Source organism: Lathamus discolor, chromosome Z (genome assembly GCF_037157495.1).
Source record: "Lathamus discolor isolate bLatDis1 chromosome Z, bLatDis1.hap1, whole genome shotgun sequence".
NCBI classification, from domain to species: Eukaryota; Metazoa; Chordata; class Aves; order Psittaciformes; family Psittacidae; genus Lathamus; species Lathamus discolor.
This window is the reverse complement of record NC_088909.1, coordinates 74,763,451-75,051,808: the sequence shown is the minus strand read 5'-3', so window position 1 is coordinate 75,051,808 and position 288,358 is coordinate 74,763,451. Positions and strand designations below refer to the sequence as shown.

The window sequence follows — 288,358 nt, the reverse complement described above, 5'->3', positions numbered from 1 at the left end:
CAAAACACTTGTTTTCTTTGCCAAGATCATCTGTATAAAAAGTCCCTGCATTAGAAACACTTTATAGAATTGAGATGCACTTCCCTTTTGGCTAAATTTTGGCTATACATCCAGTTTAAGTTTACTGAAAGAGCTCATCTGACAGAATTATAGCAACTTCTGCAGTGGGTAAGTGCCCACTTCTCATTAGTCAAACACATAAACACACAGCCTGGGAGATGCGCTTCAACCAGCTTCTAGAGCAAGTCCCCACCTTTACATCACATGCACAGCATTTACTGCTTAAGTGTGTGTAGGCATGTCTATGCATATAGCTATATTAAGACAAGGCTACCAGAACAGCAAAAGGTGGGAAATAACCACATTTGCAGCAAGCTGCTAATTCTGCAGCAGGATTGCATGCTAATCAGAAGCATAGCAAGAGCTCTCCAGTCCAGCCATGCTATGTGCACTGTTTTGTTTTTTTTTACTCATTTCCTCTTTTCTGCGCTATAAGGCTACACCTAGCTTATAGCTGCAAAGAGCACATCCTCATTGGTGCAGGACACTTCCAGAGCCCATGCTAAAGCCAGGCATCCAAGACCACCCACAGCTTTTACTTGTCTTCTCCCACAAGGAATCACTTCAGTGACAAAACCCAGGCACATTACTAACTCTTCCCCTTAGCCCCTTCCACAAGTCAACAGTTCAGTGGGATTAGACAAACTGGTGGAGTAAGGCACCATTGCTGCTGTTAACAAAGCAAGGTGAGACAACATCTGGGCTCTAAACAAATCAGTTTAAACAGACATGTAATCAGACTCTGAATTCACCAGTATGTGAAGCATGAAGTTCTGATTACAGTTTTGCTGTTCCCTCAAAAATACAGTTTGACTAAATTTAAGCAGAACAGAGGTCTAGCTAATCTCACAGCTGGTCTTTGATATAGTCAACAGTGACAGTAACAGGCAATGTAAAAGTAAGAAGTAGGGAGTTAGACATGCTTCTTCACAAGCATTAGAGGGCTTTAAAAAACCATCAGTGGATTTGAGTACCTGGTACTGGATAAGCGTTAGAAACATGGCCAAGAGAAAACACTAACACTTTAATGCCAGGGTACAAATGATGTAGGAATAACCAAATAGGCTGTATTAAGAAATGTGTCAAGGGAGGCAATAGTCCTACTCTGTGCTGCCCTGTTGGAGCACCACCTTAAGTACTCTGTGCAGTTTTAGGCACCTCAATATAAGGACACCAAATAATTAGAGCGTGGCCAGAGGAGGGTGACCAAGGTGGCGAAAGGAATTGAGGGCCAGACTTAAAAGGAGCAGCTGAGGTTGTTTGATTTCTTCAGCTTGGACAGGAGAAGGCTGGGGGGGACATCATGGCAGTCTACAACTGCCCCAAAAGGTGCAGTGGAGAGTGAGGTGCTGATCTCCTCTCTTTGGTGACCAGTGGAAGGACGTTAGGAAATGGAATGAACCTGCATCAAAGGAAGTTCATACTGGACATTAGGAAAAGGTTCTTCACTGAGGCTGGTCACTGGAACAGGCTCCCCAGGTAAGTGGTTGTGGCACCAAGCCTGTCAAGAGTTCAAGGAGTGTCTGGATGATGCTCTTAGTCATATGGTTTATTTTTAGGTAGTCCTGCAAGGAACAGGGAGTTGGATTTGATAATCCTTATGGGACCCTTACAACTAGAGACATTCTATCATTCTATGTACTCACGCTGGGTTTTTTTTTAATTAGGAAAAAAAAAATCCCAAAAAAACCACTTTTACCTGTTGGTGGGAACTTCGTAATTTTCAAGAACAGAAATTCTTTGCACCTATAGGAAGCAGCTAATATACTATTACAAGACTGACAAGGAAAAAATGCTTCTAAAACCAGACAGGCCATAAAAGGAAGTGTGGGCCCACTGCCCAAGGGGCAAGAGACCTCATGACAAAGAACACGGCTTATGCACTCAAATGTTCTTTTAGCCTCTGTTTACACTGATAACATCTTGTTTCCTCAGGCCTCTGAGGTACCTGAGCATCCTCACAGAGCCTTCAGTGGTGAGTCAGTGCCCACAGGAGAGGCGGACTGAGTTCAGCTGAACTTCATCCACAGAGACACTCAGGTTCATGAGACCAGACTGTATGTAGGGGTACTGAAGGAGATGGTTAGTTTCATTAACAAGGTAGCTTCTCCATCATCTTCAAAATTTTGTGGTGATTAGGAAAGGCTTCTGATGGCTAGGGAAAGGTAAACATCACATTCATCTTCAAGAAAGAAGATGCAGGGAACAGGAGACCCATCAGTCTCACTTCAGTCCCTCGGAAGTACAGAGAAAATCTTCCTGGAAGCTACTTCCAGCCACTGGAGGGACAAGAATGCCACTGAGAGCAGTCAGCACAGGTTTACCAAGAACAATCCTGCCCAATTTACAGCCAGATCCATGAGATATGTACCAGACACATTATGAGATGGGTGGAGAACTGTCTGGACTACTGGACTCCAATTATTACTTTCAGCTGTGTGAGGTCCAGCTAGAGGACAGTGACTACCACCGTTCCTCCAGGACAGATCACCACTTAGTCTAAAACTGTTTAATGTCTTGATTAACAATTCAGTGGGATTGAGTGAACTCTCAGCAAATTCACAGATGACACACAGGTAACTTCTTTTCAGAGATACCCTGTGCTGTCCAGCACAATCTCCACCATACAAACATGACTGTTGAGTTAGAGGATGTTCCAGGAAAAGAAAAAAGGTTAGATCAGCTGTTCCATAAGGAATACTCAGTCAGCAGGTGAGGTGAATTCCCAACCAAGAAGGCTAGCCTGCAGTCTAGTAAAAATGGAGACGAACTTCAGTGTGGGCAGCTACTTAATACAAAACACTCAAGTTGAACAAGAGAAAGTTACCTTTCTTCTACTTTCTTCTGGTTTATACTGTAACTGGGAGGTTTCCTACACCACCACTTAAAAGCTACTCCATAAAAGTTTTAACTCAACATAGGTAAGAGATTATAACATCCAAGTTAAGTTTTAACAAGATCCCACTCTAATAATGCATATAATTTTATAAAAACAATGCAAGACTAAATCATATTGGAGCACACAAATACTGTATGAATACCATGCTGTTTATTATCTACTATGGTAAACAACTCCTACCACAGAGCAAAAGCACGAACGTACCTAAGCTATTTTTACTTTCATTGCTATTATGGACAGCTGTATAACACATCTCCTTTCCTCCTTCCCCACACCCCCCCCCCACCCCAGTACTTTTCTTGACAGAGGACGATTTTTCTTTTTTTGTCACACGTGCTAATAAGGCATCATGCATACAAAAAGTCAAAATGATCTGCTGGTGGTGGTATCTTGCCTCTAGTTCACCAAACATCCACTTTATTAGCTAGCAGCTACTGAGCTTGTATTTAAAACCTTTACCTACCAGACGCATTAAATAAGAGACAGCTTCCTAAGCAAGGGCAAAGGAAAACTTATTTCCCCCTCCCATACACTGGGTGGAGGAAATCCATTCGTCTTCACATTACTGGGTAGGAGTCAAACTGTTTGATCGACCTGAACAACCAGCCTCCATAGTACCTGAATTGCAGACACTTGCTAAGGTCATTCCATCTCCTAATCAAGACTATGAGTAGGGACTGGGATTAGTGTGCTATGGAATGAAAAAGTTCCATGTATGTAATTTATGTAGTTCCATACACTGCTGAGCAAAGGAAGGGATAAGTGAACAACTGTGAATTACCAATTATCTTAATGTAATTGGGAACCCTTTTCTACTATCTCTTTTCAAGTAATTTGGGAATTATGAAATTACAATAAATGTACATAAACCTACTAACAACTGATTCAGAAGTCTTCTTACAAAAAACTGTCCTGTCAAAGATAACATTTATCTACCCACACATGTTTGGCAGCTTAGAGCACCCAGGTACCCAACAAGAACCACAGACTTTCAAAACACAAAGCTTTGCTCCTAAGACCCCAGTAGAGAAAGAATGAGGAACAGCCTCAGCAAGTTCCATGGCGTTCTCTTACTGCAAATTTCTAAATTGACATCATGCTGTCCCTGATGCATGGGAGTTACAGATCTGCCACCCCACATATATACTTTCATAGTCAGACACTGCACAAACTGTGACAGTGCTCCAGATTAACATGATCTTGTTATTAAGGCACAAAGATTCTGAGGGTAATGAATCACTACCAAAAAGCTATAGTCTGTCTCCTACTTTATCAATTTCCTGAATGAAAGCAGGCCATCAACAAAGCTGGAACAATCCTGCTTCAAATAGAACCATACCAAGTTAACTGTTGTAGTTTTTGTTTACTGAGCTAGGAATCCAAGAACAACTTCACACAACAGAACAGGCTGGTACGGTTCCCCACAATATGCTGCAGAAAAATTTCAAATAGCACTTTCAGTAAAACATATGAAATATCTGTTAGAATTCTGGGAAAAGCAAACAATTTCGACAATGTTTCTGCAGCACTGCAGATGAAATATATTCCTCATGCAGGGACTTCCCTGTGTGGTCCTGGGCTGCCACACCCCACACAGAATCACTGAATGATTAGGGTTGGAAAGGACCTTAAGATAACCTAGCTTCCAACCCCACTGCCATGGGCAGGGACACCTCACACTAAACCATCCAACACAAGGCTCAGTCCAGCCTGGCCTTGAACACTGCTGGGACGGAGCATTCACAACTTCCTTGGACAACCCATTCCAGTGCCTCACCACCCTAACAGGAAAGAATTTCCTCCTTATATCCAATCTAAACTTCCCCTGTTTAAGTTTTAACCCATTACCTCTTGTCCTGTCACTACAGTCCCTAATGAAGAGTCCCTCCCCAGCATCCCTGTAGGCCCCCTTCAGGTACTGGAAGGCTGCTATGAGGTCACCACGCAGCCTTCTCTTCTCCAGGCTGAACAGCCCCAACTTCCTCAGCCTATCTTCATAGGGGAGGTGCTCCAGTCCCCTGATCGTCCTCGTGGCCCTTCTCTGGACTTATTCCAACAGTTCCATGTCCTTTTTATGCTGAGGACACCAGAACTGTACGCAATATTCCAAGTGAGGTCTCATGAGAGCAGAGTAGAAGGGCAGGATCACCTCCTTCGACCTGCTGGTCACGCTCCTTTTGATACACCCCAGGATACGGTTGGCTTTCTGGGCTGCAAGCGCATACTGAAGCTGGCTCACGTGCATTTTCTCATCAACCAACACACCCAAGTCCTTCTCCATAGGGCTGCTCTGAACCTCTTCTCTGCCCAGTCTGTAGCTGTGCCTGGGATTGCTCCGACACAGGTGTAGGACCTTGAACTTGTCATGGTTGAACTTCATAAGGTTGGCATCAGCCCACCTCACAAAGCGTGTCAAGGTCCCTCTGGATGGCATCCCTTCCCTCCAGCGTATCAACCGAAACACATAACTTGGTGTCATGGACAAACTTGCTGAAGGCGCACTCAATCCCACTGTCCATGTCGCCAACAAAGATGTTATACAAGACCGGTACCCACACCGATCCCTGAGGGACACCACTCGTTACCGGTCTCCAGCCGGATATTGAGCCATTGACCACAACTCTTTGCATGCAGCCATCCAGCCAGTTCTTTATCCACTGAGTGGTCCATCCATCAAACTGATGTCTCTGCAATTCAGAGACAAGGATGTTGTGTGGGACAGAGTCGAACGCTTTGCACAAGTCCAGGTAGATGACATCAACTGCTCTACCCCTGTCCATCAGCTCTGTAGCCCCATCATAGAAGGCCACCAAATTGGTCAGGCAGGATTTCCCCTTAGTGAAGCCATGCTGGCTGTCACCAAGCACCTTGTTGTTTTTCATGTGCCTTAGCATGCCTTCCAGGAGAATGTGCTCCAAGATTTTGCCAGGCACAGAGGTGAGACTGACTGGTCTGTAATTCCCCGGATCTTCCGTTTTTCATTTCTTGAAAATGGGGGTTTTGTTTCCCTTTTTCCAGTAGGGAACTTCACCTGACTGCCATGATTTTTCAAATATGATGGCCAGTGGCTTAGCAACTTCATTCGCCAGCTCCTTCAGGACCTGCGGATGGATTTCATCAGGTCCCATGGACTTGCATACGTTCAGGTTCTTAAAATGGTCTCGAAGCAGATCATCTCCTACAGTGGGCCCAAGGTCTGCATTCTCACAGTCTCTGCGTCTGCCTTCGAAGACTTGGGTGGTGCAGTCAGAGCCTTTGCCAGTGAAGGCTGAGGCAAAGAAGTCATTCAGAACCTCAGCCTTCTCCAAATCCAGGGTAGCCAGTTCTCCCGACAGCCTCCAGAGAGGGCCCACGTTGTCCCTAGTCTGTTTTTCATTCGCAATGTAACTATAGAATCCCTTCCTGTTATCTTTGACATCCCTGGCCAAGTTTAATTCTAACTGGGCCTTAGCCTTCCTAACCTGGTCCCTAGCTTCCCGGACAACATCCCTGTATTCTTCCCAGGCCGCCTGTCCCTGCTTCCACTTTTTATAAGCCTCTTTTTTCATTTGAATTTTCCTCAGCAGCTCCATATCCATCCAAGGAGGTCTCCTGGCCCTTCTGCTGCACTTCCTTCTAGTTGGGATGCAGCACTCCTGAGCTTGTAGCAGGTGATCCTTAAATACCAACCAACAGCCTTGGGCCCCCCTGTCCTCTAGGGCTATATCCCATGGCACCTTACTAGGCAGGTTCCTGAAGACGCCAAAGTCTGCTCTTTTGAAGTCCAGGGCAGAGAGCATGCTGCACGCTCTGTCCCACATCATTTTACAGTGAAGAATGAGCTCATTCATCACTGAAAGCACTAAGAGTAACAAAAAATCCACTTGTCCTGAACAACCATTATTTGCACTTATACAAAAAAAAAAAAAAAAAAACCAAAAAAAAAAAAAAAAACCAAAACAAACCATCCCTCCCCCCAAAAAAAAACAACAAAAAAAAAATAAATCCCCAAAACAAAACAAAAAACATATAAGGAAATAGTAATCATTTTGGAATTCTTTTAAGTTATTTTCTTGAAAGTAAAGTAACATACAGTTTAAGAAAATTCAATTACTTCATTGTGAAAAGCACAAGATTAAAGATAATCCCTTCCCTAGAGCGGCATTATATCCAAGGCGGGTTCTGGGTAGAAGCCAACTATTCCAATTGACACAGAGGAATTGTAAGGAAAGAGGTAGGATAGAGAAATAAAGAAGGAAAATCCCTATGATTTCATCTTTGTTACATGATCAGAGACATAAGTTTTAGAACAGGCATTATGCAGGCATTTCAAGTAACTGAAAAGACATTTCTCAACTGTTAAACAGCAAAAACAAATAAATATTAAAAAAAACCCACAACCTACACAACAAAACAAACAACAACAAACCACCACCCAACCCTCAAACAACAGAATGCAATGGATTTTGGCAAAGCCTGTATTTTTACCTTGGTATATTTTTATAATAATTGCACCCCTCTCAGAATGATTCTCTGTCTGACTCATTAGCAGATCAACTGTCTTCAAGGAGCTGCTATACTACACAAGCTGCTTGTATTTCCCAGCTAATTCCACAGAAAGCAGAAAAGAGACACCTCTTGATAAAAAGAATCATTACTACTTTAAAAGTGAACTTATTCCTTGCATTCTTTAAATCTGAAAACTCCAGCTTATCACAAATAGCCATGTGCACTTGTAATGATGTTATGAATGTTATTATTTTTGTCCACTGACATACCTGCTCTCTTAAGGGGCACCTATAAGTCTTTTCGTCTTTTAAAGAAAATTCACTTGTTAAATGCTGCCTGTGTACTCCTGGATTAAACAAAGAATTCTGTGTCTCCTTCCAAAAAGGTGGGACTGCTACACAGTACAAGCATTTTTCTTTATATATTTGCAGCTACGGCCTGAAATTATTTTCACTATTCTTTTTTTTTTCTGCAAGAATAAAGTTATTCATAATATCGTATTTAAACAAGTAGTGCCTGAGCAAGTCTGTGTTTTAAGAAGCAAAATTCAATTTAACTGTTAGGTTGCTGTTATCAGCATCTTCAAAATTAATTTGCTTCTACTTTCCCAATAAGCTGATTAGGTGTAATTTTCAGGGGTTTTAATTCTAATTTTTTTCTTGAAATTGAAATACATGCAAGCCAAAAAAGCAATAAAGCCAGCACCAATGATTTACATATGGTTTTACTGGGATTCAACATTCAAAATCTATTTCAAAGTCGAAGATTATTTTTAATGACTAGAATTTCCCAGTGTCATCTCTCTTCCCTTATCTATACACAGGAAACATAGTGCCGCCTCTTTTTACTCAGGCTCTTTCACTTTTAGAGGCTAAAAGTAACCAGGGTAGGTAACTGACAAATCTAGGAAGGAATGACCACGTAAGAATCCATGATTACTGGTGTTTACTTGATCAAAACTTCAATCCTACCCATGCACAATTTCATGCTGTGCCTGGAGGATGAGCTCTGCAGGAGACTACATCTACATATCCCTGTCACTACAAGTTAGCTTGACAATGTGCCTGGTAAAAAATGGAATAATCAAAAGTCATCGTTTGTATACAGACTATCGTTGGAGATTTCAAGCCATAGATTGGATTATGGTATACACTGCTAATTCACATGAGTCATATCTTATTATTCAAGAGTCATATGTTAGCTTCACATCATTAGTACTATGCTGCGTAAACAGTGCAAAAATTCCCAGTAGCATGATTTCCACAACAAACTTTTCTAAAAGAAATTTCATTTAGAATATATATGCAAAGAGACTGAACATAAACAATCACACTGAACAGTTTGATGGAATTTGCCCAGCATATTCTTGAAAATATTTTATTTCCTCTGTAAACATTTACTTTTACATTTATGAGAACAAGGTCAACTGAAAGTAGGTAAATGGTAGAGGTGGGACTTGAGAGTAACTAAAGCCCTTCAAGGAGTAAAGGGAACTTCAGTGTAGAAAATTTCTTTCTGAAAGTGGAGAATGCTGACAACGAACTTTGCAAATTGGGTAGGGCCTTTGTAAGTTAGAACTGAAGGTTCCTATTTACTTTCATGACCACAGAAATACAGTCTCTGAAGCCAAACCAAATTATTCTTCTTGTATGGGCTTAAAAAGTAATTCTCAGATTGGAAGACAAATGAGCAAGCTGGTGAGCTTCTATTAATGATAGTGACTGCACATTTATGCTTCAATTCTGGTGATACCAAATAAAATGCTAAGACAAAAATAGTCCACAGAGTTAATCAGATCGGCACCACCCTAAGTATCCTGTTTGCCTTAATTAAAGTGATCACAACAGCACTGCAAATCTGTGCCACAGCTGTGTTCTCACTTGCTTAATTACTCAGAATGCCCAGATGTTACTCTTATTCTCTCCCAGTGAACTGCAGGATAACCAGCCTGACCTTTGGCCACATGAAGGATGGGAAAGGTAACTATGAGAAAGCACTGGCAGACTACTAGTACTTAATTTTAAAACAACAAAAAAAAGGTTCTTAGCCTGAAAGACAAAAGAACATTGCCTGTACCAAGTATCCCTGACTAGTCTGCCTTTGGGATGCCACATGTGTGAGGGAAAAGAGGAGTTGTGAGCACCCAAGTGATAATTTAAGGAATCTACAGCAAGAGACAAACACATAGACAAGTCTATAGTGAATATGGCAGCATGCAGGTGTCAGGTGAGCCCGCACTCTTCCCTTCAGAAGGACATACAACTTGTTATACACAAGTTTATGCAAATGAGAAATAAAGAATCATGTTTAGTAATTTACATTAGTGGAACAACACATCCCAGGATTTCTGCTCGCAGAGAAACTAATCAGACATCTGGGTTTCGAGGTGTACAGAATCAAGTGATTTACACCATTACTTAAAAGCATGTAAGCAAAAGTCCACCTTAGAGTGCTTTTTCTCAAAGGTGCCGCTCAGCTTTTTATATTAATAAGCTAACTCACTCATTTTGAAGGACATGAACTTCATTTTGCCTGCCATGTTGCCTGTCAAGGAAATTCAGTTGTTACTTTCACTTTTTCTCGAGTATTGTTTTGACTTCTAAGTAAATGCAAAACCCATCACATACTGTAAATGCCTTTCTCAGCCTGAAGCATTAAAGTTCCAAGTGAGTTAATGTTCGTGAATTCATTCAGTTGTCTATTCTACTTACACTTGAAAACGAGAGCCAGCTTTCGATGGCTTCTACAACAGTCAAAGAAAAGCCTGTGTACACCGTTTCATGAAAGTGTAACAGGCCTTCAATCCTGGGAGACATAAGCCCTTCACACAGGCTTTTAGTAACAAGACAGACAGAATGCTATTACATCATCTCTGCCAAGCTGATCAGACAAATTCCTATGTCAAAAAGCCTATACAGGGAAGAACAAAACACCGATAGTTTCAAAAAAAGGAACCTATTTCTTGAAAGGGAATTGGAAAACTTGAGAAATAAAAAGAAGGAAAAAAAAAAACCCCAAACAAGCAGTTTATAGTCTCCAGAAGACAAAAGCCACTGACACAAAGCATTTTAAAAATGACCACACTTGTATATTCAGGGAAAGAATTCGATCAACCCCCGCCCCCCAATTTCATTGTTTTTAATTAGGCAACATTTCTGCTTTTGTGAGCTCAAGAAACCTATAATTAGAAGGCACAGAAAACAAACAATTAAAAAGCAATACGAAGGATGCTTTATCTTTTTACCTTTTTAACCACACACACCCCCCGCCCAAAGTCCCTGCTGGGATCACTTAGATTTATTACAGCTGTGGGTAAAGCTTGTCATTGACAACTGACCTGATACAACTAGCATTAAGGCAGTGGCTCGTGAAGTTTTCCTGAGTACAATCTTGATGATTTATTCGCAAACACACTAAAAACCTAATACATTGTCCAGACATCAATACCTTCCTGTACCTAATAAATACAAACAGAAAACACAGCTTCTATTTCAGTACAGCTATAGTTGTCTTCTCCAGGAGGGTAACAAGGTATGTCAGACTACACCTGCTACTTACTTTTGCTTTACTTTCAAAGATCCTCTTCAGCAGACTGAATATTTTCACATTAACTCTCTCTTACCTCCAGCCCAGAACCTACTGTTGTCTAATTGTGCCAAATAGGGATGCCAGTCAGGCTCTTCAGAGTGGTATGCTGCAGGACGGCAAGACACAGCAGCACAAACTGACATGAGAGGCTGAGGCCAAAGAGAAGCCTCTGCCCCACAAAGACAGGACAGCAGTGGAGGCAGAGCCCAGGCCAGGGAAGGCTTCTCATAGCTTGGCAAGGAGGGGTCAAGTTCTGAGCAGACCTCATGGCTGAGCCCCTCGTAGTCCCTACCAGCACGAATTATACTGTCATTGTGTGAAACACAGTAGAATAGGTTCCACTAACAAAGTGTAAACCTAAGTGTTTTGCTGTCTCCTCCCTCCAAATGGTCAAACTTCCTTTGGGCTTTTTCACATCAATTAATTTTACAAACATGTAAAGAAGTCTTGGTAAATTTTCTGGTTCAGACTGTGTAACATGTAAGTTTAAATAACTTTATTTAAACTTACAGTTTCTACCTTGATCTACATTCTAACTACTGTGTGTATTATGCTTAATATAAAACCGTTCCTTTTTGAATCAGAGGTGTTTTATTTTCTTATTGCTTCCTCCCATCAGAGTAGCTCTGTTGTATTTATCTCTGTAAAGTCAAGCAAGCAATGTTTTATGTATAAGGTCTAAGTTCTGCTTTTGCAGAAGGAAACACAAATAGCTTGGTTGTGAAGACATAGCTATCTAATCATGTATTTAAGGTAGAAACACGCTCATCTGCTCACCCATTTCACTTTAAAGACAACAAGCATTGAGCTCTTATACAAAGTTAATCACAGAAGCACTTCACTTTGTTTCACTGTCAGGACAATCTTTTTTATACTAATCATGCACCAGCAGTAAGCAGTAACATCTTTATTGTGATGGCTTTTGACATGGGTGCAGGACTCACCCCTCCTGCCTTTAGCAGCTTTCTTCTGAATTCCTCTGTCGGGTTGTTGAATGTGAGCTTTTCACAGCGGAGGTGATTTACAGGTGGGTGGCCTTCAAGGTGCAGGAATAAGTCATAGTCAAATCGAACTTTCTTAGGTTCTTCCTGAGGGTTGAAAATAACCAGATAGAAACATCTATCACCAAACCTAACTTAAGTTGCAAACAAGGGCTACGTAAAGACTGTCAATTAAAATGAAAATTACGTCATTTTTAACCATTCTCTGTGTTCTCAGACACATGATGGAATTTACCAAGTGTCAGCTGAGCTACAGTAATTCACAGAAACTCGTATCGGCCCATGGTAACACACGGTAAAATGAATGAACTTCAGTGAACTTCAAGTTGTCCTGACACGGCTTAATTGAAAGTGTTGTCATGTTTGGTACAGGCTACAGACATACACATAGGCAAGTATCATGATTCAGCTGACACAAGGTAACTGTCACATTTCTGATCCCCAGATAGTACTGAAGACACTGCAGTAGGTTTTGAATGCAAATTCGTCCACCAAAGCCAAACACTGTTGTTTTCTTCACGAGCTGTAGGAAAGGATAAGAATGAAACTGTTGCTGCACTATATTAGATCTCCTACAGGGGTCTCATTAATTAATTAAACTTCATTGCCTTGACTGAGTGTGGCCAGCTGGATTTCAAGTGTTCCACTATAGCTTCCAAGTGATTAAAATTCTCTGCCACTGCAGTGAAAAAAATGAAACTGAATGTTCCCTGTACCAATATGGAGAGAGAAAGAACAGGAAAGGCAAATTTATCTTTGAAAACATCATTAATGCTCTACTGCCCTGAGAATGTCCTAGCTGAAAAAGGACACTAGTGGCATTGAACAGACTTCAGTTTATAATACCGGAGAAAAAGATACTAAGTACATTTCATGTTATGCATTTACACAGTTCCTTCTAGAAGCTGAATATAAATTAAGTGTTCTTTTAAGACAATATTAAGTAGCCCTTCCTCCAAAAGTCCTGATGTGCAGCAGAAGCCACTAAACCAATGTTGGTCTTAAGGCAGAACATAGTAAAAGGTCAAATTTAGAAAAAGATTTAGTAAAAAGGAAACTATAAGGGAAGAGGAGGAAAAGATAGGGCAAACTCTTTAACACAAACACCGCATGTAATCAAAATGGGTGCTCTGTTCAGTGACAGATGCTTTAAAAATTCACATTAAAAAATGTTTAGCTTCGATTCAGGATGCCAAGGATGTGAAGAAGTGAACGTGTAGAAATCTCAGTTATTCTAAAAGTAAAATCAGAGGTTTCAAACACAGACAAGGGACATCCGTCTCATCCCATCTCTAGACTTACAGCAGAAACAACAGAAGACAACCTGAAATAAAAAGCCTGCAGTATTCTTCTGTTCCTGAAGACAGAAGAGAGTAGTTCCCTTAGATGAACTTTTTCTTTAAGGACCATTTTCAAAAGCAACCATGGATGAAGATATTTCTTACTGTTTGAAAGATTAACACAGGATTTCTTGGAGAAAAAAAATTGGAAGATTTACACCCCAATCTGCTCACAAAACGTGTGATGTTGCTACAGGCAAACGGTTGGTACCAGCAGCTTTGCCATAAAAGCAAAGTTGTAAGAGTTTACAAATGTGAGTCTTCAAAGAATTCTGTGGAAAGTCAGATGAACATAACCAGTGATTTTAAAGAAGACTTTCACTACACAAACAACTCCCAGTACCACCACCATTATTTCAAAATGGTGTGACAACAAAGGCGGAATATACTACAGTTTATGCACCTTATCCTAAATGGACTATATTTTCCAGAGCCTTTTGACTAAAAGCATTTCTCAAGGACTTTGTCTCAATGGCTAACAACTATAGTCTGCTGCTGATGAATTTGGGAGGGGGTGTGTGTTTATCATTTCTCTAATTCTTTAAAGCTTGGATATTTTATGCCAGGATGAAATGCCAATTAGATTTTCTACCAATTTCTGCCTAGTCCTGGGAACAGCTATCCTGTAATTCTCCATGGTCCAGGTGGCTTCCTGTACCCTTGCCTTCTCTATTCACTAGGGTACTTTCTGAATCAGAAATTGAAAAGTTATCTACCTTGAATAAGTGATGATGGTCTGTCTCCTCTTCCTCCTTCTGTCTATCTCCTCTTTTTCTGTACTGGAAAACCTGTGAAGTGGCTTAAGGGAGGAAGAGTAGCTGAGCCAGCAGAAAGCAGCAGTTTGCCTCAGGAATTCCAGCTCAATTTTTGTGCCACTTTTCCCTTGTATTGTACCAAACCCAGGGAAGTGCATGCTGCTGCAGCTGTGTGAAGAGCTAGCTGACTCACAGTCCAACTGCTGCTTGTCGTATTCCATGACACCAAAATAGGGGTGAGGGATGTTTGCAAACTTTCTAATTCCACATGCTGCTTGAGGGTGAGGTGAGTTGTAATCACTGCTGCCCTCTTGATCTCAGTCTAAGCCACAACTCCTGCTGGTCGCCACAGTCAGCAAAGGCAGCCATAAGTCTGAGTGAAAAACAAAAGAAGAAACATCGGGCAGGAAGCCTTCTGTAGAGATGCTTCAACGACTGACTTACTATCTTCTGACTTTGTCTGCCGAGTTTTGGGATGAACTCTTAACAGAGGACTTAAAGAGAACGTGCTGCTTTTCATTAGGTTTCCTGAATGAAGCAAAACTGCTTCCCTAATGGAGACAGACCTAAAAAGCACACCAAAAAAGCCAGTCAACTCACTGAAGCAGTTCTGTTTCCTTTTCCAACTGCCAACGGGGTAGACTAAGCCCTGCTCTTCACAGATTGATACAGGGAACATTTCAGGATTACCTGTTTGAAACCTACAACTTAGAAAGTGCCTGAGCAGAAGTATTCACACCGTGCACCTTGACAGAGTTTTCTGTGAAAGACAAAGAAGACTGGAATATCTACTTGAAGGTACACACAGCTAACGAAGTTATGAATTTAATATGAATTTTAAGTGACCAGGGTTCTAGCAAATGTGTATTTCTATTTTCCTTCAGTTTTAGGTTTTCACCAAGCATTCAACACATTAAAGATGCAACAATGACTATTAAAATAACTGGATTAAACTACACCTTGGCAATATAAAATAAACACACAGGTTCTCTTAGAAGCACATGGGAAGTCTAACAGCAGCTCCACCAAGGCACATGACAAACCTAAAATACTGCAGTTAACATACTGTACATTAAACCTTGCAAGCTTTCTGCTATTTAATTCCACCCAAATTAGATTCTTTTCATCTGAAAAAGTTAGTAGTAATACAGACCCTGTTACGTACATTAAAGGAAATCTCTGTATGTGCTCTCAAAGAGACCCACAGTAAGTGCAGCATTCACTTAAGACTCAATTTGAGTTACGACAATAACATAAGAATAATAATGTAGAATGGCACTGGGGGTTTGTTAAACCGTGCCCCTGGTAATGTTGAGTAGAGTCAATGTTCCCATGAAGTCTAAAATAACGGACTTTCAGACTGAAGATGCAGGATTAAAAAAAAAAAAAAAAAAAAAAGGAAAAAAAGACTGTTTTGAAAGATAAAATCCTGAACAAACTAAAAAGACCAGCCATACTAAAACAGAACACTGAGTTCATTATAAAATTGACATAATCAAGACCAGTATCCTTTCTTAAGGTTTAAGTGGTGGTTCACGAACTTCCTTCAGAATTATTTAAAGTCTGTCCACTTCTGAGTAGGGCTAGTAACTCTGAATAATTACATTCAACATCTCTATTTTATCAGGTAATCCTAATTTCATAGCTATCTGCTAAATACAGCTACATATTTCTAAAAGTTACAGTGACTTTGAATTGAGGAACAGCACTGATGAAGATAACTAAACCTAATTTTTAACTGAGTTTATGAATTAAACTGTAAATCTTTAAAAACCCCTAACTTCCACATTATTTTTCTTTTAAATGCAAAGTATATATTTTATATATATAAAGTATATAACAATTTTATACCTTGTTTTTGAAGTAAACCTCAATTGGTAAAATGAAACCAGCATACCCAGATTCTTCAACTTTGTAGGGTGGATCTTTGCACACTGAAACAAAGAGAAAAAACTGTATTTAACACACACACACACACAAATGTTTTAAATGCACAAACAAAACATATGAGTAAATAATCTGCAACAATAGTTCAGCACCATTACAAAACTGCACACACACACAGTACGACATATGTGTGCACAACGCAACATGAATTTTACAAGCAAATTGTTCCTGCCTATATACAACCTATAGTTTAGCCATAGTAATTTCCCCCACCACTCCTCACTTTCTCAATCCTTTCAGACTGCTAAAGCAGAACACCAGGGACTTCAACACAAGGTGGACCCACTGAGTACCCACAACAGCTACATACACACTGCAGCCAAGGCTTGTTTTAGGAATGGGAAGTACATAGGATTCCACCCTGTGAAAGTTGAACACGTGGAGGGCAGAACTACCATTCATGTATTCATGACCTAATACTAATAAAATCCTAATACTATGTAATGTAATTTTAAATAAATTAATTGAATTAGAACTAATGCAAATAAAATTGAAATCTCTACTACTGCGGAAAGGGTGATGATACAACATTCCAGTATATAGCGCAGAATCTCAGGAAGATTATGTACTGTATTATGTTAAAACAGTAACCAGGTTTACTCTATAGGATTCAACCTTCTTTAACATTATAGTACGCATTACTAGCTGCAATATATAATCTTTTCCTTCAAGTTTTCAGTTTAATGCAAGGGCTTTTATTTACATGAAGTCCCCATAGCACTGAGCATAAGCTCTGTGAATAAAGTCGCACAACTTCAGACAGTGACAATAAGCAGGTCATTACAGAACTTAGAACAGAAGCCACCCTTCCCTTCTCCCATTTGGCTGCATGACAACCCCATTACAGAATTCATGCCCATGTAACACATAAGCACAAAGGTAGCCTGAGCTTGAGAAACCATCCTTTCAAATGCTGCACTGATATGTGTGACAACTCATGTCATATGGACTATCATCTCAATATCATACTAAAAGGTTCTCTGTTGTAGACTGGTAAAATGATGCAATTTGTACACAAAGGGTTGATTTCTTCAGAAAATTCTGCTCGAGCTATCTCAATTTTTGCTGAATAAAAAAAATACACTTCAGACTCACAGATGGATCATCATTTCTTAAGATGTAGACTCTCTTTAGAATTTCCTGGTAGCTGCACTGTATCGGGTGCAACTGAAACTATACTTTACAGAAGGCATATTTTGCAATCAGCTGTGCAAGGGTCTGAATACCAAACTTATGCTTTTCAGCACAGAACACAGGTAGGCACTTACCACGGTCTACCATGCCAAAAACATCACAAGGCCCATCAGACACATCCAGGAATACAACTGCTGCCACATTCTCAATAGTATGATCAATGATTGGGACCAGGTTAGGAAAGCTAAGGCCCACTTAGAATCAAATTTGGCTAGGGATGTAAAGGATAACACGAAGGGATTCTATAGTTACATTGCAAATAAAAGACAGACAAGGGACAACGTGGGCCCTCTCTGGAGGCTATAGGGAGAACTGGCTACCCTGGATTTGGAGAAGGCTGAGGTTCTGAATGACTTCTTTGCCTCAGTCTTCACTGGCAAATGCTCTGACCACACCACCCAAGTCTTTGAAGGCAGAAGCAGGGACTGTGAGAATGAAGACCCTAGGCCCACTGTAGGAGAGGATCTGCTTCGAGACCATCTTAAAAACCTGAACGTATGCAAGTCCATGGGACGTGATGAAATCCATCCGCAGGTCCTGAAGGAGCTGGCGAATGAAGTTGTTAAGCCACTGGCCATCATATTTGAAAAATCATGGCAGTCAGGTGAAGTTCCCAACGACTGGAAAAAGGGAAATATAACCCCCATTTTCAAGAAGGGGAAAATGGAAGACTCGGGGACTTATAGACCAGTCAGTCTCACCTCTGTGCCTGGCAAAATCTTGAAGCACATTCTCCTGGAAGGCATGCTAAGGCACATGAAAAACAACAAGGTGCTTGGTGACAGCCAGCATGGCTTCACTAAGGGGAAATCCTGCCTGACCAATTTGGTGGCCTTCTATGATGGGGCTACAGAGCTGATGGACAGGGGTAGAGCAGTTGATGTCATCTACCTGGACTTGTGCAAAATGTTCAACACTGTCCCACATGACATCCTTGTCTCTAAATTGCAGACACATCAATTTGACAGGTGAACCACTCGGTGGACAGAGAATGGCTGGGTGACCGCACACAGAGTTGTGGTCAATGGCTCAATGTCCAGCTGGATACCAGTAATGAGTGCTCTCCCTCAGGGACCGGTGGTAGGACCAGTCTTGTTCAACATCTTTGTTTATTACATGGACAGTGGGATTGAATGCACCCTCAGCAAGTCTGCCAATGACACCAAGTTGTGTTTCGGTTGATATGCTGGAGAGAAGGAATGCCATCCAGGGGGACCTTGGCACACTTGTGAGGTGGGCTGATGCCAACCTTATGAAGTTTAACCATGACAAGTGCAAGGTCCTACACCTGTGTCGGAGCAATCCCAGGCACAGTTACAGACTGGGCAGAGAAGAGATTCAGAGCAGCCCTGCAGAGAAGATTTGGGTGTGTTGGTCAATGACAAAATGAACATGAGCCAGCTTCAGTGTGTGCTCACAACCCAGAAAGCCAACCATATCCTAGGGTGCATCAAAAGGAGCGTGACCAGCAGGTCAAAGGAGGTGATCCTGCCCCTCTACTCTGCTCTCGTGAGACCTCACTTGGAGTATTGTGCGCAGTTCTGGTGTCCTCAACATAAAAAGGACATGGAACTGTTGGAATAAGTCCAGAGAAGGGCCACGAGGATGATCAGGGGACTGGAGCACCTCCCGTATGAAGATAGGCTGAGAAAGTTGGAGCTGTTCAGCCTGGAGAAGAGAAGGCTGTGTGGAGACCTCATAGCAGCCTTCCAGTATCTGAAGGGGGCCTATAATGATGCTGGGGAGGGACTCTTCATCAGGGACTGTAGTGATAGGACAAGGGGTAATGGGTTAAAATTTAAACAGGGGAAGTTTAGATTGGATATAAGGAGGAAATTCTTTCCTGTGAGGGTGGTGAGGCACTGGAATGGGTTGTCCAAGGAAGTTGTGAATGCTCCGTCCTATGCTCAAGGCCAGGCTGGATGAAGCCTTGGGTGGGATGGTTTAGTGTGAGGTGTCCCTGCCCAAGGCAGGAGGGTTAGAACTAGATGATCTTAAGGTCCTTTCCAACCCTAACTATTCTGTGACCTATAATAGTAGAGGTGGTTTAAGACATATAAAACTTTGAACTTGAACAGTGACCATTTTGTATTAAACCTCCCAGAAGTAATATTTCACCTTACACTGACATGTCTTCCCTTAATAGGGCACTCGTCAGCTTTCTGAGAACATAGAAACTTGGTTAATCCGTAAGTAAATGCACAAAGCAGAATTTTCTCCTACTACCTTGCCGTTGTCCTCCTCTGTTAGCACCAAATCCACACAGGGACTTCAAGAATGAGGAAAATGGCAAGTCCCTGCTCACCTATTGCAGTTGAGTATCACTACACAGTTCACTTTATGCAACCAACAGAAAAGGAAAAAAATGACAAAGTAGACAAAGAATAATCACTTTTCCAAACTCTTCTGCAGTCTTACAGCTATAGACTTTAGTCTGGTTTTCCTGACAAGAAAAAAAGAATTTACAGTTTATAAAATGGAATTTCAAAGGTTTTGAATAAAAACTATCATGATTGTTCAAATCTAAGAGGTGCTTTCAGACATACAAAGCTCTGAACTTGGACAGTGACCGTTTTGTGTTAAACCTCCCAGAAGTAGTATTTCACCTTATTCTGACATGTCTTCCCTTAATAGGGCACTTGAAAACTGTAAGTATAATAGTTCTAGTAAGCACATAATACATACTGACAACTCTTTCAAAGACGGAGAAGCCCTCCTGCTCCTCCTCTGCCTCAGAAGAAAACTTGAGGAGACAGCCTTCCCAGTATTAATTGAATGTCCATGCAGGGTTCAGAAGACTGAAATCCACTTATATAAAACCAGGGCATGATTATATAGCAAGTATTTATCCATATGGAAACACTGAAATTTTAGAAACCGTAATAATACATTAACTGTTACAGAGATTTCAGGCTCCATTACTTGACAAGTCACAAATCACTTTTTTCCTTTTTTTTTTTTAAATAAATATCAGGCCAACTTCTTCCTGAGCACTTAATTGGTGCAGAAAACACTGTCAGCATAAATATTTTTCATTCTCTCCTTCAAACATCCCTTCTTTCAGATTTACACAGCTGTTAGCTATACTGAATAGTACCTTGTCAAAGTTTCTCATTACAGTTCTGAAAACAAAGTCTTTTATAGTTGCAGACTCTGTTGGAACTTGGGTGATGGGATACAAAACACTTAATCACAATGAAACTACTTTGGGTGCCTTCCCAAGCTGAAAGATAGCTTTTACTAGAAGAAAAAGACTATAATCTTGTGAATGAAACTGTCCTGAAAAGAAGTGACTGAGGTAAGCTCCATGCTCTTGCATACATGTAGACTGCAACAAAAGTGAAAGCCTCACCTCTCTTATGGAATCCACTACCACACATACTGGCAGAAACAGCACCTCCGTGCACTCTGAACCAACATGCACTAGTATAAGCTCTCTGTTCTGTTAACTGTCGCAAGTAGTAACCAGAGCTGCAATGACATATGTGGTTTAGCCAAGCCAGCAGGCAATCATCCTATCAAGGTTTGTCAACTGGAGAAGTTGCAAGAGTCAGGTAAACCACAGGACAGGTAGGAAGAAAAACCTAGATATAGTGGAAAAAGGAAAGAAAGACAAAAGCAAATTGCAAATACAGACCAACAGATCAAAACCAGCAACAGAAACCCAAAGCAGTTAACAGCAGCGTTCACCCCAAAATACAATGAAACATTCCTTTCTGTTGGACACTGACCATTTTGTGTTAAACCTCCTAGAAGCAGTATTTCACCTTATTCTGACATGTCTTCCCTTAACAGGGCACTTGTAAACTTTAATAATTCTAGTAAGCACACAATACTGACAACTTTTTCAAAGACAGAAAAGCCTTCCTGCTCCTCCTGAGCCTTCTTGCCCTAGCTTCTAAACCTTCCCTTCTTCCCTCCATCATTTAACAGTTTGTGTAGTCTTTTAGTTTCATATAATTTCAAGCTTCTATTCAGTATTTGAACACCTCTGGCCGCAGAAGCAAAGTTTGATCTGACAGGGCTCTAACTACAGCAAAGGTGTAGAAGCTAGGGCAAGAAGGCTCAGGTCCCAGGACAAGAAGTAGTTCTCCTAAGTGGAATACCATTTTTCTATAATGCTGGGGAAGCACATACACACAGGAGCAACTGCACAAATACTGACTTCCAGTACTGTGCACATTCTCAGGTACTCAACCACAATATACTGTCACTTAATTGCTCTTGACAGAGGACTATTTAGGCACTCAGCTGCAATCCTTGCTTCACTACAAATAGTTCACAAAGAACAGGAATAGTTAGAGGCACATTGGCTATGCTGATCCATTCATTTTGACCAGCCATCCCATACACCAAAGCACAGTAATTCGCAGCTAATTATTTAAATGTGCCTTCAAAGAGGCACAAATTTAAATGTGCCTTCCAGAGACCAAATGCAAGATATCAGTGTGCATCTTCAAATGAAGCTTAGTAACAACATTATCATTACTAATACATAATTTTATTCACAGGGATTTTTTTTCTTCTCCACAAGATCTCAGTATCTGTGTCAGCAAAATTGCTTATTAGACTCATTCTACATATAAGAAAGAGATGTGAGTGCTCCATTCTCATTCAATGCACTCTACAGCTGAATTCTTTTGATAATGCCAGCATAATGAGTTACCCAAGATCACTGCAAGCTAGGACAGGAATTTATGAAGAGTAGATTATTTGTCCACTATTCTTCAGGGGAATATGCTTTCTCTACAGCTCATGTTAAGTGGCTTAAATCATTTATCTCAAATGTTTTGCTTCTTTAACCCACAAGTGAAGCACTGCTTTTTCTTTTGTGTTGACACATGCATTCCCATGTGCTGCATCAGATATTAACTGGCACCTAAGGAACAGATGCAAATCAAGCCATGAGAATGCATTTAACTAACAGTGACCACACTGAGGCCTTCGGAGATAACAATAACAAAATTCTAGTAAGAGCTATGCTTTTTAACAGCTTTGAGATTCATTTGCTGCTCCAACACCATTACATACTTCATTGTGAATAGATTTTTCATTTTTAAAAATTGCAGTATGAATGAGTAAGGAAAGGCAGATTTTTTTACGCAGATGTTGACACAACATAAGAACGACGCAGAATAATGACTGTAACAATTCACATATATTTTGTGTACCCTACAGGAAACACTGGTGGCTGCTGTGAGGAAGAAAAGCCTTTTGACAGAGAACTGGTTTAACTGTAACTCTCTGCACTGGTATTTTATAGATTCTTTCCTATAATTTGCTCAGATTGGTCACCCTTCAATCAACTTTTCTCTCTATCCATCACCATCTTCATTAAAAGGAGTCTCAGAATAAAGGGGTGGCATTCACTTTCAGAGGAAGGCAGACTGTCATCCCAAATCCCTCTTGCAGCAAGAAGTCAGTTTTAAGTATTCAGCTCTGATTTCTATAAAAGCTCTTTGACCCTGTTACTCAGTAGCTCCCCTTGACAGCTGCTGAGCTGCTGTACTTGGACTCTATACAACAACAGCCCGGAAGAGCACGGGTCCATAATGCGCTACCTTCAAGGTACACCTCAGCCATTAATTCCAACAAATTGCCGGGCAGGTTCAAACAAAAGCTAGCAAAAATTACTAAATTAAATGTGGGTTATAAAGTACCTCCTACATTAGGAGTAAGGAATTCTCGTTTGCTTAACTCCTTACACTGACAAGTATGTGATGAGAAAAATACAACCCTGAAGTGAAAGCACAGGAGGCACCAAGACAGAACTAAGGCTGAGCTTTTAGCATTGCATTTGCAATCTTATTAAGTCCCCTGCCCCACATCCCAAAAGCTCATAATTTCTGCCAGATGGACAGGACAGCAAGATACAGCTTACAACCCCTTAAACAAAGTGAATACTACCCAACTTTCAGTGTAATGTTTTCTGAATATAGTGTCTATTCCCTGACCACTGGACATCATCTTCATCAATTCAGATCAAACTGATACACAAGACAGAAGGGCAGGGAAGGGGAAAAAACTTTTGCCATGCCCAACAAGGTTTTCCAAATCCAGGTCTTTCAGAAGTCATTAGCACTGGCCTTTAAACATTGCTAAAAGACCAGAGAGAACAGTGAACACCCACTCACAAATTTCTTACCAGTCAGAACAAAAATATAAAAATAGACTAATAAAGGTAAGGTTTGGGTTTTCTGTTGGTGGTTGGGTTTGGGGATTTTGTTTGTTCGCTTGGGGGCTTTTTGGTGCATGTTTTGTTCTGTTTATTTTGAGGTTTTGTTTGCTTGGGGTTTTGGTTTGGGGTTCTTTTTTCATTCAGTTTTGGGGTTTTTTTGGGGTTTTTTTGGTGGTTTTTTCTTGGGGGGGGGGGTGGGATGGTGGTTGCTTTTTGTTTGGTTGAGCATTTTATACAGTTAAAAGGCCACATATACCCTCGTAACTCTTCCTCTTAGCACATGAAGACAGCAGTAAGCCTTCAACACACAACTCTGAGTTTCTCAAATACAGCAGTGAGCTTCCTACATCTACGGATTCAAGTGGCATAACCTGCAGTTTCACATTTACAATGCTGTCAATTTAAGTAAATTTAAAGATTTTCTGTGATTTACTGGTTTCTCTTACTAATTCTCAGTGGACATATACTATGTGGCTGCAGGTCCTAGAAGCAATTGAGAACATGAAACTCTAAATTGAAGAGACGCAAGACTTCCTACTATTGATTTTTTTTTTTTCTCTGTAGCACATACAAAATATTTCCTTGCTTTTTAAAGTACAGCCACTAAGTGTTTTGACATAAGCAGGGATTAGAAGGGGAACCTAAGCTATCCTGATTTCATAATGCTATGCAGGGCCATTTGATGTACACATGCTGCAGATGGGAAAGAATGCACCTTCACTCATTAACAATAAAGAAGAAAGCAGTCTGTACTGCCAGACAACAGGCAACAACTACCTAACTTGGAAATTCACTATTGTGTAAAGTTACACAGTTCAAATCCACACAACTTACTTGCCTAGTATCTTCCCGCTTTGCTAAAATGCAACTGCAACAGGAAAGGATTTTAAAGCTCCACCTCACTTACTAGAATCTGGCTGGTAGCAAAACATCCACTGGACCTTGAAATGCCGTTTTAAACCGTGTTTTTCCACCCACATCCACTGGACCCTGAAATGCCGTTTTAAACCGGGTTTTTCCACCCTTTCCAGAACTTCCAGCAGGAGGAGCAGTTCTCTTGAGCGCCCTACGACAGACACCAAAAGATCCTCAGGCACCTGCAAGCTTCCAGACTTCACTACATGTGGCAGATGGTGCAGAAGTCCTCTCCTTGACTTACAGACACAGAAAGCTGTTCAGTTATATTCTGCACTGCACACACAAACAACAATCCTTAATGAGACACATGGAAGTTACTGGAGATGTCTCCGACTATTTATAATTCATGCCTCCTATCCCATCTGTCTGCTCCCTCAGGTTTCCTCCAGATAAGACAGGAATGAGAGAAAAGTGGTGGGGGTGGGGTGTCTCTATTTTAAGTTCAATATGCTATGCAAAATTAAACTGGGAACAAATATTTTCAGAACTACTCTCTATTCCAGTGATACCATATTTGTGTTAAACCATTTCTGCTGAACTGCAAGCCAAGGCTAAGAATTTTTCCATCAAACTTCTGCTCTTAATGATCATTTTACTTCATTAATGGTAAAGTAAATACAGTTTATTTTACTTGTAAAGGTTTTCATTTTATGGAGCACATACAGTAACTTAAAATACCAACAGAACATTTTTCCGGTAAAGAACAGTGTCACATGCAATCTGTGTTTGCATCAGCCCTGCAAAGGTACATCTTCCCTATCTGGGAATGCTTAAAAACCGAGAAGTGTCTGCTGCCTAAAGCTCTAAGTTGGTAGTAATTTTTCCACTGCATTGAGACAAGAGATGAGAACCTGTGTCTGTAACGCATCTGGCAGAACTTCTCTGAAAACACAGTAGTAAAGAACAAAATCTGCTACTGCACACACCATTCATTCATCATTATGTCTTATCTTCATAAATGTAGTTGATTTTTTACACGACATTTAAGAAGAAACTCGTAAGTGGTTCCAGTAGTAAAAGTGAGTGGATTTCTTAATGGCTAAGACAGCTTCTGGACTACATCAGCACCCTCCCGCAAAAGGCAAGTGATGACAGAGAACTTCTCTTCACAGAACATGAAGTATTTAAAACTATGAAACTGAGATGGGAGACATGGGAACATCCCCATGAAATTACCATAACTCAGTTACTGTTTACATTGAATACAGAGTTTGTATTTGAAATAATATTAACTAGTATCTAAAAGCAACACAGTAATTCTATGGTGCTAGCACACCCCCATTATATCTCTACTGCAATGGCATTTTTCACTTAGAGGAACAATACACATTAGGTACCTTTACTGCCCTTGTAAGCCTTCAGCCTGCAGTGTATTTTAAATTAGGATGTCAGGAAACTGTTTCTTGCAGAAGTATTTCAATATTAATGGCACTGTTTCTTCATATTTAATAAATTGGGAAAGGTAACTGATTTTGCTTCCATTGCCTATCTGATGCCATTCAGAGCAGCTACACGTAAGATCACGAGCACTAGACTGCATATCGGGGTTACTTTAGCAATTGGAGAGTGATACTAAGAGAAGGAAAAGAAAAATATCTCCTCAAGCACATTTTATTAATACCACTTATTAGAAATTGGGAAAACATAATAAAGCATGCTATCCTAATTTAAGCAAAACATTGATATTAACATGGCATGAGCTTAAAACTCTAGAAGAGTACCACTAAGGCTGAAACAATTATTTACATGGTATGTTTACGTTGATCTGCCTGCTTTTTCTGGCTTTTACTTAGCATTAGCTGTGTGCCAGATCAATACAATGCTCTACAACAAAAAAATACCCTCAAGTACAGAGATTTGAAGTCTGTGTGCAAACACATTTACAACGAATATGATACAAATGTATGCTCCAGGCATAAACACAGCCGAAGTAGCTCAGTTTGCATGCAGGTAATGCAGATGTTATATCTGTTGGCAGGCAGGTAATTGACCGTAGCAATTACACTATTCAGCTGTTTGACATTCTGAGGTAAGAGAACAGGAGAACAGGTAGCCACATGAGACTAATGATGAGTGATTTATAACAAAGGAGCACAGAAATTAAGATTTTCTTCAAAGTGAAATAATAAAAATTGCAATGCTGTTTCTGAGCATTACAGCATACCTACAGCTTTATTTTTCTGCCTAAGAAGATGGAATAAACTATTTCAAGTTGGAAGAGACCTACAAGTATCCTCCAGTCCAACCACCTGAAAAAAAGTTAAAATATAATTATTAAGGGCATTGCCCAAGTGCCTCTTAAACAGGCTTGGGGCACTGATCACCTCTCCAGGAAGCCTGTCCCAGTGTCTGGCTACCCTCTTGGTGAAGAAATGCTTTCATATGTTCAGCCAAAACCTCCTCAGGGCAGCTCTGAGCCATTCCCACACTTCCTGTTGCTGAATCGCAGGGAGAAGAGATGAGCACCCCCTCTCCACTTCCCCTCCTCAGGAAGCTGGAGGGAGCAATGAGCTCATCCCTCAGCCTCCTTTCCTCCACACCAGACAAGGCCGGAGCCCTCGGCCGCCCCTCACAGGACGCGCCTTCCTGCCCTTCCACCAGCTTTGTTGCCTTCCTCTGCCTGCATTCAAGGACCTTCACATCCTCCTTAAACTGTGGGCCCTGAGCTGCACACAGGGCTCAAGGCAAGGCCGCACAATGCTAAATACAGCAGGATAATCATCTCCTTTGACCAGCCTGTTCTGCTGTGTTTTGATGAACCCTGGGCTGAAAAAACACACTAAATGCCTCTGATTTTTCTACATCCCTATTAGGCAGAAGGCTACTTTCAAGTATCAATCCAGTGATTTCTTCAGACCTCTTTTTGCTATCGACATACTTTAAAAAAGCCATTCTTACCAGCTGATTCAGCTCTAAGCTTTGTCCTTTGGTGCCTTCTCCCTGCATACATGAACTCTTCCTGTGAAGCCTGAGCTCACTTCCAGATATCACACAATTTCTTCTTCCTCTGAAGCTCCACTGTTGAGCCCAGCTGGTCTTCTCCCCACTTGCTTGACTTTCAGCACAATGCGATTACCTTTTCCTGTGCTTCTAAAAGGTGGTTCCTAAAAACTGACTAGCTCTCATAGATCCCCCAAGCCCTCAAAAGCAGATTCCCAAGTGGCATGGCTAACAAGCTCCCTGAACAGCTCAGTTTGCTCTCTTTAAATTTAGGGAAATTACCCTGCTGCCCTTCCTTCTTACTACACTGAAAATATTAAAACTTAACCATTTCATGATCACTGTGGCCAAGACAGCCACCTACCATCACATCTCACACAAGTTCTTCTCTATTCACAAACAAGTGTAGGAGGAAACCTTTTCTAGTTGGCTTACTGCATACCTGTGACAAGAAATTATCTTCAACATACTTCTGGAATTTCCCAGACTTGCTTGTCACACTGGTCTGGTATTCCCAGATGATGTCTGGGAATTTGAAATCTCCCATAAGGACAAGGTCCACCAATCCAGAGATTTCTCTTAAGTTTCTATAGAATAAACCATCAGTGCTATCATCATGGCTGAGTGAACAGTAAACACACAAATCTCCTTTGTTTTCCATCCCCCTCATCCTCACCAGAAGCTCCCAACCACATTACCCATAACTGTAAGGGCTGTACAGTCAAAGCTCTCCCTTACAGACAGTGCAACTCCTCCACCTCACCTGCCCTGCTCATCCCTCCTGAACAGCTGCAGCCCTGATCCCAGCACTCCAGTCATGGGACTCATCCCACCAAGTCTCACCAGTGACATCGCAGCTCTGGGAACAGACCAACACCTCCAGTTCATGCTGTTTCTCATACTCCATGCGTTGGTGTACAAGCATTTCAGATATACGGAAAGACATATATACTCTGAAAGGTACAAGATATTAATTCCAGCCAACCACAGATACGTTTCTTCACAAACTCTGCAGCTCTGCATATTATTTATAAACTTGCCTTTGTACACCGAGCAGAAAGGGAGGGGAAGACACGTAGATCAGGCCTAAAAGCAGAAAACCCTCAGAGTGGTACATGGTCTAATGCTGAATAAATGGTTTTGTTCTAGGCCAATTAGATCACGAAGTGAACAATAAATTTTAAAAATCCCTTATTTAAAAAAAATGCTACATTTGTAAGATCGTATCAGCACTACTAATACAGTGGTAATATGGAAAGAGTAAAAATAAAGTGACCATGATGTCCAAACACACATTTGATAGATCATGAGTAGGATTCAAAGGTATCTGTTTGCAATCTTTCAACCTTTTAAAAATCAAGGAAAAAGAGGACAAAATGGCATTTGCAAGTTGTTATTTTTTGGTATGTTGTTTGGTTCTTTTTAATAAAAAAAAATAAATCAGAAAACTATTGACTGAAACATTAGCAATGTTTTACTTGTTTATATGTTATTGAATAAAAACATTTCATCTGCAATCCCTAGCCTCTAATTGTTTCTGAAAGAACAGATATACAGCATTGTTTCCAGTCTTCCTGTCAGTGGTATCTTTATCATTCCACTGTTGAGCTGCAAGCATCAGGTAACAAATAAATAATTTTGTTGATAATTCTGCAGAACATTTCAGGGCCTCTTAACTGTTTTAGTTGTGCAGATCTGAAAAAAGAGTGAGGTGCTTCCTAACAGACCTTAACACATGCAAACTGCTAACAATAATTTTTGCACAAAATACTTTAAACTTTGCTTCAGTGTTTAGACAGCATTTTCATATGAAAAATATTTCAGAATCATTAGCAAACACAAGTTTGGTTTTGGGAAAAACTATAACATACTCCTAACCTGTAACGTGTTCTGCTTCTACAAAACTATTTTAGAAGAACTTCAAAGAATATGTCAATGAAACAGAGAAGTGTTTCGAATTGACTAAAATGTCATTACAAAGTTATCCTGTGGAAAAATGTGTTTGCAAAGCTGAAAACTGAAGTGTACATAAGCTGCATAACAGATGGACTTTGTATGGCTTCATGGTATGCTATGCATAAAGACATACACAGACAAATGAGCTGTACCAATAAAAACATTTCAGTTCATTCTAAAAAACTTAAGAGATAGCACTCAATGTACTTTTTAAAAATCTGTAATATCTCTAACTGGTTTTTGTACCTCATTCCCCAAAACTGTTTTTCATCTCTTTTCCTGTCAGCATTCATTAACAAGGTATTGAACGTTTGTTACTGTTTAATTTTTTCAGCTGAATGATCTTACTTTACCTTGTCAATCTTGCCAACACAATTTAAATTTTGGTTGTCATTCCAGATTTAAGTTGATGAAACAGGAATTCAGTCACACTGTATGAGCCTCAAAGAACTGCTGAGTAGCTCTGAAGTCTGGTGGTATTTTTGAAGAGCAAACTCCATGCCTTTGGACTTTTTCTAGGACAGTATCTATGCAGCAGGTACTTAAAACGTTTCCAGGAGAAAACTCATGCCTCCCTGCATACCTCCAACAACTTTATAATTCTTCATTAAATGATGCACCAATTGGAAATAAGAGAACGGCCAAATGTGAGGTGGTTGCTTGGACATAATATGCTAAAATGTCAGTTAAAATTACCCTTGACAGATTTTCTAGATCAGATTTTGTTCCCTCAAAACAAGTCAAGCCTTGTTTACTTTATTAGGGTTGCACTAAGTGTAGCTAAATTGTGACCCTTAAGTTTAAATAACCCAGCATTGAGCAAAACATGGTATTTTTTTCTCTTTCAATCACACATACTCATTGCAGATTTACAGTGAAACTAACATAAGAAAACACTGAATTCATGAGATACTGGTCTGAACCAAACTGTGCTCTTACTCAGTCCAACTGGAGTAGAAGCCTACTCAGCAATGTAACTACATGTTCAAACAGAACCTAACCAAAGAACATATGAACACAGTGAACAGCTCAGGAAAAGGACTCTGAAACACCTCTTGCAATTCATCATTTGACCTGAATCTGAGCTATCAATCACTTCAACTGCAATCTTTTCCTTTACTCATCGCAATGTGTTTCTCTTTTCTTGGTATTCCTCTGTTTTCTTTATGGATTTTGATTATTAACAGCTTCAAAAACAGAGAAATAAATTCAGTGACAACATCTTGAATAAAAATTAAAGCGCATGACATCAGCCAGACATGCAGGAAACAAGTAATCTTATACCGCTATTGTTTCATTAGTGGTCATGATTCAAGAAAACTTCAGAGGAACAGAAAACTTGACACTTTTTTTTCAGTTTTGAAGAAAGGAATGCAGTAATTTACTTTGGGTGAAGATATCCAAACCTTCAAAATCATGCATGCCTAACAATAATTTGCTTCAATCTAACAAAATATCCCCCAGTTAACAATCATTTATAATTCTTTCTGGAATCAGAGTACACATTCCCTAGAAAACATGAAATTAGTCAAAATGGAAAAAGGCACTTCATATTAGCATATCAGGTGCTTTCAAAGGAGTCATGCTCATAAATTTTCTGTATCAAAGCAGACTTCCTTGCTTCAACATAACATCCAAAACTTTGTTCGCCATAGTAGACTTGACTGATAATACATAACTGCACAAAAAGGGCTTTCAATATCTGGAATGTTTAACTCAGGAAGTTCCTCACCTTTCTCATTTTTTGTTGGGTTTTTTGGGGGCCTGGATGGGGATTTTTTTGTTTGTCTGTGGTCGTTTTGTTGTTTTTGTTTCTATGGTTTTGTTTTTGGTTTTGTTTGGGTATTTTTGTTGTTGTTTTGGTTGTAGGGTTTGGGGGTTTTTTGTTTGGTTTGGTTTCTTTAAACTAGCAAGTGCCCAAGGAAAATGACTAGACAGATCTTAGATTTTAATCCATGTCTGATCTTCCCAGGTTTGAAAAAAGAACACCTCCAAGGACAGTGTGCATGCAATACACTGTCGAATTGAAAAACAAAAAGAGAAAGGGAAGCACCTGTAGAAACATAGCCAAATCAGAGCAAAACTTAATTAAGCAAGCTTCCCCACTCATTCTTTCCAGATGTTTTCAGAAGGTCTTTCCACCAATCAGGTGTTTTAGAAAGACCATGATATATCAAAGACAGGTGATGTTTGTTTGACAAACAAAGACAGGTGATGCATGTTTTTAAACATCACTAATGTCCTACTAATTTCAAACAAGTAAGCATGAAACAGGGCCTAAAGCAGGCACAAGTTTGACTGCCTCATTTTTACAGCATCTGCTTGTCTTTGCTCTTCTTTAAAACTGCCTTTCAACCTAAGCTAGAAATCCCAAGCTAGACAATGTACTGGGAACACTGCTTCCTAAAACACCTCCCTTCTCCGCACAACCCCTCCCCCCCCCCCTTTCTTTTTTTTTTGCTCTTCTTCTAAGATGGTGTTCAGCTGTCACTTACCACAGCTCCACTGCGGGTAAGTTACACAGGAGACTTCTGGGTTCTTTTGGAGACTTATGACGGATGGGAGCCACCCAGTAAGCACTCAGACCCAAGGATGGCAACCCGTAAGTACAGCTGTCAAGACTTCTGCCTCTTCATGTGAATGGTAAGGAAGCTACAACTTGTGGCCAAGAAGTATGTGTCTTTATTTGGGGCAAACAGAAGAGGAAGATGGAACAGACTATAACAGAAAAAACTCATCTGACCCAAAAGCTGGCCAAGCAGCTGCACAAGTTGCTCAAAGGAGGTTCCCCCAGGCTGGGCACGGACTCAAGACTGCCTTCTTGCTCCACACCACCCAGAAGCACTCATGAGCTCCCCATCACTTCGCTGCTGTCAGCTATATTAAGGGCTACTTCCAGTTACAGTCATCTGAGAGAAATGAACAATAACAAAAAAAAGCCTTTTTCTTCAGTAACAAGGTCACAATGTCAGAAACATGCCTACCCGTGGCCTCATGCTGAGCAAGAACTGAAGAACCCTCCCCACATGCATAATCCAATATACTACAAAGAAAATGCTAGCAATAATAAAATTGGAGCTGCGAAGGCTCACAGCGTTCGCAAGTACAAAAACCTGAAGCAAAGCCAGTAATGCATGGCAGTATGAGCCCTGCAGCTGAAAGGTTCAGAAAACCACAAAGCAGAGAGGGGTGAGCAGAAGGCTTTCTTTCCAGCCCCCACCTTCCACCTCTGCCTTCAGGAACTTATTTGCTGTCTGTAGTGAAACTTCAGCCACATGCTTCAGAAACTGAAAACGTTTCCATGGCTGCTTGCCAGGATACCACATGCCAATATGTAGTGCCATTCAGACAGACTGAGATTACAGGAAATGCTGAAGGAGACAGAACAAATCAGTCACACAGTTGTCACCTGTAGGAACGCATAAAAGGGCTTTCTGCAGATTCTGAGATATGACACACACAGTCAAACCTCTGCAAATCTCTACTATTTAATAATGATTCTCTCTAAGACTCCTCCAAGCAAAACCTTGGACATAATTAAAAGGAGGACTAAGGGAAGCAATGAAAAGACAAATATTGAAAACATATATAGCAAAACCCCTATTTTTAGAACTCCTTTAGACATTCAGAACTACTACCTTCCAAAATGTCCTGAAGTTACTTTATAAAGAATATTTACTTATGCATGCAAAAAAACTTAATGATAAAAACCAGTTAAGCTATATTAAAGGTCCACACAAGAGTAGAAACTGTACATTCCTTATTCTCCCCAACTGTTTACATTCCTCTTAGGACAGCACAAAAGATCAAACTGTTTCCTGCTCCAGGGCAGACTTTGGAAAAGGAGAAGTTAACAGTATCTTTTCCTTGCAGGAAACATTTTGCTTTAGTTAAGAGCAAAAGTAAAGATAGACTGAAAATAACACTCTGAATAAAGAGTGCCCTATGCAATTCAATTTCTCTCAAGGATAATCACAAGCACCACACACTCTGAAGCCTTCCCACAGACATAGTAAGCTCAAATATTTATGACACCAGAGACAAGCGTGAAAGATAGTAGGGATGCCCGCTTTACAGGCAGAGATATGAGGTACACACAGAAAGAGAACTGTCACGTAATACAGAAAATACATAGCAAAGGCAGTCTAAAAAACAAGTCTAAACCTTGAATGCGGAGTCACGATAGACAACCTATTCTAACTTGAATAGTTCAGAACCATGAAAAGTATCAGGATGGGTTGGGGAAGTAGCACAAACAGCTATAATGTACTGCAAGAAAAAAAACCAACATGAATCTGAATAAATATAGAACACTTACATCAGAAAGAAACTCCGTTTTTCTCTTTTTTATTAAACAGGCAGGTTGTTAAAACTTTCATGATTCTTAATGAGATATTTTTTCAATATAGGACTGCTATTCACAACATTTATTAATGACTGAACGCAAGACAGGTAGACTTACTGGGAAGAAAACATCTTGATGAAAGAAAATCAGGTTAACCTCCAACTGAGCATAATGAAGAAAATGAGGTGACTTAACATAACTTGCTACACTTAACAAGGCAATAACAAATGGAAACCAATGTAGAGAGAAACATATAACACACATTTTAAAAGGACACCATTTAAACTGCAAGTCTGTTTTAAGTACTTATCACTTAGTATCCCTATAACCTACTTATGAACATAAGAAGTCAATGCAATCTCAGTATGAAGCCAGTAAACTGGATGATAGACTATTTCAGCTAAATTGCTCTTCTGTAGTGTAACGATCACTCTGGGTAACTGAATTTCTGTACTGCTCATGAGGTTTTGATCTTCTCCTTCCCACTCCTTGAAACACAGAATAGAAAATCAGGAAGAGATGAAAAACCTAAAGGGAGTATTAAAACCCAAGAACTGCAACACCACCAAGAAGAGTTAAAACTGTGACACGCTTCATTCTGGTAACATAAACAGGGTGCCTGATCATGTGTTCCTAAAATGCCCTTGACACAACTTTAACATAATTGCAAAACCTAGCCATTTAAGACAACCCCAACCACCCATGCCCTTCCACAAAGCCCTAGCTGAAGCCTTACTGCAACAGAGGAAAGTGATTTCTCTCAGTTTACAGTCTGAGCTCTTTCTTACCAAAGCGTTTTCACAACACTGCCCAATATTAAGTACCAATTACTGTGACTTCAGAACACAGCAGTTACCTTAACAAAACACTGAGCAGTACAGACTGGTAAACACTGCCTTGCAGCTGTCAATCCTTTAAGCCACCTAAAATATTTAAGCTCTAAGGCCAGTACCAACCTCTGTGCTGTCTGTCCTTCACTTGTGATGCTAATTTGAGTACGTGCTCCCCTCCACAAGGTACCAATTATTATAAAATAACTTATCATCCTCAAGACTCTCCCTTGTTTGTCAAGTTTGCCTGCAACTGGCTGACTTTCATGGGGATATGCAAAAATGAGATTAAAAGCCTTCATCCTCAAAGAACAGTAAAGCTTACACGTTTCTTCTAGCCAGCCATAATGGTTAAGATTCACTTACCCACTGTTTGAAATATAACCTAAATTTTAATTCATCTGTTCCCACTGAATTTGATCCCCTGCTTGTCTGCTCTTTGTTACAGTAAAAATATCCTTTAACAAAGCATTTGTATTCTGATCATCTTGTGAATTATACTGTTTTCTCCTTCACATTCTATAAAATACAGTTTTCCCACATGAGGTCCTAATATGTACCATGTGTATCAGGATGAAATTCCCAGAGGCTAGTAGCTTTTCAACTTGTGAGAGTTTCCTTGGCACCTACACATTTTTCCTCGGTTGAATCAGCTGTTGCAGTAAAGTATTAAGAATACATTTAACCCCTTGGACCTTGAAGTTAGGTGACAGCTAGAAACACGCCCCTCAAGAAAGGCCTGTAGGCACTGATTATTTTTGTTACTGAAATATCCCCCGGTCACTGGCTGAGGTCTTGTGCTGCTACTCTGCATAACCAGACGGATAAACAGAAGTGGTATTAAGACATTACATGAAAGAAGTTACATACCTTATTCAATGTCTTTTCCTAGACCACAGTCATTCCGATCTTTCTAAAAGTTGACTCATTCATCCCCTTATTAACATGACTAATGGCAGAAAGAAGGCTTCTTTCCAACTCAAGCTAATAGAAGCTTGAGTTAGGAAGCTATTCTCTAGAAGAGATTAACAAACTCCTTTTGGGAAACTATGAAACTATTTTCTCCCCTGGTGAAAATATGAAGTATGCTGCTTTATTAATAGAAATATGCTGAATTACTGTGTTTTGCTTTCTCTAACACAGCATCTTAAGTCTACAGTACCTAAGAACAGAGAAGAATACAGTACCTCCAATACTTATTTTTGCGGGTTTGGATCATGAGCAAACTACAGGCTCTGTGCAGCTTGGAGACTTTCCATGGCAATAGTTGCTGCTCTCTTTATTACCCTTCTTCTATATAATACACACATGCCCATCAGTTTTCCTTATCTGCAGATATCCCACTGAGTTCAGAATCATTACTGTACAATTTTATAGGATCCTGAGTACAGCGTAGCCTATGTCCATGAGTTTATAAGGATAGAGAGTTTGGGTAAGCCACAAATACAAGTTATTTGCACTAAGGAACCTTACTGTGAAATACTGTAGCTGGAGATGTCCGCTGTAGAAATCTATGAAATAAAATGAAGAGACGGGAGTAACTAAGTTTGGTTTGCTGAACAGTTTTCTGAAGGAGCATAATTCCCTGAGCCTACTTACTAGAGGCAAGACACCAAACGTAATGGCAGAGTTAAACAGCACAACTCTGCCTTTACATGTTTACATAGCATCGCTTATTAAGAACAGCTCTACAGGACAACCTACAGCTGGTGCTTATACTGAGCATCTTAATATTGTGGAGAAAAGTATGAAAAGAGAGTGAAGAATCAACCTAATAATAAGAAAAAAACTCATTGAAAATGCTGCTGAACTTGGGGTCTAAAACACATGAGAAAATGCTTAAAAAAAAAGAGAATGCATAAAAAAAAAGTCATATGAAATCCCATCCTTACAACTGAACTAAAACTGAGGAAAACCCAAGAACTGCAAAGAAACACATTAGATTTCACTTAATTTTCGTCCGATCAGCGCAAAGGTAGAGATCACTGTCATCTTTTAATGCCTTAAGGCAACCACAGTCCAGCCTTGCCATTTTCTTTCACATGAACTATCAAATGTTAATTAATTACTGTTTGATAATTAGTCCAGTGACTGGTTTGTAAAATCCTATTTTATTTATTGCATGATGGGCACATTTTAGTACGCACAGTACTTCAACCCACCTAAAAAAAAAAAATTCCAGAAGTGGTTTTCAGGTCACTGGGACATTGTTTTAGAAAGAGAAAAGTTACTTCAATTAAAAAAAAAAAAAGAAACACCAATTTTAAAAAGAACAGAGGAGCACCAATTTGGGGGAAAAAAAACCCTAAACATACAGGGGCAGCATTTCACCATAAGGATAACATTAATGTGGAATCTGATCACATTTGTACTCAGCTGAACAGGAAATGAGAGCCCATTTTAAACCACTTCAAGACTAATACAGTAATAATTTAAGTTTACCTCAAAGTGTTTGACCAAGGAAGCTAGTATTATTGGCACCAACTTAAAGAGGATTCATGGGGGGTGAAACACCTTGTAATAAGTCATCAAACACATCAGTGGCAGAGCCAAGAACAGATGCAAGGGCTGCTGACTACCGTTAACACATGGCTCTATTCGTATAAAACTTCCATTTTGCTAGACTTTATGACGTTGAACCTCAGCCTGGCCTCACATTCAAGATTCCCAAAAGGCACAAAGTAAATCAACAAAAGCAAATATTTTAGGCACATCTGCCCCTAAGCTGCTTTGAACATAACATGCCTTCTGAGCAGCATTTTTCTGACATTTCCTACCACAACTTTCAAAGCAAGCTTAAAATTCTGAGCTAACACTTGAGCATATATTATACAACCACATGCATACATTTTGCTAGTTTTAGCATTAAGTGACAAACTGTAATAGTTCTAGACACAGCAGATTCATATGAGACATCTTCCTTGACTAAAAGCTAACAAACCTATTCTGCCAGTAAGATATGGATTATGTTTTTAAATCTAAAAAGGCAAGTACTTTAAAAATAATAACTAAACATTTAGAGTACGAGTTCTCTGAACAGCACAGGATATGTCTTAACAAATGAATGACAATGAAGCATTCAGAGGCAGATCACAACAAATCCAACATGTGCTTAAATCACAGCACAAGACCTATAATTATCACCAGACAAATCAGCAACAGTGGAATGAAGTCATACTCAATGGAAGTATTAGGTCTGTATACACACACACTGCACAGGGTTAGGTTAAACAGTAGGGAGCACTTAGCTTTCTCCAAAATGTGACAGCACTGGAAATAACTAACAGATTTCCTACCTAGCTTGTTTGAGCAATGTGTCAAATAGTGACAATTTTGTTTCTAAGTAAAACTTACTTGCAAGTCTTATTCTAGTAAACTGTTTTCCTAAAAAAAAAAAACCTCTTGGCTCAAATATTCTTATATGGTAAAGTATGTCTTCCTAAAAGTAAAGAAATTTTCAAGATTCTGATACAAGTGTTAAAGGCGAATACAGAATCCTAATCAATGACAGTAGATGTTTATGCTCTTTCCTATTAAACACTTCATTAGAAAAAAAAAAAAAGGATTCAGCTCAGTGCAGAAGAAAAAGCTTGCTTTCTTCAAATCCACTGAAATTCAAGAAGCTATGGTACTGCTGGGCTGATGTTGATGGGAGCTTGAGGTTTTCAAGGGAGAAACAGGATTTTGCGTAGTTCTCTCTGCTGAGGTGAACTGCATTTGCGATGATAAAGTCATCCTGACTCAACTTCACTCTACACTGGTTCTCACTAACAGATGGTTAAGAAGATGGGGAAGGAGAAAGTATTGGGAAGCAGTCTGTAATCAGGATCTGCAAGCACAAAGCTGATAAATTAAAGTTGAAGCTAGTGATTTTCTATTATCCTTGCTTGTTTTATAAAGAGAGGAGTCATTCACACTCGAGAAGCCATTTTCTTTCTATTCTATGCACAAATTGCAGAAATATTTTGTGTTTTATACTTTGAGGTGCTTAATATGTGTCAAGAAAGTAATCATTTGTCACAAGGGCAGATGAGACAAGTGAGAAGTTTTGCATTTTTCCATCAATATACACATATTGCACCCAATATGAAAGTAAGTGTGTCAGTGTAACTGTTTTTAATAGCCTGTACAACACGGAAAATACTACAGAGAATATTACAGAAAATACTACAACTGAGCAGTGTTCTTGAAAGAAAGCAGTCACAAACTGAAAAGCACCTCCTACAGGAAAGGACCACACACTTGGTCTTATCTAAAGCTAGGATTACAGCTGAATTCATAGTTTAGGTGATTATAACATACTTGCAAAAATTATCTGGTTTTTGATTAAGAAACCAGCACTGCTAGAGGGATCAAACAAGCTGCAGCAAAGCGCAGTAAGGTCAAGATATGGTGTTTTCTTCTCCCAGTTACAGCCTGCAGTAGAAGGTGGTAAAAAACCAGAAGTAGTTTCCTCCCCAGTTTCCATCCTACAGCTTTGCATATGTAATTCTGATTCTTTAGGTTTACTGTTGGAAGCTGGAAGTCTTTATGAGCCATAAATATTGAGGCAAATTCACCACTGGCTCACTTGTAAAAATATGATTCTGCTAAAGCATCCCTGGCCCTTCCTTTACTCACTCACTTCCATAATTACCCCAAACTTTCACTCTCCCTCATCTCAAGCTTCTATGCAAAACCCGTGTGCAAATGTTGGTTTGTTTGGGAATTCCCTCCGCCCTCCCACAAATTTTTGCAATCATACCTACATGCGCTACTGTCCGCACAAAGAAGGAAGGTGTCTGCATCTTCATGGCTGGGGAATGAAAGGTTCTCTCATAAAACTTAGAAGTCCTGGCATGTGAATAGCATACTTATGATGGAGTTGAAAGTGGATAAAAAGTTAAATTTTATTTCACGATTGTGCTAGTCTAACTTTAAGAACTAAAAGCAAGAAGAGAAAGAAAATCACTGACAGCTTGGGGTTATCTCAATCCAAGATTTGGTTTTGCCTACCCAAAAGCTTTCAAGTATGGCTTTCCAATTTTTCTTCCACCTTGTAAAGGTCATGCTTGCTATGCAATGTAATTCTTGTCTCCTACATAGAGGTGCTAATGACAGCAATTTTTATATGCATTCAAAGCATACCATTTTCCATTTCCAGGGAAGACTGCAGAAGGCAGACTCCCAGGGTCATCATTTACACCTTGCACATTATTTCACAGGATATTTAACAGAAAAATGCCAAACATTACTCAGTCATGTTCTTCAGCACTAATGCTGATACAGAATATTCCTCTTTCTCACCTCCTTTCCCCACCACCTCACAGTCTACCCCCGAAGATGACATGACAATTATTGGTGAGAATGATTTAATTGGTCCCCCACTTGTTTTGGCAACCTGAATTCATTCCAAGCTCTCTATTGTTTCTACATCTCTCTGACATGATGCTTCATTTCCACATTCTCCTGTCAAGGTTTAAGCTGAAAAATCAAAACCACAGCACTGCACCAGCTACTAAGAAGGAGACAGGTGATGACTACTACTGAACCCAGGACATCTCCTTACTGACAAACTTTTTTAAATTACTTCTCAATACCTTCTAGTTCACAGCATCCTATGAGATTAAGCAGAAATAATAAATTAATGAAAGTACAGGATAAAACTCATTTTATAGAATTGGCTGGGTTTATGTGCTTTTACAATTGTAACTACCTACCTTACTTTCATGTGCAATAAACAAAATATTCTAATGATACGGATTTTCTAGCAAAGGGTATCACAGCATCTCCCAGTTCAGGTTCAGAAGGTAAACCAGGAACACTGGACCATCTAGAATCCACCTTTGTCTTTGAGAAAAATCAAATAGAAACTGTTTTATATTCTAACATAAACATTGCTCAACCTACAGCATCTAGCAGAAGGTGATTAAACATTTAAAGAATAGAAGGCAGGTTTTCTAATAGTCTTCTCCAAGTCATTATGTGATTACGTCACAAGACACTGCAAAACTTGCATGTGAGAACATAAGATAAGGTAAACTTACATTAGCTATTAAAAAAAATTATTTACTGTGAGGGTGGTGAGGCACTGGCACTAGCTTTCCACAGAAGCTGTGGCTGCCCCATCCCTGTAAGTGTTCAAGGCCAAGTTCGGTTGGGCTTTAAGCAACCTGGTCTAGTGGAAGGTATCCCTGCCTATAACAGGGGTTGAAAAATACAAGCTTTAACGTCCCATCCGCCCAAGCTATTCTATGATGCTATAATAGACAGTCTAAGCCTATTGAGTGGAGGTTGCTGGGAAACATGTAAGACAACCAAACCTTCTCACAAATTTATTGTTTCAACTCAAATAAGCTGTTTCTTTCCCCTTCATTGCCCATACCAGAACACAGATCCTCACTCACTCCTTTCATGACTAGGTATTTTCTACTAACTGTAAACAGCTGCTTCTAGCAATGAGGTGAATGAGCTATAAACAGTTCTTGGATGGTGAGCAAGCAGAGGAGCTCTTAGCACCCTTAACACATCAGCTGTCTTTGCCTGAGAAGTTGGAGACATAACCTGAGAGTTCAAACACCAATGGACAGAAAAGGAAAAGAGATTCACGACCAAGACTGAGAGCTCAGCCTGTAGGAAAGCTCCACTCTAAAAGGAGGAGAGGAAACAAGTAGAAACGAAGTAGAACACTTGGTCTACTTGCACCTTTCTTAAAATTACGCCACAGCTTAAGAGATATATATGTGTAGAAGCCAGAAACAATATGAAAATAAAGCAACTTATTCAAAGTCATGTGACAAATAATCAACAGAGACAAAATCTGAAGAACCCCATTCCCTGTTCAGCTGAGCATGTACACTGCACACTGGCTGCTGAAATGCCTAAGCATATGTTTCTGCAATGCTGGTTTCTTCCAGGTTTTAAAAATACTGAGGTCTACATAAACTGATATACAAATCCAATGAAAAATACCATTCCTCAATACTCCCTACATAGACAATCTTATTCTCCTGCCTCTCCTACTTCCTTTATGGGGTATTCAGTTTATTATGAAAAGCTTACGAGCAGTCATATAAATTATTTTAGCTTAAAACAAGCTAACAAAAGAGGAAAACCCCTGCAAGGATACCAATACAGAGATAGGGCACACTGTATGCCCAGCTGTTCTCTCACTACCACAGATATTTTCAGATGCTTAAAAGTACATTTGTCACTGAATAGGAGAATAACTTTGGCAAAATAAATGACAATCACTATTTCTGTAGTTAAAAAAAAGTGCAGAGAACGTTAAAATAACAGCTAAAGTTCTGTTTTTCATTCCAGCCATCAAATGTAACTGTATACTTACTACACATGTTTTTTATTTCTCTGATCTGCAAAACCATTCCTGTCTAATCTCTAAAGCAAGTGTTCAGTCCCAAGCCCACTACAAACACACACTTCTCCCTTCTCCCCTCTCTGTAAATCAGTTTTGGTACATTTTTGGAGATTTTCAGTCTTTTTTAAAGCAACAACAAGATTTCTCACCATGTTGAATTGTTAATTTTAAATCCCTTACCAGCCTTTACTACAGGCTCGCAAGCCTTTGTTACTGCAATTACTGCTGTCTTCCAAAACTGCAATTTGAAAAATATTGTTCACAACCACTTAGAAAAACTAAGCAGAGAACTACTAACGTATTTGAAAGGCACAAAGCACCAGTACATGCTTCTAACCAGACCTGTGTAAGAGATGGGCTGTCAAAGCGTAACTAGCTTCTCATGTCTTTGTTGCTACTTTTAACCGAAAGGAGGAAAACCATAACATACAGCCAAATCACTATAGAAACTTGTGCCCTGACTACCCCTTTCCATACACCAGATCTCATATGGTGAGACATTTGGCCTTTCACATAGCTACTTACAAGACTCTCGCACCATCTCTCCTTCCAGTCCAACACCAGACAAGTCATAATGCTTTACAATGGTAGTTACTTTCCTTGATTTCAGATTACCTCTACTTCTCAATGAACTGCATTTCTACTCCTGTTCTTATTCCTCCCCTCTCCTATTTAATAATGACTTTGCTCTCCACTTACTCAATGTGAGTAAGGCCCCATTTTTCTTTCAATACCACTTCCCTAGCACCTGTAACAAAGATGATGTGTCCTCCATTGCCCACATATAAAGGAACAGAAAGGAAACAAAAGCTGCATTTAAAATGTGAATTTAAAAAACCCCAAGAATTCTCTGGCAAAAGAGAAAGCCTCTGTTCTGTTGCTGTTAACACAAATTACCAGGCAGACTTCTTATATAAACATGTACCTAGGAAAGATGGTGGGAATGTCTACTTGCTGCGTAAAGTCCCTGACCTCCAAATGAAATTGTAAATCATCTTTTTTTGCTAAAGTAGTAGTAACACTGAATTTTGAACTCAGTACACCCTTCCCCCCTTGACTACTTTCCCGGAGTGATATAATACGGAAACATGATTTATTGTTTCAGAATCCACTTTGGCTGATGTTCATCTTGATTTCTAAGGATTTTAATTTTGTTTCAATTTACCTGGGTTTAACCAATCTGATTTATGCTTGCCCTGCTCTACACTTCCTATCCATTTTGGTGTTGCTGGGAGATGAAACTTATTACTCATGACATATTTGAATCAATAGAGATAATACTGTCTAGCAAGTGTTCCTAGAGCTCAGCAGACTGGCCAATCAGCAATTTTCTTACAGCTATTGTTTTCTGCAGCAATGACTTCCCTGCAGCTTTTTGTTTTAAGCTCTCCACCTAGTAATTGAATTTATTATACATCTGATATGGTTAACAATAAACTGATCTGTCAATCAAGCAAAAGACAGCTGGAAAGGAGAACTTTCCAAACCCTGCATATACGTGTTACCCACAGGCAAAAAAAGGCTTAATGTTTTGCAACTCCTGTCCTGGGTTCAGCACTAGCAGTCATTTTTCTCTTTCTCAGTAGCTGGTGCAGTGCTGCGGTTTTGACTCTCAGCCTGCGAACAGTGCTGATAACACCAATCTTTTTAGTTGTTGCTCAGTAATGTTTACTCTGACCAAGGACTTTCTGAGTCTCATGCTCTACCAAGGAGGAGGGGAAGCCAGGAGGAAGCAGAGACAGCACACTTTACCCAAACTAGCCAAAGAAGTACTTCATACCACAGCAGGTCAAGCCCAGTACATAAACTGGGAGCAGTTAGCCAGAAGGACTAGATCGCTGCTCAGGTCAGGCTGGGTATCAGTCAGTGGGTGGCAAGCGGTTGTATTCTCTTCCCTTGTTATTTCCCTCATCATTATTATTCTTGGTAGTAGCAGCAGTGGTTTGGGTTATACCTTAGGTACCGGACTGTTCTTATCTCAACACATGGGAGTTAAATTCTTCCAATTCTCCTCCCCATCCTTCCGGGAGAGGGGAGAGGAGGAAGCAGGGGGAGTGAGCAAGTGGCTGCGTGGCTCTGAGTGACCGGCTGGGCTTAAACCACGACAGTTCTTTGTGGGGCCCAAAGTGGGGCCCAAAGTGTTGAGATAACAACAGATCTGACCAGAGTGTGTCTAATCAGATTGCATCTGTCTAATCAGATTAGCATTTATTGTTCCAGATTAATAGTCACTTGTCACAATGCTGATTTACTGGCTCTCAAAGTTGTTGCTCTTATCTCGGAGTTTCAGCATGTCGTACCTTACTTACAGCAGGTATTTGCTGTGTTAGTGTTTATCGGCTGTGGGCCTTGGGCTAAGGTTTGTGTTTCATTTTAGTTTATGATAATGATTTGTAATACAATAGACTCATTGATCATGAAACTGATCTGCTTGCCTTCCCAGTGCAGTCACCACCTCTATACCTTGGGAGACATATAATAGAAGTGTTTAGCAATTACATACCTTTTTTCCCCTCCTCGGGTGGTCAGCCTATGAGGGAGACATTCCCACACACCTTAAGGACAACTACAGTACCTACTCGAAGTCTGACTACAACAGAAAATGCACCTACTTCAAGCACAGCACCTACACCAACCCCAGCAACAAGTACAGCAGCTACTCAAACTCCGACCACAGCAGACAGCACAGCTACTCCAGCTCCAAGCACAGCAGCTACACCAGCCCCAGTGACAAGTACAGCAGCATCATTTGAGAGTTCTGAAGGTTTTGAACAGACTTTGCGTACCCTTGAGACCTGCCCGCTGATTGTGATGGGGATCAGCATGTTGGCACACATACAGAGTGTGTTTTACCCACGACCATTTCATCTGATCTCAAAAGTTAAGAAGAGTCAGGTTTGGGTCTGGTCTAGGGTTAGACGACGACATAGGAGGACCAAGAGATTTCCCCCAAGGCTGGACACTCATGAGTGGCAGGGTGTGTGGGACAGTATGGGCAAGTGTCTAGGCCAGTGGGCCCCTTCAGTGCTATGGAACTTCACCACTGAACAAGTGCAAAATCAGGAAAAACTAGTAAAACACAAGAGGTGTGTTGTCAGTCTGGTCATACCAGAGAAGGACAAATCCTGGCAACGTGCTGGGGCTTGGCCTGTGCTTACAGAGCCCTATTCAACACTATCCAGCACCTTCAAAGGGAAGAAGATGTCTCTGGATCTGATGGCAAAGCAACAGACAACGCAGCTACTCCAACTCCAAATGCACCAGCTACTCAACCCCAGTGACAAGTACAGCAGCTACTCACAGTCTGACAGCAACAGATAGCACAGCTGCTGGTGTTATTCAACCCCCAAGCACAGCGGCTGCATCAACCCTGACAACGGATTCTGCAGCCACTCCAACCACAGTGATAATCACTGCAGCTAAACCAAAGGACCAATTCATGCCAATATTGGTTGTTCCTGTATTCAAGGGGAAAAGCAAACAAGAGCAACTCGCACAGTGAAAAAAGATGAAGAACCAATGCACTTACTACGCAGGACGGCATCTGAACAAGAGCTATTATGTAGCTCAGAGGAAGAGGAAGAAGAGGAGGTGACTTCTCAACCCTGGACCTCAACCAAACTACGGAATAGCCAAAAAGATTTTAATGTCATCCAGGGGAGCACATCATCACCTGGTTGCTCCGATGCTGGGACAATGGGGCTGACAGTTGCGAACTAGAAACTAGGGAAGCCGAGCAGCTGGGATCACTGGCAAGGGAAGGGGGAATTGACAAAGCAACTGCAAAAGAGAAACTGTCCCTCAGCCTTTGGAGGCAGGTCTTGGCAGCTGTGAAAGAAAAGTTTCCATACAAGGATGACGCTATGAGTTGTTCAGGCAACTGGACCACGACAGAGAAAGGCATCCAGTCTCTGAGGGAATCAGCCATTGTAGAGATGACCTAATCACAGACCGGATGCTGGGAATGCACCCACAGAGCCAGATGAAGTCCAATGTACACGACCCATGTGGTGGAAAATTATGCAGAGTGCACCATCATCATATGCATACTCACTGGCAGCAATAACCTGGAATGCCATATTTCATCCACTGCTGGTGGTACTGATTCGTCAGCTCCAAGAGTTTGAAGATAATCTCACCCCTTCCATCATTTCAGCTGTGGAAAAAATGTCTCAGGAGTTCAAAGAACTGAGAGACTATCTATCCGATCTATCCAGCTCCCCACATGTACCAACCCACGTATAGGCTATTAACAAAAGGTGTCCTACTGCTCGAGAGAAAAGATATAGGGGGTACATGCCACAGACCACCCTATGGTTTTACTTGTGGGGTCATGGAGAAGAGCTGAGAAAGTGGGATGGAAAACCTACCTCAGCTCAGGAGGAACAAGTACATGAATTGAAGAGGAGAACAAAGGTCAAGGATGATCATCCCATGAAAGCTGCGGCTTCAGTCTCTGGTGAGCAGGTTCCAGACAGAGGGGAAGAGCCGATTTTACTCCAGCTCCTGTGATAAAGAAGACTAATCCCTTTCTACAAGGCACAAGAGACCAATGTTGTGATCACTATTAGAGGGGCCCTGCCTCCAGCCAGGTGGAGCTAGGGGACAATCGGATTTACTGGACTGTGTGGATCAGACGGCCTGGCACATCAGTCACACAGAAATATAAGGCTCTAGTAGATACTGATGCACAGTGTACCCTGATGCCATCAAGCTGCCAAGGGTGGAACCCATTTATATTTCTGGAGTGACAGGAGGATCCCAAGAGTTGACTGTACTGGAGGCTGAAATCAGCCTCAGTGGGAGGAAGTGGCAAAAGCAGCCCACTGCAACTGGTCCAGAGGTTCCATGCATCCTTAGTATAGACTAACTCAGGAGAGGGTACTTCAAAGACCCAAAAGGGTACCAATGGGCTTTTGGTATTGCTGCTTTGGAGACTGAGGAAATTGAGCACCTGCCCACCTTGCCTGGTCTCTCAGAGGATCCTTCTGCTGGGGAGCTGCAGAAGGTCGAAAAACAAAAAGTGCCTATCGCCATCACAACAGTGCATTGGCAGCAATAGCGCACTAACTGAGACTCCCTGATTCCCATCCATCTGATCTGTAGACTGGAGAGTCAGGGAGTGATCAGCAGGACCCACTCACCCTTTAATAGCCCCACATGGCCAATGTGAAAGTCTAATGGAGAGTGGAGACTAACAGTATCGTGGCCTGAACGAATCAAAGAATCATAGAATCATAAAATAGTTAGGGTTGGAAAGGACCTCAAGATCATCTAGTTCCAACCCCCCTGTCATGGGCAGGGACACCTCACACTAAACCATCCCACACAAGGCTTCATCCAGCCTGGCCTTGAACACTGCCAGGGATGGAGCACTCACAACCTCCCTGGGCAACCGATTCCAGTGCCTCACCACCCTAACAGGAAAGAATTTCCTCCTTGTATCCAATCTAAACTTCCCCTGTTTAAGTTTCAACCCGTTACCCCTTGTCCTGTCACTACAGCCCCTGATGAAGAGTCCCTCCCCAGCATCCCTAATGATGGTTCCATGAGATATAGCCCTGGAGGGCAGGGGGGCCCAAGACTCTTGGTTGATATTCAAGGATCACCTGCTACAAGCTCAGGAGTGCTGCATCTCAACTAGAAGGAAGTGCAGCAGGAGGGCCAGGAGACCTCCTTGGGTGGATAAGGAGCTGCTGAGGAAAATTCAAAGGAAAAAAGGCTTATAAAAAGTGGAAGCAAGGACAGGCGGCTTGGGAAGAATACAGGGATGTTGTCTGGGAAGCTAGGGACCAGGTTAGGAATCTATGATTCTATGATTAAATGAAATGCGAGATAGTTCATGCAGTAGCCCTTGGACCAGTCCAGACGGGGCCAGATGTAAAAAATGTACTGTACAGTGCAGCTGGGGAGAATGGTCCTACCTGGAGCCTCTGGCAGAAAGCTCCAGGGGAGACTCCAGGTCAACCCCTCGGCTTTTGGAATCAGGGATACAGAGGATCTGAGGCCTGCCATACCCCAACTGAAAAAGAGATACTGGCAGCCTATGAAGGGGTTCGAGCTGCTTCAAAAGTGATTGGCACTGAAGCACAGCTCCTCCTGGCACCCCGGTTGCCTGTGCTGGGCTGGATGTTCAACGGCAGGGTCTCCTTATCATGCAACCGATGCTGCTACATGGAGTAAGTGGGCTGCACTAATTACACAACAAGCTCGAATAGAAAATCCTAGTCGTCCAGGCATTCTAGAAGTCATCATGGACTGGCCAGAGGGCAAAGATCTTGGAATGTCACCAGAGGAGGCCCCACCATATAACAAAATGTCAGAAAGTGAACAGCAGTATGCCTCATTTACTGACGGGTCCTGTCGTATTGTGGGAAAGCATCAGAGACGGAAGGCAGCTGTATGGAGTCCTCAACGACAAGTTGCAGAAACTGCTGAAGGAGAGGGCGAATCGAGTCAATTTGCCGAGGTGAAAGCCATCCAGCTGGCCCTGGACATTGCTGAACAAGGAAAGCGCCCAGTACTTTATATTGACTCATGGATGGTGGCAAATGCCCTGTGTGGGTGGTTTCAGCAATGGCAACGTAGAGGTACACCCATCTGGGCTGCTGCACTGTGGCAAGATATTGCTGCCCAGGTGCAGAACCTGGTGGTGAAGGTACGCCATGTAGATGCTCATGTACCCAAGAGTCAGGCCACTGAGGAACACCAGAACAACCAACAGACAGATAAAGCTGCTAAGATTTAAGTGGCTCAGATGATCTTAGATTGGCAACATAAGGGTGAATTATTTTTGGCCCCATGTGCCCACAACACTTCAAGCTATCAGGGCAGAGATGCAACATACAAATGGGATTGTGATAGTCTATGCCAAGGATGCATGGAGACTCTGGACCAGTCACAATGGGCTGCTTTTGCCACTTCCTCCCAGTCACGCTGATTTCAGCCTCCAGTACAGTCAATTCTTGGGATCCTCCTGTCACTCCAGAAATATAAATGGGTTCCACCCCTTGACAGCTTGATGGCATCAGGGTACACTGTGCATCAGTATCTGCTAGAACCTTATGCTTCTGTGTGACTGATGTGCCAGGCCACGTTAGTCTTCTTTATCACAGGAGCTGGAATAAAATCAGCTCTTCCACTCTGTCTGGAACCTGCTCACCAGAGTCTGAAGCCACAGCTTTCATGGGATGATCATCCTTGACCTTTGTTCTCCTCTTCATGTACCCGTTCCTCCTGAGCTTGAGGTAGGTTTTCCATCCCACTTTCTCAGCTCTTCTTCATGACCCCACAGGTAAAACCATAGGGTGGCCTGTGGCATGTACCTCCCACATCTTATATCTTTTCTCTCGAGCAGTAGGACACCTTTTGTTAATAGCCTATACATGGGTTGGTACATGTGGGTAGCTGGATAGGTCAGACAGATCATACTAATGAAGACCTGTTGTGGTACCATCACTGTTCTTCTTTTCATACTTTATGCTACACTACCGTTTTGCATCTCTAATAAACCTTTTCATGTTACAACCAATAAATGATATAAAACTAAGGATCAGAGAAGCTTAGAACTAGAATACATTTTCCTAACTAACACTGAAGCCGGTAGGAATTGTAACAGTAAAATCTGAAGGTTTGGATTAACTCTAATGAAAACCACTGTATTTTGTAACTCAAGATAATTCATACTGCCAGGTCTCAGAGTCCTTACTTCTATTTTTGCACCAGTTGTTTTATTCTATGAGAAACCCCCATATGATAATGTAAATATTGAGACTTATTCGGCCAGACCTTTTCTACAAGAACAGATGATTTTACAACAGCATTTATTAGAATACCTTTCTTTCCAATTTTATTTTACAGACATAAAATTCAGGTTAATTGGATCAAATGGCAGAAATATAATGTATTCAAACACCACTCCCCTCTTGCCTCATTATGCTCTTGTGGGCATGCCTGTCCTGCTCTATCTTACAAAAGGAGGACTGAGCAATTCTTTCACTCCACTCTAAGAAAGACCACCTATGTATCTGCCAAGGTCTACGTGTGTAGTGGAAGCAGCTGCCGTCTGCTCCATGAACTTCATGCACATCTTAAGTATAGCATGCAGCTGATAGGGCTAGGAACAGCATAGAATCACAGAATCACAGAATCCCAAGGGTTGGAAGGGACCTCAAAAGATCATCTAGTCGAACCCCCCTGCAAGAGCAGGGTAACCTACAGTACATCACACAGGAACTTGTCCAGGCGGGCCTTGAGTATCTCCAGTGTAGGAGACTCCACAACCCCCCTGGGCAACCTGTTCCAGTGCTCTGTCACTCTTACAGTAAAGAAGTTCTTCCTGACGTTAACGTGGAACTTCCTATGCTCCAGTTTACACCCATTGCCCCTTGTCCTATCACTGGATATCACTGAAAAAAGCCTTGCTCCATCATCCTGACACCTACCCTTTACATATTTGTAAACATCACCCACATGAACTTTGACAGGAAAAAAGTAGAATCTAGAGGAAGAGTTAATGTCTGCCAGGATGTTCTGTGATCCTTAGAAGTGTGCATTTGGAAGTTATTCTGTTAGTACTTGGCTTGCTTTTTGCAGATCCAAACATAGCTTCTGAAGGAGAAGCAGCAGCAAAGAGCCTTCCAAGTGGAGCTTATACAAACAAAGAACTAGTATACCAAGTGAGCTTGTTATATATTTGATGCCATGTCTGTTTAATATAGTTTATGTACTGTCTGGTACAAAGTACTGCCTAGCACTTTCTCCAAGATAAACACATGAAACATCTACCTCTGAAAAAGGTATGGCATATCCACAGCTTCAGAAGTTCAAACTTTACTTCAGGACTATGATCTCACAGCTGTGAAATAAGCTTGGTGTTTCCTAAGCAATATTTGAAAATGTTTTCTAAGCATACAACTAACCAAGAAAGGGAGCACCACACAAAGACTAGTTTAACTGTCAGAGGTACAAGAAAAATTGGTCAGTCAATGCTTAACACAACCTATGCCCAATCTCTCACTTTAAAGGGAAGAATGAGAGGCACTAACATCTCTTGTTCAGATTCCACAAGTACAACATACACTTAACTTAATTCACATCTTTGGCTCCATTTTCTCTGGCCTCTTTACAAGCCTTCCACATCTCACTACATTATTAAATCACAATCTTCAAAGAATTGTTTCAAGAAAAAAAGCTAAAGGAAGATGAAAACCAGAAAGTGACAGACGTTCAGGTCACCATGATGTTCCAGCCAACCTCTTAAGAGACGCATTCATTGAAAAGGAGCAATGTCCATTTTCAAGGCACAAAGAAACAGGGTTCTATGTGAAGCTCCATTTAAACAGATGTGTAGTGAGCTGTAGCAATGATGGTCAAAGCACCTAAAAAGTTGTGTGGCAAGACTCAGCTGACAGACCCGGAAAACAGGCAAGTTGAAGACATTGCCTATCCTTATGAATCACATTAAAATAAGAGGATGTACCTGAAGCTCATCTTTCCCCCCCAACTATAATAGCAGATGCCAAGCAACCCATTTTCACTGAGAGCAAAGGAGGAAACACAGAACTGCAAAACAAGGAATGTCTCAGTCTTAAACCATGATAAACATTAACTTTGGTTATGGGTATGGGCTGAGTTTCATGCACAAAAGAAACATATTATTCTCTCTAGGAAATTAGTAAGATTTGCAACTCCTGTGATTACAAATTTCCATGCTTGCTGTTTTAACAGTTCAACCCTTCTCTTAAAAAATTTCAAAGCAACACTGTGGAATTACCCTGCAGCAGCATGTAACTGAAATGGGGAATGGGGTAAAGGTCTTCCACCCATCTGGTCTAGTAGGGGGAACCATGGACTCAGTGCACAGCAGAGCAGGACTGTTCCTGGTTCTGCCACTGGTCTTCCAGGACAACTTTCCACTGTGTCTTAGGATCTCCATATCTGTAACTTGATACACATCATCTCCTCCAAAATGCTTTGACTTAGAGTTAAAATTCATGAACCAAATATTATCATGGCTAAACCCCAGAGAATCATAGCTGAAAAGTGAGATAACTACCAACACTTCAACTGTCCTGTAATGTGCTCAGATAAACAAATTAATAAAAAAATATTCTTGCTCCTGAACTTCCAAAGCAAGCTTCAGTGTAACCTCCTCTCCAGAACACCAATCAGAAACATTCAGAACCATGAAGACCAGGAATGAGAGAGGTATATGCCAAGACACTACTACTCCCCTTCTTTCCTCCCAAGAGCCAGCAACAGCTAGCACTAATCATCTGCCAGCCCTGTAGCTGTATCCACCATGCTAAATGTACTGAATACTAGCTAAGAACTGCCTGGCAAAGCTGGAAAAGTCTTTTCTAAACCATGTACTGGCTTAGAAAAGAGGACAGCTGTGCAAGTAATCCCACATAAATCTGGCAAGCAGTATTCTGGTGTTTTAGTAACCCCCCAGCAGAAGCATTTGAGTCTTCTTTGCTATGAGAACAAGAAGGGCTGTAAAGGCAACATAAATTTGAACACAAAGTAACCCATGTGTAACTGACTTCAGACACATGAATGGGGAAATGAAACACAATGAACAGAAACAGAATGCTGTTAGGCAGTGTGAAGATTATATGAATGGTCTCATGAATGATTATGTGGAAATGGGTGCTATATTGAAATACCCCATATTAAATTTGTCTGACAGCTAGCAAACTTGTATATTTGTAAGGACATAAAATTGTTGTGTGTGGCAGAGCTTATATGTGCATTAGCTTCAGTGCTACAGACTACAGATCTCTACATGTGTGCACTGGGTAAAGCAGTCACAGAATTACTGAATTTTCAGTCCTTGGAGAAGTCAGGAAGAAGGCCAGCAAAACCTGTACCTTAGACTTCCAGAGGGCTGACTTAGGCCTGTTTAGGATGCTGGGTAGCAGAACTCCTTGGGGAACATTACTGAAGTACAAAGGGGTCCAGGAAAGCTGAACACTCTTCAAGAATGAAATCCTCAGGCTGCAGGAGCAGGCGGTCCCAATGTGCCAAAAAAGTCAAACAACCAGGGAAGAGCAGCCTGGCTGAGCAGGAACATACTGCTTGAACCCAGGGATAAAAAGATAATTAATCACCTGTGGAAGAAGGGACAATCAGCCCACGAAAAATACAAGGATGTTGTTAGGATATCCAGAGAGAAAGTTAGAAAGGCAAAGGCACAGAAGGAACTAAATCTGGCCATTGCCATAAATGAAAATTACTTTTACAAATACATTAGCAATACAAGGAGGGCCATACTAGGGGAAACCTAGTGACTGAGGATGAGGAAACGGCTGAGGTATTTAATTGCTGCCTCTGACTCAGTCTTTAATAGTCACAGCACCCATCCTCTGGGTACTCAGTTCTCTGAGCTGGCTGTCAGAGACAGGGAGTTGGGAGTCCCCATAATTCAGGATGAAATTGTTAGTGACCTCTCGCTCCACTGAAGACATACACAGGTCAATGGTGCTGGGCAGATTCAACCCAGGAGTGCTGAAGGAGCTGGCAGAAGAACTTAACTTGCTAAGTCACTCTCCATCATCTATCAGCAATCCTGGTCTAGTGGACAGGTCCCAAAGGTCTGGAGGTTGGCCAATGTAACACATCTCTACAAAAAGGGCAGGAAGGAGGATTCCAACAACTACAGGCCTGTCAGCCTGACCCCAGTGCCAGGGAAGGTCATGGAGCAGATGATCCTATGTGAGATCATAAAAGCACATGTGGGACAATGAAGGGCAGGTCCTGCTTGACCAAACTGGTCTTCTATGATAAGGTGACCCGCCTGGCTGGCAATGGAAAGGCTGTGGACATTGTGTATTTGGACTTAAGTAAAACCTTTGATGCTGTCTCCCACAGTGCTCTCCTGGAGAGATTGGCTGTTCATGGCCTGGATAGGTGTGCTCTTCACTGGGTTGGAAACTGGCTGTGTGGCCGAGCCCAATGAGTGGTGGTAAATGGGGCACATCTAGCTGGTGACTAGTCACCAGTGGTGTCCCTTAGGGCTGTCGGGACCAGTGTTGTTTGATATCTTCACTGATTATCAGGATGAGAAGATTGAGTGCACACTCAGTAAATCTGTGGATGACACCAAGCTGGCTGGGAGTGTTGATCTGGCAGAGGGTAAGAAGGCTCTGAAGAGGGATCTGGACAGGCTGGATCAATGGGCTGTGGCCAATGGTACAAGGTTCAACAAGGCAAAGTGCCAGGTCCTGCACCTGGGCCACAATAACCCCATGCAATGCTACAGGCATGGGAAGAGTGGCTGGAAAGCTGCCCAGTGGAAAGAGACCTGGGGATGCTGACTGACGGCACTGAACATGAGCCAGCTTGCGGCCAGGCAGCCAAGAAGGCCAATGGCATCCTGGCCTGTATCAGAAATAGTGTGGCCAGCAGGGTCAGGGCAGTGATCATCCCTCTGTAATGCGCACTGGTGAGGCTGCACCTCGAATCCTGTGTTCAGCTCTGGGCCCCTCACTGCAACAGAGGCATTGAGGTGCTGGAGTGGGTCCAGAGAAGGACAACAAAGCTGGTGAAGGGTTTGGAGCACAACTGTTAGAGAAGCGGCTGAGGAAACTGGGGGTGTTTAGCCTGGAGAAGTCTCAGGGAGAACCTTATCACTCCCTACAACTACCTGAAAGGAGGTTACAAGTGAAGTTGGTGTTGGTCTCTTCTCCCAGGTAAGAAGTGATAGGACAAGAGGTAACGGCCTCAAGCTGTACCAGGGGAGGTTTTGATTGGATATCAGGAAAAACCTCTTCACAGAGAAGCTGGTCAGGCATTGGAAAAGGCTGCCCAGGTAAGTGGTGGAATCACCGCCCCTGAAAGTGTCCACAAACTGTGTAGATGAGTCCCCCACTGACAAGGTTTAGTGGTGGTCTTGGCAGTCCCACTGCCTATGCTGAGACCAAGACTGACAACTTATTGCCAGAAACATTAAATGCCCTCTGGAGTTTGATTTTTAAACTTAACTGGGTAAAGATTATTAGTAGCAAGAGCAGTAGTCTACCTGGCTTTTATATTCTATCAAGAGAGAGTAGCACAGACTTAAAAACTCTCTCCTTTTATCCTCTAAGATAATGCATCAACTCTTTTTCATCAAAAATTTCAAATTAAGTGTTTCAGATGAACAAAGAAAAATTTTATGAACCTGAGTTTTTAGGTAGAAAAATATAAAAAAAATCATAGAACAGTTCGGGTTGGAAGGGACCCTTTAAGGTCACCCAGTCCAATCTCCCTGCAATGAATAGAGACTTCAACTAAATCAGGGTGCTCAAAGCCCCATCCAGCCTGGTCCTGAATGGAGGCACCCACCACCTCTCTGGGCAACCTGTTCCTCATTGTAAAAACAACCAAAAAATCTTCCCTACATCTAGTCTGAATCTCCCTTCTTTGTTTAAAACCACTATCCTTTGTCCTGTCACTAAAGACTCTGTTGAAAATCTCTGTCCTCATCTTTCCTATAAGCCCTTTTTAAGTGCTGAAAGGCCTCAATGATGTCTTCCCAAAGCTTTCTTTTCTCCAGCTGAAAAAATCCAACTCTCAGCCTTCCCTCACAGGAGATGTGCTCCAGCCCTTGGAACACCTTCATGGCCCTCATCTGAACTCACTCAAGCAGGTCCATGTCCCCCTTGTGCGGGGGGCCGAAGAGCTGGATGCTGCACTGCAGGTGGGGTCCCACAAGAGCTGAGTAGAGGGGGAGAATCACCTCCCTCGACCTGCTTAGTCACTGCAGTCCACGGTATCCATTTCAGCACAAAAGCCACAATGCAGGACTGCCAGTCCTGCAACGGAGGTAGAACAATTTTCTCCATGCACTAAAGTTAAAACAGGAATTGCCAAGAAGAGCCTGGTTTCTTCACATCTTCATGTCAGTAACAGAGCAACCTGGCCTACATCTCCGCTTCTGTTTCAGCAAGTTACATGCTTTATCATTTACTTAATGCAGTCTAGGAGAGCAACACTGCAATATTCCTACATTTTCAACACATCTGGAAGCTCAAAGGAGGTTACATACAGACCACAAAGCATGCCTGCATGCAGCAGTCCTGTTAATAAACTCATCTGAACTCAGATTTCCTCTGGATTGATTCCCTAAGTCTGTAGCTCTGTCTTGGATACTTTCCGCTGTCTCCAAGCTTCTGCCAGGACAAAAAGCCCAGTGGTTTTACCTCCCCTCCAGCTAGGGCCCTGCTTACATCTCCAGTCTGCTGAGGCGAAGAACTGACACCAGCAAGGATTAACAGGTTTTGTGCTTGACCTGTCATTATGTAATGACAGTGACATCTGTAACACCAGTACCAAGTAGTAAGTATTGCAGAACACTCTTCACAGAGAAAATGTTGTACTCTACTCCATTGTAGACAATCTATCCCTAACTTCCGTTAGTTTATTCTTCTAGCTTTCCAGACAAAACTTTGAACACTCCAAATTCCTCCCATTTTGCTTAACCTCAGCAACTGTACCTAAAAGTTACCACAAAAATATTATACTGGCTAACAAAACCCAAAGGCCCCAAATATATTTTCCCTACCAAATGTAAGACGACTAGATTTCCTCTACAATTAAATAAATTCCAGTATATAGACCAAACCAGAAAAGGGAAGTTTCTGAACTCTTGAGCTACACTTATGCTAGTCAATGTACTACTAATCACTAAGTACAAAATGGACCACTGCCATTTTCTTATATATATAATGCTGAAGCACACATCTGTACATATACACACACATATATTACATTAACTCAACTTTTCCAATACTATATCCATCCAAGTTATACACTATTTGCTTTTTTGTTTTCTCAGTCTGTCTTGCACAAAATCTAATCTCATCCTCAGAATTTAAAAAAAGGATTTCTTATACCAAGTGAATAAAGTGTGATTTAACCTTCTGACAACTTAAACAGATATAAAGATTCTGTTTACATATACAGCATTGAGGTACTCCCTGAAATTCAGTTGTACTCTGCTCCCAGCTTTCCTCCCTCCAAATTCAGCCAAAAGCTCATTTCAACAAGAAACTGACTGAACCAGGTGAAAAGCAAAAAGTGGCAAAAAGAAAAAAAAAAAGCCCTTTCAAACAGACAACTCTTGATTTACTGAAAGAAACACAAAACATGTAGAAACACAAAGAATTTGGGCACATTTATCTTCACCCACAAATGCACATAATCGTGCCTTACAAGCACAAATTTTTATTCCTGTACAACTCCATGTTAATCCCCCTCAATTCTGTGATCTTCCTTTAATGTAAAGGGACACTCAACATTTAGTATCATTTGCCTTCTTCAGGGATCAATCCATCAAATATCTGCAAATCTCAACAGCAGCTTTTCAAACACAGTTAACCACCATTTTTGGCAGACAGGAATCAAAAACAGAATTAAGAATGTAAGAAAAGAGGATAAGAAGGATTTGGATTTGAGGAGGGTTTTTTTAAGTAGTTGGAGAACTCCTTTTTTAGACAGGAAATGCTTTCATTCTCTAGAAAGTGAATTTCAGCATCAAATACAGGACAGATACAATTCAAGGCTGAAATCAACTAAGTTATAAGGAAGGAAAAAAAGGAAGAAAGAAAAACAGAAATTTATCTTTAATATCATTAAGACACTGTCACAGCTGCATCTATTCTCTAAGAATTTTCTGGGGCAGCAGTGCCTCTTAATTCACATCTTACAGATGTCGTATCTCGGCACATTCCAGTTTCTCGGTCTTCTTATTTAACTTCTTCCTATCTTTTTTTCTTTTCCTAGAAAACCTTCCAAAAAAACTTAAGTCTTCTAGCAACAGATTTATCTTCTGTTCCTTTTACAGACCCCAGATTTCTCTGTGCCAAGTGTGAGAGTCTCTTTTATAAGTTGTAATGGGAAATTCCCAGTACTTAAGATTCAGAGCCACAACCCGTAAGTGCTGTGAGGCTTGCTAACTCAAAATAGCCTAAACAAATCTGGAAAATAAGTAAGAAGGAAAAGCGAGGCTTCCCTTGTGATCTCTGCTGATGTAGCAGAACACACAATATGAAAACCCAATAGCTGGTGAAGCCAAACGGCCACAGGACACATTATCCCTTCTGTGGCCATAGCCAAAAATGAATGTCAGAAGAAAACCAGAACAACAAAGCATAAAGCTTCACACATTTTATCAATCTGAAATCAAGCAGCCCTGAAAATTACAAGAGAATTTAAACAGGCAAATTTTGAACATTTAATAATTTATCATAAACAGTAACTGCTACACTAATAACCCCTTGGTCACCTTTCCTGATGTCAATTTCTTTCATCCCTTTCTGAAAATGTGCAAGCCTGTGACATTCATAGCATACTGTAGCTGTCAATTTCATACTACAGTTTCTGACAGGGTGCAAAACTGGGAAAATGGCTTTGGATTGCATGCATCATTTTCACACGAATGTCAGGCCTCCATCTACATCTGCTACTTCATAGAATCACAGAGCAGTTGAGGCTGGAGGGCACCTCTAGATCTCTTCCTTTGTCCTGAATTCTGGTAAGCCTCATTATCTCTTCCCATAACCATGCCCAACAAAAGCAGGTTCCTCCAGGAGTCTGGCAGTTGAGCTTTGAATATCTCAAAGGATGAAGACTCCGCAACCTCTCTGAGCAACCTAGTCCACCATTTGTCCATCTGCACAGTTTAAAGAGATGAAAAACAAGAAGCACTGTCTGAACAGAACTACCTATATTTTGACGGGTGCCCATTGCCTCTTGTCCTAGGGCACTAGTGAGCACCTATTTTGTTGTTTCTTAAGGTAACAAAACTAGAAAATTCATCAATATCAACATTGATCTTACCATTAAAATTTGAAACCATTCAGAAGTATTTTTCTCTGTTAATGATGTGTTACATCCCCTTACCTTGATTACATTTTCTGTGATCAAATTTAAAATACAAGTGCTGGATGTTGTTAAGTTACAATATATGCATCTGTATGTCAACAACTGTTTTAAATACAGTAAGGCTAATGCCAACACCTTCAGCCATCAAGACCACAAAATTAAACTTAATATACAGATACTTTTAGCTTTCTGGGCAGAGTTGCCTTCCATGAACTCCAGTTATTTGTTAGATATATAAGAACATACCCATGACATAATACACATGGATTTTTCCTTCCTGTTAAAGTACAATAATGGCAAAGCCTAAATCAACATCTTAAGTATCTCACAGCAAATAAATGGCCTGAATAGATGAACATGACCTGAACTATATCAACAATGTAAACTCAAAATATTTCAGCAATAAAAATTATCTTTATATCATAATCATTCCCAAACAACTTCCAGGAAATCAGGCAATTCAAAGATGCCTGGTAAGTATGAAATTAAATGTGATGCACAGTTCTCCCTCTGTGAAAATTCAGTAATAATGCATTATTTCTCTCCTGTTAACATCAGACTACTGTTGAGGGGAAGATAGGTGAGAAACAGAATAACCTCAAAAATAACATTTCAGAAAGAGGTTAAAGAGGGGTTTTTCATGCTGGAAGAGGGCCAAGAAAAAAAAAACAACTTAAGTGCCATTATTGGTAGAATCTCTTTTCTAAGGCAAGGCCAGAGGAACGCATGCCAATTTATCAAAAAAAAAATAAAATTAAAAGCTTTAGGCCTGCAAATACTTAATCAAGTACGCAGTTTCATGCAAGCACCTTGGAGGGGTTTACTGCTATGTTCAAGAATATGTAATTTCATGACCTAAGGTGTTGGGATTTTTGTTGGCTTTGAGTTAAAAGAAACCTGATGTTTCAAAGCAGACAATGTGAATAAAGACACAAGTTTTCAATAAGTTAATAATATTAAGAAAAAAAAAACAAACCAAACGCCACAACATTTTTGACAAATTTCTCAAAACAAGTAAAAAGTACGAACTCACTGTGTGAGCCTCTTAGGAGTGCTGGGGGGTGGGGGAAGGCAGAAGGGAGGAGGGGCTGCTGATTTCTCCAACTGCATCCTAGTGTCAAAGTACAATTATCACTGAACTCAAGATGCTGCTCACAACTGCCCATAACCTCAGAAAAGACAATTCAGACTCCCATTTTACAGAAGCTTAACTATCAGAAAACAGGATTAGTCACATACATAGCATGAACAACCTGCCTGACAATGCTATGTAGGAGACAGTGTTGCCACTGATATCACACACAAATGTTAACAGTTTTGATCTTTTCCAATGCAGATAAAAAAGCCAAAATAACTTAAGGGTTTTTTTGGGGGGGTTTGTTCTTGGGTTTTTTTTTGGGGGGGTGAGGGGAGCAAACAAAAACACCACTAAGAAACCCCCTCTCCTCACTAAAAATCTGAAATCACAACACCTATTTAGTAGAACAAAGCAAGTGGAAGAAGAATCTGCTTGAAGTACCCACAACATATAAAATGACAAACAAAATTTTGTTCAACTATTTTTTTGCAAGAGGATTTCCTCATGACACTCATATCTGCTTAAGACGTGTGAATTTGCACCATTCAATATTGCTGTGGAACTGCTTTCCTCCCTCCATCCTAGGACCAGGTTATCTCATCATTATGCCAGGTATTTTCACTTCTAGAAGGTAAAGGTTTGGGGCAAGGAATAACCAGTTGGATCTAATCAAGGAAATCTTCATTCTACCTTTTCATCACTCTGTCTTCTACACTTTCTTAGTCTTCAATGTTTCAAATTTCTAAAATTTTGCAGAAATTTCTCTTTCCCCATCAAACTGGAATATTCATCACAGAAGAAGCAAGTTCACAACCACAGCAACACTTGCAGACAGCCACAGCAGTTTCTGCTTCTTACAGAAGAGTTAATCCAGAGCTGCATCTGCAGCCATGTAAGTCAAAGGATACCTACCACTCCTTAAACAACTGAGTAAGACTGCTTCACCTAACACTGAAGAAAAAGTGCCAACCCTGAAGCTCCAGGTCTCCCTGCTCTACTGATCCGTCTGAACTCACCACTTACCCACACACACTTCACCTGCCATTCAGCTCTTGACAAATGCCCACAGTACCCCTCCCTCCAGAGAATAAAGGAGGAAATACAGAAGGTCCAAGCATTTACTATACACACTTCCATAAAAATGCCAATCACTTCCCTTATCTAAGCCAATTCTAAAAGACAGCAAATGGGGGGGGGGGGGGGGGGGTTGTTGTTTTTTTTTTTTCCCCAGACATTTAAAATCTGAAAAGTGGAAGATCAACACTAGCTAACCACTGCAGACCACCCATGCTTTGAACAACCAAGACCTCCTCCTAAGCCTCTTTTTGTATGCACTCTTGCCTATTCCAAGGCCATGCCTTCTCAAGTTAACCCATTCAAGAGCCTGGTAAGGGGGTTTGATTGTATTGACACTCCACATGTTTCATTTCTGAACAGTCTATCAATTTGTTTCCAACTATCTGCTATGCTGAAAAGGAATAAATGCAGTTCCATGCCTTACGGACAGGTGGATTCTAACAGCTTTTATGATGGAAGCTTAAAACTTCAAATTATTTTGCTGTAAACTGAGAAGGATTACATGAGTTCAACTGTTCTCTGAATAAAAACACTTTAAACAGATCTTTTGAAAAACTTGCAAAATTTTTGCATCTGGCCTTATTCATATCACTACAGATGCAAAATAAGCAAATTTTCCATTCTGACAAAAATTTTTAGGCATGAGACTTAAAATGCTTTCTTCTCCTCCACCTTCCTTTAAATGAAGCACCTCTGCATCCATATTTGCACATTAACCCTATCCTGATGTCACCAGAAATCTCCATTGCTCAGCTCTGACACAGTACAGTCTTTTGAACATAAGCTGGGAGCAAGCAAAAGGATAAGGAAGCAGGCTATTCTACCTATTCAAACACTTATTGAAGATAAAAGCTGCCCACACAAAATAGAAACCAGTCCCAGCACTTGAGCCTACCCTCAGCAACAGAAGTCAAGACTTTTCTTCTGTTGATAGTGAGGAAACAAAAATCCTAAAAGACCACAGCAACTAAACTAAGAGAAGGCTACATATTTTCTCAAAGAATTATTTTACTGGAGCATCAAATCACAAATTCTGATACAGACATAAACATGGCAGAGTCCTCTGGACTGGTAAACACAGGAACAAGTCTAGTAAACCATTGCTGCTCTGCAATTTGGCAAGAGCATTTAGTTTTTGCCAACCAACTGGCACAAGTTCTCAGGTTTACATGAAGGAACAGTGTCTGTAGTACTCTAGTCCATCCAAGTCCTACCATTGCCAGCAACCTGAAAAACACTCCAGGATTCCTGACAATGCCACTCCTTGGCTGGAATACTGTGGAAGAGTCATTACATGTCTCTGACATAGTGCCACAAGTGCCAGGAGCAGCACTGGAAGCACTGCACCTTCATGTTTCCAGATTAAAGACCAAAAATTTGTTTTACTTACTTGGATCTGGAAGATACTCTTCTGCAGAAGAAGCAAGCAAGCAATTCCTTATTGTTGAAGACCTGACAGCAATTAAGAACCTCTCAACTTTAGATTTCCACCAAACTCAGGCCTATTCGATGAGTCAAAGTGATAAGTTGTCAATAAAAATACTCACTATTAGATATAAAGAAGTTTGTACTGCTTTTATGAACTCAGAACTGTTTCCAAGTTATAAATTTCTGTAGGAAAATGAAAAGTTAGTTCTGTATGGATCGGTTCCTCTGTAGAAGGTCTACAGTTTTGGTACACAACTATCAAGACCATAAGAAGTAGCCTGAGTCAGTGCTGACCTCTTCTGTTTACTCTTAGAGACCAACATCTACAGAAAAAATTTACAGTTTGCACCCAGTTAAATAAAATCGTAGACATACCAAATCAGTAGAGCTGTCACATTTTAATTACATGTCCATCTTCAACCAAAATACAGTAAAAGCCTGGTATTTTATGTAAAAGCCTACAGGCCTGCAGCAAAGAGAATTCTTGGAGCTGGACAGGAAGAACACTTTCTATGACTACTAAGCCATTCAGCTGGTGAACACTGTTATGACTGCCACTGTCCCAAGCAGAAGGTCTTAGAACAGCATATCAAAGTAAGCAGCATATCTTCAAATCTCACAGCAGTAATCCGCCTCTGACACCAGAGTTTTGCCTCTGGAGACAAAAGATAAAAAGACTTGTTGATTTTGGTTAAACACTGTAGGAGAAAAGATTGTCAGGTCCTTTCCCCTCTTCCCTGCAAATACCAAACCCAAACAGTGGTCCAATTTATTTGGGTTTTCAAGATCACCAGTCAAGAAACCAATTAGACAGTTCAAATGCTATCATAAGAAAAAAAAAAACAAAAAAACCCCCACAAACAAAATTCAAGGATGTACTTAGAACATAACAAGCCAGAACAGAGTTGCACAAATAACACACACATACATATGAAGGAGCAAGCTTAGCTTATTTAGACAGTTTCTCTTTAAACCCCTCTCTTAGTTGGACAGTTTTCTGGAGTACCACTGCATGCCTTGCATACGGGTAACCTTCCAAGCATTCAAAAAACCAAACAAAACCCCAAGATGGAATTCACTGGCCTTCAGAACTGCACGAACTGTAGAGATAAAATACTAACAAGATGTATTACTGGAGGAAAAAAAGTTTTTTAAAATACTATTTTTTTCCTTTTAGAGTGAAAAGCAAAGCATTCTATTATATCCTTTTCTTATTACACATTTGCATGCTTCCCAGTTGGTTCCTTCTATCAGACAGAATGCAAACTTCTCCTCAAGCTCTGCAATTTCCATTGGATCTTAATAATACTGCAGTGCCCTTTACCTCCCAAACATGCTGCAAAGTCCACAGCACTTACAAATAAGTGAAATTTACCAAGAGTACAATTCAACAGTGAGTTGTCCAAAGGCACAAGTGTCAAAGCCAAGACCATAATATATTAACCGCAGAGTCAAAGCAATACTTATGTATTCAACAACTCTTAAGGATTTTTTTGTCTTAACACAGTATCTTATGTGACTGCAAGCTGCCACTGAAAGTCTCACTCTTCCTTCCACTCTTTGCCATGCACTGCCAACTCTCCTACTTGAACTGGATGACATTGTAGCTCTAGAGCAAGTCAGTTCAGCCCAGGGATACAACAGAAAATGAACTTTTCAGAGTTGAGAGTCAGAATAGGTAAGAGAGGTTTGGAAGTTGTCTTCTGCTGAATTAGGGTGCTGGCCCAGCTCACACCAATGCCACATGGAAAACTGGGCTGCACCCAGATCTATGAAGACATACCATGTAACTGCACTCTAGTTAAGTTGTTTTCTATATGAATCCAAATGTACTTACCACAGCTCCAAGAGTAAAAATAGCAACTGGGGCAGGGGTCTTTCAGAAAAAGGAAGGGGAGAACAAACTACAGAAGTGAGGTGGTGAGCAACTCTGAAAAGGTTTACCTTCAGTCATAATTAAGGCACAGCGAGATTAGCCATAGAGGGCGAGTTCAGCTTGGTAGACAAACTCACAAGCTACAAATCCACTTTCTACAGCTAGACATCCTTGTTTTACAGATGTTTTAAAGGGATCATGTTCCTTTTTCTATAAACTTTACACAGGAAATAATGACACAGCAGCAGCATGGTAAAAGGAGTGGTACAAATAATACCTCTTGTAAGGACCTTACCATTTAAAGCTTCTCAGGCACTATTAGAGCTCCAGTAAGAACAGATGCACTTCGGATTCTTCCCTAATAACTATACTGCTTGTGCACAACCGGATAACACATACTAGCAAATGGAAAGTGAACTCCTCATGCTTCAACAAGTGCACATATACCAAGATAAAAAGAAAGGCCACATTATTGCTGGTTTAGAAGCTGAGAATAGGGAGACTATGGAACAGAAAACTCACAAAGGCACTTCACCTACCACATGCTGGGTAGAGTTCCTTGGCCACTTTCCACACAAAGCGGAAAGAGAAAGAAACCACATGAGATCATGTAAGTGCATACAGCAGAAAATACTCAACAGATGCACCTCCTCTTCTCCAATGGACTTGCTGTAAGTCAGAGATGCCCACAAATCGCATTGAACTCCATCATCTTTTAAATAAATTTTATTTCATGACCCAAATAAGATATCAAACATATTTATTGCCAGAAACTTGTTCAAAGTCAAATGGCTATAGCTGTGCTGTTAGAGCAGACAGCTGCAGTCCCTGTTCATATGCCAGTTGACTTCAGTGTGCCCCAAGTCTCTTGTCCCAAGTCTCCACTTTGTCACTGTTCCACAACTGAAAGACTTCTTAGCAATTTAGAATGTAAATGAGATGAGAAACAAAAACATCTTAAGGTATACAATGCTCAACCAACCACATTCCAAGTTGTACCCAAGTCACTTGAAGGGCTAACACTCTGAAGACACAGCTTGAATGGCAATCACATTACAAATCAAACTGCAGTAAGTTTTGCAATTGCTCGCATCTCATTGCATTGAACACACCAGCTATTTGGTGTTCATCTTAGATCAGCTGTATCATTTTAATTTCTGGCAAAACTTTTCAAAAAGGAAATGGGATAAACATTCAGTGCCATACAGAGTTCACAGAATCCAAACTCTCACCAGCTACTGTTGAGTAATCCCATCCCATCAAGGACATAGGTAGCTCAGTCACAAACCCAAGAACTGAAACTCGAGCACGGCTTGTTAAACAATATTAGCATACTGATGGACATTAGCACTTTCAACAACCAGAAAGAGATCAGGGACAAAGAAATCGGATTTGGACTGATCTATGAAAATAGCTTGGGTGTCAGCAGGCTCACCTAGATCAACAAGAGGAAGACTGCTACAACAGAACTGCTAACCTCTGCAGTTCTAAGCTCTGCTGAACCCAGGACATATGCGCAGCATGGCGTACTGAATCACTCATTTTCCTGGGCTTCCGGTTTACATTTTTAAGTTGGAGTACTTTTTGCTTTCAGCACCTTCAATATGCTCTGCTTAGCGTACAGAGTAGAGGCTATTGCCAGCTAAATGCTAACCACCCTCAAGAGACCTCACTTTGAGCAATAGTAATGCCATGACACTCCTGTACTTGTATTAGAATTCTCATCAGTTATCAACTGGTTTTGTCACTTTCCCAAATGCCCTGCAGCTCCACATCTCTTCAGACACATAAGAAAACATGGTGATGGGTTCTCCTACTTGATAATTGTGACAATGCCAAGTTCGTATCTCTTCAAATGCTGCTTTTTTCTAAGAAAAGATGGCCTAACAGCATTTCCTATTACCACAAGCCACTGAACCTACCTCTGAGAACACACCTTCCCTACAGTACTACCCTACACAGGACATTGGGATAGACCCACAAACATACACACCTGTTCAAAGTACTCTGTACAGCCAAGTGAAAAGCAAAGCAAATGCAGTAAATTACTATCATCATATGCTTATCAACATATTGGAAAGCAGCAGAACACCCAAAAAATCCCTATCGGGATCCAGTGCTCCCTAACCCCTAGTTTTCAAATAGAGATTGCCAACACACTTCCAAGATGGCTTCTCCAAGAGTTTCAGGTCTGCACACGGAACTGTTCAGTCACAAATGGTACCTGGACAAGTAATGGGAAGCAAGATTTTCAGAAGACAGCAAGGGCATCATGCTTGTGCTCACGACAGAAAAATGAACTATTTTCAATTTTCCAGAATTGAGGTTACTTGGACTACTTACTCACGCTGCTGCAGAAGTTCACACGAATTTTCCTTCTTGTTTATTAATATTTAGGTCTTTTCTAATCTGTACTATTTGGACAGTGTGATCTTGTACAACATTAAATATCCTTAAAGTGGACAGGGTCCCTGTTAAGTTCAATACAAAGCTTCCTAAACCCTGTTTCCTTTTTGTTCCTTTGAGATAACAGAGAAGCAATTTGCATTTACAGCTCAGTTCCTGCTTCCAAAATACCTCTTTAACTTTTTTATTATTTTTATGGTGGATATAAATGGCACCAAATATAGACCTATACGAATAGGTCTGATTTCTGGCAAGCTATAAAACAATTATGGCTGAATTCCTGTAGCCCTTTGATATCCCAGCTCGCCCATAGTGCTTCAAAGCCATCTTAGGGCAATGCTAAAAATCCAGAAGACAGAGGGAAAATGAAACATTTCAATTCCCCCATGTTCAAATATGAACATACAAAAATCTTAGCACTAGGATGGTTATGTTTGAAAGGAGAGTGACTCAGAGAGAACACAATTAGGTAAGATGCAGCAACAGTTTAAATCAACACAGCTTGACAGAAGGTAGAAATAGAATTTGAAAAAGCAGTACAGGGAGCATACTACACCTGCCTCCAATTCCACAGCACTTACTGCAAGTTGGGAAGCACATTTTCCTGCTTAAGCATTCACCTCTCACCCATTTTTGCACGGATGGCATAGACAGGAATCAGAAATCATACATAGTAAAGGCAAATGGCTAAACTGCCTGAGCTTGAAGAGGAAGCAAAGATACTATCTTTGCCTTTCAGGTACCGATATTGCCAGGAACAAATTACAAATACATTGAAAGTCAACTATCACAAGTACCTGAGGATCTATATAACTGTATTTTATCTTTGTGACGTTATTTATACTAGGAAAGGGTCCTCCCCTCACATAAGCAGAGGGAGCTAGTTCCTGCTGATACCATGAAACACCTCTGAAGGGCATGGGGACAATACTGTAAGTCCTTTAAATAGCACCAGCAATGCTTTTACCTCTCAAATCACCCAGAATTTAAGAGACATGAAACTGAATAAATTGAAGACTCATGACTGCCTTTCTTCACAGAAGAGAAACTTCCATGCTGGCCAACAAAAACATTATCAGAGTAGTACGATACAAATTATTTGAAAGATGCACAAAAGAATCCAAAACGCCTTTAAACTCTTTGCATATTTTCAGTGCTGCTGGTTTGTGGCGGAAAGCCTTACAGGCTCTAAAGGTACTGCATTTAAGTGAGCATCAGCTGAAAAAAAAAAAAAAAAAAAAAAGGAGCGGGGAGCAGAAAAAAAAAAGAAAAATCACAAATTTTGTTTTAACTCCTCATTTTTTAAAATAGCCAACAGCCTGGCAATCTCTAGCAAGGAAATAGTCCATAAAGTATAAACAATAAAGGAAAAGTGACCTTTAATTCACACCTTTTCCCGATTACTCCTACTCTTTTGTGGCACTTTCGAAGAAACACGCTTCTCATGATCATTTAGAATTTTGCGTCATTTTCTGAAATCCACTATTCTTCCCTTGTGGCAAAACCCCTTTTAATGCCGCACCTGGCCATGGCTGGAAGGAATTTGTATCCCTAATTTGCAGTTAAACCATTAGGCCCCACAACGACTTTGGGAATACTACCACAGAAATGGTTTAGAGACCAGTTTTATAATACTAATATACAGTATAAGAGGCTGCATAAAACGGATGAAAAAAACCAACCCTCATGGGAGAGCAACAGGAAGAGGAGGAAAAAGCTTTTATCTTCAGTGCTTGACTGCATGCCAGTCTTAGCCATGCTTACTTTGTTTCTGCATTTTTCATACAAAGAGATACCAGTTCTCTTACTGAATAGTTTTTTTCCAAATAAAGAATATTGTAGATATTTTCTGAGGTTTTTTAGACTGTGACTGAAGCCTTAAGGCAAACACACTGATCTTACCACTTCATCAGATTCCAAAGCTAACAAAAAATGTTTGTTATGCCTATAAAACTACAATATATATCGACACATTTACAGGTTATATCCTAGCTGTACAGCTTAATATTTACATATCAAATGCATCATTAAAAATGCACTCAAAAAAGAGGTTAGTTTAGATTTCGATCAAGAAATTACTATTATCTAGACTTCAGAACAGACCACAAATGAAGAAACTAAAACCAAAATAAAAAATTTTTTATTGCCTAGGCACACAAATTGGCAAGTTCCCAGATTCAAGCTACTCAAAAACACACACACAAAAAAGAAACCAAAACTATTTAAACAGATAATGCTGACTGCACACTCAACATGTCAATCTGCAAGTGGTCTATTGGTATTTCAGCTCCTGTACAACTGCAGGTCAGGCATCAAGATGGACACATAAGGAAATACCCCTGCAGACTAAGATTAACAGACTAAACCAACTAAATTTTCATTACAAAACCTGCAACATCTACAGTGGCTGCTTAACTCTGCCTTCATTACATCCAAAATTCAATGAAGCAATCTAATGTAAACCTGCTTCACAGAAACCAGCTTGTTTCTAGTTTCCAGGCAATAAAGGATAACAAAATTAAAAGTCATCCACTGTTTGACCTTATTTTTGTCAAATATTAGATTTTCCTGTATATAACGGAGACATTTAGTTAGTTTGGAAAGAATTTTGTAAGTGAAAAATAAAATTCTGTGTGAGATGACTCAACATTTGACAACAAAGCCTGAACCAAATACTAAAATAATTGATGTCTACCATTTTAGGCATAGCCTTTGATTAAGTGCAACATCCAACAAATAGTTTGTTTTCTAAAGCACTGGCACTCAAACACAGGTACAACACATTTCAAAGTGCTGGACAACTACAGAATCCACACAGATACACCATTCTATGTCCATGTAGCACTCAGTACTTGCAAGTAGTGTGTGTGCATAAATGCACATACATGGTTTTGTCTGCAGTGGGCTCCTGAAGTTTAGCCTCCCATTAAAATAATTTGGTCTTTGCTCCTATTAGATTTGAGCTACAGAGGTGCTGTAACCGGATTCACACAGAACAACCTGCCTACCTGGGCCCAGCCTGCAGACCACAGGTCACTGCTGCTTCCCTGGAATTACTTGCGACTCACCCCAGCAATGAAAGAGGTCCTACCTCAGGGCACTGCTGTGCTGGAGAGCCTTTTCCATCATCATCTCTACTGTGGTACAGACCATAGGGGGAAATCACATCTCAGTGCTTCCAGCCACTGGGAAGAGCAGTGCTAGGACAGCACACCATTGCCTGCAGAACCAAAGTGAAGTGTTTTACTGTTGCTGGGCTACCTTATTTGGTTTAGGTTCAAGGGGCGGTCTTGGTGTATTTGCACAAGATTGCCACAGGCACTCAAAGAACTTGTATGGAGTTGCTTCACAGTAATTTACACCCAGATACCTTACAACAGTTGTAACAGTCGGCAACAACTAGTTTCTTTATTAAAAAAAAAAAATAATAAAAATACGTATCTAGGGAAGCATTATAGACAGGATAGCACTAAAGCATAATTAAAGCCAACATCCTTATAAGATAGGATGGTAAATTAAAAGAGACTGGTTAAAGGCTACTACCTCCCCATACTTACACAAAAGAGACAGAAGAGTCTAAAACCACAAAACGCGAATAGATTTACGTGTTCCAGTTGCCTCTGTGTTAAGCAAGGGAGTGCGTTGGTTCTCATACCAAGACCAATTAAAAAAAAAAAAATGCTTACACTCTGAGAAGCTAAGCTTCATGAAGTATCCTTATTCTTTAGATAATAAGGATGTGCAACTGCTCCTATTAACCTAACTGTAATGAATTGAAAGGGGTAAAAAAAAAAAGTCTCAAATTTAAATAGTTGAACATTTTTTGGAGTATTTGCTAAATACAAATGGAAGCATTTACAATACTCACAGACTCACATAAGCCATGCACTTAAAAGACACTTTAGACACATTAGTGACAGCCAGGTAAAGAAATAACAACTTGGCTGTCAAAAAGCTTTAAAGTCTTGATAGTACAGGATTATATCACACATGAGATCAGACCTCTGCAGCTGTATGTGGCATAACCTGAACAGTAGCAGCATCAAAACAGAAAGGGACCCTCACATATTACTAAGGAATTTACAAGAATAATATTTTCTAACTCCCATGTAACATACAAATTTAAGATTGTATTTTAAATTTAAGGTTAAGCAAAACAGTATGTTTTCAAAACACCTTTTTTCCCCCTCTCAAAATATATGTACATGCTTTTTAGACACTCCTCTCATCATTAGAGTCTATCTCACAACTTGCCATGGCTCATTATTTATTACATGACTGAAGTTTGTGGGTTTTTCCTGTTTTATACAAGGTCAATTAACTGGTCTATTACAACTGTACTTCCATCCCCTGGTCAGCCACTAAATTTAATGAACAATCTGCATAAATACTTCTGGCATTCAGTCCTCAGACACACCAAAACCCTTCCACAGCCTTCCTCCCCATTTCCTAAGTACTCCAACACAGATCTCATACACAGTCATCCACTGGCAGTAGATACAGACCTGCCTCCCCGCCGTCCCTGTCACTGGAGAACAGGCTGCCTGATGCTCCCGCACTGGTTGAGGTGCACGTGATAGGGCTACAGCCTGCTCAGCCAATGGTCAGCGAAACAACACCCCAGGGGAAAATGCAGACCACGTCAGGCAAGCGCACATCCCATGCAGCCCCTGCTCCTGAGCAGTAGCTCCAGGTTCTAGGTGGTCCCTAATGAAAGACATCAACTGAATATTGGCTGGAAAAGGATGGGCATTGCATCTGACTAAAAGTAAAAAATCTGTGCTGCTTCCCCAAGTATAAATTGACCTTCTCACAGAGGCAAAACATCACACCACCAGCTCAAAAAATATTGCAAGGGCATGCTGTTCTTTTAAAAGTGAAAGCTCTTCAGCTTTATACTTTCGATTATATTTAAATAAATACTTTGGAATAATTCTAATAGTCATTTTCATTAAGATTTACTTATTATTTCTTTTTTACAAACAGACTTGAGATTGTTTCTGTCCCACTAATATGAGCATTCACTCTTCAATATACTTTACTCTTTCATGCAGTTTTGTCTTTTCTTGTAGTAATATTAAATTGTTTCAAGTCACCATGCATGTCCAGAAATATGGTGTGCCCCCAGGTTGGGAATGAAGGAAAAAAAACAACAAAACAAAACCCACAACTAAATGAAAACACACCACAAAACCAAAGAAATAAAAAACTCCACATAAAAATCATCAGGCAGTATCCTGTTTTTAAAAACTGCCCTTGAATATTATGCCAGATCTGTGTACCTCGTTGTTTAGACAGCACACATTTTCAAGCCCAATCCTCTCTCTCCTGCCATCCAGTAAAGGAAGATGTTAGTGCTGTGATGACTTAAATAAACATACTATTTGTTAACAGTTTTACGAAAAGCTTCAATAGAATACTGATTCGGAATTTAAATTATGTAAGGTGAAATGTGCTAATATTTTTTCTGTTAATTATAGGTCCTGGCACTGGATCACAAAAGGAATTCAAGTGCTATTTACCCATTTATCAATCAAAACTCCTCAAGAAAACTTCTGTCTTCCAGTAGCATGTTACAGCTGTTGAGACTTCTGTTGCCAGTATGCCACATATTTTCAAAAATCAAACTCATCCAGCATCACTGGGCTTGTCCAGGTGACTCAAAGAAACAAACTTGAGCTCCTCAAGAGAGCCAGTGCAGGAGTTTGGTCTAGGATTAACAGCATGACAAAGCCTATAGCTGGCAAGCACTGGACAGAGTTAAACACTGATGTGCTACTTGGGAGCACCATCACAAGGATACTGATGAGAAACTCCTGATAACTGTATCTGCATGGCAGTAGCAGAGTCTCATCCACTAATATCGTTTAAATAAATGATAATCCAGAAAGAAGTTAACAATTTTTTAGGAGGTACTGGACAAGTTTCACCTGGACCCAGCAGTGTACAGGTTTTTTACATTATTTTCTACATTACAAAAATCAGTACCTTGGCCATATTTTAATAGTAGGCAACATAATACATCTAATTTTAAAATGGATTCCCACAGAGATTTAAATAAGCATACGAATAATTTAAATACCCATCTGTTCTTCCTTCCCTCTATGCACTAGAAAGCACGGCAAAAAGCCAAAAGTCACACAAGATCAACATTTTCAATTAGAAGCCAAGTGTTTCGTGACAAGATGAAGAACCTTAATTTTCAAGCAAACATACAGAAGTGCTAGATTTTTTACTCTTCCCTTTCTTCTCATTTATGCCCATCAATCACTACCAGGAAGGGAAGAAACAGAATGATTGCACATGAGCAAAATTTCTGGATCCAACAATTATAAACTAATCTGTACTTTCCCCACTATCACAGTCATTATCAACAACATGCTTTACATGTTGCAACTACCAAGTTGTCAATCTTTCCCACAGATTCTACCAGAACAAGGACAGAACAGCACTCTCCAACAATTCTCCTCAAAATCTGAATTTTAAAAAACACAAAACAAAAACCCATCTTAACCATACAGCACAGCACTGTTAAAATAACAGCCATCACACCTTGAACAGCACCACAAAAAATAACAAACCAAATTTCCAAGATTTTACAGCTTACTAACACAGCACTGAAAAATCTTAACAGACATAATTATACCTGCAGTTCAGATTGTCTAACCTGTAATAATATGTGGTTTAAAGATTTCTTGCTCATCTGTTTTTCTAAGGATAAAAACTGCACAGCGGTGAGTAACAACAATAAGCAGCAAACTATCTGTCTTCATTTTCTCAAATGCTAACAAGTTCACTTGTCTACTGATTTAAAGATTCTGAGCTATCTTCCCCCTCATCTTACTAATTAGATAGAGGTGATCTTACACACAACAGTCTGGTTTTCTGTACTTCAAGTGAGCATTATTCTACAGCTGTTCAAAAATCTTACATATTATAGCCTTGAAATCGTATTTTATTTCCTACCATCTAAAAGTGATTTACAATCACAGACTATTAATATTGTAGCTTTAGAAAGATGTAACCACAGCTTCTTAAAACTAAAAATACTGTATTAGCAATTCAGTGCTACTCAAAGTAAACTTCATGATAAATTCATCCTTTAAGAGTTAAGAACTTAGAGTCAGAACTCACTGGCAGTTCTGACAAAAATCAACCTCTGCCCTCCCAGAAACACATTGGGAGGAGAAGAAATCTAGACAAAACTAGACATACCATGCAGGAGAATGAAACAAAACACATGCTGAACACAAACCACAAATACAGATAAAGAGTGCAATTAAGCTTTTAAAACTGTAAGCTTGTGAGGCTGGAGAACAGAGCAGCCTTGTTATCACATCTTGTCACAATGAGGTACTTATGGGCTTTATACAGTCACTACCTATCTTGGGAAAACTTAAGAGCCCATTGTCACACTTAGGTTTGCGTTTTACTCCTTCTTGGCCACGAACTCTTTGCAGACAGCACATCACTTCTGATGGAAAGTGATCATCAGATTTGTATACTCATGAAACAGATGCATATTGCCCTAGCTGAGAATCATCTCCTTACTACACTGGTATCTTCTAAACGAAGCATAAGGACTGACACTTAACGTGATAATTATTAAAGATGTATCAGGGAGGAGAAATATTTATTAGAAACAGCTTTTTCTGTACAGGTAGCACCTTACCATCAAAGCCATGCATTATTTACTGGTGGCATCGTGTAAAGATGAAATTTGATAGCTTCCCTATATTCAAACTTTTCTCACTCTCTTTGAAAAATAAAACTGTGAAATTCCTTTAGCATGTCCATTATGCTAAATTGAAGTGCACTTGAAAACATGCACATATTCTAAACTTACTGAGCCTTCTATTAAAGTAGAAGCAACATTAGGTTTGCTTTTGTTTGAAAAGTTTTTTGCTAAACAAAATCCTTCACTAGACATCAAAAGTTTCATTTGGACACAGCTGAAATCCAGTGATGAGTAAATCCATGCCAAATAACAACCATTTTGTAACTAAAATAGAAACACCTGTTCTAAAAGGTGCAGATCAAACCTGTACCAGTAAAACTGATCAGAAAAAAAAAATCTCACATGCCTAACATACCTAGAGAGGTAGGCTTAGGCAAAATTTAAAAGAAAAAAAGAAAAAAAAAAGGAAAAAAAAAACACAACAAATGAAACAGACCTACAATCAACCTAAGTTCTTACAAGTGTAGTTAAATATCCAGCAGCAAACTGACTACCTGCTTTGTGATCTTGACCTGCCCAATTCAAGTCATGTTCTAAGAATCTGCTTGCAGGTCCATATCCTCACACCATTCCACTTACTAAAGCTAACAGAGATGTAAGTCACTCATTGACTTTAAATGGAGAGAAAAAAAAAAAAAAAGGGGGGGGGCAATAACAGTAAGCAAGATATTGTTTGGCCATTTTCTCTAAAATTTGACAAGGCAACATGAAAGCTACTAAAAAAAGAGCATTTGCTTTGTGGACAACATACTAGTAAAATGAAAAGCAAATTTTACATAAAGAAAAAAAAAGAGACCTGCATCATTTTTCCTAATTAAAGTTCATTATAAGGCATCTCATTGATTTTCTTGGCTAGCATAATATCAGTACTTTTAGGGAGGCTCATGAAGCATTTGTATAACCAAAGCATAAATTACTAGAGACTGTTTTAAAATCTAGCATGAGATAACGCTTTCACAAGAGGATTAAGCTGTCACTGTAAAAAAAAAAATTGCCCAAATTTAAATATTCCTTAAAAGTAGTGGAGCAAAACATATCCATGGCAGAGCCTATCTACATCTTTAAACTGCATTGATCTGTCCTTCACAAATTGAGCAACTGGTGCAGTCAACTTAGTTTGGTTTTTGTACAATGAATCCAAATGCAAGAAGTAGCATTTGACTGGCATTTTTTCATTTCAAGATCATGTATACAGCACAAGAAAGCCATTAAGTTTGTGGGGTTTTTTTAATCAAGAAAAAGTTTCCCCACCATAAATAAAATTGTGTACTATATTAGGATTTATCTACACAAGTATGCTTTCCCAAGAAGAGCTTACAAGCAAACTGAAGGATGCTCTTAATGTAACTTCCACTCTGCAACTGCATGGCTGTGCACCAAGGGTGGAAGAAACAGAACATACACAGGATGTGTCCACCCACCATGACCCACAGGTATACTCCACATCATCGAGCTTCATGCCATGCTTACCATGCCAAAAGATTCTTATTTTGCTGTGGGCCAAAGTAGTGTGCCCTCTGAGATAGGTATCTTAACAAAACAAACAATACAAAAAAAGGCAATGATAATAGGGATTCCATCTTTGAAAATTTCTTGCTCCTTACTGTCTTCTACAATACAACAGATTCAGAAGAGGTGATTTTTTTTTAACTTTTCAACAAAGACTGTTTAGAAAAATGACCTAGCTTAATTGTGGAAACAGAACTGGAAAAGCTTTCATATGGAAAGAATGCATTTACTAAGAAGGAATCATTAACACCTTTTACAGCAGCTAAGTCTATTTCAAAATATTATGGTCCACTAAAGTTTCATTCTGCACTATGGGACAGCCTTAATGAAAACAAACAATATGGGAAATGTGGACTTTCTAGAAGACTGTTACACATCAGTCCATACTATAGCAGAACAAGCAGCTCCACTTCCATCTCTTTGCCATACCATTGTAAAACTACTTCAACTACGAGCTGTAGTAAGCACTGTTTCCTTCAGCTCTGCAAAGTAACACCTGCTACTTTTTACAGCATTCAGGGGTACAAGCCACCACTTTCGTACTAAGGTTTTACCACAGAAATATTAGCCCACCCCTTTTTTTTCTTTTTTTACGAGAAAACCCTTGTTGACAAAATGCACCGATTAACACAAACTTCAAGCCACAGTATTTCCAAAGTAGTTTTTGACATGTATTTATAATGAGTCATTAAAACACAAAAGGTGTGTTCTTTATCCACATGAAATACTGTTAAGAGAAATGGTAAGATAGACTGCTGTTGCAGAGCACAAGCATTCATTAAATAAGAAGAGGAAAAAGTATTTCTACATGGCTTAGCATTCAAAGAAAAAAGAGACTATCAGCCAAGACCAACAGCCCTCCTTAGAGGCAGTATCATAGTGGATCAAAACTAACCCTACCCGTGACAAATCCTGCTACACAGACATGTTTTAAAATACTGCACTTCCACACACAGCACTATTTTCTTCACACAGTGAATGGCAAGCAACTTTGAAATAAAGCTAGAATCTTAGAAAGTCTCCATCTCTTCCCTTAATCAATTTACACCAGCATCACAAAATAGATATGAAAACAGCAGTATTTGCAATTGCATGATGATTTCAGAGAGTATTTGTCTTGAATACTGAAAACTTAGTCTGGCCATGAGGTTTTTTTTTTTTTTCAAAAACTCATGAAAAGCAGACCTGTAGCCACCCACCATGAAACCACTCATTAAGACAGATGGCAGGAGCACGCCATTAAATGGGAGGAAGGATGGGGAACCAGTCACTATGACTGCCTGTATACTCTACCATGCAAGGATAAACTGAAACAGTCAATTACCATAAGGCAACTAGCAAATAATAAAACCACTGCCAAGCTTAAGCTTTTAAGGTGAGACATTTGTTCCTGTTAATCATTATTACCTTCCCATCCTACCCACACACACAAACCAACCTGCCCTGCAGTCCAACAACTGAATGCTATTCCTAGCTACGCTTCCACCTTAAAATTGATGCAGATTTGGGGTACAGGACCTTGCTTGCTCTGCAGCAACTGTAAGAAGAACAAGTATTTGGAAACACCTTTGCATACTCAACATCAACCTCTAGTATTTCCAAAATCCCTACTGTAGCCAGAGCAGATAAAGCCAGAATGGTAGCCAGTTCTTCCAGCTATTCTCATAAACATGCAAAGCAAATGCACTGAATATACTTCATCCCCCTTGCCCCCTTGATGTTTCAAATGACTATGCCCCCAATAAAAAGTGATCTAGCAACAGAAGCACATTATGAGCTAGCTAACACCTATGATAGGCTATTATTTTCAAACTGAACTGCGAGCTCTACAGACTTAATGAATTAGAACTCCTCCTAGCAAGCACATATGTTAAAGCAGCCATTCACTGCATGAATCTAAAGATAAAAAGATCATTTAGCAGAAAATTGAGATTATGGCTAATGAGCATACTAGTACTTGCTTTAGATTAATACTGTACACCTACTACAGCTTGCTAAACCCATGGCTTCAGGAGTAGTTTAAGAGCTTACTAAGTATCACCAAGTGGTAAGTTATGTTATACTAAAATAATGAGATATAAAACTTCAGAGGAAGTGATGGAAAACAGGTAGTTCGACTATGCTATGAGCATACTATATTATTAATTATGTGACACTTAAGATACCACCTCCCTGAAGACCATCTAAGGTCAAATCAAGCTAACAGCACTGATTTACAGACCCAAGATAACCTAGAGTACTTTTGTCAAATATTTTAACTGTACTTGTAGATGAGAAAGACAAACAAAACACTCTCACTTGCAAGGCACACATCACCACCTCTTTTAAAGACTTGTGAACAGCAGAAAACATGCTAGGGAATTCATACACGGGACTGCTCTCAGCAGCAGTGCTCAGCTTTCTCACTGTGATTTCATGGGCCTCAAACTTCTTCAGCCTCTATTTTTCACTCATTGCTGTAGCTTGAGGAGGCTATGCAGAACCCAGAAGCGAATGTAGTGCTCACCATCTGGGCTTACACTGTGCTGGATGGGAGCGGCTGCGGTGTTCTACAATCCAAGTCATGTGCAACCACCACAGTATGACAAGTCCCCTCCCAGGCTATATAAGCTGGCATCTTTCCCAGCAGTTGCCACATCATAAAAACGATGCATACAAATACCCACCCCACCCCCACCCCCCACCCCAAAAAAAGTAAAAAACAAAAAAAAAAACAACCCAACACTTTAAAACAATGGCTTAAGTGACTGCATAACTAAACTCAGCAGCTGGAGACACAAAGCACTCCCATGGCAAACCATGCATCTTTCACTCACAAAACTCCTAAAATACATTCTCATTAGCAAGCTCCACATCACACCTAGCAACCAACCCCAAGTCTGGGTTGCAGAGTCATGTTCCCTGAGGGCAGACAGCAACTAAATAAATGAATAAATAAAAGCATGGATAATAAAAGCAAAGCACATCACAAACTGTCCCTATGCTAACAGAGCTTCAAAAAAATAAGTATTTTTCTGCCACTGACTTAAATGCATCATCTAATTCAGTGGATACAGATAATGCTGTCTCACCTATTTAGATTACTCAGAGCTGTTCTCAGGAGTTTCTCTATGAAACTACTCAGATTTGACTTAAAAGTCATGTTTTTCCGCACAAGAAATTTAAATAAACAGGTGGAAAATTCAACAGCGTAATCTGGGAAATTTCTCAGAGATACTTCAGCACTACCTACAATGCACTACAAACTGTGCACTACTGTGTTTGTTTACACTAGATTTAAAAATTTGACTCTATAATAATAGAAGGGAATTAACAGCTTGTACTTATGAAGATAACCTCAGCAGTTAAAAAACTGCATTTCTTAAGGGAAGTAAAATATTCAAGAACAAACACAATAATTGATGTAAAAAGTCACAGCTTGGTATCTTCAATTGTTCCTAAGAAACAATTAATTAAAGTACAAGTTTTTACCTCACCAGAAAAAAAGAGCAAGCTTTATCATCTCAACACTGAAAAACACCATCTTTTGCTCTATGAACATTAAATCTTTCCACACCTGGCTCTAAGTAGATGAGATTTATGATGATGCTGTTCTAAGGAACTGCAGGAGTTCTAGATACCAAACAAGACTACATATCAAATAAAACCCAACTACTAACCACTGTGTCTGCACAGATAAATAAACCCGCTCACTTCTTTTATTTGTACCGTTACCTCTACTAATCCAACTACGGTAATCAGGGCAGTAAGGGAATAAAGTATGAAAACAACAGGTTTCTTGTACCTCTTGCAGCCAAACTTAGGTCGGTACACATGCACCACACCTTTCGAGACGTTTTCCTGTACTTAGGAAAGGGTGAATCCCTGACAATGAACTAGAGAACTAAGCAGAAAGAGAACGGTTGTGTGACTCCAAACTCAAAATCGGAGCAGGAACACACTTCCAGGCATCTATCCGGTCAGACACTGGGAGAGAGCAACACGTGGGCAAAAACCTCCGGCGCAGACCTACCCCGAGACAGAAGCCTGCCCCGTGCCACCCACAAGCGAAAAGACCGGGAGGAGCAGGACCCAGACTCACAGCCGGCCCTGGAGCCGGGACAGCTTGCATCCACGACTGGAGATCCCCGCGGCACCAAGTGCTGGAGAAGGGCAGAAAGGGGCTCCCTACGAGCCCAGGCAGCCCCAGGGCTGGCAGTAGAAGGGCCACCGGCAACCCACCACCGCACAGACAGCCGCTTTTGTTCTCCAAAAGAGACCGGTAAAGACCCGCCAGCTGCGTCCGCCCCGAGCCGTGTAGGCAGCGCTGGGGTAGCAGAAACTCCGCTGCCTGCGGCAGGCGCAGGAAGCGGGTCCCGGCAGGGAGACCCGCGGCGGGCCCTACCTACCTCTTTTCGGTCTGGGGAAACTCTCGTGCAGGTGGAAGATGACTTTCTCCACGAAGTGCTGAATGTTGCTGTGTTCGGGTCCTCTGACAAACACCATCCAGTCGTGGGTGAAGCCTTCCACGGTGGGTTTCTTCCTGACCTGGGCTCGGTGTCCCAGCTCCAGCTTTACCTGAACGGCGCACTGTGGGGGATAAGGAGGGGAGCTGCCGGTGAGCGCTCGAGGAAGCGGGGCTGAGCGGGTGCGCGACGGAGAACCAGCCCCACCGCAAGCGGAGAGCGGGACACACGGACAAAACGGTACCATACACCCGGCACCAGGCACAAAACTAGAAAGGGACGACGGCAGCCCCGCAACCGAAAACCGGCCCCACAGAAGAAAACACGAAGAGCTCTCCCTGCCACCGGGAGGACCCGCGGAGGCGCGGCCGCGGTGCCGTCCTGCGGGCGCGGGCAGCCGGGGACCACTGCCAGGGACGCGCCGAACCCCCTCCCGGCGCCCCCGAGCTCCGTCCCCGCGGTGAGGCGGCAGGAACATCGCTAAGGGGACACCGCCGCCTCTCCCCGGATGCGCGCTTGCTTCGCACCGCTGCCGGGAGCGGCGGACAGGCAGTGCGAGGCAAGGAAATCCGTACACAAGGAGAAATTCCCCCTCACGCCAGCCCCTTCCCGGCGGCGCCGGGCAGCGCGGAGAGGGGGCCAATGCGGCGGTTCCGCGGCACTCACCGAGCCCGCCATGCCTGGGGCGCCGGTTCCGCTGGGGCGCTCGCTCCTGTCCCCAGCCCCTGCCCCGCAGCACTAATTCATGAAGACGTGGAGGTGACGGCGGGCACGCAGAGGAGCGGCGGGCGGACGGCGGACATCCTCCGCCTCGCTGCTCCCGCTGTCTGCCGCCGTCCCGCCTCCTCTCCTCCCCTCTCCTCCCCTCCCCTCCCTCGCACCACACGGAGCCCTCGGCAACCCCGGCCGCGGCCCCGCCGGCTGGACGAGCGGCCGCCACGCATGCGCGATGCGAGGCGGGCCGATACCGAGACACAGACATTAACAGTGTGCGGGCCGCCGCTGCCAGCCAATAGGGCTTGGTGGCGCGGCCGCGAGCCCCTCCGACCGGCCCCGCCCCGCCCGCCGGTCCTTAAAGTAGGTGTCTGTGGGGGGCGCGCCGCGGAGCGCGGGAAGGAGCGTGCCCCGGCAGCGCCGCGGCGGCTGGTCGCGCCGTACTGAAGCGGGAAGGGAAACTGAGCACGAACAGTTACGAACAAAGAGAAACGGGGCAGCGGTCTTAAACTCGGCCGGTGGAGAGAGCGGAGAGCCAAAGGTACATGCAAGGACCTTCCCCCAAACCTCAGCCTCTGCCTCGTGTACAGTCATAGAGGTACGTTTCCGAAGAGTCCCCAGTACATCGGTTTGCCAACACGAAGGGCGGACAACACGCTCTTTAGTTGCGCAGGAATGTCAAGTGGCGATGGGCAGAAGTCAGGAACCCGCGCTCGGGGTTATCTAACGAGTATTTGTAGCACCGACTGCCACCTCTACCCTTACCGGGCTGATGCTGTTCTAAAACAACAGTACTACGTCAACAGTTTGCACATCCCTCCCGTACTACACGAGGTAACATGCTGATTCACGCTACAGGAGGATGTCAGTGAGAAGCTGACAGTGATTTACTGCGAATTCCTAGATCACGGTACTGACTCTGCGAGATGAGTAGTTTCCGACAGCAATAAAATTGCCCAAACTTACAACTTTTACCACACTGAAAACTGTTTTTGTGTGTTCGATAATTATATTTCCTATACTTTTTCTGGTAAGAAGAAAAATAATAACACAAGTCATTCGACAACGAACAGCGATCCTTACCGACAGAAGAAGTGCACGTACACGCAAAACGCGGAACACCCTCCCTGGGCGCCCCAGGTTTAACCAAGAGATGGCGCAGTCCTTGCGCTAATGTCCTCATTTGACCTCTCCAGAAGTCTCTGACCACCGTGGAAGACCCGACCGCGATTCCTACCTTTACTTCCGAATGACAAAAACGCACATTAAAGAAATTCTTAGCGTTCCTGCAGCTTTTGTAAGCCTTAATGAATAAAATCAGTACTCACAACTCAGAAGGATGATGACAATCTGCACAAATTCAACAAGTTACAATGTGACTTGAAATTTATTAACATTAAGCCCTCATGTATATGAATATCCATCATTTAAAACTGCTACTACATGCAGATCTAATAGTTCACACTTTACTAATCTTGCAGTGATCTGGTCAGCATGTCAGCATGCGTACGAACAACTGGTGAGCCCATCAGCAAAGCTGATTCTGGTAACTTTAAAAATTTGTATCTGCAAGATGAATAATAAAAAGATACTGACGCTATTTGTTAGAGTCAGGAATACGCGCACAAGCAAGGACAGCAAGGCTGGACTAGTACTACACTAAATACAGTGGGCTTCCAGGTGTCAGGGCCCATCTGAACAAAGCACCTGCAGGCTGAGGATCCCTGGCATCTCTCCTAGAATGGTCCATTTTTGCTATGGCTGAGTTGCCTTTCTTGAGTGTTCAGCCACTTAATGGTCTTGTAAGGACTTAGAATGGATTATCAAGAGCATGTAGCTGTTCAGATCCCTTTGGTTTCATTGGAAATCTTAAGCATTTTTGAGCCAATGAAGGGTTTTGCTGTTTCGAAGACACTAATTTTTTGGTTCCTAATTACAATGTATTGTTCCACGTTAGTGTAGAGTTGAGCATGGAACATGTTCCAAATAATAACAATAACACATACACTAAAACTATTTTGCCTTTCATTGCTGCCACATATTTAATATCAAACCGTATGTGACCTTTCATTATCAAGTAATGCAACTGCTGGAAGTACTGTTTGATTCTTACTCCAACAAATAAATTTGAAGCACTGACAGTTTTACAATAGTAACTGGGCTTTATTATTATTTAAATCATTGCCAAACCACCCCTCTTCCACCCCATCATCTACATTCCAACATGTTACACTGCTAATCTGAGCATAAAATTCACAGTGAAAAAACTGAAGATGTGCTTCTCTGCTATCAAAACAGTGCCACCACTTCATTCTTGGCATGGCAGATACATGTTTTACGACAATTACAATGCAAGGATGCTGAGAAGGAACTGTAATGACAGGACAAGGTGCAAGAGGTTAAAACTTAAACAGGAGGAACAGATCATTACTGTAAGGGTGGTGAGGAACTGGAATGGATTGCTCAGGGAAGTTGTGAATGCTCTGTCCCTGACAATGTTCAAGGATAGGCTGGACTGAGCCTTGGGTGAGATGGTTTAGTGAGAGGTGTCCCTGCCCATGGCGGGGGGTTGAAACTGGATGATCTTAAAGTCCTTTCCAACCCTAACTATTCTATGATTCTGTGATTCTTATGATTGCCTTTTAAAAATTAAACAAACATACTTAAATTAGTAAAAGGCAAACCTGAAGTTAGTCCATAAAGATTATATAATTTTTAAACATAGGGAGCTAGAATTATGTATCTCTGGGTATTTGAGCTCATACATGTATAGTTTCATGGATATTTTGAATATGTTGAATACCTTAATGAAAGCAATTATGCCGAAAGCGTAAACATGCTCTGTGATACTGATTCATTACTGAAATGGGTCTATGGAGTTATTTCCATACTCAGTGACTACAGTATCAGCCATAAAAGTCTTTTTTAACTCTCTGTACCCACAATTTTAAGACTGGAGTACTACAGAATGCTGTCCTGAAATATTCAGGTACAGGCATTATTTTATTAAGGCAATATATATTAGAATCACTGCAGTTCAAAATGGTATTATATATTAACTCAATACATCTTGCTAGCTAGAAAGTAAATTATTTTATATTATCTCTCTACATTTCTGGACAACTCTTCAAAAATCTTGGCTGCCTGTTTGTGTTTTCCTTCCTTATTTTCATAATAGTTTGACATTGTGAAGAATATATTTGCTTCCTATTCTGGGGCAGGAGTTAGGGACACCATCTTTCTGTATAAAACATACATTACATATTTTGTTACGGTGGTACAGCACCTTTTTTTCCAACTCAATTTGAATGGAAAAAATAGCATGGACAATTTCTATGTATGAGTCACCCCACAGGCCTGTTTGTCTCAGTAGAAACAAGGCAGACAATCAAAGCAGTCAAACATAAAAATAAAAGCATCACTCTAAATTGGAATATTTCTAATTCTTGTCCACTTCCTTCCAAGTTTTCATCTTCTGCAAAGATTTGAATTAGTATTCCCTAGTTTGTTGTGGAAAGCATTATTACTTAATACAATCACAACTGTATAGCCTTTCTGCCAGTTTAAATTTATTTCTCCTTTTGTATAACACCACAAATGATCCATAGCTATAGCTACAGAGAAGTCACAGCGGGACAGATCCTGAATGTACATTCACTTGGCAGGGTCCATGATAGGGATGGAAGCATGTGCTCCATCTTAAAGGTCTGCAAAGATGATTACTGTCTTGCAAATTAAGAGCCATGACAACACATTTTTATACAAGAGATAATTCTAAACAGATTTTTTTATTGGCCCTGCTTTTTTCAGAAGGCTGTGAAGATAGGATTTGGTTTCTTTCTTTCCTACTGATATACTGATTTCTGAGAAAGGAAGGGTTCTTTTAGGCCTGGCAGCATCAAATGTACATACTGCAAAAGCAAACAACTCAGATGAGTGAAAGAAGAACTGTCTTTTGTCTCCATAAAGTCTATGTCTTTGTGTTTCTGCTTGCTTTCATGCTGAACTTAAGAAACCAAAGTCCCTTCTGAATCTCTGGGGATTTTTTTACCAAAAGCCACAAAACTATAATCACTTTAATGGCTGTCTTGTTACTTTATGGTATCTTTTGCATTTTTTGTTTTACCAGAATTGGAGTGTAGAAGAGCAGAACAGCTTTTATATTCAGGCCACTTCTACATAGTTTTGGTAACAGCATAGGCAAACAGAGTAGCTATTTGGCTTTTAACAGTAGCTCTAATAGAGCTGGTCATATCTGAACCTATTTATCAAGCGAGAAGGTGTCCAAGAAGTAAACGGTCTCTGACATGCTGTATAATGAGGATTGCTGGATTTTTAATTTTATCTGGTTTTAATTTTATCCATAGGAGAAACAAGAAAGAAAAGGTTTCTTCTGTGGAACAGAGATGTTTTTAATTCAATAGCTCTAGCTTGTGTCATGCTTGAGAATAAAATGAAATAGAGTTATCAGTAACTGGAAAATTCATTTCTTCTTAACAGATACCAGTGAGACAATTCTGTTTTCCAGAATCCCTTAAGGGTGAGTTTTCTGGCACAGGCTCACACTCCATATTTATCTCCCTAACTCAAGATTCTACAGGATGGAATGGAGCTGGATAGTCCTCTGGCGTCCTTCTATATTGATTTTATTTCTTATGTATTCGGACAAACATATTTTCTTTTCAACTTAAAACTGGACTGAATCAATACAAACCATTTTCCTATAATAACAGTGTAAGAGTGGAAACGCTTCTATTACCCATCTTATTCTGTCTAATAGAACTGATACCACTCAATTGAGTAATGATTACTTTGAAACATCTGCAGTTTCTGGCTCAAATTCAGAAAAGAAAAGGGAGTTATTTAATATATGTCAGTTGTGAAGCAATGTTGATTTTTAAACAAAACCAAAATAAAAATAGCATTCGTATTCAAGCTGAAGAGGTTGTGATGCAATTACAGCTGTTTAAAAATCTATCCATTTCATAAGCTCCAAATGTCTTCAGCTGACAGGAGCAGAATCAAAGAATGTTCTTGAGCTGGTTAAGTGACAAACTGGTGCAACCATTTTCTTCATTTTAGATTAACAGTTAAAATAAACATTCTTTGATGTCATTACAGCAGATGGATGCAATTACGTGCATATGAAATACAAAGACCCCGGCTCAAAGAACTACAGAGTTGTAAAGGTAAAGGCAATTTTCTGGTAGTACTATCCATTCCTGCTAAAAGAGGGTTTACCACAGAATAATTATACAGCTGCTGGAAAATGAGAGACATTCAGGTCCTGTTCTTGAAAGTTTTACCTAGGTAAAGTTAGCTCCTGCTAACTTTAAAATCAGCTCCTGCAATGCTAAAAGCATCTGCACATTTTACGTCTGCTGAAATAACTGATGTAGCTGTAGGGTTCCCAGTAGGCACCAGTCCCAATGTTCAGACACCTTCAGACATACCTACATCATGCTGTGAAGTGTGATGCATGAACCCCAGATCCCTGACTTAGATGGAACATGAGTCAACATTTCTGCCCAACATACAGCTAAGTCTGTAAGTAGCATAGCTGTGTTAGCGCAACACTGCACCTGACCTAACAAGAGCTGTATTTCATAGCTATACTGTTGGTATTTCCGCACATGGCTGGAAGGAATTGCTGCCTTTCTGTATTATTTTCTTATACATGGCAGGTATGTCTCATGTTACAAAAAAGGAGACTGTTTCCCAGCTCACTTGGACACACAGAATTGTCTTCAGTGCTTCAAACACAGCTGTTTTAAATTTCCATTTGAAGTTCAAATTTTGTGACCCAAATATATTGACTGACTTTTACATGGGCCTTGTTTTCAAATGTTTAAAAAAATCAACTAGCTGAAACAGCTAATATTACTGGCTATAAAGGAAACCACAGTGCCTTTTAAATACATCATCAGTCTGATCCAAGCCAGATACTTTGATTACAATGTTAAGATGCTGGTCTGAACCACAGCCAAAACTTAAAATGAGCCTACAGCTGATCTTAACACATACAGTAAAGAATATGTATACACTGCTTTGTAATGACACTCTGGCTGCCAGGAACTAATGGCAAAATACTCTCCTTGGATTGGCTTTTTTTCCTGAGTTAGCTGCATAGACTGAACAAATTCCAAGCAGCCTCAGCCTGTGCCTCAGCATGCCTGTTGCGACATTTTATTGGCTTGTTCATTTCTAATCACAAATCAAATAGAAAATAAGTGCTTGAGCTGGTAACATTTTAAACCCCTAGTCAATGGAAAATATCTTTCAGAACAAGTGCTGCATGCCTTAGAAAACAATATAAAATAGTTTATAACTCGCAACCAACAACCTCAGAGGGATGTAGTAATGACAAAAGAAAAATGCTAAAAGGGAGTCTTCGCTATGCACAATATTACATAGAAGGTAAAAAAATACATATATATAGAGAAAAAAATTGTTTAAAGGCCTCTAGGGATGCATAAGGAAATCTGTTCAGAGAGGAAAGACTTTTTGAGAGACCTACAAGGAAGAATTTAGGTTTTTATTTCCTCAAAATAGTGTAGGCCCTAGGGGAAATACTCCTGTTAGACAAAGAAACAGAGTCAAGTTCTGTACTCAGTTTAAGCCTGTGTAATGACCTAGTTCAGAGAACCTGTTCTGGATTTCTGCAACCATAGCCAGGGCAAAGTCTGATCACATGTGCAAGGGAACTTCTAAGGAGCTTCACCAAAATCAGTGGTCTTGGTTCTTGGCCTGACAGGAGATCTCCCCTCTGGAAATCAACCAAATAGTGTAAAGGAATCATGTGATTACCCTCACTTTGCACTAGGTTCTTGAGCTGACAGCTGTAATAGTTATGTAAATTGACCATTATCCAAGACAGGAGTTAATACATAAGATGCCCAGTGTGTCTTCATAGACTACTACTTACCTTATGCTATAGCTTGGTTACATGAGTATCAGAAAGGCTGAGTACGCTACCTTCACACTTTCTGTAGGAAGAGCCATCAACTAGCCAAACCTTTGTTACTCCCAGTAGCACCAGAAAGTAAGTGAGAAGCTGGAATAGCTTAGCATTAACTTGGCAAGAAACTCTTGGGGGAAAGCAGAATTCTTTAGCAATGACAAGTACTCATACAACCATAGGGTCTTAGTTGTCCTCATTTTCAATACACTCTTGATTATGCCCTGTGACTCAACAAGCAGTTTTAGCCCAGCTTTATGGATGGGGAACTGGAAAAAAAAGCCTAGAGATTGACTTGACCAAGCACAACAAAATAAGGCATGAAGTGGGGCAAGCACTTAAGCCCAGTGGGGACAAAGTTTGGCCCTGAAAAGAACGGGAAAATGAAGAAATGGGGGGGGGGGGGGGGGAAAGTGTATACAAAGGTAATATGGGAGAACAGAGAGACTGAAATTCACAGCTGGGTCAACAATTAATAAGAAATGCTATGACAAAAATGGAATTTGAAAGAACATTGCAAAACCTGAGGAATATATCACATATATATTTGCATAAGTCTGGGTTTAGGGGCTAGACAGGCATATTTCAGAAATCTAAACAGAAACCATACGAATGAGAAATAGCTACTTTTACACATGAGAAAGCTGTAAAGCAAGACCGCTCAACATATGGATGTTTAGGAGACAGCTAGTAATCACAGCATTGCAAAGAGGCTGAAGGCAATTTTTATGAAGTCACGGAGGGGAGCAAAACAGCATTAAAGTGGTGGAAATGCTTTGCCAGCTGCTAGAGGGGGAGCAGTGGAGTTGTAGCCTGCATATTCTGACTTGTCACACAGATTTCAGAAGCCTTTCCATGTAAGCTCTGTGCAGTCCACTGCACTCAATAGATTTTATTACCCAGGGTCCATAGTAGTCATCGGAGGAAAGTGTCCTCATGGAGGTGTCCTCCTGGAGTCATCCTCATGGCAATGGCTTCCTGGCGATGTGCCTCTTGCTGGTTACCTTTTCCCCCTTTTATAATGAGTTGTGGGGGAGTACCTTTGTTCTTCATGTCACGTATTACATGTTCCTGGTGGACCAGTTTCCCTGGTCTTGCAGCTAGCTGTTCAACTGCACGTGTCTGCAGCTATTCTTGGGATAATGGGTTAACAATTCCTCACACCAATCCTCCAGGTAATGGACTTAAGAGTCTTAGCTCTTTCCCACTCATCCATCAGGCAATGGACAGTGAAGTCCCAGTCCTCATACCCTTCTCACAGGCAATGGGTATTGGAGTCTTATCTCAATTCCTCTCACCCATCTCTGAGATAAAAGATAGGTGGAATTCCTTCTCAACTTCTCAGACCAATCTTTGAGACAATGGACAGTGGAGTCTGATTTCAGATCAGCCTCTCACAGGAGGTCTACAAGTCTTTTGGGGAAGTACTTGGATCATAAATAATTTTCTTTCAGAGTCCAGGTCTTGAGAAAGAGTGGTCAAAATCCACTTGTCTTTAAAGCCTCCCTTCAGCAAGAGTAAATTTCACAGACACTTTGTAAGGACAACTGTTGAGAGATATTAGTTGTTCAACTTAAATAAGTTTTAAATAGAGTAAGTTACTTAAGAGTTATAATATTGTTTGGTTTAGTATGTTGTTTGCTTAGCTTGCTTAGCGTAGAGTAGCTGGATTTGCTGAAGCCTTAGGCTGCCACCTGTGGACTTTGACCTAGATAGGCTTTTGGCTGGAATAGAGTTAATTTTCTTAGTAATTTTCTTAGTACCTATCTGGTACAGTACTGGGTTTGTGTTTACTGTAAGAATGAGAAGGCATTGATGTTTTGGTTGTTGCTGGGTAACATTTATTCCAACATTAAGACTTTTTTAGTTTCCTATGGTCTGCTGGCAAGCAGGTGCACAGGAAGTGCAAACCAGAAGGTAAGGAGGCTACAACCCTCTGCAGAAGCTGCAACTCAACAAGATAAAAACAGTTAACAGCCTGCCTATACAGAGATGGAGAAAGAATCCCATAAATGTTAGAAGACCCCAAACCAAATACCACCACTGGACTAAAAAGGGATGTCAAGAGCACGTGAGGGGGCAGTGCATAAATTATAAAGGTATGATTGCCCAGGGATTTCTTTCTTTGGGGTCCATTCCCAGAGGCACTGAACTTAAGCTGTCCCGATTGCTGTACCATTCAATTATAAATTATTTTTTTCTTGGAAATGAACATTTGAGACTCTGCTGCAGGAAACCCAGGCTCCAGCAGGAAGGAGGAGGAAGCCCAGCCAGGAGTTAAGTGTGTGTGAACAAGGAGTCAAAAGGAGCACCCATTAGCTCACTGAAGGCACCTGCTGCCAAGGGACTCCAATCCTAGCAGTTAAAAGTTTCAGTGGGTGCGTGAATGCTCAGGCAGCAGCTTTTCCCCTAACACCATCAAAAGATGGAAAGTTTGGGTTGAAGCAGTGTTTAAATTGCTATAATTGATCTTACTGCAAACACTGGAAATTGTTTCAGTAAAAGTGACTATTGAGATTAAAATCTTGAGGGTTCTAGAATGCTGTCTCAGAACCAGAGGAAATTTTCCAGTGAGCTCAGAAAACAAAAGCCGTTGGAAGCACAGCTCTAAAAGATCTATGAAGAGTGTAAACTGCAGTTAAAAAAAAAAAAAAAAAAAAAAAAAAAAAAAAGGAAAATAGAACAGAAAGAAAAAATAATTAAAGAAAAAATAATTACCAGGCAAAAGACAGAAATGCAAAAGCACCTTGAGCAGTAAGAAAAAATACTTTGTTTCACTGAACATTTTTCTCAGTAGTCAGATCACTCATGTCATTAGTCTTCCCTCATACTGCTGATCCCTTTCATATTACAAGCATTGCCTATGTGAAAGGCACAAAACTTGTCAAGAAAGGCTCATGCTAATGTTCATTTAAATAAATGTATAGTTTAATAGGCTTCAGTTTGTACAAAAAAAAAAAATAAAAAAAATGTCCTAAACTGAAAGCTGATCTTCCACCAAGGTTGAATTAAATGGAAGGATTAAGGAGAACTTAATCCTTGCCATTTATCAATGCTTCCTTGTGCCCTACAAGCATCATCCACATTTTTGTCTTCCATATGATTTCCTAACTCTGACTGCACAGAAGAAAAGTGGTGGCACAGCACTCAGGAAGTCTGCATTTGAAGATCTTTGTTGCTTCTGTCTTTGGTATAAAACCTGACCCAGGAACTAGTCCTCATTACAGGAATTCTTAACATTGTCCTTTACCCCAGGTTGGAAGCTACCCATAAAACTAATCCAGCTAACAGGACTTTTCAAGCACACAGGAACAAAGACAATTCTTTACATATTTTGTCTTTCCACTTATACTCAAATACCGCTTCACCTCTGGACACAGGAACTGATTAGATTCTGCTGCTCTTGGAAGAGCACCACAGAGCATGATTCTGATAACTGAAATGCCTATGCTGGCAGACATAACAGTTCTCCCCTGTGACATACATATACAGTTGCAATTGGCAGAATCGTACAGGCATATTGCTCTGATGAGCTATCCAAGAACTAAAGGTTACAAGGTGACCACCAGGCATCAGGCAGAATCTAGAAAATCGTTATTGATTAAGGTGTTGCCATTACATGAAATATAAAATAACATGTTTAGGGCATTTCATACACTGACAGGAATGTAAAAGTAGTCAGTGAGGCAGTCTCAAAGATTTGCAGAAATATATTCAAAACACTTGACAGCTTAAAGCTGTAAAATGTTTTTCAAAATCACTTATCAAGTTTGAATTTCCCATTTGGATTTTGATGTTCAGATAAAGACTTTCCATGATTATTAATCACCATCAAGAACAAATGAGATTCTAATCAGTCTTGAAGAATTTAGTCAGTACTGTGATAACCCCTGGTGTGCACCACTAGTGACTGGTCTCCAACTAGGTGTGGTGCTGTGGATCAAAACTTTGAGGCTAGCAGTGCAAAACAATGCAATGGATATCAGCTTCTGACACATTAATATATGCACAGGGTGTTCATACCTATCAATTAAAACCATGCTAATGGAATACATTCTAGATAATAGTAAGCAGAGGTGGAAATCATTTATATATTCTGGAGAAATACAAAAGAATACCCATTCAACTTTAAAAATTCTTGTTGACAGTAGGAATCACCCAGTCAGTGCTCTCCTCTTCTGAAAATGTACTAGGAACTCTCAGCATAGTTCCAACTTTGCCTACTCCATTTTAGCCACACAGTAAGTGCAAAATTACTCATTCAGCAAGGACAATTTTGTTTCTAAATGTGAACTTCAGAGACAAATATAGAATCATAGAATCATAGAATAGTTAGGGTTGGAAAGGACCTCAAGATCATCTAGTTCTAACCCCCCTGCCATGGACAGGGACACCTCACACTAAACCATCCCACACAAGGCTTCATCCAACCTGGCCTTGAACACCGCCAGGGATGGAGCACTCACAACCTCCCTGGGCAACCGATTCCAGTGTCTCACCACCCTAACAGGAAAGAATTTCCTCCTTATATCCAATCTAAACTTACCCTGTTTAAGTTTTAACCCATTACCCCTTGTCCTGTCACTACAGTCCCTGACAAAGAGACTCTCCCCAGCATCCCTATAGGCCCCCTTCAGATACTGGAAGGCTGCTATTAGGTCCCCAAGCAGCCTTCTCTTCTCCAGGCTGAACAGCCCCAACTTCCTCAGCCTGTCTTCATACAGGAGGTGCTCCAGTCCCCTGATCGTCCTCGTGGCCTCCCCTGGACTTGTTCCAGCAGTTCCATGTCTTTTTTATGTTGAGGACACCAGAACTGCACACAATACTCCAGGTGAGGTCTCAGGAGAGCAGAGTAGAGGGGCAGGATCACCTCCTCTGACCTGCTGGTCATGCTCCTTTTGATGCAGTCCAGGATACGGTTGGCTTTCTGGGCTGCGAGCGCACACTGAAGCTGGCTCATGTTCATTTTCTCATCGACCAACCCCCCCAAGTCCTTCTCCGCAGGGCTGCTCTGAATCTCTTCTCTGCCCAGTCTGTAGCTGTGCCTGGGATTGCTCCCACCCAGGTGTAGGACCTTGCACTTGTCGTGGTTGAACTTCATAAGGTTGCCATCAGCCCACCTTACAAGTGTGTCAAGGTCCCTCTGGATGGCATCCCTTCCCTCCAGCATATCAACCGGACCACACAGCTTGGTGTCATCGGCAAACTTGCTGAGGGCGCACTCAATCCCACTGTCCATATCAGCGACGAAGATGTTAAACAAGACCAGTCCCAACACCGATCCCTGAGGGACACCACTCGTTACCAGTCTCCAGCCGGACATCAAGCCATTGACCACAACTCTTTGTGTGCGGCCATCCAGCCAGTTCTTTATCCACTGAGTGGTCCATCCATCAAATTGATATCTCTCCAATTTAGAGAGAAGGATGTCGTGTGGGACAGTGTCAAACGTTTTGCAGAAGCCCAGGTAGATGACATCGAGTGCTTTACCCTTGTCCATCAGTTCTGTAGCCCCATCATAGAAGGCCACCAAATTGGTCAGGCAGGATTTCCCCTTAGTGAAGCCATGCTGGCTGTCACCAAGCACCTTGTTGTTTTTCATGTGCCTTAGCATGCCTTCCAGGAGAATGTGCTCCAAGATTTTGCCAGGCACAGAGGTGAAACTGACTGGTCTGTAACTCCCCGCGTCTTCCATTTTCCCCTTCTTGAAAATGGGGGTTATATTTCCCTTTTTCCAGTTGTCGGGAACTTCACCTGACTGCCATGATTTTTCAAATATGATGGCCAGTGGCTTAGCAACTTCATTGGCCAGCTCCTTCAGGACCCGCGGATGGATTTCATCAGGTCCCACGGACTTGTGCAAGTTCAGATTTTTAAGATGGGCTCGAACCAGAACCTCTCCCAGAGTGGGCCCAAGGTCTTCATTCTCACAGTCCCTGCGTCTACCTTCTAAGACCTGGGTGGTGCAGTCAGAGCCTTTGCCAGTGAAGACCAAGGCAAAAGAAGTCTTTCAGAACCTCAGCCTTCTCCAAATCCAGGGTAGCCAGTTCTCCCAAAAGCTTCCGGAGGGGGGCCTATGTTGTCCCTAGTCTGTTTTTTGTTTGCTACGTACCTGTAGAATCCCTTCCTGTTATCCTTAACACCCCTGGCTAGGTTTAATTCTAACTGGGCCTTAGCCTTCCTAACCTGGTCCCTAGCTTCCTGGGCAACATCCCTGTACTCTACCCAGGCCGCCTGTCCTTGCTTCCATTTTTCACAAGCCTCTTTTTTCCTTTGAATTTTCCTCAGCAGCTCCTTATCCATCCAAGGAGGTCTCCTGGCCCTCCTGCTGCAGTTCCTTCTAGTTGGGATGCAGCACTCCTGAGCCTGTAGCAGGTGATCCTTGAATATCAACCAAGAGTCTTGGGCCCCCCTGCCCTCCAGGGCTATATCCCATGGCACCTTACTAAGCAGGCTCCTGAAGAGGCCAAAGTCTGCTCTTTTGAAGTCCAGGGCAGTGAGCTTGCTACACGCTCTTCTCACTGTCCTGGGGATCTCAAATTCGACCATCTCATGATCGCTGCATCCAAGGCTGCCCTGGAGTACCACATTCTCAACAAGCCCTTCCCTGTTGGTGAGCACAAGGTCAAGCATGGCACCTCTCCTTGTCGGCTCCTCTATTACTTGCAGAAGGAAGTTGTCTTCCACACAATCGAGGAACCTCCTGGATTGCTTGTGTCGTGCAGTGCCATCGTTCCAACAGATGTCAGGGTGGTTGAAATCCCCCATGAGAACAAGGGCCTGTAAGCGTGAGGCTTTTCCTATCTGTCTGTAGAGTGCTTCATCCACAGGTTCTCCTTGATCAGGCGGCCTGTAAAAGATCCCCCCACAGTAATGTCTCCCATGGCTGTTTTCCCTTTAACCCTTACCCACAAATTCTGTGTAAACTGCTCACCTGCCCCCAGACAGAGTTCCATACTCTCCAGCCTATCCCTAACATAAAGGGCAACTCCCCATCCCCGCCTGCTGGGCCTGTCTTTTCTAAAGAGCCTGTAACCTTCCATTCCAACACTCCAGTCATAGGAGCCATCCCACCATGTTTCTGTGATGCCTATTGTATCATACCCCCGTAGATGTGCACACATCTTTAATTCCTCTTGTTTGTTCCCCATGCTACGGGCATTTGTATAGAGGCATCTGAGCTGAGCTCCAACTGAAGCCGGCTTGTTGGCTGGAGCAGCCGGAATATATGTACATTGTTCCAAGCAGTTATTATAGGTTCTGGCAACTGACTGGGTGTGTTGGGATGGAATGATGCCCCCTTCCCCCAGCACATCTAGTTTAAAGCCTCCTTGACCAGTCTGGCAAACCTCCTACCAAAACTGCTCTTCCCCTTCTTTACCAGAGCAGCTCCACCAGCCCCCAGTAGACCTGGCCTACTAACTTCAGTCCTATGTTCAAGACACCCAAACCCTGACTGTGACACCACCCTTTTAACCATCTATTGACCTGGCCAATCCTCCTAGCTTTTTCTTGGTCCTCCCCTGTGTCCTGGAGAATTGATGAAAAGACTATCTGAGCACTGGAGCCCCTAACCACCTCTCCCAGGGCTCTGTAGTCTTTCTCTGTGGTCCCCAGCCTACTACTACCTATATCCGAGCACTCACATGGATCACCAGGAGCGGGTAATTGTCTGTGGAACTTACTAGAGCAGGCAGCCTCTCTGTAACATCCCTGATCCGTGCCCCTGGTAGGCAGCACACCTCCTTGAGATGGGGTCAGGCCGACAGACGAGTGCTTCTGTCCCTTTCAAACTAGAGTCCCCTATTACTACGACCCGCTGCTTTTTCTTTGTAGCGCCAGTAGAGATCTTTACCCGTGCATAATCCGGCTGTTTGTGGTGCAAGTGTGTTTCCTCGTTAGTCTCCTACAGGACAGCAAAGCGGTTCTGCGTGGGGACAACAGATTTAGGAGGACGCCCTTTGCCTTTAATTGTCCTTTTCCTCCTTCTTTTGTTATTTTTCTTTGTCACTAATTCCCAACTTCCCGGGTTAGCGGCCTCCTTCTTTCCTTCATGAGCTGGAGGGGAAGCTTGAGGCCCCTGCACAGTTGCAGGAGGACCTCCACGAGTGCAGCCCTGCCCATCGTGCACCTTTCCCTCACAAGCCCAGTGCAGGCACCCTCTACACCCCGAGCTCTGCACTGCAGCCTCCCCTCTCATCTGCTCTGTCTGGGTGCCTACGCTGCCACCGCCGGGGCAGCCGGAGCAGAGCTCCCAGAGCGGGCCCTCGCCATACGACGGGCGCTCGCCATCCCGCTCGCCTGCCCGGGCGAACTGCCTCGTCCCGCTCTGTTTGCGAACTGACGCGCGAACTGCCTCGCCCGCGCTCGCTGGGGCAGGTTTTTACCCCCTCAGGGCTGGTGCCGCTGCTCCTGGCTCCGCCCCCTGTGGGTCCCTGCTCGCGTCAGCGGAGCTGCCGGCTCCTGGGCAGGGCCTGTCCAGGACTTGAGGCTCCCTCGGTGGCTCTGGCTGCTCTGAGTTGAGGCCGATCTCTCCCCCGCTCCGGTGTTAAAGGCGTCCTCTCTCGAGCTACTCACCTCAGCAATTACTACTCACCTCAGCAAATATGTTTATGTTCAGTACACACATTATGTCCTGGTGAAAAATACACACATTTCTGCACCCTCCCAACACCCAAATATCCCAAATGGAAAATGCTGCTAATCATAGAGCCTCAAAAGATCTTTCAGTATAACTCTCAGCATACAGTCAGGATCAAACATATATGGAACTAACACAAATCTCTGACCTTCACTTTGTCTTGCAGTAGTTTCACTGTGAAGTTATGGCAAATCTTTTTCTCTCTTTTCTTCAAGTTTCCTACCTGTGAAATGGGATAAAAATACTACAATTAGTATCTGAACAATACTCTGAAATTTACCATTAAATATTACTTCCTCATCTTAGTTATGAACCATAACTGTGCTTTGGATCCCACATATTGGAGGGCCCTGATATAAACAGAGAGTCACAGCTTTTTTTCTGGGAAGAGTCCCAGCTTTTGTCTGTCAGGTCATAGGTAATAGTTCTTGTGACATGATATGCAAAGGCATTTCTAAGATTACAGAGAAAGACACAGATTTTCCACAGACTTCAGGAATACTTTTTTTTTTTTTTTTTGCAGCAGCAGCAGCTGAAGATAGCTGGGTTTGACAGCTTTATTTAATTATTAATAAGCAAGTTTAAGCAACTACTTAAAAAAATTGAAATTAATAGCAGAATGATCTGTGCAAGTTCAGTTGAAGAAGCAAATCTGTATTAGGATATTTAAAACTCTTCAGAGATGCCACCGTGGGCTTCCACAGCCAAACAGAGCTTTACAAACAGGAAAGCTAGAATCAAATAGGAATTTTTCAAGAATAATGGACTTCAAAATGCAGAAATATTTACAGTGAACTTGCACAATATTAAAAGCTTTCTGAAAACCCTTTAACTACTTATGCCTCAACAATCCAAATCTGCTTGCAATTTTAATTTTTATGTGCTCAAAACCAAAATGAGAGTAACAAATCAGCAAATGTAAAAACACCAGGGGATTGCTCAGACAGATAAATGATTTAACAATGCCCAGGCACCCTTAAATCTAAAGGCAAATCACAGGAATAAAGGAGCAGATATCCATGTAGAATGAGCCGGGTCCTTCCTGCTCCTCAGGCGTTACAAGCTCAAGCTCTGCTACAGGGTCTGACTGGGAACTGCTGTGTGACACCCTCAGTGGGGGTCTCACTGCTTTGCTTAGGAGCTGCACTTAAGTACAGCCCTCACCCAGGGCTCTCCTGAGCCAAGTCTGTTCCTGGCCTCGTACTGGGCTGGTGCAGACTGACCCAAAGGCTCAACTTCCTGGCTGGGGCCCAGACACTGACACTGCTCTTCTGGAGGGGCTGCTGCCCCAGGACTGCTGGGTGGTGGCTGACCCTGGCCACCTCACTGGCCTTTCCAGCTGATCCTGTCCAGATGCTGTGGGACACTGCTCCAGCTGCTCTGTGGTATGACGTAAAGCCTTCTTTCAACTGACTGAGCTGTTCCGCTGAACTGCCAAATATCCTTAGCTCCATCCAGATAACAGTGCTCAGGACCTCACGGGGGGGGGGGGGTAATCTTTTTTAATGTGACTGTAAACATAATCACAGTTACACTGCTGGACTTCCAGCAAACAGAAACTATATAATACTGCATATCTGAATATTCTTTTCAATTCACGTATGTCATTCCAAAAGAGTTTGGGCTTTACCTGTCGGGTTTTAGTTTTGTTTTGGTTTTGTTTTGTGTTGTTTTTTTAATTTAAGTAGTCTCTACAAACTAGAAGCTTCTTTCTCCTGTTGCTAATTAAAGGAGCTGCAAGGGTAGGAGACCCAAACTGCAACAAGAAAGGTGAAGGTCTGGACACAACATGTGACACAGAACTGTGTTGTGCAGAACATCTCAGTATCTAATAAATGGAGATATTGTGGCAGGACAGGCTGGGTGAGTGTATGACATCCTCACACCCCCCCACCCCCCCACCCCCCCAGACACTACGACTGGAGCAGGCTAGACAACTAAAGGTAAACAAACTGCTGCCTCCCACCACAAACCATCTTGTGTCCATGAGCCAAGGTGTCAATACAACTACACTTCCAAATCCAAAGCTGTTTTACCCCAAATGCAAGGTATCTGCATCTGAAGGCCAGTTTTCCTGTCTTGTCATTAAATCTGGATATTCAACCTAGGATCCTCAGAAACTATTTCCTGGGTGTAAAATAATCAGTCATTTATTATATTATTGATTTATATATGTTATCGTATTGCTGGTTTACATACCACACAGCTGTTTGGATACTTTTACAGAAATCTATAGAGAAATGTACTCAGTCTGAATTTTGCCCCATTAACAATATGCTTCAATAATTGTCTGAAGTCCATCAGGAAGAACTCTACTGGTTCTAGTTCTACTTGATCAGTCAAGCCTTTCATCAATGCACCAGCACCTTACAGCCACCTTTAACAAAACCAGGAGGAAAACAATACCTCACTGTCATGGTTTAAGCCCAGCCATAAATCAGAGCCACGCAGCTGCTCCCTCACACCTCCCCCTGCCCCGCCCTGCCTTTCTCCCCCCTGCTCATGGAGGAATGGGGAGGAGAATCGAAAGAATGTAACTCCCACGGGTTGAGATAAGAACAGCCCAGTAACTAAGGTATAACACAAACCACTGCTGCTACCACCAATGATAATAATGATGAGGGAAATAAAAAGGGAAGAAAATACAACATCACTAAGCAGCAACTAAAAACATCGGTGTTATCAGCGCTGTTTCCAGGCTGAAAGTCAAAACCACAGCACTGCACCAGGTACTAAGAAGGAGAAAAAATGAGTGCTACTGCTGAACCCAGGACAGTATCCACCCCTTATTCCATACCATTCATGTCATGTTCAGATCCCACATTTTCAATATACTGTCTCTCTTATATATATACATATATATATCCACAGAGAGAGAGAGAGAGATCATTCTTTAGTGCATGGACCAATCCCTATAAAGCTGCTGAGTCCATTCGGTCCATGATGTCAGGCTCCATCTCTTGTAACAGTCACTCAGAGCAGGAGAGGCTGTGTGCAGTGTTCACACTCGTGAATAACCTGGGCAATAGTGTCCATTGCTAAGTCCACCCCTCGATCATGAGTCCATCTCTGTGTTGCATCTCTGCCCTGATGGCCTGAAGTGTCATGGGCCCACCAGGCTCAAAATAATTCACCCTCCCCTTCAGCAGTTTCTGCAACTCATCGCTGGGGACTCCATACAGCTGCCTTGCATCTACGATGCTTCCAAAGCACTGGAGGGGCCCACTGGCCTAGACACTTGCCCATACTAGCCCACACATCCTGCCACTCATGACTGTCCAGCGTTGGGGAAAATCTCTTGGTCCTCCTATATCGTCGTCTAACCCCAGACAAGACCCAAACCTGACTCTGCTTAACTTTTGAGATCAGATGAAATGGTCATGGGTAAAACACACTTTGTATGTGTGCCAACATGCTGATCCCCATCACAATCAGCGGGCAGGTCTCAAGGGTACTCCAAGTCTGTTCAAAACCTTCAGAACTCTCAAATGATGCTGCTGTACTTGTCACTGGGGCTGGTGTAGCTGCTGTGCTTGGAGCTAGAGTAGCTGCGCTGTCTGGTGGGGTCAGAGTTTGAGTAGCTGCTGTACTGCCATTAGGGTGTGTGGGAATGTCTTCCTCATAGGCTGACCACCAGCGGAGGGGAAAAAAGATGTGTAATTGCTAAACACTTCCATTATAAACCTCCCAAAGTATAGAGGCAGTGACCACACTGGGAACGCAAGCCTATCAGTTTCATGATCAATGAGCCTACTGTATTACAAGTCACTACCATAAAGTACAATGAAACAAGAACCTTAGCCCAAGGCCCGCAGCTGATAAACACTAACACAGCAAATACCTGCTGTAAGTAAGATACGACATGCTGAAACTCCGAGATCAAGAGCAACAACTTTGAGAGCCAATAAATCAGCATTGTGACAAGTGACTATTAATCCTGAACAATGAATGCTTATCACAAATACAATCAGACACACTCTGGTCAGATCTGCCGTTACCTCAACCCTTCATGCCCCATGCTGGGCGCCAAAAAAGAACTGTCGTGTTTTAAGCCCAGCTGTAAATCAGAGCCATGCAGCTGCTCTCTCACTCCCCCCCGTCTTCCCCCCCACTCCCAGAGGAATGGGGAGGAGAATCGAAAGAATGTAACTCCCACGGGTTGAGATAAGAACAGTCCAGTAACTAAGGTGTAACACAAACCACTACTGCTACCACCAATAATAATAATGATAAGGGGAATAACAAGGTAAGAGAATACAACTGCTCACCACCCGCCGACCGATACCCAGCCCAACAGAGCAGTGATCTAGCCCTTCTGGGTAACTGGCCCCAGTTTTACATCCTGGGCATGACATGCTGTGGTATGGAATACCTCTTTGGTTAGTTTGGGTCAGGTGTCCTGTCTCTGCTTCCTCACAACTTCCCCTCCTCCTTGGTAGAGCGTGAGACTCAGAAAGTCCTTGGTCAGCCTAAACATTACTAAGCAGTAACTAAAAACATCAGTGTTATCAGCACTGTTCCCAGACTGAAAGTCAAAACCACAGCACTGCACCAGGTACTAAGAAGGAGAAAAAATGACTGCTGCTGCTGAGCCCAGGACACTCACCCAGGAAAGTAGGGTGAGGAATGTCCTGGGTTCATCTTAAACAATGACAAACGTGAGTCTGGAAATGCAGTAAGCTTGACATAAAAGGTACTATGGTGCTTTCAGTAACTTTCAGCTGTAGTACAACCAGTTATTTCATTTCAGTTACAAAAAATGGATCTTTAACAGAGTAAATCCTGGGTAAACTCCGTACTAGTAGTTCAACTGTAGACAGCCATTTTCAGTCAGCTCCCAAGTATGACCAAATAACAGCTGGATGAAGAAAAAAAATCCTGGTGAGCATGAAAGAGGAACTGGAAACTAAGAAATACTACTCCTTTGCTCTCAAGATGATCAAATATACTCCTACACGTAACTACCAAGAAAGGGCTGAAATGTCATTTGGCATTCACTTACAGGCATGTCTAAAATAAAATAAAAAACATAAATGCATGCATTTTAATTCATGTTGGTTCAGCCAACAGAGCTCAATCAGGTTAAATAATAGACAAGATAAGCAATTTGGGGTTTGTTCTGGGTTTGTTTTTTTTTTTTTTTAGAGGAAAGTCTGGCGTATTTGGGGTTTAATACCTTGATTTCTTGGTGCTCTCTGCCACTCACTACCATCAAGGGTGATAGTGAAATGCTCCAACAGTGACAGTAATTAGTCTTTTCCAGGGATACAGCTCAAATGTTCCACATTACTCTTCAGCAGAGCAAGTGCTGTATAGTTACAGTCATCCTAGCTATTCTGTGGGCTTTACTTGCACCAATCCAAACTGACTTTTTATCTATGAACTGCTACAGGATAAGGTTCAGTAAGGCATTTTGAGCCTCATCTTATGAGCTGCAGAACACTCCCTAGCAAGTGTTAAGCAATTGCAACACCCGTTAATCTCAACAGGCCTTGAGGATACAAATCAGGGACTTTTTTCTCAACTCTACCCTCACACTGAACTTCTACTGCAGTGCATGAAAGTTGTGTGTATGGAGCAACAGCCCTTCATAGCAGACTACTGTCTGCAGTAAAAGCAGCTGCATATAAAAGTTTAATGAGTTTTAAATAAGCCTAAATCTTAGTAATAAAGGCTAAAGACCTAGCTGACTAGGCCTATTTGCTGAAACTATATTTCCTTATCAGTCTTTGTAGATTTAAATTAAATAGCTGGCTTTGCTACTACTGATTTCTGGAATATATTCTCAACAGTGACTTTCTTTATTCCTGTCGTGGTTTAAACCCAATCACAAACCTCATTTGCTCACTTCCCCCCCTTCTTGCCCTCCCCCTGCTCCTGGAGGGACGGAGAGGAGAATCAAAAAGAATGCAACTCCCACGGGTTGAGATAAGAACAGTTTAGTAACTAAGGTATCACACAAACCACTACTGCTACCACCAATAATAATGGTGCTAAAGGAAATAACAAGAGGAAAGACTACAACACCTCAACACCAACTGACCAATAACTCACCCCACTCCCCCCAGCCGAGCACCGACTAATACCTCCTCCAGCCCTGCAGTCCTTCCGGGTAACTCCCCATTACATCCTGGGCATGACGTGCTGTGGTATGGAATACCTCTTTGGTCAGTTTGGGTCAGGTGTCCTGTCTCTGCTTTCTCCCGGCCTCCCCTCCTCCCTGGCAGAGCATGAGGCTCAGAAAGTCCTTGGCCAGACCAAACATTCGAGCAGCAACTAAAAACATCGGCGTTATCAGCACTGTTCCCAGGCCAAAAGACCAAAACACAGCACTGTACTAGCTCCTAAGAAGGAGAAAAAATGACTGGTACTGCTGAACCCAGGACAATTCCATTCCTCCATTTTTAAAACTAGAATTGCTTTCTGGATTGGATAAAACTCGATATAAGAAACAAGATACACAGATTTGGTCATTATCAGTATGGTTGCTGTATGATTTTCATCTGGATAATAACCTTCACTGGGAGACCTCACAGCACATCACAAAACCTGCAGAAAGAACCTTCTGGCATTTCTTGCAGAGTATTACCAGTGCATCGCCCATCGCAAGATGACTGTCCCCTGATAAAACAACTCAGAATGTACTAGAGAAAGTGAAACTTGAGACAAGGAGTCTTGTCTTGTCTCTCCTGGAGCAGAATTCACTGGCCAGTGAACAGGGCAGTTTTCATGCATTTACTGACCTTTGCAAAAATTCTTTGTGAGAAACTGATCCAAAATCAGACTCCACTGTCCACTGTCTCCACAACTGGTCTGAGAAGCTGAGATAGAATTCAAATTCCACCTATCTTTCGTCTCAGAGATGGGTGAGAGGAGTTGAGACAAGACTCCAATACCCATTGCCTGTGAGAAGGGTGTGAGGACTGGGACTTCACCGTCCATTGCCTGATGGATGAGTGGGAAAGAGGTAAGACTTCGAGGACTGGTGTGACAATTGATACCCGTTATCCCAAGAGTTGCTGCAGACGTGTGTGTGCATTTGTGTGTGTGGTGTGTGTGCGCAGCTGAAGAGATGGCTGCAAGACCAGGGAAACTGGTCCACCAGGAACATGTAATACGTGACATGAAGAACAGAGGTACACCCCTCAACTCATTACAAAACAGGGAAAAGGTAACCAGCAAGAGGCACATCGCCAGGGAGCCACTACTGTGAGGATGACTGCAGGAGGAGACCTCTGTGAGGACACTCTCCACCAATGACAACTATGCACCCTGAGGGACACCCTCCATGAGGCATCGTCACAAGGGCAACTCCATCAGGACACCTCCACAGGGTACCTTCAGAGGCATGACTCCAGAAGGATGCCTCCATGAGGACACCCGCCTCCAATGACTACTACAGGCTCTTGGGGGACACTCTGCTCTGATACCAACTATGAACCCTGAAGGACTCCCACCACTAACGATGACAACAACAGATGCCCGGAACACCGCTGGATCCCTGGTGGTGACTATCTGTCTCTCTCTCTGCACCCCGAATCCTTACTTCATTTTCTACCTTTTTTCCAGTCTGTCCTATCTCTATCCCCTTTATTACAATAATTTCCCTTTTTTTATAATAACTGTCTTTTTGTAATAAACTTTCAAATCGATTACAGTACTTGACCTAATTTGAGTCTGAATTTCAATCTTGGGATCACAAACTGAAACAGGGTCCAGCACTGGTGTTTTCCCCAGTCACACCCTGACACTCTTGTTGCAGGAACTGAAGGGTGGTAAGCCTATTTGGCAGCCCAATCCAACATAACTGAATTCTACTTCTACTGCTTCCTGTATAACAGATAGGCCACATTAAGACCAACAAGAAATACATGGCAATATGTGGCACCAGAGGTGTAAAATTTCTTACAAATTTGACTAATGAAAGCAGATTTTGCAGCATAACCTGCAGCTGGCATGAACTGTTTTGAATCAAACCCAGTTATGACTTTGGCACTGATGCTGCCTTCTTACACCAAAGTATTTCTTTTACATTAATGGAAGACTTTGGAAGCTAGGGACACCACTTCAGGGAACTACAAAAAAAAAAATTGTATTAAACCAGATCAAGACCACAGTAAAATAAGCAGTTTCATACACATGAGATGGATTCCTTTTGTCTCAAGCCAGGACTGAGTCTCTGGAGCTACCAAAAGCTCTCTGATAAAGTGTTTTGGGTTATGTATGCTCAATGTAGTCATGCGTCAATGTTCGCAGAAGACCTGCATGAAACTCAGGGTTTGAAAGAGTGCTGGGAATTAGGCATCAGAGTAAATTAATCCTGGGAATAGACATGATATCCCTGACGTCCTGATGCCAAGCATGAAGACACTCTGGTAAAATGCTCCACAGTATCAACAGGATCAGAACTGTCAGCATCAAAATATTTCAGAAAGGTATCTGCTTCCTTACCCTCGAGAGATCTCATTGCAGTTTTCATCTAATTGAAATCCATTTTGCTAATACTCATTTGGGCAATAGCAGACTTAGCACTGTCCTCTAGAGATCCTGCTTAGGATACTGCAGCTCCAGCAGCAAGTGGACTTGTGAGCCCATTTTGGGCTCAAGTGTATTGAACCAAAAGCCACATCACAAATACTTGTACATGCCTTTTGACGAAATGTTAATGATGTGGGGAATTTACATAGGAAAACAAGCAATCTGCATGATCTATGATATCTGACTATGGTATCCTCACTTTGCATGTACACATACAGTCACGTCAAGTGAATACATTCTCTGAGTCACTTCTGGGCTTTTTCTGTCTCTTGAAGTGTCAGTGTGTGCTTTCCCACCAATACAATGGAAGCAGGGGCAGGACTTTTTGGATGCCATAAACTATTTTTAGCTTTAGTTGGTGAACCTGGAACCAATACATTAAGATACTAAGCAATTCCCTAATATTTTAAAATTAAGAAACTGTTAAAAAAATAGATAGACTTGCCTGTATGTACCTTTGTTTCACATTTGTCAGCATTTCACTACTTTCAGCTAAAACCAACTCACAGTATGTACTCTTTAGTTACATTAGAGAATAATCTAGCCCTTTTCATGCAAATTCCTTTCAAAATATTTGTGATTTTTTCTGAATAAATTTTTACTGAGAGCCATTCTGATTCAGTTCTACATGTTTTGTAGAAGTTGCCTGTTGCTTCGGTGGTCAGGAACAGAAATGGTGTTTTGTGTTAAAAGAAGAATCAACTGAGAATATAACCTCTTTAGTACTCACTTCAAGGAGTTTTCAACCTGTTGGTAACACAACAGCAGTCACCTAAATACATCACAGCTGAGCTTAAATTGTTCTCCTGCCTTTGAAAAAGCTGCACAGCATGCAGCACAGAGAACATTTATGTTTCATGTCCAGTATCCTCCTGATGTCCCTGCAGCTTGCTGATCATTACCTATCAAAATACTTAAAGAGGCTCACTCTGCAGCACTTTTGAAGCTCACATAGATTTGCATTTATATATATATATATAGGGAATAAATAATGAACTACCTTATACTTCTCAAAACAAGTTGTATTGCTTCACCAGCAAAAGCTCCAGCCCCACTGCCCAAATCACAGAAGATGGGAGAATGAAGAACCACCCGCTGTAGGACAAGATCAGGTTTGGGATCTTTTCTTCACCTGAAGGTGAAGAAAGTGCACAAGTCCATGGGACTTGCTGAGACATATGTGCATGTCCTGAGGGAACTGGTGGATGAAGTTGCCAAGCCACTGCCCATCATATTTGAGAAGTCACAGCAGTCCAACGAAGTTCCCACTGACTGGAAAAGGGGAAACACAACCCCCATTTTTTTAAAAAAAAGGGAACTACAGTCAGTCTTACCTCAGTGCCCAGCAAGATCATGGAGTAGATTCCCCTGGAAACTATGCTAAGGCATATGAATAAGGGGGTGATTAGTGACAGCCAACATGGCTTCACTACAGGCAAATCATGCCAAATGTATTTGGTGGCCTTCTATGATGGGGCCATTGTCTTGGCAAATAAGGGAAGAGCAACTGATATCATCTACCTGGACTTGTGCAAGGCATTTGACACTGTCCTCTGTGACATCCTAGTCTATATTTGGACAGGCATGGATGTGATAGATGGACCACTTAGCAGACCAGAAATTTACTGAATTGTCGCACTCAAAGGGTTGTGGTCAACGGCTCAGTTTCCAAGTGGAGATGGGTGACGAGTGGTGTCCCTCAGGGGTTAGTACCAGGACCAATGCTATTCATCATCTTTGCTGGCATCATGGACAGTGGGATTTATGCAAACCTCAGCAAGTCTGCCAACACCATCAACCTATGTGGTGCGGACGACACACTGGAGGGAAGGAATGCCATCCGGAGGGACCTTGACACACTTGAGAGCTGGGCCAGTGCAGGCCTCATAAAGTTCAACCAAGCCAAGTGCAAGGTCCTGCACCTGGGTTGGGGCAACCCCAAGCACAGCTACAGGTTGGACAGAGAATGGCTTGAGAGCAGCCCTGTGGAAGACCTGGAGGGGGTGGGTTGACGAGAAGCTCAACATGAGCTGGCAGTTGCTCACAGCCCAGAAAGCCAATTGTGTGCTGGGCTGCATGAAAAGGAGTGTAGTCAGCAGGTTGAAGGAGATCCTGCCCCTCTACTCTGCTCTCATGAGACCCCACCTGCAGTACTGCATTCAGCTTTGGGGCCCCCAACACAAGAGGGACATGGACCTGCTCCAGCAAGTCCAAAGAAAGGAGGCCACAGAGATGATCAAAGGGCTGGAGCACCTCCTGTATGAAGACAGGCTGAGACAGTTGGGCTTGTTCAGCCTGGAAAAGTGAAAGCTCAGAGGAGACCTTAGGGCAGCTTCCGTTAGCTAAAGTGGCCTACAAGGAATCTGGAGAGGGACTTTTTACAAGGGCATGTAGTGAGAAGATCAGGGGGAATCGCTTTAAAGAGGGAGGTTTAGATATTCAGAAAAGATTCTTCTCTGTGAGGATGGTGAGACACTGCCACAGGGTGCCCAGAGAAGCTGTGGCTGCCCCATCGCTGGCTGTGTTCAAGGCCAGGTTGGATGGGCCTTTGAGTAACTTGGTTTAGTAGCAAGTACACCTGTCCATGGCAAGGCGGTTGGGACTAGATGAGCTTTAAAGTCCCTTCCAACCCAAATCATTCTGTGATTCCATGCTTCCATCCAAACGGATAAAAGTCCGTTTAAGTCTTCGGATTTAAGTCTCCATTTCAGTTTGGATGTAAGGAACAGTTTGAAGCTGGCCTAGAACTAGGAGACTAATTCACACCTCACATCCTGCACAGAAGCCTCAGCCCAAAGCACCTTATGCACAAGTGCAAGAAACCTGGCCAAACCCTGCAACAAAGGAATGGCCGGCGGGCTCGACGAGGCAGCCTGGGCTGCGGGAGTCACGGTGGCCGCACGGCGTGCTCACCCAAGCACGGCACACACCAATCCAGTGGCACAGCCCCGAATCGCCATGACAGCCTCCCGCAACCGCGCACCTGACCCCTCATTCCCGACCCGTGACCCGCACCGCGCCCCACCTCGACCTCCCGCCAGGCAGCGCGCATGCGTCATTGGCCGCGCAGGCGCCTTCGCCGCTGGCGGGCAAGGTCTGACGCTGGCGCGGCGCTCCATGTTCATTGGGAGTGAGGCGGACGCGCCCCCGGAGCCGGCCCGGTGGATCGGTGAGGCGGGGCGAGGTGAGGGACGCGAGGCGGCGGGAGGCTGTGCTGCCCGAGCGGTGTGCCCGGTGCCGCCGCTAGCGCAGGGTCTTGGGGAGGGCGCTGAATTCCTTCCGCGCCTCGGCGGTGAGGGGCCGCGGCCTTCTCCTCGCCGGGGACCCTCTTCGGCGACGGCCGCGAGGCCCGCAGGGGATGTCACCGGGGCGGGCACACCGGCTCGGCATCCGGCCAGCAGAGAAATAACAACTGCTGCCGTTGCGGGGGGGGGGGGGCGGGGGCGTGTATGTTTGGTTTTGGGTTGGTTTGGGGGATTTTGGTTGGTTGGATTTTAATTTATTTTCTTTAAACCTGGTTATTTTGGGGAGTTTTGAATTATTGCATCTGTGACACACAAGCGGTGGGAGGGAGTGTTTGCAGGTGGTGTCGCTGCTGGTTTGGTAGGAGCACGGGTTTGAACTGAGAGTCCTGAGCAATGAGCAAAAGTCAGTTAATGTAGGAAATGTGATCTCAGTGCTCCTAGTGATCATTTTCTGTTATTTACCATAGCTTACCTTATCGTAATTGCTTCTGATAAGGTGGTATGGACAGGATCTGAAACTGTGATGCAGTGACAACTTTTAATAACCAGGACACACCCCCTGTCTGCTTCAGTCATGTTAGCAATATTTGGCCTTCTTAGCATTAGGTTTAAGTGGCAAGGCCGTGATAGTGTGAGTGCTGTAGGTGTGGGGTGGCTTCTGTGAGAGCATGCCAGAAGCTTCTCCCATGTTGGATGGAGCTAGTGCCAGCTGGCTCCAAGACAGACCCATTTCTGTCCAAAGCTGAGTGCATCGTTGAGCTTGGTAGAGCCCCAAGATCAGTGCAGAAGAAGGGAGAGGAGGTGCTCCAGGTGCTGAAGCAGAGATTCCACTGAAGCCCATGGAGAGCCATAGTGAAGCAGACATCTACCTGTAGCCTGTGGAGGACCCCATACTAAAGCAGGCTGCTGTTTGGGGCAGGCTTCTGCCAGGCTTATTGGAGAGAGGACTCCACACTGCAGCAGGCTCTGGGCAGAATGTGTGGCTTCATGGAGAGAAGAGCCCATGCTTGGAACAGGTTTGCTGCAATATTTGTGACCGTGTTGGGGACCCACACTGTAGCAGCAGCCTGTTGCTGAAGGACTGCGCCCATGGAAGGGACTCACACTGCAGCAGTTCATGAAGGGCTGCAGTCCATGGCAAGGACTGACATTGGAGAAGTTTGTGAGGTACTGGTACCTGTGGGAGGGACCCCTTGCTGGAGCAGAGAAAGGGCATGACCACAGACTTCATTCCTTGTTCCCCTGCTCTGCCTTGGGAGGAAATTAGGAGTGAGTGAAATTGACCACAGGACGAAGGAAGGACTAGAGGGACGGTGTTTTTAGATTTATTCTTATTTCTCATCACCCTACTGTAATTTGATTGGTAATAAACTAAACTAATTTCCTGGAGTTGAGTCTGTTTTGCCCATGATGGTAATTGGTGTTATCTCTGTCTGTCCTTACCTTGACCCATAATTCTGTCTTTATATTTTCTTCCCTTGTCCAGTTTCCAGTTGAGGAGGGGTAGTAATAAAGGGGCTTGGAGTGTACCTAGTAGCCAGCCAAGTTCAACCCACCACAGCTGCTTACCATTCACATTTAGTATGTTGAGAAAGCAAGCGCCTCTTTCCTATACCTGGCCTTTTCAAAATTTATCTTTTGTGCACACACCTCTGTGTGTGTATTTGGTTTTTGTCTGAGGCAGGTGTTTTTTATCTGTGTGGTTGATGGTGTAGAGTACCACTTCAGCAATGAGAGCAGGAAAAATAAAGTTTAGGACAGACAAATAAAAAATTTCTCTGGAGGAGTGAGGTGTAATTAGTTATAGCTAGGTAGGCTGCTGACATACATAGGATAAGTTTTGGGATGTTTAGTAGCCAGTGTCTGCTTGCTGAGACCAGCTATTTTGGCAGGGCCCTTTGCAGTATGTTAGAAGAGGACTGCTATAAGAATCTGCAAGATAATTATTCCCTTTCATAGTATTCCTGTACTGTTTTTTACTTCTGGAGGCAGAAAAATGAGAAGGAACTGCTTGCATGGAGTTTATTTTGGAGATAGATAGATTTGTGCCAGAGTAATGCTGCTTCCATTGCAAAGGTTTTGTTTTGTATAATGCTAATAATATTGCTGTCAGCTCCAACCTGGAAATAAATTACGCAATGCTAGAAATTGTTCATCATAGACTCATATCATGGTATATATTGGAAGGGACCTTAAAGATCATCTAGTTCCAGCCCCACTGAGACAGGCAGGGACACTTTCCACTGGACCAGGTATCTCAAGGTTAAAGAAGATTCTGTTAAGTGTTTTTTTGAGACAGAATGCTGTCCGAAGTGTTGTAAGCTATGGTAGAGCTTACCAGTTGTTTTCAAGGCTGTCGTTGATGGGCTGTAAAGACTAGCAAGCTCTCACAAGCCTGACCCTCCTTGTTTTTTTGTCATAAAAGACAGTTTAAGAGTAGGAAACATTATTTTGCGATTGCTTTTCCAGTTCTTCGGATTGTGTGAAAATTTTGCCATTCCTGGGAAAGAGGAAAAGAGTGTGCAGTAGCCATGGTTTATAAAAGTAACAAAACAGTTGTTCAGAATCTTAGGTTTTTAATTATTGGAAAGTGGTCTCCAAATTAACGTTAACTATGTAAACTGAAGAAGAGGAGAAAATCCCTCACCTTTTTGTTTTTATTTTTTTTTCTTTTCACAGTGTCTTAAGTCTTGACCTAATCTTGATAGCTTTTGTATCTTCACTGGCAAAAAACGACACTGGGTTAAGAAAGGTTTGTGTTGTGGAATTATTACTTTATTTTTTTTTTAACTTCATATTTAGGGAGTGCTTAAGTTCAATTTTATAAATCGTATTTAGAATTTTCTGAAATTATTTTGACTATCTTTTGGCTTTGCAGTTGCTACAACAGCAGCTGTGCTTCTCTTAAACGTTCTTCCTGTCTGTCTCATTCTGTCATCAGTCTGAATGCTCAAATAATTGCATGATGTTTCCATGTAGGTTGCTATTGGGAAGACTGGAAATGACACTTTGAGAAGTGGGATATAAATTAATAAATAGCATCCTGGGGAGGTGTGCCAGCTCAAGAATGCATTTAGCAATTCATAGCTGTTTTCTGTTTCAAATCTTGAACTGCAAAGTTCAGATGGCAACATGAATGCAACGTGAAAGTGCTATCTCTTCAAAGCTTTCAGAGAACATTAGCCACCATCCTTTGACTGGGTACTACTTTCTTAAAGCCTTTCTTTTGATAATTTTAAGTTTGCTGAATGTGTTCTGTGAACTTTTTACCTCTTCTTGAAAGAATGAAATTTTAATGGTAGTCTGATAACGCTGCCAGTAGTCATCTTCCATGACCTGTTTCTTTGCAGGGCAAAGTCAGCAGAGAGAAAAATTCCAAATAATTTATAGTGTTGTGAAAGACTTGGTTTTGCACAGATGAGTAACTATGAAACCATATGCATAGATTAGCAGAACTGTGAAACAACATTTAGTTTGTATTTTACTAGTGTGAAATAATAGCATTCAACATTGTAGTTACAAAGAGATACTCTGTTAAATATGGATTTTGAGATAAAAAACTTTCTGCTCTTTGTACCTGTCAAAAAAAGAGTGTGGAAAATAGATGGTAAAACAATGCATTAAAAGTAAGCTTTCTTCTCTATTTTTTTTTCCTCTTCACAATACTTGAGTTTCCTGTGTATTTGTAGGTGCCTGCATATTCCAGATTAAAAGTTTTTTTGTCAAGTGTTCGAACTACAATTACAACTTACAATCTCACAGGTGGGTGTTTTGTTTGTTTTACTTCTGGTTTTGCATGAAATAATTGAATAATTTGTGGAGAATCTTGAATTTTATAAATGTTTTAGAAACTGTGAACACTCCTTCTGAGCTGTCCAGTTTTCAAGGCAATGAGATATCCCTAAAAGGCTCTCAAGAGTAAATGCTCTCAGACTACACATATGCTATGCAGTAAGGAACTTTATTTTGCTCCAGCCACAAGAAATGTCGATCACCCACTCTTTGTGCAAGACCACTGAGTGTTCTGTATTTCATGGGTTAAAGCCCATAAAGCGAGGTGATAGGTAGACTTAGGAGGGGGAAGAAAATTGAAAGTTTGTATCTGCTGTTAAGTACAAGATAAATCTCGTGTATTTGTTTGTGGCAAGTAGCATACTTTCTTTCCTAGTCCTAAGTATATTTTTAAATTTATTTTGCAGAGTGAGAGGTGGTGTCATATAACAGAGCCAAAATGCTGGATGACATTAAGAAGCGGTTTGAATTTCCTAATGCGGTTATTCAATCACAGGTAATTTTTTTTTTTAAACATTAAACAAATTGAACTGTCTGTGGAAACCTTTGTTCCAAGGCCTGCTGCCTGCCTGTAAAAAGGTGATAAAGAAGATGTTGGGGAGGGTGGGGGGTTTGCTCCAAAGGCAGAAAGCCCTAGAAGTAGGGTATTCTCAAGTTATAAACAAATACTAATTGCCTTCTCTGTGTAATCCAGACATTGGGCATAGTTGCTCATCACTGTAAAGCATCTGCAAGAAAATCAGAAACTTTCTGTGACGGGAAGGTTTAAGTCGAGCAAATGTTTTTTAGTGACCCTGTGATCTTGAGAGAAGCCAGGAGTTACAGATACCATATGGGAGGTTAAAATACTTGACAGTACTTTACAGAACTGTCTTTAGAACTGAGCTGCTTTCTTCCTGTGTGATGAGAGCTGATGGACTACTGTAGTCTTATCTGACATCAAAGAATAACTGTGTTCACGTCCACTGTGATCAGCAGACCAAACATTTATAGAGCCATGCATTGCCTCTTGGTCATAATCACCTGAAATTTTTTCATGTGCATAAAGTGTTTACCATAGCATTTTTAATGGACACTAAGAAAAAAATAGACTGTTAAAAAATACAGCTTCTTTGCTTTGGCCATGTCTCATTTCAGTATTAAAAACTTATCTCTTTCGCTGTAAGCTCGTTGGTAACTTCCCTGTTTTCTTCCTTTTCCTGTTTTGAATTCAGGATTAAGTAAGTAGCCATTTGTTTGATAGAATAAGTCGATGTGTATGTAGTCTGTGCATCCTAGTGTTTCTGTTGCCATTTCAATTCAGCTCAGTCTACAGTGGTTTACAGTAATTAAGTTTGAAAGAGAGACAGAGAAGTCCTCTTGTGATCAGTTTGGTGTTTAGGAGAGGAAGCCATGTCTCTGCTAGGATTCATGTAGGGTCTAGTGAAGTGTGTTGTACTGCTTATGAGTTCATATCACTACTAGCCTCAAAGCATGGGGTTTTGCATCTTTTAACCAGGTTATTTTTCTTCAGTGCGGAAGAATATCACCATGGTACAAGTACTGCTGAAGTGTCTTGGTTCATCACAACAGCTGCACATCATTAAGGGCTACTTTGGTTGATTTTGTGCTGTGCTTTGGTTGTTTTGCTAGTTTCCATTCATATTCTATGACCATTGAAAAGCGTTCCGTAATCTTCAAACTGTTATCAGGCCAGGATCCAACTTCATGGCAGATGTCTTCTCTTTTTGAGACCAAGACATCTGCTCTGCAGAGCATGTAATCTACACAGACAAGGATCGGCAAAGTGAGGAACTTGAGCATAATTTGTAGGTCAAAAAAATTTACCACTCTATTCAAAATCAAGTTTTTGAAATGTATTGGACTAATTCACATTTTGACTTTCCTGTATAGCTCACTGCAAAAGCCACTGTATTGAGAAGCCCCTTTTCCAGTATAACGAGAACGTTTTAAGAATGTGGGTGTGAATTACTTTCTGAATGTCCTTCCAAGCAGGAAAAATTAAAAATAATAGAAGATCCACTTTGTAAGTGCCCTAAAAAGATCTAATCTGCCTGGGGAGCATGTTGCTATTGTTGCTTTTGCAATGGGATAACTGCAGAGAAACAGATACACATATCTGACTTTGTCCCATTTTCTAATTTTGTTCTCAGAATAGTAAAATTCCCAAATAAAAACCAGTCTTTTTAAGTCAGAAGTGTTAGAATACATATCCAGACCTTTGAAAGGCATAACCTTCATAATCGAGGAAGGTTTAAAGTGTCATCTTTCCTGGAAATTGGAACTGTTATCTCAAGAGTGCTATTGTTTGTTATGTCAGCCTAGCAACTAGTATCTAAATGAAGTGTAAATAAATCCTGAAAGGAGAAGGAATGTGAAAACCTTTAAAATAATGTGTTCCTGTCTTTTTATGCACTAAAAAACCAGGAATGTCCCTATTACTTTTTTTCTGGCTGACTTCCTAGTTTACTTTTTCCAAAAGCAAGTGTCTGTCCTTACCATAGAGTAAACGCAGCTGCTGTTCTGGGTACAGTGATAATCTGAAACATTTTTGTGCTCTTACTGTATAAAAATGTGTTTGTCTCTCACAGAGAGGGTTTTCTGTGTATCAGTATCAATGGTTAAGAAACGAGACAGAGTAAGTCATTAGAGATGAGTCAGGAAACAAATGCCTGGATTCAAGCACCTTGAACCTTTTCAGAGTATTCCAATATCTCAGTGCACATTTAGATTTTTAAAAGCAGTTTGAGGAAATCATATGTTCCTTCTATCAAATTAGAATGAAATGCTTAGTCTTAAACTTCAAATGAACAAATATGTGCTGTTCTGAGAAGCATTTTTTTGGAGGAACTTTGAAAATTTTGATCTAGTTAATGATCTCTGCTACAGAATAGCTTTATGAGGAATACTGTTAACTACAGATGCCTTGTTTAAAGTAAATAAAGCATTTCTGGCAGTAGATATGCTAGGGGATATGTAAACTGCCTAATTGAAATGATTGTATGCAACAGCAGTGTAAATTCTTTCTATTTGAGAATAAAAAAATAATGCTTGATCTGCGTTTGTTCTTTTTATTTCTTTTTCTCTTTTAGGCAGTGGGTCATCTGATTGCTGCAGTACTGAAAGAAAATGTTTCTTCAGAGAAAATCAGGCAGGCGTCTGACCAGGTCTGTGAAATTCTTTCACTTCTGTCTCCTCTCCTTTCCATATGTGCTTACATTTTTTTTATGTTTTCTAATTCCCCACTGTGTTATAAATCCTAGAAGTTAACTTAGGTAGTTAGCAATATGTGTCTAGGTGGACAGATAGAAATAGCATATCTCTGTGATCAGAAGAGCAGTTTCACTTCCATCAGAAGTCTTAATGGCAGAAGTCTTAGTTCTGCAGAATACCAACACCTAGCTCTGCTCAGTTTTATAAGTGTAAGAGAGTTTTATTTGCATTTATTTACATTACTGCAAGTGAAGTGCCATATGGTGAGACATCACTTAAGTAGGAAAGTGTTTTGCATCACTATAAAAATTTCAAAATTATGGCATTTCACATACCTGTATTGGTGTTATTTCTAACATTAGCTAAGGAGAGCTTATATATCTGTAAGAGAAAGCATAGTGCAAAGGCATGCTTTGTGTTTTAGATGAGTCAAGCTTGCTCAGGTGCTAGTCTGTCTTGTTAACTGAGAGACATATGTAATATTGGCATTTGGAAGTGTCGCAGCAACATACGAGAAGTGTTAGTTAGGATTGGTTCTTCTGCTTTTCCTCACCAAAAGCTAACTTGTACAGAAAGGAGCAGAAGATTATTTGTGGACTTTTCCTCCCAGTCTGAAGCCTTAAAAAAAAAAAAAAAAATAATCCCCAAACTAGCAAACCGAAACCTGAGAAGTGTTGAGTTGTGATGTGAGGGAATGTTGAGGGGGTGTGTAGTTTCTGTAACAGAAACTACTTTAACAGTCAAGGATTATGTTCCCAAATGACATTCTGTTTTGAGGTACAAGCTGACTCTTCCCATAATGCTGCCCCGTAAAGGTTTGAAGCTGAAATACAGCAAAACCTTCTGAAACATTAAGAAGTAGAATATTGTGCTGCTTAGACATTAGTTACTCTTTTTTAGGCAGGAGTATTTTGCAGTGTTCAGTTATTTCAAAATGTCCCTTGTTTCTCCATTTGGAAGCTACGAAGCCAGCAAAAGAACCTGTGAATACAAATTTAGTATGAAAACTAAAGCAACAGTTTTAACATATATAGCCAAATCTCTGTGCTTACTAACAAATGAAGAGAACTTTGTATCATGAGTAAAGACAACTTACCTTTGTATAGCCCCTTGTATGCCTGCCTGTAGCTGTCCGCAATACATCTTGCTGTAGACAGAGCTGACATAGCAGTTGCTGAGTTGTTTCCGATTACATCTTGATTTTTTTTTTTTTAAAGAAAGTAAAATTGTTGAAAAATTTGTTTGCCTTACCCTTTTCTGGGAGACTCCTGTCCCTACTTATGACACAGGCAGGAAGAGGCAGGAAAGTGGGAGCTGTCCTGGGAAAACCTTTCTTGGCTGGAGAACCTGTACCCCAGCTTCCTCACTTGTGCTAAGACTTCAGTTTTTATTTAAAAGTGTGTTTAAGATGAGTGAAAAAAAAAAAAAAATCAGTGTCAGCTTTCTCATTGCATTTGTCTCCTGCTTTTGCCTTCAGACTCCTGCTCTGAACTTACTTTGGGAGAACTGCTGCAGTGAGAACGTTGCCTTGCGAACAGCCTGCTCTGAGGGGTTGGTGGCACTTGTTGCAGAGAAACATGCTGAGCTAGACTATGTTCTTCATGGAGCTCTCAACCTAATTCCCTCAGCAAGGTAATGTTTGGTTGTCTAATCTTGTGTTTTTTGTCAGCTGGTTATCAGTCATTGCTTTTCCCTTGTAAATACAGGGGAAGTGGAAAGGTTCTGTGAATTACAGGGTCTTCAGATAAGCTGTGGCATTAAGGACTGGCATTGGGCTGTCACTCTGCTGAAGGCTGTTGCTTTCATCTTGGCAGTTTGTCACTGTGGGTCTGACTTAAAAACTCATCCTGCGTGTGTTGGCTGAAATTGTTAGCTGTTCAGATTAATGCTCTGAACTTAGAAATGTTGCTCACATACAGTAACCGTCAGACTGTGGGTAAGGAATGCTATATTTTATTTCCCTGTCTGCTGAGGAAGAAATCACTTTACCTAGCTCTGCAAAATTCTGTAAATATAATGTCTGCAGCTCACAATGGTATTTTGAGCTAGACTGGCCTGTGCAGCATACTGAGAGAATGCAGTTGTGGGGGAAAAAAGACACTGCACATAAAATTTAAAATGGGAAGTTAAGTGATGCTTGGGAAGATGTTTCCATTCAGATACACCAGTCTTACAAAGTTCCTTGGGGTTATCTTTGTCTCTTCTGATTTTTGGCAGCTAACTGGATTTCTGCACTGTTTTCTCATTCACTTCCTGCAGAATGCTGGAGTCTGTTTTAGCCAAGCCAGCTAGTTGGTGCTACACTTGTGATGTATTACTCTGGTGGGCTCAACAGCTGGTTGCAAGAACCATGCTGTTCCAGACATGTTTTTCACCTCTTCTAACCGTCACATCATCAGTTTTATTCTGAGGTTTCTAATGGTCACTCTGAGCCAGAGGTGAGGTTAGGTTTGAGTAAACTAGTGAAATGCTTAAGAAACAAGATATTTTTAAAGAGATTGCTTCTTTCCTTGTGACTTGATTGTTTACAGCTAGGATCTTGCTGTGATGATACTGTCTCTATACTTAGTTCGCAGTAGTAGGTGGTTATGGATCCCTAGGAAAGGTTTTGTAAATATATTTACATAATACGAATAATTTCTGCAAAGCACTGTCCTCCAAATTAGAAAAATTTACTAGTTCAGTTTGGGGTTGAGAGAAGAATCTCCATTGTTAACAAAGAAGTGAAAGCACCTGTGCTTAGGCTATGGAAACCTGAGTCCTGTGTATCTGAAGGGGGCCTATAGGGATGCTGGTGAGGGACTCTTCATCAGGGACTGTAGTGACAGGACAAGGGGTAACAGGTTAAAACTTAAACAGGGGAAGTTTAGATTGGATATAAGGAGGAAATTCTTTCCTGTTAGGGTGGTGAGACACTGGAATCGGTTGCCCAGGGAGGTTGTGAGTGCTCCATCCCTGGCGGTGTTCAAGGCCAGGTTGGATGAGGCCTTGTGTGGGATGGTTTAGTGTAACGTGTCCCTGCCCATGGCAGGGGGGTTGGAACTAGATGATCTTGAGGTCCTTTCCAACCCTAACTATTCTATGATTCTAAATGGAGGGAAGGTTTATTAGCTGTGGCTTGCAGACTAAGAAATGTGAAATTCCTGTTCAGCTAAGGTCTTGTTACAGCAGTAGTGGTTTATAAGGAAATGAAATGCTAATACAGTTTTGTACTTGAGAAAATAAAAAGTGTAAAATGTGATATTAAGGACTGAATTAACCTTAAAAACAAAATCAAGGTTATGTTGAATGGGCTTGGATATGTGGCATTTCTCTATCATTCTTAGCTTTTTCCATATGTGAAACCAACACATATCACTGATTGCTTAGTACGTGCTGTTAAATTACCCAGGAACATTTTATATGAGTTTTCAGCTTCTTTCTGCTGCCGTCCCAGTCCCAAGCTGCTGTGGATGTCTGTGGGTTTAAAATGTCTGTAGACTCAGTAGCTGACTAAACCTCAGATCGATTCATTTCAGTGCTGGTACTGGGGGTTTTTTGTATTGACTCTTAGAATTATAGCCTGCTGTTCTTCATTCTGTTCCCTCTGCCAAATCTTCATCCAGGTTTGCTCTGTGGCTTTGCAGTGCTGTGTGCTCAGTGTCTGTAAAAGTTAAGTAAATATGAAATTAGCAGCTAGTGGACAGGCATTTGCAACTGCTGAGCATCTTTCAATGCTGAATGGAGATAGGCGAGTGTTTTATTGTCAAAGACTACCCATGTTGTGTTCTTGCTTCTCTTCCATTATGGTGAATTTAGCAGGGATTTAGTGCACCTGGTGGGTTTCATTTTGTCAGGTGTATCAAATTCTGTGTGCTAAGGAAGACAATTTGGTTTGGTAGAGGTGAGTATTGAGTGCTTATCTGAGTTGACTTCTTATAAGATTAATGCTATCTGTTCATTATACAAATGGGAATCTATTCTTACCTTTCTGGTACATCGTTGTACCATAACTGTTTCTCAGACCCAATACTCAGTTTCCTGTGTTGCCCCAACAGTTTAAACTTCATGGAACGTAGTATTTATATATGTGTTTGTGTGTGTATGCATGTATATAAAATAGTATACATGTGTAAACATACACATTTTTACACATTTTTAAGATTGGTCTCCAGCTTTCTATGTAGAAGATAATGGGAAAACTCTGTGGTCTGTATTCAATAAAGAATGAGCATAAGTAGTTAAATCAATCTATTAAAAACCTGTGAAACAATGGATTATTGTAATCTCTAAGATTGTCAGAAGGATTTCTGTGTTACATATTACATAGTCTAAGTGTATGTATATCAATTTATAACTTAGGAATTATAGAGTGTACTGCACTTTATGTCAGACAGCTAATACATCTGTTTTCTCATGTCTTAAATGAGTATGATGGTTTGTTTGTCCTGTAAGAGGGTTACCTAAATTCTGCATAGTTCCTTGTTTACAGCTTGTCATCTGAGGAGTTCCTGCAGTGTTCCATTCATTGATGGAGAAGTGGAATTGCAGACAAAATAGATTTCTCAGATTTTCTTTCCTGGTAGGAGGAAAGGAAGAGGGAGCAGCAAAAGGGAAAAAACCCCCAAAACAACCAATGAACCAAACAACTAAACAAAAGGAAGGAAAAAAAAAGGGTGGAAAAAAAAAGGCAAAATCCCCCAAAACAAACAAACAAAACCCCACCAACCCCCCCCCCCAAAAAAAAACCCACCAAAAAACCCCCACCAACCCACAAAAAAGCTCAAAACCCCAAAGCAAAACAAAACCTAGCACGCAATTCTCCTTTTCCTTCCTTATCGTATACTGTGTGATAGAAGTAACATTTTGTTCCACGACTCTCTCTTTTAATTGTATTAGCTTTCTGTTTGTTACGTGAATAAAGTGAGCAGCAATTATGGTTTGTTTAGTAGTATACTGCCTAATTCATTTTTAAGGAGTGATGATGCAATTGTATAACATGTTCTATATGAAAAGTCAAAGCATTGACCAAGACTTTTTCTACTCCTCTGCTTCTACATTTTCACCTTGTGAAAAGTGTGTTTCAGTATAGAATCCAGGCTGTTTTCTTGAGGGACTTGTGTTGGATTTGGCATGGTCTGGTTGGAAAGGTCTGAAAAAGCACTTTATGAAGAAGAGAGCAAAATTTTGGTAGTTGTACTTTTGTCCTTGTAAGCTCAGCCAAGCAGTAGTAAGCTGTATACTTAAGCTTTTTACTGCATGGTCACAGAGGCTTTTTTTCGCCCTTTGTGGTGGACTTCATTGATTTCATTAGTGTCTCTCCAGCAGAATATGGAAATTCCTATCAAAATGTCAGAAATACTGTTGTTTCTTAAATTTTCCTGAATGTTCAATTAAACAAGATAGGAGGAGGAAGATAAAGTAGCTGTATGTATTTCTGTTTTATAGTCCCTGGCTCCTGAGAGCAAAAGTCAGCACAAACTAGGTGTCTCAAGTGTCTTTTCTGACAGTGTGACTTCTCTTGCTTTTGCTTCCTAGACAGTGGAATGTTGGAAATTTGTGATGTTTACCTATATACTTGCATTCAGAGAAAAGTCTTTAGCATCTTAAAAACACCAGTTTCAGTTAAGCTGGAGACAGCAAATATAGTTATAAGATACGGTAGAATCAAACCATCAAAAGTTTTAATTGATGCATTAATTATACTTTCTGCTGTGTTGCTCGTTACGTGAAAAGGAGAACAAAGACACATGAATTTATGACCTATGTGGGCAAATGTGAGAAAGTCCTTAAGGAGAACTCTAGGATTCTGGAGTGTCAGTTTTCTTCTGGGTTCCTTCTTTTATGGAAGAATTAAGTAATGTAACTACATGTGACAGTAATGCACTTTTCTTTATCAACAGGAATGTACATGGTTTAGTAAAAACTATTTTGAAATTACTACAAATTCAAGCCATTCAACTGGGAGAAGATGGAAGTGAGGCTGTCTGGAATCTCTATGGCATCAGGTTAGTTTCACACTGGTTTTATTTAGATACCATAATTTATTTTTTTTTTTTCCACTGGCTTTCTGCCTGTGTTTTTTTGGTTTTGCATTTTCAGTTGTTTGAGGTTTTTTTGGCTGGTTGGTTTGTTTTTGTTTGGTTTCTTTTTGGGTTTTTTCTGTGCAGGTAAGTAAGCACTGCACAGGTTGCCTGCAGAGATTGTGGAATCTCCATCCTTGGAGATACTGAAACCTGATTGCATGTGATCCTGGGCCAGCCTAAATGATTTTTCAGTCGTGACCCTTCCAAGCTAAATGATTTTCTGATTCTAAGATCTACTTTTGTTGTTGAAAGTTTCAAGGAGTTTTTATAGTACAGGGGTAAGATTGCCGCCAGAAGCTCAAAAAGGGCAATGGTAACATGAAGGCTGAGTGTGAGAAAGAACAAATAAATACTGTTACTTGTTCACATATAGTAGCTTGATGATGGCTAGTAGTCCTTTTTAATAAGTCTTTTGTTTAAGACTGTGGACCTCTTCCCTCTCGTTTTTCCTGCTTTATTCTAGTTATCAAATAAGGTTCCTAAATGCTTTTACTGTTAAAGTGATCGCCATACAAAATAAATGATTTAAAGATGCATTCAGAACTCTCATATAAAGCTGCTTGTCAGGTGGTAGCAGCCGTCTTATGGGGACATCTTGGTGACTTCATCTAGCTCTTGAAAAACCAGGAGTCAGTGCTGACATTAACAGCCATTATTGTATCTACTTGGCAGATGTCATGAGCATTTCTCAAGTTGCTTCTTAAGCAGTTAAGAGGTATTATTGTAGCAGGCTGTAGCTATAATACTTTAATGGTGTAAAAGGCACTATTTGGAAGACGGGAATCGTGTTTTAAGCAAAATGAAATACTGAATTAAAAGAAAACAGACTGTGGAGCACTTGATGTGCTTGCATTCTTGAAATCCTGTGTGCCTTGGTTTTTCTAGCTGTATCATTTGTTTCTACAAATTCTACTGTCCTATAGAACAGGTGTAACTGAAAAGGCAGGTAGTGAAAGGTGGATAGTAAGGTGGAACCCTCTTGGAAACTTTACCTTTAATAGTAAATAAACTCATTTAAAGTCTTGTGGTAGAAGAGGTTAAGTTCAAGCAATCCATGCTCTGTGTGAAAAAGAGGGTAGTAGGATGTGGCTGAAGTGAAGAAATCTTACTACAGTTTGTTTTGTTTTCCCCCAGCTACCAAAAGAAAAATTGCTGGAAACATGAGGCAGGTGTAACTTGGTCATCCAGAATAGTTTAAAATAATAGAAAACTGAAAATAAGCAGCAGATTAACACTTAGCCAGTACGTTTTTGTTTTTCCTTTTGTTCCAAAGTCAGATTTCTTGGCTTGGTTCTGAATATCTAGGAGGTCAATGCCATGTGATTTTGAGATCAGACTATTGTTTTTTAGTGTACAGAAATGTCTGTTGTCTTTATTCAGTGACTTATTATGTAACAATTTTTGTAGTTGTGTTCTATTAAGTGCCATTAAACCTGATTTCTGGAAGAAATAAAAGAAGGTATACCGTAACTCACCTACAGTAGCCTCCTGTTGCAGTGTTAATATATTATGCTATCAACTATGCAGAAGTATTCCATACAAAAATCATCAACGAAGAATCAAAAAGCACCAGTGTGTTCTCAAGTAGTTTTCTATTGTGATCTCTGTTGGGACATTTCAAAACCAGTGTTACAGGGTAATAAATAAATAAGTTTGGTTTAGACTAATGTTAATTTTGGACAATAGTATTACTTTTAAAATGCTGCCTGTTGATACAATTTAGTATCATGAACAGTTCCTGAAAAGAAATAAGAAAAAATAATGTCTGTAGTTTTGGGGGAGTTTGGTTGAGTTAGATTTTCCCATAGCAACCATCATAGTGCTGAGCTTTGTATTTGCAGCTAGAATAGTGTTGATAATATACCAGTACTTTGGTTTCTACTGAGCAGTGCTGTTTTTCCAGCCCACCCCCACCCCTTCAAAGCGATACCAGTAAGGTGGGAGTGTGCAAGACTCTGGGAGGGCACATAGCTGGAACAGCTGACCCAAAGGGATATTCTATAGCATAGGACATTGTGCTCAGCTATAAAAGCTGAGAGAAAAGAGTTGGGGATATGGGGGGCATTCATTATTAAGACGTTGTTAAGACAGGTGCTGAAGCCCTACTACATACCCCAGGAAGTGGCTGAGCATTACCTGCTGATGGGAAATAGGGAGTATATCCTTTTGTTTGAGTTTGCGTTCATGTACAGCCTTTGCTTTTTCTTTATTAATCTGCCTATATCTCAACCTACAAGTTTTTCATACTGTTTTCTTCCCATTGTGCTGAGGAGAGGGAGTGGGGGGATCAATTTGGTGGGCACCTGTAGACAGCCAAAGTCAGCCCACCAGGTAAGTTTTCCAGTTTCATCTAGGGAAGCCTCTGTAGTTCTAATCCTGAGATTTTTCCACTTTCTGTAAGCAAATTAACCATAGAAAACAGGGAATTGATTTCCTCTGTTACTGCAGGAAGTGGGAAATACTCCTTTTACCCATGTAAGTCAGTAGAAAACTGCCTTTCCTGTCACTGAATTTTGGGATTCCTGATTGTTTCCATAAGCTGTGTAAATGCAGCTGGTTGTTTCGTTGGTTTTGTTATGTTTTTTTGGGGTTGTGTGTTGTGTTTTGTTTGTTTGGTTTGGTTTGTGTTTGTTTATTGTTGTTGTTGTGTTTGGTTTTCTTTTTTTAATAAGTAGCTTTCTAGTGGTGGATAAATACCAAAGCAAATCTGGTGGAATTTTTTTAAGGATGCATGAAAAAGATTATGTGACTTTTAAACTTGTGTATTGAATGATCGGCACTGTTTGTTCTGAAGTTAGGAAGTGCTGTAGCAGAGACAGAAATAGTTTGCAAGTTGGTCTAACTGTGGACTAGAACTGAGCACTCCCAGGGGATTTATTTACTGTATGGCATAAAGCAGTATATTTAATGTAGCTGTCCAGTAACCTAAGCTCAGGCTGAATTGAGTGGGAGGACAAGGAAGAGAGGTTTTCGAGGAGTGCTTGTCAGCATTCTCAGTGCAGAGCTTTGGCCAAAAATATCTGCTGAAAGCTATTCAACGTCCTTTTTTTTTTTGTTTGTTTGTTTGTTTTTTTAATGAACTAGTATTATACATTATTCTAAATGATTACACATTGTCTAAAAATTCTGGAGAGCTGAAACTTTCTGAAAAACAAAATTAATTCAGAGCAGGTAGAAAAATACTTTTAAAATGCGTATTTGATAAAGTTCTGTTCCACCTTTCTGAAAGGACTAGGGTTGAAGCTGCATACACAGAAAATTATGTTAATAGCAGACATTGTTCCTTCATACAGAAAAAGCGATCTGACACTGAATTTGTGCTTTAAATCTGGTTGGAGCGCTCTTTTGTCCAGAGATGTAATGAGAACATTGAGATGACATTAGAAGTAATTTTTGTTTTATTGTTGCCCCTTTGGTAAGATATATAACTTTGTTTTCCTAGAAACTTATGTATTTACAGGTGGATAGCTGCTGTGTCTGGTTGTGATTTTTTGCTTTATCCTGACCCAAATATTTTGGCAATAATTTAGAGTAGTAGCACTGTAATGTCATTTAAAGATGTGCATTTTATGAATCTTCAGTTAGTGTTAATGATAAATTATACCTACACAGCTGATTTTTTCCTACTGCTAATAGTGTTACCAAATGGAATTTTTTCAGGCTGCGCATTTAAGCATTTCATTATCAGTTAGTGTTCGATATGGAACTTTGCTAATTTTTTTCATCAGCCAGTTAAGTGCAGTTCTATGCATTTTAGTACACACAAAATCTGTCATAAAAGTCTTGCCTTTTTTTCTGGATAGTAATTAATTTTCATTTTAGACTTGATACATCACATGTGCTGACTGACTTCAGTGTCATAGCAACATTTAGATGACTTGTTTTCATTAAATTCTTTTCATTAGGAAAGGTAATTAATTCTAAAAATATGACAAAGCTACTAAAATAAACTGCTGCTATAACTCTGGATGCCTGTTCAAGGCTATGGACTTTAAAGGTCCTGGCATGGTGTGTGAACAGTATTTCTAGATTGCTGCCTGATAAATGATACTGTCAAAAACCAAAACCCCAACAAAACAAACAAACCAAAAACCACAAATGAAACATAAGAATCTGTCATTCCCCCCTCCCCCGCCCCGGAAAAAGCCCACCAACCAAAACACATAAAAAAGTCTGAGCTTCATAAATTGCTTCAGTGGCTGATTCTTCCTCTTTTTTTTTTTCCAATCTGAATTTGCCAGTTTCAGTTACCAGCTTCTGATTCTTGTATGCTAACTTGACATTTGTTGCTTTATGAAATTTCTGTTCTCAGTGAAGGTATTTGGGTTGCAATGACAATATCCCTTAATCTAATCTTCATTATCTTGTGCTAATAAGCTTAATAATGTGCTTATTAGCATGTGTTTTTCCAGATCTTCATGAGACAGCGATGAGAAGAATTAAACTTCTCCATATTTTTAATAACTGACTTGAAAGACAGTGTTCTGATTTTAGCTGTGACAGTTATTTTTCTCCTTCCTAGTATCTAGTACAGTGCTGTGTTTCAGCTTTAGTCTGAGAACAATGCTGGTAACACACCCATGTTTTAATTGTTGCTCAGTAGCACTTAACTGTGATCAAGGGCTTTTCAGTCTCTCATGCTAAGCCATTGAGGAGGGGCACAACAAGCTGGGAGGAAGCAGAGACAGGACACCTGACCCAAACTAGCCAAAGGGGTATTCGTATTGAATGCATTTGTTGCCTTCCATTTATTCATATAGTCCTGCTCTCTCACATGTTTCTAGCAGATCTGTGGCAATTGGCAAGACTCCTCCAACTTTTCTCACTTGCTATTAGGAAAGTTGCTTCCATTTTGAGAGCAGGGAAGTATCACTTTGTCTGCTGTTAAGCTGTTGGTATCCCAGAGAAGAATATGTAGTTGGATGAAGCAGGAAAGGAAGCTGGGAGAAAACAGGGACATTTAGCAGTCAGATGGGAGTAAGTGGGTCAGTCATAGCAAGAACAGTAGGTAAACTCCAGAAGGAGGTGATGGAGGTAGTGATGAATCTGCCTTCACATCACCAGTTCTTCCCAATTTCCCAGCTCTCCAGGAAATTCAATGTCCAGACCCTTATGTTCTGCTTTCCTTTCTTATAGTAACTTACTCCAGTGGAATGACTTTTCTTTTTCTTATGACAGAACAAATTATATACTTGAGGTTTCTCTTCCTGCTCAGCTATTCTTCCACCTGCTACTGTGCAAGGATAGTTACTGTTTTACAGGAGCATCACACTTTTAGGATGTGTTGATGGCCTTCAGTGATTGACTTTGGAGGTGGAGAAGGTGCTGGTGATAGGTAGGCATCAGTAACTTTTCAAATGTTAGAGGGATGGCAGTAGAGTGGAGATCTCTAGGCTGATGGTATGCTGGCCTTTCTCCTTTCCTGCTGCTTTTGCTGCCTGGAAAAATAAAAAAGTAAAACCAAGAAGTTGGAGTAAGATTTAAAGTAGTAAGTGGCATGATTGTCAAACTGACTGCTGTGAAGTGCTGAAGATCTGTACCTATGCTTGAAAGACTGAACTGGCATGTTTTGTGGGGTTCAGATTTTTCTGTGGGTGTTGCTTAGAGCCCACTGCTAGGGCATAGTGCTGCTGCCAGTGACTGGAATTGGGCCACACATTTGAAGAGTAATCCTTAAACATTTATTTCAAAAATCAGAAAAATCAGAGCAGGACTTCAAATACAGATTCTTTTATTATTTAAGTCTTGTTTCCTGAAGTTTCTGTAAAATATGCTATTTTGACATCATAGCAGTTCTGGCAGACTTGAGAAAGGGAATTAATACCAGAGGGTTAAGTTGTCTATTTCTACACTGCTTTTATTTTAAAGATATTTATTTTGCACAATTGCTGTCTGCATTATAGATATAAATGTGATTTCTTTGTGTTTCAGGAACAATCCTCATCCGTTAATCAATGTCCTTGAAAACAGACCTGAGTGCTGGCCAGTTCTACTGCAGCAGATAACAGTATTTTTCCATCAGTGTCCAGAGAAGTAAGGAAATGAATAATTAAAAAATAGCACATGTAGACAACTGAATCATATGAGTGTAACTTTTTTTTGAAGGCAGCTGCAATGAGCAGTCTTGAAAAATGTAATTATAAAAATTAATGACACCATTTAAAGGTTAAAAATAGAATATTAATGAAGTACTAGAATAATCCATCAAAAATATGTATTTTTTCTGAACTCTTATATTGATGTAATTTTTATGAATGTGGAAAAATGTGTGCAAAATTCGTAGCACTGAGCAATCTTGATTATGTGCTTTGTCAATATTTTGACTGCTATGCAAGTATAACTTATCTATACAAAATGGTGAGATGATAAAGGTAAAGCACAGATGGTTACATATCACCATAAAGATGAGATCTTTAAAAATAATGTATGCTTCTTGATTTAAAAAAATTAGAAAGGCTGTGCCACTGTTTTTTTCTATAAAAATACCTGTAACAATGAACAAAGCTGCCACCAATTTCAACATTTCTTCATGCTTATCTCAAAGGAACTTGTCCAATGAAGCTTCAGTGTAAGACACCAAATGCCATAGCAGGCTAAGTGCCAAATGTTTTCACTGATTTTATACCTGTATGTATGCTCTTCAAATAAAAGGTATCTCTTTTGTTTTCTGGAAGACTCATACAAATCCAACAGAGAAATAGAACAGTGAAATTGACTTCTGTATTCTGTTCCTGTGGTTAAACAAATAAGTTTATTAATGTCTCAAAATTCTAGTAGTCTTAGACTACATGATCCACAGTAAGGCTTTGATGCAAAAGTGGGTTTTGTTCAATTTAATTCATCAGGGTAATTTTAAAATACTGTTTTCAGACTTGCTCTTTCACTCACCTACTAAATCTGGGACATGTGAAGAGTCCTGTCAGATGTCTGAACAATGGAATGAGCTGTGGATTTTTTCCTGGTAGCTTGCTTTAAATTAAAGCAGGAATTGTTCTTGCTGAGAAGGAAAATATCTTAAACTTCTTTGCTGTTTTTTGTACAAATGATTCTGTGGAATACATTCCAGACTGAGAATATAGAATCATGGAATCACAGAACCATTTAGGTTGGAAAAGACCCTTAAGATCATCAAGTCCAACTGTAACCTAGTACTGTGCCTGTAAGCACCACATCAACAAGCACCACCTGCATACGTTGATGTAGATGTGTTAGCTGGTTCTTCTTAAAGCTTTGCATCAGGACTGGAAAAAGGGAAATATAACCCCCGTTTTCAAGAAGGGGAAAATGGAAGACCCGGGGAATTACAGACCAGTCAGTCTCACCTCTGTGCCTAGCAAAATCTTGGAGCACATTCTCCTGGAAGGCATGCTAAGGCACATGAAAAACAACAAGGTGCTTGGTGACAGCCAGCATGGCTTCACTAAGGGGAAATCCTGCCTGACCAATTTGGTGGCCTTCTAGGATGAGGCTACAAAACTGATGGACAAGGGTAGAGCAGTTGATGTCATCTACCTGGACTTGTGCAAAGAGTTCGACACTGTCCCACATGACATCCTTGTCTCTAAATTGGAGAGATATCAATTTGATGGATGGACCACTCGGTGGATAAAGAACTGGCTGGACGGCCGCAATCAAAGAGTTGTAGTCAATGGCTCAATGTCCGGCTGGAGACCAGTGACGAGTGGTGTCCCTCAGGGATCAGTGTTAGGTCCGGTCATGTTTAACATCTTCATTGCTGACATGGACAGTGGGATTGAGTGCTCCCTCAGCAAGTTTGCCGATGACACCAAGCAGTGTGGTTCAGTTGATACGCTGGATGGAAGGGATGCCATCCAGAGGGACCTCGACACGCTTGTGAGGTGGGCTGATACCAACCTTACGAAGTTCAACCACGACAAGTGCAAGGTCCTACACCTGGGTTGGAGCAATCCCAGTCACAACTACAGATTGGGCTAAGAAGAGATTCAGAGCGGCCCTGTGGAGAAGGACTTGGGGGTGCTGGTCGATGAGAAAATGAACATGAGTCGGCTTCAGTGTGCGCTTGCAGCCCAGAAAGCCAACCGTATCCTGGACTGCATCAAAAGGAACATGACCAGCAGGCCGAAGGAGGTGATCCTGCCCCTCTACTCTGCTCTCCTGAGACCTCACCTGGAGTATTGTGTGCAGTTCTGGTGTTCTCAACATAAAAAAGACATGGAACTGCTGGAAGAAGTCCAGAGGAGGGCCACGAGGATGATCAGGGGACTGGAACACCTTCTGTATGGAGACAGGCTGAGGAAGTTGGGGCTGCTCAGCCTGGAGAAGAGAAGGCTGCGTGGGGACCTAATATCAGCCTTCCAGTATCTGAAGGGGGCCTATAGGGATGCTGGGGAGGGACTCTTCGTCAGGGACTGTAGTGACAGGACAAGGGGTAACGGGTTAAAACTTAAACAGGGGAAGTTTAAATTGGATATAAGGAGGAAATTCTTTCCTGTTAGGGTGGTGAGACACTGGAATCGGTTGCCCAGGGAGGTTGCGAGTGCTCCATCCCTGGCGGTGTTCAAGGCCAGGTTGGATGAAGCCTTGTGTGGGATGGTTTAGTGTGAGGTGTCCCTGCCCATGGCAGGGGGGTTGGAACTAGATGATCTTGAGGTCCTTTCCAACCCTAACTATTCTATGATTCTGTGATTCTAAGTCTTGTTTAAAACTGAGTTTTAATTTTGATTCCCTGCTGATTTGTTAATTGCACTTCATTGTGTGATTGCTATATAAGGTCTCATGACAGTACTTCATACTGACAAGTGCTAACAAGTTTTTTGTGAGGTTTACTAGTGTCTTCCATAACACCTTTCTGTTTATCGTGTCCTGTAAATTATTTCAGGTAAGGTTACATTGCTTGGGTTTTCCTTTTTATTTGTTAAGTCTTCAGTAGAAGGCAGTCTTGGCGAACTTGCTTCTTGATCTGCAGGGCACAGAGTTCATGTGTTGGCATAATGGCTCCATTTCTAAGATACCTGTATTGCGAACCATCTCAGTTACGGGAATATGCTGAACTGCGAATGGGTTTACTTAAGATCTTACTTCAGCCCCATGGTCCAAAGCACAAAGAAGCACCCTCCATGCTGGAATGCCGGATTCTTCAACTTCTGTGGGATGTGGTTCCCCATCTTCAGGTACAGTTGTTGCATTAAAAGTTGCCTGACCCCAACTTTTACAAATACATGCTATCAAGGTAAAGATACTATTATTAGTAGTATTGCCTTTCAAGTGTGCAAATACAGCTTTCTCTTCCACCTCTTCCATTTTTTTGTAGGCCTGATTGGTAGTACAGAAATCTAACAAACTGGCTCTTTCTGGTAGAAGATTAAGCTCTTCAGTTGCTAAAATCTCACTCATCTTATGAGGCATAAATTGAAACACATGTACCATAATTATTTGTCACTAGTTGCAACAGTAAGCATGCAGTGAAGTTGTAGAGATACCCATGAGAGAGATGATTTTGTTAAATGTTAAAATATTTGTGAAAACATGCAATTTTTAACTTGGCATGGATAATACTAAAGTGAAACAAACTATATGAGACGTACAGTTCAGGTGTTCCTAGTTATTCCCTTCTCACTCTTTGAAACAGAGGAATTAGTCGATATGAAGACAAAACTTAATCCCTCTGTAATATGCTGAAGTTTGACAATGTTATTTTGAAGTTGTACAGTGATACTTGCTAGGAGCTAAGGATTTAATATTTTCTGTGCCTTTTGGTTAGGGGTCTGGGGTATTGGTTAAAATTAAAAAAGTAAAAGTGAAAAAAAGCTCTGCTTTTACTCATGCTTTACTGTGACATTGGTTAAGCTTTTTTTATACCTATGTAACTTTTTTGTCCTCTTAATTTTGGAGCACCATCTTCAGTGTGAGCTATAGTGACTCAAACATGAGGTGCTATGATATTATTGCCATAGGGAGATAGTTTATAAGATCAATAATGTAAAGCATTTAGCTTTACATCAAGCCTTATTACGCAGGCTTGATGAGGATATTTGGTAGCATCTTTCCCCTGAGGAATTTTACTAGTAGTCTGCTTTCCACTAGTAGCTACTTTTCACAACTTTTTGACCAATACTAACTTTGATTATACACATTTACCTTGGTTCGGGTCTACACTTTGTGATGATAAGTAAATGCTGACTTTTTCTACTCACAGGGTATTTCTGATTTTGTTTTGATTATACCTGAACTTCAGTATAACTTTGTGTCCTGAAGGTATGACCAAGTTTCTGACTTGCTAACATTTAGCCATAAAAATGGCACCGAAGACTTACAAGATTAGTTACAAACCTTTCTCTCCTCCATGCTTGTTGGCGCTTTTTTTAGTAGAATTATGTTTGGTTTTTGTTAAACTTGGATTAATACTTAAATGTTGTTGTCTTGTCTGAAATACAACTTTCACACTGGAAAGGACAATACTTCAAGAAGCCCATTTGATGAACTGGTTTATAATGTTATTCCTTCTCCTCTTTCTGTGAACCTTGGGTTCTCTTTATCCTTTTAAGCTTAGCCTTATTTAATCCTCTGTATTGTAATGTTTTATAGTCATTTTGTCTGATGATTATCAACCAAGCTGTCAAAGGTACAGCTTGTCACCTGCAGACTTTTCCTAATGAAAAAATTTGTGGAATTTAGGCTTCTGGTTTGAGCAGATTATTCATGGAATTAATTCTGAGGTACTAAACATTACGATGTTTTCCTCAATGCTGGCTCCAGAATTTGTATTGGAGCATCTGGGTCTGTAAGTAGTGTTTTTCAAGAGCAGAAATGCTCTCAACTAACACACAAGGATTTAGAGGCAGCCTGCTTCTTGAAGTCTTCTTACTTGGCTTCCAGGTACAGAGGTATTGCTTTTGGGTTTTACACTTCAGCTTTTCATTTTGTAGTAGGTAGATTATGTGGTGCTCCAAAAACAGAAAACACCACTGCCTTTGTCTTTTGTGACATATATTTATATATCTTCATTATGTTACAGAGGAAATACCCTGGAGCAGGAAGTTTCCATTACAAGATATTAAATGCCCGCAGTTTGGTTTATATTGCTGAGAGAACCCTGAGAGCTGAATTTATTTGCTATTGCTTTTGCAGAAAGAGGGACTTTTCTCAACAGCTACCAGGAAATCTTTATATTCTTTCATGTGTTTCTAATTTCACTTCAGAATATTAAATAGCAGTTCATCTATTGCTTCTTCAGGGAAGTTGAATAAGAGATTTGTGGGTTTAGTTTATAAATGTGTTTCTTCAAAGCCTTGGTAATATTTGCAGTGCTAATATTATTGCAGAGCTAATAGAGCTGATTCTATACTTGGGAAATTCTCTGTGAATGAAACTAAACCAGAATGTGTTTTGGTTTTTTGTTGTTTTTGTGTTGTTTTGGTTTTGTTTTTTTTTTTACCTGCCTTTCTACAGCATAAAGACTTAATGCAAGTTACAGAAGCCTCATTTTTTCTGCAAGAGCTATTCCTCAGCCTACTGCGTTATTCTGTGTTTTGGAAAGTTCAGTTATCCGAGTTTTGTCTGCAGCTGTTATGCTTCTGTGAAGTGTGCTTAAATGTAATGGGAGAATGCTCATCTTTGATCTCCTTAATAGAGGACAACTTTGAGCTCTTAAAAGAGGTAAGAGTTCAGGGGGAAAAATGAGTATTTGTGTTAAATTTAGAGAATGTCATTTTTAAGACAGTAGTGGCGTTGATAAGTGACATTCATCTGCGAGTGACCAATGTTGTTTGAAAAGTTTCTAATTTTTTTTTTCCTTGGCTGTAGACTTTCAGAAGATGAAAACTTAACTGGTTCTGTACATACCAGTTAACTGTTTAGTATGGGAGCAGATTTAAACAGAGCTAAAATGGCTTGAACAAAATAATAAATTAAAATGTTGTAGTTATTCACTTAAAATATTATTTTTACGCTATTTGTATTCTTTATTACATGTGTTGTGTCAGTGTGCACTCGCAATGATTCATGAGGAAACTCCTTAGAGAGTTTTGCTTGCTGTGCATTTGTACTGTTTAATCGCACTGAAAAACCAAGGAGATTCGAACCACCTCTTTTTTTTCCTTGCAGGCATTTCCAGTGGAACAGTGTATAATTGGGCTAGCACTTCTACTGCTGCAAACCCCAAAAAGTCAGCAAAAGTCTGTTCTGAGTCTAGGTAAAGCTCTTATTGTCGAAGAGGAATCTACACTCTTGAGATTGTGTCTGTTGTTTCTTCACGTTTATGTTTATACAAAAGCTGTATTCCCCTGAAGTTAGATTGGGTGATCGGTTTTTTTTTTGTTTGCTTTTTTTTTTTTTTTTTTTTTTAATAAGCAGGGTTTTCCCTGTGTTTAAAAAGCAAGATTTCATGTAATGGCAATAAAAATAAATTTTCCTGCTACACTAACTTTTTTTATGAATGTTACTGTATTTTAAGCTCCCTGCTTTCTTGGAGCTTATCTGCTTTGGTTTTGAGTCAACAATAGGGTATTCTCAGCTGAGATTGATGCATGCTGAATGGTTTCTTTTGACAGATATAAGAGAGCAGGCCTGACAGCCATGGCAATGTTTGGCTGAGCTTTTGATTTAACGGTTTTGGTTAGTGGAGTTATTCCAGTAAAAGTAAAGGGCTGTGCTGTATTCCATTGTTGTATTTATTGCTGCCATCAGGTACTTTGTTATAAACAACAGAAATGTGTCGTCTCTAAACAGAATTGGAGTTTTATAAAAAAATTTTTCACACTTTGGGTCTAGTATGCACATACTACTTTGCTTGACCAGTGTGTTTCATAGAAATGTTTGTGTCATGCCTCAAAGTACAAATATTGTTAGTTCTTTCTTCCATACATGATCTTTGTTTTTCCCCACCTTTTCCTAAACAGCCTGCAAGCTCCTTTCCTGTTCAGAAACCAAGAGCATCTCAACTACAGCCTTTACTTTGGTGATGCCTGTGCTACAGATCTTAACTTCTACAACAGTTGGGGACTGCCTATCAGAGGATGATTCTGGAATTACAAGTCAGCAGCTGGCTGTAAAACTTTTGGAACTAATACAGGAGGAAGGTGTGAAGGATAAAAAGGAATTGGTAAAGTTGCAGGGTTTTTTCCTTCTTTTGGGGCAGGTAGGAGGATGGATTCAACAGGATTGGCATTCTAGATTGCTGATATTTTTTTTTTCACATATCATAGTTGTAATGCATAAGTAATGGAATAAGTCAGTTTTAATGTTTTTTAAGAGGTCATCTGAAGTACGGAGGTGTTCTAACTTCCATTAACCAAAACAAATTTACATTGCTGAACAGTGAAATTCTGTGATTTTATGGAGAGCAGCTTTTGCTACTCAAAATCTCTTTTTCCCTGGTAATTTAACGGTGTGTTGGCCCTGTGCTGTTGGAGTCTGAATTCCATTTTTAATGTTTGTTCGGAGACCTCTTTTCAACTAATTTCTTAACCATGATTTTGATATGAACATTCTTCATCTGATTACTGCCTGCCAACTACTTTCTTGGTAATTGCAAGGCATTTTTGAAAACGGTGCATTTTCTAAGAAAACAAAAAATTGCTAGTAAAGAAATGGTTTTTCTTGGGTTAAACTTTATTGTTTTAATTAAAAACTTTGAACTTCTATTAATGTGCAAGAGCTTTGTAATATTCATACTTGTATATATATATAAAAATCTGAGTTAGGAGAATTTCTCACTGGTGTTTAACTACTTTCCTGCTTATCATGTTACCTTTTCTGACTGCATCTGTAGAACATTTTATTCTGAGAAGTGAAACAGCTTACATAAAACTGAGTTGTTTTACTAAGTACTATAAAAAGTTAGAATTTCCTTAGAATAACATAGATGATAGTTATAGTTTGTGGTGCACCTGTCATTGTCAGGAAAGGGAGCTTTTAATGTACTGCAGTCTTACTGTGTCCATTTTAGTGAGGAAGTAGCACTGCAGTTACCAGCAGGAGCAGGAATGATGGATACCAAATGAAGGGGAAACTCCTGAATAGGAAATTAGCAACCCATTCAATCATCCTTAGTATGATAATTCAGATAAATAATTATAAAGAAATATATTGCAATTTTTTCTTTACATTTATTGTAATAGGACTCAAAATTATTTGTTTTGCATAACAGAACTGGATTAGTTACATTTTTTAGTTTGATCTTTCCTGGTGCCTTAGTTGTTTGAGAATTTTTTGTTTCACTTGTTCTCAGGTATCCTGTAAACTCCTTTACCCCATAACCAGCTCTTACAGCTCATTGTTTACAACCTGGAAGATGATAGAGCTATTGAAAGAGAAGTCTGCAGTTAATAACTGGTTATCTTCAGTTAAATCACTGTTACCTGTCACCACTCAAGTCCCTGCCCATGTTTTTCTTCTACTGGCTTATCTGTTGGTCCAAAAAGATGGAGACAGTCTTCGTGATGTGCTCCAGGCTACTACAGAAATAGTCAAGGCTGATTGTTCTCAGGTAAAAACTGTTACTCGATTTCTGTTACAGGAGTTGGGATGGATGTACAGCCTGAGAGACACAACTCTGCCACAGCTTCATGACCTCAGGCCTGACAAGTAGTAAAACTGTGTCTGTACACCAAGTAGGTACATCACATAGAGCGCATGTGTACACCGCATACCTGTGCTTGTATGTATATGATGCAGGCACACAGAGCACTCACAAGAATACAAAACAGCACCAGAGGTCCTGTCCTGCTTCACTTTCTAGCTGAGCAGGATGGGGGTCTGCTAGTGGGAATATATGTACAATGTACGGATATGTATGATAGATACGATATGGAGCTTTCCAGCAATGGGGAATATACAGTTAGTGTGCTCAGTAGGTGGCTTCTGATCCCAGTCTCACCAGTTGCTGGCATCTGGACGTACAAATCTCTGAAGCCGTAGCTCCGCTGCAGTTGCTGGTACAGACTGTCCCACCCATCCTGCAGACACACACAAATGCACCCCTACACACATCTCGTGCCCCTAGGAGCACCAGTGCTCTCTGGGACTCCCCTCACCCCTAAGTAGACACTTCCACTGTGGTCTCATCCTTAGACACACACATACACATACACATGTGTATTCCCCATGCTGGCTGGAGCTCTACATCAAAATATGTATTATGTCTCAGTTCTAGAGTATTTTTTAATTGTTTAGGCTTAGGAGAAAAAGACTGGATTATTTGTTAATATTATCTAGTAACTATGAAAATACAACATGATGAAGTGGAAAAGAGGCTACTAAACCATTTCGGACTTTGACCTCTTAAGTTATCCTCTGTGTTCTTTTGTGGTTATTGGAAGGCTGCAAAATCCCTTGCGATATTTGTGTACTTGCTTCTTAAAAATATGTGCATATTCTTTGTCTGCTTCAGTACTGAATTCAAGCTAGAATTATGCATCATGCTTATACTTATCCACATAACCTGGAAAGATACATGGCGCTATTTAGAAACAATAATGGATAGTGCATGAGACATTATACACAATCAGTCACATGTTATTTGAAAAATTAAACAGAATATAGGTAAGGGGGGAAGTGTTACTTCAAATTTCAGATGTGACATAAAGACAGGCTTTATTTGCTTCATTTTTTTCTGTCTCAAAGAGTTATCATATCCTGCAGCACAGTAGTTGGATAGAGCTTACAGTACATGCGTTTGATGACTTGCAGTGATGAGCACTCTTAACTCTGATCCAGGGAAGCAGTTTAGGATGTGCTTGCTGTTGAATACATACTGAAATGCTGGGCTAAACTAGGCCTGTTATACAGTGCTTTTGGAGATAACTATTTCTTAAGCCAGAGAAGATTTTAAACCAAATGACAGCTTCATCTGTTGTGGGTTGCCTGCTGTTAACTTTTTATGTCTCTTCCCTAATCTTTTTCAGGGTGGTCTTTTGTTGTTTTCTTGTATGGGTGTGCTTTATAATGCACTCAAATTGATACAGTTTTGGAAGTATGTGATTTCTTTAAAATAGTTTTGTCGATTTGACAGAATTTTGCGTTTTCTTTGTCTTTCAAGTATTGTATTCAATGCTTTTGTGTTGTAATTAGGCTTGTAGGGATTAGTAATATTTCTTCAAAATCTGTTTCTGTAAGTCAACATTCAGAAGCAGTATGAGTAGTCTGACAGGTTCACTAAATACCCTGTAACTAGGCCCTGTAAGTGAATTAGTTATCATCTAGGAAGAGGGGTAAGTTACCAATACATGTTGCAGCACCTGCAGTAGACATACCTCTGCTATATCCTTTGTACCTTTTCTTCAGTTCTGATCCATACTGCTGCAAGTAAGGCAGTTTCCTTCTTGTGACTAGCTTAGCTAGTGGTGTAAAAAGCGCTAAGGTAACTCCAGGCTTTTTATTGTGGCTTTCGTGGTTTTGTGTATGGATTGTCTGTAACTTGGTTCCCTGCATTAGGTCTTTGAGTTGCATGATGAATCAGTTTTATGATGAATATTACAGAAAGAGGAGAGGCATAATGCTTTGTTTATCAACTGTTTGATATAGTTGTTCAAAATACAATTTGATAGTAATTCAGAAAAGAAATAAATTGCAGGCAGAAAAAATCACTGAAGAATATGGCACCTTAGCAGAGTGGCCTGGACTCTATACAGGATGAATCTCTTCTGAACTCCCTTGGAGTAATCTGGAATAACTCCGCGGACTTTAAATGAAAAGTGTTAGAGACAAATTTAAATGCAAGTCAGCAGAGTTACAGAAGCTTTAGACATGCAAAAGAGGAATTTATCCTGAACTTCTTGATATTTAGCATGACATGGGTGGATTTACATCCTTTGTTCTGCCTGTTTGAAGGCAAAGCTTTTATTCACCAATGCAGTAAGTAAGATTGATGGGAGCAGCCTCTTGAGCTAACTGTCGTGCTCTGACTATTTCAGAATTAAAAATCCCTTGAGACTGGTGAAAAAGTCCTTCCTGGCTTTGGGAAAAATGGCTCATGCCCAAATGCAGCGAGAACGTGAAGTTCAAACTATCTTGTTTTCTCTTTCCCTAATGATTAGCAGAAGGCCATGTGAATTAGAAACTGTTGTTTAAAATGCAGAACTCAAAATGACAATCAGTTGATATCGTCTAACTCCTCAGGCTTTGTTTGCTGACAGGGACTCTAAATGGTGAGCTTTTAGTTTTTTAAATATCTGTGGGTACTAAAATTAATTTCTGCAAAACATATAGAGTATTCTCATGTCTTTTTAATAGTACAACATGAAGCAACCAGTATAATTAGTAATACAGCAGGAGTTCTGCTGGGTAATATTTGGAAATTTGGCATGAAAAGAATACTGTGCTTAATTAGGATATTTCCCTTCTCAGTCTGTAAGTGCACCCAAGGACACCTAAATATTCTCTGGTTAGCAATATCTAATACGTTGCTGTCTTTTAAATTACATAGTTTATTCCAGAAGACCTTAACACTTTAAAACTGGGACCTACAGTCTGGCTCAACTGATCTTGAGATCACCTGGCATCTGTCTTGACTCAGACAAATTATTTTAGTTCTCAGTCTGTTTAATGGGCCCACAGAGATTATTACACTGTGGCACAGCACTGCACTGAAAAATTATCATTTTGTTTCTTGAAGGTGCAATGCTCTCTCTAAGGCATGAGGAATTACCTCTGGTCTCAGTCTTACCATTGCAATAGTTAGTACAGGGGGAGAAAGCATTGAAGCTCTTGGATAGGGGAAATAACCTGTTACTTTAATCAATTCAGTGGGCAGTATGATGGCAACAACCACGAGCATACTGATTGCAAAGTTATACTTCAGGAGTTGCTTTATTTGGTTCTGTCTTTTATTCAGTTCTACATAAATAAATGGTGCTTTATAAAAGATGAGGAAAGTAAGTGGTAAAACTGTGATCAGAGTATCCTTTAAGAAAGTCAAAAGCTCATCACAGCAAATTTTTAAAATGTTTTGAGTCTTTGGTTTCATAGGGCACTTTTTGAAGGATGCAGTGGCAAGGTGGTGTGCAGTATATTAATTAGAAGGCTGTTCTGAAGAAGAAGAAGGAGGTTGGGTGTGGAAAGAAGAGAACAAAAAATGGCTGTTTATCTCAAGCTTCTTTTTAAACAGTCACCTGTTAACTTAAATCTCTTCCTTTGGTGTTAGTAGCACGTGAACACTCAGTTTAAACCTGGGTGTTTGTAATGGAAGGATGGTCTAACCAAATGAATACAGATATATTCAGAATTCCATGTCTTTATTCATGTTCAAATCAAAGTAAACTTGGACTAACAGAATCTCAGCACTTAGCCTTGCAAAATGTAAGTTAAATGTCCAAAGAGCAAAATGAAAAAGTGTCAACTTTGCAACCAAACTGTAGACTGCTTGTACGACAGCAGTGCATATAGAAGTGCTGGGATGTGGTGGTGTGGGGTCATGGCATAAAAGGAATCATGTGTTGCTTTTTTTTCTTTCTTCTTTCTTTTTTAAAGTGATCAAGTTAATCAGTAATTCTACTGTTAGTGAAATTCTGTTGCTGTGTGGTTCAGATGGTTAGTGGCTCTAGCTTTGGGTGGTGAACTGAAAATTGAATAAAAGGGTGATTGCCGTGCAAAATCTGTGCTGAGGAATTGTGTTTCAAAACAAAACAGGGTCAGAAGAGAATGTGCATCGAGAATGCTATTGTCATTGCTTTCATGTTTATTACAGCTCCGCAGGGGTGGGTCACAAACAGTATCTCCCATTTCCACACTGAATGTTGTTCATACAAAGAGTCTTTTTTTCTGCAGTGAATTAATGGAGCATTTTAAAAACCTTGCTAAGTTTAAATATAATTACTGTAATTGATTTTGTAGACATTGTTCTGGTTACACTTTATTTTTGTATTTTCTTACCCCTTCCATGAAGGGAACCTACAGAGGACTCTGTGTATGTATATCCTCCTTGCTCATTGAGTAAAAGCTTTTTTATGGTGCAAGGTTAATGATTGTATTAGAGCTGTTTTTAGCTGAGGCATATTGGAGTGACGATCTGAAACACTATAGAAGAAAATAAAAAAATCTTTTTAAAAGGCTGAGGAATAAAGAGTAGTACATGGCCTTTTAGTCTGTCTTAAATCACTGCAGAAGCTGCACTGACACATGATGTTCGTGAAACACTTAATACAGTTTTTCTAATCGGATGAATTTTCTCGTTGTGCAAAAACTGTTATTACACTCTCTGTGAAACCAGCTGTGCTGAAAAGGGAAGAAATTAAATCGTCTGACTGAGAGGTCACTGGTGAATAGTAGTGCAAGATCTATTACCATTATTAGAGGATTATGAGGCTCTAGAGGACATCCGGTCTTTTAAGGTCTTTCAACTGCTGGAATGAAATATTTTAGTGGTAAATGACACCCTTCTGGGAAATCCATCTAAAGATACATTTTGTGCTCTTTGGGGGTTGGGAGTGTGTTTGAAAACAAAACAAAATGTAAAATGCATTTCTATTTGTGTAGAAAACATGTTTATATGTTGAGCTGGATTTGGCTTGCTCAGGTAGTGTCTGATGATATTGTTCTGTGTCTGATTATGTGTACTGTGGAGAGTAGAGGTAGGGAAACGATCACATTATAGTCAGATCTTCATGGTTGAAACTTACTGGTTAGGAGCGTGCCGCAGTACATGAAACCTTTGAAAATCTAGCGTCTGTTCTCTAAAAAGTGCCTCTAATTTTTGAAAACAGTTTATTTTATAACTTTTATAAACAGAAAGTGAACTTCATTTGTGCACCTTTTTGAAAAACTGGTTCCTTCATTTGTGTGAATTGTTTGATACTTCTCTCATGCTCATTGGAGCAAGAAATGCCAGAGTACTAAATGCTTTTGAAAACCTGCTCATGTCACTGCCTTGCCTACTGGGAAACTAGATTGTTGCTACCTCTCTTGCAGAAGTCGGCCTAACATTTCCCAGGAATAAAACCTGGAACTTTGTAGTGACATTTGTTTCTTGCCTTTTGGTTGGCTTTTTGTGGGGGGCCTGGAATGATCTTTTAGTGTTAAAATTGACCCAAATAACTAATATATTCACACCACGTTCTACTACATCCTTCAGAAAGTGCCCTATGGAACTGAAGAATCAAAATATTTTGAAAGTTTGCTGTGGTGAGCTTTTCACTTTCTTAAAGGATATTCTGATCACTGTTTAACAGTTACTGTACCCATCTATTATAAAGCACCATTTATTTATGTAGAACTGAATAAAAGAAGCAAGATAAGCATGCAAGCAAGGAAAATATGGTGGGAGTAATGTGAAGTGATAGCCAACATCTAGAATTTGAAATCATGTGTTAATACGTATTTGATTACTTGACCTCACTGACACATCCTCTGGGAGTGAGGGGATGCAGAAGGCAGTGTTGCCAGGCAGCATGCCTCTCCCACCTCTGGAGCTGCTTCCTACCTACTGGGAGCAAATGAGTCATCATGTCTGCATTTTGGAGCTGTTGAACCGTTGATGAAGATTTAGCATAAATTTAATGTTGAAATGAGTCCCAGCATTGTTTATCCATTCCGTGAAGCAGATGGAGAGAAGAGCAGCTTTGCTGTACTAGAACATTTTGGTCTTCTTCCTTATCTTACAATGTGAATATAAAGGTCAAAACAAGTACATTTTGAAAGACAGTACCTTTAAGGAAATACGTAACTAAGCATGTGCTTAGTCTTTTACTGAGAATTTTGTAAATCAACTTTAGTATCTGTTTCCTAGATTTTAGTGTAAAAGTCATTGTAGAATTGTCATTTAATACCTGTTTAGTGTAGAATAAAATTTATAACTGGAAAATTAATGCCAACACAGGAGAGTTGGAATGAACTTACCATCACAGCTGATAAAGGCTAGGCTTGAGCTGACTGACTTTAAAGGGTTTGGATGCTTTTATAACTAAGGGTTAGGAGTATAATTTATTTTGATTGTATTTTATTTTGACTGTCATTCAGTCTAATTGCTGTATGTATAGTCCAGTGTAGCTGCTTATGATCAAATCAAGTTGCATAAGACCCTGTCTCTGGCAAAAGGAAGAGTCACTGTGGGGAGAGATCTGAAGGAACAAACTTAGGTAATGAGTTTGATTACTGTAACAACATATCTGATGTCTCTGCTGATGTTTTATGTAGCCTATTTGTCCAGCAAAGGATAAACCAATGACAGCATTTATCAAGGATGGGTACGGTTTAAAGAATAACAAAATGTTCTTACCATCTGAGCTGAGAATATTTCAGCCATGCTGCTGCATACAAAACTGTCTGGATAATATTATTAGAAGACATTTCTTCACTGTTCACGCATTGTTTTAACACTTTTATGGAGAACTTAAGAATCTCAATGGAGGAGCATGCATGACCTCCCTAATGATTTTTGGACTCTAAAATGGTGACGCAGGTTGCTGTGTTAGTGTTAATGATTACCCTCACCCGTAGAGATATGGAATGTCTATTGCCTTCTTGTCACCCTGCGATTCACCTTGTCATTCATAGATTTAGGTAACAACAAATCAGGTGATACTTTTTTCCTTGACACTCAAGGTACAACAGGTGCCCAGAAATAAAACTGCTTCTGTCTATCAAGTCTTCTAGCTTCACGGGTTTTTATTTTTTTTTCCTGTATTATTTGGTTTCTGCATAAGCTTCCCTTTCCCTAAGGCTTGATTTAACCATGTCCTGGCTTTGAAGATGTTTAGCCTTTGGTACTCAAGTCTTCTGTTCAATTCTATTTAATTTGATCAGAAACTTAATTCTACTTTTCATCATGTGTAGTAAATGAACATAGTTTTCTTATAGTCATTGCTGTTTTCATTTTGGCATGGGTAAATTAGGGACTACAACTGCATTGTGCATAGGTTAGTCTAAACAAATCATTGCAATTGGGGGATGGGAAGGAAAGGTAAGTCAGCAAATCTCAAGTTTTGGGTGAAAATTTCATTTTTCTGTTTTTCAGTGTTCAGCTTGGAATAAACAGGTAGGGGAGCAAGTCCTGTGCTGAAAGTGCTCCTAAGGTGTGAGAGTCTGCTCAGATGAATACTACCTTAAATTCTCAGGAATATTTCATAGAATCATAGAATAGTTAGGGTTGGAAAGGACCTCAGGATCATCTAGTTCCAACCCCCCTGCCATAGGCAGGGACACCTCACACTAAACCATCCCACACAAGGCTTCATCCAACCTGGCCTTGAACACTGCCAGCGATGGAGTACTCACAACCTCCCTGGGCAACCAGTTCCAGTATCTCACCACCCTAACAGGAAAGAATTTCCTCCTTATATCCAATCTAAACTTACCCTGTTTAAGTTTTAACCCATTACCCCTTGTCCTGTCACTACAGTCCCTGACAAAGAGTCCCTCCCCAGCATCCCTGTAGGCCCCCTTCAGATACTGGAAGGCTGCTATGAGGTCTCCACACAGCCTTCTCTTCTCCAGGCTGAACAGCCCCAACTTCCTCAGCCTGTCTTCATACAGGAGGTGCTCCAGTCCCCTGATCATCCTTGTGGCCCTCCTCTGGACTTGTTCCAACAGTTCCATGTCTTTTTTATGTTGAGGACACCAGAACTGCACACAATACTCCAGGTGAGGTCTCACAAGAGCAGAGTAGAGGGGCAGGATCACCTCCTTCAACCTGCTGGTCACGTTCCTTTTGATGCAGCCCAGGATACGGTTGGCTTTCTGGGCTGCGAGCGCACACTGAAGCCGACTCATGTTCATTTTCTCATCGACCAGCACCCCAAGTTCTTCTCTGCAGGGCCGCTCTGAATCTCTTCTTTGCCCAATCTGTAGCTGTGCCTGGGATTGCTCCGACCCAGGTGTAGGACCTTGCACTTGTCATGGTTGAACTTCATAAGGTTGGCATCAGCCCACCTCACAAGCGTGTCGAGGTCTCTCTGGATGGCATCCCTTCCCTCCAGCATATCAACCGGGCCACACAGCTTGGTGTCATCGGCAAACTTGCTGAGGGCGCACTTAATCCCACTGTCCATGTCAGCGACGAAGATGTTTAACAAGACTGGTCCCAACACTGATCCCTGAGGGACACCACTTGTTACCGGTCCCCAGCCGGACACTGAGCCATTGACTACAACTCTTTGATTGCGGCCGTCCAGCCAGTTCTTTATCCACCGAGTGGTCCATCCATCAAATTGATGTCTCTCAATTGGAGAGATAAAGGATGTCGTGTGGGACAGTGTCATTGATTTTGCTTTGAAAGATTTTCAGTAAAGCCAGTCCTCTGTCTAGGGAGGTTATGAAGTGATGACTCCCTCTACAGATGGTAGACGACAACCTTGAAAAGTATTATAGATATTTCCTTAGGTATTAAATACAGATTCCAGGGCAAAGGTTTTAGGTCTCTGGGTGTCCAAATTTGTACTGTTCAACTGTAAAGATAGTGATGTCTTGTAGAACAAACAGTATTTTCTTTTTGTCTGTAACTTGGAACCAGTAATTACAGAAAGAAGCAAAATCCCAGAGCTCTTGATTTTTTATTCATTATTCTTGCGCTGTAGTTTCTGTGTACTGAGACAGGCTTGTGTACACTGAAATGTTATCATCTGAAGACATCTGCTCATGTAAAAATGCATGTTGAGAGACTTCTGTAGCAGAGTTCCCATTAATAGTTATTTTTTTTAGCCACTGCATTTTTAAACTACTCACGTATATATAAAGGGGCAGCTTTACCAGGGTGAATTTTCAGAGGTGTAGGAATGTGAATTAAAGATTGGATCCAATCCTGTAAATGTTGGGTTTGAGAGTTTCTTAGTCTTTTAGCTCAGCCCAGTATGTGTAGAATTTAGTACACGTTTGTTCTCCTGCTTTAAGCCTCCAGTCTTGGCCTTACTCAATGAGTTTCCTAAAGTTACAGTAATTTGAGGTTAAAGAGGAAAAAACCTCTTCCAGGGATGACTCACTTCAGAAGTGAACACTAGAAATGAAGTAGAGAACTCTGTGCCCTGTTCACCACAAAAGGAAAATAGTCCTCTGAAAGCCAGAAGACTCAAAAATAATTTTCTCTGCTTTCTATTGCTGAATACCAAACTTCCTAATTAGCTATTCTGTTCTTGGGAATGATGTTATCTTTTCACGTAAGTTTTATCTGTGGAAGACTAAGCCATGAGGCTAAGTGAAAATCATTAGTAATGTATAAAGGCAGAATGTAAAGCAGTACTATGTAATTAATTATAAGTATCCATGAAATCAAGTAGGGCGGAAAGCAAAGCCAGCCTAAGTAGTTTTAATTTTACAGGGTAGCGGTGTGAATATGCCCAAGTAAAAACTGAAGGACCTGCAGGTATGAAAATACTGAAAATCTGGTCTAAATAAAGGAGGAATAGATGTGAATGTCTCACATCCTTTTTTGTCACTTCAGGGGCTGCTTTGTGAGAGTTTTGTACCATGTATTAAAGAGTGCAGTAAATGATACAGTATTATGTGACAGGTTTGTGGGATATGATAGTAGCATCATTGGAATTTCTGTGTAATGACAGAACTGAATTGGAATAGTTTCTTCATTCATTTGATATGGATTTTAGTGTACCACTTTCAATTATGTGTTCCTTTCAATATGCCTGTAATGTAATTTCAAGTAAAAATTCATGTGTGGATTATTGCAGTGATTTCAGCTGAACATATGTAACACAGTGCTTGTAAAATGATAATTTAAAGGGAAATAAATTGTTAATCCTATGAAATTACAGACTTAAGAATTTTCCTTTCTCTTTCTTGTTAGCAGAAGAACTAATGCAGAAGGCTAGGAGTTTGTAATATGTTCTGACAAGATCACTGTCTTATATATGATATCGTGTTGGCAACCTAGTTCCAAGTTTATTTTCTGCTTTTATTTTAGGTCCCAAATCTGATCCCAGTTCTGATATTTAAATTGGGAAGACCTTTGGAGCCTGCACTTTACAGGGATGTATTGTATACATTGCCTACACTGGGTGTACACAAGGTCAGAATGAATGTTTTTAGTGAAAGAAAAACTGTATCAATAGGAGGTCATTTATTTTGTAAAAAAATATTTAGACTGAGCAATGCATAGCTTGCTTAAAATAGCTGATTTGTAAACTTCAGCATAACTTTCTAATATCTTGGATGGTATATGATATTTGTTTTAGAGTGAAATATACGTTATGTTGTATTGTCTGTACTGTATCATTATATATATGTCATAAGAAGATGTTCGTGGACTTGCACTGAAGTTTTTCAGAAAATTAATTTGACATTGCAGTTGGACAGTTATCTCCTTGCTGTACTTGGTCATAAAATAATCATTTGTAGATTAATCTTTGTTCTCGGACATAAAAAATAACAGTGAAATTTGGTTAAAAATTTTCTTTCAGGTTTGTGTTGCTCAAATTCTACGTGCCATACACATGCTGGGGAGCATGCCAAAGCTTAGAGCAGTTACTTTGCGGCTGATGACATCCTTATGGGAAAGACAGGTTAGAAAATTCTTGTAGTGTTCCTAAGATAAGTGTAGTTGAAAAACTAGTTCCCTCTAACCAAGAAAGGAAATTAATTTTGTAATATCACGTACACTAAAAGCTCATTATCAGTATTAATAAATAAGTGGTGGGAGTGGTGCCTGTACTGACTGTTTTAGTGAAAAATTTCAGTAGTATATCTTTCATGAAACCTGCTTTTCATTTCATGAGCTCTTAGACTGGATGTTTGAAGGACAGCTTTCTGCTTTTCATGATGTACAATAAAAACAAGACCTTAGTTATATGGCATTAATTTGCTTTTATGTTCATAAAGTAGCAACAGAGATGTGGTCTGCAGAAGCCATTTAGATCTCAGTGCAGCATTAGATTCTCCTAATTAAGCAAAGCAAGTATGGTATACAATAAAAGAGCTATTTACAGATCATATAAAAGTGCTAACAATGAAAATGCTGTCATCAGCTTTCAAAGGTGTGATGATAACTTTAAAATTTATCTTTTCTAGGATCGAATTTATCCAGAACTGCAGAAGTTCTTGGCAATGTCTGATATGCCTTCTTTGTCTGTTGACAAAGATGCTCAGTGGGAAAAGCTGATTGCTAAAGCTGCTTGTATAAGAGATATATGCAGGCAGAGGTGAGCACAAGTGTTATCCATCTTACGCCTTTTTAAGTGAAGCCAACTTTTTTTTTTCCCCCAGAAAAGCTGCATAATTATTTTTTCCTACTTTGTTGTATTAATTGCAAGTAATATTTTTCTAGCTGTATGAGATACTGATTCACACATTACTAATTTCAGCAACTAGTAAGGTTTGGAGTTTATAATAAAAATAATAGAAAACACATACAAATAAAGGTAAATTAAAATCTCTTCATCCTGAAGCAAAACATGCATCTTGTACTGATCCAGAGTAGATCAGTAAAGGCCTTTCAAATTATAAAAAGAGACTGTTGAAATGTTAGAAGGAGCAACTAATGATCTGTCTTTCTTCCTATCCAAAGAAAGATTGGGTGCTTTTTTGAATTTTCTTTCTCAGTCACTTCTTGAATGACATTATCTTTAGTATACACAACATCCTTGGACAAAAACTTCCATTGTTTAATCACTTTGTGGTGTTCTGTTTGGAACTTTGATGTGTGCTGATTTTATTCTCCAGGTCACTCAGCCTTTAGAGCTTTCTGTCATATCCTCCTTTTGTATCTTTTTTTTACCTCCCAGTTTTAATCTGGCTTAATTGTCACTTAAACAAGAGCAACACATAATGAGTTTTTGTGTAGAGAATAGAACTTGTGTATATGCATGAATATTGGCTTGTATGTTCATGTTTTTTCTTTTAGGCCATACCAGCATGGAGCAGACATGTTGGCTGCAATTTCCCAGGTGTTAAATGAATGCACAAAACCTGATCAAGCTTCACCTGCTGCCTTAGTGTTACAGGGTCTTCAGGCACTTTGTGAAGCTGAGGTAAGAATTTGGCTTGCTGTTGTGTTTTGTTCTGTTTGTGGATCATAGACTTTTTTCCCAGTTGTCTTTTGTTTTAAGAGTACTTCGGATTGTGGCAGATTTTTGATTTGATTTTTTTCTTTCCTTCTTTCTGACAAATTTAATTCCTCTCTTCCAAGATCAGTATGTTGTTCCTGAGAAACTGTACTGTGAAATTCTACTACAGCAGGTCAGTCCTTCAGTGCATTGGTTGAAATTTTCAGTCAGCTTTGCAGTCTATTTCAGAGACATCCTTTCATGTATTTTTCATGAGATTCAAAAAGAACAGCTGTTCAACACATAATTCTGATTGGCTGAAAATTATGTAAAGCATCTAATCTTTTGATACCTTCGTACTGGCCTGCCGTACTGGGCCTGATTCATACGACGTCAGATCACTTCTAGTCGGGAGGCTCTTGTTTTATGTTTTCTAATGCATTCATTACTTATTGATGAAGAGGGGAAGTAAGCATTGGAACATGCTGCCCAGAGAGAGAGGTTGTATTGTCTCCATCCTTGGAGGTTTCCACATTCCTTTTGGACAACCCTGAGTGACTGAGTCTGATCTCATAGTGACCCTGCTTTGAGCAGGAGGTTGGACTAGAAATATCCCGAGGTGCCTTCCAACCCAGATTGTCCTGTGATCCTATGATATCCCTGAGTTAGAAGCCAAGGGTCTTTGTTTCCACAGTGGCATACCAGATGTGGTGATACAGGCACAGACATGCTGTGAATCCCACTATAGACAAACTGTGGACTATGCAGGCTATCTCAGTTAGTGGACTAATGATAGCCTGCAGAAATATTTAATTACCCATCCTGTCAAACAGAAGTTTTAAGTTTATCCACTTCTTCACTTTTTTAATGCAGTGTTTACTGCAGTAAGGCCAATCCAACAAAATCCAGCCATTGCCATACGTTTGAAATCCTGTCAGCAGTTTAAGAGCAATATGGTAAATGGTTAGCAGTCCACAGACATTAGTATTCAATATAGTTAAAAAGCTTCAGACAAAGGCTAATAAGAACCAGCTTACTCAGGGTAATCACTGTGTTTGCTTTTGGTGTGGAATTTGGCTCTTCTTAATTTCACATAGATTCTTTGAATGCTGGCCTCAGTATTTAGCATTTAAGCAGTTCAGTGTTTAAGCAGTATTTTCCCAGGCTGGATTATATTTAGATTTTGTTTTGCAAAGAAGCAGGAGCTAGGCCTATGACAAATGTCACATCCTACTATGAAAACCTCATTTGGGAACAGACATTCTGTACTCCTGTTGAGAAGTGATAGGCTGATATATCAATAGGGACTAAGGGAGGAAGGAAAGAAGGGATCACTTAGTGGACAGGTACCAGTCTTTCCTTTCGTAATTCTTATATGCCTCTCTCATCTTGTTTTGCTTCTCCATTTGCAGATCTGCCACCTAGGAATACTTAAACTCTAATGGAGAATTCTCTTGTTGTTTGGTAAAGTAGATAACCACTTGGGTTAAGTAATGCACTCTGTCTCTTTTTCAGTAATTAGACTCCAGTCTGCAGTGCAGTAGCCTTAAAGGGCATAATCATAGATGTTGGTCAGAGGGATTTGGTTTGGTGCTTTCTCTCTCTGCCACTGTCTTAATAAATAATTATGGGAAAGGGTGCAGCTGCTTAGGTGCAGAATTTTTGTGAGCACCTGATTTTCAGTCAGCTTCTGCAGCAGCATAACGAATTATGTTTTCGTATGTATAGTGTTGACATAGTTGAAGATAGAATCTTATACACTATGTGGCTTTGTCAAAGCTGAGTTAGCTAAGTTCTGAGTCTCAGAAAAGCTTCTATGTGAAACTAATGCTATAATAAAATGTGCTGTAACATTGTTTTGTTGTTGGTTTGTGTTTGGTTTTTTTGTTGTTTGGTGGTTTCGGTTGTTTGGGGTTTTTTTTGAACAGCATTAAGAATATTAGCTTAGTTTTAATGGGTCTCACAAGGAGGGCTGCTCTCCCCTCTTTTTTTCTAGTAGCTTTTAATGAATAGTGCACAGTGACTTGCATGTCAAAAATGTAAAATGCACATGGTTCTTGCCAAGCCACATTTCCTAATTCTAGGCAAATATTTTGTTGGTTTTTTTCCCAGTAATTTCAACAGAAGCCAGTGAACTTCCTATGAGGACATCTATCCTGGCATTTAATCGATTTCTTGTACCAAGTACTGTATGCAAGTTAAGAAACATTCAAGAACAAAAATTATAAACATAGTTTTTAGAACCACTTTCCAAGCTTTTTCTGGAAGCGGTTTCTTGCTGTTTATTCCCTCAGTCCACATTTAATCATTTTATTGACCAGAAAGAAACCAGCATAACAGAATAATACAAGGAACTGAAAAGCTGCATGAGACCAAATGATGTTGACTGAGTTAAACATAAGTAGGAATTACGAAGCTGGATGCTGTTTAAAACTATAAAACTGTACTTTTACAATGGTGAGTTTGTGTTGAGATATTTTCAGGTCAGATTTACTCCTCATTCTCTTTTTGCCTTACTTTATATCCTCGGCCTTGTACGTAGTTAACATCATAATACCTATTTGAACTCTTTAGCCAGTAGTGTAGGTGCAGTTCCTTAGCTGTGTAGGACTACTGTTGAAAGGAACTGCCAGGCTTTATATAGGTAAGTGGTTTTCCACATACTGAATGAGTGAATAAAATAAGTTGACTTGGAACCTTGTTGGCCTGCATTCAGTCTGACTCGTCTGGTGAACACCCACTGTCAGAATGTTTGCCCTTTTACTCGCTATCCTTATTACCTAATACTGCTCCTAAAAGTGCTGCTGCTTCTTTTTTTTTTTTAATTCTGGTTTGGTTTTTGGTTTTGGGAGGGGGTTTTTTCTCCCTTCCCCCTCTCCCCTGCCCCACCCCCCACCCCCCATCTGAATTGAAAACTGTGGTTCCACCTCCACTTTCAAGTCATCTACCAAAATCCATTTTGGTGTACCTTCATCACTGCTGCAATTTCTGGTTTTTAAAAGCTGGAAATGTCAGATTTTGTGGCAATGTAAATGTACTTTTTTCCTTTTGCAAATGCGTTGTTATATCATTAAGTTATGCAATAGTTTGAGTTGGAAGGGACCTTTAAAGGTCATATAGTCACAAACAGTTTCTCCTTCTGCACCTGTCTCTGCACCCAAACTCTTTTCGTTTTGGAAACATTCACTACAGTCGCAACTTCATTTTCTATCATTTGATTAGGATGTGTGGTAGACTAGTGTAGTCCAAATGGTGCTAATGTTACTTTCTTCTCCTTCATGTTCCCAAGCTTTGTCATTTTATGTATTTTGACAGTTCATTTGGTTGCTTTCTCAAGGCCAGAAAAGAATTCTAACTTTGTCTTCTAGTTTGCTAATAAGAATCTCTTGGTTGGGAAGCATGCAAATAAACAAGCCTTATTGTAGCAGAAGAAACTGTAATGATTTGAAGGATGTTTTTCATTGTAGGGGCATCCACTGAGGAATTAAACACACAAATATACACCTGCACTATTTTCAAGTTATTTTTTGATACTTAGAAAACCTTCCCTTTTGCATTCTTAAAAGAGCTATTGTTTCCAAAATGCTAGTATTTTTTTATTTCTGGATGTACCAATGGAATTTTTCAAACATTCTTACCATAACTGCAGAGAATCAGAATTTGCTTGGGACTTTTTTAGATCTGACACTTGGGTGTCGGATTATTGAATTAAGTTTTCATGTTTGAGCTGTCAGCTGTCAAAGGCATCTTTACAGGACCATCTGCCTTAGGCTGGGAACTCTATTGCAAGTGTTCTTCGCAAAAGCAGAAACATTCTGGGTCGTGTTGATAAGTTTCTGGATTTCCATCAAATTACAAGCGCTCTTAAAAGATCAGAGACATCATACAGTAGGAGAATTTTAATTAATTAACTATGCCTAATGGTTCTAAATTGTGATTATCTAATTGAATACCTCTGAACTGAAAATATTATTATTTAAATTATGGTAATGTCTTTGTAGTTCTGTGGTTTCATTAAATGAAGAATTTGATGTAGACTGCTTATTTTTGTAATTTCATTGAATTGAATGTGAAATGGGGTTTGAATTCAGAACAGTGTGTTCCCAGTGTGGTTGTGGATCCTAGAAATGTGAGCAGTTTCTCAATGCGGAGTTTTTTAACTGTGTGCCTTTCTAATCTGAGAAAACACTGGCTTTGGAGAATTCCACTGATTCTTAGCTGTGTTGTTTAGCCTCATACACAGCTATTTAGTGGGACTGTGGTGAAGATGATCCTGTATCCAGCAGCGGTCCAGAGTGCCACTCACTGAGAAGACAGGAGAATACATTAGATGGAAACATCAGTGTTCTGTCATACAGTTAAGATCATTCAGGCTGCTCATCCTGCCAGCATCTCAAATGTTCTGCAGGACTTGAGCCTTCAATATATACAAGACTGGAGCTGCACAGCTTTGGATTTCAGGCAGCAGCTGGTATCGTGCATCTGGGATATTGTCTCAGTGCCTGGCCAGTACCTAAAGACCTGATCCAAAATGAAGATTCTTTTTCATACCTTTTCTCTCCGCTTTAGGGCTTTGGATAGTGGCAGTGTTATGATGAAGGGTCAAGTCTGAAACTTCACTGGCAAAGTTTTTTGATGGCTAAAGCACTTTCATTTTTTTGGACCTCCTTTTGTTTAAAAAACAAACCTTAACAAACAATCTCCTTAAATACAATCAAAGAAAGCAGATAAAATGGCATTCTTTACCTTTTGCTCTCAAGAACAGTAGAAGAGCAGTGATGAGTGAGGAAACTGAAGCATCTGGTTGTGAAAGGCTGAAAGGATCCACAAAAGAAGTATGAATGTAATTTTAGCATTTTTTGTTTGATTGACTTATTTTTCCTAAGGACTTATTTTCTCAAATAATGTCACTTGTTAGACATGGTGTATTTCGGGACTGTATGTCATGTTTAGTATACCATGATACCGACTGAGAAAGTATATTGGCAGTTGCAGTTAAGTGAGACATTTCAGCACATGTTGAGCACATTAGAGACTGGCAAGTCATTGATTACAAAAACAAAACGGTCAAAAGTTGTATATGCTGGCGTATGTATATATTGCTGTACTGAAGAATCATCTTTCTGTGGGTAGATGATGCCTGTACTCTTCAAAAAATATTTATCATTTGGAAACACATGATGTTTCTTTTAGCTGCTAGAAAAATTTAATTTCTGCTGGACCTCCACTTCTCAGGAAGATATATATCAGTAGATTTAAAATCAGTAATGTGTTTATATAATCTCTGCCATTTTTGTGAATGTTTTTGTAGGGAAATTAAACCCTTTGAAAGGAAAAAAATCTTAAAAATTTCACTTTTTTAATCAAAGTATTGGTGTTGACTAAACTGCTGAAATGCTGTTTATTCACTACAGTATGCTAAGTACTAGATCCTGTATGGCACTTAGTACTGCACTTAGCGTGTACGATGTTTACATGTGTATGTATGAAACACAATCCTCAGTGTATAAGATACCATATGATTGTTGTAATATTGTTGGGGATGCATGACTTAATGCCTGTGGTTTTGGCATACCAAATATAGGTGGTCCAAAACCAGTATGTTTTTTCAGTGTAGCTGATAAAAAGACATTTGATACACGATGTACCTGCAGATTTGACTTAGGTCCATCTGCTGTGGATGAAAATGCTGAACACTGAAAATGCTAAGATGTCGAAGTTGTTCCAAACCATTACCGAAAAGTGCAATTTGCCATTGCTTAGGCGTGTGGATATCCGCTGAATCTGAAACTTCTGTTAGATTGCTCACTCTTTTTATGGCCTTTTTTTCACCTGTTAGCTGGAATCAGAGAATGTGCGTGATACTATAGAAAAGAATGGCATTAAACCATCTTGTCTAGCTACTAATTTTGAAGTCTTTTAAAATACCAATATCAAATGAGACCCCATGGAGACACAACAGCTTAAATCTGTTTCTCTGCGTATTAATACAAGGTGTATTTTCTGTTTCCAGACAACTAGCTGATGACAAAGTTAAAATGTCTAGGTAGTTTAGTTTAGTAAGTGCTAAAAAGTGCTGTCTGTCTTTCTGAATAGTGGAAGAGATATTTTCATGTTCTTGCAAACAGTGTGTTTTGAAAAATGGGAGAGACATAATTTTCACTCAGAATGTTATCAAATTAGGTCTTGCTAGCCATCAGTGGTTGTTACCATAGAAACATACTCATGGGTTTGCTATTCCTGAAACTGATTCAACTCAAAAGGCATCTTCAGTTTTTGTTAAACTGCACTCTGAAACGTTTTGCACTCACTGAATTTACTGCTCAATTAAGCAATTGCCTGAATTCAGTGATACCAAGGATGCTATTTTTTTCTCAGTGCAGAATAACAGTAAAACTGTATTTCTCAATGCCTTTGTGTAATATGCTCATAAACATCCCTTCATGTGATTTCATTACATAGATGGATTTGTATTTTTCTTTGACTGAGTCTTCTGTTGCTTTGCATTAATTTCATAGACCTGGAAGAAGTTTTCATGGCATTGTGGCTCAGATTGTTTAAAGAAGAGTTTTGATTTGCAGTTCTGGTATGTTTTCCCCTTTCAAAGGCTGAGTATATAAACTCATACCTAGCTCTGCCGTAGCTATCTTTGGGGGTTTTATTTTTTTTTTTTGTCTAGACTTTGGTTCTATGCCTGCATTGTTATGGGTTTGGTATGTTTCTTTGTTTTGTCAGTTTTGTTGCTGTGGTTTGGTGGTTTTGGTGTGTTGGTCATGTTTGTTGGTTTGGGTTTTTTTGTTTGCTTGTTTTTTTCTTTTAATTTCTTTGTGGCTCTTCCTGTTTTGGGCTGTTTTAATTGCAGTGGAGCCTGAAAACTGAGAGACAAACTGTAGCAACAGATAAGTTCCAGAAAGAATTATTTTAGATACGGTGGCAAAATCTGAAAAGTGAAATTTTCCTCAGGGAGTAGTGTGAGGTTTGATGAAACGCCTCAGGGAGATTACCTAAGTTGTTGCTAGAATACGTGGCTTCTTACAGAGAGAGAGCCTGAGCAAGTGGAAAAGTCTCTCAAGAAAAATGTTTTAATACCAGTAATACTGTCTAGTCAAGCTTCTTTTTCAGCTTGACAACTTCTTTTTGTGACTTCTCTGTAATTCTTCAGCTAGAACTGCAACACTGGCCGAGCATTTTATAGGTGTTTTTCAGTGCCTAGAAATTCAAAATATTGTACTGATTGCTCATTGAGCTGTCATGCAGATCTTTAAGGGTACAGATGAGCCAGTAGAGGCCTATTTTTTACCTGGGAAGAGCTAAGTAGGACCAATTATGTGATGCTGTTGTGCTGTAGTTAGAGCTATGTGGTCATTAGTTTCTTCACTATACAGAGTTAAGTTGTTATGAAAACCTAAATAAGTAGCATTTACAGCCTAATAGTCTTTCAGCTTTGTAGAAGGTAGTATGGATGTGGAAAACATCACTGATGGCAGAAGCATAATTTCTAACCCTTAAAAACATTCTAAACACCTAACCCCAAATATTATGAATGGGGTCTGAGGCAGTGATGTCTTCCTGAATGTATGGATGTTCTGAAACACAAGTGCATTGGTATATAGAAGGCTGCTTTTCCATCTGAAATGTGCATCAGTCCTAGAGATAAATATGAACATTTTTTGTACTTAATAAAGAGCATACATCAATGGTTTAAAAAAAAAAGAAAGTGGGAGAGAGAGATTGATAAGCCCTACACCAGAAGAAGCAGATACAGAGCAGGCTTGTGCAGCATCACTATTTTCCTCAGCAAAGAATCACTGCAGCAGCTGGTGCAATTAGCTTTTGAAATCACTGTGTCCTGCAGAACAAAAGCTGACCTTTTCACTAGGGATCTTGGGGTTCAGTGTGAATTCTGGAAGCTGAATGCAACACATGATCATACAAAAAAGGTTATTTGTGAGATGAACAGATCTTGTACATTGTCAGTCTGGTAGTTGCCTGTTACTTTAGGTCTCATGGTAAGGACTAATCAGTATAGACAGAATCAGAGTAGTAAAGTAACTATGAATTTTTAAGAGAAGCTCTCATCTAAGAGTACATGGAGGAATGTGAAGGTGCTTATTTGACCGTCAAACAGGTGGATAAGTTAAACTGTTAGTTTGAGCTGGTTTTGCAGTGTAAATTGTTCCTACTGAAGAAGAAATGGGGAAAGTATAGTGGGAATAGGAGTATTAGCTGTGAATGGATTTGGACTTGAAAACAAGTGTTTCATTGGGTCCTCTTCCCTTTCCAAAAGGACCAAAATTACTCTTACTACTTGAACACTTTTCATCAGGCTCCAAGGTGAGAAAGGCTGTTTGCTTTGACTGTGCAAAGATTTCTGAGGGCGTCTGGATTGGTTTGAGGAAGAGTCTGAAGAATTTCCAGTGTACATAAAATACTCAAATCACTTTGAGTCTTGAAGGAGAACCTATACAGCAGGCCACAGCTTAGCTTGAGACCTTCCTGTACGCTGTTGTTATTCTTCGTGAAATAAGATTGTGAATATAAGCAGTAGACAGAAAGGACTTTTTTAGCATCCGTAAGTGGAAGTATTCACATTTGCAAGGAGACTTCTTTTTGTGTGAGTGCACTGAATAACGCAGATTTTGTTGTCTTCTGAAGCTTGAATCATGTTTTCTTGGAAATAAAGCTGAGCATCAAAAACTACTGGGTCAAGGGGAACAGTGCTGGTGTGGTGTTGTTTTTTGGTTTTTTTTTTTTTTGGGTTGTTTTTTTTTTTTCGGTTGGGTGTAATTGCTTTCAGCTTGCAAAAAATCCCTGTGTACTTACCATATTCATGCCATACTGACTGAGCACTAGGAAAAAGGGAAAAGTAAAAGCTTGGATTTCAGCTCTGGTATTGCTGCACAGCAGTAATACTTTTACTTCAGGATAACCTTCTGTCTGAAGAAATCAAAATACTTTTCTAATAATCTGTATCACCCTTGTGAGTATTCTTTTTTTCACTGAGAGACTTCAAAGCCTATACTTTCTTTCAAAGCTTCAACAAAATAAAAATCCTGTGTCTGCTTCCTCGTCTTTTCATATGACACAAAAGATCACTCTTTTCTCTATATACTGTAAATTTTTTTGCTGATTGTGTGTGGCACTGATGTTTTAGGCACAGTATCTCAAATGCCTTGATGACAAGTTACTTAACAATTTCAGAAACTCAGAACTTAGAATTAAGGATATTTCGGTAAAGTGCTTAATGATAATCATGAACATAAGCACAAAAAGTGATCTTGTATTCAGTGGACTGTTCATGTATTTAAATCTAGGTAAAAAGTGGAGTGCCTTTTTTAATTGCGTTCTGAAAAGTGAATCATGTGTCCAGGAGAATCTTCCCTTATCTTCCTTCTGCTGCTGATATACTTGTAGAAGTTCTTCTTGATGTCCTTTGCCAAGCTCAATTCTAAGTGGGCCTTGGCCTTCCCCGTAACATCTCTGCATACCCTGATGATGTTCCTATGGCCCTCCCACTTGGCCTGTCCTTTTTTCCACCTCCCATAAATTTCCTTCTCGAGTTTAAAGTTTGCTAGGAACATCTTGCTCATCCATGCAGTTCTCCTGCCCTTTGCCTGAATTCTTCATCATGGGGATACACCGATCTTGGGCTTGCAGGAAGTGCTTAGTGCCCTTCTGGTTTCTGCAAAGGCAGATTTAAAAGGCTGAAGTTATTACTATGTTCTAAGGACTTGGAAAGCAAATGTCAAGACTCCAAATTTTTATTAACAATAGAAACAAATTATTTTTTTTTCCTGAGTTAAAAATTGGAAGCATGATGCTACCATGGTTTCCTGACAGAATTACTTTTCTTATGTTTCTTGTTCATTGAAGTGATTTCTCTCACTGAAAATTGTAAGAACTGACCTGCTTAGTGGAGGGGTTATGAAGCTGTGGTATTAGTGTTTATTTTAATTTAACATTTTCCCTGAAATTGCTGTATTTCACAGTCTTATTCTGTTCTGCAGACCTATTTGGATTTGATTATGTTTAAAGATTAAGAGTATTTTGTTTTGAAGGGCTCCTAGGAAACAGTTTCCTCAGTAGCTTCCTCTGCTTTCATCCTGTTGAACTCCCATAAAGAACTTACTTTTTAAACTGAGCTGCACAAGTGAATTCGACCAGTAACGTTACATAAAGATACATCTACAACTTTGTGTGTATTGCTAACAGCGTCCTCTTTACTCCTTCTGGCAGCTGCTTTATCTGGTGAACTGGTATGTAGTATTATTGCATGATGTCAATACACTGTGAGATTGTTAATGCAGATAAAATTTTGACATGCTTGCTTTTTTTTGTGCATACTATAATTCCTGTTCCTAAGTAGGAAGAAAGGTGGCAAGTGCTGAAAAGAGATGTTTAAATAAAGTTGGGTGTGCTGTTAGCAGTGATGCCTCATAATCTTCTTCAGGTTGTTTGCATCCGTTCTACATGGAATGCTCTGTCTCCAAAGTTGAGTTGTGATACAAGACCCCTCATTTTAAAAGCACTGAATGAGTTGTTTGCCCTGGTTCCCTCATTAACAGTGAATACAAGTGAACATGAGGTATGTGTTCATGGAATAAGGTGAGTCTCTTCTTTTTGTTCATCTTTGTGTGTGTGTTTTATGTGTACCTGCTTGGTTTTTGTATCTAAATCGCACACACACTGCCTAATTGAGGTTAATCATAATGCATGTTTCCATACAGTTTTACAATTTTAGCTTGCATTAGTGAATTGTGGGAGATAGGTGGGAAATCCCAGTGCAAGGTTGATCAATTTTCCCTCTCCCAGAATGTGGGGATATGTGTGTCTAAAGTTTAAACATGTGCCCTTTCCACTTTCCTAGCTCAGTGCATGTTGATGTGGCAGCAGTTTGTTTAAGGTAACTGTCTCTATTTCAGTTGCTTATTTGGTTAAAGAAAATCTGAATGTCTGTTTTGATTGCTTTTGTAGAAATTTAAAGCTCAAGTTGTCAACTTCCTTTGGAACAATACACAAAACAAGGTAGGTGATACAGCCGAAAATGTTAATTCGTTGTGTCAGCAACTGGATATTGTTTTATACCTTTCTGTCAAGACATGGTTATCTGTCTCATAAGGGGTCTCATTTCTAATAGGATTTCTTCTTGTTATTGATCATTTAATGCTGTTTGTGAAGCAATGTAATGCACATGAAAGGCGGTAGCTGATGGTCCTAACGTCTACCACTCACGACGAGAATTGTGGCAAAAAAAACTTCGACTCCAGTGGTGGATTTCAGCTTTGATGTGGTGAAGCATCTAGGCAAAACTGCAGCTATGAGAACTTACTGAATTCTTTGCTGGAGTATTGTAATGCATCGTCACCATAGGACTGGAGGAACCAAAGTATTTTAGTTTAAACATAGCTTGGATATTGGTGCATAAGCTACCCTTCCAGCAGTGATGGCATTTAGCAATCAGACATTTACTATCCAGCTTACGTAATGGATCCTCCTAGTTTGCATTGTATATATAAAGTAAGCAATTGAGAGTGTTGAAATTGTTATTTTAAAGGGGAAATTGTTATTTTAAAGGGTTTTTTTTCCACATTCAGTAGTTAATGGATAGGCCCTTTGTGTGTGCAGTTTCCAGTCAATAACGATACTGTATGCTGTGCTTGCAATTTTCTTTTTCCTCTGGTTAATTTTCTAGGATGCTGTCGTAGCCATCTCAGCTTACAAATCACTCTCGGCATTTGCTTCTGAAGAACATAAAATTCTTCATCTTCCTGACCAGGTAGCATTTTTCATGGGTTGTATCCTCTTATCTTCTTGGAAAGGAGAGAAGGGTTTGTGCCAGAGAACCATCCTCCCTTATAGAAGGAATATGAGCTTCTGCTGATGAAATGGGATGGTAATATGTATGATTAGCATAAACAGGGCTTAGGAGAGGGCAGAAATGGAGAGTGAGGTGTAAGCAATCAGAAAGTAATTTATTTTAAAGCTTTAATTAAATCAGCAGGTTATTTTTTGGTCACCTAATTGGCATTTTAAGCTTTTCTGTTACTGTTTGCAGTTGAGTCCTGACACTGCAGCACTTGTGATTACTGCTTCATCTGTTGCAGTCACCCTCATGCTTAGTGCTTTTGTTCCTGAAATGGGCAAGTCAGTTTGAAAAGTAGGGGCTATTTTTGGAAAAAAAAAAAAAATAAGACAGACTTGCAATAATCAGTAGTATGTTGGTACTTTATGGCTTAGTAAATACTTTGGTAAGTTTTTATTTACGGCATTATTGCAAGATTGGCACCATCTGTGTGTTGTAAAGGTAAGAATAAGCAACTTTAAAATTAAAAAATGTTGTTGCTTTATATAAATCAGGGGATTTCAATACAAACATTACAGCTGAAAAATGTATTTTGCATGGAAGAGCACAAGATAGAATGAGGGAAATCTAAACATTGCTGCGATACTAAATTTTTCACAATAGTACACAGCTGTTATTGGTGCTGTTACTTTACACTTGTTAAAAAATAAGTAAATATGTTTTCACTGAAAGTATTGTAAATATGTTGCTGTTGATTCTGAAGACTAGTATAGGATAATAACACCTAACACAAGTGCCACTTGTATATCAAAGTGCCAATATAAAATAGTGGTTTTCTCTAATTGAAGAAGAATCAGGGAGAAAATGAAGTTTTAGTAATATTAGTTCAGTTTTAACACTTAGAGAGAAATTTTACTCTTATAGATATGGATTTACATACTCGTGATTTTTATCAACCAGCTTTGCCTTTCCTTCAGGTAGAAGAAAAGCTTTTATTCTTTTAGTTTCAAATTAACAAAATGGAGTGAAACTAATGAAATGAGGAACTTCTCATATTTAGTCAGTATTTTTGACACTTCATTGACATTTGGAATCATGAAGGGTAATAGATTTTGAATTTTTGTGCTGATTAATTTTTTTCTTTAAACCTTTCAGGCTCGACCAGAAGTAAACACTTCGGAGGAGGCGGACATGGATGAAGAAGAAGATCTTTCTGTTCCAGGCTCTTCATACATCAAGCTGTTGTCTCTAACACCAGCTTATGTTTTAGGAGGTATATTATATTCAGTATTTGAGGTTACTTTGCAGATTTACAATCACCATGACTATACAGATGTGGCTTTTTTATAGTGGAGTGTCACGTTAAAGTGCAGCTGGAGAATGTTATACCAAATTACAGGAAAAATATTAAAGCAAAAGTTCAGAGGAAGACAAAAGCCCAACCCATTTTTAGGAAGACAGTGAGTGTGAGGTCCTGATGGTGGAAAAATTTCTTATAACATGATGTTAAAAATCCTTATCTTTCCTATAGAAAAAGCCAGTTGCTTATTACTTGCTTCAAGTGTCCATTGTTTCATTGAAGTGCAACTTCAATAGAGAAGACTGACCAAATGTTTTTAAAGGCAGTTCTGTATTTTAGCCCAGCGTGGGCTGAAGAAAAAAACCATATACCCAAACTGATAATGTTTTATAAACAGAGTGTCAATAGTATCACACCAATGCTGTATACAAAAATCTATTTAATAAATAGAGAGTTCAGTGCTATGCTTGATGTGTTAGTGATGCCTATTGATTTTAAATTATGCTTCAACAGATGATCTCTGGTCGATGCACTTTTTTGACACCTATGTAGTTGAATCACTTTTAGTATTTGGGGTTTTGAATGTTCACTTGATTACTCTTATGAATGTTATCTTTCGTTTCCAGTTACAAGCTTGTTATGTTAGTGCCTGGACAAAAGTATGAGTATTTCACTGTTTGTAGAATACATGAGGTGTCGATGTGTGATTGTAACCTGTAAATATGGCCATGGGATAGTAGTGGTATTTTGTAGTATTTTCTCCCAGTGGGGGCTCACTGAAAGATCCATTCACTCGATACTCCGTGCATTGGAGTCTGAAGTATATGCAGTCTCACCTGGAGAATCTGTGTTGTGATAGATGAGCTAACTGTCAAGTTCTGGAAGCTTTGTGGGGAAGACTGGCATAACATACAGCAACTAAAGATAGTGGTGTGTCTGGGCAAAAAACTCAAGCTGTGTAATGGATGCTGAGATAGGCAACTTAGCAGGAAGATGGGAAACCAAAATGGACTTTGGAGAGAACAGGCTGGGTAAGAAGATGCAGCTAGTACTCACTGGTGTCCTGGTTTCAGTTGTAACAGCTACTTTTTCTCCTTCCTAGTAGCTGATGCAGTGCTGTGTTTTGGCTTTAGTCTGAGGATAATGCTGGTAACACACTGATGTTTTAGTTGTTGCTCAGTGGAACTTACCCTAACCAAGGACTTTTCAGTCTCTCATATTCAGCTGGTGAGGAGGGGCACAAGAAGCCGGGAGGAAGCAGAGACAGGACACTTGACCCAAACTAGCAAAAGGGGTATTCTGTACCACAGCACTTCATGCCCACTATATAAACTGGGGGAGTTACCTGTGAGGCCCAGATCACAGCTTGGGTCAGGCTGGTTATCAGTCGGCGCTTGGTGAGCAATTGTGTTGTGCATCACTTGTGTTTATTGCCTTTTCTTACTTCCCTTTTTAGTTTTATATTCTCTGCTTATGATTTCCCTTAGTATTAGTATTATTAGTGGTAGTAGTAGTAGTAGTTTTGTATGGTACTTCAGTTATTGGACTGTTCTTATCTCAACCTGTGGGTTTACATTCTTTCAGTTTTCCTCCCCATCCCACCCAGAGTGGGGGAGGAAGGAGGGAGCAAATGAGTGGCTGCGTGGTGCTGAGTGTTACCAGCTAGGCTTAAACCACAGCAACTGGTATAAAAACACATAATGAAAACATATAAAACTATTTTGTTCCAAGCTGCCTTAGGTATTTCTTGGACCCAGAAAGGATGAGTGAATACTCTTTTGTCTCCTTTGTCCTCAAGTTTCTAGTCAAAGTAGGACTGCATGTAATTTGGGAGCTTGTATGCCAAAGTTTCAAGCCTACGGTGAAACAGTTGTTATAAATCCTCTTAAAACTCAGTTATGTAACAAAAGCACTAACAAATTTTTAAACATACAAGGTTTTCAGGGTGCTGGTACAATGCTGGCTTTTTGTGACGTGGTAACAAATATCTTGCAGTTATATATGTACATATATTGTACACGCAGAACATGTACAGAACGTTTTTTTCTAATGTGTGCCTATAGAAGTTGCTTAAGATTAATTTCACAAATTAACAGTAAATTAATATTAATTCCGTGTAATGTTAAACCTGATTAGACTATAAAATGCATAGCTTGAGAGCAGAAAACTGTACCAATTTGTACAGCTGTGGTAACAGAAGTCATGGTAATACTTCCTTCTCTCTGTATCCGCTGTTTGCATATATACACTCCCTCTCCATCTACCTTCTTTGCATTGTGTTTCTTTTAAATCTCTTTTAGAACAACCTGGGTTTAGAGACAATATTTTTCACTGTGTTGGTAAATATCAGTTTTATTTCTCATTGTCATTCTATCAGCTTGTGCCAGTTTTATTTGGCAGTCAGAAGGCAATCAATATCTTGTGGTATAGTTAAGACCATGTTTCTTCCCTGCCTTAGTATCTGACTTACTCAGAGCCTCTTGAAGTTGCAGTGTGGTGTTGCAGTGGTCTCAGAGAGACTTGCTAAGAGTTCTGGTATTTAACATGACTAGCCTATCTAAGCTTATCTCCCATGAAGCAGTGGTATCATTTTGGGTTTTCCAGGGTTTGTTTTGGGTCCTCATCATCATGGTCTGTGACATTCCCTTTTTTTTTGTTTGTTTTGTTTGTTTGGGGTTTTTTGTTTTTGTTGCAATTCATCCAGCGTTTGAAGAGTTTGCAACATCGCTTGTGAAACAGGAGATGACCAACATGCCCCGTGGTATCTATCATTCTGCCTTGAGAGGAGGGACCACACGGTCAGACCAGGGGAAAGCCATGGCAGGTGTTCCAAACTTCATGCTGAAAATGTATGAGAGGAACAAACAACCAGGCATGACACCAGGCCTTGCAGGTAAGCTGTCAGTTTGTTGAAGTTAGACAAGTATGCATGCTCTGACCCAAATATTTCTATGAATCTGAGAGTTAATCAGTTCAAGAAACAGTGTCTTATGCCACTTGCCTGTGCTTACATATGCTTTTTCAATTGAAGGCTTTGTTAACTTTGCTTTGGGTTCTCACCTGACTTATGCAAGACTTATGAACTATTACCATGAGTATTGGTATTGACCCTTCTTTTCACCTTCTATCCCTCCTTAAGCTGGTATGTTGTCTTGTTATGACCTTCCAGTCCATATGGGCAAAGATGGGAAGCCTATTAATCGATTTCTGGCCAGCAGGGGCCGTAATTTCCAGCAAATGTTGGTAGCCCTCATTCATGAGGTAAGTTGCTGGTTTTCTTTCCTTTTCAGAAGTATTATGCTTCCTTCCTTGTCTTACTACCTCTGTTTATGCTAATTAGGTATTAGCATCAGCTAGCAATGGCATGTAAGAATATATGATAATTAACTAAAGTTGCTGTGAGGATCAGCTAGCTTAACATGTAAATACTTTTAAAAAGTGTTCACTGATGAAGTACTTGTTCTGAAAATCAGTAAGCAAGCACAAGTTGACCTTGCCTTTATCCACCTTGCAGACTACTGTACCTGCCTTATGCCTGTTGTATGTAACCAGCTGTAGGTGAATAAGAGGTCTGAACAACGATGGGATTCTGTGGGGAAATGATATTTTCACCTTGCTAAGACTTGCTATTTTATTTTGTCTCTTAAATGTTTCAACTCCGTTACCTATTAGGCTTACATCACAGAAACCATGCAGTTACCTTTGGTATAGTTTCAGATAAACTACAGCAAAACATAATCATTATAGAAAATTAAGTGCTTGTAACAAAATCTTTCAGAGAGTTTAGAATTATGGTATTTATAGTTGATACGAAAGTTAGTATTTGAAAATTTTGGAGAGCAGGAAAGCAACTAAGTAGTTAACACTGGATCCAGGGAAATAAGTGGTCCTTTCCCAATTTTATGCCAATGAGAACAGTTACTAACAAGAGTGGAAGTGTATTCATTTCTTTAAAAGTTCATAAAATAATTCGGTTAATACAGTCATTTTGCATTGCTGCAGAGGTTGACTGCAGTCTGAGGGTGAATTTTCTGCTCACAGGACACAAAAAATGTATAAATTGTATTAGTCTGATACAAGCAAGAGAGCTTACATGGTGATAAAAAAATCTCCTATAAAATTTAGATTGAGTCTTAGCCAGAATGTCCAGACATGAAAACAGTGTATGAATATCTGCACATTTTAAAAGCTTTCTTTTTTTTCCCACCCTACAGCAATACTAATTTCTATTACACTTTTCAAGGACAGAAAAGCTTAACTGGTCCCATTACTCCTTTTTCTGTCCTGTTTACAGGCAGTTTAGTGCTATTAAAGATAATATTGTTTTATGCTGGCTTGTACAGAGGACCTTTTCTTCAGAGCATAGGATGGATCCTGTGTTGATAGTGAACCAGAACTGTGTAAAATGAAAGGAAGTATATATCTAATACTCCTACTGTACTTGTTGCAGAAGTTGGAAGAGCTAGAATGAATAAAATATGGTTTGCAGGTGGAACGTGTTTAGGTCCTAATTTTGGTTTGTGACTGACACCCAGCAGACCTGGAGGCTAGCAGCTGCAAAATTCCACTGACACCAAACGCTTTGTCATGAAATAAGTGAACACAGGGTTTGAGTGGGAAGGTTGCATGCACAGGGTTTGGAGAGTTTTCTGTTTACAAACTGTAAGTCTGACACAGAACACAGGTGGACATGCAGTAGAAAATGCATGAGGGCTGCTGCGTTCTGATCTGGTGGTGCATCTGCATAGTGCTCTGCTAGCTTTGCTCTCAATTTCTGCTTCCTGCTTTTTCACACTGCACTTACAGTGGTTCAATCCCTCTCTCTCTTTAGAGCAAATGCACTAGTTCCCTTTCTAGCAAACCTGTCTGCTGCATAGTTTGCCTGAAGTTTCCAGTCAAACAGTGTGTATGTTGAAATTGGCAGCTTCTACCTAGTTCAGTCTTCCTGCCCTGAGCCATCTCTCAAACACTTCCGTGTATTAGCGTACATATAAATTTTTTACCTGTCATACAGCATCTTGTCATTTTGGTCCTTCTGAACTGAAAAGCCACAAAATAATAATCATGTCTTGTGGCCATAGAGACACCACATAAATCCCAGTAGAAATTAGGCCAAGGGGTGCAAGGATGAAAGCTATTCTGCACCAATTGTACTGGGGTATAGAAATCGTTTCCTGGTACTCTGTTATGAAGGCAGTGTCAACAGGGTTCTGAAATAATTCAGATCTCAAGTTCTTCTCTCAAATAGTAAAAATAAAACCCCAAAACCACCCGTAAACATAGACCTCAAGGTATCTAATCACTTACACAAGTTTAACAGGTATTTTCCATTTTTACATCTAACTGCAAAGGATAAAAGCAGAAACTGGAGATAATACCCCTCATCATCACAGAAATGTGCAAGTGAATCGGTGGATGTTATCTGACGTTTTCCAATGGAGAGCACCAGGGGAAGTCCACAAGGGTACTGCAAAATGTGCCATGGAAGCAGATTTAGAGTAAGAAGTTATGAATGGTGCATGGACTTGCATAGCATCCATGCGGTGAGCTGGGTGGAGTTAGTGATATATACCAATGACTGGAGACAGAAATATTTTATGAAGTATCTCAGTCTTTCGCAAAGTTAATTGATTTAAGGTGTATTAAAACTAAAAAGAAATCCAGGTATGTTTGAAATATAAACCTAAGCACAAAACATCTTCAGACAATCCTAACTGTACCCTTTTAGTGAAAATTCACAATAATTGTAAAGTTTTGGTTGAAATAGACTAGTATTTCTGCTCTGAGCTTACACTGCTTTAATGACAAGTTTTGTTTTTGCATTTTTTTCCCCTTGTACAGAGAGAGAGTTGGAGTTAGGGTTGTCATAAAAAGCTATTAGTGTCTTTGATGAGAAGGGTGTTCATGGGCTCATCTGACTGAATTTTGTGCCTTAGTGTTTGTTTAGGCCTCAGTGTTCTTCTGAGGAGCAGAGTTTAACAGTAAAAAGGGAGCTTAAGCTATAAAGCTATCAAATAGCAGTATTGGTCTGAGAAAATTGAGTTAGTAGGACACATTTTGCCTGTACAGTGGCTGTAGGAATTAATGTGGTTTTGTGAAGTCATTGCTGCAGAGTTCAACACAGCACATTAAGCAAGGGTTTATTAGGGGGTTTAAATTACCAGAATGACATTTGTTTGCTACAGCTTTGAGTCCTTTTTATTTGCAGGGAGTGGGGAAGGCAGTGTTAGCTCTTATAGTGACTTCTTAAGTAAAGTGAGAAGCATTTGATAAAACAGCTTAAAGTGGTCTTTGAAGTATTACTGTCAGTATAAAGCTTAGAGAAAACTATGAGGTGGATGTAAAGACCAAGAAATTACAGTTAACCTTGAGCTAACAAGCATCCATTCATTTTATTTCTAAAAATCCTCAGTAGTTGTCATTTCCTTAGTGATTAGCAGTCTTCAGTATAATTGGTGTGCTGGGATAATAAGGTTTTTGTCTCTTCAGTGCTTTGCTCTATGCTCATATATGTAGAATATAAACCTACAGGTTGCGTATCTGTCTATATATCTGTATGCTTAGTTGCCGTTCTTATGATTAGTTTTGTGAAAACTGGGGCATGGGGAGGGGCAGTTTCATTTTTGTAAGATTTTTTAATATTCTTTATATGTAGAAGAGTGATGCCCGAGATCCTGCTGCCAAAAAATTAAAAACTTAGTTGCTTGAGGTCTGTATGCAGAGGATGCATTTTTAAAAGTCTATAAAGCATACAAATAACAGCTACGTGGGTTTAGCTGCCATTCAAATCTGAGAGTAACAGCAGTAATGAAAAGGTAATTTACTATTAAACCTTAATGGGCCAGAAATATTCTATCTCCTGGGTGCTACTCTAGATGAGGGAGTGCATACAGCTGTAATACCTGTCAGCAAAATCAGATTAAGATGGTGCAGAAGGCGATTTTGATGTCATTTGGACTGGTATCTCACAGGAGGCAGAACATATGTTCAGTAAACAGTAGTGCATTTAAAATGCTGTATTACTCTTTAGTGCTGACTTGAAAGAAGAGGACCATCTTTCCCAGAAATGGGGATGTGCTGTTCAACTGATCATTAAACAGAGCTTGTTAACCTCTCTTTGAGAGGACATGTAAGCTACTGTAGTCACAGTGGTCAGAAATCACACAGACCATGGGTTTTCTTTGTTTTCTCTACTGCTGCCTGGATCAATTATACAAGAAGCCCCCTGAGGTTATCACAGTCACCTGGGCTAGGTTAGCTAATAATTACCTGTGCCTGGTTCAGTTTTGGGAGTAAATCTAGGAGTTGACAGGAATAATCTCTCACCAGCTTCACTTATCTGTGTTGTGAAAATTAATTAGGATTAATAGTCACATATGTTCACATCATGCACTGTATGTTTGGTGGTTCTGTAAATGTATGTTTTGGGTTAAAGTTACTAGGCTTTCAGCTAGCTACCCATCTTTTCTTTCTGTAATGGGAGGTAAAGGGAATGGTTCATGCTATAAGAAAAAACAGCAGCCTTCTTTCGGCACACAGATGGGATGTATAGTGCCTTTGACAGTTGGAACCAATGCACTGCTTTTAGAACGAAGGATGGTCTTGCTTTCACATTTCTCAATATTCAAGTGCTTTCTTTGTGTGGAAAATAGCACAGTTATTTTGCCCTAATAATTAGTAATATTTACAGACACAGTTGCAAAGTTGCATGCCAGCAATGAGTTGTACACTATTAAATGCTGTTCTACAAACAATGATAATGTTAGGCGCTCTGTATACTCACAGAGCATTCCCTGCTTCTATTTTGAAGTGCATTCATTAGATACGCTGCGATGACATGCGTCTTTGAGCACTGAAGTGGGAAACTCCTTCTGTACATTTCCTACCTGATCTCATTTTGATGTGATCAAGAGATTTATGGCCTTATTTGAACCTTATATGTGAAGTACCTTAAGGTGATAATTGGATTTCCTGGAGCAGAATTCACTGTAGTGTATTCATCTGTGCTAAGGTATTTCTGTGGATGTAGTTCAGATTATGAACTACTTTGTGCTGGTTTTCACTCCTGAATTTACTGAATGTATCTGGAAGAGTAATGAAACGGTATTCAGGACGTAAGTTTGTAATCTGTAGGTTTTTGCTTTCCTCCTCCTCAGTCTAATGTGCCTTGGAGAAACTCAGACAATTTTTTTCTCACTAAGGAATGCTGGGAGAGGATTTAAAAGTACATGCATGCAAATATGTTAAAAAAAGAGCCTCTAAGCAAAATTTGAAATGAAAAGAGATGCTGCTTCACTGTTTCACTGATGTGAATATGTAATGCTAGCCTCATTTATGAACTGAGGCTGCAGTTTATATGCTACATATATGAGAAGGACATTTAAATACATGCCTAAGCATTTAAATGACATATGGGTATTGTTTAAAACATGTTTTCACACCCACACTTTTGTTAGAGATGACCGAAATTAGGAATGAAGTGAGTTGGCAGGGCTACTGAGGTGGAAACCTGTTGTAGTTAGTAAAAGAAGTTACTGGGATTCCCAGTCTCTCTGCTCTGCAGCAGGTCTTGAGATTGGCCATAAATATTAATGATATCATTATTTCTAAGTTCTGTAGGCATTATTCTCTCTATTAGGCATCCAGGGAAATGATAGAAACAGGCTTAATTTCACAGTTCCCTAAATTTGTTTCATGTGCCCTCTGCTGGCTGTGCATCAGTGCAAAACAAGTGAGCAATACACAAAAGATCACTGGCAAACACAGTGATACCAGTGCTGAAAGAAAGCTCATCAAGACCTTGCCATGGTGTTTGATTTTTAGTTGGAGTGCACTGGAGAGGGGAAACGACTTTCTGATTTCATTTGATACTATTTTTCAGTCTTGCAGAAGCATGCAAAATTTGTGCCATGTGTATTCAGAAGTGTTGAAGTACAGGAGCAGGATCTCCTGTGGTCTGTCAGCATTCCCTGTCTTGCGGTTTGGCCAACTCAGTCTATGCTTATGTGTCTTTTCAGGGAGATGTGCTCTTAAGCTTTGATCAACAGGCTCATATTACTAGGTCCTAGCTCATGCAGTTTCTTACTGCTTCAGGTATCAGGCTGCAGCTTGTCCTTGAAAACTACTCAGCAGCCTGGCCTGGCTGTGCTGCCTCCTGAGAACATCACAGGACCAATGTGGCAGTGTTTTACTACCACTCATGGGTTCAGAAGTCACTTAACCTTCCTTCCATGTGCTTTCCATTTGCCCAGTATCTTCTTACACATAAACTGCACACTCAAATGAATCTGAACTTTACTTACTGTCAGCTTTGTCTGTGCTTGCTACTATTAGTTAATGAACGCTTAATGTAGTTGTTGTTGTCATTGTGTATCCTGTGATAGAGGAGGAGTAAAGACTGTTGCTTTCCTGTACTGAAATAGCGGGTATCAGCACTGGTTATGTGATAATCTTTAGCACTATATCCAATCATTTTCAGTCATAGGTGAAATCTATTTGAGTGTTCTTTGTCATGTGAAGATGTTGTATTCCCTCTTGTCTTCCTCTCATTCCACTTTCTGTAAATATATACTGCCATGAAGAAGGTCAAATAATCAAAAGGTGCTCAGCAGTTCTGCTGGTCATCAACTATATCTGCAAACTTTAGGTAAGATGAGTGAGTTGCTAATAAATACATTCCTGATTAGACCATATTGTCTAATTTGCTTTAAATGTAACAATACACCCAAAGCTTTGTATTTCCTGCCGGAGCATCTGAAGTGTTTTGAAGGCCTGTTTTTGATCTGATGCACAATTATGGATTATGTGGTGAGCTTCATAGATCACCATGAGGCAAATCTGAATGCACAAATCTGAAATAGTTCCAGAGCAGAGACAAAGGGAAAGGCTGGAGTTGCTGCAGATGCCTCTGGAACTTGAGGTAAGCAATTCTGACTAGGGCCTTGACTGCTTATCAACAAGGGGTAAGGAATTCAGATTTAAACAGGGGAGCTCCAGGTTAGATACAAGGAGGAAATTCTTTACTGTGGGAATGCTGAGGCACTGGAACAGGCTGCCCAAAGAAGTTATGAATGCTCCATCCCTGACAGTGTTCAATGCCAGGTTGGATGGGGCTTTGAGCAACCTGGTTTAGTGTAAGGTATACCTGCCAATGGCAGGGTGGTTGGAACTATTTGATCTTAACGTCCTTTCCAGCCCTAACCATTCTGTGATTCTGTATTGGTGAGCAGAGATGAGAGGGGTATGTGAATAAAATTTTGGCTAAAAAGGAAGGACTAGCTTTACTGAATGTTACTCACTTAAAGATGAAATTTGTTTTTTTCTGCAGGGTGTGATCGTGTTGGCTGTGGGGTAGAGTAGGTAATTATTTTGGTAGATTGACTTTTAGATTGAATTTATTTGTATAGATGTATTAGTACTTATGCAAAATCGTTTTAGGTTTACCACTAACAGTGGGCATGAAGTTTTAGCATGGTCCTATATTTTTTGTCATAAAATCCGTGTCAAGAAAGAGTATTGACTGCTTTATGTACATCACAAGGGGCATAAAATAGAGAAGATGAACCAGGAAGACTTAGGAAGGTACTTAGCAGACAAGGGGAGTTCAGTTGTTTATCTTGATTAACCAGTCCGTACAGAGAGGCCAGTGGATCACATGGTGGGGAAAGGAGGGGTTTGCTTATATAGAGGCATGGAGTAGTTTACATTTTAATAGTGACTAGTCTCCGTAATAAAATAGGAGGAATAAAAAAGAAAAATAATAACCTTCTGGGATTAAGCCTGGGAAGATTAGTTACTCTGAGTGGGCTTTGCACAATTTCTGATCACAGGGTTTTTCCATTAGCTGGGGAGTCTGTTGTATTCTTCTAATTTAGAAATAAAATATGAAGGCTTAAGCAGTGGATACTGAGATATCCCATCTCACCTCAGCCTGACATGTTTGCCTCTCCTTTATTAAATACTGATCACCCTGGAAACCGATGATACTAACTTACTTCAGTGGAGTCTAAATGGCTATGATGACTTTTTCTTCATCTTTTTGGTAGAGGCAGAAATAATTGGACAGTAGCAAGAAAAATAATTCCGTATGCCCACCTTTGAATATGGTGAGATATAACAATACATGCCCATCATTTTAATTACAGAGCTTATGTTGGGTTTGGGTCTGAAAACGTAGCAGTTTAAAAGAAGAGGACACCTGTGCTCTTACTGTAATAAAATATTGCTGCAATTAGGACAGTCATGGAGAGGGAAATAGAGACTCTTCTAATTAGTTGTGATACGCAATTTCTAATTAATATATTTTGATTTATAAATTGGATAATATGTGAATAGTGGCAAGTGGGCATATATTATGCAGGTCTCTGATGTCTGGAAAAACTTCCTTAATGGCCTTGAATTTGTGACCCATTCTGTTTCACTTAGACCTGTAATTACTTCCTTAAGCTTTCAAGGGCTAGAAAATGGTTTGTTACTGAGATCACTTGACTTCAGTTTTGTTTCTAAATATGCATGAAAAAGTCTTTCAGTTAGTTTGCTGTGGTACTTACTGAAGAGACCAACCTTGGGCTCCTGAGGAAAGTCTGTGCACCTATATCAGATTGTGTAGTTGACAGAGTTATTCCTCTGTTGTGAAGTTGAGGCTGTCATACCTGTGTAAGATTTGAAGGCAGGCAGGGAGACCTGCTGCATACTTCTTTAAATTATAACTGAGGTGGTCTTGTTTTCCTTTTGTGAGTTCCATCCTGGTGCTTCCTAGAAGGAAACATTGTCATTGCTTTCTTTTTTTAACAATTTCCTTAAAGAAAGTTTGAACTATGTATTTGAACATAATTATATATACCCCAATTACGAACACTAGCTTAATTTAAATAATCTCCCCTGTATTTTGATAGTCATCTACTTGTATTCATTTTACGTCTGTTTAAAACTTTTAGAAACACCTAAGATTTACAAAAACTATGACATACATAAGCGGCACCATCATCTTTGTTCTGTGTTTGTCTGCCAATGCTGCCAAGTGTAGTGCTTATTGCCACACGTGCTTATTGCCATATACAATTCCACTGCTCTCTCTGGGATCAATTATCTGACCTACCTGAAGCAACCATCAGTAACGAAGCTGAAATTAACTTAGTGTGTTAATCAGAAAGGATAACAAAGTACATTATCATTTTAGTTTCCTACACCTATGTGTAACATCCCATAGGTGTGAGCCTATAGGGTTGTCCTTACAGTGAATGTCTGCAAATTGCAGATTGGAGAACATACATTCTACTATGTTAGACTTAATGTAACCAGTTCTACCCTTTCTGATGTCGCACAGGTTAACATTCAACCTTCTGAATGGCACCGCTCCATACTGCTGCCACAGTCCTGGTTAGGATTTATGAGTCGAACCTACAGTGCAATCCTGCAGGTAATTTCAAGGTTCATAATATTGTCCACACTAATACTCATTCAAGTGGTATGAGTTTTATTTTTACCAGGAAGAGCATCCTCGCAAGTTACAGTAAGCTTGAGGTGTTTAATGGTAAAATTTATGAAAAAAAAAAATGAGTCTGAAGCTAGTGTCAGTACAAGCTGGGATACTTTGGAGAAGTATGATTTCTGCTTCAGTTTAGGTTCATGCCATTTGGTTCCTGGGTCAAGCTGCAGAATGTTCCAATTCTTAGAATTTTTAGAATGTGAAATTTTAGCTAGAGCTCTAACCCATTATTTTGAGTAGGAATTTTGTAATTAGAGTACCACAAGGGAGACAAAAGCTATCAAGGAATGATTCATTAAATAGAACTTCTCTTCATCAGCATATAATGCTGTCACAGTATGAGGGACTCATCTTTTTATTTTTTATCTTTATTTTTTTTTTCCTATCTGATGGCTAGGAAATATCTTAAATCCTCTCTTTCATTAGGTTAGCTGACCTGATATCTAGAGCAGAGTAGTATCATTTGGTTTTTCCACAGGAAAATTATCAAAAAATCTTCTAACAAGCAGCTGACTTGTAGAAGGCTCTCTTTGTGCTACTAGAAAGTCTTATTTGTTTGTATTTCCAGGCCACATCAGCTATTTTCAGTGTGAGCATCTGAGGTTGCAGAGCAAATTCTAGAAGCTTTGATTGTTCCTCTTTTTGCTGTGAAGTAAAACATAATCTGCTCTCACATTTTCAAAACAAATTTTTCTTGGCCATCAGCAACATACCGTATTCTAAGTGAGCCAGCTCCATTAAAAAGCAGGCAACAGCTATTTAAATTGTAATTTTAGATTTTAACTACAGAGGGGGCCATTGTTGCTTGCATGTAATTACTTTTTTATTTTACTTCCACTCTGAGTCAAGATGTAGGAAGCCTGGCATTTGCCAGATTTGTTTCGGAAAGCCTCTGTTGGATCTTGTACTATTTTACTGGGCAATAGAGCCTATTTTTGTTGTTTTTGAAGTCTCTCACTGGAGACCTGGTGTCTTTACTTACTCCCTTTGCTTCTGTAATATGTATCATCTGAGATGGACAGAAGAGACTGCAGTGTAAGATGAGTAGTCTGGATAGTACGTAATTCAGTATTTATGAACAGCCAGTAATCATTTCTACAATTTAGAGGCAGGCATTCACAGAGTCCAGTGCACCAAAACACTTGCTTGAGATTTCTTTTCCCTTTGAACATCTGAAAATCCTCGTCTACTCACATGCTTAAGCATTTCCACCAGTTTGTGCATTCAGCATGTTTTTGAGACTTTCTGTAGCCTTTTGGGTGACATACGAATTTACGGGATAGACTCTATTGTATTCTCAGGTGGTTTTTTTACACACCCAAACTACAAGTGCCTGAACCTGGCTGTATTTTTTTCAGTTAAGGCTTAATAATCTACTAAGGAGCAGTAACTGACAACCTAAACAAGTTGAGATGTAATTTGCATTGAGATGGAGACTGAGCATTAAAACAAAGCTGCTTAATACATTTAGAGAACAGTTGTTAAGAGGCGAGAATCCATATACTCTGCTTTAAAATACAGAAAGAACTGTTGTAGGAAGTCACAGGGAGGTTAGATGATAGAAAGGAAAAGGAGGAGGAATTCTGCTTTAAGTAGTGAATCAAAAAAAGTGATGTTTTGCTGTTACAATCCATGTTAGCTAGCAAGCTTCTAAATCTTATTCCCTGCTCCTTGTACCCCTTCCCAAGGGAACTTGTATCTTTGCATGGGTTAGAAGAGATGTCTCGGTATCTGTGGCTGTTTGTGCCATCTGCAGCTTGTTTTCCTCAGAATAAAAAATTACGAATTTTTTACCTAATACATTGTATATTACATCTGAAAAGCAGTCAAGTTAACTTACGAAGTAGCCCTCCGATGAAAGACTACATCTGTTGCCTAAGTGTTCTCTGAGGAAATGTGACGATGATTTGCCGTGAAAGATCTGACTTACTCTGTAATCCTGCAGGGGAGGCAGGCAGAGCTGGAGATGCAGTTAAAACATGGAAAAGAGAATCCTGAAGAGGTGCAATACAAGCAATTTACAGCCTGGCTCTGGTAAGGAAGTGCTTATTTGGTTCTCATCACTTGTAATGGCAAGGGAAGGGGCAGAGAAGGGCAAGACTTCAGAGCCTTTAGTTTTGCAAATCTGAAGACTGCATGAGCGCTATTGAAAAGCAAAACAAAACAGACACTAGATACAATGGCCAAAGTGCAGGGGGATTGGGAAGAAGCTACTGGGTAACTGTCTCCAAGCATTCCGTAGGCATGGGTTCACAGGTGCCTTCCCCTGTAGTGTCTGAAACTTTGTAGGGTAAGCAACTGGAAGGAATGGAAAATTGCGTTTGTTTTGTCTCATGATAAAGGAGACAAAACAAATGCAGCAAGCAAAATTTCCTTGTAGAGACTAAGTGAGCTGTCTCACTGAAAATGGCTTCATAAAAGAAATATAAGCCATGGTATGTATTTTATAGTAAACTGAGACACACCTGAGTTTGTATAGTAAGCTGGCCATGTTGAATCTGAGGATATTGTTTAAAACCAGCCAAGTGATGCACACTGATCCCTATCGTCAACTACTTCAGTTTCAGTCAGCTAAGGAGTGTCTCTCAGTCTCTCAGGATTTAGTCATATATGTCCATAGCCAGGGGAACAAGGTGGGAAGTGGAGGCTTCAGGGAGAGAAAGAGTTACATATCCATGGACAGTATAAATACTTGTTAACTGTGCTTGTTCACAAGTGCATTGGGAACAAAGTACATATAGGCAAATTCAAATGGCCTTTGCCTGTCAGGTAAAAAGGTGTTACTAAGTCACGCTCAACAGGAATGTAAAACTAGGAAGGCCTACAGTCAGTTTAGAGAGGGACTTTTTACAAGCGCATGTAGTGACAGGACAAGGGGGAATGGCTTTAGACTGAAAAAGGGTAGATATAGATCAGACATTAGGAAGAAATTCTTCACTATGAGGATGGTGAGACACTGTAACATGCTGCCCAGAGAAGCTGTGGATGCTCCATCCCTGGCAGTGTTCAAGGCCAGCTTGGACAGGGCTTTGAGCAGCCTGGTCTAGTGGGAGGTGTCCCTGCCCATGGCAGGGGTTTGGAACTACATGATCTTTAAGGTACCTTCCAACCCATTCAGTGATTCTATGTCTGGTGTTTTATTAGAGCTAAATCTAGATTAAAGGGTTTCATAGATTAGTTTGTATTTCCTAAATAGTGTGAATGTAAGATACAAAAAAATGAACGGAATTCCCTGTAACAGCCCTGTAACAGGGCTCTAACTTCAGTACCATTTAAGCATTTGTGTTACTCATTGAGTTTAACCTGACTGTGGACAACTTGATATAAACTTCAATGTTAATGCTTTATTGTGCAAGTGCTGTGATATTTTGCATTCATATTTGCTAAGTTAGTGTTTCTGGTGGAGATGGGTTTGAAACTCTGTGCAAGGACAATGCGGTTTATGAAGGAAGCCTGAGTAGGTTTCTTTTACAGCCTGAGAACAACTCAGTCTTACAACATGCAGCCCTATTTTACAAGGCATGCATAATCATGTATTGTGAACCTGTGATTGGAGTGTATCTTTTTCTTCTGGGTAAAAGTCATGGGCAGGCTGATACTGTATGTTATAGTGACAGAGGATCTGTTTTCTCACCTGAACTTTGCAATATAGAAGATTCACTGCATCTCTGTTTCTGTCTTTATAGGAATGCAAAACTAAATAAGTGCAGGCAAGTAGCCTATTGTAAATCAGCTACAGCAATGCATAAGAAATTTTAGTTACTCCTATGGCTTTCATTTAAATGGATTCAGGTTACTGGACTGCCAAATAGCATAACTGCCTGTCGTAGTTTCCAGTAGTGTAGTAAGTGTTGGATAAATCGTTATGCTTATCATGGTAAAATATTTTCATTTTATTAAGGTGAGACATAGCACAGTGATCTAGAATCTTATGTTAACAGGTCAGTGGACACATTTATGGCTATTGTATGAAGCTGTATTTTACAAAATGTGGTATGAAGTCAAATAAGCCATTTATAAAACACTGGTAGAATATAGGACAATGAAGAAATGTTTGGTGGTACATTAGCACTTTTACAGTTTTAGTTCTTCTTATTAATTTATGCAAAGTCTTCTGATAGCAAAATGAGGTATTTATTAAGCTAGAATAGACATGTGTAAGGCATAAGGGAAATTCAGCTGAGTTCATGCTACAGTTTAATGAACATGGTGTAAATTCTTTCTGTTCCTGTTGCAGGGTCAGAGATATGTTGACTGATATCATCAAAGGTGCTTCCAAGTAAGAACTATTAATTTGTTACAGATGAGAATGAGTTCTGTTTTGTGGCAGAAGATGTAAGATAATATTTTCTGCAATTGATTATCTGCCAGTTTCATTATTTCGCATGACTGCCCTTTAGGAAAGAACTCTTCCCCAACCTGTGTCATGAGATTTTTACTACAAATTGTGTCTATTAGAAAGGCTGATGCTTAATGTTTTGAGTAAAACCTGGGGAGTGCTATGTGCACTATAAGGTCATTTTTTAACTAGCAGCCTCAAGTAGCTTTACTTCCCTAGTCCTGCTTGTCACACTATTTCTGATACAAACCAGAATGCCATTGGCTGCTTTGGCTGCCTGGATACACCTCTGGCTCGTGTTCAGCCAAGCACCCGCCCTTTAGATATTTATGTGCATTAATGAGATCCCCTCTCAGTCTTCTCTTCTCTAGACTAAACATGCCATGCTCCTGCAGCCTGTCCTCGTAAGAGAGGTGCTCCAGACCCCTGATCGTTTTTGTAGCCCTTCACTGGACTCTCTCCGGTACCTCCTTTCTTGTACTGAGGAGCCCAGAACTGGGCACAGCACTTGAGATGTGACATTACCAGGGTTGAGTAGAGAGGGAGTATCACTTCCATCGACCTGCTGGCCACAGTTCTCCTGATAGCCAGGATACTATGGGCATTCCTGGCCACAAGGGCCCACTGCTGGCTCGTAGTCAGCTTGTCATCCACCAATACTCCCAGGTCTTTCTCAGCTGAACTGCTCTAGTAGGTCAGCCCCCAACCTGGGGCTTTATATAAAAGGTAAGAAAAAAGACTGAAACACTTCTCTCCGCCATTCTCCATTTCTATTTCCTGAAGATGAAGTGGGGTAGACTTTTGCTGAGCTAGAAGACAGCCCAATAGAGTTGCTAGGTGCAAAGGCCTTTCCTCGTGGACCACCTGTAGCATAATTTCCATGCACTGTACATGTTTTGTTGCCTGCACCTCTGTTATGCTTCTTACGTGTTTGCCTTTTTCTGTCCAGAGACAGCCCAGTGGTGAAAGGAAACTCTATTTTTGCCTTAACTGGTCTTGCAGTTGCTGTAGCCAAATATGAAAGCAGCCTTTCCTCAGACATTGAAGGGATGCCTGAGGTGAGTCAATGTGGGAAAAGGTTTCTCTACTCTTAGTGGAATGTAAGGAAGCGTGTTTGGTGGGCTGGTAAGTGGATGTAAAGTACTTTGCATTTTGAAGTTCAAATTTCACCCTACACAGTGAATGCCATCTGGTAGCTGCTGTACACAAAAGGAGGCAGAGTGTGTAAGCACATGAAAAGCCAGACTAACACATTTATTTTTTGGTTTTGGCAGATGAGATAGGGGTCTAGTGAACACTGAAAGCCAGCTAGCCTCATTTCTCATCAGTTTTGATTGCACTGAATAGTACCTGATGAAAAATAGTGTCTCAAGGGTCAGCACTGGCAAGTAAATTGTTCTACATGCTGTACATAAGAATGACAAAATAGTCTCATTCCTGATGGATCATAACTGGAACATCAGCTGTTGAGCTTCTGTTTGGGTAGGACCAGATCTAAAAAAAAATAAAATCTAAAGAATATTTGGGTTTGATCTTTGCAGACTGAACCTGATTTTCTTCCCACGAAACATTGGATTTCTATGGTCACAGAGACCCTCTTTAGTATTGTGAATAGCCGCTATCGCCCTAGAGGTCAAGTCTTTCCATGGTTCTACCAGGTACGTATTGCGATCTTAAAGGCAGGAAAGCGTATCTGTATTTCATACCTGGAGTTCATAGTGTGGAGTTTCCTGGTCCTGCTTGCCCTGTAGTAGTTGTAACACAGCAGAATTAAAACTTTCTTGCTTTTTCTTTCATTGTGTTTTCTGCTTATTTTTGTGTTTTCCTCGAGTTTTTGTCTTTATTACCAGAATAGTGAAAACCGTCTGTGAGGATGCATGAAGGAAGGAAATAAAAAAAAAAAATATAAATAAAAACCCAAAACAAAACCACCCCCAAAAAGACCAAAACCCCACAAAAAACCACACAAAACTCAGACAAAACCTGGAATATTTGGCATGTATATATGAAACAAAAGTTTCTAATGTGAACAGGCTCTCCTCAGATTGCTTGAGTGATTGTGATGCCATTCTTCAGAGCTCTGAAATGCATATTTTTCTCAAAACCTGATAGTTATGGAGCCAGTGATTCTTATTTCATGGCATGGAGCCCCTGCCATCACTGATAGGGGATGTAGATCACCAAATCAAATATAGTGTTAAATGAATGCTAGACTGGTTGGACGTAAAGAGATTCAACTACTTGCTTGGCGCTAGCAATTCTCGCTGAATTATTCTGTGACTCCTGCCTTTGAAAATAATGCTGTTTAACAAAGGTGTTTTTGAGATGGAACAATGTGACAATGATGCATTTGTAAAATTCACTCTGTTTAAAAATAAATAAATTTAAATCTTATATTTATAAAACTTTAAGGCACACAACAGAAATTGCTGTCTTACAGAGTGCCTTGAATCCTGATGTGATTTTTTTTTTTTTTCCTGCTCCTTTTCAGACTTGCATGTGGAAGTAATAAATATACATTAGGCTGTTACTGAGAATCAGTTCATTGCTATATAAGTAGAGGTAGCTGTATGGATTTTCCATTTCAAAATGGAAAGGAATTGAAAACCTTCGTAATGGATCTTCCTTCTGGAAAGCATCTCTACCAGTTATCTTGCAAGATCGTATGACATTTTGTCATCCTAGGTGCTTTTTAGTTAGTGCTTTTTTTGACTTACTAAATCCTTGGTGTGTTGTAATTACAGAAGTACATTAATATCATGGCTGGTTTCTGTTTGCCCTTCTGATCACCCTGCTGGATATTTTAATAAGGAAGGTGAAAACTCAAATAGACCAATGTATTTATGTGTAGGGTAGCTATTAAATTGACCCTGCCTTATCCTTTGTTTACAATGTCATGCTTAGCAATCTTCACTTAAAAATTGTATTCTGCAATACCCTAGTTTTAAGCGTTTACAAGATAAGGAAAATGGAAAAGTTATCATAAGCAATTCCATGAAACATTGTATATTGACAGATTGCAATACATCTATGATACTGTTTGCTGTGTTTATTTTAAATTCCTGAGGTTTTGAGTGTTACTACCTGGAAAAGAATTTTATTTCCCTCTCCAAAGAGGAAAAGAAAATAAAAATACTTTTTATGTTTTTATAGAAATCCTATTCGGGTGAAAATACTGCCAGTAGTATAGCTCGTTCCTGTGCAGCCACTGCTTTGTCTCTCCTGGTGCCAGTTTTCATTGTCTCATGCAAGGAGAAGGTTGAGGAGGTCCTCAATATGCTGACTGACAGGTTGCCTGGAAAACGAAATGCTGATGAGTCTCAAGCTGTTCAAATCCACATGGGCCTTGGGCTGGGGATGTTTATCTCACGTTTGTATGAAGAAAAAGTCAGGTAACAATTACCATATGTAATGTAGGTGTGCACATAGCTTTCTTCTTTTTCCTGCATGTAGTCTTAAATTCTGAGGAATTCAAAGTATATACACATCGTAGGCAAATGAGTTTTGTGGTGCTTTGCAACATTTCTTAAAAGGTGTCTTTTATTATCAGTCTTCACCACCCCCTGCCCTGGTGCTATCCGGGATATTTTGCCATTCTTTCAGTATGAATGATTAATTATCACAATATCCTTAGCTACTTGCACAAAACAGTCATCTAGAAGAGCCACACATACACTTTTAAGCAGGACTAGCTGCTGTAGGAGTCTTAATTGTAAAATAATTCACAGTTCTCATCCATTCCTTTCTTAGTGGTGCTCTGGAGACATGATAGTGTCCACTTATATCATGTGAGTTATGCATATGGGAATGGAGCTACAGGAAGTAATGGGCTGTCCTTAAGGTGTGCTGTTAACAGCTATGTCGGCAACAAAGCAATGTTCTGAAGTTAGTAAAAAAGGCCTTCTTTACAGAAGGGTTAGCTACAGTTGCAAACTTCTGATGAGTCCAGAAAACTTGAGAAGCAGGTTTGGCTTTATATTCCTCCACCTTCTTTGCCACTAGGGATTCTGTCTGCCTGTATACCTATAATAAATGTTTAATTGATGCACAAGCACAGGTGTCAAATGAATTTGACTGTCAGTTGTTGATTTGCTTAGTTAGGCTAATGTTTCCAACACACTCGCCTTTGTTAAAACACTGTGCAGCACTGTTCTGTTCTAATCTTTGTGCTCTGGCATCTTGATGCCATACTGCCTGTGACTCAGACGCTCTTCTGCTGCCCTGTATGATTTCAAAACTTAATGTCAGACATCCTTCCAAACATTGACTTGCAACAACAGCAAAACTTGGGGGGGTATAGCTATAAGTAATATCAAATCATAGAGTTAGTTTGCATTAATGTCCTGTTCATTAAGAAAACTACGTGCTTTGTAGGAGGGAGTCCCTGTGGTGTCTTTGGAGCGAGGTGAAAATGCTTTTTTTTTTTTTTTAATCCGTAAGTTAAGAAACTAGATGACAAGAGAGATTTGTGAAGCTGGTATCTTAAAATACCATGCATTTTCTGATCAAGTTCCATCAGTAACCTCCTCCTTCTGTCAGGCAGGTTCTACGAATTCTGGGTGCAGGGAGTTGTAGCAATAATGATTGCCAGTTAAGGTCTGAATATGTTTTTATAATTTGTGTATGTGCATCACATTCATATAAAGAAACTCATGACCAGTCATACAGTTATTGCTTACAGACTAGCACCAGAACCTGTTACAGGAAGAAAAGAACTGTATTTACTGGCACTTTCAGTCTCAGCAGGAGATTTAATACCCTGGATGATTTAAAGAGCAGAGCTGTGTTTTGGATTTTTTGTTTGTTTTTTTTTTCTGTTTTGTTTTTGTAGTGATGTATCCGGTCAGCAAATGAACTTGGTTCTAATGAAGTCCCTGGATGCCCTGGAAGACTCCTGCTTTGACACTAGTCTGGAATACAGGTGAATTTCCTTCATTAGAGATGATACTTTGTTGTATTTTGAGATCCACTTCTTCAATTCATGCTTGTATTCCCTAATTTTACACAGAAGAGTATAGGAATAGGGTAAGAAGAGAGCATGTGCTGAGTACTTCCATAGAATCACTAACTTGTGCAGGCTGGCAAGGACTTTGAGGTACATGCCCTCCCTAAACATTTGGCCATGGACTTCGACTGCATTGCCTGTGTCTTTACAGTCAGCATTTGAAACCTGCAAGACTGGAGATAGTGTACCCCTAGGCCCTGGCTCCACTTTGGGGCTGCCCTTATCTCCGTGTGAGCATCTGATGTTTCAGCTTGTGCACCCACTGCCTCTCAGCCTTTCACTGTGCAAGAGCCCAGCTATGTCTCCTCAATCATAGAATCATAGAATGGTTATGCTTGGAAAGGTCCTTGAGATCATCAAGTTCCAACCCCCTGCCATGGGCAGGTACACCTCACCCTAGACCATGTCACCAATCAAACCGGCCATCAAGGGCCACTCTCGATCAGTTGCTGAGGTGAGTAGCTTGCGAGAGGACGCCTGCAACACCGGAGTGGAGAGGGGAGAGATCAGCGTCCAGGAGCCTCACCTCAGAGCGACAAGAGCCACTGAGGAGGGAGCCTCAAGTCCTCAACAGGACTTGCCCAGGACTCGGAAGCTCAGCTCCCGCGAGGGGCTGACTCACAGGGGGCGGAGCCAAGAGGAGTGGCACCAGCTGGGAGTGGCTAAAAAACCTTCCCAGGGAGCGCGGCGACCAGGAGCGCGGCGAACAGAGCCGGCAAACAGAGAGCGTCGAGGCAGAGGGTCGAGGCAGTTTGCGCGGCAGTTCGCGCGGGCAGGCGAGCGGGCAGGGAAGCGTTCCATCCGCCTCATCGAGAGGACTCGCCTGGAGTACAGGAGGGGGAAGGAGTGCTGAGGGACGTAGACGGATTGATTGACCAGATAGATCATGGTTACAACACGATCGAAAGCTGTAGTGAGTACTAATGTGGGTATCCAGACTGAGCCTTCCTGCAGACATGCAGCTGTGCAGGTCTCTGGCTGCAGCGAATGCCTGAGCCTGGCACTTGTATTGGAGGGAGCCAGTGACACTGCTTGTGTTCGCTGTGAGCAAATAAATGACCTGCTCAGGCAGGTGGCTGAACTGAGGGAGGAGGTAGAAAGGTTGAGAGCCATTAGAGAGTGTGAAAGTGAAATAGATTGGTGGAACCACACCCTAAGGCAAGGGCAGAGGGAAGTGGTTCAACAAGATATGGATCCCCTTCCCTCCTACCATCAGACAGAAGGAGAGAGCTTAATGGACAAGGATGGATGGAGGGAGGTTCCTCCTCGGAGAGGTAAGCGAAACCCTCACAATCCCTTCCTCCCTCCCAGTTGCCCTTGAATAACAGGTATGAGGTCTTGGAAATTCAGGGCCAGGTGAATGGAGATGGTGAGGCAAATCTATCTAGTGAGTCACCCAGGGCTAGTCACTCACCCACATGCCTCAGAACTTCCCCAACCAAGAAGAAAAGAAGAGTAATTGTGGTGGGTGACTCCCTTCTGAGGGGAACAGAAGGGCCCATTTGTCGACCGGATCCACCCCACAGGGAGGTCTGCTGCCTGCCTGGGGCTCGGATTAGAGATGTTAAAAAGAAGCTCTCTGAACTGGTGCAGCCGTCTGACTACTACCCACTGCTGGTTTTTCAGGTTGGCAGTGACGAAATTATTACGAGGAACGTAAGGGCAATGAAGAGAGACTACAGGGCCCTGGGACGGCTGGTTAAAGGGTCTGGAGCGCAAGTGGTGTTTGCCTCCATACCTGTTGCAAGCGAGGGTGAAGGGATATATAAGAAGACTCTGCAGGTTAATGTATGGCTACGTGACTGGTGCCAAAGGCAGGGGTTTGGGTTTTTCAGTCACGGGTTGCTGTATGGGACACCTGGTTTGCTGGTGACAGGCGGGATACACCAGTCCCAGAGAAAAAAAAAGGGTTTTGGGGCAGGAGTTAGCAGGGCTTATTGACAGGGCTTTAAACTAGTTAGGAAGGGGGGAGGGGATTTAACTGGGCCTGTTGGGGACAAGCCCAAGAGGAACATGCTAGGGATTGAAGGGTGGCGGGCTAAGGAGGACTATCAATCTCTTGTTTCACTTGTGGGAAAGGATAGCTCTTTAGACCCTGTCCCGCAGGGGAAAAAGAGTACTAGGACTGGCTCCCTGAAATGCCTGTACACCAATGCACGCAGCATGGGGAATAAACAGGAGGAGTTAGAAGTCTGTGTGCGGGCTAAAGGTTATGATCTAGTGGCGATTACAGAGACATGGTGGGACAGTTCACATGACTGGAATGTGGTCATGGATGGCTATGTCCTTTTTAGGAAAGATAGGTCAGCGAAGCGAGGTGGTGGAGTTGCTCTTTACGTGAGAGAGCAACTAGAATGTATTGAGTTCTGTCCGGGGTCGGATGAGGAGCAAGTGGAATGTCTGTGGGTACGAATCAAGGGGCTGACTGGCACGGGTGATACAGTTGTGGGGGTCTATTACAGACCTCCTGATCAGCACAAAGGAGTTGATGAGGCTTTCTACAGGCAACTGGAAGTAGCCTCGCGACTACATGCCTTAGTCGTCGTGGGGGACTTTAATTACCCCGATATTTGCTGGAAGACTCACACAGCCAGTCATTCACAGTCTAGGAGGTTCCTCGAGTGCATTGATGATAATTTCTTAATGCAAATGGTGGACGTACCAACTAGGGGAGCAGCGCTGCTAGATTTAGTACTCGCCAACAAGGAGGGTTTGGTCGAAGTGGTGACGGTCAATGGCAGCCTTGGCTGCAGTGACCATGAGATGGTGGAGTTTAGGATCCTGTGTGGGAGGAATAGAATACCTAGCAAAGCCACAGTTCTGGATTTCCGAAGGGCCAACTTTGGCCTCTTCAGTCAACTGCTAAGGGAAGTCTCATGGGAAAGTGTACTAGGCGGTAAAGGGGCTCAAGATAGTTGGTTAGCATTCAAGGACCGCTTCTTCCAAGCTCAGGATCGGAGCGTCCCAATGAGTAGGAAGTCAAGTAAGGGATCTAGGAGACCGGCGTGGTTAAACAAGGAGCTGCTGGGCAAACTCAAGTGGAAAAGGAGAATCTATGGATTATGGAAGGAGGGGCTGGCCGCTTGGGAGGAATATAGGACAGTTGTTAGAGGATGTAGGGAGGCAATTAGGACAGCTAAGGCCTCCTTGGAACTCAATCTTGCTAGTCGGGTTAAAGACAATAGAAAGGGCTTCTTCAAATACATAGCAAATAAAACTAAAACAAGAGGCAATATAGGCCCACTGCTGAACGAAGTGGGTACCCTGGAGACAGAGGATATAAAGAAGGCAGAGGTGCTGAATGCCTTCTTTGCCTCTGTCTTTACTCCTGCAGACTCTCCCCGAGGGCCCCGGATTTCTATAGCCCCAGAAGGAGTCAGGACAAAGGAGGAGTTTGCTTTGGTAGATGAGGATTGGGTTAGGGATCAGCTATGCAAACTGGACATCTGTAAATCGATGGGTCCGGATGGAATGCACCCACGGGTGCTGAGGGAGCTGGCGGAGGTCATTGCTAGGCCACTTTCCATCATCTTTGGTAAGTCGTGGGAAATGGGCGAGGTGCCTGAGGATTGGCGGATGGCAAAGGTCACACCAATCTATAAGAAGGGCAAGAAGGAGGACCCGGGTAATTATAGACCGGTCAGCCTTACCTCCATCCCTGGAAAGATGATGGAACAACTTATTCTTGACTCCATCACTAGGCATATCAAGGATGAGGGGGTCATTAAGAACAGCCAACATGGTTTTATGAGGGGGAAGTCATGTATGACCAACCTTATAGCCTTCTATGAGGAAGTGACTAGGTGGAGGGATGATGGTAGAGCGGTAGATGTAGTTTTTCTTGATTTCAGTAAGGCATTTGATACTGTCTCCCACAGCATCCTCATAGATAAGCTAAGGAAGTGTGGGCTTGACGATCAAGTAGTGAGGTGGATCGAGAACTGGTTGAAAGGAAGAAGGCAGAGAGTTGTGGTCAATGGCGCAGAATCTAGCTGGAGGTCTGTGACTGGTGGAGTTCCTCAGGGGTCGGTGCTGGGACCGGTGCTGTTTAATATTTTCATCAATGACCTGGATGAGGGAACTGAGTGCACCCTCAGCAAGTTTGCTGATGACACAAAACTGGGAGGAGTGGCTGACACACCAGAGGACTGTGCTGCCATTCAGCGAGACCTGGACAGGCTGGAGAGTTGGGCGGGGAGAAACTGGATGAAATTTAACAAGGGCAAGTGTAGAGTCTTGCATCTGGGGAAGAACAACCCCATGTACCAGTACAGGTTGGGGGGTGACCTGCTGGAAAGTAGTGAAGGGGAAAGGGACCTGGGGGTCCTGGTGGATAGGAGGATGACCATGAGCCAGCAATGTGCTCTTGTGGCCAAGAAGGCAAATGGCACCTTAGGGTGCATTAGAAAGGGAGTGGTTAGTAGGTCAAGAGAGGTTCTCCTCCCCCTCTACTCAGCCTTGGTGAGGCCGCATCTGGAATATTGCGTCCAGTTCTGGGCCCCTCTGTTCAAGAAGGACAGGGAATTGCTTGAAGGAGTCCAGCGCAGAGCCACAAAGATGATTAAGGGAGTGGAACATCTCCCTTATGAGGAGAGGCTGAGGGAGCTGGGTCTCTTTAGCTTGCAAAAGAGGAGACTGAGGGGTGACCTCATCAATGTTTACAAATATGTGAAGGGTAGGTGTCAGGATGATGGAGCTAGGCTTTTTTCAGTGATACCCAGTGATAGGACAAGGGGCAATGGGTGTAAACTGGAGCATAGGAAGTTCCACGTTAACATCAGGAAGAACTTCTTTACTGTAAGAGTGACAGAGCACTGGAACAGGCTGCCCAGGGGGGTTGTGGAGTCTCCTACACTGGAGATATTCAAGGCCCGCCTGGACAAGTTCCTGTGTGATGTACTGTAGGTTACCCTGCTCTTGCAGGGGGGTTGGACTAGATGATCTTTTTAGGTCCCTTCCAACCCTTGGGATTCTGTGATTCTGTGATTCTGTAATGGCTCTGTCCACCCTGGCCGTGAGCACTGTCAGTGTCAGAGAAGCTGCTGCGTGCCCCCAAAGCCATCCATTTTCACTGATGAAATAGCTGTGGTCCCACAGCCTCTGCTCTCACACAAGGTCTCCAGCCTCAATGCCTCCATAGCCTTCCATGAAATTATTCAGTTTTATTGGTGTCTTCCCCCAACACTGCTAGCCCTCATCACTGGCTGGGTGCGTGTTTGACCGTGACTCAGCTTGTTGACCATGAGTGCCAGCGCTGTCACCAAGAACTGATGTCCAGACCCTCTGGTCGCAGCCTGTCTGTTGCCAGATGCAGGACTGAGAGTTAATGCTTCTTGAATTTCAGGATGTTTCTGCTGGTTTATTCCTTTTTGTAGCATCTCTTCTAAGTGAGTATATATAAATAGATGTATAATATTTATTTATGAACATACATGAGTGTATGCATATGTGCCTGTATTTAACACACACGGGGGTTTTTTTTCTGTACAGTCCCTACTATGAGGTGAAAAGAAGCAATGACCACTACAGCTAATCCCTGCCAATGCACTGGTAAAAACCATGGGCATGTATAGAGAACTGCACAGTCTTGCTCAGAGGCAGTGGGAAGATACCAGCAGTTCTAGGAGCAGGGCTGGTCATCTTATCTGCACATGAGTATTTTTGTCACCAAACAATAGTGTAAAATTGTGTATAGAGCTATTGTGGAAGCCACCTACTTATTTTGTTGACTGTTCATGAATTCAGATATGCCAGTTACTTAAAAATACGATTCCGAAAGTTTTTTTCATCGTCTTTGCTGGAAAAAGAGACACCATTGCCAAGACACCAATCCAGGTCAAGGCATGCTCATCTTCTTCATACCCAGTTGCTGAAAAACATTAGCTTATAAATATGACCAAAGTTGATTTCAGAAGCTTCTTTCTTTTTAAGTTGCATAGCAAAAGCTTAGAAGAATGCTTAAGATCCTAGTCTCATTTATTTGACTGCTTGCTACATAGGGTGGCTGAAATTAGCATGCTCAGGGAGATGCATGAGGGGAAAATCATCTTCATCTTCAGATAAAAGCTGCTTCTTTAAACTATTGTATATGCATGTCAGTGAGAGATTATCTTCAAGGCAGCGAGTATCTGCTATGCTTTTAGTATCTCATGAAGGCAGCCGCAACTGAGAATATTTGACACAAGTTTTCAGTATTATGACTGATGACTTGTGGAAACTGAAGTGCTGTGGGAGTACAGGCACTGAATTTAGTAAGAGTTCTCTGGTCCAGAATGGAAATTCTGGTCAAATATGAAAAACAGGCAGGGACTGTGAAGCTGTTAGTGCCAGCAGCCCTATTAAATCATATACAAGAAGTTATGTTCTTCTTGTTGCAATTTTAAGTATCCTCAGCATCAAGCTGTTAGTTTTGCTGAATATGTCTGCCCTGCTGAAGCTGGTCCGCTGTTATCTATGCCGATTTTAGTACCCATTGGGTGCAAAAGAGGGACCGTCATGGTTTAAATCCAGCTGGCCACACAGCTGCTCACTCACCCCCCTGCCCTCCTCCCCTTGCAGGAATCTGAGAGTAGCAGACCCTAATACAGCCAGCGGACCGGCAATTAGTATTTTTAACTGGGATATCAAGAGTTTGGGATGTTGGTAAAAATCAGACGCAGAAGTTTGGATCCATACTGATTCATACCAATTGATGTGCTTGTTGATGGGGCCATTGGTTCTTCAGGGACCAGAAGAAATTTCTTCAGAAGAAGAGATAACAAAGCTCTATGTATAGGATTTATTGTTTTTAATGCACATTTCCTTTTTATGCTCTTTTTTTCATTCTTTGTCTCCTGAAAAGCATCCACCTATGTGTGAAATAAAAAACACCTGTAAAATTGACTGTGGTAGTAATTAATCCACAGGGCTAATTATCAGGCAAGGCCATACTTACCACAGCATACTTAAACCTTTCTCTTTTGTCTTCTCATAAAGCACTGGATGTATTTTGGGAGTAGGACTTGTTCTGTCAATTATGAGTCACAGTAGCCAAACAGAGTCACGAGTGCATGTTTCTGCTTCACTGAGAAAACTCTGCAAATACCTGGACAGCAGTGAGGACCAAAGCAGATGGGTCCAGGAGGTATGACATATTTTACTGTAAACTATAAACCTTCTTTTACTTTGTCGCCTCCCTTCTTTTACTGAAGCTTTGTACCTGTGGTACTGGAATACTTGGTTTCTGTTATTTCTTTAACAATATATGGGTTTATATCTGCTGAATAAAACAATGATAATAATAGAATACTCTGTAATGCTGCGCAAACATTAAGAAACTGCCTGAAAAGTTAACAGACATCATTCTTTCAAGTGCTTACTTAATTCCTTAACCTCAAATTGAAAGTTAGTCCCAAGTAACTGGATATGGGTCTCTCTAATACTCAGTTGACTGCTCATCTGATCTACTAGAAAGCAGATAGTAAGTTACTGTCACAGAGAACCTTAATCCGAATACTTCCTCCTTTCATATCTGTTTCCTTCTTTGAAAGCTGCTGTTTCTAGCTAGTGTGAATCTTGCACTTGTGAATGTTGCTATGGCCCCATGTGCTGTTTTCTTTCTGTGTTTTGAAGAGTTAAACTGACTTCTGCTAAGTTTGCACGTCTGTTTCAGTTTATTTTGCAAAGATATGTCCTGTAAGTTTTGATGTGGTCTGTGCACTAAGTCTGTAAACTTGTTGACGTAAAACTTGAGAAGGAAAACTGATGAAATTGGAGTTTACAACAGAAACCAAGAATCAGTAAGCAGGTGTTTTGCATGAAAAAAGAAGCAACCCTGTACCTGATGTATGTAAGCCTGCAGCATCTGAAAAGCAGAGTTGCTTAATCTTCAGGTTTTTCTAAGGGAGTTAGCACAGATTGGTAGTATTGTTCTTTTTCTCCCTCGGTACTGCTCTGAAAGCTCTTTATTAAAGGTCTTCATTCATGAAGTTTAATTTTTTTGGCAGTATGTGTGTGTTGGGGATTAAAAAACCTTTTGCAGTTTATGTTTCATGCATTAAAATGGTTTACAGCTATGAAATCATTTATCCTCAGAGATCTCAAAGTGCTTTACTGAACTTAAACTGGGTTCACTACAGCAACTTCTGAGATGAAAGGCAGCAGCTGTTTAACATCATTAGATACTTCGGGATGAGAAGCAAAACTTACCCTTTTCAATTAAAACCTCTGAAGGAATTATACAGATAATTACATGAGTAAAATTTGAGCAGCACCATAGGGTGAATACTACTATATTTATGAGATGCACAAGAGGCTCTTTGAGAGCTATAAGTGACTGGGATATAATCCTATACTTGAGAGGTAACTTTGGCGTGCTACCACAAGAGCTACAATCTGAGCATTACTTGTTCTAAGTCAGTTTGTTGTCAGTCCTGCACAGTATGTAAGTTCACTTAAAGCCATGTGTTGTTCTATTGCTAAGCTTTGATGCAAAGGATGTAAAACAGTTGGTGCAGTTTAAAGTTTAGACTTCATTTTCCTATTTTCCACATCTAAGTCTGAAGAACAGAAAAGCAGTGTCACTTGTGAATCCTTCTGCAAGGACATGAGGATAGTAGTGCACTGTGTGTGGGAGACATTTCTACTGCACATTCATCTTCTGGCCTTGTGGATCTACCTGTAGCCCTGGTAGGATCACAGCATGCTGTGTATGCTCACATAAATAACAGACACTTGTGTTGAGAATAACTACATTTGTGTGGAAGACCAAGAGTTTGGCCTACATAAAACCAGAAGTACTTTCAAGGTTTGGCTGTATTTGTTTCATGTGGTGTCAATGAAGAATCTTTCAGAGAGGATATCTATATCTGAAAGTGGAAATAGAAAATGTCATAGCATTTTATCATGCTGGCACATTGCTCCAAGCGCGTATTGCTACAGTGAATGTGATCCGTCACCAGTTAACAGAATTAAATATTTTTATTTTTCAGGTACTTGCCTATTCTGTGGCCTGTTCCTGTGTCTCTGCTTTCAGTGTTGGCATCATAGAAGCACATGAGGCTGAGGAGGCCATGAACAAGCTACGGACCTTAGTTGAAAATAATCAGCAGGTCATAGTTTAGTGCTTGGGCTTTGCTTCAGTTCTGGTTTTCTCTGATCTATTTGATATTGAATACTGCTTTATCCAGACTATAACTTCCAAGAAAATCACATTGATTTCAGCATTAACTAACACTGAGCATGTTGTGCATACCGTGCAATAACCAAGACTACCACTTGATCCACTGATGCATTGTCTACAGGTGTATAGCTATTACCAGACAGTGAAATAAAAATAGATTTTATAGGTTTGATTGCATTTAGGAGGGAAGTTGGTACTTTTGAGTTACTCATGTCTTTACTGTCTGCATCATGCCAATTTTTGTCCCCTTTATAACATGTTTCTTTAGATTCTTTTTCTTACCAGGAAAATACATCTACTGTGCTCTTCTGAATTTTTTTTTTTCCCCTAGCCTCCAGACAGTGCATCATAACCACAGCCACAGCTTCCCCCAGGTGTCTGTTTCATCCCTACTGTCCTAATGTTACCCTCTAAAAATTCCAAAAATAGTTTCATTATGTCCAAATTACAGTCCATGTTCTTCTTTGTTACATGCTTGCCAGAGGAAAAAAAACAACCAACCAACCAAAAAAAAAACCCAACAAACAAACAAGCATAAAATCTCAAAAAAGAAAAACAAAAAAAAACCCCACAGCAACCATTTTGAGTCAAAGCCTGTTATTATACTAATCAACTGTTTAGAATGTTTATGTGGAAAACAAGAAGTCAAAACAAGCTTAACTTTGCTGCAGATTTTTTCTTTGTATCAGAAAGTGCTCTAAAATAAAGGCTTCGGATCAATCCATGTGCCAAAGATCAGTATTTAATGTCAGAAAATACTATGTCACTTGACATGAGAAAATATTTGAAATAAAAAAGTATCCAGTATTTTATACAAAGACATTATTGGTAAATAATAATTAATAATTAATATTTCAATAATATTTAAAAGATTACAAAATAATTTTCAAGATCTGTTTTTTAATGTGTCTGTTTCATCTTGTAGACCCATGGCTTTGCTTTAGCTCTAGGTGCCATAGTACATGGATTGTCAGCTTGTGGTCATGGAAAGGCTGAAGACCTGAGTAACAGACTAATGCCAGCCTGGATAAAAGTTGTGCTAGCAGAGGTAAAGGAGTTGGAATTCATATCCTGTTTTTTGCGGGGAGAGGGAGAGTGCATAGTTTAAATGAACAGTAGGGACGTAATTTTCCTTGCTTCTGCAGGAGTGATGCTAGGAAAAGTTAGGACTATCCAGACATGTTTTTTGATATTTGGAAGCAAAAATACATCTTTGGGCTGTTTGCCAAAGTTAAAAACCGAATGTTTCTCTTCTGCATGTGCTTATCTTAATGCGATCATAATTGGTACATCTTTACTAATTTGGAACAACATCCAAGGGTAAAATCTAGGTTATTAAGTGAAGATTCATTGTGAAATTAGGTGCTACTTAACAAAGCTAAACTAACAGAATGGTGATTATAGTGACTCAGTTGTTGTAATAATTTTAATTTGTCTCACTGTAACAAAAAGTGTTTGAAATCAAACTCTAAACTTACACATAAAGATTGCAGCTGAAAAGGTAGTTGGAATGAGAGGTGTACAAGTGACAAGACTCGTGTTTTTAAGTTGGAAGAAACAGGTGTTTTGTCCTACAGCGCTCTGTGTGACCACATTGACTTGCTGATCCTGAATTACGCTTCTAGGGTTCTCCAACAATGCAGCGTCTGGCTGCTGTCAGTGGACTGGTTGCACTGGTGGGCTCTGAAGGAGGCATGATACAGGTGAGAGCATGCAAGCAAATGATACCTTTATCTCTTCTAGAAATTTGGCTAGAAGGTAAGTTGGAATAATGTCTTCTGCATCCTTTTAGAGAAGGGATTATATACCAGGGCATCATGTTTATGCACTACTGAGTCATGTTGCGTATAAACCAAGTGGGATAGAATTATAATGTGTAAAATGGGGGTCTGTTCCATTTTCCCATAATATGGCCCATGTGTAATGCCAGAGGGGAGAAGCTTTACAGCCAGGTAGGCTTTCTTCTTTTCTCTTTAACTCCTCCACAAAAAGGCACGTGTGCAAATGTAATCTGTCTTTTCAGCACTTGCTAGCTCTTTTGTTTTTTCTTTTTTTCCTTTATAAAATTCACTTCCCCCCCTTTTTTTTTTCTTTGGCAGCTGAAATCTGAGAGAATTCAGTCCTCTCAGTTTCAAAGTAAGCTGAATGAAGTCATCAGAACCCTTACACAGGTAAGAAGGTAGCCTCTGTTTCCTTCTTTGGATACTGTACTGTGACACCTCAACCAACCAGGCCAAATCTGCTTAAAGAAACTGCATAATGTGTGTGTCCAGCTTGAGTGAGGCAATGTAGGGAACTCTGGCTAATTAGTGGTTTATTTTCTTAACAGATAATCAGTGTTTCAGGGCAGATTGGCCTTCAGACAAATGCAGCAGGACTTTTGGGTCGCCTTCATATGTCTTGTTTGTCTTCTACCCAGAACAGGGCATCAGGTAAGATGCTTTATTATTACTGCTTAAAGGACATAGAGAGGTAACACCCAGCTAAAAAGGCAGCAAGTGACACATCAGGTAATATAGGCTAGGCTCTGAAGTCCTTCTAAATGACATGACAGTTTTTTAATGGCTGTCATGGTCCTGTGTGCCATACATAAAGGTTGGAACATGAAGCAGGAATAAGCTGACTTTTTAAAAGTATTTTTCTAAAAGAGATCTGCTCTATTTAGCTGAAGTCAAAAACTAGTGTTCTGTACCCTTTCAGTGCAGCAGTTAGCATAGAAATTCATATTCTGTCAACACATCATTACCTTCGATATCGTTTCAAAATCCATCTGTAAAATTAAGGCAGAATTACACCATTTATGAAGTACCAGTGATAGGAGGGAACTAATGAAGTGGAAGGTGCTCCCTTCAGTGTGAACCAAGTTGGAACAATATGAAATGTAGATAAATATCCTCATCACAGAAGAATGATTCTTGGAATTTCTACTTTTGTATAATCATGGCACGTGTGCCTGAGATTATGTGGATACAGAATGTCTCTGTTGTATTAAACTTACTAAGGTTTTGAAGCTCTCCTTCTTAAAGCCTAGTGGCTGATAAATACTAAGAAAGTTCTTATCACTGGTATTTCAGTTGGTCAGTGAATTTGGTTTTTTAGACCTGGCACCTCTCACCAACATAAATGTTTAACTTGCCTTAGTGGAAGTGCCAGTACATCTATCTTGTGGTCTAAATGCTTTTAGTCACCTACAGAATTAGGGCAAACATAGGTCAACTTGGTCTTTGAATTTACATGGGAGCTGAAGTATGTAGTTTCTGCTAACACAGTTTAGTATATAAAGAGACTTTTTGTCTTCACAGTTCCTCCAGATTTTGGCTACTTGCCTGAAAACAGCTTTATTAGGGCAGCCATTGACTTTGCCATTGAAAGTGGAAAAAAAGGTAAGAAGGGATCAAACTACAGTATCCCACTGGGAAATTTGTTATGAGTATAAAAGGTGACCCTAATAACCTGCTTTTATTTGCCAAAACTTTTCTAAATACTAATTTGAACTTCACTAATGTGGGATATTTAATCTCTAAACAAAAAATTGAATAACACGTAAAAAGATATGGTAGAATTACGTAGTTAGGGTTTAGTTTTCTCCACTGGATTTTCATGAGTTTTTAAACCCTTTCCATTTCCGCTTCTCTCTGTGTCTGTGAGAGGATGAATATTCCCTGTTGGAATGAAAATCAAATCACTTTAAGTGTTCCTGTAAATCATCAGGAATACTCCATCATCAGGCAAATGTTATGCTGCCCCTTATTTCAGTGATCTTAGGTTAAGATTCTCTGTAACAGAGCGGTATTCAAATGGGTTACTTCTGTCTGATAAATGCAGAACATGAAGTATGTTCTTACATGAGGAGTGGTAGTAAAAAGATGTCTCTGAGTACAGTGTTAAGGAGCATAAAGCAGAGGAGATTATTCCTGTGTGGATTTAAGTGAGCTCACTGCTCTCCTATCAAGCAGGCTTTGCTTTCAGTGGAGGTAGCAACTCCCATGCCTTAGGAGCTCATGCCTTGCCTCCACCAAGACTGAGTTGAATCCCTGTGTTTAAGTAACACAGTACATAACAAAAGTTAGCATCTGTCTGACAGTTTTTGTGGCCTGCACCTACAGGATGGGAAAGGAGGGCAGTGTCAGGAAACTTTGCTGTTCTCCTAACAAAAGTAAAAATATGATCCTTATCAGACAAGGATTAGCTGTAATTAATCTGTAAATTAACTCAAGGAGAAGAAAAGTTTCTGTTTATTGCTAACAAAAAGCTTTTTTTGATAGGACATTAATGTTAAAAATACAATTGTTGATTATAAGCAAAAGGTAGTTTAAGATATAAAAAGATACAACAGTAATTTTATAATGCTTTTCAGTTCTTTACTACGTATTGGTCTTCAGTGCAGTGTTAACACATTTTCCCTGAGCTGCGTAGCGAAATGTGTGTGTATGAAATTCAGACTATGATTGGATGGATCTTCTGTTGTAGGCCCTGAATCTGTCCCAGCTGAGCTGGTGAAAGTAGCCCTGGCACCCATTGCATTAGTTGGAGAAAACCATCAGTATCCACCTGTAAACTGGGCATCCATTCTTTCTCCTTTGATGAGATTAAACTTTGGTAAGGTTAATAGTTTTCAGTCTTTTGTACTTGTCGCAAAACTTCTTTACTGACACAGCTTTCACTTTAGAGCCCGCTTCAGGACTTCAAGTTACTGCAGGGATTGGAGTGTTTACTATACTTTCAAGACCAACTTTTTAATCTTTGCAAGCATATATTTGTGATCACCATCTGGACAGTTTGTTTTAATGCAGGAGAAGACCAGAGATTAGAATTTTGAGCAGTATTAGAAGTTCCCTAAAATGCTGGTGAATTTCGATCAGATTTTTCATTGGAACAGTAAGAAGAGCCCCTCATGAAACTTAACTAATTGTATCTTATTTTCAGTACCTGCTAAATGCTGGTCTAATACCTGTGTTAGAGACTGCAGGTAGCTTTATCACGAGTTTGAACTGCTCTGTAGTTCATCTTTCTATCACTGGTGTGAAATACACTTTTTTTTGCTAAATTACGCTGTGTGACGGAGAAAAGCATATCCCTTTTTCCATCATGACCCTGGTGTTTTTGATACTTCTAAGAGTATTTTTTCTTTGTGTTGGAGAGTAGCTCTGATGCTGAAGTGTTGTGTTGGAAAGCTTGTGTAATACTTTTCTACTCAGGATATCTGCCCGTGCCTGTTCTATTTGATAGAAGTGTTGGAGTTTCAAACATGCGTCCTTAAAAAAACCCAAGAAACTACTGTGCAAAGTTCCATATTCACTGTTTGGTTCCACTAAGTTTTGTTTCTCCTAATCTGTGTAACTGTTATTACTGGACTTGTAGGTTGAGCAAGTGCTGTTGTGTTTAAATTGATGTGCTGTAGAGCCCAGGATATGGAAGATTGTTCTTATTCCTTTCCGGTGTTTATTTTACTTATACATAATACTTATATAATATATATATTTATATATATTGTATAATTACTGTATTATGTTATTATATATATATTATATATTATATAGAAATCATTGAATTATCCTGTGAAGATCAACTACGTGCTAGATACAGGAAAGGTTAGCTATGTATTAAATGTTTTTTCTTGTACTTGAACTGCAGCTTCTGTTCTACTTGGTATTCTTGCAATTGATTGTACAGTCTTTTGTAAGAATAAGTGAAAGAATTTCCTATACTGAGCTCTGCAGTCCATGCTGATGCAAATTAGTGTGCAGCCTTATGAATAGCTGAAACCTGTTAAATTGATGGGGGATTTTCTTATTTCTGTTTTTCACTCAGGAGTCTTTATTTTGTAAATCAGGGGAATTCCAGAAAAAAAACAGTACATTGTCATTTATGGCTGTTTTTGTTGACTTCAGACAGCATTATAGCCTACATATTTACGCTTAATTTCTCTTGACCGTGCCTATGTAGTGTTGTGAAATTCGCACACACTTCCAGGTTGGACAGTTTTGGGTGAAATGGTCTAGTGTGAAGCATGGCATGGGGGTTGGAACTGCATGATTAAGGTCCTTTCCAACCCAAAGCATTCTATGATTCTGTGATTATATATTCATTCAGAAACAGGTCTTGCTGTGTGCTAGTGAGCAATTTTCATGTTGTGCTGAAAAGCATAATGCAGAAGAGTTATATTATGACCTAACAGTCCACCTGGAAATGTGGCACTCTTAACAGTTTTTCTGGAACAGAAATTCATTTTTTAATGAAAATTAGATTATATGCTCAGTTTCTCAGATTATCTAGGTTACCGTTATTCATGTCTGAGAATTTATGTCTCTTTGTGAGCTTTAAATGTTTCACAGATTCCACTGTGAAGATTTGTTCATCTGTAAACATATTGAAGACAATAGTTTGCTTTCCCATCTCATAAGGTTTATTGCAGGTGTTGCTGAGCAGAAACAATATCATGTGATTGAAGTAGTACCTGATTGCTTTTCAGTAGAGATCTGGACTGAACAGTCATAAGCAAATCATAATCTGGCTTTTAGTAGTCCAAATTAGTGAGAGGTAATTCTTGAATTGCCTACAAAAGTATCTTGTAACAATTTCACCCTTTCCACATTCTACAGATGACTTTTTGTGTAAGATATTATATTTCAAAGAGCCTAATGCTAGACTCTTAAATCTTTTCTTTGTTCATGCACTAATGTTGGTAAACTTGATAAAAGTCATGCTATATAGACTATAGAATAGAATATACTAGAATAGAATAGACTCGTTAGGGTTGGGAAGGACCTCAAGATCATCTAGTTCCAATCCCCATGCCATAGGCAGGGACACCTCACACTAAACCATCCCACCCAAGGCTTCATCCAGCCTGGCCTTGAACACTGCCAGGGATGGAGCACTTGCAACCCCCCTGGGCAACTGATTCCAGTGTCTCACCACCCTAACAGGAAAGAATTTCCTCCTTATATCCAATCTAAACTTCCCCTCTTTAAGTTTTCACCTGTTACCCCTTGTCCTATCACTACAGTCCCTGATGAAGAGACCCTCCCCAGAATCCCGATAGGCCCCCTTCAGGTACTGAGAGGCTGCTATGAGGTCTCCACACAGCCTTCTCTTCTCCAGGCTGAACAGCCCCAACTTCCTCAACCTATCTTCATACAGGAGGTGCTCCAGTCCCCTGATCATCCTCATGGCCCTCCTCTGGACTTGTTCCAGCAGTTCCATGTCCTTTTTATGTTGAGGACACCAGAACTGCACACAATACTCCAGGTGAGGTCTCACGAGAGCAGAGTAGAGGGGCAAGATCACCTCTTTCGACCTGTTGGTCACACTCCTTTTGATGCAGCCCAGGATACTGAAAGAACATTTTAACTTGCAATGTAAGTTTTATACTGAAATTTAACAGTAGTTTATCTTCTGTCCGATGTGTCGAATGCTGGTATAATACTTATATTGTTTGTCCTTATGTTGCTGTAGCAATCATGAACTGTATGGAAGCCATGCTATTGCTCAAAGTACCTCTTCAACATATTTATGACTAGTGATTCTATTACAAAACAGGCTGTACCAGTCATTAAGATGACTTTTAAGAGAAACCAATAAGGATCCCGTCACCATCATAACCTTGAGGCACAGTAAGATCTTCCCATGTGTTAACCTCGAGAGTGCTGCAACCAAGCACCCACAGCAATAACATTTACTAACCTCTGTTCTGTGACACACTAGATGAATATGGGGTACATGGAAGAGTAGAAACATGTGAACAAATGCTAATTACTCCTATATTCAACAGGAAGGAATACTTGACTCAGTTCTCCTGCTGTAGATTAAATCTTCTCTTTATTTGGCAGGGATTTCTGTTTTACTCTTACTTTTCTTACCATTCCCATATTTTTATTCTTGAGTGAATTGAAATGAATTTGGTCAAACCTGGAGATTTCTTGCTGAAAGTGCATGAATGGTAAGAGGAGACTTCTAACACGTATGTGTTAAAAGCTTTACTAGCATCTCTAGAAAATGAGATTTTAATGTCATGTAGAACAATAATGCTCCTTTATTATATAATTTGAGAAATTTAAAGTGAAAATAATTTCTTCATAATGTCTGTTTGTTTTCTTCTGCTATAGGTGATGAGGTAAAACATCTCTGCCTTCAGCTAGCTGTGACACAAGCCCAGTCATCTCAAAATGCTGCAATGCTTTTGGGGATGTGGGTGGCATCTCCCCTTGTCTACAGTCTCAGTGTATGTAAGAAAATTTATGGGAGCTCAGCACCTCTTTTCTATGAGATTGATCAGTGATGATGTTTATGATGTCACACCCAAAAGGGATTGCTGTGTTCAGTATTCTGCAGAAATACTGTTTAGCCAGTATTTACAGTGAGAGAAAGGCTATTCTAGGGCCTTGAAATTCAAAGCAGACTTAAGATCTGCTACACTGGTTTTGCTTAGATTGCTTAAGACTTCTTCTCTCTCTTTTCCTGCTATAGTTCTGATAACTTAGAGATGTAAGAAGCCATAGCATGAGGGGAGAAAATGTGGTTTTTATTACATGAATTTATAGTCTTAGAAAAACTTCCCACCTATCTGTCCATAATCTTGCCTGTGTCTTCCAGCAATGTCTCTTGATCTAGTCAGATGTGTTACTTCTTGAAAATCTTGAATTAATTCTGGAGACAGTCAGTAGACTAAACTATAGTGTAATCAGATTTGGATTTACCCTCCACTACAGTGCAGTTCTTCTTACAGAAGTAAAACGTGGACACCATGATACAGTATATCAATCTCCCTAAATCCCACAGTACACTTGCAGTTCTCTCAGTTTATACAAGTTGAGGATCAGGATTTCTGTGATCTTTCCTGTACGTCAAGGGGTATTTTTGTCTTACAATTTTTAATTTGTTAGTCTTCACAGATACACAAACACTTAGTGGCAATTTTAAGATATGTTATTGGTAAGGTAGCAAACAAAAGATGCGCACCAGTTTCTCACTGCAGTGGGCATTAAAGGTCACAAAATGAGCCTGGCAACAGAAAGTGTAAGCTTTGGATTCCTCTAAGGCAATTGCTTATTCTTCCTTGATAGCTAGCAGTGTTAATGGTGCTAGGGGTATCATGCTTCTGTCCTTGGTTGTCTAGTCAGTCTGTATGCTTTATGTAGGAATGCGCTGGGCACCATGTAGGGAAATAACAGTTGTCCTTCCAGTACAGAGATGTAAGGTTCATTGAAAGAAAGTTCCTCAGTTTTTAAGGAAAATAGAATATTGACATTTGTACATTTTATTAATTCAAGCAAGTCATCAAAAGAGGGAATAAGAGTTGAGAAGTATTTATGACTTGGAATGCTTTTCTAAGTGGTTTGAGTTACTTTTGTGTAATTTCATCCTTTATAACAGTAGTTGAAGGTCATTAAAGAGCTAGAATCTGAAACTAAGGAGAAGTTTTTCTTTTTCAGATGAAAACCCAGAAATACCTTTTCATGTCCCTCTCTCTGTGGATAAAACATGTTGCAGAAGACAAACTACAGTCTTTTACAGAAGTGTTTCTGATACAACAATTTGGAGTGAACCACAGGAAAAACCCAGAAATTTGCCAGTGTGTTTTACAGGGTCTTATGCAAGCAATGAAACTTCCAGACCTTGCCCAGTACTGCTGGAGCTTTCTGTGCAAGGCTGTGGAGAAAATATTTAAACTTCTGCCAAATGAAGTTCAGGTAAGGAATAATCATGAGAGGTATGAACATTATAACTGGATATTTTTACTGATGTTAAGTCCCATCTTTTTGCACTGACTCATCAGATTTTAAATATGAAGTAGACATAAAATTTTAGTGATAGTAGTCAAGAGGCCTGTGTCATTTCAATATAAGTTACTTTCAGATATTCTTTAGAATATGACTAAGTTGTGAAACAAATTTAATGTACACTTTTCCCTCATAAATGAATACTGAAATAAATGGTACTGAAATAGAAGCAGAATACAACCAGAAATCTTAGGGGGGTTTTCCTCGCAGAAGATTCAGCTTCTCACAGTGACTTTAAAAAACTATCTAGCTACAGAAAATATCTCCAAGGAGGAAGGGCATTTTTCCATCAAAAGTAAAACAGAATCTTTGGAAATTTTCAGATACCATTATTCCTTAATAATGAAGCACATCGAAGACCCCAGCAAATACAGAATTTCTTAAATAGGATAAGTAGAACAGACTGGAGACTAGATTCCTAGACTCACCAGTTTTAATGATGAAGAAACCTGGAATTTTACATCTCAACATGTATTTGCTTTTCTGTTTCCAGAGAAGTGAACTGGAGATGTATGTCAATGTAGCAAAGTGTATCTCAGAAATGGCCAGTTCGGAGATTGATCGCATTGTCCAGATTTCTCAGGTAATTATGTTTTACTCCTGGTCTTTCACCATCAAACCATGTGAAACAAGCATGCCTTACAGTTTTTATGGTCACCAGAGTGTTTTAGCTCATTGGGAGCATAGATTATCTGCCATGTAAGTGTGTTCTGGCTTTGGTTTTGCAGGCAACAGAGAGAAGCAAAGGTTGTAAGAGCTCATATCCAAAACTTTCTCTAGGGAGATTTCACCTGGAGCTTTGAACTGCGGAGTCTTATGTAACTTGGTCAAGTTCAGGAAGGGGTCTGTTAGCAGAACATTAATGCTGTTAGATCTTCTGAATCACAGACTAGTGATGAAAACAGCAAGTCATAGTCCTTTTTGGTTAACATAACCACTTACCTGAAACAGACTGTAGATGCATCCCAGTGTTTAGATGTGCTTAAATTGGTGGATCCTCACTTCTGTTAAAAATGTGAAATACTTTGACTGAACAACCTTTCATTCTTGACTTACTGTGCTATATTTGTGTTCACAGTCAGAATGTTTCCTGGTGGACAGGATGATTAAGAATAACAACAGAATAGAAAGCTTTCAGCTTCTAGCTCACCAGTGGGATCAGTTAGCAGTGGAATTCTTAGCAGCTGAAGTGCTAAGGAAATTAAATATGTGGAAGGACTTGATGTTTTTAAATGAGGTTATAATAAAAAAAAAATCCATTCTATAAAACTATTTTGTGCTGTTTGCTGGCAGATTCACTAGAGAATCAAGCATTTAAATAGGTTGTGGAAGCTGAACTGTCATTTCCTTATATCTTTGAGCTCTTATTTCCATACTGGAAAATGCCATTTAAGAAAACCATTTTTGTCACTGCAGTGAATCTGTCTTTGCAGGAAGACTTGCCTATCCAGAACTGTCAGGCTGGCTCATTTCAATTTATAGGGAAATGTAAAATTTAAAGCAGTATGAAAACAGTAAAAATATACTGAGTTATACTTTGCTAGATTATTTAGAAGCACATAAAAGTAATATGTACAGTCTTCTGTTTCATAATTTTTCTTGAATCAAAATGAGCTGGCTTGATAATCAAATGTTTTCTTCCCTTTTGCTATAAAAGGGAATACGGCATTTATTGTTTCCATGAGAAAGGTACATTTTAATCTAACAAGTTTTTTAATTGCATTTGCAGAGCAATATAGAGAAGGCTACATTCATGAAGGTGTATTTAATTTCTCAAGGCAAACTGCCTCTAATGAATTTGCATGCTGTGATTGATACTGTGGCAGTATATCACAAGAAAGAAAATATTTCATGGATGCTGTTGCATAGTTTCTGTCATGCTCGTATTGTAAGCCATGAAAATACAGGTAAGGTCAGGCTTAAGAAGAATCAGTAACAAAATTAATAGATATTGATGTATTTATGCAGAGTTTAATAATTTTAAGATGGTTTAACCCAAGGGTTTCCAGATTTCGCCATACTAGAAACTATTCAGTCTGCAGAATTTTCGTGCTCTTCAAATAATCTTCAAATACCACTGAAGTCAGAATTCAGAATGTGGGAAGAATTTGAAAAATATACTTGTGTCAAATACTTGCGTCAACCATTGCTTTTATGTTTTTCTTCAGTTCTTTGTTTCTGTGGATTACCTACAAGTTATGTCAGACGAGTGGTTTGCAGCCTAAATTTTAATCTAGCTTTGACTAGATCTATATCTATATCGCCTAATATTCATAGACTTTCAGTGTACGATAGTGTTTGTTAGAAATGTATATGGCACATTGGAGACCAGTCATAGTGCAACTCTGATAACAATCAGATCTAGTATGTGACTTACCAGTGTGTGACACAGTAAGTAGGGGTGTGTTACCATGAGACAGGTTGAACCAAGGAGATAGCTTGTTTTTCTGAGCTTCTTGTACTGAGTTGGCACAGAAAACATTGCCCTTCTGCATCTTTGAACCACATCAGATAGTATCTGGTGGATTAATGTGTTGGGCTGGGTTAGCTAAGGCTCTGATAAAGCGCTGGAGCAAGAGAACTAATAAAATCATATAGGAAGATAAAGGAGGAAGAAACAGCAGAGAGAGGCAAGAATGAGATTTTCTCATTTTCGTAGCAGAAAGATCTTTGGTAGTGTTCACAGAACTGCTTCAAAGCATTATATTGCTGGATGCTTAGCTGCAAGCTGTGGTTGAAGAACTTCAAACAGCAGTGGGTTTTGAATGTGTGAAGTGAGGCTTCTTTGTGTAAAAGAGGAGGCAACATGTAAAGAGTACGAGGAAATGGTAGTGTATGATGTAATGTGGTCTCAAAGGTGAAGACTGTTACTAATTTGTAGGAGGCAGAACAGGTTTTGGGCAGCAGAATCCCTAGGTTGAGGGTAGATTTTATTTATATGTCTTGACTGTATTTTACTGATCCTGTCTGCACTGTGGGAGGATTTTCACAGCACTCCCCACATTGTTGCCCAGTGTACAGTGACATCAGTGCTAGACTTAAATGAAGTACTGTGATAAAAAATTCAGGGAGGCTTTAAGATTCTGTAGTGGTCCTATATGCAGACTGGGTTAATGGAACCTGCAGGCTGTCATGTGAAATAATTATTGCTCAGCATTCCTTTTTCTATGTGTACAGTCTGTTGCTTGCATTATAAGCAAAGGGTTTGTACTGTTTAATTGCCCACATTCCTTCTGTCTGCGGCAACCATGAATCAAATGTGATAGTGGTATTCATGATCATTGTTCTTCCACAGTCAGTGCTTTGTTGCTATAGTGATACCCTGTGCTTGCTTTTTTAATGAAAAAATGGTTCATTCCAGTGTTGTGTGTGAATCAGTATTCTTGCTCTCCCTCTAGGAGTACTGAAAAGAATGGACTGGATGCTAGAGCTGATGGGCTACATCAGAAATTTAGCATACAAGACAAGACCCTTAGAAAATGTCAATCTTAAAGAGGTACATACTGTGAAAATAATTTGCAGCTTTCAGGAAAACAGGTTTTGATGTATTTCAAATTATAGCTCAGCAATAAGTAGCGTTCCCCTTGCTTTTATATTTTAGGTGATTGTCATCTTACCTCCATAGAGAAACTCTCGATTTTTGTAAATGTATATGTATTTAAAACTCATACTTTAAAATAACCAGGGCATTTAAGTTATGATAGAAGCTAAAGGCAGCTAAAGGAAATCATTACTTCAAATTTACTGTATTTAGAAAAAATAAAGGAGAAATTGGAATTCACCAGTAGAAATGTCTAAGCAGTTCAGAACTGTGCAGCTACCATTTCTAAGAGGTTTTGTACAGTTCTAGGGAACTCATATTGTTTATTGTACAACAAACAGCTGCTTATTCTTACATCTGTTCAGCTGTTCTGGTTGAGGACATACAACAAGCTGCTGTTTAGATCAAAAAAGCATTTGTTACATTGCCTCAGTATTTCCCAACCATTTGTAGCACCACAAGGGTGACCATCTCTGATTTCCCTTAACAGTCAGCTTGCTGTAAAGAAGTTATTCCCAAACAATGATTTTTAGAAGTGTGGTTTTGCTTTTTTTTTCTGTAGACAGTTTGATTGGGAGTTCAGAAAAAGGCTAATGTTTCTTCAAGTGTAAAAGAATAATAAGATATATTTATTTCTTGCATTTTGGATGTTAGCTGAATTTTCAGATGTTTGTTTTAAAGTGCAAGCCATCATCTGGATTTTCAGTTTGCATTTTTGCCTTTTTTAGTTCATAGATTTTCTCCTATGGCTGTTCGCAGCGTCTGTGGTGGCCTGGGCTGACCATGGTGCACCATTACTGCTTGGCCTCAGTGCTAACTGGTTACCGTGGAAGCAGCAAGCAGCATTACCAGAATTACCTGAGGATCACATTGGCAAGCACCCCATTGACAAGCTTGCTGTGCAAGAGACTCTTACTCTCCTTCCAAGCAGCATTTGCCTTTTGCTGACTAAAGAGCCTTGGAAAGAACAAACGCAGAAGGTAAAATTGCATGTAGTAGTAAGCATTTTCCAAAGGTCAGAAAACACCCTGGTTTTAATAGTCAGCTCAAGTCTAAAGTGGAATAGTTGTTTTCTCTATAGCTATTGCATGTGACTTGTGATCCTGTTTTTCTTTATTTGTAATCATATATGAATGTAGATTCTCAATTAATATGTGAGAATTGCAAAGAACAAAAATAATTACAGTTTTTGGAGTCAAATTCTTAAGAGGATACAGATGGTACAGGAGAGTTGGCAGCTGCTGGTAGCAAGTCAGTCTTCTAAACACTGACCGACAAACCCTCTGCAGTTGGACTTCTCCACGGTGGCAATTTAAGGCTATCAAAGATCTGTACGGTTTATAGTGTGTCAAGCATAATTTTTAAATAAATGTGGAAAATTGTGCATAATTTGGCAACCTTACTGTAGATTGCTTGTGAAAGCAATGTGGAAATATTGCTATAAACCCATAGATTAATAGCTGTTTTGTGCAAACCAGAATCTGTTAAGGACTGGTTTCTGTACACAGCTGTGCTCAGAGTTACCACTGAAGTCAGAATTCAGAATGTGGGAGGAAAGCAGGAGTCAGCTGTTAATATGCAAATGCATAATAAATAAATAATTAATAAAAGAATTGAGACTATGACCTGAAAATCATCTTGATAAGTTTGAAATACCGCATTGTCCTCCAGGCACCCTGTACTGCTGGAAAGGCAGTGCCAAATGAGAGAGGTCAGAAGAAGGGCAAAGGCAGTTAAGAGTTCTGAGGATTTGCAGTAAAACATTTGAGCAAGACCCTGATAAGAAAGGATCATATTAACATGTTAAAGACATGAACAGGGAAGATGAAGGGAAAGTAGTTACTGTTCTGTCGTCATTACAAAGAATTACTGCTTAGGTAATGAGATGGAACAAAGGGAGTTTCAGATCCAGCTGTGGGAGAAATTGTACTGACAGAGAGATGTACTCTAGGGCATTTGAATAGTTTGGGCAGAAACTTGACTGACCACTGCCTCAGATAGATAACTGTGAGTTTAGCTGCAATCAGACGTTGGCTGCAAAAATTGAAAGAATTTGTGGTGTTCTGATACAGAGGCTGTTGTAATTCAGATTTTCTTTTATATTTCAATCTTTAGTTTATTGACTGGCTGATCAGTATGATGGAAAGTCCTACGGAAGCATTATCAGAATCTTCTGTTGACCTGTTGAAAGGTAGGATATTTTTAATTAGGTCTTTACTTTTCCGTGACTATCAGTACAGCTCAAAATCCAGTTGTTAAAAGAAGTGAGATGAATCTATACTGTTAGCATGTGTAGGAGAGCTATATTTTGCCTCTAAGAAAACCTTCACAGGTAAGTTAGCATTCCTGTATCCTCTTTTATTTGCTGTCTCATCGGCTGACACTTAAAATGAGCTACTGAAGATCCAAAGGACCTAAAGGTACATATGGCCGTACAAGCATATTTAAGTGATAGATCTGTCAATTATTTTTGAGTTACCTTTAAAAATAAAATGCAACATATTATTTGGAAACCCCCCATTACTAGAATAGCAACCACATAACAATTTATTCAGGTGCAACTGAAGACTGAACTGTGAGGAAGGGATAGAAACTCTCAGGCCAGGAAGTGGAAAAGTCATTAAAAGATTCAGGAAAAAGAGAACTGAATCTATACCTGTGTTAGTAAAATGACTAGGGAGAATACTCTAATGTCCTTTCTGGACTGCACAAATTAATGTAATTTGTCCTTATCTTCACAGTTACACTTCTGGCCTTGAGGTCTGTTGCAGAGTTCAGGAAGAAAGCAGTGTGGACCAGAGCTTATGGGTGGTAGCCGCAAAATGTATCTTATCCAGTGAAGAAAAATGCACATCCTTTGAAAGCATAATAACATTTACTCAGGCATCAAGAAGACCAATTTCAAAGAGGTTTCCTATCATGAGGTTCTGGCTTTTGGGGTTTTTTTGGGGGGTTGGTTTTTTCATTATTTTTGGGGGGGCTGGGGAGTTTTGCTTGTTTGTTTGTTTGTTTTGTGTGTTTCTTTTTTTGGTTGATTGGTTGGTTTTTTGTTTGGTTTGGTTTAATTCTTTTGCCTCCTTTTGAAGACTCACAAGATAAAAAACAGTATTTGGTTTTTTCACTGGTGGGGTGGTCGTCTTTTACAAACTACTTAGCGTGGTTTGTGCTGTGCTGAAGCTGAATGTGAAATACGCATTCAGTTGTTTCAGTTGTATTGTTTCAGTGACACCTGGGGAGCCTTAAAGGTTGGAGTCTGAAAAGCTCATGGAAGCTTGCTAATAAGAATGAGTGAAAAGAAAATAAAAGTTTGGATTCAGCCTAATGAATGAAGTATGTTTTATTGTAACAGACTTCCGAATGAGCATTACTTTTTAACTGATAACACTTTTTTTAGTTACATCATGATGGTCTTGCACAGTAGTGCCAGAATATACATTGAACCCTTTCAGCACATTGAAGTTGTATAACCTGAGTGGGGTTTATGACATGGGTGATAGGCTTGTCCATTTTGCAACAGCTGTATCAAGATAATTGAAACAAAACAAGATCATGGAAATAAATTAATGATGCTAATGGCTGCTATGTACCCAGCTCCAGGGCAGTTGCAGTTTTCTTTCCACTTATGACTGTTCATTTGCATGTAAGGAGAGGTTTTCTCTGCCTCTAGGCAAAAGTGACAATATAGCAACTCTTTTCAGCCTTTGCCGTCTTAAGCAGAGTAGCCCCTGCCACTTTCCTTATTAAAAAATCTTCTCTCTATGAAGAAATAGAGAAACTTTCTACTTTGCAGTCTTCCCGAGACAGACCTTAAAAGTGGTTTTGTATTTAGTAATCCTCACTAGTGTACATAAAAATTAACTGAATATAATTGCTTGGGCACTGATCAATGAATGACTTCCGAAGCAGTACTAATGAGAGCATTGTTGATTTTAATCAGTTTGCATGAAGTGTTACCACCCTACAATCTGGAGTCACCACCCAGTGCAGGAATTCTCTTAATTTCAGGACAGATAGAAATTCTTGTCTGACTTCTTTACGGGTTTTTCTCACCGCTCTTAAGAACTTTACTGTGGGATGGCAATGAGCTTCCCACAGTGATCAGGCATTTCTTCAGACATTAGATGTGTGGAGGATTAACACAGTACTTACTTGTATTCCCAAATTAGTGTATAGTAATGGTAATTTTCTGCATGCAGATGTATACTGAGAAGACAGTCTAAAGGTGAATATACAGAAGGATTGACTGAAAAGCAGTTGTCACAGAGTCAGTGTCTCTTGACATTTGCATTTGTGTTCACTCTGAAGTAACCTCTAACAAAGCCAAATATGTCACATTTTCATTGTGCCATCTCTGGTGCACTGTTTCAAGCTAACTTTTACACCATTACTCACCGGAGTTTGCGTGTGTGTTAGCCTTTTAATTCACTTTAAAATTTGCCTTATTTTAAAGATAATCTGGGTAATGCACACATGCTGTGTTTTAGTTTGCATAGTGGAACAGTATAAACCTCTGAATTAAACTATACTGATACACAGTAGGTATTACATATCTTGGCTTACAGATGGTAGGCCAAGAGATGTCATAGCACCACCAGAAGGTGGCAGTGCTAACACAGATCCAGGGAGCACTGCGGTTTAGGAGCATAACTGAAATGCTTGTACACCAACGCATGGAGTATGAGAAACAGCATGAACTGGAGGTGTTGGTCTGTTCCCAGAGCTGCGATGTCACTGGTGAGACTTGGTGGGATGAGTCCCATGACTGGAGTGCTGGGATCAGGGCTGCAGCTGTTCAGGAGGGATGAGCAGGGCAGGCGAGGTGGAGGAGTTGCACTGTCTGTAAGGGAGAGCTTTGACTGTACAGCCCTTACAGTTATGGGTAATGTGGTTGGGAGCTTCTGGTGAGGATGAGGGGGATGGAATGCAAAGGAGATTGTTGTATGTCCCTTCCAACTGAAACTATTCTGTACTAAATATTCTAGTGTACTCTACAACTCTGTGTGTTCAGCCCACAGGAATAAACGAGAGGTGACGTGAAATAAAACCCTCTAAAAGGCAGATAAGTTGGCTATTGGGTCCTCATTGTTAGTCATTTCACCGTATAGTTCCATTCCTATTGGGCTGCTGTACCTGCAAGTATACAGATAAACTCTGATGGAGAGAGTATTCCTCCTGTTGTGTGCTTGTGCTGGACAAACAAATAAGACTTATTTCTAGGTGATCTTTCAGAATCCTGTGTTGCTCTGGAGACAGTTCAAGGACTGAAGTGGGCAAGTTACTTGCTTCTGCATTGTAGATGAGTGGAAAGGCATCAAAGGAAAGCTGGTGGTGAAGATACTGGTGGGACGTGTTCTTGTGATTCCAGCATAGCTGTTTTGTGGGCAAACAGAAGGGGTATTTTTTTTTCTATCCTTAGCACTTAGGTGTAATTCTTTTCCACACTGTATGTGTTTTGTATGCGTATCTTATGAATTCAGTCTTAAAGTGCATAATCTCTACTAAAACTAGTGGGGTCTTAAATTTCAGACAAATGTAGTCATATACTCTTCTGACTACTAAGATGCTCCTAAAGAGATTGTCTAACCACTTTCAATTATATATCACTTTCTTAGTGATGTTTCTTCATCCTTGCCTATACGGTACATACTTTTGCCTATGTTTATGTAGATATGTAAGAACAACACTTATTTTGATTCCAATATCAGAAGATCTAAATGGAGATGGTCTGGGTTCTCAAGACTCAGAAATTTTAATAAAGGTTTAACTTCCTAAAGGTGGAAAGACTCAGGCAACTTCTTAAGCACACTTTTTCCTGTCCAGTCCTGAGCTTTTCCAAAAACTAAGGTAAGGCGGACATGTACTTGGTAGCCTGCTGTGGTCACACATGGAAGGCTGATTCCCTAGATCTCCCAGTTGCCTGCTGCAAGTTACCTCTATACCAAAAGGGGGTGGGAAAGTCTTCTGTCCCTAACTTCATGCCATTTGCCTGCAGTTTAGGTTTGGGGGTCCTCCCCATAGTGAATTTTAAAGAATACCGCTCCTTCCAGTGTTTCAGCCAGCCGTGAGAATCAATGCACACGGCGAGCACCACATACTGATACTTTTTTTTAACATAAATGCATAAATATGGCTTAATACAAATATGTGTGGTACATTTGACTTTGGATGGCTGCCAGATGCTCATTCAGGTCCTCTCTCTGCTGCCATAACAGGACAGGGAGAGGATAGGATGAGGTAGCTCATGGGTCATGATAAAGACAGGGAGATTATGTACCATTTACTCTCACAAACCTGGACTCTACTTGAGGAAGAGTAATTTATTGCCAATTAAAAGTAGAGTAGGATGGTAAAAAAAAAAAACTGAAAACAACTTCCCTCCACCCCTCTCTTCTTCCTAGGCTCAACTTTACTCCTTCATTCCTGACTCTTCTACCTCTTCCCTCCCCAAGCAGTGCAGGGTGTGTAGGGGATGTGGATTACCGTCAGTTCATAAACCTTCATCTCTGCTGCTCGTTCTTTTCATGTTGCTGCCCTGCTCCAGCATGGGGATCCCTCCCATGGGATATAGTCCTTCATGAACTGCCCCGACATAATTTCTTCTCACAGGTTGCAGCTGAACTGTTCCTGCCAGGAACTTGCTCCTGTTTGGCCTCTCCATGCTGCAGCTTCCTTCAGGGCACATCCACCTGCTGCAGCACGGGGTTCCCATCTGCTCCATCTTGGTCTTCTCCATGGACCGCAGGGGCATCTACTGCAGTGCCTGAAGCACCACCTCATCTCTTTCCCCACTGACCTTGGTGTCTCACAGTTTTCTTACTCTTCTGTCTCACAGCTGCACATAGCATTTTTTTACCTTTTATTAAGTATGTTTTCACAGAGCTGCCGTCAGCTCTGCAGTTTCTCTTGGCAGTGTCCCATAGTTGCTCTGTTTTGGAGCTAGCTGGAAGTAGCTATGTCTGGCACGGGTGAAGTCCTTGGTTTCTTCTCACTGAGGCTCTCACTGCAGCTTCCCCACTGCCAAAGCCTTGCCGCATAGACCCAATACGCAAACAAATGCCATGTTTCCTCTGAGAAGGTATGTTAACTCCAGGCAGTTTTATGATAAACACATTAGATTAAATTTCCAAGGGAAAAATGTCCATGTTTGACCTTAACGTGTTATATAATTTGGAGTGAGCTGATCTGTATGTTTCTTCATACAGTCCACACTGAATCAGTTTGGGTCACACAGAAGTCCAAAGTGGAAGTACTTCTGTTTCTCTAATGATTTCCAGAGTCCTACCTCTGTTTGTAATGCATTCCAGGAACAAAAATGAAAAGCTAGGGTTTACCCTCTACTGTTGCATAAGGTCTGCAAATACTCCACTGGTCACAAGAGTCTGAACGCACCGCCTGCCACATATATTAAATAAATAAAAATTATAGGTGACTTTCTGTAAGAAACTAGTTCAGCTTCACTCCTTCCTAATCTGCCCTCTTAGTCTGTATGTTTACAACGTCATACACGCAAACTCCCTTCATATTGTGGTAAGTGTTCACTTCCCCTTAAATATTTTCTTCCTTCCAATGATAGTCTTTTCTCTCCCCTCCCCCCTAGTTTTCAGTCATGCTTGGAAAAAAAAACCTTCACTTTTCTCCTTCACCTGCTTGAATTCAAATGTAGGTGATAATCAATATGGATGAAACATCAGAAAAGCCACTGCCAGCCTCAAAGCAATTATTTGTCTGTTTTTGCCAGCCCACTTGGTTGCTGTCCATATTCTTCATTCCCCAGCCTTTGAAGAGAGTGTGTTCTAGTTGCATTCTCACAGATAGTCCTATGGAAGTATGAGGAGCAAAGCACTTGAGTAGAATGGTTAGAATTTTGCATTTGGCTTCTGGTAGTCATTCACTTCCCCTTAAATAACATGTATTTGGCCTAACATCACATTTCTTTTGCATTCCTGTCTGCTGTTCAGCATGGGATAAAATCAATGTGGGAAAGAGATTCCTAGTGTCTGCCAGACACACAGTTATAAGTCTTTAGTTCTGAGCCTTAAATATCCCCTATAATATATAGTACATGAGTACCTGATCACTTGCCTTTGTGGTTTAGCTGGATTTTCTGTAATCTTGTTCACAGAAGTGAAGGTTGGGCCAGAATGTGAGGGATCCTTTGTGAATGCCTGGGATTATTTAGCATGCGAATTGCATAGGTTGCAAAGTTTCCAGCTTCAGCTCCTTGAGAGATTCCAGTTCCAGCTAATTTAGGATTTATATGTATATTTATAAGGCACATACATGTTGGCTGAATATAAAATAATCTTATAGATTTAATGGTATTGTCAATACAGAATATCTGTTGCTAACGAGGCAAGAGCTAACACCAAAATCAGGGTTGTTAGTGTGATTGTGAGTGGAGACCCTCTTTAGTCTTTTTCAGAGTTCTCTAATACATTAGAAAAAAATATAATCATTTTATATATCCATTCAAAAGCATTTCCTGCATTTGAAACCAAAACTATAAAAAGTAGCTCATTATTTTGAGGTGTTCCATTTCTGAGGTGCATTAAAGAGAGCTGCCTTTTCTGAAAATTCTATGCTTGTTCAATAACAAGTTGATGAACATGCAAACAGGAGTTTTGCATCAGAAATCTTTGCCTAACTTCTTTTTAACCTATGGTATGCAGCAGCCCACTGGGAATATATTTATTTCCAAACAATATATCAACTCAGCTTCTTTTCTTTTTGATGTTGCCTGTCCCTAGGTGTGCCTTCCTTTCGGAGAAGAGGTTCTGGATGATAAAGCACATACCTGAATCAAAACACAAGACATTGTAAGAACAAGGGAGTAGAGTCCAAAGTGTCTTCAGTTCATGCAGGAGGAACAGTATAAGCCTTCATCTGGCAACTTGCATAGTTCCTTAAATGAACTTAGGAACAGAACACTGTATCACAGAGATCCTTCAAGTTGGTCTTAAAGCCAGTGACAGAATGAAGACTTGTCTCTAATGCAGCCAAATTCAGTTCAAAATTTTCGAAAGCAGTTTTTTGAAAAGGGGTCTATTTACATGCAGGTTTTGGGGTGGCTCTTTTTTAACCCCTTTCAATAAGCAAGCTGTAGAAGTCTTCATTTAGATATAACTTCTCATACCAGCTAAAAGGAATGAGTGAGGAGGGGTTGCACAGAATGAAGGTATGATCAAACTGGAATTGATATAACAAAAGGCCATTTTTATATTTTTGTTTTGTATTTTGATGACATCAGAAATAAAAACACTTGGTGATTAGCTTTCCTGCAGTGGTATGCAGGAGATGTGGCAGAGAGTTAGTGTTTGTGAAAGAATCTTTACCGATTTGATTTTTTTTTTGTTGCCATAGGCATCCAAGTTGTGTTGAGACACAGCTTTCTGGAAGATGAGATACTTACCTATAAAGAGCACTAGCAGATACGCTTTCAGAATATATGGGAAGTAGATTGAGAAGGCAAATGGAAATAGTAGCTTGATGGAGTATGTGCCAAAGGATTCAAAATAAGGCAGTGATACACAAATTGCAAATGCTGTAAAATAACATGGTAAATATTTAATCAAAAGGAGATGGAAGATCATCAAAAAGCTTCATGTAAAAGTCAGTTACCTTTAAGGCATAGATAGCTATATTATATGCCAAAGTTACCATGCCATTTGAATGCATATGCACATTTTCTCTTTAAGTTCAATTTTGTAGGTCTGAGGGTCTAATTGCTCTTAATACTAAAATCATTAAGTATTTCCTATTCCATAACAATTCTGTCACTCCTGTGGTTGCACAGAGTATGATCTTTCAGTATGATCTCAGTGGGCACATTTCCTGTTGTAAGCATGATAAGCTGCTTCAGCAGTCATAAATCAGCATATTCTCAGTCCCATATATATAAAGTACGATCTGTGCCAGTGAAGTCAACCTCAGTGAGGGAAAACGCAGCTTTGGGACTTGCTGTCTAACATTGTCAGTCTAGAACAGGGGAATCCATGTTTCTTTTCTGGGGTTCCAGAAAAACTAATGTTCTCCCATTTTGTTAAAAGAAAAAGCAAAACAAAACAAAGACATACAAGCCCCAGAGTACCCCTATTAAAGAAGTACAGAAAAGGGAAGATAGGTGACATACACGTTGAGAGTATATAAACATTTATGTCTACTTTGGCAATAAAAAATAAAAAAGTATCGTAAGCACAAATGACAACTGAACTGATCGTATTTTATTGAAGAAAATTAAGGAAGCAAACTGTTGGTACCTTTCCAATCTCCTTACCTTTAGCCAGAACTGAAAGAGGATAGAGTGGGATGCACAGTGAGAAGTTGAGCCATGTCAGTGGTAGGTAGTATATTCCCATCCTTGCTAGCATGTTGTAAGTGTACCTGATGCAAGAGGAACAGCAGATGAGTTTAGAGGGAATGATTGTGTCTTTAAAATAAAGATATAGTATTGAACAATCCAGGGGAATTGCAGAAGAGCTTTGAGCTGCTGATCTGAGAGCATTTCAGAGCAATACTCCAACAGTTCTGTTAAGGCTCTAAATGATGGCTGGAAGTAGATCATTCATTGTTTCAGAAGGGTTTGTCTATGGTGCTAGCAGGTAGACAGAAAAACAGCCTGCTAGCTAGAAGGTTCTATCAGAAATCCGTGTGATTTTATATTGGTCCGTCAGAAAAATGGATTTCAGATAGGAATATTACAACTGAGAGGGGCACGCAGAATACAACTGCTGCTTGGGACTGAGAATATGCTGATTTATGACTGCTGAACGACTTAAAGCACTGCTGGAGAAGGCTAAACAGTAAAAGTAATCACAGGTACTTAATGTTCTGTGGTGTGGCTGCCCCTCCCTTGGACCTCAGAAGGGTTAGTAGGTGCAAAAGAAAGCAACTGCTCTCCAGTGTATTGCAGTGTTTTACTCTGCTGTTACTGTTGCTCCCTGGGAGGCCGGAATGCCTGGGACTTCATTCTACAAGGTGAACTTAGGCTAGTTAGTTTGATCTAAAACTGGTGCAGCAGCTTTCCAAACACCGGAGCAATGGAGGTCTGATCACATTTTTGGTCAGCTAAAAGGCTGTTGGCCTGTGGTCTTGCTAGAGAGATGGAAATAAGCGTTTTTAAGCCACTGTTAGCCAGGATTGTTTCTAGCAGGTGGAATCAGCATTAAACAAAACTTCCTGCCTTCCCTTCTTATTAATTCATTTGTATAATTCTGCATCATACCTGGACTGAGAGGAGTTTGATGGGCTATAATGTACCATCTACTCTCAAATTGTCCTCTGCAACCTCAGGAGTGCCTCATTTTTTTTATTACTGCTTTTGAGGCATGATCGCAACCCATTGCAAAAGGGATACAGCTCCTTCCTCTCAATACACATTTCTTTGGCTGCTTATGGTATAAGCAGGAAAGATCAGATACAGAAAACCTTGCAGAATTTGCTCTCACTGTGTAATTAGCCATAATGCACAGGGTGTTATGTGGAGGAACTTATAATACTTCAAAACTAATTGGCTAAGGGTTGGGATGAATTCCTGTATGTTTTAAGACATGACCGCCCTTTATTGATGCTAGGACATGGCAGAGATATTGTAAAATATATCAGGTAAGAATTCTAAATTCATGTGAGTTGTACCATGTATTTGGATTGGGCATTTGCGGCTGCAGACCACAGTATCTTGCTTATTAAATGGCTGGTGTTATTGCTATGATTCTGGACTGTGCACTTCAACAAAGATAGAAAATAGTGGTGCATTGGATTCAACAGAACTATTCTGACAGGACTTTACAGCCAGTCTTGTTTATGCTTTTGGCCTCTCTTCAGCTGCACAGAAAACTTTCAGTTAAGTTCTACTCTTTCAGCTTTACAAACTCAAAAAAGAAATAGGATGGAGCAATAATCCAAATAATTAATACAAGTAGTGGTTTCTTAGCACACGTAGTGCCTATACTTTGAAGTTGACTTAAAGCCTTCCTTATTAATCCTGATATTTTCCTTTTTCAGATCTCTTTTATATCCTATACTTCCTAAGCTGCATGAATCCACAGTCACCAGTCACTCTCCAAAGCAATGTATGTAAAATAGCAGAAACTACTGTTTGAGCAGAAAGAAAGAACATAAAGAAAAAAGAAATTACAGAGGTTGCCATGAGGGCTATGTCTTGTTAAAATGTTTCTTAATTCGGTATGTCTTCCCTGCTATGAGTTTACAAAATGAGGGCAGTGGAGCTTAAGTTACACTTGAGAAATGTTACTGACTTCAGATACTGATGCAAGAGCCAGTAATGTGGAATTTTCACCATACAAAATTTTTGAGATAAAAGTCCTGAATTGTATCCGTGTTCATTTTGCCTCATGTTTGGGTCCCTGCGGTGTGATACGTGCCTTACTACACCAAAATACTCAGTCTCTGCAGCAGTAACTCTTGACATTTTGTACAGCATAGTGCAAATAAGCCAGAATAGTCCCTGTCTTGGTAAGAAGTTCTGCTGCTGCCTGTGCTGTCAATCTTGGATCCAAATGAGGTGTTAAAAAGTAAATAAATAATAAATGTGTTGGATTTGGAAATTGTTTGGAAATTGCTGTTCCCTGGGCGGCAGTTGTTATTTCCTTCTAAATTTCTGTTAAAAACATCAAAGCCTTTGAGCTACACATGTTAATGCAATGGAAGCCTGTAAGTAAGACTTACATCTGTAAATCGCTCTGCCTCTCAGCTATGTGTTTTTTTTGTAAAAATCAGTAAATAGCCTTTATTTAAAATAGATAATATGCCTTTCTACCAGTTTTGGAATAATGAACTGAGCCTGCAGCACAGTGGAGGTGAGGTTCTGCTCACAAGAATGACCCATTTTTCCCTCGTGGCATTGCCATTTATTTCTTACCTGACCACGTCTAATACATTCCAAAGAAAAAATAAAACACACACGATGTATTTCCCTTGAACTTCTTCCTGACTGTTGATCACAACAAATAAAACAATTATTCTCTCTGTGATCTGAAAAGAAAAAAAGAATTTTTAATTCAGGTAGCACCTTTTGTAGCTCTCATTGAATAGCAGGGCACAGGTTGAATCCAGTTTTCTTTGCACAAATTCTTCAGGGATCACTTTGCTTCTTGGCCTGCTTTTGTTCCAGATCTTGTTGGCCTGTAGCTCAGGCAACTGGAAACTGTTGGCTGCAGCATCATAGGTCTGCTATGGTGGAGGTTTGCTTGCCAACAGGGATGACTTGGGTCTGTAGCCCAGGAAACCTGTGGATGAGCTGGCTAAGGTTATGGGAGCAAGGACTGCAGCCTACAAGCAAAGAAACTTACCTCCACATGGAAGTAAGCTTCTTTGTAGGCTGCATAGGAGGGTGTGGGATACAGAGGGCTCTTGGGTGCATAGAATGCCAGACAATGCTAATCTCACAGTCCCATCTCTGCTTGCCACAGCTTCAAGATCTGCAACCCAGTGTGTCTCTCTCATGTAAGATTTGCAGAAAGGGGAAGGAATGTCTTATTTTTCTTTCCTTCATTTTCCTGGCTAGGAGAAGTGGGTTTAAGTTTATAGTTTATGTGAATTATTGCCATAATATTAGTCATAGTATTTTTCTAGTGGTTGAACTTAACCTGACCCACAAGCTATGTCTTTACAAATCAGAAGATATAAGAGTGGATTAAACGCACAGTATCTTCAGCTTAAAAACAAAAATACTTTGGCGATATTAGAACTCAAGAAATTAAAACCAAGTTTGTCCTTCCTGGACAAGTTTTCCATGCCCTGCCCTGTAAAATAAATACATCTGTAGTGTTCAGTACTGCCGACAGTTGCTTGTGAAACTTTCCCAGAAGAGTACCAGTTCACTCTAATTTACACTCCATTTGAAAGGGCTGGAAAAGAAAACATGCATCTATTCAGTTGGGATGAACCAGTATAGCTTCATTGTTTTGGTTTGAGTTTTTGTACACTGGTGTCTCTTCCATAAGGTGCCTTAGGTTTAATGATTTTATGGGTTAAGATGTCAAGTCAGTGAAAGGTTGTGAAATGAAAACAGATTGCCAAGGTGGTTTTTATCAGCTCAGCCATTATCCTTCACTGATTTCCCCCTTCCCCTTAGTCCTACCTTAAACAGTTTTGCTACATAATTTTTACCAGTTCCTGCATGGAACATTGTGGGTAGAGATTTCTTTTATGACTTTTTTTTTTTTTTTTTTCAGACCATATCTGTCAGATAAAGCAATCATCACTTCACTATTCAGCAAAATAGCATGAGAGCAATTTTCCATCCCCCGGGATCTGGTTCCTCATCTTGAAAGGCACTGAGAGGCCACAACAGATAAAAATGGTTTTGCTGCCTCTCACCCTGCCCTGACTGTCATCTTGTGCTGCTGATCCCATTGGTCCCTAACTGAGGAACTGATTTCTAAGAAGGTCAGATGCTGAGAGGCTTCTGTGTAGACAGGCCAGGAAATGGAGAGTGAGAGGCAGTAAGTCCTGTGTTTATATGCTGATGCCGAGGAACTTAGAAAGAAACTGGGCGAACTGTAAGTGTCGATGCAGGATCTGAAACCAGATACAACCAACTTAGAAGAAGTATGGTGGGACAATCATCACAAGAGGGAAATCAAAACAAAGGGAAAAACAGTATGAACATTGAGTGGGATTGTGTGGAGAGAATATAGAAAATAGAACCTGAATTAAAATCATTTTGGTGAAGGGTGTTAAAGGAGTGCAGCGTTGGTGGTCATGGGCATTTTAGTACCAACCCTGAAATAAGACTGGGATGTGGAGAGAGAGTTCTGCAATATAGTTACTAAGAGATATTTCAGGGAGTTGTCTCACTTAGAGACCAAAGCTTCACCATGATAATGAAAATGTGTTTTCAGATGTGAGAGCTGGCAGGCAGATTTTCCAAACAGCCACTTGCTCTTCAAGAGGTGGCTGGGTGGAAAAGTGCCAGAAAGCAGCATGGGCCACGTGATCAAGAGCTGATCCCATTTCAGTGAAATAAAAGGATAAACAGTAGATCAGTAACTACCGTCCCACATTTCAAAAGGATGAGCCACAGAGTGGCTATGGAGACCCACAATTCAGCCTCATGGAGTGGCTGTGGATTTCTTTGTTGTCACAGGGCATAAGCAGATGCACAAGGGGCAGTGAGTATCACCTAGCTGGGGTTCATCATATTTCCTCCATCAAAGGGTTCGTGTTTGGGAAGTGGAGCACTCAGCCCCACTAGTTGCAAAGGATGGAAGTCTGACTATTGATTGTGTAAAGTAGGTTAAGCACCTGCAAGAGTAGGGAACTGGACCTGAAAACTGCCCGTGGTCTTGCTCTGGAGCACACCTGCAGGGCAGGACACAGACTGGCTCCTCAGGGCAATTGTTACGTCCTCAGGAGAACAGACAGTAGCATCCTACCTCTTTTGTTGCCTGCTTGCTTGCATGCTTTTATTCCCCTTCAAGACATTGTGCTCATAGCACTCACATCTTCAGGTAACCCACACAAATCCAAGGTAGATGCAGGGGTTAGGCAGAGACTGGGGACATTTTCAGCAAGTGACAAGACAGAGTGCTACTTGAAGAAGAGGAAATTCCAGTAAATGGCTGTTTACACATACATAGGTATAAGAAAAGCATATATATGAAAAAAAAAGCATAAAATCAGCCACAGTTCATTTCTTCTATGGATCATCTGTTCTTGCATGAGTAAAAATATGGCATTCTCTGCTGATACTCTCTTGCTTAAAAAAAAAAGAAAAAGAAAAAACCCACAAAACTAGAAGTCTTGTGTTTTCATGTTCATAAAAGGAAGTATGTGCTGACACCTCAGAAAGTGTAAATACAGTGGTTTCATTTTTCATTCCTTCTTGTTCTTTTGTTAAAGTCAAACTGGAATTTCCTTCCTCTCCCAGCACCCATTTATCAAAGGATACAGACAGGTCTCCAGAGTGACATAAATTTTTGTAATACAGCCTGGGCATTTCAAGCAAGTGGAACAGAGCAAATCAGCCTAACTGAAGGCAGAAGCAGGCGGCACGTTCACTTTGGTTTCTTAATAACCATGGCAGTGCAGTATTGAACCTGGTGCCTGAAACCCCTACACAACTCTCTGATTTAGTGAATGTTTAAAAAAAGTAAGAAAAGTGCTGACATGTGACACGTTCTCCTGTCCTCCTCTCATTCAAGCTGGAAATGCCCAGAGGGACATCCCTTTGCACCAGCTCTGTGACCTTTCCTTGCCTTCCCTTCCTCCAGAGCACCATCACCCAGGACTCATCTTTCTTTCTTGGTGTGACTTTTCCTTGGCCTGCCTAACCCTCCTGAGATGCATGGTGGCCTGAGGCTTGTCCTTCAATGAGGCCATACTGAATGGATTTTTCCAGAGAACGCCTCTGGAGTTTACTTTTCCACTGTCTGTAACATCTATCTCACAGTGTTTGTTGTAAATGCTACTAAATCATGATAAATAGGTTATTAGGCAGAAATACTTCATTCAGAATACTTTAATCTTGTCTCTGCTGTAATGCCTACAAAACAGCCAGCCACCACAGGGATGCTTTCACAGCTTGTTTTATTCAAGGTGTCCTTATCTCCATCCATGTGCTTCCTTGACACTGCCAGAGCCACCAGTTCTCTCACCCTAGAGATCCTGAGATGAACTTCATTGTGGATATGCATGTGTGTGCATGGCCTGAAGGATGCATCTAGGGGTATGTTTTAAGCTTAGAGTTAGAACAGGTGGGAACACAGAAGAGGGTAGCCACTATCAAATTCTTGCAGCTTTACCAGCACCCTGACTACATGCAGTAGCCTATAGGCTACAGTAAAGTAAGCATCTCTAACTGTCCTTCCCCAGTTCATTGTGGAAAATATATCTTCTTTTTTCCTAAGAGGCAGGGAGGAAAGCGTGGCAAGACACATGGGAGTACTGCTGGCACACAGGTGCTTAACCTCTACTCCCACAGTGGAAGCAGGGCAACCCAAGTGAAAACAGAGTCTATACCAAAGAGCTTGTACCTAGCTTGGGCAGCACAAGACTACTGCTAACATGAATGTAAAAGAGTTGTATTTGCAGTGAGAGAACACTTGGGAAAAGAACCATGTAAGGATCCAAATCTATCATTGTTGTGAGACAAATGTTTGGAGTCACTGTGCCATATTGCTCCCTGACCCGCCTTCTTCATGCTGCCCTGGAGAGCACTGCGGTAACTGCACTGCCAAAGAAAGGTCACAGTTTTCTTGCTCAGAAACATCCATTTCAGATCTAGTGTCTTTTGTGGCAACACAGAGCAGGTTTTGTGCAGGCTTCCCTGATCTCTGCTCCTGTTGGGCTGGGTAGCAAAGGAATGGACTACACAAGACTTGAGGAATGTGTAACCTCTGCCAGGATAAGCCTTGATTTAGTGACTATCTGTTGGTGTTAGGAGGCTGCTCTTCTCTGCAAGAGATGGTGTGAAATTTGTTACAAGGCACATTCAGTAGGATACACACACACTCCCCCCCACCTCGGCCCCCACCAATTAACGTAAAAGCATGTAGATTTAGGCAAGGAAAAATAGTTGATTCCATTTTGACAAATTTGCTACCATACTTAGTGAGCAGCATAAAGACCAGAGATCTGTATTAGTCAGTTTCTAATGGAGATTTAAAAAGAGGAACATCTTCACCCATCCAGTATGTCATTTGACAAAAATGGGCTATCCAGAAAACTAAAAACGTAACTAACTACTCCTAGTCTTCTACCTTCTGACTGCTGAGAGCAATACCAGTTTCACCATTATTCAAATACTAAGGACTGGAAAGGTTTGAAGGTAAACTCAAGTTGACAGTTTTACTTTTTCCAATGCATTAAAAATTACCAAAACCTGAGATAAAGTCCCAACAGAAAACAAAATGTGGCAAGGAAAATATCTGAGAATCATCTTGTTTTCTGATATTTTTGGCTGGTTTTCTGCCTACAGCTGAACATATGCCCTTAAGGGTAATAACCCTTAACAGCATCAGAACCTCTGGGTGTTACCGCAGTTTGCCCATACCTGGGTTTGAGAGTGTAGAGACCCTTACAGCAAGAATATGACAAATCTCTTCTTTCCCCGTTTAGCATTAGTTCTTGTTCAGTCCTTTAATTTCTCTATCTTTACCAATTACTTTCCTTTCACACTCCATGACTGCCAGCAAACCCTGATTCAGGAAGCTTGCTGTGCTGGTCGTTTTCTCAAGTGCCATCCCTTTGCTACCCCACAAAATCTTGTATTGTGCTTGTCTTCAAAATAAATACACACTTGTCAGAGAATAAATAGCATGGAAAAGAATTAGCTACTGAAACTTCGGCCACCCTCAGCCACCTAAGGCAGAAATGGGGTCTGCCCCTTTTCTGCGGGTGGCCTCTCCTCAGGTCCCTGCTGTCATGGGCTGGGCATGGGGCACTCACTGCTCAGTTTCATTTGAAAGCAGCTCTTTCCTAACCCACTTCTGAGGACTCATTTCCTGCAGTTAAGAAACCATCAGCAGACCAAGGTCCTTAAGGAAGGGTGCAGGTGGACCCCTCTGGGTAGTAAAGGCATGTACCCAGGGGCCGCCATGTCTGAAGCGTGTATGTTGTGGAAGGAGGGTCTCAAGAAACTGACATACCTGCAAAACCCTGGGGAAGAGACGGCTTTTATCAATGCCAGTGAGGATGTGTAGGATCTCCAATACAGATAACAACTGGCAAAGGCGCATCACAAGTCCTATGGAGTAAAAGGTGTCTGCCACTGAATCTACAAAGTGAAGAGGAAAATTAGAGGGTGGTTATATAGTAAAAGTCTGAACCAGCTAGGGTCTGCCTCTGCCCTATCACCACGGGAGATGACAAGAAATAAAGCTTACACAGTACCAAACATTCGGGTAACAGACTCAAGGCTTCATGGAAGGGAGGAGACAGCCCACTCTTTGTGTATGACTCTGATACAGAGGCAGGAAGCTGAGAAGAGGATCCCCTACACTTGATGCATTGGCAAACACTGTGCAGGATGTGTTGGTTTAGGGATATCAGTTTAGGATATTTCTAAATATGAGGAAGCATTGAGGAAATGTATGAGGAATGCTTCAACAATGAGGAGATGTTAAATTCCTGCCTATATCTGTACACATAGCACTTCCAAAAAGAGGCAGACCACAAAGTAGGTATTTTATGTGCCTACTCTCCATGATTATAAATCATCTTAAATTTCTAGTCTCTAGGTTTCTGGTTCTGTGCCTCAACGCCATGCAACAGAAAGAGAATTACATGTAATGTTTTTGGAGATAGTGATGTGCAATATCTACAGAGATATGCCCTCCTAGTGGCTTCAGTAAGATTAATATAAAACGACTGAACCTAGTCACATTTAGGTCTATGTCTAAGTCAACTGTTACTAGGATGCTGCTGAATATTAAAGCTCATTAGGAAAACAAGAACTTAATTTGTGATGTCGTACAAGCAGAATGTAGGTATGAGAAATTTCTTCATCCTTTTTATGGAAGAAACAATGTTTTTTCTAATTGAAATTTTAGCCCCAGTACTGGACATACACCTATCCAGAATCCTAAGTTTATCTCTAATTTGGTGTCACTGTCTGTTACTGCCTTCTGAAATGTTTAAGGAAAACAAAGAAGGAATCCTACCTTTTCCAAATGACATGAACCTGATGATCATATTTGTAAATATCCAAGAATGTCCACAGAATTGCATCAAGTCATACATGAAGAGGTAGGTGTTCATGGTAAAGCTGTGGGGGTGAAAATCGTACAGCAAACTGTATGACTTACTACAGTGTTCAAACTTTCTGACCTATAGAAATTACACCCTCTTTGGACATGTGAGTAAGTCAAAGAAAAACAGCTGAACTATAAACAGATCAGTGAAAATTGACTGTGTCTGGCCATGGCCACAAAACAGTATTCTCCCAAGTGGATCAAATGCTTCCTTTGTTGTTATACCTAGGAGATGCACAGAAAAATTTTCTTGTGTTTCCTCCAGTGACCAGGGTGATCTGTGCCTCCAGAGGAAAAACTTGAGTGAACAAAGACACTCCATTGGGTGGTGGATTCAAGCCTGAGCCCTTTGGCTTGGCTCTGTCTTGACAGTGTGACCAGACTCAATGGACTGCTTGTGGTTGCACCCACAGCAGCCCTGCTGAGGGCCTTGGACTCCCACAGGCACCAGCCCTGCGATTTCTCCATCTGGGTGATGTAAATCCTGTCCTTCCCAGAAGACATGCCTCTAGCATGCACCCAGGACAGCTTAAAGTACAATGCAAATAATTTGCGGTGTCTCCAGCAGACAGCAGTATTTATAAAAATGTAGGTGAAGAAATTGAAAAGAAAGCCACATTTCAGTCTGCTTTTGTTTGATGCATTCTGGAGGATATCTGTCTTTCCCCTTTTTAACCAAATGGCTCTACAGGTTTTCCACACAAACATGAAATTAGGGTCTTTGTCTTTCTGCACAGCTTCTGTTTTAGGCTTCATTTAATAAAGTGAATTTTCTCCTGTTTGAGAAGACTAACCTTTGCAGCCCTTCTAACCTAATTTTCATAGGTTATCTGACCTTTGGCAAAACTTCATAGGCTCCTGAGATGCTTAATTTCCATTTTTCATAAATGTCCTGTCTTCTGATTCGTTCCAGAGAGGCTTGCCTGTCCTCCAGCTATGAAAAGAACTGCCTACATTTTGGGGAAGTGAATTTGTGAATTTTGTACTAGAATTTATCTTCAGTGTTTAAGCAATTAACTTCCTGACCCAGTAAGTAACAAGAGCTCTTTAAATTGCCCCTTGATCCAGTGTATTCATATGGTATCTGGCATCAGATCTCTGCCATCAAATTTTGTCTCATTTGTATCTGTGCATTAACAAACACAGTGTTTAGAAGCATCTAAATGTGATAAATGCATACACTTCATTCCCACTATTGGACCACAACCATAAATGACAATACACACCTCTATAAACTGATTTAAATTAAACTGGTCTTCTAAATTTTTAATCTCAGTTTATCCTAGGGAGGTCATAGAAAATGCCTTTCTTCCTCTCTTCCTGTCTTGCAGGATGGCCACTATTCATACAAATACTTCCATAAGCACAGAAAGATTTGTTCACATAATTTACCTCCCAAGAGAAAGCAGTAGCCTTTGATATTATGAAAATAAGACATATGAGGACCCAGACAAATAAATGTATTCCATAAATACTCCTTTTGGGAAAAGTATGATACAACTCAATTGTACTAAATTCCAGTGAGCTCTATAAATATTGAACCCACATCCCATCTGCTTCATTACTGAACGACACTTTGTTCTCTCTTGTGGTAAGAAAAACATGGGACACTGTACATTATGAAAAGGTAAAAACTTAAGAACATACATTGTTCTGATTTAAGAAACAGCCTTATTGCTGGATGGATAGGAATTACTGTAATGGGTATGAAAGTTACAGGAACAGTTATAAAAATCTTGAGGCTTCCCAGTCAGCACCTTCACCATTCTCTTTGGACTGGTACTGCCATGTGGGCTTTGCACAGGATGCAAGCTGAGCATATAGTTTCTCTTTTCTTCTAAAATCTAGTTTGCTACATTGGCCGCTCACCCTCAGAACTTGTCTTTCAGTGGTTTGGGCTTATTTTCTTAACTCTTCCTCCACTGGCTACCCGGAAAATTGTTGTCTTTACAATTCTTAAGCTGCTTAATCTCAGCTAAACAGGGCGTAAGCAAGAAGACATTTGTAAACGCAGCTTCACCTTAATGTTTTGGCAAAATATAGCAGCTGTTGCATGTTAGAACTCATCTTCTTTAAAATGTACTGGGGACTACTGAAATGTATGCACTCTGTTGGCACCTATGAAGGGCCCCATATTCCCAGTGAACTATAGAGATGTGCTGGTGGGCAGCGTGCCAGTGTCACTTGGAGGACTGATCCTGGCCGCAGAGCTACCAGCCTGACCTATTGCCACAGGCAGAAAAAATCACATAAATGTAATTGTTGCATTTTATTACTTTTAGCATGAAGGTCCTCAGGTGGTTGCTATCACCTGAGGTAAGCACAGGGGTAGGTGCCTGCAGTGTCTGAAGGGGGTCAGGGCCACAAGCTAACGTGACAGGTAGCACAGCAGTGGCACCCAGCTGAGCACAGCCTTTGCCCTGGTTAGCTGTCTCCTGCAAGGTGCCAGGGTGAAAGCCACACTCGGGTCCCTCTCACAGGGGGTCCCAGCCAGGCCTGCATAAACCAACCACTTTCCTGTCTTCAGAGCTATTGCTGCCTCCCCATGAGCCCACAGTGGCTGGCCACACATAAGGAAGCAACGCTTGCACTGAAACCAGAGAGTAGTGCTCCTTTCTGGTTTTCCTCCTTCAGGAAAGGTCTGCTAGAAAAGCCCTTCCACTGACACAGTTTCCTTTTCAGTCACACTGGTCTGAACTTCGACCCCTTCCCACCCCAATGACAACTGCAAGCAAGAGAGCTCAAGAAGCAGAACACTACAGAGCAGCAGCACAAAACATACGTTTCTCACACAGGCATATCCCGCCCCACTTCTCTGTCCCCTTCCTTTTTGCATTGAGCAGGGTGGGTTGCATGCTCTGCAGAGGCATTACCTGCTGCGGGGGTCGCACTGCTGCTGCTGCTCCTGGTCTTTCTCCTTTTTCCTCTCTACAGCTGCAGCAGCTGTTTATTAGATCACCCCTCCTCTTTCCTCTTCCCCCACCCCACGACGTCACCGTGTGCAGCACTAAGCAGAAAAAACACTGCACTTCCCGAGAAAGGAGTTTCTGGCCCCAAATATCTCCACCCCATTTGTCCTGCCTAGCCTAGCCTAGCCTGGGCTAACCTAACCTCAATTGGTTTCTTGCTGTTGCACCAGTAAGCTGGTCTGTAAATCCCACTAACTTTGCCTCTGAACCCAGTGCAGTATTCTGAAGGATTACTGGAGAGAAGAAATGCAAAACTGCTTTTTTTTTTCTCTTCTGTCTAAATCATCAGCACTACAACAACGCTAACAACACAATCAGATGATAATGAAGGCTGGGAGCACAGCATTGAAGGAGTACTCTAAACTACTTCAGATAGATAGAGGAGAGAATTCCCCACTTCTTATCTAGAAATGTCTATTTATTCATGCCTCTGTGAAATATGGGCACTACGGGCAGAGAAAATGTATTGTAGTTTACATCTGCCCTTATGTGTCTGAGATACCTCAGCATAAATCAGATGAAGAACGTCATAACATGTTCACAAACTCCCTTCTACCACTAAGTTACTTTTCCTGCTGTCACTCATGCTGAAAGCACATCCCATCCTACAGTGGTGTTTGAAATCTGATATTATGACTGAAGAAGGCCATAATGAGCATAGGCTGTTATGTGAGTACAGAAAGTTGGGGGGGGGGGGGAAGGGCAAAAAGTGTGTTACTGGGTCTCATCCCTACTGTGAGTGGTGTTGAGCTCTTGGCAAGACCATCTCCAATCGTAGTGGCGTCCTGGAAAGGTGAGAAATGCCTCCCTTACAGGTGGATGGCTTCCTGGCAAACACGCTGTGGGATGCTTTGTTTTTCCTGGTTATACCTCCCAGATAGGACCTTCACAGAAAGCTCATGCATTAGTGCCTGGCTTTCCTGGTGGTGCAGTATCTCACTTTTACTCCTCAAGAAACATCATCATTTTCTAGGCTAAACACTATTTCCTTCTCAGGAGGAAATAGTAAATCAGTGTTAAATAAAGGGTTAAACAATTAAACAAACAGCTATTGAAAGGCTCAGCCCATAGCTCTTGCAAAACAGCTCCCACACTGCGTGCTTCTGGGAGGACAACTGGTGTGACTAATACTGGCAGGAGTTGAGCTCACAACTGTAACAAGATCCAGCAGCAGGAAGAACAGCTCTTTACAAACATCAGGCAAATACATAAAAACAACAAAAGCTCACCTAGCTCTGTGAGGTGCAAAATCCCTCTTGTGGGCAGCTGCCAAGTTACAGCTCCCATGGATGATGGGAACACCTGCAAGAGCTGGTGAGCTGGGTACCTGTTCTGACCTGTGCTGCTGTCCCCCTTATAGCACAGCCGGGCAGGAGGTGGGGGCAGCTGGGGCTGCCTTGGCTGGGCAGTGGGGACCCTGCACAAGACAGTGCCACTCTGACACAGGCATGGCTTCAGAGCAGAGCAATTTGCGCTGAGGAGGTGGTGCCCACCATGGGAGCATTTTGAAGGATTTTCTTTGCCAGCAGCTTGGCCCTGTGGACTGGATGCCCATTGCTTGCTGAAAAAGAATACGTTGCAATGACAGTGAAAGGAGTGATGTTGTCCTTTGAAAAGAATGATACTGGTGCACTCCAAGCCTGCCCGGTGGTGAAGAACAAGACACTGCAAGGGACAATAACTAGAAAATCTATTCCAAAGGTGCACTTCTGACCTGAACTATAACACTATTATAAATACCCCCATTTGAGCGGCAATGCACAGCAACCGTGGAGCCAAAGTACGGGGCTTGTAAAACCACTATTATATGGATATCGAAATTCTTTTTTGGGAGATGAAGAATTCAACTCAGGCAGTGGGCTGTAGTGGAACTGTCCAATCAGACCTGTTTTTTACAAACAGACTCCTTCTCTGTACAGTTTGCAGTTGAAAACACGTGTAAGGTCCCTTTGGCTCTGTGATTTGCAGTGGTGGTTTTGTACTGTGATGGCCTGAGGGTATGAGAAAGGAAAATCAGTAACAAGAGCTAACAGCTTTTTTTATTAGAGTAGATAGAAGGGGGAACACTTCCAGGCACACAGGATTTGGAGAAGGGCTTTTATGCTTAAAACATTTAACAGTTTTGTAAGTTGCAAAGACATTCAGATGAAAGCAAATATTAAACTACAATAGTGGAATACATGTTAGCTGGATATGGGAAGACTAGAGTAAGCCCTGGAGGAAAAAATCTAGCATGTAGTTTTGAAAAATAAACCTTGCTTTTTTACTCCAGCAACTCCATTTGCTGACAAACTTCCATCTAGAAACTACTTCACCAGCACCAAATAATTACTTGTCTTTAACTGCTATCATCTCTTTAAAAAAACAACCAAGCTTCAGGACTGTTCAGCATGTGTTAAGCCTGATTCTCAAAATCTAACCAGCTTGTAACCATGTTTGATTTCTTTGTGTCATGAGGTGGGAAAAAACACGTTCTATCTGGGTGCGGTGCTTATGTCAGGAACCATTACAAGGAGATGCTTTATGCAGAAAGTTGACAGCAGCCCTTAAATGTTTCATGCAAAATGGAAAGAAACTCATTCTCTTTATATAAGAAACATCTCCGGAATTAAACATCTGTTCCTTTTATGCTTTTGTTTCCAAACTCTTGCTATGCAAGGACTACGCAGATGTGTTTTAAGAAAAGAAACCATGTGTCTTAAAATTAGTTTTCAATGTTCCTAACTGGTAACTTTATGTCTCCTTTCCTCCGTGATTAGAATTTTTGGCCACCTGCATTCAAGTCTGTTTTTTCCAGTGGATTACATTAGTTTCAGCACTGGTAAATCACAGCTCTTGAACACGTACTTAATTGGAAGCACACACTCCAGCACGACTTCAGTTAAAGGAGTAAATCCTGGGCTGTCAGGGTCCATAGGGCTAACATGGTGCAGTATGAGACACTTACTTCTCACTAACAGGCAGAGTATTGCACAGTGCTGGCTGGTGCTTAAGTTGTGTGACCAACACTGCCAGTGAGAAAAGGAAGGCTGTACGGAGGCAGCAGAGAAAGCGAAGTCACCTCCACACTGCAAGAAAGTAACAGGGAAAAGCGTCAATGTTTTTGTCTACACTCTCAAAGTGGGCAAAAGAGGAAACAGCAGCCATGGGAGCTTCAGCACACTCTGGCTATTCTGTAAACTCAGCAGAGACCCTGGCTTGCAAACAGGTCCTGCCTTGCTGAAGCTGACTTGTTGGCATACTCTAACAAAGTCACACCAGACAGAATTCCTCGCTCCCTTAGGATGAGGACAGGGGTACAGGATGAATGAACATTGTGCCACAAAGGCCCACCAAACAGATACAGAGCTGGCAGGAGTTTCAGCTTTACAATTTCATCAGGTGAAAAAAGGATGAAGATTGGAAATGCTTCTAGAGGGAAAAAAATCCCAGTCAGTCTGTTTGGCTTTGGCCAAAAGACAATATAATCAATCTATGACTGATCTTTTGCATTTACTGTCTTTCAGGACAGTTCAGTTCCAAGGCAGGCTGGTGGCAGCTGAAGCAGGACAAGGGGAAGGATGAGGGAAGCCAGACAAGAACCTCCTGGCAGATTCTGCCAGACTTCCCAAATGTCACTTGGAGGAGATGTGACAGCCTTATTCTCCTTACTTGTCACTTCCTGGGAGTCTTTGAGGGAGCGCGTCATCTGGCCTCTAGATCAACCTCCGTACTCACAATCAGCCCTACAGCTCTGTAGGAATACACTGATTTCGGGGATTCATTATTTTCAAGCATTGATCTCCCAGACTACAAAGAGGAGCTGAGCAGGAACACCAGGAGGCCTGTGTAGATGAACAAAGGGCTCCCAGACAAACTCCAGCATGAAAAGGAGGCCTAGAGAGTGGGGAAGCTAGGATGGGTAGCTTCAGAAGAATGAGGAGAAATAGAGTAGCTCCTATGAAGACAGGCTGAGAGAGTTGGGTTTGTTCGGCCTGGAGAAATCTCATGAGAGACCTCACAGCAGCCTTCCAGTACCTAAAGGGGGCTTGCAAGAAACCTGGAAAGGGAAATTTTACAAGGACATGTAGCAACAGGACAAGGAGGAATGGCTTTAAACTGACAGAGGGGAGACTGAAGTTAGACATTAAGAAAAATTCTTCCCTGTGAGGGTGGTGAGGCACTGGCACAGGTTGCCCAGAGAAGCTGTGGCTGCCCTATCCCTGGCAGTGTTCAAGGCCAGGTTGGACAGGGGTTGGAGCAACCTGATCTGGTGGAAGGTGTCCCTGCCTCTGCCAGGGGTTTGGAACTGGATGATTTTTAGGGTCCCTTCCCTAAACAAAATCTTCCCTGATATTGCCCCAATCCCCAGGCAGGGGTAAATAAAACTACTGAATATGTTCTCAACATAGGATAAAAATGTTTCTGTAATATACCTTAATCCTGGTTTTCATAAAACTGTTTCTACTTGGAAGCAACTTATTTTTTATGATGCAAAGGATGGCTTCTTTTTAGGCTGATCATTATAACCTGGTTCTACTATTCATAGAGAATCTAATCTGCATGTTCAAGGACAATATAATCCAATTTTTAGGGTAACAATTTTTTACAATTTAGTATTCTTTTAGGGAGAGTTGTAAAAAGCATCACTCATTTTACTTGTTGTTTTGTTGGGGTTTTTTTAATATTCTTTACCTTTCAGTATCAGTTCCTGTCCTTCCCTCTCATTCTCAAGCAGTCTCTTTTCAGAAGAGTGGGAAATTCAATGGTTTTGCTAAGGATGCAGTGAAAGAATTAACTGAATATCAAAGACATATGCAGTTCTGAAATTAAGACATGCTTCTACAGTCTCTGTGCTTCCCAGTTCACTGGACTCTGTTTCATTGCTGGATGAGACCCATGGGCCCATCAAATATAGATCATAGAATAGTTAAGGTTGGAAAGGACCGTAAGATCATCTAGTTTCAAACCCCCTGCCATGGGCAGAGACACCGCACACTAAACCATGTCACCCAAGACTCCGCCCACAACAATAATAAGGAGGAGTTACTGCTTGATGGTTGGGAGAGTTCCCTTTTTTAACTGTTAACCATTACCGAGTCACCCATAATGGAAGCTGTCATAAAAGCGTCTGATATTTTCTACGAGTGTAATGGTTTGCACAAATAGTGACTGTTACTGTGCTACGAGGAACTGGGAAGGAGAGAGATGCGCCCTATTTTTCTAAGGGGAAAAAAAAAAGAAAAAAAAAAAAAAGAGGGAAAATGAAGGGCTTTAGTATCTTTAAATATTTCTAGTGGCCACTAATCACATTCAGCATAAATCTTTTTTTAAATACATGTGAGTAGCTGTGACAGGATATAATGCTTGTTCCAAGCACAACAGTGTGAGTTTTGCTACAAGCAGCAGAACCCTATTTTTACCTGTTACAAAATTAAAATAACAAGAAAATCTCTGATATAGCCTGATCTGGAGAACAGAACTGAGCCCACCTTGAACCAAAAGAGACTGGAAGAGAAAGTTAACTGCTTAAAGAGAGAGCAACATGTCTAAAATATCTGAAGTCAAACAGGCACTCCCTCCCCCCCCCCCCCCCAAAGAAAAGCTCCCTGTTTTATATAAATATCTCTGTCAAGATACTTCCTTTATGGGAACATGAACTGTAACACACAGTAGCCCAGCTAAGCCCAGAGGAAGTTTGGTTGGCTCTGGCCTAACAAGATAAGAGACTTGAAGAATACGGTCAGCAGTAAAGAGTTACAGTGAGTAGACATGGTGGATAACTGGTGTGCAGTGGGGAGATGCACTGTTTGAAATCTCAGTATTTAATCTCCTTAATGTGGATTTTGAATTTGCAAATGTATTACCATATTTTAACAGCTATTTTCTACAGAGGAGTGTTAGCTATATTTACTTCCACACGTCCAAAAGCAGATTGTATTACTTGCTTAGAAGACTGAATTCTTCATTACTGAAGGTCAAGTGGTAGGTAGGTTTAGGTTTAGGATCCTAATTGCAAGCTGTTGGGCTCAAGAAGGTTGGTCTTGGAAAATTAATCTACCTTGAAACTTCTTAATGAAGAGAACTCGGGCAGGACATGAATTTTTCTGTACTCATACTCATCCTTTACCAGTTCACTCTCACTCAGGCTCCCTTGAAATTAAAGCAGAGAGTTGCCAGTTCACATGAATTGGGGATTTCAAATTTAATATTGCACAGAGACAGAATGAGCTCATCCAGGATGCAACCAATGAAGAGCTTAAATAGCATCTGGAAGCAAATGGCAGTGCATAGCTGCAGTGGGAGAAGTGCAGGAGTGGCAGGAGTGCAGCTGCCCTCCAGTTTGCAGAATGGGCTGTAGCACTTGCATGTCTGCTGGCTGAGAAGAAAGGTTGTCCTCATTTTCCCTGTCAGAGTTTGCTCCTCTAGGAACCCTCAGCACTGAAAAGTTCTTGCTCCTTACCAGAATTTGCTAATGGCAGTTGAAATGTGGGAAACGCTGATATAAATGAGTCATCCTTGCCTATACGAGGCTTAGCAGGAAGATTTTTGGATGTTAAAAATCACAGTCACCTTACTGGGAAGTATCGAATGCAATCTTACTTTTGTTCACCTTCTCGTGCTTTGCATTAGATTTCTAAAGCAAAGTAAATTCATTTTGCCAGTGAAGACTGTATGCTTGTCACCCTCATTTCTTGGTCTCCCCTCCGGTTGCTTCCTGGAAGGGCCCAGAATTATTCCGTAACTGGGAGGGGAAAGACAGTTCAGGACCACCTCTGACGAGGGGCAGGCAGGGTTTGAAGTGAGGCCTCCAGCATGCAGCAGCCCATGGGCACTGACTCCCCATGAGCAGTTCCTGATGCTCTCCCAGCCCACACCCTCAGCCTGGTCTGCCTGCTCCACCACAGGCACTGGCGCAGCTTCCTCATGGGTGCTCGGGAGGAGTTCACAGCTGCCCTTCCTAACAACATGGGCTAATCCTGGATGATTATGCGGAGAGTTATTTCCAAAGACTTTTGTCCTGTTTTGCTTTGGGTTTTTTCTCTGTTTTGGGTTTGGGTTTGTTTTGGGTTTTGCTGGTTGGTTGGTTTTGTTTATTTTTTTCCCCCAATTTAAAAATGAAGTAAAGCCAGAGCTGACAGAACAGCGCAAACCCACAGAAGAATTGCTTTGGAAAGCTGTAGTTGACTGTGACTTGTAAATACTTTTTTCCAGACTAAAGTCTGGAATAAGCATTTTTCAGTTCTGCTGCAGCTATTCTGAAGTTTCATGTGGGGTACAAGACATTTGACCCCAATCCTGTAACTCCATTCCAGAAAACACTCTGCATAGATGAATCTCGATCAATTTTAGTGCAGCAGTACAGCACATGTAAACAAGGGCAGCGAGACAGGCCATGAGAACAGCCTCAACTGGGACTGGGACCTGTGCAGCACAGCACTGCCACACCAGTCTTTCAATAAAATTTATGAAACTTTTTTGACCTACAAGCAGTCCCATCTTGGAAGGATTTTGCTTCATGTCTGTTAGATTTTCAACCAGGATTTGAGACTTCACGTTCACTATTTTACTCATTTACATTTGAAAATTATGTACGTAAAACCTGTATTTTGCTACATTTGTTTAAATGCTAGGAAAAATATAACTGGAAAAAAAATAACAGAGAGTTAGCCAGGAGTATAATATACAGCCAAGGTGGTAACATGACAGTGATGAAATACAGATAGTGCCAAAATGTTACAGTGGCAAGAAGAGAGAGGGTCGTCTTCACCTTCGGTTTTCTCCCTTTACCTTAAGGACTCTTAAACTTTCTTGAAAAAGTGAGAATAAAGCAAAGATATATTGGCTTGCTATTTTCTTTTTCCTTTTTATGTGCTGAGCAACTATGTCTGTTCCAGGATCCCCATCTTTAAATGAGTCTTCTCTCTCAGTACAAGTAATTTCTATTCGGTCAAAATTGCCCAAAAAGTAATTGAAATCAAATGCTGGTTTATGAGCTCATGCCCATCATCTCTTGAGATTTCCTTCTTTTGGTAATCATAGAATCATAAAATCATAGAATAGTTAGGGTTGGAAAGGACCTCAAGATCATCTAGTTCCAACCCCCCTGCCGTGGGCAGGGACACCTCACACTAAACCAGGCCACCCAAGGCTCTGTCCAACCTGGCCTTGAACACCGCCAGGGATGGAGCACTCACAGCCTCCCTGCGCAACCCATTCCAGTGCCTCACCACCCTTACAGTAAAGAATTTCTCCCTTATATCCAATCTAAACTTCCTCTGTTTAAGTTTTAACCCATTACCCCTTGTCCTGTCACTACGGTCTCTAATGAAGACTCCCTCCGCAGCATCCTTATAGGCCCCCTTCAGATACTGGAAGGCTGCTATGAGGTCCCCATGCAGCCTTCTCTTCTCCAGGCTGAACAGCCCCAACTTCCTCAGCCTGTCTTCATATGGGAGGTGCTCCAGTCCCCTGATCACCCTCGTGGCCCTCCTCTGGACTTGTTCCAGCAGTTCCATGTCCTTTTTATGTTGAGGACACCAGAACTGCACACAATTTCAAGTCTTTTCTGTGAACCCAATAGCAGTTTATTGATAAGCAATGCGCTTATAAAGAGCTGAAACACTGTCTTTCCAAAATATATAGACATTCACCTACAGTTCTTACACTTGTCTATAAATTTCAGTTTGCCCTCTAGTGACCATTCTGGGTTTTTTTCCTGCACTGAAAAGTACCCTGTTGACTGAAATACGTCAAAACATTTTTATTTGGCAATGAGATTTTTAAGGATAGTTATGAACTAAAAGAAAGCTAAGAACAATTAGTGGGCCAAGAATTAATGTATTCCTACTGCAGGCAAGTGAGACAATAAAAATTTGGATTCTTCAAGAGAGAGCAGCTGAAAATATTTTATGTTATTTCCATAATAATAAAAATGAGGCCATTTCAGTAACAGTTTACTGCACTGAAACTAGGATAGCAGAACCAGAAAGGTAAGTAGCTTGAATGTGCTTTGACAGGCTTGAAGCGGTGTAAAAAGAACCAAGCAAGCGACAGAAATAATACTGAAAAAGTCTTGCAGTGGGGCCATTTCAAGTGCTGTTCGTTACAAAGCCCAAGAAATGTACACTGGGTTTTAACATTCGTGGCAGGGTGTCACCAGGTGGAAAAATGGCTCTTATTCTTTGCTCTGCTTCTTTGGTCTTTTCTGTTGTTCTGGACCACGGTGAAGTTCTTAGCTGGCTTTATTTCTGCTATTTCAGCTTCAGGCTCGATACCTGTGTCTCTTGTCACTTCTTTAGCTTGCATTCATGAATGATAGTGGGTAGAGTATGTACACCTGCAAAAGAGACCCGTGTCATAGGTATGGTACCTGAGATCTGGCATGCCATTGCTGCTGTTCCTACCAGTCAATTTTTCATTTAGATGTACTTTTTTTTTACTATCACCACTTTGAATGATACTCTTCTTGATGGCTGGAGATCAGGAAAAGTTTTAAAGTGGTTCCTCAGCTGATGCTTAAACCAATGTGGCTTTGGGATACTTTAGAGAAGTTATTTCAAAGAAGCTTGTGAAGTAAGTTAAAGCGAATTGGAAGAACAGCATTTACTTAAATGCATTACATTTGCGAAATTAAATTCCAGCAACAAAATTATTTAAATACAATCAAAACTAATAAGAATCACTGCCACAAGATAGATCATAGAACAAATAATAAATACAAGTATTTTTAAAGCTAAGTTATGTGAGGTCAAAGTCTTTGTACCTTAGTTGTTGAGCTTCCTTACGACTTTATCAACCAGCTGAAGACATCTTCTCATTTCTGCACGACTGATTTCCCAGGAGCACAGGCTGTACTGTTTGTCTTTAAGAAAACAGTCTATTTCTTTGAAGTACTTCTTCAGTTTCAGCCTGTTGGCTTCTTTACTCCAAAAATGCTGGGTCTGCTTCTTGATTGCACATGCCTCCAATTGCTCAATTTGCTGATAAAGTCCATTTTGGAGCTGTCCTAAAGCTGTCTTATCCCAAGCAGCTAGAGTCAGGTTCTTGCTAAAGATGTAGAAGATATGTTGGAAGATCTCTTCAATGGCCACTTTGACAGTCTCTTTCTGTCTGGGCTTTAGAACCTGCTTAGGAAATCTGAAGGACATTTTCTCTCTTAGACATTGTCGAGGAAACTTTTCACCCATTTTGTCCAAAAGTTGCATGCTGTTCTTGACCACTTTTCTTCGCTGTAAAGGAAGGTGATTACACTGAGGACAGGAGGTAGTGCTGGTGCACAACAGTATGATGCCAATTTGTATTAAGCCAAAAGCATTCATGATAAAAGCTCCTAAGTTCCTCCTTTCCTGTGTATAAATTCTGAGAGACAGGGTGGGATGCTATAAAGGTCATTCTTAGGCATCAGTTTCTTCAAAATCTTGAAATTTAATTATTCTGTAGGAGAAGTTTTCTTTCATCATTATTTGGTTTTTAAGGTTTTCCCCCTTGTGTATGCTTTTGACACCACTTTCATTTTCTGCCTTATGACTTCATTGCTTCATTGTCTTCCCCCCCACACACTTTCTTTTTATTTCAGATGAGTATTAAAGTATTATATATCCCTCTTCCTCAGAAATTCTACAGGAAGTATAATGAGAATTTGGAAGGAAAAGTTACAATTTTTTTTTTTTTTACTTTTTTTTTTTTTTAGTATTTTAGCAGTGGAAGAACATGTTCCATATAACATTTTCCAAATAACACTCTCGATGACGGGTCAGAGACCTGCTGAATAATATTGCCATTTTGTCTCCTCACCATGATTTATACTTCGAAAAGTCAGTTAAATTTTCTCCACATATTTTGATTCAGGAAAAATATTTTCTTTCTCCTCACCTTTCTCTTGACCATTCAGACATAAGGAGAGATGTTATATCATTAAAATATGTGTGTGTGTATACATATTTTAAAACACATATATGCATCAATATACCAATGTGTATTTTAATGCATATACACTGCTAATTTAATGAGGCCTCAATCTCAATTAGGGACTGCAAGTGCCAAAGAAATACAAATACCCACATGGGAACAGGTTAAATAATTGGATTAAATACTCTTCTCCCCCTTATGAGTAACTGAGCAATAATTAGTACCAATGCCAGTAGAGCAGAGGTCTGAATTCTGATAATAAATGGGAAGAGAAATCAATAGGAAAGACAAAAAGCACTCTAAAATACTGCCATTTTCTTTCCCTATATAACAGAGGAGGTTAGCAGTGGGACTGTGGCTGGCTCCTGTCTTTGATTTTATTTGGTGAAAGCTAGTGTTAAGCTATCATTTTGCTGTCTCACCAGCCTCGTGTGCAAACATCTGCCATTGCAAAGGCAATTCTCTGTAGGTGATTATGTCTCGATGAAGAGGTCAGATAAATGACTTTTTAGGCTGAGATCTGGCTCTACTTTTCTTTTGCTGTTGCAGCCACTGCTATGTGGTTGGCTTCATTCCCAGTCTGTCAATCTGGCGAACAGGCAGATATATGACAGTATTTTAGGGCTTTGTTTTTGTTCAACATACATGTATTCGGGAGGCTTAAAAAAAATCTTAAATTAAGCTGAGGTCTATTGTTCACATGAGCAAACTCTCTGGATGCCTTGATGTTGCTTAAGCAACTTTGGATTGGAGGTATTGCCAGTGGGAGGAAAAAAAAGAAACCCTATCACCTATGATAGTATTAAATAAAGAAAGTAAGAACAATCATATAAAATGCATAATAAAGGATGAAATCTTTTCACTTAGTGGCAGTGTTTATTACTTTGGAAAAACTGGCCTGAAGTGCCACTGAGATGTATCACTTTCACAAAACTACACATAACATATTACAATATTCATGAAAACAATAAAAATTGTTATAGTTCAAGAAAAAAAATACTGCTACACCTGTTTCCGTAAATTATACTCAAGTATTTTTTTCCAAACGGTAATCATTATATGACCTTAATCCTTCTACTGACTTAAACAGGTAAACTTCATATTCATTGTATCTCCCAGACACCCAAGTTCTTTCTTTCCTCTTGCCGTTAAAGAAGAAACAGTCTTTTACATGTTTCCACCTCGATGAAGAGCTGCAGATGCCATCCTGGGTGTCACAAACAGTAGAGAGGGGGAAAACCAGAAGATTGTCCCTTCCAGATTTCTTACAATGGCAGAGCTGGTACAGGTGTTTTATCCTCTTATCTGTGTTTATAGATTGACACTCAACTTAGGTTTTCAGGTTTTTGTTTTGTTTTGGTTTTTTTTAATAACAACAAATCGTTCTTCTCCACTCAGCCAATTTCTTGATTATTGCACTGAGTAAAGCATCACTTGCATGATTCAAGATGCGGTCTCCTCTAACCATTTATCTTTATTGCTTAATTCAGAAACCAGCTGTTCATTAAAGTAATGAGTGGAAAGCTATCTGTGTGATAAGAAGCTGCAGCACAGATTGCTGTTTATTTCTCTGCCTGTAGCTGAAGCACAGACCACTCTAACTTAGAATGAAGAGGAAATGGGTCTACAAAGCTCAGCTGTATTTCCAGGTAGACCTAAAATCATTATTCTAGAAAGATTATTCGATCTTCAACCCTTTCATATGAAGAGAGCCTGAGAGAGATGGGGTGGTGACAGGACAAAAGGCAATGGTTTTAAACTGACATAGAGGAGATTTAGGTAGATATTAGGGAAAAATTCTTTACTACAAGGGTGCTGAGGCACTAGAACAGGTTGCCCAGAGAAGTGGCTGCTCCATCCCTCGAAGTGTTCAAATCGAGGTTGGACTGTCACGTGAACAACCTGGTCTAGTGGAAGAAGTCCCTGCCCATGGCAGGGGAGTCGGAACTAGATGAGCTTTAAGGACCCTTACAGCCCAAACCAGTCCATGATTCTATGGTTCAATTCCATGCAAGAAAGATCTGCCCTTAAAAAGTCATCTACCTATATACGTATTCATTCCAGGGGCATTGAGACTAAAGTTTATATTAAAGCATAAAATTATATGCATAACTTTTACGTATTTCTAACAACTGCAAAATATCACATATTGCTTCCCTAATGGCAGTTTTCCCACTTTATTTTCTAATGCAGTAGAGGAATTAAATGAATATTTGCTATCCCTTATGACATGGGCTCTTTTATCTTGGGCACCAAGGCAAGCGTTGAGTTTAAGTTCAGCCTACATGTATGCTGGCAAATGGAGCAGTGCGAGGGAACGTTCCTGCAAAATAGCGTGGTTTTGGCCTCTGGTAACTACCCCATGTTAAATCACTTCATATAACCCTACATGAGCTTTCTGAAATCAAAATAACCAGTTCCTCTCAACATTTTGTCTACTCTAGCTATCAGTTTCTTTTCTCCTTTAATTTATCCAAAACACGCTATGCCACAAAGGAGTTCAAATATGTTCAGCTTTTCACTGCACAAGGTAGTTTCCTTCCCAGCTAGTCACGACCTATGTTAAGAGAAAACAGGTTTTCTCCATTATGTTTTCCATCACAGCTATAACTTGCTAGTCAGTAACCCTTATACATCTAGATTCTTTCTTTGTCTCTCTTTCTTTTTTTTTTTTTTTTTAAGCAAAACCTTCAAATACAGGCAAGACTGGATTCTTTGCTTTTATCTTAAGACCATGTGGCTGGCCAGGTGCAAGCCTTGTGCTGTGAAGGACAAAGGCAGGGGCAGCCAAGAATGACCATTACGCTGATCAAAAATAGGATAGTAAAGGTTTAATACTATTGCTGGAACCACTTCACATGAATGGATAAAGCAAGAAATATATATACACACAAAATCTGCCATGAAGACGAATACCTTATTCAGTTTTAAATGATTAAAGCACAGTTAATTTAGCTCATATGCTACAATTTCATTCACAATCACAGTCTGCATTGAGAAGTTAGGATCTAACTCAGCCGTGTAACCTTCCCATCTCAACAATTTCTTGGTGCCCTGTTGACCTGTCTCAACCCAAGTAACTGTCTTAGCTCATGCTGAGTAATTCACTGAAACCACTTGTGCAGTACATGCTTGTTCTTGCAAAGTTTTGTTTCAAGAAGTACAATTTTACAAATAAGTGTAGAAACTAATAACTTGTCCTGGGTTCAGCAGTAGCAGTTATTTTTCTCCTTCTTAGTAGCTGGTGCAGCACTGTGTTTTGATTTTTTGGCCCGGGAACAGTGCTGATAACGCCGATGTTTTTAGTTGCTGCTCAAATGTTTGGTCTGGCCAAGGACTTTCTGAGCCTCATGCTCTGCCAAGGAGGAGGGGAGGCCGGGAGGAAGCAGAGACAGGACACCTGACCCAAACTGACCAAGGAGGTATTCCATACCACAGCGTGTCATGCCCAGGATGTAACGGAGAGTGACTCAGAAGGGCTGGGGACTGCAGGGTTGGACGAGGTATTGGTCGGTGCTTGCCTGGGGGGAGTGGGGCAAGTTATTGGTATACTTTCCCCTTGTTATTTATCATCATTATTATTGGTGGTAGCAGTAGTGGTTTGTGTTATACCTTAGTTACTAAACTGTTCTTATCTCAACCAGTGTGAGTTGCATTCTTTTTGATTCTCCTCTCCGTCCCTCCGGGAGCAGGGGAGGGCAAGAAGGAGGGGGAGATAGTGAACGAGCTTTGTGGTTGGGTTTAAACCACAACATAACTAAAAAAACCCAAACTGCTACAAATTCAGTTTACCAGAAAAGAAATTTAACAGAGCAATGCTCAATGAGGCAGCAGCAAAGGGCTATTATCTACAAAAGCAGTAGAAGCACAGAAGTAAAGAAACATTATTTCCATTTATGTCACTAAAGGTTTGTCATCTTGATTATAAAAACATAAAAACATAGTGAAGAGCTTTTCTTCTGCTTAAAAAAAAGAAGCAGGACCTGCTGTCCTTTTGGTAGGAAACTAGATTATCTGAGAGTGTATTTACTTCCTTGCACTGACAGCTTGGAAATCAGCACATAGTGGGGCTGCCTTTTTGCCCTCACCAAGGCTTTTGCATCTGGTAATGTGAACTATAAAAAAAACTGGGCACAGACAGCTTCTTTGGATGCTTTGCTGGAAATACGACATGATTTATCATACTGAACAGACATTTACTCTGAAAAAGTGCTCAGACTTCTTACATATGGCATTCATTTTTTTTCCTAAGTGAATACCTGAAGAATTACCAGACTATTCTGAGTGGCAGCATTCTTAATGTGGAGGATCTCTCGCATTCATTTTATAATGCGAAAAAAAACAGGTGCCCAAGCTAAAATTGCTTTTCAAACTTTTTGTTTTCTCAAAAAGCCAGACATTTTCAAACATAAATCTGCATTTGAATAGTAATCTTTATGAAATCTAAACAGCTTAAAGAGAGAATACTTTGGTATTCTCATGGAGAATACCATTACAAAGATCATGAAAAATACTTGAGCATATAAAATAAAAATGGGAAAAACTCAACGCATTTAAATGTAACCCAGAAAAATGAGCATAAAATACGAAGCAAATACATAAGGAAATGGGCAAACATGTGAAGCAATTTTAGTTTTACAGTTACAGAGACAAGCAACAGGAGCCAACTCGGACCATTTTGGCAGGTCAGGACAGGGCAGGGTTGATATCATGCATTCGAGGGCCACAGTTGGATTTCTCCCTTCTCTGGCATCACAAGGGTGACCAACAACGGATTGTGTTCCCTGAAAAAAAACACCCAAGGCAGCACCTCCTGGAGGTGGAGGCCTGGGCTGGAGGAGTAAGAAGAGGCCAGTGCAGAGACAGGCTGCTGAGCAGAAACAGCTGGGAGAGGGATGCTGCAGCCTCACAAGATTTTTAAAGGGGGCATATTCATGAGACAGGGAGGTGAGCTCCCTTTGGGGGACTCATGTCCCACTCTACCCCAGATGCTCTGAGCCCTTCTCTAGCTGGGCCTCAGCTCCAGACATAGGCAGGGAGGTCTTGCCCAGGTAGGCAACAAACTTCAGGCTGTCCTTGCCAGTAGCCAAAACCTTGGCTGCCAGGGAGGTGACCTGGGCACAGCAGAGTGTCTGTGCCGAGTCTGTGCAGGAGAAGGCTGTGCCATGTCCTTGAGTAGCCTCTGGCTGTGAGAAGAGGAGGTTGATCCATAGGGGTGGCAGGAGAGGAGCAGTAAATGCCTGCTGCTCCAACGCTGTGGAAATTCCCAGAACATGAGGTGCTTCATCTCAAGTACAACCAGGTCTGCTGCCACAGTGAGAATGAGGGAAGGTACACAGCAGAGGCTGCCAGAGAGCTGCTTTTCACTTGCTGGCTGTTTACTTCAGTGGATGGATTTAACTCTGTGTCTGACAGTGATCTTGGAGTGCTTTCTTTTGGCAAGTTCTGCCTGCAATGTTGAAGACTGCAGACAGAAACCGTGCTCCTTTGGAAAGGGGATTGTCTATAAACTTTCTGTCAGCAGCCGACCTCCAGACTTGGTGCTTCTCAGCCTACAAGTGAAAACGCCCCTGTACAGGGCTCTGTCCTGGACCATGAGCACTGGTAACACCAGGATTCCCTCGCTTTCAGGAAAGAGATGACCCGGACAAAGAGCGGGTGCTTGATGATCCTGTGCCTGATCTTCTTAGCCGCTGTTGGTGAGCACTGACCACCTGCTGCTTGTGGTAGCGCAGACACACTGGGTGCACATTTCAGATGAGGGAGAGGTGCAGGAACCTGTGTGGCGGCCTCCAGGCTCCCTCCTCTGCAGCTCAGGGACCTCCCTACATGCAGATCCCAGCCGGCCCAAAGACAACTGCAGATGCGCACAGCGAGGAGGCGAAGCGAGTAGGACCCTTTAGAACAGAGGTCCCTGCTTTTGTACAGCTTTCCTCTGCGGACAGGCTGTGCACAAGGTGCCCCAGAACGACTTGCCTAGTCTGCAAACCCGTGCACAGAGGCAGTCCGTACTTCCAGCCTAGCTGCATGATCAGGACGTGCGTGTGGGAGAGGCAGATGGGCAGATCTAGCTGGAGAGAGCAGCCTGCAAAGCTGTGAGTGGGGGCCAGCGAAGGTCTTTCTCTCTCACGGAAGTAAGAGCCTGGTTGCTCCTGTAGCCCTACTCTTAGGGGTGTGCTGGAGAACCAGAGATAGTGACAGCTAGGGCCAGAGCTGGGCATCGCTTGGGAAGCAGAGCCAGCTGAGGTGAGGGAGGCTCCTCGGCAGTGCTGATCAGGGGGAGGGACAGAGAGATGGCTGTCTCACAGCCCATGGAGCCCCATGTTGGTACTCACCTCACCCAAGAGAGAACCTCTCAGCGAACCTCTTGCTACCCTGGTGTGGGAGGAGACAGCAGGAGTATGGGGATCACTAGAAACAATAGCAAATTCTCTCTCTTGCTGAACTGCAGCTGGTGCCTACTTTGGGGCCTTTCTGCCAATACGGATGGTGCTGGCGCAGGAGGCGTCACAGGTCAGTGACTGTTGTGGGACAGGAAGGTCCCGCAGAGGAATGCTGCGGACGGTGGGTGGGTAAAGTCGCCAAACCCTCTGTCTCCAGGCCGTGAGCCAGAGAAACAGCAGCAGCTGCTGCTACGCCCTTCTAGAGCTGCCGGCTCAGGAGGGCCCCTGCAGCTCTGGGACTCAAGCAGAGAGCCTTTCCCTTTCAGGTCATGCCAGACAAGCCTGTGAATGAGCTGATGTCTGTGTGGTAAGAGTCCTCTCCTGTCCCAAAGCTCATTTGTGTGGGAGTGGCAGCTGGGCCTGTGCTGTTTGCACTCCCATGCAAGTGGAGCACCCAGGGCTCGTGCCTTTCCCTCTCTTTGCCTTCTGCTCAAGCTGGAGGTGAAGGGAAGCACTCCCAAAGCAGGGAAAGAAAAGGCGGCGGGAGCACCTGCGTCTCTACTGGTCTCTGAGCTTGCAGGTGCAAGAGGGGCTGAGCAGCTCTCTGACAAGATGCCCTCTGCTGTCTGCAGGAACTCATTCAGTGTGCTGGGAAACAAGTGGAGGGGGTGCAGCAGCTGCGGAAGGAGATTACAAGCCTGGTTGCAGAGCTGACAAGTGTGAAGAAGGTGATCCTGCACTTGGGAAAGAGGGCTGGGATGGGCAGGACCCCACAGAGGATGCTTTCCTGGCACCGCTGGTGTGGTTTTCCTCCTCACTCTGCACCCCATACCTCACCGGCGGGCTTCTGCTGTAATGTCAGCATCTGCTGGTTGAGCTTCTCTGCTGTAATTCCCCTTCCCCTGGCCAACTTTAATTGGGCGTGTCTGGCAGTGGAGGACCGCCCAAATTCGTCTACCCGTGCACGGGAGCCTCTAATAACTCTGTCCTGGCCCCAGAGAGTGGTGACATTGCATGCTCTCTCAGGAGTACCTGGCCGTGGCAAGTCTGAGCCAGTCTGCAGGCTGAGCTGGACAGTATGGAGGTGCAGAAAAGGCTATTGGGCCCACACCCACACCCACACCTTGCCTGTGGATGCAAAAACTGTTGCCAGGCCTTCCCTCTTCTCATGAGAAGGCTTTGAGCCTGGCAGCTGTTCGGACAAGGCTTGTCTTCTGCCTCCTGACTCAGGCTCCTTCCTTCGCTCTGTGCCAGCACTCCATGCTCACAATGACCATCCTGCTGAGGTGGTTGTCTGGCACGCTTCGTTTCCCCAGGAATTTCAGGACCTAAGAATGGCAGTGTCTGCAATGCCTTTGGAAGAGAACATCTGGATGTCTACCTGGACTCTGAAAAGCGAAGGTACGGATGCTGGCAGGCAGGTCTTGTTGCGCTGCTCTCCTCTTTAGCACTCCCAAATGAGGCCACGCTGCAGACTCCACCGAGCTTTCCTGGGGCCCGAAAGAAAGTGGTTGGGGTGTCCTTTGTGCTCCACACAGTGGGGCCTCAGCTTCGGCCCCCTGCCCTTGCCATGGGGGCTCGCAGTCTCCCAGCGCCCGCAGACCTCCTCTCTGTGCACTGTGAGAGAGACGCTGTGGCTGGTCATGGGCATGCCCTTCTTGCCTGCATCACCTCTGAAGGCACAGGGCTGGGGGACTGGTAGGCTGTTGCCTTCGTTGACTTGATGACCTATCTCAGGAACGGCACGGCGACCAACCCCAGGCCACTCGGGCCATCAGCTCACAGACACCAATCTGGTGGACGGCAAATGGCTTTTATTGACGGGTAACACGGTGTTATATACCCTGAGTTTACAACGTCACTTCCGTCTGCTTACGTCACAAACCACGTGTTACTGGCTCTAGGGAGAGGGGTCTTATCTTCTTATCTTTCCGTACAACACGACATCTTCCAACCGCCGAACCCTAACTACCACATTTCCCCCCTCCCTATGCTTAACTAAATAGGCTAAAGTATAAAAGTATAAAAACATGCATTATATTTTCATAATAACAATAAAATTGGCTAAAATCTAATAAGTTCTAAAAGAGATATATCATTATCCACTTATCTTGAGGTAATATATAAAGCATGTAGAGAAAGAGGTACCCAGGGGGCAACTAGGATCAGTGAGGTATAATTGGGGATGGCGAAAGGAGACTTCGAATAAGAACGTTTCTAAAGCAGTTGTTGGCGTTCTACCAACACAATGTCAACTCGTTCTAGCCGGCTCCTGACGAACGTTATAAGCTTGTTCAGGATGCAGGGTCCAAAGATCAGTGCCATCATGATCATTGCAACTGGCCCCACCAGGGTAGATATCAGGGTGGTTAGCCATGGTGAATGGTTAAACCATGTTTCATACCACCCTTGTTGGGCTTCTCTGTCCCTTTTTCTTTTTTCTAGACCTTCTCTAAGTTTGGTCATGGTATCTCTGACAACTCCAGTGTGATCTGCATATACACAACATTCCTCTCGAAGCGCTACACACACTCCTTGCTGTAAAAACATTAAATCTAATCCTCTCCGGTTTTGCAACACTACTTCGGAGAGTGATCTGATGGATTTTTCTAAAGCAGTTATTGATTGCTCAATTCTTACCAGGTCCTCGTCTACGGCTGTCCTTAGTGCTTTGAATTCTTTGCTCTGTTGTACTAGCAAGGCTACTCCTGTACCCACCCCCACACCTCCTAGAATCATTAATGTGGCTACTGTTAATGCTGTGAAGGGTTCTCGTTTGGACAAGTGATGTTCTGAGGTGATCTGTGAGTGATAAACAAACTCTTCAGAATGATAGAAGATTCTGGGGACTATTGCCACTTGTATGCAATAATCTGAAGATTCATTAAAAAGTTTCAATGACAAACAAGGTGTGACTCCTATAGTGGAACAGACCCACTTGGCGTTACTAGCCGGTAGTAACCATCTTACTGGTCTTTTAGATGGTAATGGTCTCTTTTCCTTAACACACAATCGTCTTTTGTGCTCAGGAACTTCCCCTACACACATGCCTCTTCCTGTCACTTGAGTTAATGTAATTCCTTGTTTTTCTGAGCCCCATGTACACTGCACTGGGTTAATGGCATTTGAGAGTCTGGGTTTTTTAGTGACTCCCACAGCCTCGTAAAAGGGCGGTCTTATTCCATAACACAGCCAGCAATGTTCAGTAAGACTCGGGTTAGTTCTGTTCCACACCAGGTAACTGACTTGCATCAGTTTCCAAAGGGAGTCACCCCCAAGGTATTCGTTGGGGTTTTGGACAGGCTGAGTGGGGGTGGGGGTATTTGCAGTGTCGGTCGTTTCAGGAGCTGTTGTTACGTCATCCGGTGTCTCTTTGGCTAAATCATCAGTCAGTACTAGATTGGGACCTACTGGTAATGGATCATTTGGAACTGTTTCCTTTTTGATGAGAAATAGTCCACCTCTATCCTCTCCTGGTTCCCAATACCTAATTCCCCAAGTTCTACCTATTACCCATCCTGGGTCCTCTGGCTGCAAGATGTCAAGTCTTATATACTGACAATTGGTGTCACCGTCAGCACGCCGACGCCATGCCAATTGCAAGCCTCCACTAGAATCATGACTAGGTGGTTGGCATCCATCAGGTCCCCAACTTGTTTTTAGGACTTGTCTTCTGTTGAAGGAGACCATGAGGAGGCAATTGTTTCACAACCCCAATAGGCACAATACTACTGATTTGGTTGATTGCAGTATCCTTTCCCAGGGCTGGAAGCAGGGCACATGTAGTAGCCTTTTAAGTTTAGACATAGCGGTATAGGTACTAGCTGACACAGGCTGGCATTAAAACTGGGAGCCCCTGGAGTTACGATAGTTTGTATAACCTTAGCACTTTCCCATTGATATAATGCCCATTTATATGGCTGGTGAGCCTGGTGACTTATTTCGCCCCCTGTTCGTGGCGACACCCAAAACAAAATAATCAGGATGCACTGGAAAGGGTGCAGCTTCCTTCCCTGTCCCAAGGCAACCTGGCTCGTACTTATTTTCTGTCCAAAACCTTGAGGTCGTTTCAACCGGGAGGTCCCCAAATCGTTCCGTGTCCTGGCATATTGCCCTTCTCTGGATTCTGCCGAGCTGTTGTTCTTTATTGCCAGCGGGGAGTACGGGTTACGGGGGCGGCCGATGACGAGATCCTGCGGATAAAAACTCACAGTTTTCGTTAGCTTTATTTTTGAGGTCTGGTTTGATGGACTTAAGCGGACACCACTTGACTCTGCCATCCTTTTTAACTGCACCATACCCTCGCCCTGTGAGGACTAGCCTCCATCCTTGCTCCCATTCTCCCAACTCATTTCTAATCATGATTGACGGGCCCTCATCTAGTACTCGAGTGGCCCAGTGTTTTTGGGAGGGGCTATTTACCTCGTCCCCCCTGGGGAATTGATTTAATGCTAACAGAGCAGTCGCTAGCAGGCGCGCTTGGTCTCCCGAGGGAATGGTGTTGACAAAACCTTCTGTCTTTGCCAATACCTCTAACTTAGATTTCAAAGTTTGATTCACTCATTCAACTATGGCTTGCTCGGTGCTATTATACGGGATCCCATGTGTTAGAGTGATACTCCATTTAGAAGCAAATGCCCGTACTGATTTGGAAACAAAATTCGGACCGTTGTCTGTTTTAATCTGACTGGGGACACCAAGCCACACCATGGCCGTCAGCCAATGTTGGATGGTCGCTTTAGAGTCAGTTCTGAGGCGTTGCGTGGCTATGATCACTCCACTATATGTATCTACAGTTACTGCCAACCACGCCCGAGGTTTCAACAGCGGACAAAGCGTAAAGTCCATCTGCCACACCTCAGAGACCTTAAGACCTCTGGGATTAACTCCACTGGACCACAGTGGTGTTTTCTGACAGTCACGTGGCGACTATGTGCTTCGCGTCAGCGACCGAAATCCCACATTTCTTTGCTAGTGCTTTGGCTCCAATATGGAGAGACTCATGTAGCTGACAGGCGTCTCTTAGCGTCCACAGTCCTTTTGCGGCAGTGTCTGCTTTGTCGTTGCCGGTTTGGAAGAAACCTTTGATTGGGTCATGACTGTTAACATGGATGACCGATATGGTGCCCTTTCGGGAAAACAGTGCTTCTTCTAGCATCAAAGCTACTGTAGATGTTGACACACCGGGACCTGACATGGCCAAGCAAAGCCTGGCCACGAACATCGAATTGGTCACTATGTTAAGGTGTTCCATTGGGAACAGTCCGCACACCAGTGCCACTGCCCTTGCTTCTAGCTGTTGGACTGAAAGCGTGTGGTCAGTCATTTGGATGCAGTGCCATTCCCCTTCTGATTGCCATACCGCCGCTGTGGTTGAAGTCACTGAGGATGCATCTGTGAAAACTGTTGGTCCTTGTTGGGGTCGGTCCATGACCTTCCATGGGAGGTCGATGTTGACAAGTGCCAACATTTGAGTCCAGGGAGGCTTCGTAGCGTACCGGACTTCTCCACCAAATCCAGTGAGGGCTATGGCCAAATACTCTGACATCGCCACTGACTGTGTTGGAAGCTGCTTGCGGAAGGGCAGAAATATCCTGGCGGGTTCGACGCCCAGGTGTCTCAGGGCGAGTTTCCTGCCTTTCATGATTAAGTTACCAAGGCACTCAATTCCTGGAGAAAATGCACGAGACGGTTTTCCCAGGACTATCCATTGTATTGGGCGGGCTTTTTCAGGGGGACCCTGGGCTAATGCTCCTACTCCCCCTCCTTCCGTAAAGTGTACGTACAGATCGAGCGGTATATCTGGATTCCACCTGGTGAGCGTACTTGACGATATCTGCTGCTCGATAAAATCGAGAGAGTTTATTGCCTCCGGCGTTTGAGGTTTTGGTTTCCATGGGTTCTTCCCTTTTAGAAGGTCATGCAAGGGGTTCATGGTTTCAGGAGGAATCAAGACAATATGGCGGAGCCATTGTAAGGACCCTACTAACTGTTGTACATCATGGAGCGTCTTGATGTGCCGACGGATTTTTACTAGGGGAGGGGTTATGTAAGAACTTGTGATCCCCACTCCTAAAAAACTCACACATGGTCCTCTTTTAATTTTCGTGCTCGCAATTTCGAACCCGCTTATCTTCAAAGTCTCCGAAACCATTGATACTAGCTGGTCCACCTGATTTCCTGACGGTGCGGCAATCAGGATATCGTCCATATATTGAATGATGGTCGCGGTCGGATCACTGTGCCGAACCAGTGTCAACACCCGGTCCACTGTAATCTGGCAAATAGTGGGCGAGTTGATCATTCCTTGAGGCAACACTTTCCATTGGAAACGTAGGTTGGGAATACAACAGAAAAAGCAAACCGGTTCCTGTCTTCCTCATGCAGAGGTATTGAAAAGAAACAGTCCTTAGTATCAAGGACAGCACAAGGTTGTCCTTCTGGTATCATAGAGTTCATGGGCAACAGCGTTTGGACAGGACCCATTGGCTCGATTCTTTTGTTTACTTCACGCAGATCATGAAGGAGGCGAAATCCCTTACCATTCCGTTTGGGTGTAACAAAGACCGGGGTATTCCATGGGCTGGTGGAAGGTTCTATATGGCCTTGTTGTAGTTCGCAGTCAACTAGCTCAAGAAGAGCATCCATTCGAGGCTTAGACAGGGGCCACTGCTCGACCCACACTGGATCGGATGATTTCCATGACAGTTTAATTGGTGGAAGCGGGTGTGTGGCAGTGGCCCTTACTATAAATTTGTCACCTTGGCTTTTAACAGCTCTAAAGCGTCCCTCCCCAACAGGGGTGGGACTCCTGACACAACATATGGAAAAAGGGTAATTGTTTTCTCCGGTCCTTTTTCAGTATGAAGTGTGATTGCTATCAGTTGGGCACTCTTCTGAGCTCGGGATAATCCCCCCACTCCACCCACCATAGAGGCGCCTTTCAATTTCCAACACGGGGGCCAGTTCGTCTCAGGGATAATGGTAACGTCTGCCCCAGTATCAATCAGGAAAGGGACACTGATGGTGGTACCAGATAAGACATTATGGAGGGAACAGACCCCCCACACCACTGGCGGGTTATCACAGTTCACAGCCAGGGCCACCCTGGGGTCCCGCTCCCAGGGGTTGGTCCTTGTTGACCCTGGGGTAGGGACAGATCTGGCTGAACCGTCGGTTGGACCATAAAGCTGGTTGCTTCTCGAGGGGGTAATGGGTTCGGGAGCGCCTCGCCCCATCTGGGGTTGGCATAGTTGGGCTGCCTCATGTCCCAAGTGGGAGAGGACTGTGCGCGGCCCAAGTGTCCCCTCCCCGCCCCGTTTCCCTGGGTTTTAGATCTACATTCCTTAGCAAAATGCCCTTTCTTTCCGCAGGCCCAACATGGTCCTCTGGGTTGGTTCCGACGTGGGGGAGGCGCTATTAGCGGCTTTTCTGACTGAGGACAGTTTGGTGCAATGTGGCCCACCCGGCCACACTTAAAACATGCCATCATATTAGCCATCGCGGTGTGGACAGCCGCCTGGATCGGGGCCAGTTGCTCTTCTTTTGCGACATGCTTAATCATGTCCGCAATGCTTGACCTCACCGGCAATGATTGTAAAATTTCTTTGGTTGTCGAATTGCATTGCTGACGTAGGCATTCTGTGACAACTGCGCCTTTCGCTTCCGCAGGCAGGGACGAGTAGTTGACCGCTGCCTGGAGGCGGTCTACAAATTGTGTAAAACTCTCACTTTCATTTTGCTTTATTGTAGACCATGGCGATGACTTGGCAACGACTCTAGAAGCTTCACGAATAGCTTCTCTGGCTGCACGGGTAGTTGTCATTACTTCATAGGGCCGCAGGCCCTGGGCCTGCGCCTGGGGGGAGATCATTGCCGGATCTATACCTGTTAATCGCTGCAGGCTGGAGCCGTGTAGTGGATGATCCGCCCCAGTTACTTGAGCTAGTTGTGCTATACAGTTTATTCTCATTCTTGTTTAAAAACAATCATCCCTGCCCCATCAAGAATCATTCTACAGGCTTGTTTTATATCGAACGGGAGCATATCATCTCCCCCAAAAACACCATCTATGAGGGTGGAGACCATGGCAGAATTAAGCCCTTTATCTGCGATTGCCTTAACAATCGCTTGTATGTCTTTTGGATTTATTGGCGAGTAGACCCTCTGCCCCCCACCTGTCACCCGGACCGGGAACGCTAATTTGGGTGATGGGGTCCAGTCGGCGCAAGCAATCTTTATTTTCCTCCAGTCCGTGAGGGGGAGTCCTCCCCCTTTGCCCATCTGCGTTTCCTCCTCCTCTAGGCTTGAATGGGCTGTGACCCACCCGCCCCAGCCGGTGCCTGCTTCAGAGTCAGAGCTCGACGGACTGCCCCCTGCCGGCTCCCTGTGCCACTCTGCCGGGCTCGGGCCCCGCCCGCTTTTCTTGTGGGCGGGCCGTTCCCTCCCTCTGGGTCCGCCCCGCCCTCCGCTCGGCGGGCTCGGGCCCCGCCCGCTTTTCTTCCGGGCGGCCGCTCCCCTCTCGGTCCGCCCCCCCCTCGGCGGGCTGTTTGCCGTACGAGGACATTTTCCCCGGTGCCCGCTCCGATCGCTCTCTGCCCCTCGCTCGCGCCCTCCTCCCGTTCCCGGGTGCCCCCCCCGTTCTCTCCTCCCCGTTCCTTCTCTCCTCCCCCTCCTCGCTGCGTGCGCATGATGGTACCGGCGCTTTCTCCTTTTTCCCGCCACGGGCGTCGTCGCCCCGCCCTCCGCCTTCCTGCTCGGCGCCATCTTGGGGCGCATGTGGCGGCGGTCTAGGCCAGGCTGCCTCAGACTCCGCTTTCTCCGCGGCTGTCCTGGCCTCCTCGGCTAGCCTGCCCCAGAGGGATTTATCTCGATTCTGTCCCTCCGTTAACGTATCGGGGCCCGTGTCGGGACCCGGTCGAGGGGACGAGCCGCCCTCTTGGTGATCTTTGGGCTCAATACAATCAGCATCATCTGGGGGGTGCAAAGTCTGCGTGGCCGCCCCGACTCCCAATTTCGGGGTGGCCAACAAACAGTTCTCTGCTGCCTTCCAGGTCTCCTGCTCGTGTACGGCCTTTTTCAGAGCCTGTACGACTTTCCCCCATGACTTGAGATTTTTCCCACAACCCGAAGACATCATTTCTTTGGCTAACGCTTTAGTACATTTATCCCACTGTGAGAAACTATAAATTAGGATATTGTTTATTAGGATTTATGTTAAGCCCAATGTAAAGGTTAGGCAATAAAAAGTATGAAATTGCTTACTCAAACAGTCACTGGACACAGCTTACATAGACTAACAGTCGCCAACCGCAATCGCTTATTGCTTATGCAAACATAGTAGATGTTGCCTAAAGAAACTATAGACTAGTGTATTGTTTATTAAGATATATGTTAAGCCAAATGTAAAGGAACTGACAGAGATAAAACACAGCTGGCCAAGATAAGATAGCCGCAAGATGTCCCAGGAACTGGCAGAGATAAGACTAACAACTCCCTGCAAAGACATATGGATGAAGGATCAAAGGAGGAAGACTTCTCACCTTGGTCTCATCGATCACCAGGAGGCAGGAAACTACCCCCTAACAACAACTGAAGCATGCGCAGAGTACTTCCACTATTTCATGAACAAAGAAGTAAAGATGTATAAAAAGGGGCTGTTTGAAATATTTAACACGGCAGTTGGCGGAACGCAGACTCCCCTGTCGTCCAGTGCTGTCTTTGCTCGTATTCTACTTGCTATAATTAATAAAATTTCAATTAGATTATGATCCGTTGTGGTCTCAATTTATAACAATTTCTGGTGCCGTGACTCGGATAAGGAACAGTGGGCTTTGGTCCTCCGGGGGGGCGCCCCGCGACATTTCGCGGCCCCGCGACCAACAGCTTACCTCATCCTTACCGACGAACCTAAATGATAGAATATGAGCAAAGAAGGAACCGGTAAAATCCCATAAAAATTCTGTGCACAGGAGTCCGGACGAAGACGCAGGACGCGTAAGTATATTGCGAAACTTTCCGCAGAGCGAAATAGTTCGCGGCGGAGGACTGCAGAGTGAAATTGTTCACGGCAGAGAATTGTTTGCGGGTTTACCGTTCGGGCGGGATTGGGTTTCCTGGAATATAATGAATGAGAGGTTCGATATACTGAACCAAGCGAGTGTGGACCCTTAAGTACTGCGGTTCCCATCTCCCGCGAGGGACTGGGCCAGGAACAAGGGGGAGCGAGTGAGTGTGTGTTCGGAGATACTCCAGAAGATGGGGGCGAAGGGCAGCAAGCCTTCGACTCCCATGGGATGGGTACCCACTGTACCTAAGAATACCCCTCTGGCATATATCTTAGACAATTGGAGATGTCTCCCTGGAACCTTAGGGAAAGATAAGCAAAAAAATGATAGAATATTGTACTAAGATATGGGGAGGGAAGAAGATTTTTAAAAATGTTTTTTGGCCAATCTATGGGTCAGAAGAAGATTGGGTAAGACAGCAATTAAACCTCTGGGTTAATAATAAAAAACCCCTTAACCTTGAGGAGAGTCAATATGCGGAAGTGTGGCTAAAAAGACCGGGAGCTAGACTTTACCCGCTGAATGAGATAAAACAAAAAAAACTAAACAAAAGAAAAAGAAGGTATAATATGAAGTGGGGACAGACACTAAATATGTATAGGCGTAAGGGAATAAATGTAAAGGAAAAACGACCCTGGGTGTGCATACTTTGGAGGAACGATCCCCATGCACCTCAGCGCTGAATAAAGCATACCTACTTTACAACTTTAACGAGTTGTGGAGTCAATCCGCGTATCAATTTGGCGAGCCAGCCAGGAGGCCTCTGTTCGGCTGCAGGATCGGGTGAGGAGCGGATATCCTAAGCCCCCCCCCCCCCCAGGCCGCTTGCCTGGGGGAGCTCCGCTTCTCATCCGCTCACTGCGGGGACAGACAGCGACCTGCGCCGGCTGCGGAGAGGCGGTATGCTTGGAATTTAGGTACTTTGGGGGGCCTGTAGGGCGTACGCGTGGCCGGGGCTGCTGGTAAGGCGTGCAGAGACGTCTGGCGCACAGCGGAGTTCCCCTTGGCAGGTAGGGCTTGCAAGCTGGGGGGCTCGTCGACTGATAGCGCGGCTGCAAGCGATCCTGGAGGCGGATCGGGCGAGCCCGGGTTTTCGCTGCATCCCAAGTTTTGGGAGCCAGGGCGGACCTGCTAATGACCGTGTAGGAAGCAGAAGAAGGGTAAGCGGAACCATAGCGTGAGTGTGTGGGATCCCATTTGTTTCTGTGTGACTGAGACGTAGCGTAGCTACGAAGCGAGTGTGGAGTCCTAATTCGCGGTTCCGTGTCTCCGCGAGGGGAGCGGCCGGAGACGGACGAAGCGTTTATGTTTTTTTCTGTCCTGTGTCTTGTCTGTGTATAACCATCAAGCAGCTTAGAAAGCGGGGGAAGGTCCGGCTACCCCTCCCGCAGTGGATAACTTTACGAAATACAAGGGCAAGGGAATTTCCTATATGCCCTGTGAGAGTATGTGCCTTGTAGGAGTGTAACTGTATGTGACAGGTGGCATTTCACGTGGATATTGCCACTCAGGACACCGGTGGGGCAGATACTGCTCGGGGTGTCTTACAAAACACTGCCAGGTAGAAAATTATAATTATCTAATCGGTGACCAGAAATAAAAGATTACTTTGTGGAGAAAAACCACAAAATCCTGGCGGACTTCCAGGAAGTTAGAATGGAAAACTGAGAAAGGGTTTATAAAAGGTATCAAAGAAAATTTGAGAAGATGTGGTTACAAAGGAAAAAAAAAAATAAAATGGGAATACAACAATTAATGTCTCTCTTTTTGGGACAATCAACAGGGGATATCAGGAAAACCTTCGTAACCTGACATATGAGTGCATAATAAGTTTTGAGCAGTGGAACCTGTTGTGGATACTAGGGCAGTGTAAATTTTGCTGGAACTGAAACTATGTTCTAACGACAGGGGAGTTGACCTGCAGAACCCAGAGATACTATCTTACTGAATCCCCTGAGAATATCATAAAATTTGTGTGTAGGTGCTCTCATATTTTAAGTGCATTTGCAGAACACTGGGAAAGAGAAGCTATAGAGATTTGTAAGAGATTGTTTGAAATGGGAGCCGGTCAAAACAAGGGAATTCTGAAGAAAAGCCCATTGGGTTACATTTTGGCACATTGGAAAGAACTGGGAGGTTCTTCTGGGGGCTCGATAAACAAGAAAACATCGGTAAAATATTGTAATCAATGGTGGCCTTTATAAACTTTGGAAAATCAGGAAAAATGGCCTAAAAATGGAACTCTGAATTCTAATGCATTTTTTTTTACAATTTATGTTGGTTTTGAGGTGGCCAAGAAAATGCAATGAAGTAATGCATGCAGATATGTTTCGCTTTAAGAAAGCACCTGGAGTGGCAGACAGAATGTGAAATTAATATAACTCTGCCAGATCCCTAATTTTGGTTTTGGAAAAGGCCAGGGAAAAACAGAAAGCTAAGCTGGAGAGATGTTGTTCAGCCTGTGATATTGGGACAGTCATCAAGAAAATTATATATCACAGGTACCTCCGAGAGGAGCACCCTCTGCCTCTGTCCTATCAGGTATTGATAAGGAGGAGGAAATTGCTGTCACTGGCAACAAGCAGCACATTCACATTCAGGGTTAAGAAGGGGTTAAACCAGAAGTGCTGTTGCAGAGGCAGGCATCTGTAACCCCTGCAGAGCAGGGTGAGCACCTGTGAAAAATAACAAATAAATAAATGAAAAAAGGGAAAACCAAAGGGGAAAGGAGGGAAGCTCCCACAGTTCCTGTGTTTGAGCATGAGATGGGTGCTGGGGCAGGCAGACAGACATGTTGACAGACGGGATTGAACGGTTGATGAATAAATGTGGATGGGAGTGAAGGAGGAAGCATGGAGAGTGTATAGGAATTGGAAATAGGTAGAAAAGAAAAAGCTGGGTCGTGCTACAGCCATGGCTGCGCTGGTTGCTTTAAAACTGGTGGAGGACGAATGTCGGACAGAAGTGGGGGAGTGACCTCCTCTTCTGTGGAACCGGATAGGTGTGAGTGCTATGAGGAGTTTGGACGCTGGGAGTGAGACTACCCTAGTGGGAGTGCCATGGGGTGGCTCGGGTGACTGAATTGGAACTAGGCTGACGGGACCAGGGGAATCTTCCCTAGCAGATCCACTGGTTATAATGGAATTTTTGGTTGATACAGGTGCAATGTATTCAGTTTTAAACAAAGCTTTAATACCTTTGGGGACGATTATATGATGATAAAAGGGACGACTGGCCAAGGTGAAAAGGCTTATTTTTGTAAACTACTAAAATATCAATTGGAAAAACAATGGGGCATCCATAAGTTTTTGTATATGCCTAACTCCGCAAAAGCTCTTTTGGGGAGAGATTTGTTAGAACACTTGGGAGCAACCATTACTTTCAAAGGAGGCGAGATCATTTTAAAAGTAAAGGACCAACAGTATATAGAGATGTTAAAAGCTTAATTTTGATCACTAATCATGTCGAGGGAGAAGTCAGATTGAAAATATACTGGATCAGGTATTCCCAGGGATATGGGCTACAAACATACCTGGAAGAGCTCTTAAAAGAATACCAGGTACAAACGGGGAACGTGCTGTTACAGTATGTAGATGATCTGCTCATAGCAGGGAATAATAAGGAGGATGTAAGAAAAGAAAGCATTCGATTTCTAAACTTTCCTGCACAAAAGGGCCTACGGGTATCACAAGAAAAGTTACAATTTGTGGAGGAAAAAGTGAAATATTTGGGACATTATTTGTTTAATGGCCAGAAAATATTGGAGCCAGTCGCATTAAAGGCCCAGTGACGAGACCCCACTGGAAAGTAATCAGTACTCCAGGTGACACCAAGAAAATCCTGAAAAGATAACGTAATGATAGAGACTTTATTTATGTAATTATTTTGCCGCATTATCTTTTGGTATAAAGTGTGTATTGCTGTTTATATTTGCTATAATTATTTCTCCTCTTTTCTATTATATATGGAAACGTACAAAGTGTGTTGAAGGAAATTGTTAAACTTATGCAACCACACAATAGTAAATATAGAAGATATGCTGATGTAAATAATGTATGTACTCTAGATATACGAATTAGGTGTAATAATTTGAATTGCAATTGTTATCCATTTGCTTGTTTTAGGTGTAAGGTATGTCAGGATAAATGGTGGACACACTATGAATGTGGATGCCCTCCAATAGGAGTTTGCACACAGTGTTGGAAAATCCAAAGAACTCTGACTGAGTGGAAATTAAAACAATTAGAGTCTAAAACAAGAAATTATTTGGGAATCCCATGAGTGGTGGGAGATTTTTGCCAAAGGAATAAACCCTCAATATTATTGTTACTACTCCAATGAACCAGTCCCCTTTATAGCCGAAATTTTGATTATAAAGTGTAGAAGGGAAGTACTAACTGTATCTTGCTTTGCCCCATTAGTTAAGGCTGCAAAGTGGGAAGCCTATGTAAACAGGCAGAAAGCCCGAAACAGCTGTTCTCCTGAAGAATTCCCTTGCTGCCGAGAAGATGGTACACCCCGTGGCTCGAAGCAACCGAGTCGACGGGCGAGGCAGAGGAGGAATAAACTGTGGAGAAAAGAACCAGAACAATGGGATGCAAAACCAGCAATGGCCGAACTTCCCCAGGACTGGTAAAAATATACTTAAATTGGCAAAATTGACAGACACCCTTTTTCCTGGTATACCGTTAGTTTTGTTATTGATAATAACCCAAGCAAATGGAAACCCGCATGAACCATTAAAGTGGGAATTAATATCCTGAGAAACATCCAAAGTGATAACCACTTTCACTGGGACGGGACAACCTGAATTCCCTGTACAACCTTAATGTAGAACTCCGGAAAAGCTTAAATCAACGTAAGAAAGATCGTGAGGCGAGCAGGTCATGGTATGAAAACTGGTTTAATGTCTCACCTTGGCTAACCACTTTGTTGTCTGCTCTAGCAGAACCGCTTATCATGTTGATTCTGGGACTTATATTTGGGCCTTGTATATTACGCTATATTTTACACTTTATTTGAGAACGGTTTGACATAGCTAAACTGCTTATTTTAACTACGAGATCTGAGGTAAAATATAAGAGTGTATCTATTGATGAGGATGAAGATTGTTGTGAATGTGTCATGCCACGTAAAAAATATACCTGTGATTGTAAGGAATTACCTTGTGAGTGTTATGATAAATGTTGGGAGTGTGGAAAAAGGTTGGCTTACAATTCTGAAAATGAAAGCAGCATCTAATAAACAATAATAGGATAAAAGAAAAAGGGGGGATTGTGAGAAACTATAAATTAGGATATTGTTTATTAGGATTTATGTTAAGCCCAATGTAAAGGTTAGGCAATAAAAAGTATGAAATTGCTTACTCAAACAGTCACTGGACACAGCTTACATAGACTAACAGTCGCCAACCGCAATCGCTTATTGCTTATGCAAACATAGTAGATGTTGCCTAAAGATAGCTATAAGATGTTCCATGTGAGAAACTATAGACTAGTGTATTGTTTATTAAGATATATGTTAAGCCAAATGTAAAGGAACTGACAGAGATAAAACACAGCTGGCCAAGATAAGATAGCCGCAAGATGTCCCAGGAACTGGCAGAGATAAGACTAACAACTCCCTGCAAAGACATATGGATGAAGGATCAAAGGAGGAAGACTTCTCACCTTGGTCTCATCGATCACCAGGAGGCAGGAAACTACCCCCTAACAACAACTGAAGCATGCGCAGAGTACTTCCACTATTTCATGAACAAAGAAGTAAAGATGTATAAAAAGGGGCTGTTTGAAATATTTAACACGGCAGTTGGCGGAGCGCAGACTCCCCTGTCGTCCAGCGCTGTCTTTGCTCGTATTCTACTTGCTATAATTAATAAAATTTCAATTGGATTATGATCTGTTGTGGTCTCAATTTATAACACCACACTTCGGGGTGGAGAATATCCACCGGCTGGGCAATAACCCCAGTTTGCAAAAGCCTTGCAACTGCGAGAGTAAGATCTTTGGGTTTACAATCAATACCCCACTGCCTATGTAACTGCGATACGACCTTCGCAAGGGCTTCCATCCTCCTTGTTGGTCCGGGAGCGTCTCCCCCGCCGGGCTGGTCCAGTCGCTCTGGCCGCCATTCACCCGTCCAGGCGATTCCCGAAACCCCGTTCCCGGGTTTCGGCACCACTTGTTGCTTTCGTTGACTTGATGACCTATTTCAGGAACGGCACGGCAACCAACCCCAGGCCGCTCGGGCCATCAGCTCACAGACACTAATGTGGTGGACGGCAAATGGCTTTTATTGACGGGTAGCACGGTGTTATATACCTTGAGTTTACAACGTCACTTCCATTTGCTTACGTCACAAACCAAGTGTTACTGGCTCTAGGGAGAGGGGTCTTACCTTCTTATCTTTCCGTACAACACGACATCTTCCGACCGCCGAACCCTAACTACCACAGTAGGCAGCCTTAGAAATACCTTAGAGCCACCAGACCCTTGGAGCCTGGGGCCTCTCACAGACAATTGCCCTCTTCTCCCTTCAGGGGCCGTCATCCACCTGCAGAGATCACCCAGGAGCTATGCGTGGCCCTGCAGTGTGTTCAGGTTCCTTTGTGGTTCGAACCATCTGGATACTTTTGTGCAGGTATGGTAGCAGAGGGTTTCAGTGCTGCTTTTGTGCCCCCTAGTAAGGTGGAGGGCAAGCCCCTAGGGTTCTGTTTAGCCTGAAGAAAAGGAGGCTGAGGAGAGACCTTGTTAATCTCCACGACTACCTGAAAAGAGGTTGTGGGGAGGTGGTTCTTTTTCTGTCACCTGAAACTTGGTTCAGGGCAGGGATGGTCATGGTCTTTTGGGGTGGATGCAGTTGGGCTGCAGCAATACAAGAGCAGGGTCTCTCCCCATCTCCTGCCCCCTCATGGCCCCATCTGTGGTGTGAAACACACGGAGGTTCTGGAGCACATCCGAAGGAGATGAGCAAAGCTGGTGAAGGGTCTAGAGAACAAGGCCTCTGAGAGTGGTGGAGGGAAGTGAGGTTTTTTAGCCTTGAGACAAGGAGGCCTAGGGGAAACCTTATTATTCTGTACAACTATCTGAAAGGAGATCGTAGGGAGGTAGGATGTCCCTCTGTTCTCCCAAGTAACAAGTGATAGGACAAGAGGAAATGGCCTCAAGTTGCAGCAGGGGAGGTTCAGGTCGGATATTAGGAAAAATTTCTTCACCGAGAGGCTTGTCAAGCACTGGAACTGGCTGCCCAGGGAAGAGGCTGAGTGACCATCCCTGGAGGCGTTTAAAATGCATGTAGATGTGGCACTTAGGGACTTAAATTAGTTGTGGGCTTGGCAGCGTCAGATTTACAGCTGGCCTCTATGATCCCGAGGGTCTTTTTCAACCTAAATGCTTCTAGGATGCTCTCATTTCCCTTAGCAACCCCAGTTGCCTCCCCCAGCTGCGAGCATCCCTTTTTAGATAGGGTACGGCAGTAGTCAGGGATGAGGCAGTGCGCTGGGCAAAGAGAGAGCTTTCTCCAGAGGTCTGGCTCAGGTGTGCGGTTATCAGACATTTCAAGATGGATGTTTTCCTCTCCTGGGGAATTCAGCAACTCCTCTTTTCCCATCTGGGAAGACGTCTGGGCACTTCTTCCGTTTCCCAACACACCACTCATTTCAGCACAAGTGCTCTGCCGCCAGTACTACCGGCTGCGGTGGTAGCAGCATGGGCCATGCCACACCCTCCCCGATAACTGTTGTTGCCCTCTGCTTTCAGCTGGATATTTCCCCAGGATATTGCTGGCCTTTCCAAGCATCTTGGAGCCAGGTGGTCATTCGGTTGCCTGCACGAGTCCACCCAACAGCGATCACTGTGCAGCACCCCTTGAAGGAGTCCTCTGGGCTTGGGGACATCAGCAGCGCCCCGCGAGACTTCACCGTCTCTGTAAGTCTCTGCTGGACACCGGGGGCTGGGCTCCAGCCACGGGAAAAAGCTGTAATGGGGGCTTGCTGCTCCCTGTGGTCTCCCAAGCACTGCTGTGCCGCGAGGGGACGTTTCAGGGAACGCGCAGGGTGGTGTCATCCCATCTGAAGGCTTGTGTTTTAGCTCAAGAGCTCGTCTCCACCATATCTTGGGCCAGCATGCACTGGAGCCACGTGAGAAGGGCTGGGTTGCGGGCACGGACCCGGCTTGCATGTTTTCTCATGGCTTAGTTGAGCCTGACCCCTGCCCTGTGCTTTATCTCCCAAGGGTATGGATGAAGAAAAGGAAACCCTGCTCGGGACTTTCACCTATGACACAGCGGAACAGCCGACCCAGACCTTCCCTCTGCAGGTCTGGGAAGTGTGTGTGGGCAAGACACCAGGGTGGAAACGTACTTTTGCCAGCAAGTCCATTGCAGGAGGAGTGTTGACGGTCCCTCCAGGGGCAGAGCTCCCATCTTGGCTGAGGGAGACGTGGCTGAGCAGCCCTCAGCTAGGGCAGCAAAAGCAGAGCAAGACCCATATTGACCCTACTGGGGGCGCAGCTGCCCAGAGCTCCCCACCTATGCCTGCTGCTTCTTGTGGCTTTGCCAGCGACACACGTGCTGCACGCTGCCCTAAAACACAGCGTCAGGTGGCGAGAGCCAACGGGCAGCACTGTGGGGATGCCCAGCCGGCAGTTGCAGGGTGGCCACATCTCTGGGCCTGAGCTCTGCCGGGTATGCAGCTGGAGGAGCCTCAAGGTGCTGCCACAGCCCCTGCACAGCACTGCTCCCCGGCCACTCTGCAGCACAGAGGCCACGGCGAAGGGTAGGGGTGGCAGGGCAGGTACCGAGCCTCAGCCAGGCAGGCGGTGGCAGGGAGGACAGCAGCACCTTGTCCCAGCAGCAGCAGCAGCACTTTCCCCAGGCTCCCTTTTGGCCCTGACCCAGCAAGCCTCAGGTCTGCACAGCGGCCCAGCCTGCTCGCTCAGGCCAGGGCTTTGCTTTGCAGAGGCACAGGGGTGGGAGAAGGGAAGGAGGGAGAAGCTGTCAGCCGGGCCAGGGCGGCAATGCACCTCCCAGAGCAAGGGCCAGCCTGGCAGGGGAAGGCGCGTGGGGCCTCCTGCCGCTCCCTGCGCTCCACAAGTGACACGTCTCTTTGCTATGTTTGCTTTGCAGAATGAGCTTCCCAGAGCCTTTCAGTTTATCAGACTTACCATATGGAGCAACTGGGGCAACTCGGGCAACACCTGCATTTATCGAGTGCAGGTTCACGGGAGGGTAGCGGGAATGAACGCTGCCGGCGGGGGACAAGGAGACCTCCTACTCTAGGAACAAAAGGAAGGAAAAGCCTCCGAGCCAAGGAGCATGGCTGTTTGTTAGTGTGGAGCAGAGCGATGTTGTTCCACAGGCCCGCTCAAAGACAACGCGGGGGTTGGACACAGCGGGAAACCCGGGCAGGCCTGTTGGAAACTTAAGAACATTTCTTGTAACGGCTCGGGCGAGGCACAGCAGTGAAGCAGCGATTTACCACGCGATTTTGCGAAAACGGGTGTCCTTGACCGCCATCTTGTGGTCTCGTTCTGAAGGTTACATTCGTTTAACGGCTCTTGATAAGTTTTTACAGGCCCCAGAGGTGTGTGGAGACCTGGGCGGGGGCAGAGCGCAAGGTATTGCCCACAAGGAATTCCTTGCAGAAGCAGGGAGAAACTCCACTGGGCGGTTCAGAGGCGCAGCAAGCTGCTCAGGTGGCTTGTGCCCGGTGTGATGGGCGCTTCTGTCCGTTGCTGAGGCTGCCGGATCCTCCAGTGTGGTCTGTGCACGCTGATGTGGCAGCCGCACACACAGGAGCCGCCCTCGAGGAGCAGGCAGAGCCCCGGGGAGATCCTGGTTCAGCTCTCCTGGTTCAGCCCCCTGCCGTGCTTCCCCCATGCCCATGGGGCCTTCCCATGCACAGTCGTATGGCCTGCCTGCGACATGGCACCCCCAAAGCCCTGGCCCAGCTGTGGGGGCCTTGTGGAAGGGCTCTGGAGGAGTCAGGTGTCCCAGGGTCAGGGAGGCCTTGAGGCAGTGGGAGTCCCAGGAATGGGAGGTGGGAAATCTCAGGGAGCTCCTGGGAACCTGTGGGGTCAGGAGAAGGGAGGTAGGGAGCAGGGCAGCCACGAGGCCTGCTGGCCACACAGAGGCACCTGGCAGGCACAAGAGGTGCGGTGCTGTGCTGGTGGAATCACCCAAGGGACAGCATGCAGGGATTGTAGTGGTAGGACAAGTAATGGGCTCAGACTTAAAACAGAGGAAGTTCTTTACTGTGAGGCACTGGAACGTGCCCCACGGAACAGGCGTGGGGCACTGGAACGGTTTGCCCAGAGAAGCGGTAAATGCTCCATTCCTGGCGGTGTTCAAGACCAGGCTGTACAGGGCTTTGGGAAACGTGGTCTAGAGTGAGGCGTCCATGCCCATGGTGGGGAGGGGGGGGAGGTTGGAAACGGACAATCGGAAGGTCCTTTTGTGAGGTATACAGGAATGATTCGTGCCAGCAACTTAGGAGTTCTTGTCGCCACTGCACTTTATGTGGAATCGGAACCCTTGTGGCCATTGTACCGTGTGTGGGATGTATAGGAATGATCATGATTATGACAAATGTTCCTGTCAATACAATGATGAGAGAGAAGAGGAAACCAAGGAATAATCCCTCTTACTCAACCGCTTAGTTTTTCGAAGGGTGCTTTGTTTAACTGCTTGGAACCGCTTTGTTGTTTAAAGAGTGCTTTGATTAACTGCCTGAATGCTTTAAGAGGGTTACATAACTAAGAGATAGATACATCCTGTTACAGGATAAGTAACCAGATAAGGAATGCAATTTATGGGGCTAAGATGGTGGTTAATTGCATGTGAAAGACACCTCCCCGTTAATGTATTACCAAGAAGTTCAGCAGCCTCTTCACTGGAGAAAGACCCCAGCAACAAGAAAAGAATAATGGAAAGGGGCCACGTCGGCATCTGGGTACAGAAGAAGGGATTGGCTGAGACCCCGCACCAAGAAGTGTAAGAGAGTAGACCCCAAAGACCCCAGTGTTCGTCTCTGGTGGAGTGGAGACTCCCCGGCGCACCCAGCGCTGCTTGCTTATTGCCTCTCGATATTAATCAATTGTAATAAAATAATTGAATCAGATCATGGCTAAGACGAAATTTTCATAACGCTTTCCAACGCTAACCGTCCTATGATTCTATGATCCTGTGCCTTGGCACAAGAGGCACAGCTCCTGCGGCCTGTGGACCCAGGTGTAAGGCGTCAGGCAGCAGCACCCGGCACAGGCCCAACAAGGCTCAGGAGCTCGCGTGCTCTGGCTCCCGCAGCAGCTGCCAGGGGAGCGAGTTCTGCCTCTTGGGTCGCGCCTGTGATGGCTCCAGATGGGCTGCACCAGGACAACTGCAGCGTCTCTCCCATTCTGCCTCGTGCCCTGTTATGACGTCACAGCCATAACCTCATCCCTCGTCTCCCGGGCCTGCTGTGAGGTCACTTCCACGGCTGCCTGCCTGGAAGCAGCTCGCGCTGTCCTGTGGCACTGTGTGGCTGTGGTGGGAGCCCTTCTGCCGGGGACCGGCTTCAGCTTTTGGCTGTGCGGCTGTGCCTTGGACAGGCAATTCTCTTGGGGCTGAGGAGCTTGCTCTCTCCCCAGCATGCAGCAGAGAAAGGCTCCCTCAGAATCGCAAGGGGCACCAAGATCCCCTTCCAAGAGGAGAGCTGCCCACAACATGGAGATCAGGTGTGTTAATGGAGGATTTGTTCCTCCTGGGGGCCTCAGCTTGGCGCGAGCACTGGCAGAGCCTAGTGCGGGGCTGGTGGGGGACACGGTGGAAAAGCCGACAAGGGTTCTATGCAGAGCAGGAGCCGTGGAGCTTGGGGAAGTCGCTGAAAGGCCCCGTGAGGCCCCACGTCCAACTCCAGCGCTGTTGCTGCCAGTGCCAGCCCGGGGTCCTGGGGAGGGGGACTCGGGGATACCCCTGCTGGTCTGCTGCACAAGCCGTCTTAGAGTGCCTCCTGCAGGCACTGGGCAGCTCCGTCTGCGCAGCCTCTAGCAGAGCCGTGGGACAGCTCAGTCCTCTCCTCTTCCCCTGGGCCTCTGCTGCAGAGAGCAGCCCAGGGGACTTTTGGGTGCTGCAGGGATCTTGGGAAGAGGTGAAGGGCTTTGGAAGAGCCTGTGCCCTCTTCCTGATCGGCACAGGGCCCCTGGAATGTCCACCCAAGGCCAGGCTGATGCAGAAGGGCCCGGTGGGCAGAGGATGACAGAGTGGAAATGGCTGTGACACCTTGCTGCTGCACCGCCTGGCCCCCACTGTGGCGGGCCTGTCTCCTGGGAGCCTTCGCCAGCCCTGTCTCCCGGTCAGGGTTTCTGTGCCGGCAGCTCCCACCTGCCTCAGATTACACGGCACGGAGACAGAGCGAAACAGGGCTCTCTCTGTCTTTCTGCTCCACAGGTTCACCTGTTCTCAGGTGGCCCTGGCCACGACCCAGCAGTGGACTGCACGCTGCAGGGACAGCTCACAACAAGAGGAGAGTAAGTTCAACTCTGCTATCCCCTGCAAAGTCCTCTGGACTCCTGCAGAGCTGGAGGAGATGATGCTGGCATGACCGCAGCACACTGGGGACTGCCGGCTGCCTGGCTCTGGGCGCGCATCTGCCCAACAAGTTTTTGCTGGGAGCTTGAATCCAAAGGGGACTGTGAACGCTCACAGGCTGTTACCACCTGACCACAGACAGGGTGGGCAGCTTTCTCAGGAAAGATGCCCAAGATCCTCCCGTGCCCTCCTGCCTCCCCCCGGTGTTAAGTGAGCCAGAGAGGGTGAGGTCAAGAGGCCGCCTGTCACCCCATGTTTGGGGCTGCACCCAACAGCCTTGCAGAGCCGACATCATCCTGCTCCAAGGACAGCCTTGCACCAGCTCAGCTGTGCAACTGCGGCAGCGCTGGCTACTGTTCCCATATCCGTGCGGGATCCTCCACCAGCCATGGGCTACACCCCTACGGTGGCAGCCCAGAGGCTGAAGCCTCGTGCTGCCCTCCTTCCCTGGACACACTGTCTGTGTTGTGCCTGCAAGGGCTGCTGCCTGGCCCTCCTCCTTTGCTCCCAGAGTGCACACAGCTGTCCCCTCCCCAGAGCAAAACTCTGGCCCTGCCCTGGCCACTGTCCTGGGGAGAGAGCGCCCTGCCCTGGGACCAGTGCCCAGCTCCTGCAGTGTCTGTTGCTCATCCCAGTGGGTGTCCTCAAGCAGGCTCCTCAGGCTTTTGTCTGGTTATTTTCCAGGCGCGGTCTTGATCATTTCTGGTCATCTGGCGCTGGCTCTGCTGTGCCTCCAGCGATACCTCAGTACCTGCATCTGCACTGTGTGCGTACAGCACGTGTTCACTGTGGACTTGGGAGGGAGTGCAATGGGTTGGGGGAGGCTGGCAGTACTGCGGACCAGGAGAGTGTAGCTCCTTCTGGCAGCTGCCAGGGCTGGGTCAGCTGCTTGGAAAGCAGCGAAAGCAAAACCCCTCAGCAGCCCCACTTGCTGCGCATGTCAGTGGCCGAAACCTCGGCCACCAGGGAGGTGCCCTGGGCACAGAAGAGCGCTCAGCATCAGGGCCAAGGCTGTGCGGAAGAAGGTTGTGCCATGGCCGTGCAAGTGAAAACGCCCCTGTACAGGGCTCTGTCCCGGACCATGAGCACTGGTAACACCAGGATTCCCTCGCTTTCAGGAAAGAGATGACCCGGACAAAGAGCGGGTGCTTGATGATCCTGTGCCTGATCTTCTTAGCCGCTGTTGGTGAGCACTGGCCACCTGCTGCTTGTGGTAGCGCAGACACACTGGGTGCACATTTCAGATGAGGGAGAGGTGCAGGAACCTGTGTGGCGGCCTCCAGGCTCCCTCCTCTGCAGCTCAGGGACTTCCCTACATGCAGATCCCAGCCGGCCCAAAGACAACTGCAGATGTGCACAGCGAGGAGGTGAAGCGAGTAGGACCCTTTAGAACAGAGGTCCCTGCTTTTGTACAGCTTTCCTCTGCGGACAGGCTGTGCACAAGGTGCCCCAGAACGACTTGCCTAGTCTGCAAACCCGTGCACAGAGGCAGTCCGTACTTCCAGCCTAGCTGCATGATCAGGACGTGCGTGTGGGAGAGGCAGATGGGCAGATCTAGCTGGAGAGAGCAGCCTGCAAAGCTGTGAGTGGGGGCCAGCGAAGGTCTTTCTCTCTCACGGAAGTAAGAGCCTGGTTGCTCCTGTAGCCCTACTCTTAGGGGTGTGCTGGAGGAACCAGAGCTAGTGACAGCTAGGGCCAGAGCTGGGCATCGCTTGGGAAGCAGAGCCAGCTGAGGTGAGGGAGGCTCCTCGGCAGTGCTGATCAGGGGGAGGGACAGAGAGATGGCTGTCTCACAGCCCATGGAGCCCCATGTTGGTACTCACCTCACCCAAGAGAGAACCTCTCAGCGAACCTCTTGCTACCCTGGTGTGGGAGGAGACAGCAGGAGTATGGGGATCACTAGAAACAATAGCAAATTCTCTCTCTTGCTGAACTGCAGCTGGTGCCTACTTTGGGGCCTTTCTGCCAATACGGATGGTGCTGGCGCAGGAGGCGTCACAGGTCAGTGACTGTTGTGGGACAGGAAGGTCCCGCAGAGGAATGCTGCGGATGGTGGGTGGGTAAAGTCGCCAAACCCTCTGTCTCCAGGCCGTGAGCCAGAGAAACAGCAGCAGCTGCTGCTACGCCCTTCTAGAGCTGCCGGCTCAGGAGGGCCCCTGCAGCTCTGGGACTCAAGCAGAGAGCCTTTCCCTTTCAGGTCATGCCAGACAAGCCTGTGAATGAGCTGATGTCTGTGTGGTAAGAGCCCTCTCCTGTCCCAAAGCTCATTTGGTGTGGGAGTGGCAGCTGGGCCTGTGCTGTTTGCACTCCCATGCAAGTGCAGCACCCAGGGCTCGTGCCTTTCCCTCTCTTTGCCTTCTGCTCAAGCTGGAGGTGAAGGGAAGCACTCCCAAAGCAGGGAAAGAAAAGGCGGCGGGAGCACCTGCGTCTCTACTGGTCTCTGAGCTTGCAGGTGCAAGAGGGGCTGAGCAGCTCTCTGACAAGATGCCCTCTGCTGTCTGCAGGAACTCATTCAGTGTGCTGGGGAAACAAGTGGAGGGGGTGCAGCAGCTGGGGAAGGAGATTACAAGCCTGGTTGCAGAGCTGACAAGTGTGAAGAAGGTGATCCTGCACTTGGGAAAGAGGGCTGGGATGGGCAGGACCCCACAGAGGATGCTTTCCTGGCACCGCTGGTGTGGTTTTCCTCCTCACTCTGCACCCCATACCTCACCGGCGGGCTTCTGCTGTAATGTCAGCATTTGCTGGTTGAGCTTCTCTGCTGTAATTCCCCTTCCCCTGGCCAACTTTAATTGGGCGTGTCTGGCAGTGGAGGACCGCCCAAATCCGTCTACCCGTGCAGGGGAGCCTCTAATAACTCTGTCCTGGCCCCAGAGAGCGGTGACATTGCATGCCCTCTCAGGAGTACCTGGCCGTGGCAAGTCTGAGCCAGTCTACAGGCTGAGCTGGACAGTATGGAGGTGCAGAAAAGGCTATTGGGCCCACACCCACACCCACACCTTGCCTGTGGATGCAAACACTGTTGCCAGGCCTTCCCTCTTCTCATGAGAAGGCTTTGAGCCTGGCAGCTGTTCGGACAAGGCTTGTCTTCTGCCTCCTGACTCAGGCTCCTTCCTTCGCTCTGTGCCAGCACTCCGTGCTCACAATGACCATCCTGCTGAGGTGGTTGTCTGGCACGCTTCGTTTCCCCAGGAATTTCAGGACCTAAGAATGGCAGTGTCTGCAATGCCTTTGGAAGAGAACATCTGGATGTCTACCTGGACTCTGAAAAGCGAAGGTATGGATGCTGGCAGGCAGGTCTTGTTGCGCTGCGCTCCTCTTTAGCACTCCCAAATGAGGCCACGCTGCAGACTCCACCGAGCTTTCCTGGGGCCCGAAAGAAAGTGGTTGGAGTGTCCTTTGTGCTCCACACAGTGGGGCCTCAGCTTCGGCCCCCTGCCCTTGCCATGGGGGCTCGCAGTCTCCCAGCGCCCGCAGACCTCCTCTCTGTGCACTGTGAGAGAGACGCTGTGGCTGGTCATGGCCATGCCCTTCTTGCCTGCATCACCTCTGAGGGCACAGGGCTGGGGGGACTGGTAGGCAGCCTTAGAAATACCCTAGAGCCACCAGACCCTTGGAGCCTGGGGCCTCTCACAGACAATTGCCCTCTTCTCCCTTCAGGGGCCGTCATCCACCTGCAGAGATCACCCAGGAGCTATGCGTGGCCCTGCAGTGTGTTCAGGTTCCTTTGTGGTTCGAACCATCTGGATACTTTTGTGCAGGTATGGTAGCAGAGGGTTTCAGTGCTGCTTTTGTGCCCCCTAGTAAGGTGGAGGGCAAGCCCCTAGGGTTCTGTTTAGCCTGAAGAAAAGGAGGCTGAGGAGAGACCTTGTTAATCTCCACGACTACCTGAAAAGAGGTTGTGGGGAGGTGGTTCTTTTTCTGTCACCTGAAACTTGGTTCAGGGCAGGGATGGTCATGGTCTTTTGGGGTGGATGCAGTTGGGCTGCAGCAATACAAGAGCAGGGTCTCTCCCCATCTCCTGCCCCCTCATGGCCCCATCTGTGGTGTGAAACACACGGAGGTGCTGGAGCACATCCGAAGGAGATGAGCAAAGCTGGTGAAGGGTCTAGAGAACAAGGCCTCTGAGAGTGGTGGAGGGAAGTGAGGTTTTTTAGCCTTGAGACAAGGAGGCCTAGGGGAAACCTTATTATTCTGTACAACTATCTGAAAGGAGATCGTAGGGAGGTAGGATGTCCCTCTGTTCTCCCAAGTAACAAGTGACAGGACAAGAAGAAACGGCCTCAAGTTGCAGCAGGGGAGGTTCAGGTCGGATATTAGGAAAAATTTCTTCACCGAGAGGCTTGTCAAGCACTGGAGCTGGCTGCCCAGGGAAGAGGCTGAGTGACCATCCCTGGAGGCGTTTAAAATGCATGTAGATGTGGCACTTAGGGACTTAAATTAGTTGTGGGCTTGGCAGTGTCAGATTTACAGCTGGCCTCTATGATCCCGAGGGTCTTTTTCAACCTAAATGCTTCTAGGATGCTCTCATTTCCCTTAGCAACCCCAGTTGCCTCCCCCAGCTCCGAGCATCCCTTTTTAGATAGGGTACGGCAGTAGTCAGGGATGAGGCAGTGCGCTGGGCAAAGAGAGAGCTTTCTCCAGAGGTCTGGCTCAGGTGTGCGGTTATCAGACATTTCAAGATGGATGTTTTCCTCTCCTGGGGAATTCAGCAACTCCTCTTTTCCCATCTGGGAAGACGTCTGGGCACTTCTTCCGTTTCCCAACACACCACTCATTTCAGCACAAGTGCTCTGCCGCCAGTACTACCGGCTGCGGTGGTAGCAGCATGGGCCATGCCACACCCTCCCCGATAACTGTTGTTGCCCTCTGCTTTCAGCTGGATATTTCCCCAGGATATTGCTGGCCTTTCCAAGCATCTTGGAGCCAGGTGGTCATTCGGTTGCCTGCACGAGTCCACCCAACAGCAATCACTGTGCAGCACCCCTTGAAGGAGTCCTCTGGGCTTGGGGACATCAGCAGCGCCCCGCGAGACTTCACCGTCTCTGTAAGTCTCTGCTGGACACCGGGGGCTGGGCTCCAGCCACGGGAAAAAGCTGTAATGGGGGCTTGCTGCTCCCTGTGGTCTCCCAAGCACTGCTGTGCCGCGAGGGGACGTTTCAGGGAACGCGCAGGGTGGTGTCATCCCATCTGAAGGCTTGTGTTTTAGCTCAAGAGCTCGTCTCCACCATATCTTGGGCCAGCATGCACTGGAGCCACGTGAGAAGGGCTGGGTTGCGGGCACGGACCCGGCTTGCATGTTTTCTCATGGCTTAGTTGAGCCTGACCCCTGCCCTGTGCTTTATCTCCCAAGGGAATGGATGAAGAAAAGGAAACCCTGCTCGGGACTTTCTCCTATGACACAGCGGAACAGCCGACCCAGACCTTCCCTCTGCAGGTCTGGGAAGTGTGTGTGGGCAAGACACCAGGGTGGAAACGTACTTTTGCCAGCAAGTCCATTGCAGGAGGAGTGTTGACGGTCCCTCCAGGGGCAGAGCTCCCATCTTGGCTGAGGGAGACGTGGCTGAGCAGCCCTCAGCTAGGGCAGCAAAAGCAGAGCAAGACCCATATTGACCCTACTGGGGGCGCAGCTGCCCAGAGCTCCCCACCTATGCCTGCTGCTTCTTGTGGCTTTGCCAGCGACACACGTGCTGCACGCTGCCCTAAAACACAGCGTCAGGTGGCGAGAGCCAACGGGCAGCACTGTGGGGATGCCCAGCCGGCAGTTGCAGGGTGGCCACATCTCTGGGCCTGAGCTCTGCCGGGTATGCAGCTGGAGGAGCCTCAAGGTGCTGCCACAGCCCCTGCACAGCAGTGCTCCCCGGCCACTCTGCAGCACAGAGGCCACAGCGAAGTGTTGGGGTGGCAGGGCAGGTACCGAGCCTCAGCCAGGCAGGCGGTGGCAGGGAGGACAGCAGCACCTTGTCCCAGCAGCAGCAGCAGCACTTTCCCCAGGCTCCCTTTTGGCCCTGACCCAGCAAGCCTCAGGTCTGCACAGCGGCCCAGCCTGCTCGCTCAGGCCAGGGCTTTGCTTTGCAGAGGCACAGGGGTGGGAGAAGGGAAGGAGGGAGAAGCTGTCAGCCGGGCCAGGGCGGCAATGCACCTCCCAGAGCAAGGGCCAGCCTGGCAGGGGAAGGCGCGTGGGGCCTCCTGCCGCTCCCTGCGCTCCACAAGTGACACGTCTCTTTGCTATGTTTGCTTTGCAGAATGAGCTTCCCAGAGCCTTTCAGTTTATCAGACTTACCATATGGAGCAACTGGGGCAACTCGGGCAACACCTGCATTTATCGAGTGCAGGTTCACGGGAGGGTAGCGGGAATGAACGCTGCCGGCGGGGGACAAGGAGACCTCCTACTCTAGGAACAAAAGGAAGGAAAAGCCTCCGAGCCAAGGAGCATGGCTGTTTGTTAGTGTGGAGCAGAGCGATGTTGTTCCACAGGCCCGCGCAAAGACAACGCGGGGGTTGGACACAGCGGGAAACCCGGGCAGGCCTGTTGGAAACTTAAGAACATTTCTTGTAACGGCTCGGGCGAGGCACAGCAGTGAAGCAGCGATTTACCACGCGATTTTGCGAAAACGGGTGTCCTTGACCGCCATCTTGTGGTCTCGTTCTGAAGGTTACATTCGTTTAACGGCTCTTGATAAGTTTTTACAGGCCCCAGAGGTGTGTGGAGACCTGGGCGGGGGCAGAGCGCAAGGTATTGCCCACAAGGAATTCCTTGCAGAAGCAGGGAGAAACTCCACTGGGCGGTTCAGAGGCGCAGCAAGCTGCTCAGGTGGCTTGTGCCCGGTGTGATGGGCGCTTCTGTCCGTTGCTGAGGCTGCCGGATCCTCCAGTGTGGTCTGTGCACGCTGATGTGGCAGCCGCACACACAGGAGCCGCCCTCGAGGAGCAGGCAGAGCCCCGGGGAGATCCTGGTTCAGCTCTCCTGGTTCAGCCCCCTGCCGTGCTTCCCCCATGCCCATGGGGCCTTCCCATGCACAGTCGTATGGCCTGCCTGCGACATGGCACCCCCAAAGCCCTGGCCCAGCTGTGGGGGCCTTGTGGAAGTGTTAGCGTAAGAATAAACACATAACCACTGGAATGGTTATATGAAGTGCTTTATTGCAGCGCTGGGAAACCAGGGGCACTCGCCCAAATCTGGCTTCAACCTCGTCACACCGCGTCCGCAATTTATATCCTAAAAGTTTCACAGTTAATACATATTCATCATAGGTTACAACATTTAACTAATACATATGCATTAGGGATTGCCATATCCATCTATTACGACATCAGCCTCTTCTGCGCTTGCGCGGCCCCTACTGATGGTCGTCTGGTGGTCATTCCGATGAAGTAAGAGTCTTCCTCAGATGAAGTAAGAAGTCTTCCTCTGGTTGTCCTTTTCACCTTTCCCCCACTTGAGTATATTCCAAACGTTAGCACCCTCTTATCTTCTTTCTGGTATGCTCTTCCAGCTATCTTATACACAGGTTCCACTTGGGTATAGTCTCCAGTACATACTTTTCTAAATCCTTTTATACTCCTTTTACCATATTTGGTTATGCTATGTTTTTGTAGCATTGGGTACAAGACAGCTGTGATATATTGCAACATTAGAACCGCCGTGATACAAAACCACGAAGTCACAGCATTTTCTAATATACAAAACCTCACTATTAATTTATAAATTTCTCAAACATAGTAATTTCTACTATTTTATACAATTGTTTTATCATACAAAATTCTGCTCTTTCCAACATTTCCCCCCCTTTTGAAAATACTTCACTTATTTAAGTAAGTATTTTCATTCCTTTAGATAGCTGTTTCCTAATAAGTAGGAGGAGGTGTCAGATATTTTGAGTTGTCTCTGGTCACTGCTCCTATAATTCGATGAGTCCATGCGTTGTTCCTGGCTATTTCCTTTTGGATACACAGATACATTAGGTAGATCATCAGAAATACAATTAGTACCATGATCATGGTCTGCACGAGGGAACGAACCCATCCCGTGAGGTGAAGGCCCAAACCATCAAACAGTGCTCCAACCCAATTTTGTTCAATATATTCCTTTTCTTTTTCTATTTCTTGTTCAATGCTGTTTAGTTGGGAGATGTCATGTTCTATATCTGCAGTCACATTAGGAATGTGAATACAGCAGTGATCTACTCTATCTTTTAAATATCCACAAACACCATGTTCCTTAAGTAACAACATGTCTAATACCATTCTGTTCTGCAAGGTCATTTTGGTTGTTGCCTGCAATTGTAAATTCAAATCTCTGAATCCTTTCTTTGTTGGCATTGGTCCTGTCAGAATGGTATCTGTGAACTTGCAAATCAGAATGGCATCCTGCTTTAAGTTGTGTCAAAACATCTTTTCTACCTGTCCACTAGATTGGGGTCTCCAAGGAGTGTGTAAGTTCCATAATATTCCTAATAGTTTACTAACTTCTTGTACTACGGTTGCAATAAAATGTGGACCCCTATCTGATGATATACCTAAAGGGACTCCAAATCGTGGGATGATTTCTCTAAGCAACCATTTCACTACTTCTTTTGCCTGATTGATGCGACAGGGAAAGGCCTCTGGCCATCCAGAAAAAGTGTCAACCCCTACTAATAGATATTTGTACCCTTGTACCTTTGGTAGTTCTGCAAAATCAACCTGCCAATAATCTCCTGGTTCCATTCCTATCCTAATTCTTCCCATCTCAATTTGTCTTTTTACTACTGGATTGTTTTTCAAACAGATTTCACATTTTGATCCCACTGATTTTGCCATAGTTATCATCTGTGTGGAAATTATTCCTCGTTTTAGATAAGTTACCAATGCCTCTGCACCCCAATGACATTTCTGATGTTCAGTTTGTAGAATCTTTCGCATTATTGCAGGTGGCACTATTACTTGTCCTGTTGTTGTTACATACCACCCTTCAGAATTCTTTTGGGCCTTTAAGAGTCCTGCTAATTTTTCATCTTCTGTTGAATAGTCTGGGCTTTGTGAAAGATAGGTGTGGAGTGGGCTTACCTTCAGAGGTATTAAAGCCATCATATTCCACACTTCCCGGGCTACTTGGCGGGCTGTCCGATCTGCTAGTGTATTTCCTTCAGATACCTTTGAAGTTCCTCCTTGATGTGCCTTGCAATGCATGATGGCTACTTGTTTAGGTCTTTGCACAGCAATTATTAATTCTAAAATTTCTTTCTGATATTTTATGTTAGTCCCTTGTGAAGACAAAAGTCCTCGTTCTTTCCATAATGCTCCATGAATATGTACTACACCAAATGCATATTTTGAGTCTGTCCATATATTTACCTTTTTGTCGTTGCTCAGCTCCAATGCTCTTGTAAGAGCTATCAATTCTGCTGTTTGGGCTGACGTTCCTGGAGTTAATGCCTTGGCTTCGATTACCTTTTGCTGAGTTGTCACAGCATATCCTGCGTATCGTGTCCCGTTCTCCACAAAGCTGCTGCCATCTGTAAAGAGTTCCCAGTCCGGTTGTTCTAGAGGTGCATCCTTCAGGTCTGCTCTGGTTGCATATGTATGTTCAATGATTTCTACACAATCATGTTCGAGGATTCCTTCTTCTGGGTCTGTTCCTAGAAAAGCTGCTGGGTTTAACAGGTTAGTAGTTTTCAAGTTCATATCATCCTGTTCCATTAGGATTGCCTGATATTTTATCATCCGGCTAGGGGACAACCAATGCCCCCCTTTTTTTTCCAGAACAGTGGTTACCATATGTGGCACAAATACATCAATGTGTTTTCCCAGGGTTAATTTCCTAGCTTCTTGGATTAAAATAACAGTTGCTGCTACTGCTCGCAAGCATGAGGGCCATCCTGCACTCACTGGATCCAGTTGTTTTGAGAAATATCCCACTGGTCTTTTCCAGCTCCCAAGTTTTTGAGTTAGTACCTCCAGTGCCAATTTTTGTCGCTCGTGGACAAACAATTGGAAATCTTTTGTCAAATCTGGGAGTCCCAATGCTGGAGATTTTGTCAGTGCTTCCTTCAATTTCTGAAAGGCTTCTTTCTGTTGTTTTTCCCAAACAAAGGCATGTGATTTTTGGGCCTCATACAGGGGTTTGGCAATTAGTCCATAGTCCATTATCCATAGTCTGCACCACCCTGTCATACCTAAAAATATTCTTAGCTCATGCAAGTTTCGTGGTTCTGGGATAGCACAGATTGCCTCTATGCGATTTATTCCCAGCTTTCGTTGTCCTTGTGAAATTTCACATCCCAGATACAACACAGTCATGCATGCAATTTGTGCCTTTTCTTTTGAGACTTTATAACCATTCAAGCCTAGCTGATTCAAAATTTCAGTTGTCACTTTTATGCACAGAGATTTTTGTTCTGTTGCAATAAAAATGTCATCTACATATTGTAGCAAAAGGTATTGTGATCTCGGTACCTGTATCTTTCCTTGGGTAGTCCATGTTTCCAACTCTTTGGCTAGTTGGTTTCCAAATAGGGTCGGACTGTTTTTGAATCCTTGTGGAAGTCTGGTCCATGTCAGTTGTGTTTTCCGTCCATTCTGTGGATTTTCCCATTCAAACGCAAATAGTTTCCTGCTACTTTTGTCAAGGGGAATGCAGAAGAAGGCATCTTTTAAATCAATCACCGTAAACCATTTATATTTTTCCTTCACAGATGTTAGCAATGTATATGGGTTTGCCACCACCGGGTGGATATCTTTTGTTATTTCATTTATTGCCCTCAAATCTTGCACCAATCTATACTCACCGTTTGGTTTCTTTATTGGGAAGATTGGTGTGTTATATTCTGATTCGCATTCTTCTAAAATGTTATATTTTAAGAATTTCTCAATTGTTTTTATGATCCCATATCTTGCTTCTAGTTTCAATGGATATTGTTTAACCCTTACTGGTCTAGCCCCGTCTTTTAACTCCACTATTATTGGTTGAGCTGCTTTTGATTTTCCTGGGATTTCTGTTTCCCAAACTGTTGGTATTACAGCCTGTTCCACTTCTTTTGGGATTTGTGGAATAGGTTTGTCTTTAAGGACTAAAATCTGTCCTGTTTTGGATTCAGGGATTTGCATTATCAATTCACCATTTTCAAAAAACAATCGTAGCATCCAGCTTACTCAATAAGTCCTGTCCTAATAGAGGCTTGTATATCATCCCAGTCTGGGTTTTCATAATCATCTTTATCACTCGAGCTACTTTATCAGGATTTTCTCTATATGTTCCTGCCGATTGTTTCCATATAACCAAATCCCCACGGGAGAAAGGTATTTTAACATACACTGGTCCTTCAACTCCAACCCCCTGTCTTAAAGGGGCAAGGACCGCACTAGCTGCTTGAAGCTGTGTGTTTCCTTCTCGCCCTCCCCTCCGGTGAGTTCTGTGTGAGACTGGGGTGACGGGGGAATTTCTCTCTCGACCTCCTCCATTTTCACACTCTTCTTCACTCTCGAGATCGCTATCACTTTCCTCCTGCTCCCCCTTTTCCTCATCTGTCACTAGCGGAGCCATTAACAAGTCAAGATCCTCCTCATCCTTTTGATGTCTCCAACTATTCCCTAAGGCAAGGCATTTCACACTTTCCTTTCCTCCAGCACACCCCTTGCGTTTTTCAGCATTGCTTGTTTTAACAACCATTATTCCGCAAGATTTCTGCCATTTATCATTGTTTCTTGAGATAAAGAAAAGATCCACATACGGTACTTCATCCCATTTTCCTTCCCTTTTACAATATAACATCAACTGCAAAATAGTATTATATTGTAAGGTTCCATTTTCAGGCCATTTTTCCTGATCTTCTAATTCATACTGCGTCCACCATACATTGCAATAATCAATTAGTTTGCTTTTCTGCATACTCTGCCCAAATCCACCCTCCTTCCAATGGCTTAAAATACAACCTAAAGGAGATGATTTAGGAATTGGCGACATTTTATAATTACAAGATGATTTCTAAACAGGCTCCTCTCTCACACACACACACAACCACTATATTACAAAACTTATACAGACAGATGCTGATCCCGCAGCACAAATACCAATACCATAACCACGTTTGCCGAACCTGCAGAGCTTTCGCTACTGTCTAACGGACGGCGCCTAGGCTTTTACCCCGAGAGCTCTCTAGCCCCAACCAAGCTCAGCTTTCACCGCGTCTAACAGGCAGGCTTTACTACTAGCCCAGCCAAATGCAGCTTTTCGCTGCGTATAACAGGCAGGCTTTTACTACTAGCCCAGCCAAACGCAGCTTTTCGCTGCGTATAGCAGGCAGGCTTTTACCAGACCTTACCAAAGGTCAATACACCATACTTTTACTAGAAACTGGTTCTGTAACTTAAATAAAGCACCTTTCTTACCGTGTCAGAGGTCCGTGGTGAGCAGCAGAGGTCGGTCGCGGTCGATAGCTCCCCGAGAATCTCTCGGTGCCGGCTGGAGCGGGGTCGAAACGCGATCCGCCTCAGCAATGCCCGCGAGGTCCCATCTGGGTCGCCAAAATGTTAGCATAAGAATAAACACATAACCACCGGAATGGTTATATGAGGTGCTTTATTGCAGCGCTGGGAAACCAGGGGCACTCGCCCAAATCTGGCTTCCACCTCGTCACATCGCGTCCGCAATTTATATCCTAAAAGTTTCACAGTTAATACATATTCATCATAGGTTACAACATTTAACTAATACATATGCATTAGGGATTGCCATATCCATCTATTACGACATCAGCCTCTTCTGCGCTTGCGCGGCCCCCTCTGGTGGTCGTCTGGTGGTCGTTCCGATGAAGTAAGAGCCTTCCTCAGATGAAGTAAGAAGTCTTCCTCTGGTTGTCCTTTTCACCTTTCCCCCACTTGAGTATATTCCAAACGTTAGCACCCTCTTATCTTCTTTCTGGTATGCTCTTCCAGCTATCTTATACACAGGTTCCACTTGGGTATAGTCTCCAGTACATACTTTTCTAAATCCTTTTATACTCCTTTTACCATATTTGGTTATGCTAAGTTTTTGTAGCATTGGGTACAAGACAGCTGTGATATATTGCAACATTAGAACCGCCGTGATACAAAACCACGAAGTCACAGCATTTTCTAATATACAAAACCTCACTATTAATTTATAAATTTCTCAAACATAATAATTTCTACTATTTTATACAATTGTTTTATCATACAAAATTCTGCTCTTTCCAACAGAAGGGCTCTGGAGGAGCCAGGGGTCCCAGGGTCAGGGAGGCCTTGAGGCAGTGGTAGTCCCAGGAATGGGAGGTGGGAAATCTCAGGGAGCTCCTGGGAACCTGTGGGGTCAGGAGAAGGGAGGTAGGGAGCAGGGCAGCCACGAGGCCTGCTGGCCACACAGAGGCACCTGGCAGGCACAAGAGGTGCGGTGCTGTGCTGGTGGAATCACCCAAGGGACAGCATGCAGGGATTGTAGTGGTAGGACAAGTAATGGGCTCAGACTTAAAACAGAGGAAGTTCTTTACTGTGAGGGGCGTGGGGCACTGGAACGGTTTGCCCAGAGAAGCGGTAAATGCTCCATTCCTGGCGGTGTTCAAGACCAGGCTGTACAGGGCTTTGGGAAACGTGGTCTAGAGTGAGGCGTCCATGCCCATGGTGGGGAGGGGGGGGAGGTTGGAAACGGACAATCGGAAGGTCCTTTTGTGAGGTATACAGGAATGATTCGTGCCAGCAACTTAGGAGTTCTTGTCGCCACTGCACTTTATGTGGAATCGGAACCCTTGTGACCATTGTACCGTGTGTGGGATGTATAGGAATGATCATGATTATGACAAATGTTCCTGTCAATACAATGATGAGAGAGAAGAGGAAACCAAGGAATAATCCCTCTTACTCAACCGCTTAGTTTTTCGAAGGGTGCTTTGTTTAACTGCTTGGAACCGCTTTGTTGTTTAAAGAGTGCTTTGATTAACTGCCTGAATGCTTTAAGAGGGTTACATAACTAAGAGATAGATACATCCTGTTACAGGATAAGTAACCAGATAAGGAATGCAATTTATGGGGCTAAGATGGTGGTTAATTGCATGTGAAAGACACCTCCCCGTTAATGTATTACCAAGAAGTTCAGCAGCCTCTTCACTGGAGAAAGACCCCAGCAACAAGAAAAGAATAATGGAAAGGGGCCACGTCGGCATCTGGGTACAGAAGAAGGGATTGGCTGAGACCCCGCACCAAGAAGTGTAAGAGAGTAGACCCCAAAGACCCCGGTGTTCGTCTCTGGTGGAGCGGAGACTCCCCGGCACACCCAGCGCTGCTTGCTTATTGCCTCTCGATATTAATCAATTGTAATAAAATAATTGAATCAGATCATGGCTAAGACGAAATTTTCATAACGCTTTCCAACGCTAACCGTCCTATGATTCTATGATCCTGTGCCTTGGCACAAGAGGCACAGCTCCTGCGGCCTGTGGACCCAGGTGTAAGGCGTCAGGCAGCAGCACCCGGCACAGGCCCAACAGGCTCAGGAGCTCGCGTGCTCTGGCTCCCGCAGCAGCTGCCAGGGGAGCGAGTTCTGCCTCTTGGGTCGCGCCTGTGATGGCTCCAGATGGGCTGCACCAGGACAACTGCAGCGTCTCTCCCATTCTGCCTCGTGCCCTGTTATGACGTCACAGCCATAACCTCATCCCTTGTCTCCCGGGCCTGCTGTGAGGTCACTTTCACGGCTGCCTGCCTGGAAGCAGCTCGCGCTGTCCTGTGGCACTGTGTGGCTGTGGTGGGAGCCCTTCTGCGGGGTACCGGCTTCAGCTTTTGGCTGTGCGGCTGTGCCTTGGACAGGCAATTCTCTTGGGGCTGAGGAGCTTGCTCTCTCCCCAGCATGCGGCAGAGAAAGGCTCCCTCAGAATCGCAAGGGGCACCAAGATCCCCTTCCAAGAGGAGAGCTGCCCACAACATGGAGATCAGGTGTGTTAATGGAGGATTTGTTCCTCCTGGGGGCCTCAGCTTGGCGCGAGCACTGGCAGAGCCTAGTGCGGGGCTGGTGGGGGACACGGTGGAAAAGCCGACAAGGGTTCTATGCAGAGCAGGAGCCGTGGAGCTTGGGGAAGTCGCTGAAAGGCCCCGTGAGGCCCCACGTCCAACTCCAGCGCTGTTGCTGCCAGTGCCAGCCCGGGGTCCTGGGGAGGGGGACTCGGGGATACCCCTGCTGGTCTGCTGCACAAGCCGTCTTAGAGTGCCTCCTGCAGGCACTGGGCAGCTCCGTCTGCGCAGCCTCTAGCAGAGCCGTGGGACAGCTCAGTCCTCTCTTCCCCTGGGCCTCTGCTGCAGAGAGCAGCCCAGGGGACTTTTGGGTGCTGCAGGGATCTTGGGAAGAGGTGAAGGGCTTTGGAAGAGCCTGTGCCCTCTTCCTGATCGGCACAGGGCCCCTGGAATGTCCACCCAAGGCCAGGCTGATGCAGAAGGGCCCGGTGGGCAGAGGATGACAGAGTGGAAATGGCTGTGACACCTTGCTGCTGCACCGCCTGGCCCCCACCATGGCGGGCCTGTCTCCTGGGAGCCTTCGCCAGCCCTGTCTCCCGGTCAGGGTTTCTGTGCCGGCAGCTCCCACCTGCCTCAGATTACACGGCACGGAGACAGAGCGAAACAGGGCTCTCTCTGTCTTTCTGCTCCACAGGGTCACCTGTTCTCAGGCGGCCCCGGCCACGACCCAGCAGTGGACTGCACGCTGCAGGGACAGCTCACAACAAGAGGAGAGTAAGTTCAACTCTGCTATCCCCTGCAAAGTCCTCTGGACTCCTGCAGAGCTGGAAGATCTCTTCAATGGCCACTTTGACAGTCTCTTTCTGTCTGGGCTTTAGAACCTGCTTAGGAAATCTGAAGGACATTTTCTCTCTTAGACATTGTCGAGGAAACTTTTCACCCATTTTGTCCAAAAGTTGCATGCTGTTCTTGACCACTTTTCTTCGCTGTAAAGGAAGGTGATTACACTGAGGACAGGAGGTAGTGCTGGTGCACAACAGTATGATGCCAATTTGTATTAAGCCAAAAGCATTCATGATAAAAGCTCCTAAGTTCCTCCTTTCCTGTGTATAAATTCTGAGAGACAGGGTGGGATGCTATAAAGGTCATTCTTAGGCATCAGTTTCTTCAAAATCTTGAAATTTAATTATTCTGTAGGAGAAGTTTTCTTTCATCATTATTTGGTTTTTAAGGTTTTCCCCCTTGCGTATGCTTTTGACACCACTTTCATTTTCTGCCTTATGACTTCATTGCTTCATTGTCTTCCCCCCACACACACTTTCTTTTTATTTCAGATGAGTATTAAAGTATTATATATCCCTCTTCCTCAGAAATTCTACAGGAAGTATAATGAGAATTTGGAAGGAAAAGTTACTTTTTTTTTTTTTACTTTTTTTTTTTTTTTTTAGTATTTTAGCAGTGGAAGAACATGTTCCATATAACATTTTCCAAATAACACTCTTGATGACGGGTCAGAGACCTGCTGAATAATATTGCCATTTTGTCTCCTCACCATGATTTATACTTCGAAAAGTCAGTTAAATTTTCTCCACATATTTTGATTCAGGAAAAATATTTTCTTTCTCCTCACCTTTCTCTTGACCATTCAGACATAAGGAGAGATGTTATATCATTAAAATATGTGTGTGTGTATATATATTTTAAAACACATATATGCATCAATATACCAATGTGTATTTTAATGCATATACACTGCTAATTTAATGAGGCCTCAATCTCAATTAGGGACTGCAAGTGCCAAATAAATACAAATACCCACATGGGAACAGGTTAAATAATTGGATTAAATACTCTTCTCCCCCTTATGAGTAACTGAGCAATAATTAGTACCAATGCCAGTAGAGCAGAGGTCTGAATTCTGATAATAAATGGGAAGAGAAATCAATAGGAAAGACAAAAAGCACTCTAAAATACTGCCATTTTCTTTCCCTATATAACAGAGGAGGTTAGCAGTGGGACTGTGGCTGGCTCCTGTCTTTGATTTTATTTGGTGAAAGCTAGTGTTAAGCTATCATTTTGCTGTCTCACCAGCCTCGTGTGCAAACATCTGCCATTGCAAAGGCAATTCTCTGTAGGTGATTATGTCTCGATGAAGAGGTCAGATAAACGACCTTTTAGGCTGAGATCTGGCTCTACTTTTCTTTTGCTGTTGCAGCCACTGCTATGTGGTTGGCTTCATTCCCAGTCTGTCAATCTGGCGAACAGGCAGATATATGACAGTATTTTAGGGCTTTGTTTTTGTTCAACATACATGTATTCGGGAGGCTTAAAAAAAAATCTTAAATTAAGCTGAGGTCTATTGTTCACATGAGCAAACTCTCTGGATGCCTTGATGTTGCTTAAGCAACTTTGGATTGGAGGTATTGCCAGTGGGAGGAAAAAAAAGAAACCCTATCACCTATGATAGTATTAAATAAAGAAAGTAAGAACAATCATATAAAATGCATAATAAAGGATGAAATCTTTTCACTTAGTGGCAGTGTTTATTTATTTGGAAAAACTGGCCTGAAGTGCCATTGAGATGTATCACTTTCACAAAACTACACATAACATATTACAATATTCATGAAAACAATAAAAATGGTTATAGTTCAAGAAAAAAAATACTGCTATACCTGTTTCCGTAAATTATACTCAAGTATTTTTTTCCAAACGGTAATCATTATATGACCTTAATCCTTCTACTGACTTAAACAGGTAAACTTCATATTCATTGTATCTCCCAGACACCCAAGTTCTTTCTTTCCTCTTGCCATTAAAGAAGAAACAATCTTTTACATGTTTCCACCTCGATGAAGAGCTGCAGATGCCATCCTGGGTGTCACAAACAGTAGAGAGGGGGAAAACCAGAAGATTGTCCCTTCCAGATTTCTTACAATGGCAGAGCTGGTACAGGTGTTTTATCCTCTTATCTGTGTTTATAGATTGACACTCAACTTAGGTTTTCAGGTTTTTGTTTTGTTTTGGTTTTTTTTAATAACAACAAATCGTTCTTCTCCACTCAGCCAATTTCTTGATTATTGCACTGAGTAAAGCATCACTTGCATGATTCAAGATGCGGTCTCCTCTAACCATTTATCTTTATTGCTTAATTCAGAAACCAGCTGTTCATTAAAGTAATGAGTGGAAAGCTATCTGTGTGACAAGAAGCTGCAGCACAGATTGCTGTTTATTTCTCTGCCTGTAGCTGAAGCACAGACCACTCTAACTTAGAATGAAGAGGAAATGGGTCTACAAAGCTCAGCTGTATTTCCAGGTAGACCTAAAATCATTATTCTAGAAAGATTATTCGATCTTCAACCCTTTCATATGAAGAGAGCCTGAGAGAGATGGGGTGGTGACAGGACAAAAGGCAATGGTTTTAAACTGACATAGAGGAGATTTAGGTAGATATTAGGGAAAAATTCTTTACTACAAGGGTGCTGAGGCACTAGAACAGGTTGCCCAGAGAAGTGGCTGCTCCATCCCTCGAAGTGTTCAAATCGAGGTTGGATTGTCATGTGAACAACCTGGTCTAGTGGAAGAAGTCCCTGCCCATGGCAGGGGAGTCGGAACTAGATGAGCTTTAAGGACCCTTACAGCCCAAACCAGTCCATGATTCTATGGTTCAATTCCATGCAAGAAAGATCTGCCCTTAAAAAGTCATCTACCTATATACGTATTCATTCCAGGGGCATTGAGACTAAAGTTTATATTAAATCATAAAATTATATGCATAACTTTTACGTATTTCTAACAACTGCAAAATATCACATATTGCTTCCCTAATGGCAGTTTTCCCACTTTATTTTCTAATGCAGTAGAGGAATTAAATGAATATTTGCTATCCCTTATGACATGGGTTCTTTTATCTTTTATCTACCAGAAAAGAAATTTAACAGAGCAATGCTCAATGAGGCAGCAGCAAAGGGCTATTATCTACAAAAGCAGTAGAAGCACAGAAGTAAAGAAACATTATTTCCATTTATGTCACTAAAGGTTTGTCATCTTGATTATAAAAACATAAAAACATAGTGAAGAGCTTTTCTTCTGCTTAAAAAAAGAAGCAGGACCTGCTGTCCTTTTGGTAGGAAACTAGATTATCTGAGAGTGTATTTACTTCCTTGCACTGACAGCTTGGAAATCAGCACATAGTGGGGCTGCCTTTTTGCCCTCACCAAGGCTTTTGCATCTGGTAATGTGAACTATAAAAAAAACTGGGCACAGACAGCTTCTTTGGATGCTTTGCTGGAAATACGACATGATTTATCATACTGAACAGACATTTACTCTGAAAAAGTGCTCAGACTTCTTACATATGGCATTCATTTTTTTTCCTAAGTGAATACCTGAAGAATTACCAGACTATTCTGAGTGGCAGCATTCTTAATATGGAGGATCTCTCGCATTCATTTTATAATGCGAAAAAAAACAGGTGCCCAAGCTAAAATTGCTTTTCAAACTTTTTGTTTTCTCAAAAAGCCAGACATTTTCAAACATAAATCTGCATTTGAATAGTAATCTTTATGAAATCTAAACAGCTTAAAGAGAGAATACTTTGGTATTCTCATGGAGAATACCATTACAAAGGTCATGAAAAATACTTGAGCATATAAAATAAAAATGGGAAAAACTCAACGCATTTAAATGTAACCCAGAAAAATGAGCATAAAATACGAAGCAAATACATAAGGAAATGGGCAAACATGTGAAGCAATTTTAGTTTTACAGTTACAGAGACAAGCAAAAGGAGCCAACTCGGACCATTTTGGCAGGTCAGGACAGGGCAGGGTTGATATCATGCATTCGAGGGCCACAGTTGGATTTCTCCCTTCTCTGGCATCACAAGGGTGACCAACAACGGATTGTGTTCCCTGAAAAAAAACACCCAAGGCAGCACCTCCTGGAGGTGGAGGCCTGGGCTGGAGGAGTAAGAAGAGGCCAGTGCAGAGACAGGCTGCTGAGCAGAAACAGCTGGGAGAGGGATGCTGCAGCCTCACAAGATTTTTAAAGGGGCCATATTCATGAGACAGGGAGGTGAGCTCCCTTTGGGGGACTCATGTCCCACTCTACCCCAGATGCTCTGAGCCCTTCT

General features: G+C 41.9%; 4 protein-coding genes and 1 long non-coding RNA gene across 11 annotated transcripts in view; 2 read left to right on the top strand and 3 right to left on the bottom strand.

Moving 5' to 3' along the window:
- The window catches only part of MLLT3 (MLLT3 super elongation complex subunit), a 124,053-nt gene extending 42,953 nt beyond the window's left edge, over window positions 1-81,100 (bottom strand). Inside the window, exons 1-4 of the mRNA XM_065664018.1 lie at window positions 80,889-81,100; window positions 80,166-80,346; window positions 15,983-16,065; window positions 11,980-12,123 (exon numbers count right to left, since the gene is read on the bottom strand). Of these exons, the coding sequence (XP_065520090.1) occupies window positions 11,980-12,123; window positions 15,983-16,065; window positions 80,166-80,346; window positions 80,889-80,900 (420 nt within the window). The 5' untranslated portion in view covers window positions 80,901-81,100. The remainder of the gene's footprint in view (window positions 1-11,979; window positions 12,124-15,982; window positions 16,066-80,165; window positions 80,347-80,888) is intronic.
- A 27,060-nt stretch (window positions 81,101-108,160) lies between these two features.
- FOCAD (focadhesin) lies at window positions 108,161-209,031 on the top strand. 5 transcript variants are annotated; one of them, XM_065661520.1, is made up of 46 exons: window positions 108,161-108,242; window positions 110,998-111,070; window positions 112,008-112,080; window positions 112,518-112,606; window positions 115,203-115,277; window positions 116,801-116,955; window positions 121,206-121,310; window positions 127,320-127,421; window positions 130,336-130,540; window positions 132,819-133,025; window positions 133,473-133,560; window positions 134,267-134,469; window positions 135,598-135,855; window positions 146,212-146,316; window positions 146,708-146,809; window positions 147,315-147,445; window positions 148,147-148,273; window positions 158,739-158,873; window positions 159,263-159,313; window positions 159,981-160,064; window positions 161,247-161,364; window positions 164,096-164,284; window positions 164,531-164,652; window positions 173,717-173,809; window positions 175,824-175,912; window positions 178,116-178,157; window positions 179,167-179,275; window positions 179,759-179,875; window positions 181,371-181,609; window positions 183,049-183,138; window positions 190,198-190,345; window positions 192,192-192,311; window positions 193,308-193,430; window positions 194,008-194,085; window positions 194,482-194,553; window positions 194,712-194,814; window positions 195,685-195,765; window positions 196,853-196,981; window positions 200,491-200,606; window positions 201,817-202,074; window positions 202,658-202,747; window positions 203,894-204,071; window positions 205,563-205,660; window positions 206,434-206,685; window positions 207,821-207,896; window positions 208,447-209,031. In XM_065661520.1, the coding sequence occupies exons 4-46, from the start codon at window positions 112,550-112,552 to the stop codon at window positions 208,518-208,520; spliced, it is 5,394 nt and encodes a 1,797-aa protein (XP_065517592.1). In that variant the 5' UTR covers window positions 108,161-108,242; window positions 110,998-111,070; window positions 112,008-112,080; window positions 112,518-112,549; the 3' UTR covers window positions 208,521-209,031. The 5 variants fall into 5 exon arrangements, with proteins under 5 accessions (XP_065517592.1, XP_065517596.1, XP_065517593.1 ...); XM_065661521.1 differs by having other exon boundaries at window positions 108,167-108,257; XM_065661524.1 differs by lacking the exon at window positions 208,447-209,031 and having other exon boundaries at window positions 206,465-206,685.
- Window positions 209,032-212,007: 2,976 nt separating this feature from the next.
- Window positions 212,008-228,379, bottom strand: HACD4 (3-hydroxyacyl-CoA dehydratase 4). Of its 3 annotated transcripts, XM_065663023.1 has the most exons (7): window positions 228,291-228,379; window positions 225,328-225,431; window positions 224,314-224,441; window positions 218,583-218,695; window positions 215,979-216,085; window positions 215,115-215,246; window positions 212,008-214,499 (listed from the first exon to the last, which is right to left on the bottom strand). In XM_065663023.1, the coding sequence occupies exons 2-7, from the start codon at window positions 225,422-225,424 to the stop codon at window positions 214,417-214,419; spliced, it is 660 nt and encodes a 219-aa protein (XP_065519095.1). In that variant the 5' UTR covers window positions 225,425-225,431; window positions 228,291-228,379; the 3' UTR covers window positions 212,008-214,416. The 3 variants fall into 3 exon arrangements, with proteins under 3 accessions (XP_065519095.1, XP_065519094.1, XP_065519097.1); XM_065663022.1 differs by lacking the exon at window positions 212,008-214,499 and having other exon boundaries at window positions 214,898-215,246; XM_065663025.1 differs by lacking the exons at window positions 212,008-214,499; window positions 225,328-225,431 and having other exon boundaries at window positions 214,898-215,246; window positions 228,291-228,354.
- LOC136005489 (uncharacterized) lies at window positions 214,313-218,268 on the top strand. The gene is made up of 2 exons (XR_010608790.1): window positions 214,313-214,521; window positions 217,706-218,268. It is a non-coding gene; the product is annotated as an uncharacterized LOC136005489 (long non-coding RNA).
- A 9,753-nt stretch (window positions 228,380-238,132) lies between the features above and the next one.
- On the bottom strand, window positions 238,133-238,760 carry LOC136005826 (interferon alpha-2-like). The gene is given in 2 exon segments (XM_065663687.1): window positions 238,133-238,699; window positions 238,701-238,760. Coding segments are annotated over 2 exon segments (627 nt in total).
- Between the last annotated feature and the right edge of the window lie 49,598 nt (window positions 238,761-288,358).

Bases quoted from the DNA above. Each gene is read 5' to 3' on its own strand.
- FOCAD (XM_065661520.1), top strand. From the start codon at position 112,550: ATGCTGGATGACATTAAGAAGCGGTTTGAATTTCCTAATGCGGTTATT. The intron at 164,285-164,530 runs GTAAGCTGTCAG...TCCCTCCTTAAG, and splicing joins CATGACACCAGGCCTTGCAG to CTGGTATGTTGTCTTGTTAT. The intron at 194,815-195,684 runs GTAAGATGCTTT...TTGTCTTCACAG, and splicing joins TACCCAGAACAGGGCATCAG to TTCCTCCAGATTTTGGCTAC.
- HACD4 (XM_065663022.1), bottom strand. From the start codon at position 225,424: ATGAACACCTACCTCTTCATGTATGACTTGATGCAATTCTGTGGACAT. The intron at 218,696-224,313 runs GTATGTCAGTTT...TTTTCTTTTCAG, and splicing joins TCTTCCCCAGGGTTTTGCAG to ATCACAGAGAGAATAATTGT. The intron at 216,086-218,582 runs GTAAGAAATAAA...CTCTTGCATCAG, and splicing joins AATGTATTAGACGTGGTCAG to GTACACTTACAACATGCTAG.